The sequence below is a fragment of the Haliotis rufescens genome, unplaced genomic scaffold (genome assembly GCF_023055435.1).
Source record: "Haliotis rufescens isolate VD_foot unplaced genomic scaffold, xgHalRufe1.0.p SCAF_1, whole genome shotgun sequence".
Taxonomy (NCBI): domain Eukaryota; kingdom Metazoa; phylum Mollusca; class Gastropoda; order Lepetellida; family Haliotidae; genus Haliotis; species Haliotis rufescens.
In genome coordinates, this window is record NW_025963779.1 from 9,494,270 (window position 1) to 9,744,024 (window position 249,755).

At 40.5% G+C, this 249,755-nt stretch overlaps 7 protein-coding genes and 1 long non-coding RNA gene across 10 annotated transcripts; 4 read left to right on the forward strand and 4 right to left on the reverse strand.

The window, feature by feature from the left end:
- Positions 1-17,359: 17,359 nt before the first annotated feature.
- LOC124136705 lies at positions 17,360-18,482 on the reverse strand. The gene is made up of 3 exons (XR_006861408.2): positions 18,292-18,482; positions 17,809-17,885; positions 17,360-17,550 (listed from the first exon to the last, which is right to left on the reverse strand). It is a non-coding gene; the product is annotated as an uncharacterized LOC124136705 (long non-coding RNA).
- Positions 18,483-54,163: 35,681 nt separating this feature from the next.
- Positions 54,164-73,236, reverse strand: LOC124136670. The gene is made up of 4 exons (XM_046502642.2): positions 73,195-73,236; positions 61,228-61,565; positions 60,043-60,237; positions 54,164-56,785 (listed from the first exon to the last, which is right to left on the reverse strand). The coding sequence occupies exons 2-4, from the start codon at positions 61,559-61,561 to the stop codon at positions 56,517-56,519; spliced, it is 798 nt and encodes a 265-aa protein (XP_046358598.2). The 5' UTR covers positions 61,562-61,565; positions 73,195-73,236; the 3' UTR covers positions 54,164-56,516.
- A 7,625-nt stretch (positions 73,237-80,861) lies between these two features.
- Positions 80,862-98,840, forward strand: LOC124136669 (protein FAM227B-like). Its single transcript, XM_046502641.2, has 15 exons — positions 80,862-80,987; positions 82,730-82,911; positions 83,262-83,370; positions 87,077-87,220; positions 88,114-88,184; positions 90,072-90,221; positions 90,520-90,624; positions 91,632-91,736; positions 92,050-92,176; positions 94,106-94,231; positions 94,547-94,734; positions 95,327-95,481; positions 95,971-96,048; positions 96,694-96,844; positions 97,988-98,840. The coding sequence occupies exons 2-15, from the start codon at positions 82,777-82,779 to the stop codon at positions 98,090-98,092; spliced, it is 1,749 nt and encodes a 582-aa protein (XP_046358597.2). The 5' UTR covers positions 80,862-80,987; positions 82,730-82,776; the 3' UTR covers positions 98,093-98,840.
- Positions 98,841-99,721: 881 nt separating this feature from the next.
- Positions 99,722-110,164, reverse strand: LOC124136668 (N-acetylgalactosamine kinase-like). 2 transcript variants are annotated; one of them, XM_046502640.2, is made up of 9 exons: positions 110,019-110,164; positions 108,796-108,884; positions 108,163-108,286; positions 107,516-107,750; positions 106,830-106,928; positions 105,063-105,215; positions 103,523-103,733; positions 102,411-102,612; positions 99,722-101,025 (listed from the first exon to the last, which is right to left on the reverse strand). In XM_046502640.2, exons 1-9 carry the CDS (start codon positions 110,066-110,068, stop codon positions 100,824-100,826), a joined length of 1,365 nt encoding a protein of 454 aa, XP_046358596.2. In that variant the 5' UTR covers positions 110,069-110,164; the 3' UTR covers positions 99,722-100,823. The 2 variants fall into 2 exon arrangements, with proteins under 2 accessions (XP_046358596.2, XP_048258372.1); XM_048402415.1 differs by lacking the exon at positions 110,019-110,164 and adding an exon at positions 109,991-110,011.
- A 1,385-nt stretch (positions 110,165-111,549) lies between these two features.
- LOC124136667 (28S ribosomal protein S30, mitochondrial-like) lies at positions 111,550-115,277 on the forward strand. The gene is made up of 4 exons (XM_046502639.2): positions 111,550-112,321; positions 112,934-113,048; positions 113,563-113,730; positions 114,187-115,277. The coding sequence occupies exons 1-4, from the start codon at positions 111,557-111,559 to the stop codon at positions 114,564-114,566; spliced, it is 1,428 nt and encodes a 475-aa protein (XP_046358595.2). The 5' UTR covers positions 111,550-111,556; the 3' UTR covers positions 114,567-115,277.
- A 1,356-nt stretch (positions 115,278-116,633) lies between these two features.
- On the reverse strand, positions 116,634-148,227 carry LOC124136666 (coiled-coil domain-containing protein 87-like). Of its 2 annotated transcripts, none has more exons than XM_048402530.1 (31): positions 148,081-148,227; positions 146,153-146,354; positions 145,300-145,372; positions 145,083-145,132; positions 144,872-144,985; positions 142,402-142,473; positions 141,313-141,409; positions 141,026-141,107; positions 140,395-140,548; positions 139,260-139,331; positions 138,469-138,559; positions 138,208-138,259; positions 137,609-137,651; positions 136,962-137,099; positions 134,725-134,853; positions 134,386-134,486; positions 133,872-133,935; positions 133,480-133,581; positions 132,007-132,123; positions 130,915-131,075; positions 130,202-130,253; positions 129,529-129,717; positions 125,359-125,543; positions 124,619-124,734; positions 122,670-122,790; positions 121,274-121,340; positions 120,772-120,906; positions 120,425-120,539; positions 119,806-119,867; positions 118,854-118,934; positions 116,634-117,764 (listed from the first exon to the last, which is right to left on the reverse strand). In XM_048402530.1, exons 2-31 carry the CDS (start codon positions 146,297-146,299, stop codon positions 117,606-117,608), a joined length of 3,141 nt encoding a protein of 1,046 aa, XP_048258487.1. In that variant the 5' UTR covers positions 146,300-146,354; positions 148,081-148,227; the 3' UTR covers positions 116,634-117,605. The 2 variants fall into 2 exon arrangements, with proteins under 2 accessions (XP_048258487.1, XP_046358594.2); XM_046502638.2 differs by having other exon boundaries at positions 146,153-146,359.
- Positions 148,228-148,434: 207 nt separating this feature from the next.
- On the forward strand, positions 148,435-152,204 carry LOC124136665 (tRNA (adenine(37)-N6)-methyltransferase-like). The gene is made up of 4 exons (XM_046502636.2): positions 148,435-148,516; positions 149,487-149,661; positions 150,161-150,318; positions 151,373-152,204. The coding sequence occupies exons 1-4, from the start codon at positions 148,510-148,512 to the stop codon at positions 152,188-152,190; spliced, it is 1,158 nt and encodes a 385-aa protein (XP_046358592.2). The 5' UTR covers positions 148,435-148,509; the 3' UTR covers positions 152,191-152,204.
- Positions 152,205-235,446: 83,242 nt separating this feature from the next.
- LOC124136664 (forkhead box protein B1-like) lies at positions 235,447-237,098 on the forward strand. The gene has a single exon (XM_046502634.2). The coding sequence runs from the start codon at positions 235,717-235,719 to the stop codon at positions 236,665-236,667; it is 951 nt and encodes a 316-aa protein (XP_046358590.1). The 5' UTR covers positions 235,447-235,716; the 3' UTR covers positions 236,668-237,098.
- The last annotated feature ends 12,657 nt before the right edge of the window (positions 237,099-249,755 follow it).

Below are 249,755 nucleotides of genomic sequence, written 5' to 3' on the forward strand. Positions count from 1 at the left end.
CTCCCAACATTAAATGGACAGATCGACTTACCACACAAATGAAAATAAATTCCCTGGGGATTTTCATGTCTGACTCGTAGAGTTCTAGTCTAGTCATGCTGAGCTTGTGGTTCAACATTCAACATGCACTTGGACAAATTGAGAAAAGAAATTCTACTATAATACTTCAGGATGAACACATATCGAAAACTGAACGAGCTCCCGTGTAATACCAAGTTTATGAAACTCACTCACTTTAACATTGACATACGACTGTCGTTGTACGATGATTGCCTTGAGGAAAAGGGTCCTGCACCACAAAGTTCACAATCACGTCACAACACCCAATGACATAATTTGTGAAATTTTGTTGCAAGACAAACCGGCAAAACAATGCCATGTGATGTCATGAAATGTGCAGAAGCTCCTCCCAGTGATCCATCATCTCTTCACGCAATGTCATTGAATTAGCAAAGGGATGTTGAGAAGTTTCAATATATGTAAATGAAACTTGTTCTCGCAGTACAAAAGCACATGGTTTGGTGTTAAACACTGTGGAATACCAGCTTATGATTATTAAACAGATGATCTCTTCAGGTTAGTCATAAAGTCAGCTTCATGGAAGTGATAGACTTTGTACATATGTACTCAGTATTTGAATACATGACACTTTTTTATGGATAACCGAATCTTTGTGACGACATTTCAGTGCTACTTCTTGCCCCTTCCAACTTCCACATGCCTGTCAATGACTTGATACTTATAATAGTTGAAATCAAACATGTGGATATTGTTGACAAGCATGACTATCAAGTACATTTTCCCTTCATCATTTCCAATAGTTGAAACATCTTCCCGAGTCAAGGGACAAGATAGACACAATTTTATGGATAACAACTCAAGGGGGTTAACTGACTATAAAAGTCCAGTTTCCACCCTTTGCAGAACCAGGCAGAAAATTCCCATCTCAATCGTAGCGCCACCAGTGGCTATTACGAGTTATGTCCCTTCTATGGTCCTATTGACCAATCAGTTTCCATCTCTCATATCACTTGCATTTGCTTCAAACAAAATGGCGGCTCCCAGTCTGATTGATTATCAAGATCTATATTGCAATAAAAACGGGTCTTACCCAACAAAGTACATCAAATCACTTGAGCTCATTGATTAAAAACCTGAAAAGATTTGCAAAATTTCTGTCAACGCCCAGTTGGCAGTACACATGCTTTGTAAATCCTGCAGTCGACCGAAATCTGCATGTTGAATCCATATTGTTTACAATGTGTAGTTCGGTTCGCGATTTTGATTGGAATATGCATTGACTCATTAGTCTAGCCAAAATGTAACTCCAGAATTTCAGCCTAGTTCAGCAAGGCTTGAAACGCAACTTTTCTAGTCAGTTAACTCTCTTGCCTCGGGGAGATGACCAGGACCCAGAATAAACGGTGTCCACTATTTACTCTTGTGTTGATTGTCATTTTCTGCTGATAACCATGAGTTCACTCATCTGTGCAATTCCCTACTGTCGAACTGTCGACAGTCCCTTCTGATTTCCACTACCAAAGGCTGGTGTGTCGACACAATGGCCATGAACCTACGAGACCATGGTTTTGAGTGAAGAACCATTCCGAACTTTTGAGCAATTTTGATTAGTTGTTGATGGACTTTAGATTTAAATCTCTTGAGCAATATACATTCTGAACTCCCATATCTGGGGAGGATGTAACTGAAACAGATTGCAGAAATCATGGTTTGTTCAAATCAATTTCAAACTTCACATGCAATACAGATTTAATTTAACTTTAAGTGTCAGTACAGACACATCCAATGCAAATCAGGTCGTTACTTTGCTTTTTCAGACAATTATTTTCTAATACGACCAGAACAAGGAAGTAGTTCCAATGTGAGTCTGTCAACACAAGTGACTTGTTTGTTACACATGTTGTATTGGCTGTCAATGGACAGGGGGCATGGTTGGCAGTGCTGGGGGTGTCAGAAACCAATGATTGAGGGTTCCAATCGTGATTCAGCGTAGTTATGTTTCTAAGTTTGTCAGCACAATACCTGTGCAGTGGGTGTCACCAAAGATGTAAACATCACTTCTGGCTTTCCTCCTACACTAAGCTGACACACTATCACATAAGTGGAATACAGCTAAAAGCTGCGTTGAAAACCATCTCTCTCACTCAAATGGACAGCACAATTTGGCAACCCAATTTGTCAGTACTTTGAAATGAAATCCTGAAGTAAGATTGTCTGTAATACCTGTGTCTGGGTAGGACTAGTACTATTTCATAACAACATATATTGTGTTCATAATAAAATAAATCAGAAATTTTCTCAATTAAAAATTGTCAACAGTTTCCACTAATGGGCAAAGTAAACCAAAGTGGAAACTGCTTGGTGAGGTGAGGTGAGGTGAGGAGAGGTGAGGAGAGGTGAGGTGAGGTGAGGTGAGGTGGGGTGAGGTGGGGTCACAAACAAGATAATTGCACTTACATAGCAGTGTGTATGTGTTACAATCAATGTGTATTTTCTCTATGTAATCACCCAATGATAAGTTTTAAAAAATTTAAAGTCAATGTATAGCTTTCTAATTTGGGGGCTTCTAATCCTAGAATAATTGGTCTATTGTGATGTTTTTAAGTCCTTGAACTTCTTTACAACTTTTAATCATTATGAGGAGAAAACAGTTGTAAAATGGCTGAAACATTGTCATTTTACACATTGACCGTAACATATACTAGTACACGTATGTGTGTGTGGCTGCCTGTACTAGTCCAGACTTATAATGGTTTTATAGTGCTAGCCCACTGAGATAACCAGTCCTTGTGTGATTCCCTCGATGCTGAGTGCATGCACTGGATAAGTAACTGCAAGTATAATCTTTTAACATCTTTTGGTATGACACAGTCAGGGGATCAAAGCATTGGACCTTCAGGCAGGTGCTCCACCATTAGACCAGGAAGGCAGAGAACAGTGTTTGGACAGACTGTTTTGGTGGGTGTATGAGTTGGTGCTTTTAATACTATTATAAGTTCTCAGATTCTGAATGAATCATTGTAGATGGTATAATATCTTGAAGGTATTCAGCAACTGTATGCAATTTACCATACAGTACACAACACCATTGTGAGTGAGTGAGTGAGTGAGTGAGTGAGTGAGTGAGTGAGTGAGTGAGTGAGTGAGTGAGTGAGTGAGGTTTAAAGCTGGCTTGAGCAGAATTTCAGTTTTATCACAGTTTATCAGGTTGATGTGGGAGGAAAGCTTGAATTGCTGTAGGTCTTAGACATGACCACTTTGGTGAATTTAGAGTGTGGCATAAAACAACAACCAAACAAACCTCAAGCACCATATTGGCCCTCCACTGAACCTTGGACGCGATTACCACGAAAGAATAAAACATTGTGAAAGGGAATAAAACATAAAGCATCCAAAAATTAAAATACTAATAGTTTTCCATCCACAGGGAATGGAAGAAATATGATAATGGAGGGCAGCAATTACATTTCTTCAACAACGGCCATATTGAAAACATTGGTTAAGTAATCATATTCCAATTTCATTAAACAAAAACTTTGTTCACTTGACAATGCAATTACATCAAACATTTCATCTATACACTCAACCAAGCATGAAGAAAACAAATTAAACCCCAAGGTGCAATAACAATATAGGTTACAGACTTAACGCCGTGTCCCTCAAAACATTAATGGTGAAATTGCCAAGTAAATTCAAGAGTTGTTAGATAACTGTGATTAAGTGAAGCCCTCAAAACATGTGCAAGGTGAGAGTTGAGCTCTGAGCCCATCAATATCGCTGAGCACTACTTTAATGGGTGAGTGAGTGACTGGGGTTTAACACCGCTTTTAACAGTATTACAGTTATATCGCGACATGTCAGCTTAATGTTTGAGGAAAGCCCGAAGTCATGCAGGTCTCAGATGTTTACCACTTCAGTGAAACTCACAAGCATGGGTATGGTGCTGACAAACCTAGAAACATAATCAGGGCGAACCGGGATTCGAACTCACAATCATACGTTTCTGGCATGCACAGCGAATCATGGCACCTTAGACGACTGCCCCAACTACTTAATGGGGATTGGTTGGCTGCTACTAGTGATGGAAGTACAAGAAGGGGACTCGAATGTAACCAGCCTCACACTCATTACTCTCACGGGGGGCCATGTTGTCTCAAGCCTGACAATCGGCTGCACCGAGGATACAATGATCTAAGACCTGCTGCACCGAGGATACAATGATCTAAGACCTGCTGCACCGAGGATACAATGATCTAAGACCTGCTGCACCGAGGATACATTGATCTAAGACCTGCTGCACCGAGGATACAATGATCTAAGACCTGCTGCACCGAGGATACAATGATCTAAGACCTGCTGCACCGAGGATACAATGATCTAAGACCTGCTGCACCGAGGATACAATGATCTAAGACCTGCTGCACCGAGGATACAATGATCTAAGACCTGCTGCACCGAGGATACAATGATCTAAGACCTGCTGCACCGAGGATACAATGATCTAAGACCTGCTTCACCCACTCATTAAGCTGACATGCAGAATCAAACCTGAAATATTGTGTCACCTCATTCACTAAACAATAGCACCTCTCCAGTACAACAATACTGGTCAATGAACACAATATCATACTTAGTTGAAACATGTATGTTTGTGTGCGAGTGGTACTAAAATGGACAAATAATGGTTTATAGTGTTAGCCCATGGAGATACCATAAACTAAGCTAAGCAGTCCTCATATCCCCTTAATTCTGAGTGTCAGACAGGGTAACAAGTGGTACCAACTTTTCACATCTTTCGGTATGACATGAGGTCCTCCACAGAGTAACACAGCAACATCACGGCTGTAACACAGCAACATCATGGCTGTAACACAGCAACATCATGGCTGTAACACAGCAACATCATGGATGCAACACAGCAACATCATGGTTGCAACACAGCAACATCATGGTTGCAACACAGCAACATCATGGATGCAACACAGCAACAGCTTGGCTGTAACAGCAACATCATAGCTGTAACACAGCAACATCATGGCTGTAACAGAAACATGGATGTAACGGCAACATCACAGCTGTAACAGTAACATCACGGCTGTAACACAGAAACAGGTCTGTAACATAGAAACATCAGAGCTGTAACACAACAACATCATAGCTGTAACACAGAAACAAGGCTGTAACAGCAATGTCATGGCTGAAAAGTTAAAGTACACCTACAGCATTAGGAACATTGCCATGATTCCAACTGCAACACTGATATTTACCAAAGTATGTGACTCTAAACGGGGACCGGGCATCAGAAACATGCCTCATAGGACCCCATTGATCCCATGTCAACACATACTTGTACAGAATTCTGTGAAAGAATGAACAACGTGAGGATTGTGTTTTCTTGTCAATGCTGTTATTGTTGTGTTGCTGCATGATCCATGTCCTCGGTTTTCCCCTACTCTCATTACAAAAGGGGAATAAAATGGGGATCATAAATGAGGCACTGACAACTGAGCATGGATAATGCTGTTTGGAGACTCTGGAAGACAATAACACTCTGTTTCCACAGGCGCCATCTTTCCCCCTCCTCTTGTGTCTGAAGTCACTACTACCACAACAGCTCCTGATTAATATTGCAGCACCAACCACCAATCACACACATGGAGAACTTCAACCAAGATCAACAGAACATGGAAAAAACATAAACCATCCACCTGAGGACTACAAAACCAAAGACTTTTTCACGACCAGTGTCTCCCGAAATAGCGCAGCGTCACTTTTGATTCTCAGCCATCGTATTCCCAGCGACACCAGGTGGTCATGCCCTAAATATCGCAAGTTCGCTTCTTATCCTCGTCATGCAAATATGCTACCTAGCAATTATATCATGTCTGATGCAGGCTAAAAAGAAATTAAAGAAGACAAAAGATCCACCAAACAATTTCAGAATGATTAATTGTCTGGTTCTGAACTGTTTCATTACTCTCATAACCTGGTTCTGGGTAAATGTTACACGAGAATCAAAGCGCTTCTGGTCACCAGGGCAAAGGGGAAGAATGTGTAAGCTTAATGGGGCCTACCAGCTAGTCAGCATTAATCTTGTCCAAAAAAAACTATGACACTTTCGAAACTGATCACAGACATGACTTCTAAACATCAATTAGTTTTCTAAAACATCCCCTTTAAAGTTTGTAAATATGTGAAACGACTAAAGGGTATGGCAATGAATAAACTGGTTTTCTTTCCACAGTGTCAGATCTTTCTTGTAAGACTTTTTGTAATTTGTCTAAAACAATCATGGAAAAATAGATCTAATCTCAGATGGAGTTAACTGAATGATGGTGATAATGCCTTGAAGCAGTGTTAAAACTACACAGATATTACCATACACAATATGCTTCAATTCAGTTAAAAAATTATTTTCTTAAAACAAACTGAAATATTTATGCTATTCAAACAATCTCATTGGCCATATTTTTTTTATGTTCGATTGTGTATTTTTTTTGTCAAAGACAGAAGTTGGAGGAGGGAATTATTCATATTTTACCTAAATGCTGACATCAGCTTCCTTTTTTAATAACTGAATCACTGAATGTTTTCAAATATATCCTGTGGGAGGGTTAGAAATGAAAATTAAAAAATAAATCATCGCCATCTTTAGCTCCTGATCTGCTGGGAGCTTCATTTTTTGACAGAAGACAAAGGAATATAATTTCAGCAAAGTCTAAATATCGAGGGCCAGGGGCATATGTTTCGATTTATCATGCTAGGAATGTCAGACCTACAACTCGTCAGCTGAATGATCTAGAGAAACATCAATTAATTATTAATGTCAAATTGAGTAACATAACTTTCATAGAGGCATTTTCTAAAACACGCTGAGTGCTCTCAAAATAATATTGTGTATATGATATGACTGTGTGAAAAACTGCGTAAATTTGGATAAATATGTTTTCTTCCAGTTTTGAAGACAACAGATCTGTGATCAAACAAATAAAAAGAATATTGGTGTAATGGTGACAAAAACATGGCTTTTCATGCTAACTAACACACACATTAATGACTGGGAAAAGGTCATCTTTACAAGAAAGGATATAAGTAAAGTTTATAAAAACACAAATAAATAAACAGAAAAAATATCCAGAATCACCAACATTTATTACAAGATGTCAGTTTATTAGTAGTCTGCTGGACCTGACAGTTGTTATTTTGCTTCAGATCATTTAGCCCAAGTGAAATAAGTCTTATATACTCCTAATAACAAACTATGATTGTATACTAAAAAAATGCTACGAGCCAATAACAGACCACTGTTAAGTATTTAATCCCCGCAGCACTGTCCGAGCATGCACCAGCCAAGTGCTACCTTAGCCTTGATTAACTCAATTTCCGTGTTCCAGTCAATCATCGTACCATGTTTCCTTACCTACCCTGTGAGTTTATTGCCAGTTACCAAGTGCACTGAAGTAAGTGAGTTCCGCCAAGACCCACAAGCCCGTCCTTGTGTTGTTAGACTAATTAAGACCAGCAGTCAATTGTCTCCGATAACGCCTCAGATCCTCAGTCTATATTTTTTTGGACCTCTAATTACTTGGTCATTTTGATGTTCAATTTCCCTTTGTTATGAGTGCTGACTACGACACTCGCGAATGATTTGCTCATGAATATCCGAGGAGACTATGACTCTTAACAGTCATCAGCCACACATTTCATCTCTTGATTGGGCTGTGTGAGAAGACCAGTGATACTTTTATTTTCTCATATAGTCAATCGTTTATTATTTCACACACTGTCAATTATGACTTGCCAAAGACGGATATAGATGTATATGTCTTTGGACTTGCTCACATCAGCGGTACTATATTCCTAGTGTATCTACCCATAAATAACTGCAGTAAGTATTTGAGAACCGAGATGACTTAATGTTTTATTGCAGCAAGCTGTAAATATAAACTTTGAATGGATCACTGAAATTGCTATTGAAATAGTGCAACAGCACTGTAGCTCACTTTGTCATACATATTACATATACTTCAACACCTTTAAAAGTAATAACAAATAGACACCTAGCTCTGTACAGTAAGCAGAATACCATCTTTGCACTAAGGTGATTATAACACCAACACTTAAACATTACTTCAAGATAGTCTTAGCACTAAGATGATCATAACTCCCATACTCCAACACAGGTTTACGATAGTCGTAGCGCAAAGATGTTTATACCTTCCAACTTTAACATTGTTTTACGATACATGTAGTTGTTGCTCTAATATGATCATAACTCCCATACTCATACATTAAAAGTCTTACAATATTTGTAGCACTAAGATCGCTTTGAGGAACAGGGCCCAGACCTTCAGACACAGGCTCCCTTTAAATATCCGTGGGATTTTGTTCTACCTAGAGTTGCCTGATTGCATAACTTCACTATCACAAATAGGACGTCCCCTCCATATATCTATAAAGTGATTGCAGAAATTTTGTATTTGTACAGCTATGATTATTTCAGCGTGGAGGCTCGTCAAACAAGAATGAAACCAATCGGGTGTGCATGCAGGGGGAAGGGTGTATTTATACAAAGAAATGCAGTGGGGGGGAATGCGACAAAGAGTGCCCCTAAAATTGCATACATTTAAGCTCCCCAAATTCCAAAGAAGTGTGTGAGAGTGTGTGTGTGTGTGTGTGTGTGTGTGTGTGTGTGTGTGTGTGTGTGTGTCTCATTTCGGAGTCATCTTAATCCCAGTGACATTTTTACAAATAACCTCCAACTATTAACAACAATTATCCTTTCCACAGAGTCTCAGCTTTCTTGACACTTCTGAGAAGATCTAAACATCTTAAAGTAGACTTTCTCTCCTATTTTATTAAAAAAACACTGATTTGTTAAAAATTACTGATGCTCTGAACAAACTTGACCCCAGTTTTGGTGAAGAACATCTGCAACAGATTAGGGCTTAATCCACCAAAAGTGACTTGTGGAAAAGACAAATTTAGATCTCAGAAGCTTACAGTTGACATACAGAAGGCCAAATGATCATCAAATTCATGTCAGAAGCTAATCTGAATGTTTCTGGAAAATGATGTACCTTCAGAAATATTGGAGATACTGAGTTAGTAGGGTTTTCATTCCAGTTATATATAACAGTGTGTCAACATTATGTAAGAGGAAAGCCCAAAGTAGTGCTAGTCTCAGACACAGAAAGGTCATAGAAGGGTAGGCAAGAGAAGTAACAGAAGTCTGTACCCAACAGACACCCTCACAGCATGTTTCTTAAATTACACAATGCTACATGAATAACCAGGTACCATGGCCCAAATTGCAAGAAAACAGAAGTACATTATTGAGTGAGTGAGTATGGTTTTACATCGCTTTTAGCAATATTCCAGCAATATCATGGCGGGGGAAACCAGAAATGAGCTTTACACTTTGTACCCATGTCGGGAATCGAATCCAGGTCTTCGGCGTGACGAGCGAACGCTTTAACCACCAGGCTACCCGACCGCCCCCAGAAGTACATGAAGTTCAAAAGATGAAGCTGTGACATTATCACAGTAAAACAGAAAAACTAACATGTGTTTTTGTTGGTTATATTACATAATTAACACACATAAATTTTCATAATGCTGCATGAAACAATGGCAAAACAGAGGTGAATATAACATTTACACTATGACAACCATGTTTAAATATGGAACAGAATTCTGGAAGCATCAGCTAGATACCATTGCTGGAATCACCTGACACCTCAGCCGTATATACCAGAGATGTTGAAATGCAATTTAACTGAATGAACAGGGTGACCTGATGGTCAAAGGCCATAGGGTCAAATACCAAAATATGCAAAAATCATTATGTTCCGGCCGGCCTCTGCCTACCACATACTTAATGTACATCAATCTCATGATATATGCAAATATGGCCGTGTAATGGACAGGATGACATTTCTAATATTGCTGCCTGACAGCCATGTTTAAAATCAGTTCGGAATTCTGTTCCATCATTCATGCTCAAGTTTCAGCTCAATATCCGTCTCATTGACTTCCTGTTGTGATGGCATTGTTTTTTTCTTATTTCTTGACCAGTGTACAAAAATAAAAATAAATTTGTTGTCACCTGCTTAGATGCTAAATGTTTGGGTTTTTTCACCTCCAATTATCCAGACCATCTGAGATTTAAACAAGTATTTGTCACAAAGTGACGAAATGTCCCCCGCCTGTATATACACCATAGTACCAAATATGAAGACAATCCAGCAATTAGTTCTTGAGATATTGCGGCAACACCGTTTTCTAACTCCAAAAGCAGATTTGCCTGCTGTGACCTTGAAAATGGGGTCAAGGTCACCAAAACCGACTGGTGTATGCGGTGTCTGTATATACACCATAGTTCCAAATATGAAGACAATCCAGTGTTTAGTTCTTGAGATATCGCGGCAACACCATTTTCCAAATCCAAAAGCAGATTTGCCTGCTGTGACCTTGAAAATGGGGTCAAGGTAAAAAAAAACGACTGGTGTCTGCGAAGTCTGTATATACACCATAGTTCCAAATATGAAGACAATCCAGCGATTAGTTCTTGAGATATCGCGGCAACACCGTTTTCCAAACTCCAAAAGCAGATTTGCCTGCTGTGACCTTGAAAATGGGGTCAAGGTCACCAAAACCGACTGGTGTCTGCGGAATTTGTATATACACCATAGTTCCAAATATGAAGACAATCCAGTGTTTAGTTCTTGAGATATCGCGGCAACAAACAGGTGGGACGTACGGACGTACGGACGGTCGTGAATACTATATCCCCCGCTTCGCGCTTTCGCGCGGCGGGGGACAACAAGAGTCATCACAAGATGAGAAATCCCCCCTGCCCCACAAATCTGAAAGAATGAATCATTTGATTGTAACAGCAAGTCTGACAAGAGTGATCTGTCCATCTTGATGAGATTATTTCTACCTCATCCTTCTGTCCGCTACAAGTGTTGTTACTGGTAACTGCATGACATAGAGTGGGAAGGTGCTAAAAAAACAGAAAAGAAATGTTGCAGATGATATCGCAAAAACACGAATATATCTATCACCTTAGGTTCGGGGTGCTAAATGTGACGTATCTTTTGTCACATTCATGTCACACAATACTTAACTGCAGAAATGTCTGGAAGCAATCATGGAAACAACATGTCTGTGAGACAAATGTCAAATTAGATAGGTTCTCATAAATGACATTCAGGTGATGATGGTCGTTTCCTTATTGATACATGATGTGTCTACCAGGCTTGATGAGGGATCCATTTTCAGCACTCCCAATATACATGTTTTGTTTGATGAGGGCTAATCCACATATCATGTTACCTGTAATCTGCACAATGCTTGTTTGTTGTTTAACGCTACACTCTTCTCTATAATCATAGCAATATTTGTATTCTATTGTGTTTGTCAATGTTTAATTAGTCATGTTCATGTTTTGTACCCTGGCCCCTGTGGGTGTTTATGTACAACAAATATTCTTCTTCTTCTTCTATTGTGAGGTAGGCTATCTTGACACCCCTAATGTACACAATCTTCTGTAAGGTGAGGTAGGCTATCTTGACACCCCTAATGTACACAATCTTCTGTAAGGTAGGCTATCTTGACACCCCTAAGCTGAGGTAGGCTATCTTGACACCTCTAAGCTGAGGTAGGCTATCTTGACACCTCTAAGCTGAGGTAGGCTATCTTGTCACACCTAATGTACACAATCTTCTGTAAGGTGAGGTAGGCTATCTTGTCACCCCGAAGCCGAGGTAGGCTATCTTGTCACCCCTAATGTACACAATCTTCTGTAAGGCGAGGTAGGCTATCTTGACACCCCTAAGCGGAGGTAGGCTATCTTGACACCCCTAAGCTGAGGTACGCTATCTTGACAACCCTATGTACACAATCTTCTGTAAGGTGAGGTAGGCTATCTTGACAACCCTATGAACACAATCTTCTGTAAGGTGAGGTAGGCTATCTTGACAACCCTATGTACACAATCTTCTGTAAGGTGAGGTAGGCTATCTTGTCACCCCTAATGTACACAATCTTCTGTAAGGTGAGGTAGGCTATCTTGTCACCCCTAATGTACACAATCTTCTGTAAGGTGAGGTAGGCTATCTTGACACCCCTAAGCCGAGGTAGGCTATCTTGACACCCCTAAGCTGAGGTACGCTATCTTGACAACCCTATGTACACAATTTTCTGTAAGGTGAGGTAGGCTATCTTGACAACCCTATGTACACAATCTTCTGTAAGGTGAGGTAGGCTATCTTGACACCCTTATGTACACAATGTTCTGGTGAATAGGGCATATTGTGACACTCATAATATACACAAATCAAGATTTGGCAACATGTGAGATATGCAGTGTCTCTTTTAGTAATATTCCAACAATCTCATGGTATGAGACACCAGAAATAGGCTTTACACCTTGTACCCATGTTTACATATAGAACCTGAGTCTTCGGCGCGACAAGCAAACACTTTTACCACTAGGCTACCTCACCACCCTGTTTTCCAAATGAACAGAGCTGAAATGATGGTTAGCTACTTTGCTCATGATATGTTCATATTATGTAACACTATTTCCCACAAGACTGTTTCAATACTTGGTCATTACACATTCACACCTTCATGTGAAAAGGGACTTTCTCTCTTTCACAATTAGCACAGACACAACACAAAATGCTCAGTTGTGGTATAAAAATATATGTACAAAAAAAGTGTAGGTTTGTCAGTACCCTTACACTAAACATGTAGATTTTCTCAAAGCTGTATATGAGATTTCTTCCAAAGCACTGACCTTTAAATTACACGCCAGACAATCTGACACTTGAGATTTGATAATTACTGGTGTCTGGACATAGATTAAGTGTAGTAAGTGGAGATGGGATTAGTATTTTCTCAGGGGAATACCCAACATTTAACACATACAAGAATATAATTCACAACACATGCCAGAGTTGAGCGAGTGAGTGAGTGAGTAAACGAGCGAGTTGGGTTTTACACCAGAATATTACAGCAGAATCATATCATGCGACTTCAGAAATGTGACAACACCCAGGGGAAAACCAACGTGAGAGTTCGTTGCGACAAATGAGCATGTTAGAACGTTTGAGATCAGAGTGTATTTGATCAAATAACTAAACAGTAAGTAATTTCTAAGATAGATCATTACCAAGTGGGTGAGAGGATGTGGGTTTTTCCGAACATTTCAGCTATACTATACAGGGCTCGATACAAGGCACTTGATTACCTTGCACCAGGTGCATGTTGACATGAAAACCAAGTTGCACCAAACAAAACCAGGTTGCACCAAACAAAACCAGGTTGCACCAAACAAAACCAAGTTGCACCAAACAAAACCAGGTTGCACCAAACACAACCAAGTTGCACACTTGTCCCATAAATGAATCAGAGCTGAAACAATATCAGGGGGTCTGCTGCCAGTGTCATATACATTAATGACTCATTGCTGTAAAACATAGGAACATGAGCACATTATCTTGAAGTACCCACAGTTTGATCACGTCAAGCCTAAGAAAGCATGACAAATTACGCACAACAGAGCGATTAGTGATGTACTCGGGTAAATAAACTTCAGAGGAATGGAGTGTGTTCAAAGATCAATGTTGTGTGGACAAGTAAGGGTTAGTCAGACATGCACATAAAATCAGGTTGTATTTTTTAATAACAGGTGGCACCGGTGCCTGTTTTATATAGTTAAATCAATCTCTTTTTGTTCGCTGTTATGGCAACCATAGGTTTTAGGGACCAATTCTGCACCCAAATTTGCAAAGGAAAACACAGTCGAACGATATCGAGATAACGTGGCATGAACATTTAAATTGTAAGGCAGTCGGAACCGGGGAACGGGTTTGAGATATTGGTACATAGGACATAAAGGTGGTCGATATAACAAGGTTCGACTGTACATGAATTCTGACAAACTTTTTTAAAATCAGTATGATATTCATTAGGGTTAGGACAAGTACAAATTTACAACCTGGGTATCACCCTACTCTACCCAGGTACCCACTGGAGGTCGCAAAGAGTTTGCAAAAATATATCCGATTGGGAATTGTTTATCCAAAGCTCTTTCAAAATGTATTTAGATATATGTCAAAACGATCTGATCATCCATACACTGAAGTTGACTGAAGCTTTATTTTAATTTAAACATACAAAAGTCACAAGGAATGCATGCAGAGTCAGAAGGAAATGCAAACATTAGTGACCTGGGAGTGTAACCAGGGAGTTATATTGTGAATTTATGTCATGAAACATAAATCACATGACTCACCACGGGTCTGGGTAGTCTTGTGCTACCCGGGTCCCACTGAGAACCCACCCGACCCGAGCGCCTGAGTTACCCGTCCCAGCTCTAATATGCACACAAATATATAGTACCAGAGGTTTATTATCCACACTTCGTATATCATGCTGTAGTGGAGGATTAGTGACATCTACATTGAAAACTGTGTCCAGAAGATAACAGTGTCAGCGTGACACCAACAATGTCAGCATCAAATCAACAATTGTGATTGCAGGTAAGACATACAGTCGCCTCTACCACCATGTGTAATGTCAGTTTGGTTCAGTTTAATCATGTGTTTCTAAACATTCAACAAGTGCATTGTGGGACTGAGTGAACTATGTTTGGTTTGGTTTGGTTTGTTGTTTTACGCCGCACTCAGCAATATTCCAGCTATATGACGGCGGTCTGTAAATAATCGACTCTGGACCAGACAATCCAGTGATTAATATCATGAGCATCGATCCACACAATTGGAATCGATGACATGCATCAACCAAGTCAGCGAGCCTGACCACCCGATCCCGCTAGTCGCCTTTTACGACAAGCATAGTCACCTTGGGTTTCTGAAGACCTATTCTACCCCGGAATCTTCACGGGTAGAGTGAACTATGTAAATGTAGCGGCCATAAAATTTCCGAGTCACGTGATGGGATTCGAACAACGGACCTTCTGATCCGAGGTCGGACGCCTCGTCCATATGACCAAAGAGGTTAACCCCGTCAGCAAGCTGACAAGGTAAGGATGTCATCTGTTGGATGACTCTACGCCCTGCTACATAAACATAGTCATAGTGTTCCATTGCACAAAATATAACTTATGTTTCCACCACTGTTAGCAGACTGTAGCAACTGCAAGCCGTGAAATGGTTGGTTGCACTGTAGGATATTACACAGGTCAATTGCAACTGATGTCAATCAACAGCTCGGGGCGGGATGACCTGTCGGAAATGGCGTCGCTGTGTGACAAAATATGGTAGACGAGGAGCAACAGCAGTAGTGTTGCTTGACTGCAGTATGTTACTAAATGTCTTCCGAAAAGCAGCAGACTGTGTCAGTATGTAAGATGGATTGCTAATTCCTGTGTTCAGTGACAGACATAATTCCTTGGGTAAACTATGCCTAAGGAACAATCTACATCATTCAAAACAGTTTTTGAAAGATTTTGTTTGTTTGTTGTTTAACACCTCACTCAGCATTATTCCAGCTATATGACGCCAGTCTGTAAATAATCAAGTCTTGACAAGACAATCCAGTGATTGACATCATGAGCATCGATCCACGCTATTGGGATGAAATGACATGCATCAAGCAAGTCAACGAGCCTGACCACCAGATCCCGTTAGTCGCCTCTTACAACCAGCATAGTCACCTTTTACTGGATCTTCACATGTTTCGGAAAGAAGTCAAGTCAAGACAGGGCCAAAATCAAAATATTCAATTACTTATTGGTTGACTCAATTAAAAATCCATGTTGATAGTGAAGAGTGGCCAAATGTTACAAATGATAATCCTGATGCTATTTATGATCCAATGGACACAATTGATAGTGAAATTTGCGATTCAGGCAAAACAGGGACAGAAATTTTAAAAGTTACTAACAATCTAAAAAATGGCAAATCACCTGACCCTGATCAGTTGTTAATTACGATGATAAAAAATGCAAGTGTCTAATTCTACCCTTTCTCGATACATATTTTAATCATGTTTTCACCAATTGTGTTTTCACAGAGTCAAAATTCACAATAATTTCTTAACATAAGGATGCCGATACACAGAACCGGATAACATTCGTGATATTTCTTTGTCTAGTGTTTTGGGTAAACTGTTTAGGTCAGTCAACAGACTTACCAGATGGGCTAGTATCAAAGATAAGCTTCCAGAACCACAAGCAGGATTTAGAAAGGGCGATTCTTGTGCTGATCACATATTTACATTATTCAGTATTATTTAAAAGAACTTTTACGTAAAAACAATAATCATATGTAGGATTTGTAGATTTCAAATATGCATTTGATTCAGTTAATCATATTCTATCTACCACTACACAAAGAGATATGAAGACATCCCATTACGGGTCACGTCAGACCAACCATGCACCAACTTTGCCCGACCAATGAAATGACTGACAAGAAGTCGACATTAGCCAATCAGAAGGCAGCTTTCTCATGCATTACGGCACTAATTTCAAATTGGCGACTACGCTTTGAAACATATTTTCACAAATTCTCGATTAAAATTTTTAAACCTGAACAAAAGAACATTCTGGAATGGCTAATAGATGGTCTAGATTGTATGGATTCAGTTGTTAAGCCCGTAACTATAGTTAGGAAGTTTTCTAGGTTGCATGATAGAAATCATGAAAGAAAATGTTTTAGAACTTCTTTGAACAAAGTTTGTTTAACTAACGTATCACCCCAAAAAACAAGTACTGGCTTGGGTCATTGGTTCTGTAAACAGCCTGTTCGATATAACAATTTCAGCACTGTACTCTGACTCACAGAAAACTTCGAAGATTTTTGCCATCAAGTAGTCATACTGCTAACTCTTACTGACTTTAAATGTCAAGTCAAGCATGTTTCCGATAACATGTCCATATATAATCACGATATACATCTTGTGTACAATAAATAAGCCCATATCTGACGCAAGTAAGTTTGATTTTTGGCATCTGAATATTGAACTTAATGCAGCAAGGCCTGGAGCTCTGATATGGAATGCAAAAGCGAAAAAAACATAGTGTGTCCTTATACAAACACTATCAACCAAACAGTTGCCATAATGCACACTCTATACAAGTGGAAATAATCAATAAATCAGATAAATACCCCATGATACGCAGCTGAATCATCTGGATCAGATAAATAGACATCTACACCATAAACGTGTCAAGGGTTTGTTATTATCCCATTATTTTTCACATATAAATGATATCATAACATTTAATATTGTATAATAACATATCTAATTTCATGTAATAAATGAAGCTATCTCCACATCCACCAGTGCTCACCTTGGTCAATAGATAACTTGACCTAGAATGACCTCTCGATTCCCCTGACACCCTGCATTGTTTGGGTTGTATGAAGCATATCACAAGCAATTCCACAGGTCCTTAATCACACAATTCTTCCATGTTTTCACATATTGAAGCAAGTAGACCCATTCAGAAGCCCAATCAATGTTCTGTGGTCAATAGAACTCTTTTGACTGAAAGGAAAGAAATGATGGAGCCGTTTTGATTTACTAGTAAACAGAGTTATGCTGTGTGATTAATTCTACACCAAATTCTCATCATAACTACTCGTGGGCTGTTTGCTAAACACAAATGACAATTACATTTCTCATTTGGCCTTCCCATCACTGATTGATCATTGATGGAGAAAAACAAATATGGCTCTGTTTTGTCAAAACTCCTTCAAATAAATGTTAAGTCAGATATACACAAATAGGAAGATAAACACTTACACAGTGATGTAACTTTACGATCAACCAAAAACGTTTGTCGATATTCTCCACCCTTGTGTCATGTGAAACTGTGTTAACTGAAGGGAAGGGTAGAGTGTAGGAAAACAAGCTATTATCAACACATTTACAATGTAAATATTTACAATATGTCATTAACTTGATCAAACGTAGCTGCACTGATACAGACAGTTATGTTCACGAGATTGGATAGCCTTGTATTTCATTTGACACTAATCATATCACAGTGAGATTCATCACAAGTTATTTGATAATCTTAATAGTTTGGTTTTACTTCCATTATAAGACTTTTTTCATGAAAATAAAACAAGTAGATGAAGTCAAGACATAATTATATTTCTGTCATGATGAACAAGCCATTAACAATTGTGATTGATATACTGTTCAGTGAATTGTTAAATCTTATGTAATATAGATGGACAAAGTGTCCAAGGTTGAGATATATCACTAAGTATTGATACATACGTGAATTTCAGGGTTAGAACTGGACTTCAGCAACCCATGCTTGTCGTAACGGGATCAAGTGGTCAGACTTGCTGGCATGGCTGGTAAATGTCATCATACGCTAGTTGTATATGGAGCAGGGCGTGGAGTCATCCCACAGATGACATCCTTACCTTGCTTGCTGACAGGGTTAACCTCTTTGGTCATGTGGACAAGGCGTCCGACCTGTGATCAGAAGGTCCGTGGTTCGAATCCCATTAGGGGACTCGGAAATTTTATGGCCGCTACATTGGCGCCCAACGTGGGGCTGAGCATGTTCATATTAAATTTGAGCAAAATAAGCCTCAGCACCCTACTATGCGGCCCTGGACGTGCCTTCTGTTGACGGGGGAGTATGTAGCAGGGCGTGGAGTCATCCCACAGATGACATCCTTACCTTGTCAGTTTGCTGACGGGGTTAACCTCTTTAGTCAAGTGGACAAGGCGACCGACCTCTGATCAGAAGGTCCGTGGTTCGAATCCCATCACGGGACTCAGATATTTTATGGCCGCTACATAGACATCGAGGCTTACTATCTCAATCACCAGATTGTCTGGTCCAGGCAACCAACACATAGTTTGAAACTTGCTAAGTGCGGCGTTAAACAACAAACAGTATTGAGGCATGAAACATCTGTGCAACACTGAAGTTCTACATAGTACATGAACCTTGATTAAAAAAGAATGCTACTAGTGAATCAGCCATGACATAGTAATATGAAAGAATCGGGTGTTCTTTAAATTCTTTTGAGTAGTATATCATGAGGGATAGAAATGGACCTTTTTTTTCAAGCATGCCACTGGGCACTGATAAACATGTTTCGACTTGCCGTTTCAAAGTGTGCCAACCAGAAGAATTCTTTTCTGTGAAAAAAGAAGTCTTTTTACGAAATTGGTGCATTCAGCTCATGTACATCTGTTTCCATGTGTGGTCCATTTAATTCTGTGAAGTACATCTCTCACTAGTTTCATATCATAAAAATCATCACAAAGTAATTTTATTAAACAAAGTGTGGCTTCTATGTGTGCCCTTAAAGAAAGGAACATATTTTAACCACACCACAGGGACTTCACATTACACAATCCTGTTCCTACAAGACATTTTTAACCCTGACTATTATCCCATTTACATGTCGAGATTATACACAAATCACTGAATAAATACCTCTACATTGAAAAATTGAAAACTCTAAATTTGCTTTATTTGATCGATCAATCAATAACCTGACAAACTTAAAAATTAAATGCTAAATAATGACTCTTTTAAAAAGTAAGAGACATTATGTAATATCTGTGTTCTGTCAAAAACGTTGCTGTGATCATTACTAGGTTCAAGTAACACATTTGGAGAAACTGACGTCCACTTTCCACTTCACCTGTTCAAAGGCTTGGGGAAAGAAGTTCCCAATATCGCTGATAATTCAATTAACCTGTTTAAATTGGACATGATTTTCAATTACACATCAAAGGAAGTACATATCAATACATGCTACAGTAATGGTTTTAATTCATGACCAAGCTTTTGAGGTCAAGTTTCAACTCAAACCATCCTAACCATGCTATAATGTACTTTCTTGTAACTCAAGGCCTGAACTGTTCTCTGGAACAACTATTTTCTTTCTTCCTGTATTGAAATAAATTCCTATTGAACGCTTTTCAATCAGGGTAATTAAATTTCTAAAGTTTGTTTGATTATTTTCTTGCTTAAGTTTATCAAAAGAAAAAACGACTTGCATTCTCTCTTACATTTGGCAATTCTACCCCATACTGACATCATCTTCTTAATTAAGTGAGAGTGAGTAAGGTTTTACGATGCTTCTAGCAATATTCCAGACACACTGGCATCACACATTGATCTTTATCTATAATATCTTAAACTTATTTGGCAATTCCCAGTTATATTTTATAAGCTAAATATATAAAATTGTAAGGCCACATTCAGAAATCCTAAAGGTTTTTTTCAAAAGTGATCAAAGCAACTTAACTATTGTCATTTGCTTGAAAATCTGTGAAAACGACTGAGAAGGATTACGAAAGCATGCACATAAAATTAGGGATTAAATTTGGGAACCTCAGTTGGAATGAACATACATGAATTTTTTCAATTATTATGGATACCCTACTCTGCCACAGTATGGTCTCCGAGCCTATTAGACTTTTTAGCCCCTTAATGCTGAGCGCCAGGCGGGGTAACTACAAGTACAAACTTTTAACATCTTTTGGTATGATGAGGCCCGGGATCGAACCCCCGACCTTCCGCTCTACAGGTGGGCACTTTACCATTAGTCCACGGAGGTCCACCTTTCAATTATTAGAACGTATAAGGGCCTCAATAATGGAATATTTCGTTCATGATTAAAACCACCCAGCAAACAAGAAACTAATTTTTATGGCAATTATTCGAATGCATGTGGTCATTAATCTCCACCTCATGACATTTCGCGGCTTTTCATCCCCATCACTTCATCAAACGCAATGTGTGTGATAGCTTACGAAATCATTAGCGGACCACCCTTCGCGTCGCTTCTGAACCTGAAGCAACTGACGAGCTCTGACGCCACGTGCAGCACGGACTGCACGTGCATTTCTCAACAGGGGTTATTGTTCCACCTGTAGACAAAATGTCACATTGGGCGAAAACAAATATTACCCGTGTAAAACATCCCAGTAATCCTTGTTAGACAGAACCAATATATTTACCCCAGGTATTTCAAACACTGGCCCTTCGGAATGCCTTGATGAATTCCGCCGACACGTGCGATCACGAAGCAAGATGCTATCTCCCTTCCGACAACTGGAACTTCAAGAGAACCCCAACGGTACCGACAGGTTCAGTTCACGTACGGACACTTTTTGGAAGGGCGCCGAAACGTGGCATGAAAGGGTTACCGTCATGCTTATTCTTAGCGATAATCATTGGATATGCTTTGGAATGCTGCCGACAGTTCGAGTAAATTTCAAGCTGATAGGAATGGCTCTTTAAAACAACGGTAACTAGTTGGGTTCGTTATTTCAGTTCCAATGACCCTTGTTGCAATCAAGATCTTATTTCACAAAGAGAATTTCTTATCCTCCAGCAAATGACTCGAAACGCTGACATATTCCTGTTTACTGCTCTGGTTAACTTTAGCGGCGAATACACTGAAAGAGGTTGAACAACAGATGAAAGATAACAAAACCAGCAGAGGCTGACAGGTGAGGTTACCTGGAGACCATGAAAAAATTAATTCGATCTTTAAGAATTCATTAAGTAAACTCAACTTTTTACTCGCAAATGTCACACACTTTGTTTCGGCAATGGACGATGTCAGCAACACGGAAATGTTATTAAATTTGTTTCATAAATCGATGGTGTGAACAACCTGCGTATTTGTACGATAACCGTTTACTCGGTCATAAACCTGTATGTTATTTGAGGACACAGCTCCAGTCATGCACTCCCTGAAATAATTAAAGCAGCATGAGAATCATGCGATTTTTATAAGCTTTGGCATACAAATCAATCGACAGAATTTGCGGAACTGTACCTGAAGACCTTTTTTTGTACGTCCGCACCATCCACAGAACTGAAATTTGTTATATTCAACTTAATACCTTCATGGCCCCCGTAGAGTGATCTCAGATCTATTAATGTTTGTAACGGAAGTAGTGAGTGAGTATGGTTTTACGCCGCTTTTAACAATATTCCAGCAATATCAGGGCGGGGGACACCGGAAATGGGCTTCACACATTGTACCAACATCGGGAATCGAACCCGGGTCTTCGGCGTGACGAGCGAACGCTTTAACCACTTGGCTACCCGACCGCCCTGTAAGTAACGAGCGTCTTATTACTGAGGTTGCTTTGTAGAACTGGTCTCAGTCTTTGAACTAACATTTGGTCCTAGAAATAAAGTGATAAAATCCACAAAATCAAAATAAAGCTCAGAACAAAGCTTTATTTCAGGCTAGAGCTAAGGCAATCTAGACTTGCCAAGCCGTCTTAGACTTGAGTTGGATTCATTTCTTAATTTATTCTCTAGGGTCTAGTTTTCTGAGGGGGACCGCCTCCATGGTCTAGTGGTTGAGCTTTCGCCCGGAGAGCGGAAGGTCCGGGGTTCGATCCCCGACCGCGTCATACCAAAAAACATTAAAAGATGGTACTTGTTGTTACCTTGTCTGGCGCTCGGCATTAAGGGGCTAAAACAAGGACAGGTCGGCTCGGAGTCAGTATAATGTGTCTGAGTGGGGTATCCATGTTAAACTGCGGCATGGTGTCTCAGTGAGCTAGCACTATAAATCGGCATCAGTCCGAGCAGCCACACACACACACACGTGCATGCACGTCGCTATATAAGTGCAATAATCTTGGACGCGACGCTAAACCCCATTTCACCTCACCTCACCTCCTCCTAATTGGGTTTCATTGTTTGTCAGCTCCATATCCAGGCCGGTCGTAAATGTCCAACACTTCCTCAATTCGAAATGTTCTCGAACATTAAGCTAATGTGACTGAAATACTGTTCAAAGCGGTGTTAAACTCAGATAACTCATAACGCATAAACTCCATTTTTATTTTCAGGCTATCAACATATACACGATGGTACAAAACACATGTGAAATCAACAGTGCCACAGAAGTGGTCTAGTTCGAAGACCAAGATACAACTGCCGACTAAGGCCAGCACCTGACTTCGCCACTTCCTTCGCGTCAACGCTAATTCGTCAGTAGAACATGCGCTGGATTCAACCCATCCCACTTCGGTTCTTCATTCGATTGCATTAAAGTAATCCTACCAAAGCAATATAACTTAGAATGCTCGGATGTGATATTTATCCTAGATTTTTAAGCTTTTCTGTCTAAATGCATTATGCAAGCAGGAACTTCCTGCACGCCGATCATCGCCACGACAAACCCAACTTTGCTTTTTTTGTGAAACGAACGGTACAAAAAGTAAGGTTTGAGTACGTCAATCGCGGCATCATATCCAGTTGGTGAAACCGGTATAATGGACTGGAATACCATTAGTGTTGAGATGACACTTGCCCTGGCGAAAATGTTGGCCCTCCGCAGTGTGTTGTACCGCCGAGATTAACCCCAGATCAACTAAAAGCGTTGCCATTTACCTTTCTTCTTTGTTCTGCAATTTATAATACAGCATACGTTTATATCACAGAAATGTTCAATCTCTTTCATGTAATGTTTAAAACCCTAAATCTGTGCAATGAAATAGAACCGGTGTGGAAATGGAAAGTTAGAGATGAGTCGTTAATGCTTTGTTGGGTTCGTGTTTTCCCATTGGTGTATACGGATATTTAAGTATATGATTGGTTTAGTTCGTCTCTCAGCTGTTGATCTTGCTAATTGACAACGTCCAATGCACAGCGGCGTGTTGCTATTGTCACGTCACGTGTAACGCCAGCGACATGGTGCCCTATCAGTTACGTCGACATCTTGTGCTTAACAGATGAACATTTCATTACAAATTACACTTCAATTTCATCTAGGATGATACAGGTATCGATTCCATGCTCGGCAATTTCAACATTAACTCACTCGGAAGATAAAAAAAGCTTCATTTTTCGTAGCTCTGGTATGCACTTTCATCCTTTTCCAGAAATAAAGGCTCTCAGTGCATGTTTGTCGTGAGCGTGTGGAAGCACCATGGCTCAGTCATATGGAGGTGACGTCTTATTTGTGAAGTTTTGCAATCAGGAAACCCTAGGTAGAACGAAACCCCAGGGATATTAAAGGGAGGGCCCCGTTCTATTAAGCGATCTTGGGGGCACGGGTGGCCCAGTTCGTCCAAGGCGTCGCGATTCGCTGTGCAGTGTTGCGTTCCTTGGGCACGCCACAAACCTATGATTTCGGGTTCGAATCCCGGTTCGCCCCGATTATGTTTCTAGGTTTGTCAGCACCACACCCGTGCTCGTGGGTTTCACCGAAGTGGTAAACGTCTGAGACCTGCATCACTTCGGGCTTTCCTCCCACATTAAGCTGACACGTCGCGATATAACTGGAATACTGTTAAAAGCGGCGTTAAAATCTAACTCACTCACTTTAAGCGATCTTAGCGCTGCGACGGCCGGAAGTCTTTGTTAAAGTTTATGATCACCATGGCGCTGCGACCGCTTTGTGTGGCGTGACCATAGAGTCGGTATATGTCTAGACTTGGCAATTAGTGTGCGAAACTGTCTCTGCCTTGTATGTGCAATCGTGAACTGTTAGACTAACTATATACATAATACAATTTTAGTTGGATAACCGAAGTGGTGTCTGAACGACTGGAATCAAATTAGCTTTGACTGTCAACAGGTAATGCCTCACCTGTTTTTGCTTGGTTGGATCCATCGACATTAAAAATAGAAAATTCAGAAAATAAAATAAAATCAGAATGACGAGATGTTTTCTATACCGTCGACGGTACAGATCGCTTTGACAAAATAAATAATCCAACGTTTATTATATGCCTAAAACAGACCTTTTCCAACTGTTATTTGTCATTTTTTTGTTCTCACCTTACCGATCCCAAACTTTAAGATGATTTAAAACTACTTACAATACATTTTATTTGTTGTTGTGTTTCGACCTGCCGACCATATTTTTCGCTATCCAAATCCGTTAACCTACGTAAAAAGTCTGGCCTAACAGTAACTACAACTTGCCCCGAACTAGGATTCTTAATCTCCTGCTCGCCATCCTCTGCGTATGGTCGTAGATATATATATATATATATATATACTCGATTCCTAATACTGGTATTTCTTGCAAAATATATCAAATATATCCCATGGCATTGATATGTTCAACTGACTTCTTTCCAAAACCCGAGAAGTTCCGGGGTAGAATAGGTCTTCAGCAACCTATGCTTGCCGTAAAAGGCGACTATGCTTGTCGTAAGAGGCGACTAACGGGATCGGGTGGTCAGGCTTGCTGACTTGGTTGATGCATGTCATCGTAACCTAATTGCGTAGATCGATGCATATGATGTCAGTAACTGGATTGTCTGGTCCGGACTCAATTATTTACAAACCGCCGTCATAAAGCTGGAGTATTGCTGAGTGCGGCGTTAAACAACAAACAAAACATTGATATGTTCATTGACACAGGTCATTACATCAATCATTGACGTCAATCTGTCCGAAGAGTATTTAGTGAACGTTTACTGTTTTCCTCACCTGCCAATGTACACATAGGTGGTTAATCTCAACGATAGGACAATTGTAAAAACATCAAGAAAAAATACTTGACATCGCTACTGGCAAAAAAGGCGTGTACTATCAATATTTCAAACCATCCTTCCTTTTTAAAAGTATCCCCTCTTACCACCTTCCAACTAAAACTCTATACTTAGGTTTAGGGCCATAAATACGAATTTATAATTACTCATTAAGTCTTGCCTTAAGCCGGCGTACCAAGAAAAGAAGAACTTGTAGGTTATCCACGCACCTGCTGATGCACACGTGAAGCCCTTTCTCCACAAAGGCTTATTCATGTATCAATTATAAGTTTTAGCTCATGGCCAAATTTGGTATTAAATTATGAACCTGCCCTGAGACATTATCTCATGCCAAAGGAGCATCTATGTATCTGAAGATTAAACAAGTCATGGGTGTTAAAAAATTGTTATCGGTTCATGTTGATCACGTGATATCAATCCTTCATGTTTATATCTGGAGTTGTTCTGCCTTCGGCTGTTACCATGCAACTGCGTGATGCAATGTGGCCCGTAAACAATCGAGTCTGGACCAGGCAAACCAGTGAATGAAAGATTGAACACGGTCCACGCCATCGAGGTATACGATGACACGCAATCTGCTGAATTACTGGGCCTGACCATCCAATCTCCATTTAGTCGGCCCTCGGCTTCAGCATGATCATGAAGTACGGAGACACGCAATCAACTGAATCACTGGGCCTGACCATCCAATCTCCATTTAGTCGGTCCTCGGTTTCGGCATGATCACGAGGTACGGAGACACGCAATCAACTGAATCACTGGGCCTGACCATCCAATCTCCATTTAGTCGGCCCTCGACTTCAGCATGATCATGAAGTACGGAGACACGCGCAATCAACTGAATCACAGGGCCTGACCACCCTATCTCCATATAGTCGGCCCTTGACTTCAGCATGATCATGAAGTACGATGACACGCAATCAACTGAATCACTGTGCCTGACCATCCAATCTCCATTTAGTCGGTCCTCGGCTTCAGCATGATCATGAAGTACGGAGACACGCAATCAACTAAATCACCTGGCCTGACCACCCTATCTCCATTTAGTCGGTCCTCGGCTTCAGCTTGATCATGAAGTACGGAGACACGCAATCAACTGAATCACTGTGCCTGACCATCCAATCTCCATTTAGTCGGTCCTCGGCTTCAGCACGATCACGAGGTACGGAGACACGCAATCAGCTGAATCACAGGGCCTGACCATCCAATCTCCATTTTGTCGGCCCTCGGCTTCAGCATGACCATGAAGTACGGAGACACGCAATCAACTGAATCACCTGGCCTGACCACCCTATCTCCATTTAGTCGGCCCTCGGCTTCAGCATGACCATGAAGTACGGAGACACGCAATCAACTGAATCACCTGGCCTGACCACCCTATCTCCATTTAGTCGGCCCTCGGCTTCAGCATGATCATGAAGTACGGAGACACGCAATCCACTGAATCACCTGGCCTGACCACCCAATCACCATTTAGTCGTCCCTCGGCTTCGGCATATTCATGAGGTACGGAAACCTACACTGCTGGTCAAAAGAATGTATACATCCATGTTCGACGTCGGCTAAAATGATACAAACAAGATGGTGATGTATTTGATACGGGTATCATGTGTTTTGGACCTGAAGTTTACGTTATTTCGGCGACTGTTTTCAGCCTAGTAACGTTTTGATACCATCTTTAAGATCTTAGTCACATCCAATTTTCAAATGTATACTTTATTTTACCCGGCAGTTTATGTGGGAATACGTATGTGGGTTCATGCAGAGAGTAAGGGAACTGAATATTTTCGTCTTAGCCGACACTCGACACATCTGACCTTTATATATCGCTAGCTATAGGCGATTTACAACGTTAATATGGCCATGGATCGAAACATATTTTTTTGAGAAATATGATATGACTTTTAAAAGTCCACCAAACGATCAAGACACAAAGCTCATTTGCATCAGAAACCTGAGTATTGTAAATGACATTTGTAGTGCACATATTAGACCAACGCTTAGTCTATGAACATATATAAGTTTGATAGAAACAAATAACTCCATTTAAACCGAAAATACCGTATTCGACGTAATAAGCGCCCAGGGCGCTCTCAAAATTAGAAATAGGGGGCTCTTATTAGAATATAATTTTGGTGAGAAAAAAAACAGTTGAAAGATTGTAAAGTTTGTGGTTTATGCTGACAACCTGAAATGATATAAAAGAAGAATCTTTGTGTATTATACACGATAGATATATTTTATTTTAGAATATTTAATTGACCATAATTAAGGGTGCATATAACACACGAGTGCGTATTATACACGAATAAGTAAGTCTTGAGTACATTGATCAATTGGAAAGGGTGCTAATTGGGATTGTTCACTAGCCAATATATTAGCAAATATCGCCGTGGGCGCGTATTAGAGCGGGGCGCTTATTACGACGAATACGGTAAACCCCAGTGAGACCCTGAGGAAAATTTAGTCTTCATGGTTCAGGGACTGTGACACAGACTGTGTGTATTTATAAACACTGATGTACAAACGGTGTTTGACACATACTATCATGTACAAGTTGCACTGTACACTGGGCAGCATCGGTACGTATTTACTACAAACGTTACTATAATCCATGAAAGTATTTTTGTGTTGCAGAACGACTGAGCTCGCCCTACAACATTCTGTTCGATTATCAACATTTGTCAACCGAGGTTACAACATTACAGTGTAATATGTTATGCAATTTAACGATTACTGATGGTTCTGTTTCCAAGAACGTATCGCACTTTGTATGCACTTATTTATGTCAATGTTTAATATTTACACTATTGTCCGGTGTCTGTATATATGTTTTTGAAAAGGACGTTGTAAGTTAAACTTTGGCCCAGCCCATTTGACCTTGATGTCAATAAAATATGTTTACCAAAAAGACATTTCTGACAATCAGGATTGACTATATTAACCATTGTTAATGAAGGATAACTAAGGGTTGTACCCAAACAAAACGCATAAAAATGCAGTCTTACAAAATGCAATACAAAATGGCTGCCAGGGGACGGAGGAAACACGACAGCCATTTGTATTGCTACACCGCACTGGGTGATGTTAATAAGCGTTTCCTTGCTTGTCAAAGCTGCCATTGTACCTTTTCTATTTAGTGCATTATAAACGACAATAAACATTAATCAAAATAACGTGTAGAACATCAGAGATGCAAAATCATCATCAAAGTTGCATTATCGATTTAAGTATTTAATATCCAAAATCAAAGTTAAATTTATCTGACGCATATAGGAATACATATATACTATCAATACCTAGTTAATTATATTAATTAAAATGTCTTTATCCATGACTGAATCAATAAATGAAACTAATCAGCTTTAACGATTACGTCACTTGGAGGCTGCTAACTGGATTACCAAACCCCAAGAGTCCACTAGGTAACATCTTCCCGAGGCAGGGGAGTTAACTGACTATAAAAGTCCAGTTGCCACCCTTCCCGAACTAGGCTGAAATTTCTAGGCTCCATGGTAGCGCTACCTGTGGCTATGCCGGGCTATGTCCCTCCTATTGACCAATCAGATGCCACTTCTCATATCGCTTGCATTTGCCCCAAACAAAATGGCGGCTCCCAGTCAAGACGAATAGATCGATAATCAAGATCTCTATTGTTACAAACCGGGGCTTACTTCTCAAAATGCATCAAATCACGTTAGCACCATGATTAAAAATATGAAAAGATTTGGAAAATATCTGTTGACGCCGAGTTGGCGGTACACAAGTTTTGCAATCCCGCAATCGACGGAAATCTCAGTATTATACGAAACGGATGTCGATTTCCTTACACGATTTTGATTGGACTATGCATAGACTCGTTAGTTCTGCCTAAACTCCATAATTCCAGCCTAGTTTGGGACTTTTACAGTCAGTTGACTCCCTTGTCCCAGAAAGATGGTAGATAAGGGCATCTGAGGTCAACCGAAGTCTGACGTAAAAAAGTTAACATGTTTAACATTGTCCTACCAAAGTTAACTTCGTGGTCATCGCGGGTTTACCTGGGTCGTCAAGGGTTTTCAAATCGAACGCAAGCAGTGTCATGCTGACCGTCGTCTGCAGATGGATGTCACAATCAGTTGCAGTCGATACTCTCATTTTTGGAACTGCAGATACATGTTCGACTGTGTGTAAGGCTTGCTCGCGGAAAGATATTTCACTTGGACATCGCCTTTGGTGCCTGGGTGTAAGCTATTTCCTTTCTCATGACCTGGTGCGTGAAATTAATCTGATGTACGTGTGCTAGTGGGTTACGTATTTAATGCTCTTGGATACAGGTAATGAACCAGAAGTCGTTCTCAATGCAGCAATAGTTCTACAAGTAGCTTCTATGATGATTGATAGATTTTTAAAGGTAGCAGTAGAAGGCTTTTGAATCGTGAAGTTCATTTTGTGTCTCAGATTCTGAAAGAAGAATTTGTAGGTGAAAAGGTATTCGATATTCAGGGATTATTTTTTAACAATGTAATATATAGTACACGACACATTTCGGCGTGCAGGTAGTACTTCGTGGTTGGTTGGTTTGTTGTTTAACCGCAATATTCCAGCTATATGACGGCGGTCTGTAAATAATCGAGTCTGGACCAGACTAGTACTTCATGGAGTGACTGAGTGAATTTCGTAATGGGATGCTGGCACGCACAAAGGACGTAACTCTGCACAGAGATTTGCGGCGGCTTAGATGACTTATCTTCCAGAGGTAAAGGAGTTAACTCACTGTAAAAGTCCAGTTTCTACCCATGCCGAACTAGGTGGAATTTTCTGGGCTCGATGCTAGCGCAACCAGTGGCTATTACGAGTTATATCCCTTCTATGTCCCTCCTATTGACCAATCAGATTCTTCTTCTCATACCACTTGCACTGGCTTCAAACAAAATGACTATCTAATCGATAATCAAGATCTATATTGTAATAAAACGGGTCTTACTTCGCGAAGTGCATCAAATCACGTGAGCACCTTGATTAAAAACATGAGAAGATTTGGAAAATAGCTGTTGACACCGAGTTGGCGGTACACATGCTTTACGGCAGTTTACGAACCGGATGTCGATTTCGATACACGGTTTTGATTGGACTATGCATAGACTCGTTAGTCCAGCCAATATATAACTCCATAATTCCAGACTAGTTCGGCAAGGGTGGAAACTGGACGTTTATAGTCAGTTAACTCCCTTGTATCGATAAAATGTAGATGACTGGGTGCCCCAACACCTTGACCTCGGTACTCATTTTTCGGAAATCATTTCAGACTAACATAACGTCTGTGAAACACATAATACATTAGTCTCCTTCAGAATATACTAAATGAGTATGGTTTTACGCCGCTTTTAGCAATATTCCAGCAATATCACGGCGGGGGACACCAGAAATGGGCTTCACATGTACCCATGTCGGGAATCGAACCCGGGTCTTCGGCGTGACGAGCGAACGCTGTAACCACTAGGCTACCCGACCGCCCCAGAATATACTAAAACTCTAATGTTGCTCTAGACTTGCCTATTCATATCATGTAGACTAGTTAAAAGCCGATATTCCGCAGTTTTGGTGTAGGACTGGGAAACCAGTTCACTCAGGCCATCTCTTGATATAAATCAGTGTTGGTTCTGGCGCTTCCTGCCGCCCCACTTCAACTTAATGATTGACATCTAAAGAACAATGATCTCGTTCTTAAGAATCGTATCTAAAATAGGCTTCCTACACTATACATCGAAGTAGTTCAAACTAAACACTCATGGGAAACAAATACCTTTAACTTTCTGTGAGAGGTCCTCTGAATAGCGTGTGTAAGACAACACTTACTCTTCGTTCAGTCACACGGACTCTTACAATCTATAGTCGTTTACGTCAACGTCGGAGTCTATTTATGATGTGGTCTATCGATCCCCCTCACAGTTCCCACCCACACAATATAGTCCGAAAGTGTGGTATTTCCTGCTGCGATGTCGCTACTGTACAGGGGTGGTGGGTGGGGGTGGGGGGGGTGGGGGGGGTGGGGGGGGGGGGGGGGTGATATTGCTCAGGGGCGGTAGCTCAGTGAGAGATAACTCAGTCAAAGTTCCAGTCCCCTGTTCTAGAACACCCCCTACATATCCCCTACATATCCCCTACATACCCCCTACATACCCCCTACATATCCCCTACATACCCCCTACATACCCCCTACATATCCCCTACATATCCCCTACATACCCCCTACATACCCCCTACATACCCCCCTACATATCCCCTACATATACCCTACATATACCCTACATACCCCCTACATATCCCCTACATATCCCCTACATATACCCTACATACCCCCTACATATACCCTACATACCCCCTACATACCCCCTACATATACCCTACATACCCCCTACATATACCCTACATACCCCCTACATACCCCCTACATATCCCCTACATATCCCCTACATATACCCTACATACCCCCTACATACACCCTACATACCCCCTACATACCCCCTACATATCCCCTACATATCCCCTACATATACCCTACATACCCCCTACATATACCCTACATACCCCCTACATATCCCCTACATACCCCCTACATATCCCCTACATATACCCTACATATACCCTACATACCCCCTACATATACCCTACATACCCCCTACATATACCCTACATACCCCCTACATATCCCCTACATACCCCCTACATATCCCCTACATATACCCTACATATACCCTACATACCCCCTACATATCCCCTACATATTCCCTACATTCAGTTCCATCCTCAAGGTAAGGTGGCCCAGCAATCTGTAGCATCGCAATTCGCTGTGCAGAGTTGCGTCCCTTATTTGTTCTGGGATCCGCCGATCGCGTGTCCCATCTCCAGATTATTCATGATTTTGATCCTTGGTTTGTCAGCATCCTACTCATACTCTTGGGTTTCAGCAAATTGGTGAATGTCTATGTGTTTCCTCGCACAGTAAGCAAACGCCGTTATAAAATTCAAATACTGTTGAAACGGCGTCAAAATTGCCGCAAATAGCTGCAAATTGCTGATGCAGCGTTTAGTAAGAATCCTCACTCACTCACTAAATTCAATAATTCACTCTCTATGTTTAAAGGAATGCAGTTAAAGACACGACACTTGATTAGTCCACATGAATTAATTACTGTTCTCTGCAGTGACTGAAATTGAACACATTCTGCAATCTCCACTGGATTAGAGAAGCTAGCGAGTCACGTGTTTGTGTATCCAGTCCATTAGTGTCGCCATCAGCGTCACCATCAGTGCCGCCTACTAAGACGAAATAGTGTACATAGATTATGCTCTGTTATACCAGAGATCAGAAAACTATCCGTCAGATCCACTTTGGCTTCTGGGTCAGAAAAGGCCATCGGAAGTCAATCTATGTCGGAGGTTATAGGTGATATAAAATGTGGATCGGATGGTTTGGCTCCGCGACATCGTCTTCCAACGGTGTGGAAGGTGGTCATACTATCAACCACTGTGCGGCGTAAAACAAAGTATCGAGTTTTCCGACTTTGAACTTAGCTTGTCAAATAATGAATCACGTAAATACACAAAGCTGCCGAGACTATGACGTCACTTCGTTTGAAACGATAAATCGAGTTCATGAAGTTTACACTACCTTTTACCTATTTACTGCCTATATCATCATGCAAATCGGTAGCCTAGTGGTTAAAGCGTTCGCTCGTCACGCCGACGACCCGGGTTCGATTCCCGACACGGGTACAATGTGTGAAGCCCATTTCTGGTGTTCCCCGCCGTGATATTGCTGGAATATTGCTAAACGCGGCGTAAAACCATATTCACTCACTCACTCACATCATGCAAATCATGATGGTATACATACAACTATATATAGGGCATACTCCATATCTCCAGGGCTTGCATTTCGGTAAACCGAATGCTAGCACTGGAAATATAGTTTATTTTAGAAATAAACGACTAGTTGGAGTTGTTTATCGTGGAATAAAACAACACAGGTAGAAGAAACCATGTGGGGCACCGCCCCGAGTGGTTTATTCTCACTGCAGAGTTTTATGTGAACGATAAACAACGACCACGTATCGTTTATTTCTTATATAAGTTATCAACATCGTGCACAGCCTCTTAAAGGATGTTGATAAAATGTACAAGGTTTCAAAATATTTACACAAATTTTGATAATGATGACGCATTGAATAGAATCCGACCTCGGAAATGTCTGTCAAGTCCATTTTACGAATAGATGGGTTAAGTTTGGTATTTCCCGCATATTGTCACAATTCTCACGTCGATTAGCTGTACCTTTACTCCTAAAACCGATTGCATATCTCTCCCACTTTTGGATGCGATCGTTCGGCCACTGCGTTTATCTGTGTAGCCCAGCTACATCTATGGGGAACAACTTACTTGACACTTCACTCTCAAATATAAGGTCATTCAATATATGACGTCATCAAGTTGCGAGCGCACATTCGAATCTCCAGAAATGATGTGATGATAATACAATGTTTTATCGTGAAATAAACCACGCTTCGTTCTTCATTGTTCTTTGCGATTTATCGCGTAGCTATCTTATATTTCACGATAAAACATTGTTCAATCATGACGTCATTTTCTGGAGACTCGAACATGCGCTCGCAACTTCATGACGTTGTAAATTGGACGACGTTATTTTTTGAGAGGTTACTGCGTTGTTCCCCATATATGTAACTAGGCAAGTCCAGATCAAAAAAATGTTTTTATTATTTTCAAGACATGTTTTCATGGACTAAGTGTTAGTCTATGTAGATAACTCTACAATGATCGCGTCCAAAAGTGGGAGAGATGTGACAATCGGTATTAGGAGAAAAGAGACAGATAATAGACGTGGGGATTGTGAGAATATGCGGGTAAGACCAAATTTAAAGACCGATCATGCTTTGTTCTCCCTGCAGTGTTTCATTGTACGATAAACAACTCCCACTCGCCATTTGTTCCTTAAATTCCATGAGCGTCGATACGAAAAATAGACTAATAATCTATTCATAAGCTTGATCTTGACAAAGACATTTTGGCGAGGTGACAGGTACATTACCAATCAAATGTCAATCCTGGGAATTGGAATATTTTTCTTAAGCGGAATCAACTCGCCTATATGCGTGGCTGTCAAACTCAGTCTGCTGCTTTGCCATGTAAGTGCCAGGCTTGCGTCTAATTAAAATCTAAACTGGACACAATGTGGAATGGCTTTAATCAGATTTTCAATGATCCATTCCTATAATTTTCACCGCTGTGTTGTCTTTTACGCCAAATGAAATCTGGTTATTCTCAGGCATTGACGTTTTATATTTGATAGGGAAATGGCTATCAAACCTATGGGTCTAAGTCGCCCCAGTGTTGCGCCCCTTGCTTGTGCAAGGATCCGATGGCCGTGCCACCATACCAGGTCCAACATCGCATGTGCTTCGCCAAATTGGAAATCGACTAGTTTTATTTGGGGATTGGCCCTTTACCCCCATCATCTATCTGACACGCAATGAAATAACCGAATTGTTATTCAAACCAACCTACTCACGCTAATGTTTGATAAAAGCAAATGAAAGCATATTAAGTACTATTTATGTAATATTCCACGTGCAGTCACTGTGAAAGCAATAATCGTTCGACAGAAATCCGTATTTCTGATGCACCACCAGTGTGAACTGTCGGAATTTCACAGTACATATGTCCGGTCCGGCGGTCTGCAACAACCGCCCCCTCCTTTCCCCTTCTTCATCCCCCTTTCACCTTTCTGTCGTCTCCCTCACCCCAGCCATCCCCACCCCCAACACACACACACACACCCCACCCCACCCCCGGCTCTTCAGCCTATATAATACCCTTAAACAATAACACCCCTACGGTTCGGCGTCAGGGGTGAATTACCTTTAATGAAACAGGGAGGGGGTGAGTCCAGCGTCGGTAATATACACCCCATCCCTCATTACCCTAATCTGTCCTCCAGCCCCAGGATACGAGGTGTGGCAATGGGTAATTATTCCCCTTCTCTAAACACGAAACGTGAACACGGCGGTGGGATTCAACTACTTAAAGCTTACGATCTGTTGATCCATGTCGAAATAAACACCTGGAAAAATATTCGCCGAGATTGTTTACATAGGGAGGTCTAATTTGGAGGTAACGGAGTCCCATTTTGCACCGAATCACATCATGGCGATGCTAAATTATTGACTGCTACTTCTGATGCGAAGACACCGTTCAATGAACAGAGGCATAAACACTCCAACTTGATTAATTTAAATAGAACATGCTCTTCAGACGGGGGAGAGCAATTCACAAGAGCGCAGATGGTCTGGAAGTATCGTGGTTTTGTTTGGAAAATATAGAAATTACTTTGGAAAACATGCGTTATATTGGAACATGCACCATCCTGCTCCAGCCTCCATGATTGATAGTGCGTTCCATTGTTATAAAGTCTTCGTGGATCTATGCGTCGTAAAACCAGCAATTATTTTGATGTGATCGTTGATCTGTCAAAGTAGCCGAAAATTGCGAAGAACATGATCTATAAGTTTTATCACTGTGCGGTTATTGTATGATTTACAGGGGTATAAACTGTCGCGTCGTTAAATTCCTATCTCTTCGCCATTAAACCAAACAAAATGATTCACACTGTAAACAGCCAGGCCGCCTAAGCCCTAAACTGCGCATATGAGCCGGCGGGGCTTCTGAGCCAGAGGAGTGGACCATTTAATTAATTACTTCATTAATTAATTAACGATCTGCGAGGCGAGGCACACATTCTAGCATCAGGTTTAAGTGCCAAATCAATTGAAGGGACACTGATGCTAGGGAAGGGGTTAATTTCTATTTAGATTTGCCCTTTTATGAGTTAAAAAAACCAATGAAATATATTTGCATTTTTACCAAAAAACACTCTACTAAACTATGTCCGAATCCATGAAAAAATATCTTTATCCTAGAATATAAGGATAAGGTCTTATCAGTCATATATATTCAAGCATCAATTAATTTGTCATAGAAGACAAACAGTGAAGCAAGAAATGTGTCAACTGAAAACTAATGTTTTATAAAAGCCCATAAGTCTATAATGAAAACACAAAACCATACATTATTCTAAAATGTGATTATTGAAACAGAATAGTATATTCTCATTGTGCAACTAGATACCATGTTCTATGGCTCAACCTTGTGCGAAATCGTCTTCACCAGAAGCGCTCGCTATCATCCCCATCCTCATCTCCCGTGTAGAGGGCGTGTTCATTGCGTGGTTGCAAACACTATCACATGGTCCTCAAACCCGGGTGATTTCAAGTTTAACTTAACTGTGCCCAGATGCACGTTGATACTAAAGAGATGCTAAGTTACAAACCAGTGTCAACCCTGCCATTACAGGAATGAGGGCTCTTCAGTTTAAAGTGTTCAAAGTGGAGGCCGCCTCGCGCATACCATGCCTCGTCATCTGTGGAGGATGTGCGGGACATAAACCTCTCCCTTAAATTGTTTTATGGAGTATTTATTGGCAACAAATTGGTGAACATGTATGTGGTGTGATGCCACGTGGTTGTAGGCGGGCGGGGAATTACAGACCAGAGCGTCCAACATTCCTGTAAACCACACGCTTACCCGCGGACCCCCGCTGTCCATAACGCCTGAAAATGACCACCCCGATGACCCTGCTTCTGGAAGACGACTCAATCTTAACCCCAGCTACATCCGTCCTCGTTAACCCTTTCTCGTCCCCCTTTTCCTTTAATCACCAATAGCCAACCCCGGCCAGTATAAAGACCTCGTTTCGCAACGTCAGCCAAGAACAAGTCTACATGAGAAGGACCTAATTGCATGCATGGTTTTGATGAAGAAATGGCTGCGAGGAACTTGTGGAAAGTATTAGAGAAAAAAGGGAGAGGATTACATCAAACATAATTTGCGTTAGTAAAACAAATCTGAAATACCGAATTTGTAGGCGAAAAAGAAGACAGGAGAACAAAAGAACGAAACAACAACAATTCTCATTGCTACGGTGGCCCATAAGGGACATGGAGTCTGTTTTTCAATATTTTGATGTTTAACTTACTTTTATCTTAACCTTTTGCAAATAAACACAATCTGCCATACAAATATGTGATAAACCATGTATAAAAAAATTCGAAAACATAGAAAATGTACTTTTAAGTAGCTTTTGAGTCGCTGAAATGTGAAGTGAAAATGTCAAAAACTAAAATGAAAATGTCAAAAACACAAAACGAAAATGTCAAAAACTAAAATGAATACACAGAAAACTATTTCCACCGCGGTGTAAATATTATCACCGCGGTGGAAATAGTTTTCCCCTCGGTGGGAATATTATCACCGCGGTGGAAATAGTTTTCACCGCGGTGATAATATTTACACCGCGGTGGAAATAGTTTTCTGTATTTTCATTTTAGTTTTTGACATTTTCGTGTTTTGTGTTTTTGACATTTTCATTTTAGTTTTTGACATTTTCGTTTCGTTTTTCAGCGATTCAATATCTTCTTTACACATGATTTATCACATATTTGTAAGACAAATCGTGTTAATTTGCAAAAGGTTACGATAAATGTAAGTGAAATATCAAAATATAGAAAAACAGACTCCATGTCCCTTAGAGGCCACCGTACATTGCAACTGTTTTCTTGTTCCTTTAATTTCCTCCTCCCACTCGACTCACTCCTAATTGTGCAGTCTTCCCATTGTGTTCCAGTGTCTGTTTTGATAGAGAAGAGGAAAGAGAAGAACCAGGGACAATAGCAGTCAATTAACCATTTCATTATTTCCATACTGGGAGCTCCAGCAGTCTCCGCAGTGCGGCATTCAAACCACCTCAGCATCATACCACATCCTTTGTTACATCTCCGCCTTGCCTGATCATAAGAAAGATAATTATTACAGTAAACTACGGTTATAACGAACACGCTTATAACGAACTGACGGATATAATGAACTACTTTTTTGGTCCCGATAATTAGCTGTATTATGCTGTATATATGCTTATAACGAACTACGGTTATAACGACCTAAAATTAGTAGTCCCTTTGAGTTCGTTATAACCGTACTTTACTGTATTATACTTTTATATTTAGATATATTTATATATGATATCATTAGGTCCCTTGCAATAAGATGCCGGGCAAAAAAAATATACGTCCATGTTTCATGGTGGCTACAAATGAAACTCAAAGGATATGGTTATTCGATGGTGATGTATTTGATAAGGGTATCATTGATGTGATTTGGACCTCAAATTTGGGACTGTTTTCAGCCTAGTCACGGTTTGATAACGTTCGAAGTTTTATGGTTAAATCCAATTTTCAAGTGTATGCTTTCTTTTGCCCGGCAGTATACATGCATAGGCGCCCGAAATCAGTAGCCAAACACACATCCACCTGAGGTGAAAATAACTGTTAAATAATGTGTAAGTGATATATTATCTGGGTTTCTCGATATCCCGTTGATTTGAGAGAAACGTTTCGTGTTTGAGAGTCATGATTCAACTTACAAAAACATTAAACCGTTTTTTCCAACGCTTGTCTAAATACTTGCATGCAGATTTTACATTATTCCCATTATGACTGCGTTCCCTGCGTTAAACCGGTGCTTATCTTTCCTTTGTGACACTCTATTGTGTGTAATTCGTAGTTGTTGGCGTAAACAACCCTAGCTTTACTTCTAGGATATTTCATCAGTGTTCGCAGGCCTTGACGGCGCGTGAAGATTGTGTAAGTCATTTGACGGCCTACAGCTCACAAAACCCTACAAGCCCTGTGCAAAACACGCTTGGGATTGATCGAATTCAGCGGAGATTCAACTGCGAGGATTCCATGGACTTCTGGTTCGGATGGGAGGCAAATTGCTAAGCAAACACGTCCTAGTAAAATAGATGCTATTTTCAGGAATTAACTGCGGTGTACCGATGCTGTGAAGCTCAGAGACATTGACTTACGGTACCTCTGAGTTTTTAACATCGTTTTTATTTGTCCGTCATTACATAGATCACAATAGCGTTGGAATTCACAGTCGGCAGACAGGATGGAAGAATTTAACCCTTTGACATCCGCGTCAAACTAAGGAAGAATGTGAACATCTCGACCAATCCCTCGCGTGTGTTAAAAAACGGAAAATAAACTCGTTGCATCTTTGAAACTAATTTGTAATCTCCTCAATGTTACATGTACGTGTGTCCGGTGGTTGGGAAATCTAAGAAGATTATCTCCCGTGTGGAGCTCTCATCTATTACATGGGTCATCTGGCAAAGAAGATGGCCAACCAGGAGTTCAAGTCTTCTGAAACAGAATAGCAATGTTCATCTGTAACACTGTGTCTTTAGGAGGAGGCGCGCTGCACTGGTCGACAGGGGATTGCTGCACACGTCTGTCGGTGACAGCGAACTACTAACAACGTTTGCAAAGGACAGACCTAGGAGCCCGTATAATACTATCTCGAGCTTTATATCCCTTTAGAAATTATTTCCACATTTCAAATGAATTATAACTCACGGGGGACATTAATGTATTATTGCCTTTAAGGGTGGTGAATATTTAATGCAATATCGAAAATCTATTTTATTGGGTAATCGTAGCAATTTTGTGTATGTCATGGAAATGTGTGACTTCTCATGGGGTGCGGGGTGGAGGGGATATTATACTCTCGTCTGGGTTTCCAATACAGATATAAGAATCCTGTATGAATATTATGTCGTTGTAGTAACAGCATTAATGTATGTACATGTGGATTTTTAAAACAAAAAACTAGGGACACTCCATTTGTGAAGGTATTTGGAGTGTCTATGGTTGAAGTGCTCTCACCAAACCAGTGTGCACAAAGCTGGATTGAATTTGTATTGTGGGGATCGTACGAAAGTTGATACATAATTTAATGTCAGCAGCATGCAATAACACACGTACTTGCGTCAGTTTGTGAAGTCTCACCATTTTTTATATCAACATCTGTACATATTATATAAAGGCGGACTGAGGATTTTGAAAAAGGGGTCTGCATCATACCCAAAGGCGCGGTTTATAGGGCATATGATGTGTAGGGGAGGGGGTGGGGGGTGCGGGTTGCGTGTGCACCCCATTACAGACCTCTGGATCCACCAATGTTAGGAATATGTAGGTGTAGGTGCTCGTATACTATCTAAACAGAGCTGATACCGGCGTGACGTCATTGCTTTCTTGATCGTTGAAGCTGTTTTAGTTAGTAACATTACACGTAATTCATACATAGCGTATGTCTGGGTCCAATGACGTTATTATGAGAGGTATCCATGAATACAATATACAGCACTGAATCTTTGTTCATCATTTGTAACCTTGACGCATCTTGAACCGGTTGGTTGGTTGGTTGGTTGGTTGGTGGGTGGGTATGATGTTTAACGCCGCACACAGTAATATTCCAGCCATATGGCGGCGATCTGTAAATAATCGAATCTGGACAAGGCAATCCAGTGATTAATATCATGAGCATCGATCAACGCAATTGGGATACGATGACATGCATCAACCAAGTCAGCAAGCCTGACCACCCGGTCCCGTTAGTCGCCTTTTACGACAAGCATAGTCACCTTTTACGGCAAGCATGGGTTGCTGAAGACCTATTCTACCCCGGGTTTTCACGGGTCGGGGTCCGGGGAGGAATATGATTTTTGTTTTTTGTTTGTTGTTTAACGCCGCACTCAGCATTATTTCAGCTATATGACGGCGGACCAGTCTGGCCCATACAATCCAGTGATTGACATCATGAGCATCGATCCACACAATTGGGATACGATGACATGCATCAACAAAGTCAGAGAGCCTGACCACCCGATCTCGTTAGTCGCCTCTTATGACAAGGATAGTCGTCTTTTACAGCAAGTATGGGTCTACCTCGGATCTTCACGGGTCGGTCAGTAGTCAGTATGACAAATACTTGGATGGGTAGCAAAATAAAGTTCGTTCACTCAGACAGCGTGGGTTGATGCTCTTATTATCAACCACTGGCTCGTCTGAGCCAGGTTCGATTCCATGCATACTGCAGCGATAATGCTGACAACGTACGTTAACAACATTCACTCGCTCTGTGAAGTAGTTTAACAAACATCACGCACGAATCCTGTGTTTAAGTATAAATGTTCATCGTATGAATTATATTTGAACTCAATGTATTACTCTGTATTCTATACCCATGTCCATCCTGCAAGATTATTGCTATCCTTGTATCACGTGGTTATGACTGTATGGGGCGAAAAAATATACACTTCAATAATTTGTTTATTTCAAACACGAGCACAATTTTGACATTTGTGATGATTGTGTATGTAGATATATACGATTTACTGGAAAACGTCACCATAATAAACACTAATAAACAGTCAGAGACGTAGAATTAAACATTCAAATATCACCCCCAATAAACATACATGGTTCAATATCACCACTCTAACATGCCTCATGACAGCATTCCAGAACATCCTCAGCTGGCCGTACGCCTGTTCTACAGATAACTGAACCTTTCCGCCACACGTGCATGCACTTACACGTGTCTGTGCATGTGCGGAACAAGTTCCGGTCATTTGGCCAGCGTTGACCTCATCAATGTGTTGGTGTCCGCTATGGTTGAAGCGGACGTGCGTCTGCTACGCACATCTAGAGTGATTGCCCAGACCGACGCGTGCCAGTCAGGCTCTCATTAAGACTGTCTTGTCAATAACTTAATTAAATTAACAAACTACTGGATATCTCAAGGTATGGCATCGTCTTAGATTAAGATGCAGCTAGCATGAAACCGTCTTCAAAACAGTCTGATAATCCCACGCATCAGTTTAATTGAATGATTTAAAGCGTCATTATGAATTCGAATGTCGAGCATGTATATACACAGCAGCTATTCTTATTAACGATAACCTTTTTTAAATGGTATACGTTATACACAGGTTGCGGTACTTCTAGATATCGCGATAAACACAGACAAGCCGAATTACAAGACAATAGCTATCTTGGCGTGGGAACTGTTTAAATCTACAAGATATCAAACGAAAAAAATACAACAACCGTAATGAGATATCAAAAATCCCTGGCAATTATGGAGTTTTTAATGGTATCTTAGCAAGAATAATGTTAATACGAGGTGACATCACTTGAAGAAAGCGCGCGTGATGGTACGTCTCGACGCCAGCAACACGAGACAAGCGTCCAGACAAGCGAAGCGTCTCCGAGATCAAACAAGGACGAGAATGTCAAAGGGGTTTCCGACTTGGCATGATGATAAAGACCAGAGATAAGAACGATTCTAATGACATAATCACCGGGGCAGAAGTATCTGCAATGCATGTCTAGCATACACACAGGAAGAACATAAGTTTCAGACAACTTATTTGTAGACAATGAGCTTAAAAGGTCAAGCGGTATGAATCAACTATTGCATTGCAGCGCTCGGGCTTGCAAAGCTCTTTCAACTTGACGACCGTCGGGTTATCTGTGAGTGGTGACAGCTAACACAGTGTGTCTGGAGTGTGTAAGGGAGATATCATCCTTGAAAAGATAGGGGATGATACAACTAAAATTAATCCTACTCTATATATAACATGACTATTTTGAATCTGTATTCAGCTGACAATCCAGTGGTATTGCTCTTGTGTTCACAGCCCCATCTCTTCCAACTATCCGCCTCAGTGGTCTAGTGGATAGAGCGTCTGCCCGGAGAGCGTCCGTTCGATCCCCAGCCGCGCCGTACCGAAAGACGTGAAATCATGATACTTGCTGTTTCCTTTCCTTGCGCTGGGCATTAGGGGGAGACAAGGTCGTGAGGTGAGGTGAGGTGAGGTGAGGTGAGGTGAGGTGAAATTGGGTTTAACGTCGCGTCCAAGATTATTGCATTTATATATAAAATAGCGACGTGCATACACGTGTGTGTGTGTGTGTGTGTGTGTGGGTGTGTGTGGGTGTGTGTGTGTGGCTGCTTGTGCTAGTCCGGACTAATGCCGATTTATAGTGCTAGCTCACTGAGATACCATGCCGCAGTTTAACATGCATACCCTACTCAGACACAGTATACTGACTCCGAGCCGACCAGTCGGCGTCACTATACTTTGTCTGATTGGGGTATCCATGTTAAACTGTGGAATGGTATTTCAGACTAGCACTATAAAACCGGTTAGTATAAGCAGCCAAACACACGTGGACTCCCGACGCTATATAAGTGCAATAATCTTGAAAGCGTTTAATCGTTAAACCCCATTTCACCATATCAAGATCTTGGAACAAAATAGGAACATAAAGTTGTATCACAGATTTGGTTTCCAATATGAATTTGAACTCTAAAAAGGATATTAATATTAAGAAGCACTTAAAGCTGACCTTGAAGATTTAAACAGGCGTGTTCTTATTTCAGCAACTGTACACCCTCATTCCAGCATCGTCCGAGCAGACAGTACGCAGACAGCAGATAACAGCCCGACAGACGGAATTACTAGCAACGGAAACAAGCCACTACGGAGGTGTTGACATAATTTTAGAAAACAATTGAAATTTTAGCTGATCGATGAAGGTGAAACGTAAAACAAATTGACAGTAACAGAATTAATCCAGGAAGCGACGATATAGGTAGCACGATCACACAGCAAATTGAAACAGGAGGTACTTTCGTTTAGAAATATCGATCCACCAAATGCATCGGGAGGACTCGTTCAGTCATCCTCCTCGAGTACCTGGTGTATTAAGTCTCCATTCTTGTGTAATATGTAACAGGGACGCTTTCCGCAAATGTCATCTCGCACGTAAGTGCAATTTGATTGGACGGCTATTTTTAGCATCGTCTTTTGAATCAACCTAAAATAATATGAAAAGTCAACCTCAAAGAATAACCAGTTTCGATCCACCGAAACAGATTCCACAAGACGTAAAAGGCAAAATAGCAGTGGAAATTATATCAATGGATCACCGAACATCTGTGACGACGCCGTAAATAGTGATAAACAATGGTGGAAAAGGGGTACAGGATATTAAAATTTTGTTCAAAATAGAATTGAGATCGAGGCTGCGCTCACATTTGCTAATCGCTCTCTTAATCTGTTTGCATGGTCACACTGCTTGTCGACATTCCATCTGCAGGATTACAGACAGACAGACAGACAATAGTTTATTAACGTCTCACTCCTGTACATACATAAAACAGCTTTATACAACCTGACATAGATAAAATGTACAGAACCATTCAATAGAATTATGAGAGACGAATTATCACAGAATTTATACATAAATGATATAAAGATGATATAGTAAAAAGTTATCCATATAAAAGATGTTTTCTACGATTAAGAATTAAAAAGCAGACTTTGGCAAGTATAAAACACACACTGGAGTCACTAAAAATAAAACAAAGTTACAGCTAGAGAATATGTAACACAGGTATGAACCTGCTTCGTCTCATTTTTAAAAACAGATAAACAGTAATTAGACAACCCAGGTATAGTCAGGGATGAGTGACTTTGCTAGTTAGACAAAGTTGGCATGTTGATCAACCCATTCTACTGGTTACAGAGATGCTTAAAAACAACAAAAAAGACATTTATTTCATCTATCTATCTATCTATCTATCTATCTATCTATCTATCTATCTATCTATCTACCTTCCTTGTTCACGACAAGCGTGCGATTAATTAAAGTCAAGTCAACTCTCTTAGAATATGTGCAACTTCATCAGTATAGTTCAAAGTTTTCCCTCGCGTCTAAGACCCGATCCACTGCATGTCTGTGTCCAGCAGGTTCTATTAATCTTTATATTCCCAAACTATCTTAGTTTATTACATTTCTTAATTGAAAAATCCCGTCAATTAATCTTATCCCATCCCTGGGTACTTCAATATATACACTGCTTTCAATCTCTTATTGTAGCACTCGCGTCGGACCCAAACACCCCTATGCCCACCGATAGCCATCCCAGAAGTATTCTACGGGTCTGTGACAACACGGAATAAACGGGGCCATGGAGAAACGACACTGTAAACACTGTCACGACTCACATGTCGAAGATGAGTCATTTCCTCCTGTACTGTCATTTTTATGATGAAACCAATGTTTGCCCAGCCTCCTCCCAGAACTCCGTGACCAGTGCGACCTACCAAGTCTGCTTCAAGATGACAGCCTCATTCCCACCCTTGGCAAAATGTGTGTAAAATGTATGCCAGCAGGAAGTTGTTTTGTATGTAAATGCGTGCATGATCCTGTATAATGATATGTACGATACCACGTGAGCGCAAGCGTGCATTTTATTACGCACACCTGTTTGTGCATTTGGTATGTGCCTGTGTATGCTTTTTTGTGCGTGCGGGTGTGTTGGTGTGTCTGTGTGAGTGTGTGTGCGTGCGTATGTGTGTGTGTGTGCTTACGTATGTGTGCGTATGTGTGTGCATGCGTGCTGTGTTTGTGTGCGTGCGTATGTGTGTGTGTGCGTATGTGTGTGTGTGTGTGTGCGTGCGTATGTGCGTCTTTTTAGTATGTATTGTGTTGTATGTGTGTATTATTATTATTAATATTTTTATTATTTTATTATTATTATTATTTTTAATTTTTTTCATGTCTTATGATTCGTATTTTAATGTTCATGTCTTATAAGCCCAAGAAGCCTGGAAGTTGGCATTATTTTTATTTCGTGTATGTTTTTATATGCATACGCCATCTTAAGACAAATAAACAATTTGTATAGAAAACACTCATGCATGGTTGACAACCCAGGCACAGGCATAGTGAAGCTTACAAATAAGACGACCCGGGTTGGAATGGAAGCACATGTGTTGAATTTAGTGCTCGTACTGACTCTTATAGTTCACACGTATTTTATAATGATATGCCAGGGACCCGTTCGTAGTGCTACGACAGTCGTACGTCTATGTGAAAGTATGGGAGTTACGATCGTCATACCCCAGATGATATGCAACGACAACGCTATCGCTTGTCCTTTTCAGTAACCAAGGGAAACTAAGAATCAAGAATGGAGAATTTTTATTGCACAGAACACACTCGTAGCGCAGGGCACCAACTATCTACATATGGAATAAATATAATAAAATGACTATGAAGATAACATGTTGTAGTGTTGGAGCTAATCGGACTCGCGAATCTAGACGTCAACGTGTCACCACATCCAAGCCCCTTCCACCCAACCCACCCCACCTCAGCCCAGCCCAGCCCAGCCCAGCAGTCACATTCTTTGCATCCATACTCACCGCCACCCCCCCCCTACCCCCCCCCCCCCCCCCCCCCCCCCCCCACCCCTCACAAACACCACACACACACACACACACACACACACACCATAACACTCTCACCTTTTTTCAGCGAGCGACAGACTTAGAGAGCGGCGTCAAACATCAAATAAACAAACAAACAATTCTAAGACAGCTTTAATGAACGAACCCTGAACGTGGATATGATCATGGTGATTGCAGTTGGAGTGAAAACTTTGTGTCGCTTGGGTTGATAAGAATGAAGGTTCTCCATTTAACTAACTCCCTAAGTGATGTAACAGACAAACAGATGGAGATGGAGTGTTCAGCGCCTCGGCCGGTGGAGCTAACATGTAAAAAAAATATTGATTGCTAGCAGAAGCGAACATTTCAGTCGGACTGGGTGCGATTCGTTTCGCAGTTTGACACAAATGTGGCGAATGGTAACACAACAGCTCTTCGCATGCTCCTTGAGCAGAGTTTGACGAAGTACCTTACCCTCCAAGTCTCCGTGTGTTATAGCAGGTTTCATCAATCAAAGCGTTTCCAAGGCAAGAGCAAACGCAGGAAAAATATTTTACGGTCGCCTCATACTGTTCAATATTAACGTCTTAAGGCGAACGGAGTTGCCTCCCTTGATAACTGTCTAGTTCCAGCCGTCATCGCGGTATTAAACATTTTAAATTTCAGCACATTCTATTATTCGAGGTTCAGGATAAGGCAAATATATTAAGATTACAGTCGCAGTAGTTTCGGGGTTTTGAGAAAACCGTTCTGCCTATATCAGAATAAGCGCTGGTTTTTGTGACCGGGCCTCATAGTCAACATCATGTGCTAATGATGTGATCACTAAATATGTGTTTGACAAACAAACAGACAGCTTTGTCAGTATTTTCTTGTACAGCGAAGTGCGATCCCTGGTTTGGTGCATATACTAGTGAGTATTGTCTCGAAACAAATTCTATCGTTTGACTGGCGACCAGCCTCAAACAAACTCAGTGTGTGAAAGATGGATGACAAATATGCTTCGTGACCATTCTCATTGAAAGCAGATATTTTTTTTCGAAATGAGAAACTCTTCGTAGGATGTTGTCAAATTAACTGTTTTGAAATTTCTATATTCTTGGAGGCTAGTAATTACTTTCTGGGCTCCTTGCCACCAATACCAACCGTTGCCTCTAGAATTCTCGGGACGAACAAGTGAGTGAGTATAGTTTTACGCCGCTTTTAACAATATTCCTGCCATATCACGGCGGAGAAATCCAGAAATGGGCTTCACACATTGTACCCATGTGGGGAATCGAACCCGGGTCTTCGGCGTTATGAGCGAACGCTTTAACCACTAGACTAATCTACCGCTCCGACGAACAAGTGAGGCCTTCTGAGCAGCATATCTGATTTCTGTACGTCGAAAACGAAAGTAAACGAGTAGTTCTGAAGGGAGAAGTTTTCAACTTTTATCGACGAGTGTTGATATATTTGATATCAAAAGACACAAGGGTGAGATTCTATTTATCATCCAACATCATTCTTCTAACTCTTTCAGTTTGTAGAAAGTAATAAGCAGTGTCTGATGTGTAAAAAGTACTATTGCAGCTTCAGTAGCAGAGCTAATAGCGATGTCATTTGATTGTGACGTCATGGTAACAACGACGTCTCAATGGTCTACAAAGCATTGTGATGCAATTTTATCTACAATGTAGATATCGCTTGATCTCACTGGATGTCAAGACATTTCACTTCCACATAATCACAGACGCTGACATTGATGTCACTGGATGTCAAGACATTTCACTTCCACATAATCACAGACGCTGACATTGATGTCAAGACATTTCACTTCCACATAATCACAGACGCTGTTGTTGATGACAATGTCATTGTACCCATGTCGGGAATCGAACCCGGGTTTTCGGCGTGACGAGCGAACGCTTTAACCACTAGGCTACCCGACCAATGAAAGTCAGGACATTACACGATATGATCACATACACTCTTGGTGACTGGGTGTCAAGACCAACTTCAAAAGCCTCCTTGCTGTTAAGAACGACCTTTAGCTTTATTAACCTACCATCGCTCAAATTGGAATAGTCTGTTTATCCACATTAATCACTTGCAAAGCATTCAAAGAATTGGATGTTCGCCAATTGGTGTTTCGACGGTAAAAGCTCACCGTCATTTGTACTTCTTTGAACGGAACAATTAGTTATATTTTACGTGCGCATTAAGCCCGCTGCGATCGTGTCGTGAGAACAGTTTGAGACAACCAAGAAGCCTTTATGAGATGTGCGTCTGTTGGGACTAAATTGAAGCCATTTAAAGGCTAGGAGGCCTCTTTCTTCTGTCAGATATATCGCCCTGTGTTGATCAGAGTGTGAGCTGTTCGTGTAACTGTATGTAGACGAAAGCAAAGTGCTGTCACTTACACTTTCAAAATAACAAAGCGTTTCATGCTGAAGACTGAAGATTATTTAATGACGTAATAAAAATAAGAATAAACCTTGATAACAGAATATATTCCTTGACCTGCAGTGCACGGAGACGCTTACACGAGGCATATGTCGGATAACCGTATGGCGAAATGTTATCATTTTATGCTCTGACGGCTTTGGTTTTTTTATTGTCTCGCAATTTTCTCAGTTAAAGGTACAAGGCTGTCTGAGTGCCATTTAATAGGACAAAACAATTCCCAAATACGTGATAATTATTAGCCGTATTTGTGGGAGGAGGTCTGGAGTCAAACAAGGGAATTCCCATCAAAATGTTTGACCAAAACGATCTCTCCTCACCATGCCATAAAGCCATAAAAGAGAAAGTCGGAGTGTGCACGAAGCACTCATGACAGGTGATAGGTTCCTGGTGGGTAGCAAGAAATCGCCGTGCGGATAATGGGACAATTTGTGTGCAGAGACAAAAATGAGAGTCATGATTTAATCGGGTGATTTAACACATATTGTGGTGTTTTTTTCTTTTTAAAGATATGCGGGGAAAATTAATCACGAAACATAAAAACAAAATACCACTTCTAATGCAAATCAGATCTTGGAGCTACTTTCACGTGACGCCTTTCCTCTTCTGTCACAAGACCTCTACCTTTCGTCACTACTCGCCCCTTTCTGTAACCCGCAAGAAGACATTCGACTTGTTCCGGAATGACACGAGTTAGTCACGAATGAGTGAGTGAGTTGGGTTTAACGCCGCTTTTAACAGTATTCCAGTTATATCGCGGCGTGTCAGCTTAATGTGGGAGGAAAGCCCGAAGTGATGCAGGTCTCAGACGTTTACCACTTCGGTGAAACCCACGAGCACGGGTATGGTGCTGACAAACCTAGAAACATAATCGGGGCGAACCGGGATTCGAAACCACAATCATAGGTTTCTGGTGTGCCCAAGGGGCGCAACTCTGCACAGAGAATCGCGACGCCTTAGACGACTGGGCCACCCGTGCCCCCCTAGTCACGAATGAACACCAACAGAGACCTTAGTAGTTCCGTGTAATTCGCATATACTCAGGTCGATCTGTACTGTAACGAACAAACAAAACTTCCGTCTAACGGGAAAGGTACGATTCATTACCTGTCTGCGTAAAGATCTGAGGACTGCTCTTTAGCAAGTCTCGCCAGGTGAACTTTCTAACCAACCAATCAGCGTCGATAATTACGAATGTTATCGAGGAGTCCCGAAGCTGGTTCTGATTCAGCGTGAATTGAAGTCTTGTACTCTCTGTTATATTCCTTCCTCAGGTTATTAGATCTAACATCTGTTGAACTACGGTCGTCATATTTCTGGGATGAGAATTGAATCCTTCATATAACATGTATAGCAACAGACGAAAGAAAATGAAATCAAAATCATACTCGCAAAAAGATAGCTTTTAGAAAAGATATTACCAATTAACTAAACACAAGAGAGAGGATTTTTTTTACTTTTTTTTGCGATGCTGTTGTTCCTAGTTTTATTACTCCTTAGTTTTAAAAATACTGGGTTTAATCAGTTTCCGCAATCTCCTCGTGTGCATTTAAGAAACAATTTTGCATTGTTGTCGTCACATGTTGGAAACGTTATGATATCAAACATTCTACCATGACATTGATGAATGCTTGATTCTGTTAAAAAGAGGTTTTCTTTTTGCTACGGAAACCGCTTTCAAATATATTAAGCCGCAACCCGGGTTGCTAAAGCGCTCGGTTAAAAATTAAAATGAAGAGGTATCTACTCTACAGTGGGACTACATCAATTTTCAAAACACAGTAGGTTATCTCCTAATTATTACGAGGACGAGGGCAAACATATCGGGGTTCATAAAACTCGCATGTGCCCTAGGGACATATCACGTCACGAGACAACAGTGTATTGTTTACGTCACCCGGACGGCATTTTTACCTCATTCGAATCTTATTGTGACGAGAGGTCGGAATGACGTCACACTAGAAACGACGTCATAGCTGACGATTGTTGACATTCGACAAATTGTGGTTCTGCTGCTGTTGCGACTTGCTGTCCTAAAAGGTAAACACCACACTATAATTTGTCTCTGTATGTAGACATTTTCGGTAATTGCCGTAAAAGGCGACTCTGCTTGTCGTAAAAGGCGACTAACGGGATCGGGTGGTCAGGCTCGCTGACTTGGTTGATAGATGTCATCGATCCCAATTGCGTAGATCGATGCTCATGATGTCAATCACTGGATTGTCTGGTCCAGACTCGATTATTTTACAGACCGCCGTCATATAGCTGGAATATTTCTGAGTGCGGCGTTAAACAACAAACAAAAAAACCAAAAAAAACATTTTCGGTAATAAATAGAAAATTATATTCGTGTTCATGTCATACTATGTTTACGGCACTCGTGCCTAAATTCCGATATTTCCCTCGCTCGCTCTCGCTCGGGAACACTCATATATTATCCTCTATATAGGTTGACGGGTCTGGATAGTAAGCAATTCAAACAACAATGGTTCATGACCAAAAAATCTAAGTCTTAATTCGACATTAGGGCCATCGTCAATATCAGCATGTGGACATCGGCAATATCGTCAACGTTTATTGGGTACAAACTCCTCACAGCCAATTGATTATTGTCCAAAGAATTCTGCAACAAGGAAAGTTTTATGAATACATGACACTTTTTATGGATAGCAACTTTTTGTCACGACGTTTCAGAGCTACTTCTAGCTCCTTCATCAGGTGAATAATAGCAAGCTCTTTTCTTTGTCAAGACGATGAAGAGCTACTTCTTGCTCCCTCATCAGGATAATGATCATTCACCGGATGAAGGAGCAAGAAGTAGCTCTGAAACGTCGTGACAATAAATAAGTCATTATCCATAAAAAGTGTCATGTACTCATGTTGTCCCAAAACTCTATAGTTTGTGCCAGGGTATGTGATCTCCGGGGAGAACGAGTGCCCATCCCGAATCCTGGACCCGTCAAGATCTGGGATAGAATAGGCCTTCAGCAACTCATGCTTGTCGTAAAGGCGACTATGCTTGTAAGAGGTGACTAACAGGATCGGGGTGGTCTGTCTCGCTGACTTGGTTGATGCATGTCATCGTACCCCAATTGCGTGGATCGATGCGCATGATGTCAATCACTGGATTGTCTGGTCCAGATTCGATAATTTACAGACCGCCGTCATATAGCTGAGAGCGACGTTAAACAACAAACAAACAAATCCCGAATCAGTGTGTCACATTACGTTACATATGGTTTACATAAACCCATAGCTGAAATCCTGAGCGCAGATTTACAAAATTGTGAAAGGCATTTTACCTCCCCAGGACAGAAACTGCTGTCATCACTGATATTCACATACTTTGTGCGTAAATACTAAACACTCCTAAAATCTTACGACATGAACAAATTATGGCATCATTAGGAGAAACATAAATGTCCAAATTCACCTCCTTAGTCTGGCAAATCAGAGGAGAAGAAGTTTAAAGAGGCAATTATGCATTTTGAGAGAATTTAAGAGCATGGTCAAACAAATTTTAAATGTTGCAAACAAACGGATCATACATACTCATTAAAAACGCTGGATTCATGAAATATAAGTGTTAATACCAAGTATTAGAACAAAGATAATTGTTGATGACAAACATCCTGTGCAAGAACGCCTGTAAAACTTAACACCAAAACACATCCTAAAGTTTGCACGTGCGCAGGGTGTGATGCCTGATTTTGACACTTTCAAGTAAGGTCGATTTATCTCCATGGACCTTTATTTCTGTTAATCTTATTGATTCTGCTTATTTTATAGTTGTGATTAAATTGATTTCATTTATTGTTTGTTTATGCACTACGGATGCAGCCTCTGCTACTGGCATGCAGAAGTCAGCGTTCAGTGGGCAATGCGTTCAATGTTTCTTGACAATCGACCCCATTAAGGGCATACAAGACAACGACAAGAGTACATGTTCGATTGATCCGAAACCAGGTTCTACGAAATCGATCTCAAACGACGAATCAAATTGCTGCAAACTTTGATCAGGCGATACGAGTACGAGTTACGGGGTCAGACGTTTAGAAATGGTCGACATGCATCTCCTTGCTCAATGACCACGTGTTGTGCCACCCCTTTCAAATCGTCAATGGTGTACATAAAGTTAAAACTGGGATAATGTCACGTGTCATGTTTTCAGATGGGTCACAATTCACTTAGCACTTTCTTGATAGGCGTGGTCGCGTCTGGCGACGTCGAAATAAACGCCAAGCCAATGTCAACCTGGGCCCGCATGACAGATTTGGCGGTCGATCGGTTATGCAGTAGGGTGGTACGGTGGAATCCGTATTTTGCAAGGAGGGGTCACTGGACAGCACTATCGGGACAACATACTAACACCTTTTGTTGTCCCGCTGGCAAGGCGTGTGTGTCGACATTTTGTCTATCAGGAAGACCACGCCCGTGCCGACCGTGCACAAATCGTCAATGCTCACCTCCAGCACCACAACAACCATAGAATGCCAGACCAGCAATGCTGCTAGACCTCCCCCCCCCCCCCCCGAACACTTCTGGAACACCATGGAGAGATGTGTGCATCAACGTCGTGGACGCCGACTACGTTGGCTGAACTTGGCCAGGTGCTGCAAGAGGAATTGGACAGACTCCCTCAAATCACCCTTGGGAAAACCATTTTCAGTATGCCTCGTCGAGTGAATGAATATTTGACAAATTGTGGAGGTATTACGCACTACTGATATATAAAAAACTTTGAAATTTCCCATCTCACCCCTATCGTCCTTCACGATCGTTGGCGGTGCAGTGGCTCCTGGTGTGATGTCTATGACCTACGATGGATGACGCACGATGCACGCCGGGCGCCAGACAAACGGGCCATGAATAAAGTTCACTTGACTTTCAGTCAGGTAAGCTAAAACATCATTAGCTACATATCCCTTTATGAAGCGTTTAATCTTTACAAACAGACGTCGTCACAGAATACAACAAAAACTCATAATAGTAGACACTGATTGTGCGCACGTGAACAACAATACAAACACTTCACATGTATAGACAAACAGGTAATACGTTTTTCATAAAAGAAAACATTCGAGGCGTTAAAAACGAAAACTGAGGTTCAGATGAAGCTGATTTATTAACATTTTCTGCACATAGTTGTCCAAAACGTTCATTTAGGTACATGATGCGGAGTGTTACCGTCATGGAACTAATTTCACTGACATCATTGATGCCGTGATCACAGACGGGTCACCTGCACTCAAAATACATATATGTATATATACACTGAGGCCCTTCCCGCAACCGTGAGGCGTGGACATCTGAAGAAAGAAGTCTGTAATTGATTACGTAAGAGCACAATATGTAAACTCGCATATGAGTTGCCTTGTAAGCCATATCATTTGTCTTGAAAGTGCCAGACAGTATGTTGTAATTTCAAGGTAATATGTTGAGAGTTCAAGATACTATGTTGAAAATTCAAGGTACTTCTTTGAAGTTTCAAGTGCAATAACAATATAAAGCATTGATTGTATTATCGTGATATTTCAACACGGTATCGTGAATGATCAACATCGTATCCTGAAATTTCAAATTCGTAACTTTAATTTTTAAGTAAGAAAACAAATGATATGGCCCTAATGGTATTCCGTAGTTGCCTCAACGAGGTCGGTCAGAAGTTTTTGTTGATTTACCGAACATGAAATCTCGCAATGGTCGACTTAAAACGTATCATGGATCTTCAACACCGTATCCTGAAATTTTAAATTCGTATCTTTAAGTTTTAAGAAAGAAAACAAATGATATGGCCCTAATGGATTACGTAGTTGCCTCAATGAGGTCGGTCAGAAGTTTTTGTTGATTTACCGAACATGAAGTCTCGCAATGGTCGACAGGCAACATGCATGGCGTTGTGAACCTCCGACATCCAAACTGGCCTGGGACATACCCACTTCGAATTCGCCAAGCCGTGATCTGACATGTGATCACATCTGATTTTATTGGGCCTGAGTGCATAGTTTGCACGTGAATAACTTGGCACTCCTTCACTGTTTTAAAAATACGTTTTAACATAACCTGTTTAAGTTGAGACAATAACCGCACGTGAACACAGATCCATAATGTCCACATCAATGATTCTCCTAAAGTTGATGGTCAGGAACCAGAACACGACATCCACTTTTTTGGGGGCGATTAGGTCATTTTTTTTTTTATGCCTCCGAGTATATGTCCATACAATGTCTGGTCTGAAGATTGCATAGTTATATCCGGTAATGTAAACATTATTGAAAATAAACACAATGCAATTTAGGAAGTGGTCGAATGTGTTGGTTCGAATCCCGGACGGGACTCAACCCAAAACAGTACTAGAATATGCACTTTACTAAGAATGTGTTATCCCAAATATAACATTTGTTACATTATTGAAAATGCCACTTCATTCTGTGATCAGTCTTATTGGTGCTTACTGGCATTTCTCTGACGGACCTAAGAATTTGTCGAGGGCACGTGAAGAATTATGATTCCATTGAATAGGCAGGAGTTTTAGTTTGAGACACTTTGTTCTTAAAACAAATAAATCAGAAATCAAATAGTATGAAGACATCTATGACGGTACACAGCCGCGTTGTGATCCGTAGGTCGCTCTTTGCTACTTTCCATTCGTCACCACTCGCCCCTTTCCGTAACCTGCAATTCGGCTTGTCCCGGAATAACACGAGTTGGTCACGAATGGCTACTTTCCTCTCCCGGGTACCATTATGCATGGAATCGTGCGTGTATATCGAAAGGAAACAGCATTGGAAATTTCGGCGCCTTCCCAATTTGACAAAAGAACATTTGTGAACACAAGAAACAGAATTCCGCTAACACCACATACATTTTGATACAAGACCGTCAGGGACAGGTCATTTATCATAGGGTAGTGGATGGACAGAGGGATGCTTAAATGTATTGATATTTCAGGGAGGGTCATGACAAATGGGACAAGCATTAGGGGAGGGTTATTATTTTCAGGACATTAGTGCATCAATAACCTCCGACACCCCCACCCATCCCTCCACAACTCCTGTAATAAATGACCGGTCCCTTATCACGTGTTGAGTTCGATGTACAAAGGACGTAATTTTCAGTTCTGATTCAATACGTTTATATTTATCATATTGTTAAACAACGCAAATTTTGTGTTTTAGATTTCAGGTGTGTTTTGTTGTTTAGTCGATCATTTATAAAGGACGTGCATCTTGCACTTTTCGAAAAGAACTGTAACATAATCACAAACATACATCCATTGATGCTAGGTTAAACTCTGTCGACCAACTGAAGGAAGTGTACTCTGTGTCTCAAAATGCAGGTGTTCACAAATATAGGGCTGCTCTAGCGAACAGTCGCCATCAACGAGTCGGAAGCCCTTATCGCGGTCCAAGATGGTGCAGTTTCCGGTTCCGGCAGGTGATGCTGCCCACAGAGGGTCGCTGTTGGCCAGGAGAGTACCGTCCTCCCAGTAGAACTCTGTACCATTTACCATCCCACCAACGTACAGCCCTGTCCCGGTAGTGCTCAACTCTGAAAGCAATGGTAAATGTTTTCCATATACGTCTTTAGTCAATACGGTTGTCAATATCGGACAAAATTATCAAGATCTACCCCATTGTTACCGAGACAACATTTTTAAAAGGGTGAAAACGTAAAGCTCTTCACAATAGCAAATACCATTTCAAATTAAAACATCAACACGTTTCTGACAATGACATCATTTATCACAATATCGGGTAGGTTTATCTGCAGGATAAAGCCATTGGAAAAAGACGGTACCCGTTGGAGTCATTTAAGGATAAATATGCAAATATATAAGGTCAGAAGGGTACTTCTTTCATTGGCTACAAAGAAGCATGGGCGCACCCCTTGTCTGTCGGCCGTCGAGTCAGAATTGACCTCGGGATCTGGACAAATTACTGGGATCTCTGTTATCGGTATCAAAATGAAAGTCTAACATACCAAAATCAGAGTCTTTCAGGGGCGCAGCTGAGACCTTTTACAAGTTAAGGCAGCTTTGGAGATATAAATTGCAAAGCAATATAATTGAGGGCACTAGAGACGTCAGTTTCTATATCTGCGCTGTTAGACCTCTGTGGCTTGGGCTTAGCCGAAGTGTGTTCGACATGGAACTTTGCTTCATTTTGTCGCTGTGTGGGACATGTGACTGCATTACCTAACATTATGAAAGACCGAGAGACTCTACACATGACGTATCATTGACTAGAGTAGTCTCTTTGATAGAGGCCAATTGTCGTTTTTTGCCTATATTGGTGGTAACAAGTTGTTGTCAATGACCTTACGCACATTCTAAGAAAAATGTTTAGGAACCGTTTGTGAGAGATGAGAATATGTTTTCGACGGCAGAATTTCGGAATAACATTATATGTTATACGCTAAAAGAGGTTATCACACTTGGATGTATTGGGATGTAAAAAGAATATTTTTAGGAATAAACAATATGTATTTAGCTCGCCAAGGCTCGCTAAATAAAATGTATATTCCCAATACAGGATATTTACCATCCCCCAAAAAACCTCGCGTGAGGACCTCTACTTATACAAAGTCAAACATATGGAATCCTCGGATGCATTTTCATGACACACCAGACAGTACTTCCGCCGATATATATACGCCGTTTCCGTGGGTCAGATGTCCTCAACCTACAGCATGGCAGGAAATGCATGATATCATATTGCAACGAATATTTGTTGGAAGTTTCACATTTCAGCATACGAGATTTTGTCGGGAAGTGTTCAATTGGTACAGTAAGTGTTTAATTGCGTTTGCTCTTACTAATGGCCTTATATTTACCAAGCCAAACTAATCGACTTGTCCCTTCATCAGCACCAAAATTAGCACTCTTAGCATGAGTGATAGGGCCACATAGAAATGACATGGCTGTTTCTTCCTGACGTGCATGGTTACTGCATCATACACACGAGTCAACATTGGCACAAGAAAATAATAAGACAGAAATACCGCCCCTGTACAGCTGTACTTCATAATTAGTACATCACATAGGGTTTCTTCCGTGGCATTTCATTGGCTCGCCAAGCAATTCCTTTTCGTTTGTTTCCAAAAACCGAATATAATTTTGGCTGATTTTTCCTGATTGGTTGATAATAGAATGGGCGGGCCTTCTGTTGCATTATTCCGCTGAACGATATCACCTATTTCACCAATTGAATAAGCTTTCGGTGAAGTGTTATTGTTCATTTATAAGAATAAACTTTAACGAGTGTTTCGCGTTTAGGGAGTTGTAACCGTAAACGCCGGTGTGCACACTTTGCGTGAATCCGCAACTGCTGGCTATCAGCCTCTGATAATTCCGGATTTGCCCCTTATATCAAGCAGAATAAATGAATGAAATAGTTAATTTGCAGCTCCGATCATTCATTCTTTCTCATTACAAAGCATTATCATGGTACTCCGTAGATTGTCTGAAGCGTTAAGATGGCAGATTATTAGAATGACAAATGCAGGAATGTATTGTTGGGAAATTGGACATCAACATGGACGTTACTATAATGTAATTTCAAGATTTGTGCAGAAATACTGAACAACATATGACGTTAAGGCCATCCAAGAGAGAAGATGCAGGATAATTCAGGCTCTTCAGACAACGTCGATTCGATAACAGTACAGTTTTAGAGGCACAGTGGCTACGCTACCAGGCAGGGGGATTTCAACCTGAGCCATCCGAAATTACATGAAAACGGCTGGATACAGTGCCAGAATCCCAATCAAACGTCCCTTGTTAACTCAGGCCCATTAAACGGCTCGTTTGGTATGGTCTAACCAACGTCTAAACTGGAGTCGATTTCTCAGATGAAAATCGGTTTCTGTTACACATGGTAGACACGTGTCTTGAGGTAGGGAAATACAGCCATGGCTGCTCACAACATTCGTGTGGCACGTCCGTAATGGTCAGTAATGGCAGAAGGATGTGTTTCATTCAATTGTAAACTTGACTTGATCACTGAGCAGGGTTACTTGAATGGACCTCGATTTCACCATGGCATCCTGGAGACGGCAGTTATCCCCCATTTCGACAATCATGCGTTGGCCTTGAGACCTGTTTTCATTGATGAATGCTACCCTCACAAATCACGTGCGGTTCTGGATTACTTACGTCATAATGCCATCGAGACACTTCCTTGGCTTGCAAGAAGTCTATATCATTAGCTAAATGAACATCTGCGGGACATTTTAGTCCGTCAAGCTCGACACAGAGACCCACCTGTCCACACCTTAAACTTGCTGCTGCTTTCATACTGCTGCTAGAATACCCCAACGTTAAATCCAACGTCTGATTCATTGAATGGTGAGGCGTCTGGCGGCAATCGTTCGTGTGCAGGGTGGTTACACCTTGTATTGACGAGAACTGCGTTTGTGTACTAACAATGGTTTAGGATTCCGTTCAAACAGACTGGTTTGAAGCAGATCAGTATTTATTGAGCGACAATAGTAATTTCCATTTTGTTTCGGTGAATATAATGACCATCAAAATGTGAACAATTTAACTGTCATTGTCCCAATTCAAAACCTTGTTTTTTTCATGTTTGATTACTCTGGTAAGCAGTAAACATGTTTGGATACTGTTATATCATTTTGCACTAGGCTGTAAGTACATGACTCATTCACGAAGACATCGGTGGCGCTAAATTAATGTCCAGGTGTATACATGTATATCTAACAAATAATAGCTTTGATCTGGTAAAAAAAACATTCTTGACATATTTAACGACTAATTATTTCCAATAGTGTCATGTGTCTTCCAGTACCTTTATTGCTTGTGATGAGGTCTTGCAGCAGTTGTCTCTTCTCCTCCGTGTCCAAAGTGAGCAGACGACCGCCCTCGCTGGCGCACGTGTCACGTGCGTCTGTCCAGTTCCTTGGCCAGTAGTAGTGGAACCGCAGGGCAAGTTTGGAGATGTTGAATGTCCGGTAGCCAGGTGGTAAGATGCCCTCCCCGATGTCTGAAACAGTGGAATGTTTTTTAATCAGAATTTCTGCTCGGATTGGCAAAGTGATTTGGTCTTCAGGTATATCGATGATCTGATATCGTTCAATAACCACCAAACAGCATATTCCCTTCCGCTGATTTACCCACCTGAACTAAAAATAAGGGAGACCAGTGATACTGCTTCATCTGTTTCATATTTAGCCTATGCATAAAGATTCAGAGTGACAAAACACTGAGTCTCCCAATAAGACTGTATGACAAGAGGGATGACTTCAACTTTCCAATGGTCAACTGTCCATTTATGTCGAGCAATATTCCAGAGGCTCTGCCCTTGGTGTCTACATTTCACAACTTTTAAGGTACAATCGAGAATGCTCGTTCTACCAGGATTTCAAAGAGACTCATACAACTCTTGCTCAGAAGTTGTTTGATCGAGATTAAAACATTCAAGGCCTCAGTGAAGCAGTGACAAATATGGCGATAGATCATTCCAACATACTGGCCCACTGCTATGGAACAATCTGCCACAATAAACATGAGAAGCAGAAAATCGGAATAAACATAAAAAAGACACCCAAAACTATGGTGGCCAAGGGGCATCGCTTTCTCGCCTTCAATAACGGACGCCAGAAATCGATAAAGCGATATCACGAGACGCAAAAAGTGATAGCACGAGACGAGAAAGCGATAACACGAGCGGGTTATACCGCGAGACGAGAAAGCAATATTCAAGGAAGAGAATGGATATTCATATCGCTTTTCGGACTCGTGCTATCGCTTTCTCGTCACGTGATATCGCTTTATCGCTTTCTCGTAATTGAAGGCAACAAAGCGATGTCCCTGCTCGGCCACCATAAAAGACACGTCTCTTCAAGAGCCTTTGACTAGATCAATCATGGTCAAACAGCAGCTGTGTCCTGTAAAATGTGCAACACAAATATTCATCTGAAAATTGATCACCACTGATATGTACCAGCTTCATCAACAAGTAAAGTGTGCGTACCTTCGTATAAACTGTAGTGTGTGAAGCCAGGCAGCGGATTGCTGATGGACACGTCGTAGGGCCTGACACTTTCTGGGGTCACCATGCAGAACCTCACATACTCGCCATGTGAGAAAGCAGCACATGTGACGTCACTCATGCAAATCATGGCGCACTCCTCCTTGCACGTGATGGGACTAACGGGACTGAAGGGCGGCATGCGGTCGTCCATGTCCCACAGGCGATATAGTTGGAAATTTTTCGTGTTAAATTGAAAACTGCACGTTGTCATGCCGACGAAACACGTGACTGCTATTATTTTGCAAGTTAGTGAGAGGCTTTCCATCGAAGACATTTGTCTGGAAGACAAAGAGGAACGTGTTGTTATAATGTAACGCTCTGCACTAGAACTGAATATACAGGAGTTATGTAAGTTGTTTACTTGTGTAGATTGTAATAAACCGACGTCCAAAAGAAACTTTACCAACTGAAAATATAAATTTCAGACAAAGTATTTTTTTTTTTTCGATAAAGTCTATCTAAAACACATAACCTAAATACAACAATAGTGTATGCAGAAAATGTTAATCGTCTGTTACATGTTTGCGAGATAACACGCGAAAAAGTGAAAAACACGTGCACCACGGAAAACTGCAAATGCACGTGCGGGTAAGGGTATAAAACGATTGCAACGGCAAGTCAGACATCCACAGTGATAAAAAAACACACAAAAGAAATGCCACGACTCACAGTCGAACAACGTGAACGAGCCTTAGGTATTGTACAGATGGGAGCCACCCACGCCCATATTGCATGAACCTTTGGTTGCTCCCGTGTTGCCGTTACCAACTTGATGCAACGTTACAGACAGACAGGACGGACCGCTGACAGGCCAAGAACAGGCAGACCCAGGGTGACCACGCCCCATGATGACCGGTACTTGCGTACCTTGCACCTCCGAAATCGCTTCCTGACAGTGACGTCATCGGCGACAAATGCCTTAGGTCACAGGGTTCGTCGATAGACAGTGGCCAGGAGACTCAGGGCTCATGGAATCAGGGCTTTTAGACCATACAGAGGACAGCTATTGACAGCGCAACATCGTCGTCTGCGATTGAGATTGGCCCGGACTGTACGACGCTGGCAACGACGTGACTGGCAGAGGGTTGTCTTCACTGACGAAAGTCGATTCTGTATGTTTAGGGCTGATGGAAGACAACGTGTGTACCGCCGAAGGGGTGAACGAACGGCGGCGTGTTGCGTGCAGGAGGTCGTACCATATGGTGGAGGGAGTATCATGGTGTGGGGAGGGATCTGTGGGCAGGAGAGGACACCGCTGGTCATCGTTGACGGAAACCTGACAGCTCAGCGTTACATGGATAACATTCTTCGTCCAGTTGTCCTACCATTTCTCAGACAGCAGCCACGTGGTGTCATTTATCAGCATGACAACGCTAGAGCCCATACAGCCAGAATTGTCACTAACTTCCTCGCAGCCAACAACGTGAACGTCCTGCCGTGGCCTGCACGCTCACGCGACATGTACCCCATAGAACACCTCTGGTACTTGATGGATCGTCGTGTTCGACAACGACCACACTCTCCAGCCAACCGGCAAGAACTGATCTTGGCCCTCCAAGAAGAATGGCGTCAATTCCTACGTGACCTCATCAGACGACTGACTTTTTCTGTGCGTCGAAGAGTTTTTGCGTGTATTGAGGCATTTGGTGGTCACACACGCTACTAATGACTTGTTATTGAACGTGAGCGATTGTTTATGTACTCTGCCTATTGTCCATGATTCTGAAAGCTCGAGTGTTGTACCACACCCAACTTTGGGGGGCTCTGACGTCATTCTCGGTCGCGGTATGATTGTCATTTTCAGTGTTGATTATGTTGATATATTGATCTTCTCAATACACTTTACTTCATGCATGTGTGTTTTGTTGTTTTTGAGCAAGAGTGATTTCAAACTCTGGTAAAGTTTATTTTGGACGTCAGTTTATATGGCTTCATCTTACATTCTGCGCCACGTGGAACTGTATGGGTGTTTACTTATGTATATTGTAATATATGTCACACACACACACACAGACACACACACACACACGCACGCACGCACGCGCTTGATAGATTCAAGAAAACAATATTGGTTAATCGTGAATTTATCGACTGACATCTGCTTTTGGTATTGCCGTGACTACTTGGCCTACATTGTGGTATGTTTACATGACACTGTATCACCCCGCACTTTATGCTTGTACGGAGTTGCAAACGGCTGATGACGTCACGGGTGCTGAACCTGGTTTTCGAATTAGTCGGTAGTGATTATATGTATTTCCACCACAAGTAATCGTTACAGCTATATGGTGACAATGCTGTTGATCGATTAATGATAATTCCTCACTTCCGCCGTTCATATGACAGCTATTGCCCTGACTTCTAGGGTCAATAGTCAGCCCCGGTTGTGTTATTTATTCAGCGACAATCAATCAACAGAAGTGTTCAACACCACAGGGCCTTGCGTATACGTGAAACATGATGAATTATGCCTTCAAAATTTGGTTGAACAGGGTTACAACGTTCAAGGCCTTAGCTAAGCTTTCAAAGGTTTTACGCATTAGTGACAAAATGATATCCGATGCAATTCCCATTTTTACGTGAAAAAAAACAACATGAACAATTGACTTGCCCTTGCATGTGTTTGTGACGGAAATGAACAAAAAAGAAGAAACTCTCAGAAGGCATAGAAATCCGCCGTCACAAACCTTCGGGAACGGAGATCAATGGTATTACATTCCGTCTTCCTTTGAAGATCTGATCAAGCAATATACTTTCTTTCTGTCTACATCCGAATGTGGTATATATGTCATGGTATCTCGGTGGGCTAGCACTATATAACCAGTAACCACACAGACATAACTGCTGTATTGGTGAATTAATCTTAAAGGGCGTTAAACCAGGATCAATTAATCGAAGCGTATTCCTTGTTATGCCTTTCTGTACAAAGTAATGTGATAAACAAAACCGTTCGATTTACCTTTTGGAAAGTAGAAACGTTTCTCGAATACCATATTGAGAAGCATCCTTGGGCAAAATCATTAATCATTAATAACTGGGTGTAGGTGTGTCAAAGTAAGAACACGAATTAAGTGATGGTTGTAAAACAAATGTCTGTACTATAGGAGCCTATATCGGAGTTCGTGTTGTGTGATTGTTGCTGTAGAGATGGGACAAAACTACTACCCAATCGTTAGGAAATGTCGATGAGATTTTAGTGATAGAGATGTTTCGTTGTCATTTGGAAGATTTTTTAATTTTCAAACTCTTAATTTTTTTAAAGTATTTTAAATTTCAACATATTTAGATGGATGTTCAAAGGGACAAAAGTTAATTCAAAGCTCAACAAGAGAGCGTTTAATGAAGGAGGTTCCAAACGTATGATTAAATTATACCAACATGATATGGGAATCCCTAAAACGAGGTTATAAACAACAATAGCAGGCACCAAAGACCTTTAACGCTTAAATCCCACTCTTGGGTCACTTTGCCAACCTGTGAAGACTTTCCAGGTTTAGCAGTAATAGATATAATGATGTTGGCATCTTTCGAAATACACTACGCATATGGACAAGGCATTTCTGCCGTTTAGAAAGAGTGCTTTGAACAGTACTTCCGTGTCAGCTGACAGTGGTAGGAAATCCACAAGCCTATGACGTTCACCACTTTGGCGCAACCCACGACCAAGGGTATGGTGCTAACAAACCAATCATATCTGAGCTTGTGACGTAAACTATTAATGCGCACATTACAGGAAAACTTGCCATGTAAAACTTAAGTACCGTGTGATTGAATTGAAGTGAGTGAGTATGGTTTCACGCCGCTTTTGGCAATATTCCAGCAATATCACGGCGAGGGACATCAGAAATGGGCTTCACACATTGTACTCATGTCGGGAATCGAACCCAGGTTTTCGGCGTGACGAGCGAACGCTTTAACCACTAGGCTACCCGACCGCCCCGATTGAATTGAAGTATGATACTATATGATAAAGAAGTTATCGCGCTTGCGTGTTTTGGGATGGTAAATAGTCTTGTCATGTATTATGAATAACCACTATGTACTAGTATTTAGCTCGCCAAGGCTCTCTAAACTTAATTATTATAGATACTGGACATTTACATCTTCCCGACGCATGAGAGTTAACTGTCTTTAAAGGTCTAGTTTCCACCCTTGCCGAACTAGGCTGGAATTCCTGAGCTCGATCGTAGCGCCACCAGTGGTTATAGCGAGCTATGTCCCTTCTAAACCTCTCCTATAGACCAATCAGATTCCACCTCTTTTATCACTTGCATTTGTTTTAAACAAAATGTTGTCGCCCAGTCAAGACGATCTGATCGATAATCAAGATTTATATTGTGATAAAGCGGGTCTTACATCGCGAAGTGCAACAAATCACGTGAGCACCTTGATTAAAATCATGAAAAGATTTGGAAAATATCTGTTGACATCGAGTTAGCGGTGCACATGCTTTGCAAATCCTGCAATCGACCGAATTCAGCACGACAGTTTTCAAACCGGATTTCGATTTCTTTGCGCGATTTTGATTGGACTATGTAACTCCATAATACCAGGCTAGTTCGGCAAGGGTGGAAACTGGACCTTTATAGTCAGTTAACTCTCTTGTCTTGGGAAGATGGGACATTCAGTAATCCCAAACCACACTCGCGTCATAACCTCTATTTACTTCTGTTACAAATATACTCTTAAGAAGAGTAGGGAATACATAGAAATAACTTTAACTTTCAAAAACTGTATTAAATATAAGTTTCCAGTATTAGTTGTATGATAATAATTGGTAATAAATGATAATATGATCACGAATTGGGAACATACTACAACCGGTTGTGAAGTATGACAGTTGATGTTATGACCGCCAACGATCTTGTAGGACGACGGGGAAAAGATGGGAATTTTCAAAGTTGACGTTTTTGGGATCAGTAGTGGGTATTACTGCCACGATTTGTTAACATTCACATCGTCTTGACGAGGGATACTGCATATGAATCCCAATAGCGATTTGAGGGAGTCTGTCCCACTCCTCTTTCAGCGCCTAGCTAGGTTCAGCCAACATGGTCGGCGGCCTGTGACATTGACGCACACGTCTCTCTATCACGTACCAGGGAGGAATGGGGGCGGGTCGGGTGGTGTGTGTGTGTGTGTGTGTGTGTGTGTGTGTGTGTGTGTGTGTGTGTGTGTGTGTGTGTGTGTGTGGTGGAGGTGTGTGTGTGGTGTGTGTGTGTGGTGTGTGTGTGTGTGTGTGTGTGTGTGTGTGGTCTCATTGCTGCCATCCTGGGGCACGTGGTATTCTACGAAGGGGCACTGCTGGAGGTGGACATGGGCGTTGTCGTCCTGGACCCTGTTTCACAAAGCGATCACAGCGCTAATGTGATCGTAACTCCGAAAACCTTAACATAGACTTACGACTGCCGTAGCGCTAGGATCCCTTTGTAGAACGGGGCCCTGAGGACAAAACGTTGACCCACACGCCATGCAAACGGGGCATCTGGAGTGGTGTTCGGTCAGTCATGATGCCACCCTACACCATAGCAAAAGCTGTGATGAGGTCTCACATTGGGTTCTGGTTCACATTGGCTTGACGTTCATTTCGACGTTGCCAGACACGACCACACCAATCAAAGAAAAGCAAAGTGATATCGGACTCAAGTGAAAACATGACACGTGGCCGTCGAGCATGGAGATGAGCTGCATGTAGACGATTTCTAATCGACTGACCCGTGACTTGTACTCCAGACGCCTGGTGAAACTTTGCAGCAATGTGATTCACCGTCTGAGCTCGATTCGGATCGAGAGTCTGGTTGCGGATCAATCGATCCTGTACTATTGAACGGGGTCGATCGTCAAGATATTGGGTTTGTTGCTACCTGTTCCATAGTCTGTTAATCACCGACTGTGAAACATTGAAAGTGTCATAGAGACTGATTTACGACATCCATTGTCTGAATGAACATTTAATTCCAAAGGCTAATTACCCTGGAGCCATGACATCTATATGCCTTGAAACACTCAATTGTTGTTATTTATAAGATGATAATCCTAATAATTAATCCCCATTTTATTGTACATCGACTGTCTGCCATCCTAAACGAGATGTGCTAGTATGTCACTTATGAATTGTTGTTTGCATTTACATGTATTTATGACTTACTAAATGGCAGGTGACCTTGGATATATAGTGAGTGAGTGAGTGAGTTGGGTTTAACGCCGCTTTTAACAGTATTCCAGTTATATCACGGCGTGTCAGCTTAATGTGGGAGGAAAGGCCGAAGTGATGCAGGTCTCAGACGTTTACCACTTCGGTAAAACCCACGAGCACGGGTATAGTGCTGACAAACCTAGAAACATAATTGGGGCGAACCGGGATTCGAACCCACAATCATAGGTTTCTGGCGTGCCCAAGGGACGCAACTCTGCACAGCGAATCGCGGCGCCTTAGACGACTGGGCCACCCGTGCCCCCCTTGGATATATAAGCCTTGGTCCAGAGATGAACATCAGACAAGACTAAGACAACAACCACTACCACTATGTGCTGACCTGACACACAGTGTCTTTTGTATGTATACTCAACAACAAAAGTTCCTGTGACACCAATATTTTAGTGTATTTTTCAAACAAGTAAAGTTTGGTTTTCAATATTGTAGTATCAAGCCACAAAAACGCAACTGCTACAGAAAAGCATGCATTCTATGCAAAAGTTGACTTTTATGCAAGCCCCATGCATTTCACTACCCAAGAATGGGTATAAAACATGTGCGTTAACAGGATTCCATATGCATTGTTTAGCATCGTGCTGACCATAACCACTCAGAAAAGCAACAAATTACGCAATTATTCAACATTACGAAATGCCACGTCTGTCCGAAAATGAGCGAGCCATTCGTATGCTTGGAGCAGGATCGAGTCAACGTGATGTTGCAAGACAATTTAACGTCCACATAAACACCAATTGGTGTTAAGGGCAACGTTGGCAACAGACGAATGCAGTCAGAGACCATCCTCGGAGTGGCCGGCCACGTGTAACCAATAATCGACAAGACAACTGGATTCGAACAACACACCTACGAAATCGATTTCAGCCAGCAACAATGACTGCAAGAAGCATCCCTGGCCTTCGACAAATATCTTCACAAACCGTGAAGGGATTTTCACCAGAAGACCCGCCAGACGTCCCATTTTGACAGGAAACCACCGTTAAGCACGTCTACTGTGGTGCAGACAAGGTCGATCTACGCTGGGCGGCCTGGTTCTATTCACTGACGAGTCTCGTTTTCACCTCAGCCACAGCGATGGACGGATCGAGTGTACCGACGTCGAGGTGAACGTTACGTCAATTTTTGTGTCACGGGAGAAGATCGGCTCGGGGGCGGCAGCGTTATGGTATGGGGTGGGATTACAGCAAGACAGAGGACCCGTTTGATAGTGGTAGAGGGAAATCTCAATGGACAGCGCGACGAGATCATCGACCCTGTTGTTCTACCGTTTTTCGTCGACGTGGCCCAGGCATTACCTTTCAACATGACAACGCCCGGCCTCATATTGCTCGACATGTTCAGGATTCTCTTCAACAAAACAACGTGAATGTTATCCCCTGGCCGGCTCGCTCCCCTGATCTCTCACCAATCGAGCACAAGTGTGATGAGATGGATCGGCGCCTTCGCCTTCGTGTTCCACAGACACTTCAGGAACTTCGAAACATGATCCAGCAGGTATGGACAGATATCCCACAGGACTTAATGCGACGCCTGGTCCATTCCATGAGACGAAGATGTATTGCTTGCATCGCAACCAGAGGTGGACACACACGCTATTGATTTGTAAATTGACATTTTGGCATGTTCATGGCATGTTGTTGTTTTTTTAAATCACGCATTTTCTGAAGTCAGTATGGCAAATTAAACCATTTGAACACTTACGGGAGTCTTTTAGCTGTTGCAAACCGAAATTGTTTCAGATTTGGTTAAAAACATAACTTTGCATTAAATCTTATTCAATGTCACATGACCTTTTGTTGTTCAGTATATATATCTAGTATCTACCTGTTGTCACTTCCTAGTGAGAACCCCTTGCATATACGAGTATGCAAATTATTCATTAGCAACGTCACGTGTGTCTTCAACGCACGTGCACCAACGCGTTGTTAAAAGTATTGGCCATTACACTCTGACTTCTGCCAGTTTCCAGCATACCAATAGCCCACTCTGCTTGTTGTAGACGCCGCATCGCTAGTTTATACACAAACAATGAATGGAAACAAGTAAATCCAACTATATGGTAAGCAAAATCAATAAGATTGACAGAAATAAAGATCCACGGAGAATTATCGACCTTCCTTGAAAGTGTCAAAATCTGGAATGACATCCTACGCCCCCTACGCCCGTGTGTGGCGCTACTACGTGAGGCACGTGCAACTATAGGATGTGTTTTTGTGTTGAGTTTTACAGACATAAACGTTTTTACACAGGATGTTTATCATCAACACTCACCTTTGTTCTTATATTTGGTATTAATACATATATATATTTCATGACCACCTACTTTGTTTGAAGAGTACACGAGGTATGCGTTATACAAATGAAGCATTGGTTAGGTAAGGTAAGAGCGGTGCTGTAGTCTATGGGTTAAAGTGCTTGATACTCATGTGGAAAACTCCGGTTGGATCCAATCGACATTTGTTCGTAAACTGCTGTGCAGATTTCGGTCGATTGCAGGATTTACAAAGCATATGTACCTCCAAATCGTCGTGAACAGATACTTTCCAAATCATCTTAATCAAGATTTGATGCACTTCGCAAAGTAAGACCCGTTTTATCACAGGACAGACTTTGATTATTGAAGAGATCGTCTTGACTGGGTGCCACCATTTTGTTTGAAGCAAATGCAGTTGATATAAGAGGTGGACTCTGATTGGTCAATAGGAGGGCCATAGAAGGGAAATAACCAGTGGTGGCGCTACGATCGAGCCCATAAATTCGGCAAGGGTGGAAACTGTACTTTTACAGTCAGTAAACTCCCTAAATTCGGGTAGATGCGCGCAGTAAAAATCCCTAATTAATGACATCATTCCCTGTACCTCAGAAGACACGTGGTTGACCATGAGTTGTAAAAGTACGTTTATAGAAACACAAAACAATGCCAAAGAAACATAAACGTGTCGTACCTGACCCAGAGAAACAGAAACATCAATGTATGTAACATCGATATAACAAACACTTTAAGTTTACAACAGTGGCAGCTAATCAAGCGTTTCCTCTCTCAGGCTTATCCTGACGTTTACTCTGTCGCTTTCTCCGGTACACACATACTACGAAAACAGGGTGTCTCTTTTCTTTTCTCGGGTCCTCGTGGTCGACTGCTGTTGGGCGCACTGCTTGCGTATGGGTTGACAGAACTCGTATTGTACTGCGCTGTTGGCAGTCTGTGGAACCCTATACTCTCACTAAGATAAGAGGGTATCGCGTTTTGTATCATTAAGACAGCAATCGATTCTGGGCTTTGGAATCAAAATCTGTATTATATTCTGCATGATATGTTGGTATCTATGTGTATTCGAGTTTATTGAAAATAAAAATCATTATATCTTTTACTCCGATAGTCATACGATACTTCTTCGCGCCAGGATCTGGGTCCAAGTTCAAAGTGAGTGAGTGAGTATGCTTTTACGCAGCTTTCAGCAATATACCACACTGTACCCTCGTGGGTAATCGTCATTCGTGACCACCTGGTGTTATTCCGGGACAAGCCGAATAGCGACTCGTGCCCCTCTCGTGGACATTTTTGCGACCGGGTACCTTCTTAGTTAGCGCAAACGGGCATAGCTAAAACACTTGTCAACTCGTTGCGTAATGGTTCACATATAGGATATATATATTTCGGATTAAAGCACATATGGACACGCGGAATTACGCAGTATGATTGAACACGTTTAACTATGTCTTTGTATATCTTTAGATGCAAGACATATGTAAAATCAAAAAATATTTCTGAGGGATTCTTTGACGAAGAACTTGAAATCATACGCGCACTCTGATTGGTTTGTCGTATTTTCGCACATAACATTCATCGATATGGGGACGAGTCTTCTTGCAGGTTACGGAAAGGGGCGAGAGGTGACGAATGGGGCAATCGTACCCGGGCCTCCAGTGGGACGAGTGAACGCGTTAACCACTAGGCTACCCCACTGCCCCACACCTCCATAGACGGTCGAACTTTTACCGCCCAAGCGAAATGAAGAAGGTTGGTTCTTGAGCAAACAAGATGTCAGCTTTCCAACGTGATTCGGCATCATGTCTTTACACCTCAATTCGGAAATTTCGATTTGTAAAAAACCCACAGACCACAAATATTCGTTAGATCGTATACGTACCCTTTTATGGTGTAGACGCAATGCCACTTAGAAACGACAGAGTGCATAACATATCCACAACAACATAATGATGCTGCTTTATTTTTTTGCAGTCCCCGACTAAATCCGTTTTCGAGATACAGAAATCAGAATTGCTTTTCTGAATGCTTCTCTTACTCGTATCGATAATTTAGAAGCCCGTGGATGCAGAGGGTATGTATCGGAGTAAAAGATCTGATTTCAATGTGATTGAGAAGACTCGGACGCCGGGCTTTCACATACACACTGACGTTGTTTTTTCTTCTGACATGTCTTGCATAAGACGATTGCCATAACGCAATGTAATATTTTTCTCGCTTTCATTAAGCTTTATTCTAAATATCCTAAACAATACATGACGCCGAATACCACAATAGGTCCAAGAAGAGAATTGTCTGATGCACGGGCACACATTAACGTGAATGGAACCCTTTTTCAAAGTAACAGTGACTTAAAAAACAACAATTATGTAGCCATGTTCATGTCGATAATCGATTTGGAAAGTGATTATAAATGTGTATGTGTGTGTTTGGATAACTGAGGAAAATCACTTTAACCAACTTATTTAAATACTGATTAATACGCCTTCTTGTTATTCAGCCATAATAGCAAAATATGCAAAAAGTCTAAAATACCTGGAACAATAATTCAGTACCCTTTTAACTTATTGTCACCGAAAACCCCGAAAGGAAACAAAACAATTGTCCTCCCCATTCCGAGGTATAGTCGGCGGTCCACCTGCGTCAGACGTGAAGCCCCCATCATTTGCGCATTAAGTGTAACAATTTTTGCTCTTACATACTGCATCTGACTGAAAATAAGGAAGAGAATATATGGATGCCAACTTCTTTATTATGAGGAACACCACGTTTCGGAGTATATGCTTACTCCTTCATCAGGTGAATGAATGCCATGAGGCAGAGAGCATAAATATGTACAGGTAAGGACAACAAAATAATAAGATCACAAAAGTTGGAAAATAACAAAGGGTAGAAACTAACAAGGGAAGCCAACAGATGATTGGCGCTGATAGGTGATAGCGCTGAAGGTTTGGAAGCCAGTACTTAAGTTATCATAGATAAGTAATAGGTAATGGACTCTGGACAAACGGGAGGCCGGGGTAATAGCACTGATAGTTTCTACCCTTTTGTGATCTTATTATTTTGTTGTCCTTACCTGTACATATATATGCTCTCATGGCATTCATTCACCTGATGAAGGAGTAAGCATATACTCCGAAACGTTGTGTTCCTCGTAATAAAGAAGTTGACACCCATATGATATATTCTCTTCCTTATGTGTATCACTTCTAAATGCCTTTCAAAGACCTGACTTCAAATAGTTGATTATTCTCATATTTAAGGATCGAACTCAGGATAACTGGGTTCATCTGTGAATGAATTGTCTTAAATGTGCCGATTACCTGACATTCGTCACCACTCGCCCCTTTCCGTAACTTTCGACTTGTCCCGGAATAACACGATTTGGTCACGAATGGATTACCTGAGTGGCAAAACAACTCACCCGTGCGTCCTCAGAAGCAGCTCCGATTGTGCCGATGCTGGCTGTGAGCGCTCAAATGTTAAATACTTCCCTTAGTATACCCGTGATTGGTATGCCTGCATGTCACTGATTGGTCTGGACGGGTTGCTAAGAGTTAGTAACATAACCCCAGTCATCAATAACCAAACCATCGATACAGTCCGACAACTGTTTTGATTTCCCAGCATTGATCGTGTGTTTTAGTAAGGACCAGTTATATTAGTGTTCCAGTTGGCCTTGGAGAACCTTGATATCATTATGTGGACTGTACTCTATGCATCAAAACATAATTCAGATAAACAGAATAGACATAAGAAAAAGCTGGGCAGAACTTGTTTTGTGGTCAGAGCGCGCACTTTGCACGAGTAGCCATTTATATTACCATGACGGAACAGGAACCATGCTTGACATTCTCTGTGGATTATTTATGCAACGACATATCATTAATGTAAACGCCTTTTTTAATACATTGTTTTCACAGTCGAAGACCTTTGTAACAGTTTATCTATCTGCAATGTCATAAGAGAAGACTCGTCCAACAGTGGTGACAATCGATAAGATTCTGTTGATTGTCAAACTATTTTAAGAGACCGATTGGGACATAAAGAACGATATATTTTTACCGACCTTTTGTAACTAATTATTCTTTGGAAAGTTATAGGAAATAGAAACTAATCAATTATCTGGTATTATCCCGCCATTAGAAAACTAATGCATTGCCATCAATCGACTCGGATAAATCCATTTAATAAAGAATTCACCCGTTTCTTAAGCCCTGTTTTTTCTACCATTACCAGAAGTTCTGCGGGGTACAGTGTTAGGCAACAAACAAACTGTTACATGTTTATGAAAACTGTATGAGTAGTGGGTGCTACCGGCAGAGCAGGACAATGTTTACTCTTTTTTCCGAACACCCGGTGTCATCACTGATTTTCAGTGATCCATTCATATTATTTACAGACCGCCTCCGTGGTACCGTGGTAGAGCGTCCGCCCGGAAAGCGGAAGGTCCGGGTTTCGATCCCCGGCCGCGTCATACCAAAAGATAGTACTTGTTGGTACCCTGTCTGGCACAGTACAATCAGCCACACACACATACACATACACGTGCATGCTCGTCGCTATATAAGTGCAATAAGCTTTGACGCGACGTTAAACCCACTTTCACCTCACCTCATTTTATTTACATCACTAGTTTGCCTTATACACCCAACGGAATCTGTTTCGACAGATATCATCTTCCCGAGGCAAGGGCGTTATAGCTAATTACAGAAGTCTACTTTCCACACTTGCTGAACAAGGCTGGATTTTCGGAGTTACATTTTGGCTGGACTAACGAGTCTATGCATAGTCCAATTAAAATTGCGTAACGAACTAGACATCCGGTTCTTAAACAACTGGATGATTTCAACTTGCAGATTTCTATCGACTGCAGGATTTACAAAGCATGTGTACAGTCAACAGGGCGTCGACGGATATTTTGCAAATCTTTTCATGTTTTAAATCAAGGCGCTCAAGTGATTTGATGCACTTCGCGGGATAAGACCCGTTTTATTACAATATATATAAAATATATGAAACATTACGTTTGTGAACCTGCTTTGTGGGAAGGTGTATGTTGTTAAAGCACAACTCCAGATATCGACTGAAAATAATTTTGTGGAAGAGATCACAAAAATATAACCGTCTCTAGTCACGATGCGCAAGTCAGCCACGAACCAGTCTATGGCGTATTAAGAACGACACTGGAACGGGGTATGTTCGTTACGATTTTGATAGGGAATGACATATCACTGTATCTATCGAATATAGGTATACACTGTGAGGTCACGGGATTAATGGCGCGCGTCAATGACTGAGGTTCGCTATAACAACAAAAAGCGTGGACTGATGGACAAACGCATTCTGTACCTCATCATCTGTTATAGCTGCCATGATGAAAAAAAACACATTTTTGTCCTACCTCCACAATGCTTCAGCGTTCCCTCGCTAGGTTAAAGCGTTGGCGTTGTGTCGCTATACAGTGGCTTTTCCTCGCTGTGACTTTGGCGTTGTCTATACAGTGCTTTTCCGTCGTTGTGAGGTTGTTGTTGTGTCATTATACAATGGTTTTACCTCGCTATGACGTTGGCATTGTCTATAAAATTGTTTTCCCTCCTTATGACGTTGGCGTTGTTTCGTTATACAGTGGTTTCCCCTCATTATCAGGTTAACGTTGTGTCATTATACAATAGTTTTACTGCGCATTGATGCCGGCGTTGTGTCGCTATATAATGTTTTCCCCTCGCTATAACGTTGGCGTTGTCTCATTATACAATGGCATTCATGCGCATCGATGCTGGCGTTGTGTCGCTATATAATGGTGTTCCCTTCTATGACGTTGGCGTTGTGTCGCTATACAGTGGCTTTCCCTATGACGTTGGAGTTGTCTATACTATGGTTTTCCTCGCTATGGCGTTGGCGTTCTGTCGCTATACAATGAATGTCCCTCGTTATCAGGTTGGAGTTGCGTCGCTATACAATGGTGTTCCCTTCTCTGACATTGACGTTGTGTCGCTATACAGTGGTGTTCCCTTCTGTGTCGTTGGAGTTGAGTCGCTATACAATGGTGTTCCCTTCTGTGTCGTTGGAGTTGCGTCGCTATACAGTGGTGTTCCCTTCTGTGTCGTTGGAGTTGTGTCGCTATACAGTGGTGTTCCCTTCTGTGACGTTGACGTTGTGTCGCTATACAGTGGTGTTCCCTTCTGTGACGTTGACGTTGTGTCGCTATACAGTGGTGTTCCCTTCTATGACCTTGGAGTTGTGTCGCTATACAGTGGTGTTCCCTTCTATGACCTTGGAGTTGTGTCGCTATACAGTGGTGTTCCCTTCTGTGACGTTGGAGTTGTGTCGCTATACAGTGGTGTTCCCTTCTATGACCTTGGAGTTGTGTCGCTATACAGTGGTGTTCCCTTCTATGACCTTGGAGTTGTGTCGCTATACAGTGGTGTTCCCTTCTATGACCTTGGAGTTGTGTCGCTATACAGTGGTGTTCCCTTCTGTGTCGTTGGAGTTGTGTCGCTATACAGTGGTGTTCCCTTCTGTGACGTTGGAGTTGTGTCGCTATACAGTGGTGTTCCCTTCTGTGACGTTGACGTTGTGTCGCTATACAGTGGTGTTCCCTTCTATGACCTTGGAGTTGTGTCGCTATACAGTGGTGTTCCCTTCTGTGACGTTGACGTTGTGTCGCTATACAGTGGTGTTCCCTTCTGTGACATTGACGTTGTGTCGCTATACAGTGGTGTTCCCTTCTGTGACGTTGACGTTGTGTCGCTATACAGTGGTGTTCCCTTCTGTGACATTGACGTTGTGTCGCTATACAGTGGTGTTCCCTTCTGTGACGTTGACGTTGTGTCGCTATACAGTGGTGTTCCCTTCTGTGACGTTGACGTTGTGTCGCTATACAGTGGTGTTCCCCTCTATGACGTTAGAGTTGTGTCGCTATACAGTGGTGTTCCCTTCTATGACGTTGACGTTGTGTCGCTATACAGTGGTGTTCCCTTCTGTGTCGTTGACGTTGTGTCGCTATACAGTGGTGTTCCCTTCTATGACGTTGACGTTGTGTCGCTATACAGTGGTGTTCCCTTCTATGACGTTGACGTTGTGTCGCTATACAGTGGTGTTCCCTTCTGTGTCGTTGGAGTTGTGTCGCTATACAGTGGTGTTCCCTTCTGTGACGTTAGAGTTGTGTCGCTATACAGTGGTGTTCCCTTCTGTGTCGTTGGAGTTGTGTCGCTATACAGTGGTGTTCCCTTCTATGACGTTGACGTTGTGTCGCTATACAGTGGTGTTCCCTTCTGTGTCGTTGGAGTTGTGTCGCTATACAGTGGTGTTCCCTTCTGTGACGTTAGAGTTGTGTCGCTATACAGTGGTGTTCCCTTCTGTGTCGTTGGAGTTGTGTCGCTATACAGTGGCGTTCCCTTCTGTGACGTTGACGTTGTGTCGCTATACAGTGGTGTTCCCTTCTATGACGTTGACGTTGTGTCGCTATACAGTGGTGTTCCCTTCTGTGTCGTTGGAGTTGTGTCGCTATACAGTGGTGTTCCCTTCTATGACGTTGACGTTGTGTCGCTATACAGTGGTGTTCCCTTCTGTGACGTTGACGTTGTGTCGCTATACAGTGGTGTTCCCTTCTATGACGTTGACGTTGTGTCGCTATACAGTGGTGTTCCCTTCTGTGTCGTTGGAGTTGTGTCGCTATACAGTGGTGTTCCCTTCTGTGACGTTGACGTTGTGTCGCTATACAGTGGTGTTCCCTTCTGTGACGTTGACGTTGTGTCGCTATACAGTGGTGTTCCATTCTATGACGTTGGAGTTGTGTCGCTATACAGTGGTGTTCCCCTCTATGACGTTGGAGTTGTGTCGCTATACAGTGGTGTTCCATTCTATGACGTTGACGTTGTGTCGCTATACAGTGGTGTTCCCTTCTGTGACGTTGACGTTGTGTCGCTATACAGTGGTGTTCCCTTCTATGACGTTGACGTTGTGTCGCTATACAGTGGTGTTCCCTTCTGTGACGTTGACGTTGTGTCGCTATACAGTGGTGTTCCATTCTATGACGTTGGAGTTGTGTCGCTATACAGTGGTGTTCCCCTCTATGACGTTGGAGTTGTGTCGCTATACAGTGGTGTTCCATTCTATGACGTTGACGTTGTGTCGCTATACAGTGGTGTTCCCTTCTGTGACGTTGACGTTGTGTCGCTATACAGTGGTGTTCCCTTCTATGACGTTGACGTTGTGTCGCTATACAGTGGTGTTCCCTTCTGTGACGTTGACGTTGTGTCGCTATACAGTGGTGTTCCATTCTATGACGTTGGAGTTGTGTCGCTATACAGTGGTGTTCCCCTCTATGACGTTGACGTTGTGTCGCTATACAGTGGTGTTCCATTCTATGACGTTGACGTTGTGTCGCTATACAGTGGTGTTCCATTCTATGACGTTGGAGTTGTGTCGCTATACAGTGGTGTTCCCTTCTGTGACGTTGACGTTGTGTCGCTATACAGTGGTGTTCCATTCTATGACGTTGGAGTTGTGTCGCTATACAGTGGTGTTCCCCTCTATGACGTTGGAGTTGTGTCGCTATACAGTGGTGTTCCATTCTATGACGTTGGAGTTGTGTCGCTATACAGTGGTGTTCCCCTCTATGACGTTGGAGTTGTGTCGCTATACAGTGGTGTTCCATTCTATGACGTTGACGTTGTGTCGCTATACAGTGGTGTTCCCCTCTATGACGTTGACGTTGTGTCGCTATACAGTGGTGTTCCCCTCTATGACGTTGGAGTTGTGTCGCTATACAGTGGTGTTCCATTCTATGACGTTGACGTTGTGTCGCTATACAGTGGCGTTCCCTTCTGTGACGTTGACGTTGTGTCGCTATACAGTGGTGTTCCCTTCTGTGACGTTGGAGTTGTGTCGCTATACAGTGGTGTTCCCCTCTATGACGTTGACGTTGTGTCGCTATACAGTGGTGTTCCCCTCTATGACGTTGACGTTGTGTCGCTATACAGTGGTGTTCCATTCTGTGACGTTGACGTTCTGTCGCTATACAGTGGTGTTCCATTCTATGACGTTGACGTTGTGTCGCTATACAGTGGTGTTCCCTTCTATGACGTTGACGTTCTGTCGCTGTACAGTGGTGTTCCCTTCTATGACGTTGACGTTGTGTCGCTATACAGTGGCGTTCCCTTCTGTGACGTTGACGTTGTGTCGCTATACAGTGGCGTTCCCTTCTGTGACGTTAGAGTTGTGTCGCTATACAGTGGTGTTCCCTTCTGTGACGTTAGAGTTGTGTCGCTATACAGTGGTGTTCCCTTCTGTGACGTTAGAGTTGTGTCGCTATACAGTGGTGTTCCCTTCTGTGACGTTAGAGTTGTGTCGCTATACAGTGGTGTTCCCTTCTATGACGTTAGAGTTGTGTCGCTATACAGTGGTGTTCCCTTCTGTGTCGTTGGAGTTGTGTCGCTATACAGTGGTGTTCCCTTCTATGACGTTGACGTTCTGTCGCTGTACAGTGGTGTTCCCTTCTGTGACGTTGATGTTGTGTCGCTATACAGTGGTGTTCCCTTCTGTGACGTTGACGTTGTGTCGCTATACAGTGGTGTTCCCTTCTATGACGTTGACGTTCTGTCGCTGTACAGTGGTGTTCCCTTCTGTGACGTTGACGTTGTGTCGCTATACAGTGGTGTTCCCTTCTATGACGTTGACGTTGTGTCGCTATACAGTGGTGTTCCCTTCTGTGACGTTGACGTTGTGTCGCTATACAGTGGTGTTCCCTTCTATGACGTTGACGTTCTGTCGCTGTACAGTGGTGTTCCCTTCTGTGACGTTGACGTTGTGTCGCTATACAGTGGTGTTCCCTTCTATGACCTTGGAGTTGTGTCGCTATACAGTGGTGTTCCATTCTATGACGTTGACGTTGTGTCGCTATACAGTGGTGTTCCCTTCTGTGTCGTTGGAGTTGTGTCGCTATACAGTGGTGTTCCCTTCTATGACGTTGACATTGTGTCGCTATACAGTGGTGTTCCCTTCTGTGTCGTTGGAGTTGTGTCGCTATACAGTGGTGTTCCCTTCTATGACGTTGACGTTGTGTCGCTATACAGTGGTGTTCCCTTCTGTGACGTTGACGTTGTGTCGCTATACAGTGGTGTTCCCTTCTATCTCGTTGGCGTTGTGTTCTTTTTTAACATTGGAGATAGGATCATCCGTACTGTTATCTATATAGTATTACCTTCACCAACTTCTATTATTTCATTATTTCCTCTTAACCCATCTTCCATCTCCACCTTGTCTAATTTCCACACTCTCATTATGCTTAACAGGATTAATGGTTTTTTTAATGAGTAGTCAGAAATATGCCCAAATGTATAATTTGTTGGCAGTGGTGAAAAATTGAACTGTTTGTTTCGTGGAAAATACCCAAAACGTCATATTTTAAAAAAAAGAACAGTTTAAGAAAACGAAAGGATGGTGACAGTTCACTCCACAACATCTAGCCTAGACCTCAATCGGAGACCGCTGCTATCAATAATTATGGAGACAAACCGTATCTCTCATGTAATTCCCCATACATGACAGACTGGACTAACAATTAGTCCATGAAAACATTTCTATGTAATAATTGTATTTTTTTTTTAAAAGAACCTTTCCCCTTCTACTAATTTGAATTAAGGAAACTAAACTTATATGTGTGTGTGCGCGTGTGCGTGCGCGCGTGCGTGCGTACGTGTGTGTTTGCGAGTGAATTTTAAGGCTTTACTAAAATATTCTCAAACTGATAAAAAAAAACATTGCCACGTTTGGAAGTGAGAATTAGCCTTATAACATTAAAGTCACATTGTAATAATTGCTAGATTGATTTAGATCGTGAAACTTGACTTTGAAAGTGTGATATAGCTGGGATTTAACGCTCAAAATATTAATTAAAAATGTCCACTATTGTCTAGGTATTTCTTTGATACTACATAATACTTTCATACTGTTATATAATCCATAGTCACTATAAGGATGCAATATTGCCGAAGCGACATTAAATATTAATTCACTATTAAAACCCATGCAAGAGACACAGAACTAAATAGTTGTTCTACTTAGGGGAGGTAACTCTATTTCACCGGAAGTATCTATGGCGTTCCTAGCAACTCGAGTGCCAAATGAGAGAGAAGAAAAGTACCGTGTTTTCAACGTTGATGTTCCCATTGTAGTAATTCAATGCGATATTGTGGAAATATTGATGTCTAGGTAAAAAAACAGCATGTATCAACTCACCAATGAAAATATATAGCAGATTCCCAGAGATCAACGATGTATCTGACAGATTTTGGCCTACCACATAAAACTATGAGACTATAGACCTATTATATTTATAAATAGAGCCCTCAGCCTCCACGGTCTGTAGTCCATATTCAGTCTTGGTGTACAAGATGTAATTAGTGCCTTATATGAAACTGAGAAATTGTGTAATCATGGTAATCAGCAACTGCTAGATCAGATTGCTGATATTGACTTCAGGCACGGGTTTCAGTTTTTTTGCGAATTTGTTTATTATTAGTAGTAGTTACAGTGTCCTGTGCTTCGGGCTGTAGATTGAGATTAGAGTTTGATTCAAGTAATATTCACATTGATCTGTGTAAGACTACTTAATTATGTAGTAAAAGACTGGTGGTGGACTCATTATATTAGGAATGGATGAGTGATTTGCCTATGTCACTCATAAGTTGTAACTATTGTAATATTATTGCATACACATATATGGGTGTGTGTGTAGAGGTGTGCACCAGGGCTGGGACAAGTCCAAATTTACAACCCGGGTACCCGCCACCCTATTACCCGGCCCTACCCGGCCCTACCCGGATACCCACTATAGGTCTCAAGAGTTGGGTACAAAATGCCTGAATGGGAATTGTTTTACCGCAGCCCTGGCAAAAAACTATTTAGATACATGTATAAAACAATCTGATCATGTATAATCTGCAGTTGATAGACGCTTTATCCTTACTTGAACATATAAAAGTCAGAACGAATGCTTGCATAGTGAGAAAGAAATGTGGACATTAGCTATACTTGTAGTGTAACCATTGAGTTTTATTGTTAATGTCATTAAACAGTATGTCACCTGACTAACCACGGGGCCGGGTAGTCATGTGGATACCCGGGCCCTACTCAGGACCCACCCGACCCGAGTACCCGAGTTACCCGTCCCAGCCCTAGTGTGCACCCTCCTGCCCATTTTTGCAGCATAATTAACAGGGTTTTTTAAAGTTTTATATTTGAGCAGTATCTAACACAATAACTAACTTATTTGGTGATAATCTGCTATTTTTATCGGACAGGGCATGTACAAGGCTATATATCTTATGATAAGCTTCAATATTAATTGCAGAAATGAAATTTGTTTGACTGTTTGCTAGTACCAAGTAATCAAACAATGATCTTGTTTGACACAGTGAATTACAGTCAGAGGAATATCGTGGTATAATTTTATTTTTCTCAAAGCCAGACTTTCTTAGCTTATTGATTTGCTTTTGTAAAAATTATTATAAATTGAAACAAAAATTCAATTCTCCAACATGTTTAGAGAATTATATCTGAATTTGCCATGTCTATTAAAGCCACTCTTGTTCACATTGCAGTTTGATCTATATGCTGTAGTTATATATGTGTAGATATATGTATCCAATTTATTTTTAGGGGGGCAAGGGTGGTAAAACATGCATTCAGAAAAAGATAAAAGTGCTTTTCTTTTTTGTCTTGTCATTGTTTTGGTCAGTGATTCCGTACGTTGTTAAGGTACTGTAGTAGTCTGCATTCAGTTGGCATGGTTTTGGAGTTCACTGTTAGAGGCCACCGTATTCTATCATGAACTCAACTATCTTATCACCTTCTGTATAATTACAGCTTCAGTAAAGGCACTTCTCTATGAATGGAAAAAATAAATCAAGTGGACAAAAATGAAAATTTGGAAACATTTTATTTTACTGCAGCTACAAATAAAGATATAAGAAGAGCAGCTTGGTAAAGATTTGAGAGGATGGACCCCAAAATAGTGGCCATAATGGCCAAGCTGGCGAACAAGGAGAAGGTGAGACAGGTGACGCCAGTTGACCTGGAGGAAGCCGACAAACCCCCTACCAACCTGGAGGAGTACCTGCAGGTGGAGGGATGGGTATGTTCATGGCAGATTCTTGGGGACTATTAATACTGTTTTCAATTTTATGTTGTCCAAATTCACAAACCTAGGCAAAAACAGTGTGAAATAAATTTGTCCATGATAATTGTTACAACTTCAGTTTCAATTTGTTAATATCACATAAAGAGCAGATTAATTGGTCAGTATTAATATGGAACAAGTTCACAATATAATATTAATCTGTTGAGAACAAAGCTGACAGGAATCCTCATACATGTTGATTGCAGAGACATTTAATTTGTAACATATACCTGAACTTTCATAGTATGTACATTTTCTGTAGGGTAAAACTTGTATCATACTCATACTGTGTTTTCTTATTGAAGCATGATTGGCCGCATCCCGTGAGTGGGCTGACGCCCTTGAACTTCAACAAAGAAGGAACCTTGCTGGGGTCCCAGGAGGATATCGCTGACATACTCAGGGAGGCAGCTCGTATCCTTGGTTGCAACCAGAGAAATTGTTCCACTGTGTTGCTGAGAATTATGACTGAGAAAATATCTCCCATTTGTTACAATGACACACTTCAAATTTGAAAAGAGTATTTAAAGATGTGCATGACAGATCTGAATGATATCAAGTGTACCATGGATGATTTAGCTTCGCTGGGCTGTCAGGTGGCACAGGTGGCCCTGTCGTCAATGCCACAATACGCCATGCAGAGTTGAATCTGCTGCCATAACCCTCAGATCATGGTTCGAATCCCTGGTTTGCTCTGATTATGTTTCTAGGTTTGTCAGCACCATTCACATGCTCATGGGGTTCACAAAAGTAGTAAATGTCTAAGACCAGCATCACTTCATCCTCCTACATCAAATTGATATGCCACGTCATAACAGACATAAGTCAGGGCTCATACTCACTCAAGAATGTCTACTTAAGGTGCATATGAGATTATGTCTGTAATTGTCATACTCAAGATGATTACCATGACAACCTACAGCTTTATTCATGCCATCATTATTCACAGTTCTCTAGCTGCTAGAGTGCATACCATTTTAATTCCATGTCAAGATATATGTAGCTATGTTCTGTTGAGCTTAGATATTTTCGGTTTGTAAAATTGTAGCAAGTATTAAGACCTTGCGGTCGGTTCCAAATACAATTTAACGCGGTTAAATCTACATCTAGCTCTACATTGAAAACACAGTATGTGTATCTCCTAATTCTACCTTGAATTTGGAAAATACTCAATTTTAATTGGTCAGTCAGAGGTATCAAATCACAATCAACCCCCTCTGATTGAAATAGCCGATTTGACGGTGGAAACTAACATTCATAGAAAAGTACTTTTTTCAGTCATTGTCGGCAAGCACATTTATGTAATTATACAATTATCATGATTATAGGTTACAAAATGCAAAGTTGCGGTATCTACAATATTCAAAGGATGTGCGGCAATACCTTTTGTGCAGAAAACACGATAGAAATCTAGGAAGATAATGTTTTTTTAGTTTGGGGAACAACAGAGAGCTTGGAATTTGGTGCTTTTTTTACATACGACTGTGACATCATATCTTTTGCGTCCCAATGAGTGATATGACGTTATAATGGTGACGTGCGGTGTAGATCGAAAGCGTTGCATTCGGCTCCAAATTCAAATCAGCGTGGTAATATCTAGAGGTAAGCTAGCTCTACATTGAAAACTCATTATGTTTATCTCCTAAAGAACCATATTTTGGTCTAATCATGGGGCATTCTCTATGTGTTTACTCAAAGCTTTATCGCAATTGATTGTCAGTGTAATGAAGATCACAGTTCAGGAAGAACCGATACATTAACTTACAGGAGTGTACAATCAATAACGAGATGGAAGTCTGTGTTCCTTGTTCTTGTGTTACCCACTGGTATAATGACACTTCGTGACACCTGTACTTCTTGACATCACTTATCACTTATCACTTATTGACGGGTCTATTTTCATACAACTCACACAGCTTCATCTTTCTATGGCAGTATATCACATATTTCAACATTTGAACTTTAATTAAAAACATGTATTAAATAGAAATATTATCAGTAAAGTCAGTAGAATCTTGTTCAGTAGACACTGCTAACTAGATAAAATAGATAACAAGATAGGTTTGTTTAGCAGTGTCTAATCATTTGATTCCTGATAGCTACAAATATAAGGTAGAAATTCCAGATCTCTATCTTGTTCCTCAGTGACCTTACAGACACAAATTGATGGTATAGCAACATGTCTAGACACAACATGGTGTACTTGGTGTCGTAAGACTCCTCACTTGCTGCAATCTCATTAAAATCAGACCTTAGTTCTCGCTACCGCTAAACAAAGATCTGAGGATATCCCATTACGGGTCAAGTCAGAACGACCTTTCGCGAATTTTGACCGACCAATGAAATGACTGACAAGAAATCGATACTACCAGAATCATATGATCAGAAGGCAGCTTTCTCGAGCCTTACGACACTTTTTTCAAACTGGCGACCACGCTTTGAAACATATTTTGATGTATTCTCGATTAAAAAAATTAAAACTGATAAGAAGAACATTCTGGAATGGCATATAGATGGCCTAGATTGTATGGATATAATCATAAAACCTGTAACTGTCGTTCCGAATAGCCCATGTTAAATATTTCGTGGTTGCATGATTAGAAAACATTCCGACTGTCACTTTCATGATCTGGTAAGCAACGCTCTGATTGGTTGGATGAAAGGTCGTTCTGACGTGACCCGTAATGGGATGTCCTCAGATCTTTGTTTAGCGATAGAGAGAACTAAGATCTGATTTTAATGAGATTGCTCTGGCTGCAATTGACCAACACACACAAACAATGAATTCATGTTCAACTGAAATATAATGTTCCAAAGTATATTACTGTTAAAACATTTCAGATTGTGTCAAATATCTTATGGACATTTGATCCATTTCTGTCTATGCGAGTGAGTTAGTGTTGTTTTACGCCACACTCAGCAATATTCCAGCTATATGACGGCTGTAAATAATTGTGTCTGGACCAGACAACCCAGTGATTGACATCATGGGCATCGATCCACGCAAGTGAATACGATGACATGCATCAACCAAGTCAGCGAACCTGACCACCCGATCCTGTTCGCCATCTCTTATGACAAGCATAGTTGCCTTTTACGGCAAGCATAGGTTGCTGAAGACCTATTCTACCCTGGATCTTCATGGGTCTTCTGTCTATGCAATCATATGATGTTATTTGTTATGAAAAAAGGTTTGGAATCCCCTGATTTGGAGAAGTAGAATTCTGGATAAATGCCACTTAATAAAAGTCTTCTGTGTGGGTGTCAGTGAAAGTGAAATTATTTCATGATGCACTTTCACTGATTCAGAATCTGATGTAACAAAGCCAAGTCAGAGCGCATTTTACCAAATTTTTAAACCATTACATCTTGCTGTGAAGAGTTGAACCCATTATTTGTGTCAGGATCTGCTTACCCTTGATTTGAATCCCAGATTATTTTGTTCAGTTGTTCAAAGCCATCTTCCCGAGGCAAGGGAATTAACTGACTCTAAAAGTCCAGTTTCCACCCTTGCTGAACTAGGCTGGAATTCCCCGGCTCTAGCGTAGCACTATCAGTGGCTATTATGAGTTATGTCCCTTTTATGCCTCTCCTATGGACCAATCAGATTCCACCTCTCGTATCCCTTGCATTTGCTTCTAACAAAATGGCAGTGCCCAGTCAAAACGATCTGATCGATAATCAAGGTCTATATTGTGAGAAAACGGGTCTTACATCGCAAAGTGCATCAAATCACGTGAGCACCTTGATTAAAAACATGAAAAGATTTGGAAAATATCTGCTGTCAACAAGTTGGCGGTACACATGTTTTGCAAATCCTGCAATCGACCTAAAATCTGCATGATAGTTTACGAACCGGATTTCGATTTCGTTGGTCGATTTTGATTGGACTATGCATAGACTCGTTAGTCCAGCCAAAATCTAACTCCATAATACCAGCCTAGTTCGGCAAGGGTGGAAACTGGACTTTTAAAGTCAGTTAACTCTCTTGCCTCGGGAAGATGTTCAAAGCAGGCTTGAGCACACCTCACTCACGCTGTAAAACTAAGTCAGCAATAATACAGTTGAACCTTGTAGCTATGTGTTGTGTGCACACTGCGTTGCCTTGACCTGCCGCCAGCCCTGGGTCTGCACATGCTGGAGAAACTGGAGGACAGGCTCATGTCTCTGGAGGAGAAGCTAGTGTATTTTGCAGAGCGTATCGTCACTGATAACAAGCGGGAGTCTCGGCTCACAGACAGGCTGTTCCACTCTCCTTCCAGAAGTAAGACATCCTTTATACCTTTGTGTGAATTGTTTTGTTTTGTTTGCTGTTTAATGCCACACTCAGCAATATTCCAGCTATATGATGGCGGTCTGTAAATAATCAAGTCTTGACCTGACAATCAAGTGATTGATGTCATGAGCATCGATCCATGCAATTGGGATACATCGACATGCATCTACCAAGTCAGTGAGTATGACCACCCGATCCCGTTAGTCGCCTTTTACGGTCAAGCATGGGTTGCTGAAGACCTATTCTGTGAATTGTCATGGACATAGTATTTTAGTATAATGAAATTATTAGGGATATGATGCATGATACATAAGTTTATTGCAATACATATGGTCAAATATGATACATATCCTGATAATCTTAATGAACCATTCTTGTTTATTAATGTTTTTGTATAATATACCCCTACACTTCTTTGTAGAAGAACACTTTCGAATACAAAGTATAAAATGTGATATAATTGTATCGCAAACAAAACCTAATATGGATTACAGTCTTAAGGCGCCGCAATACGCTGTGCAGTGTCCCTTGGGCATGCCAGAAACCTATGATGGTGGGTTTGAATCCTGCTTTGCCCTGATTATGTTTCTAGGTTTGTGGTAAACGTCTGAGACCTGCATCACTTTAGGCTTTCCTCCCACATTAAGCTGACATGCCGTGATATAACTGAAATACTGTTTAAAGTGGCGTTACACGAAACTCACTGTATACAAACAAACTAGACACTAGATAATCTTTAGGGTTATTTTCTGTATATTTCAAACAAGAATGAATGTATGGAAATAACTCATCCTGCATGTTAGATGCAGTGACTGCAGGTTAAGACCCATGAAAAGACTTGTCTTGTGAGGAAAGGTCTCATATATCGTTCTGTATTTCAGCATTTATGACAGAGGTGTCTGAATCTGATGCAGTCAAATCACACAGCAGTGCTCGAGGACATAAAAGTATTGTGAGTAACATTCAAAGTCAGCTTCAAGTCACATTATCTCTTCATTGTACAGTAATTTAAGACTTACTTTACTTACTTATATTGGAGATTTTACGTGCGCTTTCCGACTGCAGCGTATTTCGCACACGGGCCCGGCCAGGCCATTTAATGTGTTTCCGAAAAGGGGAAAAAGTTGTTTGGCAATCCAGTAGGGGTGTTTTAGTGGTTGCTTATATAGAATTTTGGAAATTTTGAGATTTGGAAAAAATGCCAAGAGGGTTTTGGGGGCGAACTAAGGGAGCTGAGTATGGTAGTTTGTTAGTTTGATTATGTGGTTTGGTTTTGGTAGTTTATTGGGGTTTTAAATGCGATTTATTACCCCTGTTTTGATTAAGTATACGCCTAAGGCTTTGAATATTTCTATTTTATTTTGTGGGTTTAGGATTGCTTCTAGAGTAAGAGCCTTATTTAGATTTAGGGTGGTTTGTAGTGTAGTTCGCTGTGTTAGGTAGTGGGTGCAGTGTATGAGTGCGTGTTCTGGGGTTTCTTGTTGGTTGCAATGTGGGCAGGTTCCTGTTGCGTGTTTTTTTTATTATTTTGAGGTGGTTAATTAGGTTGGTACGTCCTGTTTGGAGTTTAGTGATTACTCTGTCGATTTTTTTGGATGGATGTAGAATTTTTGGTTTGGTTAGGGTTTTTTTTAGAACCTTTTGATTTGGCTATTTGAGTTTAGATATAAGTTATTCCATTTTTTGGTGATTTTTTGTTTGTTGACACTTTTAATTTCTGATTTGGAGATGGGTAGGTTTAAGCTTATTTCTGGGATTTTAAGGGATAGTTTAGCTGCTTTATCGGCGTTTTCATTGCCGTATATTCCTACGTGGGCGGGGATCCAAATGAATACTATTTGTTTGCCTGCCTTAGTTAAATCGTTTGAGCTTTTTAGTATTTGATTTATTAGTTCAGGGCCAATTTGGCCAATTTTCATGTATGTATGCTAGTGTGGTGGTTTTAGCTATGTTTGGGTCGGTTTGTTTATTTATTGTGCTAGCTAGTGTTATGTCTATTATGGGTGTTTTAAGTTTTGTGGTGAAGATATTTGATTTTTTACAGTTTTGTTTTAGATTGTTTATTCGGTGTTCATTTAAGTAATTGGTTATTCTTTGGGATATTGGAGTAAGTAGAGGGTGTTTTCGAGCTAGGGCTTGGTTTTTTGGGCTGATATTTTTGTTTATTAGGTTTTTGATTAGGGGTTGGATTGAGACGCGGCCCAGAAATTTAGGGTTAATTGTTCCCTACGTAGATTTAGTGGCATTTCTCCTGTTAAGGCCTGGAGTGAAGTGTAGGAGGTGCCATGTTGAGTGAGTGTTATTAGTTTTAGAGCCTGATATTGGATTGAGTCTAGTTTTTTGCTGAGGGGTTGGTTTAGGGTGTCGTATATGGCACATCCGTAGTCTATTTTAGATTTATTTAGTGATATATACAGTGAGAGGAGGGTGTCTTTGGAGGCCCCCCAGTTTGAGCCAGTTAGGCTAGTTAGTAATTTAAGATAGAATTCATGGGATAAATTGCATGACACAGTTTAGTCATGACACTGTTAGGGCAGTGGGGTAGTCTAGTTTTGACACTGTTGGGGCAGTGGGGTAGTCTAGTTTTGACACAGTTGGGGCAGTGGGGTAGACTAGTTTTGACACTGTTGGGGCAGTGGGGTAGCCTAGTCTTGACACAGCTGGGGCAGTGGAGTAGCCTTGTGGTTAAAGTGTCTGCTCATCATGCCAAGGGACGGGGTTTGATGCCCCATATCGGTACAATGTGTACAGCTTATTTCTTCTGTCCCCTGCTGTGATATTGCTTGAAACAATAATCAATCATGACACAGTTAAACATTTCCTTACATCCTATCTTCAGGATTTTGTGGACTCTCTGATGGAGACTCGGAAGAAGAGTCTGGACTACTGCTGCTTTCCAGGATTCCGTCATGGAGAGCTTGTGGAACTTCCGGGACAGCTAGAGGCCCCACCAATACTCAACCGAGTCACAAACGCTCAGGACTTCAATGTGAGTAGCAACAGATATACCAAGTCTAATGCTAAGACAAGTCGCTGCCTGAAAAATATCTTGTTCTATACATGTATGTTAGTCAATGTAACCTAATATTTCTCAGGCAGCGAAGTGTCTCTTAATGGCCTCTAATCCTGTTTCCCTCTGTTCTATCAAAATTAGAATACATGCACACAGTTATGTTGCAAACTATTGTAGCCCAATATATATCTTATAGTGTATTGATTTTAGCTTCTTGGCAGAAATTCTGTATGCTTGGGAAGTTACACGAAGTCACTATTGTTTCATGTTGTAGTCTGGATTTAAGAAGTTCTGGAAAAAGTTGTTCCTGTCTGAGGCATCTGTAGCAGTGATGCAGGACACGTTCTGGTGGGTGTTCCTGGATCGCTTCAACACAGAGGTGAGGAACACCGAGATACATGCACTGCTCCTCTTAACACCATGTTCCCCTCTTTAACACCATGTTCCTCTCTTCTCCACATTACTTCCATTTAATGTGATGTTTATGTATTACAGCTCCATCACTATAATGGACATAAAAACTTCACACATATATCACTTAAAACATAAATAGTTTTCAAAAGATTCTTCCTCCACTCAGTGTCGGTGGCAGAGCAGGTATGTCATGTTTTTTACAATCAGAAGGTTTGGATTTTCTGTTCAAGGTAGGATGGGCTGGGCGTTATGAAATGCCTACATTTTTAGCCCACCGGACTGAAAGTCATGAGAGCTATCATCTTATGTCATGGTCTGTTTGTCTGTCATGTGACACAAACATCTTGTTCAGTGGAATGAAATTTGGTACATGTGTAGTTAGCAGTGGGGATCAACGTATACGTTCCTTTTTTTGTGATACTTGATTACAGACTGTAATCCTTGATTGACACTGGTGCTTCAGCTGCACTGTTAGTTGAAGCTTCTTCTGGACATAATCAGCCATTTACTTTCAAAATGTAATGTCCTTGGGTTGACCTTTGCACTTATAAAGCCATAACACATCCATTTTTGTTCAAGATTTACTGTTTTTTTGTCATATGTCAAGTTAGTCATGGGGCTCAACACATATGTTCTGTTTTTCATGATATTTTAGATTTTGAACTTGATTTGGACCTTTGCACTTCAGACTTACTGCAAGCTGACACTTCCTATGGCTGTTACAGAGCCATGTTTGTCACAAATGTAAATGAAATGAAATGTGTAGTTTGTAGTTGTCAACACATGTTTTCAACAATATTTAGATTTGGCCTGTTTTTTACCTATACACTTTCACCATGCTCCTAACTTCTCTCAAACTGCATTTCCTCACACTGTTAACATCATCTCAGTAACCGCTGGACCTCTGAAGCTGAAATTTCACATTTTTCCTCTTCATATGTTTTGAATGTATGTTTTTTTGCATCAATTCAGAAAGGTTTCAAGAAGGACAAGAACCGGCTGTTTGACAGAATTGCTGACAGTTTTGTGGCATTGTTCGCCAGTATCCACAAAGATGTCAAAGACAAGTTCATGTCCGTGAGTGTCATACAGACATCTTCTATTTCACATGTAGCTAAAAATTTGGTGTCAGAGTTTCTTGTTTTGTTTGACATAATGGCATTTTGTTGATTGTCAAGCTTTGGAAAGGGTAGACTGGAGGTCATTTACAAACACATAATTTACATTTATTAAAACAAATATACAGAATTTAATTTTGACTGTATGGTACACATTTACCTCAATAATACATCTTGAAAAGAGTTATACACTCTTTTTGTGAACATCATCCATATTCTCAATACCGGTAGTATTTTCAAGTATTGCAGACATGAATTGTTCTCTGCTGCAGGAGTACCCTGACTGTCTGGCTCAGTCAATCTACGCCACGTACATGGAGGCATTTCCTGAATCTGAAACCAAGTTTGACGACCAGTTCAAGCAGGAGCTTGTCTATCTCATACATGAGTGGGTGACTGGTAAGTAGCATCTAAGCATCAAAAGTAAAGGTGGTTTCATGTAGTCTACATCTGTGGAAAACGATGGCAGCAGGCAAAATATTAATTCATGGTTAATTCTCTTACTCCATCAAATATCTTTGACAGATTGATGTAAAGATGCATAACAGTTATGGATGGACACTAAATATGTTGACATGTGAGTCAGTATGGAGTGAGTGAGTGAGTTTGGTTTTACGCCGCATTTAGCAATATTCCAGCAATATCACAGCAGTCGACACCAGAAATGGGCTTCACACATTGTACCCATGTCAGGATTCGAACCAGGGTCTTTGGCATGACGAACGAACGCTTTAACCACTAGGCTACCCGACCGCCCCGAGTCAGTATGGAAGTGGAAGAAGTTATATTACTCAAAATGGTTGATAAAAAATGGTTCTTCAAGATGACTGATCATTTGAAGTCTTGCTACTGCATTGCTGAGAACAATATGATGTAAGGTCATCCATGATTCTTGTTGTCACAAAGTGATTTAATGCCATTTGGCATATGGCCATGCTATAACATGGCAGCCAGGAAGAGATATAACCATGATATAACATAGGAGCCAGGTAGAAATATGACCATGATATAACATGGCAGCTAGGTAGAGATATAACCATGATATAACATAGGAGCCAGGTAGAAATATGACCATGATATAACATGGCAGCCAGGTAGAGATATGACCATGATATAACATTGGAGCCAGGTAGAGATATGACCATGATATAACATGGCAGCCAGGTAGAGATATGACCATGTTATAACATGGCAGCCAGGTAGAGATATGACCATGATATAACATGGCAGCCAGGTAGAGATATGACCATGATATAACATGGCAGCCAGGTAGAGATATGACCATGTTATAACATGGCAGCCAGGTAGAGATGTGACCATGATATAACATGGCAGCCAGGTAGAGATATGACCATGATATAACATGGCAGCTAGGTAGAGATGATATGACCATGATAAAACATGGCAGCCAGGTAGAGATATGACCATGATATAACATGGCAGCTAGGTAGAGATATAACCATGATATAACATGGCAGCCAGGTAGAGATGATATTTCCATGATATAACATGGCAGCCAGGTAGAGATGATATTTCCATGATATAACATGGCAGCCAGGTAGAGATGATATGGCCATGATATAACATGGCAGCCAGGTAGAGATGATATGGCCATGATATAACATGGCAGCCAGGTAGAGATGATATGGCCATGATATAACATGGCAGCCAGGTAGAGATGATGTGATGGTGATATAACATGGCAGCCAGGTAGAGATATTTCCATGATATAACATGGAAGCCAGGTAGAGATGATATTTCCATGATATAACATGGCAGCCAGGTAGAGATGATGTTTCCATGTTATAACATGGCAGCCAGGTAGAGATGATATTTCCATGATATAACATGGCAGCCAGGTAGAGATGATATGGCCATGATATAACATGGCAGCCAGGTAGAGATGATATTTCCATGATATAACATGGCAGCCAGGTAGAGATATTTCCATGATATAACATGGCAGCCAGGAAGAGATATTTCCATGATATAACATGGCAGCCAGGTAGAGATGATATTTCCATGATATAACATGGCAGCCAGGAAGAGATGATATTTCCATGATATAACATGGCAGCCAGATAGATGAGGATGTGATGGTGATGTAGCATGGCAGCCAGGTAGAGATGATGTCATGGTGATGTAGCATGGCAGCCAGGTAGAGATGATGTCATGGTGATGTAGCATGGCAGCCAGGTAGAGATGATATGGCCATTATATAACATGGCAGCCAAGTAGAGATATTTCCATGATATAACATGGCAGCCAGGTAGAGATGATGTCATGGTGATGTAGCATGGCAGCAGTACATCTTGGATGCTGTTCCAGGTCTGAAGCCTGTCCCTGGCACATGGAAGCGGTGGGATGACAAGCGGCTACAACCTAAAGTAGCTGGAGATGAGGCATCAGCCGCAGCTAAACAGATGATGCAGGCTGCAGCACTCAACAAGGAAGGTCAGTTGTAATACATGGAGACAAGTCATTATTCAGTGGTATTAACTCACTTGTAGCAATACTATTGCTGGAATAAAATTGTGAATATTATTGACTCTGTCCTTTGGTAAAATATTGAATACTTTCACAAACATGAAGCACATTTTTGCAATGGCACCACCAGTGACTCTGAATCAAGATGTTTCCTTCAAGTGTCCAAGAATTTTAATATTAACAAAATGGCCAATGTTGCAAGTGATAAATTGTCTGTTGATTAATTGATCTGAATCCAAGAAATTGTTTTCAACTGTGCTTGAATTTTTGTCATCTTCACAGTTGCTCTCTCCCTGGACATGGAGTCCTTCAATAAGGTCATGGACAAGATGGGGCAGGAGCAAGGTGTGTCATCGGGCACCCCGCTGGGCATGTTAAGGGAGGTAACCAAGGTGACCAATGCCACCACACAGACAACACTACCTTCAAGCTCCCAGTCTAGACTTCCATACAGATCTCCTCCAAAAGAAGTGAGTAGAATGTTTAGAAACTGGCCTTTCTATTTTCTAAACATGTTAAATACAGCATATAAATATCATGTGAAATTGTGTGGGGATCAATTAAGAATCCTATGCTTGTTCAAACTGACTAAAATATGATTGATTGAGAATTTTGTATTTATGCCTCACTGGGCAATGTTCTAGAAAATGTCACCGGCAGTTTGGAAATAACGGAGTCTGGGCCGTTGTGAACATGAGCAACGATACACATTATTATTGACAGACAATCAGCTGTGTCAGACATTGTGACCACAAAATCCTGATTCTAGTCAACAACAAGCATACAACAAGCAAAGACTACAGGGAACTCTTCTGTCCTGGAATAGCTAAGGGGGCAGGCTAACATGAGGATCAGGTGGCTACAATGTGTGACATGGTGGATCGTGTGTCTTTATTTCCTGTTGGTGTGGATCATTGTCTGGTCCAGACTTGGCAATCTACAAGCCACCATCATAGAGCTTTAATAAAGCCAACTGCAGTGTAAAATCACATTCGTTCAATATGGTTTCACCCAAATTGTATCTGTAGATTTAAGCATCTAATGCCGCTTCTTCTTTCCCAGTCTCATCAGATCGGCCCTGGGCCGGAGTATGAAAGGGTCAAGTTCAACACAAAGGGTCGGAGTCCCCTCATCTCACACTATCTTCACATGAGACAACTACGGCACTACAAGCAGGCTGGCAGGGAGGTTCGCAGGACAGAGATCTCCAAAGAGCCATATCCTTTCACAATGATAGATATTTTAATAGTGCATCAGAACAGATTGGATGATAGTTGAGTGCATTGTGGAGTTGTGACAGCCATCTTGATTCTTGAGTTTTTTGCTTTTCTGATCCATCTTATTCTAGTGCATTGTTTCTGTTCTGTACAATCTTGACAAAAGCTTAGAAAGATGGCTTTAATTCTGTGACACAGACAGGAACTGTTGGAACAGGTAAACCATCAGCCATCAAGATATCACAAAGTGTATGCAACATAACATGCACCAGTTTAATATGCATGACATTTTGTAGGAGTAAAATATGTCATCTTCTAATACCTAATACCACCAGTAATATACTTATACAGTAAGTGGATCCTTCCTCGAGCTGAAATACAATGCTGACATGGATAATGCCACGTGTTCTGAGAAAGACTGTAGAATACCTAAGTAAGATAGAGCTATGCATCCATCATTCTGGAGTAGTATGACCTTGACCTGCTGACTCCATCTGGCCAGACCTACCAGCAGTTGATCCATAACACCCTGGCTCTGTCCGACGCCCTCAACAAGGAGTACCAGAGGTGAGATCTGCCAGACTTGTACAACACAAGTCCTAGCACCCACATTCACTTGTGGCCCACATATTTCAGTCATAGTCTCTAGACACTAGTCCCAAGCCGATTTGCTCTTGTAACATTTGTCTAGAATGTTCAGCTAGTAATAGCTGATAAATTGAAAATATTGCCAGAGTGAGTGGACTTAAAACGGAAATAATGGTCACAAAATATTTTCTTGGAATTGAAGATTTTGAAAGCAGACCACATCTGTGCTTATCAAAACTTCCACTATACCAAAGACTGTATTGCTTTCATGTATATTTAAAAACTGAAAGAGGCTATTTCATTTACATTTACTTTCTACACAATACAAAATTCAGAAGTCATCACTATGTTCTGTCATTAGATAAGGTACAGAGACATGTTGCTCTTAAATGTTTTGTTACATATGATGTGATTTACAGACATGTGATATTGCAGTCATAAATCAGAATTCCGTCTTTTTTATCTGTCAGATTTATTGTGGTGTTTCAATGTGTATCTTTGGATTTCTATTATGTCTTTGTCAGCAAAGAAGACATATCTGTTCACTCTTTTTTGTCATTCTTTGATCACATGCCTGGATATAGGATAGGATATGAATGATACATGAATCATTGTGTATTGCAGAATTTGTGAAGAGACAAACAATGAAATTTATGAGCTTGAGAGGAAGAAGCGAGACATGAATCGTGAGATTGACTCTCTGCAGAAGGAGTTGCTGTTCACAAGGAATCCTCTGGACCTGAAGATTCTCAGCGAAAGAATCATGGAACTAAAGGTATGATGGAGAAAAGAGGATTCTCTGATCACAGTGTCCTTGAGGTTGCTGCTTTAGTCCCTGAATCCAGGGCGTTTTGTATCATCAAGTGATATCACTTTTACTGTCAACAGAATAACAGAGAGAAGGGAATTACCAACAAATTCATTTTAAGATTATGTGGCTATGAAAAAGATCCTTTGACTTGATGTAAGAAATGTTAAAACTACCAGCCTTCAGCTTTCAATAAAAAGCAAACATTCGGAATTAACCTGTCTAAGGTTCATTTTAAGGTAATGGAAGCCAGGTACAATACAGTTCAGTGAAGATGTTTCCCTGAGAGTGTAATCCCCATGTATTTTCTTCAACGAATTCCTCTGCACATTTTGTAGATAGAACTAGTGCCCAGTAAGTAAAAACAAGTCAGGTAGGCAAAATGCATGAGTGTATCTTTCTACCCATCTAGCATGAGGTGATGCTCAAGATATCAACCTTGGGTTGCCTGCTCTAGGATCAGTTTTTGCCTGCCAACACTTGATAGAGGTTCCTCTATTGTCTGATATGAATTAATAATGTTCTAAATGGCTGACCACGTGCAGCTTCAAGCAAGGTGTGTCTTGGATAAGAAAGCATGGAAAAAGATTTTTTGTTTCAAATCTAAAGCAGACAATCCAGTAATTGACATCATGAGCATTGATCACGCAATAGGGATAAGATGACATGCATCAACCAAGCATAGTGCAGCATAGCATCGATATTTCATGTTGCCATCATGGACAATTGCATGTATGATCAGTAGTTTAATCTATCATTACACTCTAAATGAGTGAGTGAGTGAGTTGGGTATAACCATGCTTTGAACAGTTTTCCAGTTATATCACGGCGTGTCAGCTTATTGTGGGAGGAAAGCCCAAAGTGATGCAGGTCTCAGATGTTTACCACTTTGGTGAAACCCATGAGCACAGATATGGTGCTGACAAACCTAGAAACATGATCAGGGTGGACCTGGGATTGAAACCCATCATCATAGGTTCCTGGCTTCCCAAAAGACTTGCGATGCCTTGGACAACTTGGTTGCCCGTGCCCCGCTAATGGTGATCCTCTACATGTTGATGTAAAATCATGTTCCTTAATGTATTGAATTATGATTTACTGTTAATACAGGACCGAGATCGCATGACCCCTCTACTGACGACAGACCGAGACACGCCCCAGTTGTCAGATGACAGCAGCATCAGTGACGATGACAGTGTGGAGGAGAAAGAGTAACATCCACATGGCAGCATCACACCTGTGGATGTACACCCCATGGGACATGGTCCTGAAGGAGGAAACAATCTGTCATCCAACACTGGACAATCACGGACAGAGATGGAAAACTGACCATCTCATTACTTGTTGCTTCGAGGTTATGTGTCATAGCAACATTCGGAAGTAATCTCGGATCTTTACCTTTGAAAACAAGAAGTGGAATCCTAAGAATATAAAACGTGTCTTGAGTGATTCCTTCATGTCAAAAATAATCTTTCAGATTTACAGTCAAAGACAAGTGTGGTTGTTTGCAACGAAATCTCTGTGATTGCAAACATTGGACCTTAACTCCACGGTCAGTTCACATATTAGGACAGCAGCTCAAATAACAAGAGTTTACAATGACATCATAAAAATAGCCTATGGACTAATTAGCTCATTTGAAGTTTTCCTGGCCTGACATATATATAGTAATGCTTTGACAAAGTTAAATCAAGTTCAGACAATGGTACATTCTATTAATATTTTCCAATGCTATATATCTTTATCAATCAAATCAAGAAAGAAACATACATTTTAGAATATGTTTATTAAAAAACAGTGTACAGAGATCGTGACGTGTCTGTATAAAGTACAAATAGTACAAATAAACAAATAGTTCAGAAGATAAAGTTGTTTGCTGTATATTCCTCCGACTTCTATGCTTAAACTGTGATATCATAATATGTTTGTGTGTACACGAAAATAAGTGACAACAAATAAATGCCTCTGAAAATCCTAAGCCATTACTGCCTGCTATGTCAAGATATACACAACAATGCTACACCTCATTATGACATTGTGCAGTCAACCTCGTACACAAGCTATGTGACTGACAATGGAGTGTTCAACACTCAAACACTTCAATGGGACTTGGGTAATGGATGGACTTTTCACACAACCATGGCCGCCAGGGTTTCAAACTATTGTAATATTACATTAAATGTTCATTAATGACAAAGTGCAACAGCCTTATACATATCATTACCAGCGACAATAATCTATTGGGTTGTTAGAATATTTGTAAAGAACAAATGTATGTTTATGAGACACTATTGGAGATCCGGGTAGAATAGGTCTTCAGCAACCCATGCTTGCCGTAAAAAGTGACTATGCTTGTCGTCAAAGGCGACTAACGGGAACGGGTGGTCAGGCTTGCAGACTTGGTTGATACATGTCATCATCCCAATTGCATAGATGGATGCTCATGATGTCAATCATTGGATTGTCTGGTCCAGACTTGATTAGTTACAGACTGCCGTCATATAGCTGGAATATTGCTGAGTGCTGCGTTAAACAACAAACAAACAAATAAACAAACAGAAAAAGAATGTGTAATGAGCTGAACCCCGGTGTGAAAAACAAAGACACAATTTTCTGATAACAACTTCTTTATTTACAGTAAAGGTGATATTTCGGTATAGATCCTATACCGTTGTCAAGCAAGGTATAAGGATCTATACCGAAACATCACCTTTACAGTATTAAAGAAGTTGTTATCCGTAAAGTGTGTCTATTTTGTCATTCATCAGCTTCTAAGTAATGCCTATCAAACAACACAATGTGAAAGTCTTAATGTAAAATCAGTGGTAAAAGAGTGCTAATATCCCAATTTCAAAACAGTATTTATTCAGTGTGCTCTGTAAGATCATAAACTCTTAATGTGATATCTTTTGGGGTATTGTTTGTTACCTCATAACACAACACAATTACATTCCACACTGCACAGAATACAGTAGTCTAAAACAGGCTAGATTCACTAACACAGACAACATACACAGACTATCAGATACTTGCTACAATACAACAAATATTTTCTAATAAATGTGATCCCACTTGCTAAAAACTACATCAACACTATAAAACTAAACAGCCTGGCAAAAATATCCTCCATCACATGATCTACAGACTTATCTAACCTAGGACTACGGTCTGGTCAATCTGTCACAGATTTTATTTCCATTACAACCGAACAATGTGTGACTAGAGACTAAACAGAAATTAGGTTGGAATTTTGGAATTTTGGCTGGACTGACGAGTCTATGCATAGTCCAGTCAAAATCCCCTTAACGAAATTGACATCTGCTTCATAAACAACATGGCAACTGCCATGACGAATTCGTTTGATTGCAAGATTTGCAGATCATGTGTTTCGTCAACTGGGCGTCAACAGATATTTTCAAAATCTTTTCATGTTTTTAGTAAAGGTACACATGTGATTGGATGCACTTTGCAAGTTAAAACCTGTTTTATTACAATGAAGATCTTTATTAGTGACGAGATCGTCTTTACTGGTCACCGCAATTTTGTTAGGCAAATTTAAGTGATATGAGAGGTAGAATCTGCTTGGTCAGTAGGCGGGACATAGAAGGGACATAACTCGTAATATCAACTGGTGGCGCTACAATCAAGCCCAGAAATTCCGGCCTAGTTCGGCAAGGGTGGAAACTGGACTTTTAACATCAGTGTGGTAAATCTGTCAGAGATTTTAATTCACATTACACGTGAACATTGTGTGACTGGAAAATAAACAGATTTGAAATAATTTCAGTTCCACAGATCAAAATTGTGACCAAACAATACAACCTCTCTATTTGTCTAAACATTAACAATACAAGCCGACACATAATTTCACATTTTGACAGAGCTTTGGTGAATGTGGCCATTCAAGGAGAAGTAAAAGGCACTTGATGAAGTTTGGTGATGTCATTCACTCTGTGTATATAGCAGCGCCGCCACCAGGCTGGGTACCAAACAGCGATGTTGCCACTTGAGATTGGCGTTGTGAGTTATCATAGTATTCTTTTTTCACTTTGGCAAGGAATGGCTTGACCTGGTCTGCTGGTACCACGGACACGGCACAGCCGCCCCACCCAGCTCCGGTCAGACGGGACCCAAGCGCCCCAGCCTTCCTGAAACACACAGTCAAATGAATGTAACCCATATCAATATACAGTAGATTTTCAAATCAGGATAAAGACATCACTTTCGGTTTTGAGACATCTTCCCGAGGCAAGGGAGTTAACTGACTTTAAAAGTCCAGTTTCCACCCTTGCCGAACTAGGCTGGAATTATGGTGTTATAATTTGCCTGGATTAACGAGACTATGCAGAGCATGTGTACTGTCAACTTGGCATCAACAAATATTTTCCATAACATACTAACAATACTTCTTGAATGAAACTACATTGTATTTACAATTATTTCATGTGTTAATGACCTTCAAAGTGATCTTGACATTTGACACAGGTATTGAGTCATAAGTGACTGGAAAAGGCATTGAATTAATCTGATGTTTCATGACATTTTTACCTTGAGTGATCTTGACCTTGGCATGAGTGAGACCCCACCTTAGAGATCATGAATCCTAAGCCAAATTCTTATCATTGATATTCAAGTTATCGTGTACACAAGGTTTTGTTTGAATGCCATGGTCGTAATGATTGACCTTGACCTTCAAAGTTGTCCAATCATGTGAAAAATCCCAAGGGGTATATAGGAGGAATATCAAGTATGAAATCTCAATCTAACATTTGTGGAAAACCAATTGTGCCAGCACTCAAATTCAAGGAAACTCACAGCCCCTTTACTTCGGGTGCTAAACAATAAGCCAAAGTGATGGACCATTAAGTATTTAAGAAACCTATGACTGAACAAATATTTCAAATAGATCATATTCAGTGACGGGACAAGGGGGATAGGAGATAGGTAGACCCAAAACAAAACATACATTAAAACTTTAAAACAAAGCAACAATGAAAAGAAATAAAAACAAAAATATATTTACAGACATGAAGTTCGACATTACAAACTGCATTGCATATAGATTCACTTGCAGTACTCCCTGTGGTGATTCCCAGACTATTGTTAGCCCATGCTCATCTTCTGTTGAAAAGTTGAGAGTGACTGAATGTTGATTAAACCCTTTTACAGCATGTGCAGCCATCTGTGCTGTCAGAGCAGACATTTTAACCACCCAATCCTCATCAGTCAGGGGGTGGTGGGGGACTTAGTGGTTAAAGCGCTGGCTCGTCACACCGAAAACCCTGGTTCGATTCCCCACATGGGTACAATGTGTGAAGCCCATTTCTGGTGTCCACCATGATATTGCTGGAATATTGCTAAAAGTAGCATAAAAAGCATACTCACTCACTCATAAACTCATTAGTCAGCTCTTACAACTCATGAGGCACCGGCGACCTATTCTGACAAAACATTCCCACTGGTCTGTATTCAATGTTAGGAGTCACTATTATAGATCATCTGAAACTCAAGTTGAAGATATAGCTCTACATACACGCAGATGTCCACCAGATTGTCCAGGTCAGGATGACTGCACTCGTACAGGTCCCGGCAACTGGCGTGACTTGCACTCATCAGCTCCCCAAGACGCTCCAGGCCATTGGCTGGTTTGTCATCACACACGGCCTTGAACTGCCACACACGATTAGCCTCGCCATATACATGTCTAGCACGCTGGTACAGTTTAAAGCTTTGTGCTGTTGATAAAAAAATGATAGGGACATTGATGATCAAACATTTTAGCCATACATAAAATATCCTACATCAAGCATCAGTATTCTACATCAAACATCAGAGCCATAATCAAACATAGTCACACTTTAGAGACAAACACCAAGCATGAGTCCTTCATCAAACATTAGAGTCACAATCAAACATCGAAAAAATTCATCAACATCAGTCATACATCAAACATCAGTCATACATCATACTTCAATGATCTCACACATTTCTTAAACAGAAATGGTACAATATTGGCCTGAGTCAAAGTTATTTCAATCAATTGAACATTTATTGAAAATCATTCGGGCTAAGAATAAGGAATTTCCACATTCTGAAGTCACCAAATGAATCTCATTCAGTTGAAAACACAAACATGGGAGTAAAAACCTATCAAATCCACTGCAGGAGCCTTTAAAGCCTTTAACTTGTGTCTCAGTGTACTAACTTGTGTCTCGGTATACTAACTTGTGTCTCAGTGTACTAAGTTGTGTCTCAGTGTACTAACTTGTGTCTCAGTGTACTAACGTGTGTCTCAGTGTACTAACTTGTGTCTCAGTGTACTAACTTGTGTCTCAGTGTACTAACGTGTGTATCAGTGTACTAACTTGTGCCTCAGTGTACTAACTTGTGTCTCAGTGTACTAACTTGTGTCTCAGTGTACTAACTTGTGTCTCAGTGTACTAACGTGTGTATCAGTGTACTAACTTGTGTCTCAGTGTACTAACGTGTGTATCAGTGTACTAACTTGTGTCTCAGTGTACTAACTTGTGTCTCAGTGTACTAACTTGTGTCTCAGTGTACTAACTTGTGTCTCAGTGTACTAACGTGTGTCTCAGTGTACTAACTTGTGTGTCAGTGTACTAACTTGTGTCTCAGTGTACTAACTTGTGAGAGTATTAGCGCTGAGAGTGGTGCTGGCAAGTTCCTCAGCAGTGACTCCAAGGATCTGACACACTTCATCCTTGGAGTAGGGTTCCTGGTGCAGGACGTCTTCCACCACCCCCAGCATGTCCTCCAGACCCAGACCCAGCTGCTGCTGCAGGTCCCCAAGACGCTTCAGTCCCTTCCACTCCACCCCCCGGGCTTTGGCCATCACCTACAAGTGGCCAGCCAAATAGTAACACAGGAACAAGGAAACTTATTTGCTTGTTTCATGGATGAGTCTGACTTTAATCTTGAAAAAGTATAATACCGTATTCAACGTAATAAGCGCCCAGGGCGCTCTCAAAATTAGAAATAGGGGGCTCTTATTAGAATAATATTTTGGTGAAAAAAAGATAAATTTCATGGTTTATGCTGACAGTCTGAAATGTTTATGTACGACAGATATATTTTGCTAGAATTTAATTGCCCATAATTAAGGGTGCATATAACACACGAGTGCGTATTATACGGGAAAAATAAGTCTTGTGTACATTGATCAATCGGAAGGGGTGCCAATTGGGATTGTTCACTAGCCAATATATATGCAAATATCACCGTGGGCGCTTATTAGAACGGGCACTTATAACGTGGAATACGGTAACTTAAATAGTCAGAATTATTATAAATGCTTTTAACAGTTTGTATTACTCATAATTAACCCTGCTGATATTTTAAATAATTTTATATTTTGAATTTCAATTCTTCATGAAATGTCCTACAGGACTGTTTGACTGGTGTGGACTGCATGTGCTTGTGAAGTATTGTTAAATCAAACACTTGGGGGAAAGTTAATTTTAATAGACGTACGTGTCATGTGCTCTTCTTCTGTGAAATAAATAGCAGAATATGCCAAATAACATTAAGGCATCTTCAAATGAGACAGGTCTGGTTTACCTGCGATGACTGTAATTTACATGTTGTTTCAAGAGTTAATGTTCCTTGAACGTAAATATGCAATGACATCAGTTAACATGACCTGTACAAGGCATCTTCAAATGAGAAAAAAGACGAGTGAGATTTGCTGATGCAGCTTGCACTCAAAGCATCACTATCATGTTGGATGTAAATATATCTGTACCCGGTACTTTCTTATTGTTTATCTTTTGGTGTTGGTCTTTCTCCAAGGCATTAAATATATTACTGTACATGTCCACACATCTTCCAAGACCAAGATACCAAGGGACATAACTCTTTGCTGGAATCACATTTCTCTGATCCAGACTTCTGTCTAAACCAGACTTAAATCCCAGTCCCATGCATGTCCAGTTTGGACAATTCCACTGTATGAAAATCACTAGCCTTGCTCCAAGGCTGTACTGAAGGATAGTCCATGGATGTATAGTAATTCTATCGGTATAATAGGCAAGTCTAGATAAGTGGACATTACTAGGATTCCAGTTTTTCATGCGGACAACTTGTTCTTATTATTTATGTAATCTAGAAATTTTGATTTAAACTAATAATCATTGCTTTATAGACTTGTGCAAGTCTAGTGAATCACCTGTGTTGCAAGTCTGCACTCCACAACCCGGATGTTGAAGTGGGATGTCGCAGCCTTGTTGGCCTCTACACAGCTGTTACTGATGACAAAGGCAGCACCCTCTGGTAGCCCTACATCCACTGACCTCAAGGGGTTGAACTCTATCAACTTTGCCTGAAATGATGGAGAAATTGTATATTTTGTTATGTTGAATGTTCTTACACAAATTCCCATTACTGAGGCTATAAAGCATACTTCATTTAAAGTTTCACAGTAAATGTCTATTTCATATAAAGAAATAGTGATCTACAAATTCAATTCTTCTAAGAAACAAGTAACAGCTATTTATTTAAATGCATATCAACCTTTGACTTTCTAGATTGTTTGTATCAACAAGTGTTACATACACAAGCAAGTATGACATATTTGTTGGATTCAAAGGATTCCTCAATCTCATTCAAATCAGATGTAAGTTCTCGCTGCCACAAAAAAAAGATCTGAGGACATACCATAAAGGGTAACGTCAGGACGACCTTTCATGAACTTTGACCGACCACTGAAATGTCTAACAAGATGTCGACACCAGCCAATTGGAAAGCAGCTTTCTCGAGCTTTACGGCACTCATTTCAGACTACGCTTTATAAATATGTTGACACAGTTCTTGATTAAAATTTTGAAAACTGAACAAACGAACATTCCAGAATGTTCCTCCATTCAAATGTTTATCCCATGGAAGCGAGAAATAGACGATACTTTTGACGGAATCAGTCGTACAGGCTATAAATGTCGTTTGGAATACACCGTGTTAACGTTTTCGAGGTTGCATGATCAGAAAACACATTCTGAGTGTCACTTTCATGATCTGGTAAGCGACGCTTTGATTGGTCGGATGAAAGGTCGTTCTGACGTGACCCGTAATGGGATGTCCTCAAATCTTTGTTTAGCGATAGCGAGAACTAAGATCTGATTTTAATGAGATTGAGGATTCCTTAACACATACATGTACTTAAACCTCTGTAGTACAGTGTCGCTATTCCTGACTTACACCATTATGATCACGTCACGCTATTGTTGTTGCTGTTGATTCTGTGCCAGTAATTCACCTGCCATTTAAACTGCCTCAACTATAGGCATGATTGGTCATGATGCAACTTTATAGAGAAATTATTTATGAACCATAAAAATGTCAGAGAAATCACTAGAATCTGTTGATTCCAAAAGTGGAATCAACAAGCCAAAAGGTCTTATTGAATCTGCTTCTGGCATCAACAAATTTAAGAATTTGGGCCTGTTGAATCTGCTTCTGGAATCAACAAATGTAAGAATTTGGGCCTGTTGAATCTGCTTCTGGAATCAACAAATGTAAGAATTTGGGCCTGTTGAATCTGCTTCTGGAATCAACAAATGTAAGAATTTCCCTGTTGAATCTGCTTCTGGAATCAACAAATGTAAGAATTTGGGCCTGTTGAATCTGCTTCTAGAATCAACAAATGTAAGAATTTGGGCCTGTTGAATCTGCTTCTGGAATCAACAAATGTAAGAATTTCCCTGTTGAATCTGCTTCTGGAATCAACAAATGTAAGAATTTGGGCCTGTTGAATCTGCTTCTGGAATCAACAAATGTAAGAATTTGGGCCTGTTGAATCTGCTTCTGGAATCAACAAATGTAAGAATTTCCCTGTTGAATCTGCTTCTGGAATCAACAAATGTAAGAATTTGGGCCTGTTGAATCTGCTTCTGGCATCAACAGATTTGAGTGATTTCTCTGTTACTACTCCTCTACTTACAGTTCCCTTTTGTGCCATGAAGCAGATAGCCTGGTCCATCCCGCCCCCCTCCGTACCGATGTAGTGTTCACAATGAGCACACAGGTCAGCAATCTCTTTCTGTGAACAATATCAGTACCCTTGTAAAACCGTGGTAAATGATTATTTGATGTTTAATGCTGCACTAAGCAATATTCACATGTAATTAATCGAGCATGGGCCAGACAATCCAATGATTGACATCATGAGCATCGATCATTGCAATTGGGATACGATAACATGCATCAACCAAGTTACCAAGCCTGACCACCTGATCAATTTAGTCACCTCTTATGACTAGCACAGATTGCTGGGGGCCTATTAGACTAACATCTAGTCCCTGAAATGAACATATCATACAGAAAAAAACCCAGTTGTTAAATTATCTTAAAATTAAAATTAATGAAAAGGAGCCCAGAGACACCCTTCATTTTAAGATACTGATAATGCAGAAATCTAGACTTGCCAAACATTATAAACTTGCCAAACATTATAGACTTGCGTGGGCTGTATTTGATATATTTGTATCAGGGTCTGAAGGACAGACTAGGGACCTATATTCTTTCCTGGAATCTCCACGTTTGGTCAAATTAAAAATGTTTGAAAAAAATTAATTCAGCATTCGTAAGCAAAATATTTTTCAATAACTGTTTGGGAAACACACTCACCTTGGACATTGTCCAGCCATTAGCATGCATCGTGGTGAGAGCAGCACAGCACACGAGAGCACTAGAGCTGGACAGACCTGCACTCTGTGGCACCGTCCCCTCCACCATGCACGTGAAGCCCTGCCCCTTGTTGCCCACGTGCTCCATCACCCCCCTGACGCCACACAGCACATAGTTGTACCACTGGGGGTCCGTGCTGCTGATGCTGAAGCTCTCAACATCCGTCTCAAAATCACTGTGTAGGAGAAAAACACACTGTAAAGAAGCCTAGCTCTAAGACTAGCAGCTGGTGTTCCAATATCTGGGTTGGAAATCAACCAAGACATAACTGGCCCAAATAGTGATAACATGTGCCCTCCCTGCAATATTTGGTCAGTTTTGAAAACTCAGCACTCTTAAAGAGTCCAATGATTGTCATTTAGAACTGGGTGGGGCACAGTTATAAACCTACTGCCACTTTTGCCAATTGTATTGTAGATATCTTTCTAACCTCTTGGGAGGTTTTACTTTTTCCAAGTAAGACCTGGTATGAGATCTTACTTTTTCCTAGGGACTCGAACCTGCAACCTTACATGGCGTGTTAAGTTTTGTAACCCACTGTTTTCCCACTGAGCCAACGGGGCAGGGGGTGAAAGAAGGATACTTACGGATATTTGGGGTTTGTGTTAGACATGGTAATTTTGCCTGAGTCGTTAGGTCTGGTGGCAAAGACGACATCTTGTTCAATGGCCATAGGCAAAACAGCATAGCCACAGTAGTCGATGTGTTCACCTAGAAGTTAAATTGAACTGTGTTAATTGTTTCTGATGTCAGTTCCAGTTGAACATTTACAGGGAAAATATAGTGGAATACAAATAGAAGCCAATATTCATATCTACCAGAAACATGAAACCAAATGAACTTCTTCCTTATAATAACTGGAATTTAAAACGCAAATACCTGACCCTGATTTTGATATGGGTCAAATCTCTGCCCAGGAAATTGTAGAACAACTTGAATTGAATCTTCAGCTACATGTATTTCTGAAACACACTACTATATTGTCAGGAAAAAATACTGACATTTTCCTCATCTCGTATAGAATTATTGCTCAGTAAATGATGAACACCTTTATTGTGGAAATGATTTTCTTGTTTTGTTGTACATAAATAGAATGGTACATGTAACAGTGTGCTCTTCCTGGTCAGGCCATTCATGTAACCCATCTGCCCAGCATTGCACGGATACATCTCCACTTTCTAAACTCTGTAGTGTTGTACATTGAAGTATCTTAAACTCACCAATGAGATTCACCCTCCCAGATGCTCTGGCATAAAATGTAGGATTGCCTTCAAATTTGGACCTGAATGCTGCCTTAATTGCGTCATATCTGAAATATTGAAATTTTACACAATTCAGTCTATGAGTGATAATACTTTTGTGTCTCCAAAGCATCACATAATCTAAAAAACAAAACATACATTAATAATTGATTGAACTGTAACTATTAATTTCAAGACCGAATATATAAAACTGATTCAAATACATTGGTTTGACAAATGTCACTGTGCACCAGCACTTCCCTTTCTCAGAGACAAGCTTGTGCATAAAATGACGTGCTTCTATATTTATCATTTGTCCTCATTTGTTCATCAGGAAGATTTAAGCAACATGATACTGTATCTTAAGTTGTTCTGTGTTTATCGGCTACTTTTCCCATATCATCATTGGGACACACTTGACTAAGACACATAAAATTACTAAAATACCAAATGATGAAAAATATTAACCAAATATACACAGTGTATCCTCTTTAATAAAACATGAGGATTGTTAATATCCAACTATTTGGTGTTGACCTGCTGTTATTTGTGGTATATAATGCAAGAATGGCATTGTGATGTACAAAAACATATACAAGCCTACTTTGTCTGTTTCGTAGGGGTGAAATGATACAGCAAGGTGAGGATACGATACGTATCGAGATACATAGGTTACGATACAAAACATATTGCGATATTTCGGAGTTCTAAGGGAAAAGTTAGCTGTTGACACGTGTTCGTATTAGCTATAGTAGTGAACTGGGAATGCTAATTACAACACATTTTGCTATACTTGAATGGCAACTTTGCTGGTAGGGGTGGGGGTGGGGGTTGGGGTGGAGGTGGGGGTTGGGGTGAGGAAGGTGTCATTATATCATATTACCATGCACCCTTTTTCAAAAAAGCAATGCATGTGAAAAAGAGCACCCAAAGACGTATATACATCTATATACGTCTTTGGAACACCACACACAAGGGAGAACTGGTCATGCACAACAACTTAAGACAGTCTACTAAACAGGTGTCTGCTCAATATCACTTGCCACGTAAGATATGCTCATTGATATTATCTACGTGATACGGTGAATAGATATATCCAAGCTTTATAACAAACATCTTTAAATCCAAGTATCTATTAAGGCCAACGGCAACCTCTGAGCATCAATGTCATTACCATGGTGACAATGTAACCAAATTATCACCTCTCTTTTGCTTCTGGGGGCACGCCTACCACTGGTGGGTTGTCCGCCATCTTTATGTCATGTGGTTCAAGTCATGTGATGTCTTTTTGAAAACGCGGGTATTGTGACTTATTGAACTGACACAATACAATATTGTCTGTTTGTTCAGAGGGTTTAATTTGTCTTAAACAAAAACTTGTAGCTTGCCATATCAGCTGCTTATTGAAATATCAGATTCCTGATAAGTCATGTCGAACAAAACTGGTTCCACGTGAGATCAAGCACTGTCTTCCAGGAGATACTGCTTCAATGAAATTACATCACAAACATTTACAGACCATTGTGGCGTCATCGACTGCCATGATGTCACAATCAAATGACATGTCTACTCTTGGCAACTGATGATGTGGTTACACACCGTTTCTTTGTTGTTTAACGCTGCAGTCTACATATATTCCAGGTATATGACGGCGGTCTGAAATTAATCGAGTCTGGACCCGACAATCCTGTGATTCAGCGAGCTTGACCGCCCGATCCCTTTAGTCGCCGCTTTCGACAAGCATAGTCGCCTTTTATGGCAAGCATGGGTTGCTGAAGGCCTAGATTCCACCTCGCATCTTTTCGGGTTTTGTTACACACTGAAAAAAATGGAAGAAATGTTTGGGATGATAAACAGATTCTCCCGGTCGTGTCTTTGATACCAATAATTCTCTTACGTACTTTATATCAGTGATTCAGTTAGTGATGTTATGATTAACTGATTTCACGTGTTTGATTAGTAATTAGGTTAACAATAACATTATTCATTGCACTGAATAAAACGGCCTGCCTGTTTGACATTATTTTTTTTCAAGATAAGATAAATTTACTGATATCATAAATTCATTTCACATCAGTAATATTTATGAATTAATGAGATCATTAGAACATTAATTGACAATAATGATGGTATGAATTTAATTAATTAATTATAACAGTAAATAGGTCATAAATGTGAAAACGGCTTGGCTTGTGTTCTCATGATCGCAACATCTAAATTGAATTACAAAGGCGGAAAAATGAACAATAACGCAACAATGAGACCTCATTAGTAATGTATCAATTGGTCAAGATGTCGCGAAGCGGCACTGCCACGATGTCAGCCTTTGGAAACGTTTGGTTCGATTAATTTATTCATCTAGCATTTATTTCAAGTAGGTACTTATCCTCACAGTACAGTTAAAATTATTTATTTATCGTTCTATATGTGAGAATTCCGTTGTGATTAGAGGGTCATTGTTTGTAAGTTACAAGTTTCTGATTATGGATTTTCAAGGAAATACTTGTACACTAGAACATTACTATTTAAGGTATTTCGATAAATTTGGAAACACGTTTACACAGAATGTCAAGCGATGTATGTTTCACCTGAATGGTTTAATTTTTATATAAGCGACGCCCATGTTTTTAGATCTATACTAACATTTAGTAGGTGTCTGGGGTGGTGAAAATGTTTCATATTGGAAAAGATCATGTTGACCAATCAAAATGTTTGCTACATTCACACCGAAGATAACAAAATGGCGGCGGCCATGTGTGGTCGTGTTGATATGACTTCGAGGGTTTGTGAACGCTTGTTGAAGGTATCTCGTAGGCACAGCAGTTTGGTTCACCAAAATGCAGTGGTGGAACAAGAAAGCCAAGACCTTTACCCACCTGTCAGACCCAAGTTCCCCGAGGGTAGCTGGGGAGCAATGGATAAGCGCCAGGCGTGGATCTGGCGAGGCAAAAAGGACAAGTTGTCGAATATCCCGTCAGTGACGGGCAGGATTGACATGATCACCAAGAAAAAAATGACCATGTGGAAATACAAGATAGCGGAAAGATACCCCCGAGTTTTGCCGTATCAGCAGTATGCTACCAAAACTCACCTTGTGAAGGGGTTGCCAAGTTTGTACTCTTCCCTTGAAGTGGATGAAGTTGTTAAAAAAATAAAACCAAGTGTTATTGACACACTTTGTTTAGAAAATGAAACACTTGTTAGGGACAAATTAATTTCAAAGGCTTCTCCATGGGAAAGGCCGGTACTTAGCTCGCAACTAATGCTGAAAAGTTTGCTCAGTACTCTCTCAACATGTCTTTCAGCTGATTGTGATCATCTAAACACTGCACAGTTTGATGAAAACGTGCGAGTAGAGGCATTTTGGGATCGACATGGATTTAGCCGTCAGAAAGTAATAGACAATGACGAGGATAATAAGAAATTTTTGACAGTTGATGAAAGTCGATTACAGGCTTGTCAGCGAGCAGATTTTGTCATCAGGAGTGAAAACCCACTGCCAGAGGTATGGGTTTCCAGTATCATAAGTATTAAATATGCTTAGGTTTGTTTAACATTTTAGTTTGTCTGAGACCACTTGGGTTAATGATAATTATTAGACCTAAGACCGAAAAACGGGTGTTTGATCGTAAAGATGTGTAAGTTTCCCTAAGACCGAGAACGGGTGTTTGATTGTAAAGATGTGTAAGTTTCCCTAAGACCGAAAACGGGTGTTGGATCGTGAAGCGAGAGTCACCAGAGCGTGAGGCGCGGTAACGGTATAACGAGACAGCGGTGGCACTATAACGCGGTAATTGAGCGGATGGTAGAGCTCGGGCTGCGCCCGGTAAACTGCATTGTTGCCATTATTAGTGTATGGCACCTGATGTAAATCATGTGCGACACAAAAGGTTGAATTAAGAATGTTTAGAATGTAATATCATGATAAGATTCTAGTACCACATGGAAACAATATTAATTACACATGCATCAGTTGCATATTGGTGCACACAGATTACATTGTCATTATGTTTGTTACTGGTTGTGCATTCATGGTAACATCTGACATCATCATGGTAATATTCATACATGTTAAGGAGGAATCGACAACATTGTTAAAGTGCTTCTCTTGTTTCAGTTTTTGTCCCGGGATGATGAGTTTTGTCAGACAGCAGGCTATCCTGAGCTGGAGTATCATCCCGTAACATATGGACAGAGCTTTGCGCATAAGCTTCAGCCTTCAGTTGTTGCTGGTATGTAACTGTCACTTTCTTAGCATGTTTTGTGTCAATTGAAAAAGTGTGTGTTAAAAAGATATATTACCATGATTACCATGATGACTTCTATTAGCTAAAAACAAACTATGACTAGCATCAATACTATCATGAGCATTTTAGTATTTTCAAATTGCTTAGTGCTTTGTTTATGTTGTGTATATGGTTAGGCAAACAACCACTCTATTATCAAATTCAATATTGAGTGATTATTGTACGTGTAGCAAATGTTAACAAATAAGTTGAAAATATGTCACTAATCATTTCTAATGTTTATGTCTGGCACTAACAATAATCTGGTCATAATTTATATGCCATTTTCTGATAATACGCAGTAGACCAAATAGCAATCACTTGCACTATTACTGGTGATGCAGTTAAAAATACCCAATAGTGTAATGCACAAGGCCTGACCCCCCTCTGCGCAACTGTTTTTGGTTAAAAATATCAGTGCCTTATCATCATGATCATACAGTGATGTACTTTTTTACAGGGCACTGGGTTGGTGACCCATGTGAATTTGGCTTGCTGACAGTATGTACGTCCAACGAAGTGCATGAGGTTGGCCAACAGTTTGGTGATGTTCATAGTCAGCAGCTTTTAACAGGCATGGGGATGAACACCTCATTTACAAGACTTGTAGCTGAGGCTTACTACCAAGGTAATATACTTCTTATAACGATGAGGAAGAAGTGTCTTGAGATGTGTTTCAGGATCAACTGTTTGTTGAATTAGGGCACATAATCTGGTAATGACAGTATCCATATGTATATGTATGTGTTTACCTGTAATACATAAAAGTTTTACTGAAACCATTTTCCTTTTTGTTTTTGCATCGACTTATGAGACCCAAACAAAATATATTTAGTAAACTTTTATGTATTTGAAAAAGTGTCAACGATTCCTGAGATAGTTGATGAAAATATCAGTTGTAAGTTCAGATTATTCAGTGTTGTAGAGGTGATCATGGCTGGAATGTAAGGGTCATGGTCGTGCATCACACGTCTGGCAGACTTGCAAATATGTACAGTTCAGATAACGGAGGCAAGAGTAAATTCTCAGTATATCATCAACATATATTTACCATGCATACCAATCTTTCTACTTCCTTTCACAGGTTTCAGCTCTGCAATAGATGTCACATACCCATTTACAACTCAAACCATTTTGAGTGATGGCCAACATTTTGCTTTTTTTGCGTACCAGCTGAACACATTAGAGCTGTGGAAAGATGATGATGGCAACCCACTGAGGAACATCTGTTGGCACACTCCAGAGATGAAACTGTACGACTCCGTCGAGGCAGGAGAAGTGAAAGGTTTCAATGACAATGTTCTCAAACACATAGTCAAGTTTCTTCTGTTGAAGCCTGGGAGACCGGGTGTAGAGCTCCGACCTTCATTACCAGCAGGGGAGCCTGCGCCCAGAGAGACCACCACTTACATTAATGATAAACAAGTGGTGGTCGTTGTCGAGGAAGAAGAAAAATATGTGTAACTGTTGTGCTTTCATCTTCTATGTTATACAGTGGGGAAGTCATACATGATGGCATGTTTATGTATTAAGGCAAAACCTTACCAACAGTGACCAAGATGGAAGAAAACATTATAAGCAATGTACTGAGAGGAAAAATTAGAATTTCTTTTACAGAATAATAGCCTACTGTTGCCATAATTGTTTTCAGTTAATGTGGTTCACAGCAACAAATATGATACTGAGTGAAATTCTAGCATTTGGAGTTGTCATTGTCATTCTATTTCAAATTACATGCTTTCCTTTGGTGTAATTCCCATATTTCTTCCCAGCAGCATATTGTTGGTATGCTATAGATCATGTGAAACAAACTGTTAAAATATGCCTTTCTGTCCATCTGTCTATTAGGGGAACATGCTGAAGTGGGAAAGCAATTTTGCCATGAATGAGTTGTTCTCAGTTTAGTAATCAGACTAGTGTTGTCCTGGCTGTCAGTGACTTGTGAGTATTCCAGGAAGACTTGAAGCATGCACTGAAGTCAGATGTCATCCTGTGACATGGGTGTCACAGTGCATGGTGGGTGGTGTTGCAGTCCGGAGTAGAGACTGCTTGATATAGGAGTGTTGTGTGTGCGACACCTGTGATGTGGAGTGATAGTGCTATACATGTATTATGAGGATCAGTACAAGTGTGTTTGTTTGTATATGGAACACTTAATAAACAAGTTATTATAACCAAGGGTGTTTACTTATCAACATCATGAACATGAAAATGGAGGGAAACATGGAACAGCTTCATTTTCTAGTATGCTGAAACAATCTTATGTTGTTTTGTCACAAGTAACTCAAATAAACTATTGCCACAACAATCAGAACATGAAACACAACTGTGCAGAAGTTTGAATCTCAGGACAACTTAACATCAAGTCACCATGGAGGTGGAGGTGAAAAGGTTGATCTTTGGAGTTATCTCCTCTAAATTGTATACTGTCCCAGTTTGTATGGCTGGAGGTTCCACTTTACTACATCTGAATCCATAGTGTGGCCAGTCGTATTGTAGAAAGATGGAATGTGCAGAGAAGAAGCTGGCAGCTAGGATTGGATGATATTGTGTAAGATGTTGGTAAATCTACATACATTGTTTGATAGGCATTACTTACACGTTGACGGATGACAAGATAAAACAATTTTTATGGATAACAACTTCTTTAATACTGGGAAAAGCGACGTTTAGGTATAGATCCTATACCCTTGTCAAGCAAGACTGAATGAGGGACATTGTACAGAATATATATAGTAGTTGGAGGATTAACAGTAACAACAATTGCATACATGAGTGGGATAACATTGGTAGGTGTTGACAACAAAGGGATGAAGCTGTCACAACATGATGGACAGAGAACACATAGGTGGAAGCCAATAGGGACATGAAGCCAATAAACAGGATAAGTGATTATTGTTTGATGAGTTCATAGTAGGCGGGTGGGATGAAATAGCCTTGATCTCTGTTGATTGATGGCTTGTGGCGGCGAATGTGGACTGCTTCTGTTAGTTTTCTTTTAGTGAAATCATGGAGGTTGTTGGCGAGGACTACAGAATCTACATACACCTAGTAATTGAAGCTGATGCATTTTTTCAATAATTGGTCCTGTTTGTTTTACAGTATTTATGTCATTATTGATGTGTTCCTTGGTGCATGTGAAAATCAAGCAATGTTTGTACGTGGATTGGCTGTTGAATGCCTAGTGTTTTCTTAATTAACATTATTAAAAAAGTCTGCAGGAAAGTATTTGGTTGTGTGTAACCTTGAGGCATCAGGCATGTATGAGCCAGTCATCTATTAACCTGAAGCAATCTTCCTAATGTTAAACGTATTCTTGTGAGTAAACACGGCTCGTTTTTGACAATTGGGTCACATGATGTTCCTGCCTTCTCCCTGAAAACTGAATTGTTGCTGGTTACAAATAACTCACCATTGTAACTCAACATTATATCCTGGCTACAACTGTCTCCAGTGATTGTGGCGTCAACATGATGATTGCCAAGAGAGTGCTTTGGAAGATTACATCTTGTTTGAAATGAGCAAAATCTATTTCCTCTTCAATGATTTATTCATACATGTAAATGAACATATAAAATATCTAGTACAATAATATGTAACTGTACAAATAATGTTGACCATATAACAAGAAAACTCCAAACAAAATAAACCTTAAAAAATCAGCAGTAGTGTAAATGTTAATTTATCACAGTTCATACCTTCACGGACGGTTGATCACATTTATTTGCATATAAGATATAGGAGTAAATATTAATTACTTTTCACATTTTGTAATGAGGAACTGGTTTCCTTGAGAATACTGGAATAGTAGCTGACTCCTCTATCTGCGCTTTGAAGCCAGATTCTTCTTATGATATGTTTCAAGAGAACAAGCAGGCGTAAATATGCATGAAGATTATATCAAATCATTTCTACAAATCAACATAAATAAACAATGCATTCAAATCACAACCACCTCAAGCAAACATTAAAATATCGAGTTCTTTTCGTATAGAAATTGTGAACTGTAAAAATAAGTCCCACAGTTCAAACATTAATAACAGTTACACAATAGGTTTTGGTATTTGAAATAAACATACAGGCACTCATTTCCTCAGGAAACTAAGTAGCGACCTTGACAGGAACAGGTTTATTTTGGAATTTTACAAATATTTCATGTACATTAGAATTGCAATTCATAACCCTGGACTTACCGCTATACAAAAGACATCATGATACTTATAATTACTATATCATTTGGTAAATGCTTCCAGAATTCACAATGTATCTATCTTCAAAGCATTTTGTGAATATCCAGAACCTGTCCCCTCGCTGCCACACTCACCAGTATCAGGTGACTCTTGTGTCAGTGTGGCAGTAATGCTGAATACACCAAACATACATGTTGTGCCTATCACTTGCAGCACACCTACTACTGCTAACCACTGTGTATAGAGGTTGTCTATGCTGGATATATATCTCTTCCTTACAAGCTGGAGGGCTACAGCTGTGGATGTCTCCCCCTCACTTGGCCTGCAGCTGCAGGGGCTCCAGCTGGGCATGTTTGAGTGGCAGCTGTCGTGTGAGAGTCTCGTACTGGATGGCGTGCTGCTTCCGCTCCTCCTGCAGCCAGTACAGCATCTCCACACGGTCCCACTTCATCTTCTCCGCGTACGGACGACCCTGACAGAGGACAAGCCATAATGACATATCTGTGTTCCATTTACTTATTCAGTCTAATTAATGATGTCTGAGGTAAAACATAACTATTAGGTTTAAAAAAATAAAAGAATTGGTTCTCAGGCAATGTTTTTTGAAAATATAGTGTGTGAGGGCGGTCTCTTTTTTTTTTCTTTTTTTCTTTTTTAGTTCAAACTAGTATGTAACCAAACAAACAGTGTAACCAAATAAACAGTTGTGTACATTCAACCTGTGAAAGGGCCTCCCTAGAAAATGTATTCCTTGATGAGTAAAATACTGGAATACAGTATTTGACTACCATTGGATTTGGAATATATAAGGATTTTTTTTTTAAATTTTAAATGGAAATAAAAACAAAATGTGAGGCAAACTTTATGATGATGCGGGCGGCGTCTGAGAACCAAGACTATTATTTTTTTAGCCTTATCATTTATATTAATGCTAAAGTCTATCAAAAATGATATCATTAGTGAACTTGCATATAGTAAAATGGAACAGGATCCACTTGCACAAAGTGATCTCAGCTCTACTACAATCGTAACTCACATACTATAAAATAGACTTATGACAGTCATGGAGCTAAGATCACTTGGGCAAGTGGACCCAATTAAGGCCCGTCTTCTGTTTTTCTCTTTGTTTAAAGATTTTCAGTGCCAAAGATCCGTATCAGTAGACATTTTAGGTGGGAAAAAGTCATTCAGAGTTTATTTTTCTACTTTCTATTCCATAACGTTTTCTAAATATGTTGCTGGATGTGAAATGTTCCTCAAGGTCTTGTATTCTAAAGTGTTCTGTGCACATTTGTTTTGTGGTGAACAAACTAACTGACATTCTGCAGAACAAATATAAATTAGTCCTTTTCATATCCCCCCTCAAATTCCTTTACTTAGGGTGTGTGTATCTGGTTTCTTTTGTCTGTCATTTAATGCCGCAGCCTGCAAATAATCAAGTCTGGAACAGAAATCCAATTAAAACACTAAGAGTACGGATTGCGTGGTCAGTTGTAATGCATGTTAAGAAATCACAACTATTATCAGTAGTTGTGATTTGTTACCACATCCATTGACCTACCTTAAACGATATGCTGTCCTGGAACTTTTCCTTCACATAGTCAAGTTCAGCTTTAATTTCCAAATCCAGGGCATCAATACTCTGAAAGACATAATGACAGATTCTGGATTGCCTGAAGCACAGTGAGTACAGCCTGTCATGGCATGGAAGGGTGTAACAATTGATTAAACTAAAACAGCACTGCAATATTCATTGCCAGAATCCACAAGCATGTGTATGATGCTATGAATAGAGGAACACTGCTTTCAACAAGGCTTGTGACTAGCTAATAGGGGAACACTGCTATCAACAAGGCTTGTGACACCCCCCAGTGCTATCTCTCTCTCTCTCTTCACATCCCCCTGATCCTGATGTGGCTAATAGAGGAACAGTGCTTTCAACAAGGCTTGTGACTAGCTAATAGAGGAATACTGCTTTCAACAAGGCTTGTGACTAGCTAATAGAGGAACACTGCTTTCAACAAGGCTTGTGACTAGCTAATAGAGGAACGCTGCTTTCATCAAGGCTTGTGACTAGCTAATAGAGGAACACTGCTTTCAACAAGGCTTATGACTAGCTAATAGAGGAACACTGCTTTCAACAAGGCATGTGGCTAGCTAATAGAGGAACACTGCTTTCAACAAGGCTTGTGACTAGCTAATAGAGGAACACTGCTTTCAACAAGGCTTGTGACTAGCTAATAGAGGAACACTGCTTTCATCAAGGCTTGTGACTACATGTAGCTAATAGAGGAACACTGCTTTCAACAAGGCTTATGACTAGCTAATAGAGGAACACTGCTTTCAACAAGGCTTGTGACTAGCTAATAGGGGAACACTGCTATCAACAAGGCTTGTGACTAGCTAATAGAGGAACACTGCTATCAATAAGGCTTGTGACTAGCTAATAGAGGAACACTGCTATCAATAAGGCTTGTGACATCCCCCAGTGTTGTAACCCACACAGGTGTTACCTTGTAGTAGAAGCTCCTCTGCCTCGCCTCCTCCAGCCTCAGCACCGAGCTGCCCTTGTGTCCTGCAACATCCCACATTAACCACGTCATGCCTGGTACAGGACAAGTGCTCATGTTGAGAGTAGTCTGTACTTCTTTAAAACAGTTTGTAAGCTTTCTACTTCTAAGACCATGAGAGATATTAATTTAAGGCTTGGCCAAGTCTGTTAGACAAATACTATTTTTCACATTCTTCAACTAAACCATATGATGCATCATAAAATCTCCCTCCTTGCCTCTGCCATGTGTGGACAGACTTCTGAGACGGTTGCATGAAGGGAGATCTGTGAGTAACTTGATAAGGATCTGAGGTTCGCAGTGGTGTTAAGATGGTTTGGTATAGTTTTCACTATGTGTTACACAGCTTATACAAAGAGGACATCATAGAAATTCTACAAGTAGTCCTTAGAAGGGGTTGTCTAGGTTAGGGATAAATTACACGAAAAGGTGGATGACACATAATCATTCCTGCCTAACTGATGACAAGCTTTCCTGCATACTACCTCAGTAGGTCACATGACAAAGTGAAACATTCACAGCAGAATCCCCGCTGACATGCATGCATCTTCAATGTACAAACCTTTCTCAAAGAATCTGTTGGGGTCAGAGGCCCTTCTTTCAAAGTTTTCCAATTTCTCCATGAGAGCTTCTCGTTTGAGAATCAGATCCGCTGCACTCTCCCACTTCTCCATGACCTGGTAACCGAAAATTAAAAGCAACAATCATGATTTGTTTTCCTTGATTTGGAATATTGGACCTTATTGAAAAAGCATCAAAAGTGGTTAACGGCATCCTCTTCAAAACAATCATAATTCTTCCTTATTACTTGAAAGATTTTATTTGAGGACAATTGCTGTTAGCACGATTAGTTACAGAAAATTTGATAAATAGATACTAAAATGCCACTTCAAGAAAACAGGATCCTACCTCATCAAGTCTGGCAAAGAACTCATTACAGCTGTACTTGATGGCCATGTCCAGTTTCATGCTGTCGGTCATCTTGAGACACGCCCACACACGCTCCAGGCGCTCCTGTGGTGTTGCTGGTTTCTTGAACTCTGCCTGCATATGCAAGAACCCAGAAAATTTACTTGTCAGGATGTTATAACCCAACAACACAAGCTGTAACGACTTATGGAAAAAGATCCTTCAAATATACAGCAGCCTCAATGTGGAATGATCTACCACTGCAAATAAAACAATCCCCAAACTTATCATCAGTTAAACACATTCCTTGTTAGACAGGCTTTCCCCTCAACAGTCTCTTGACTCTGACTCTTTCAACAAGTGCAAATAAACATATAGAGAAGAGTAACAAAATCATGTACTGCATCTATCAACAAATTGACAAGCCTCACATAATGTTGATATATATACATGAAACTAATGCTGATGGTTTATTTGTATGTTTAATTGATGGTTGTCCTACCTCAGATGACTTGGATGCTGCGGAGTGGGTGGTGCTTGTTTGTCTCCCCGATGCTTGAGATTTGGCTCTGGATACAAATAAGCTGAGTTATCATACTCCAGGTCAGAATGATGAGATCTGATTGGTTCACATGATCTATCCTGCCTTGGAGGGAAATAAATTTCTCAGCGGGAGAATAAAATATTTATACCCCACCAAGAAGAAAACAGGCTGCACGTGGATTTCTCAGCAGGAGAATAAATCCCTTATATCCCACTTCAAAGCAAAAAGTTGCACGCTTTTTCCAAGTCAAGGAAAGTTAGGTGACATAGCACAAGTTAACCTTATCTCTATCGAACAGCTGTTTTCTATCAATTTTGAATTTGTTTTAATTCTTTTCAATGGCAGATTAAACCATGTTGGTAAGATAGATTTGTTGTAGCAGTATCACTTGGGGTGCATGTAGTTTCATGCTTCAATCAACATAAAGACACCAGTCCCATTTGACTCATACCTGTCAAATATGGCAGGAAGATTATTTGGATGGTCTATTTGGGGTGTATTTAACCAGGGATCCAGATAATGTTTTCAGCCACTTTGATTTTTTAGTATATTTTTATTCCTTTGGGTCCAGGCTGTTGGATATTTTTACATCAATGAGAAGACATTTATTTTTTTACTAATTCTGCTAAATCCTGTTTGAGGTGACTTCTAATTTGAATGTGCAGCCCCAAGTGAGTAACATGTTGCTAAACTCACAACAAAGATATACATGTCTAATAATGATAACAGAGATGTAGTGCCCTGTTTATGCATTATTCACAGCAGATGACTAGAGTTCATGTATGTGTGATGCCTGCATTCTCTCAGTAAAGAGATACTCAGGTTGAACAGGATACACTGGGTAATACGCAATGTTGTTATAATGTTGGATTTTTTATTTTTTCCCCCGCATATTTGTATGCAAACAACTTAAAATTAATTCGGTGGTGGTGATTGATGTTGCATATTTTATACAAACCCGTGATGATCTGTGTGAGAATAGGTCTTCAGCAACCCATGCTTGTCATAAGAGGCGACTAACGGGATCGGGTGGTCAGACTCGCCGACTTGGTTGATGCATGTCATCGTAGCGCAATTGTGTGGATCGATGCTCATGATATCAATAACTGGATTGTCTGGTCCAGACTCGATTTTTTACAGACTGCCATCATATAGCTTGAATATTGCTGAGTGCAGCTTTAAATTACAAACAAAACAATATTTTACACCAATATTCCACTGGAGCTATGATTAACACTGCTAGCTAAGATGAAGGGAGAAAGTAGTTGACAGAAATAACTTCGGATCAACTATCAGAAGTTGAATACAGAGTACAGGGTCTATTCATGAGGAGAAGCATGAGAGGCTGGCTCACCGTGACTTCTCCAGCATCAAGCGAGCCTGTCTGGCCTGTGCAACCCTCTCTTTCAGTGTCTTGGCCGATTTTTCTGCTTCCACAGGCTGCTGTGTCTTCTTGCTGGCTTCTTCCTCATCAACTACAACATGATCCAATACACTGTGGCAGCAAGTCTACACATTGCACATTTAGTCAGAGATTGTTCTTAACGAACCTGTCAGACAGTAAGAGAGAATACCCCTGAGTGGGGGACAGAATAGATCCCCAGCATCTATGCTTGTCATACATCAATGAGGATATGGCAGTCACAACGTGTTAGGCCAGACTTATTTACAGCTTGGTTTAAGAATACGCCGACTTCCAAAAATTCAACTGTGTAAAAAACTAACATAAGGCTAAAAAAAATAATAGTCTTGGTTCTCAGGCACTGCCCACATGATCATAAAGTCTGCCGCATGTTTCGTTTTTATTTCCATTTTAAAAAAAACAACAACAAAACAATCCTTATACTTAAAAACAATGCCATCCAATATAGCACTCAGTTACTTCCCTTTACATGCTCACTGCTTTACTGCACATCTCGTGTTATGGTCATGGCAGCGATAGGAGTTTGTATGCTTGTTTATGTAGGGAAGCCCTTTCCCAGGTTGATGTTACACAACTGTTTATTTGGTTACATACTTGTTTGAACAAGCAAAAAAAACCAAGCCACTGCCCGCCCGCATTATATTTTCAAAAGTCATTGCCTGAGCAGCAATTCTTTTTTCTTTTTTTAAGCCTAATAAACAGTAGTGTTTTTTATTCCACTTTCCAGAAATAAGTAAATGTTAAAAACAAAACAACTCATTTTACTGTCACTATCAATATCAATAAATTGTTTAAAATACCATAATTATAACCTATTGAAAATGTAGCTTAAAACCCTAAAACAAAATGAATAATGATAAATTGTGAAAGATGTGTCTATAACGGAAGGGACATAACTCTAATCATTTTTCTTCCCTATTCCTCCTACACCCACCTTTTTTCTTCCGACCTTCTAAACATTTTGAGTGAGTGGGTGAGTTGGGTTTAATGCTGCCTTCAAACAGTATTCCACTTATATCACATCATGTCAGCTTAATGTGGGAGGAAAGCCTGAAGTGAAGCAGGTCTCTGACATTTACCACTTTGGTGAAACCCACTAGCACGGTTATGGTGCTGACAAACCTAGAAACATCACCTAGGCAAACCGGGATTCGAACTCGTGATCATAGGTTTCTGGTGTGGCTAAGGGACGTAAGTCTGCACAGTGAAATGTGGCACCTTAGATAACCCGTGCCCCCTAAACAATTGAAGAAAATAACAAAACATATTTGAAATTGGAAGTTTTATATTTCTATTAGTTCGGCCTACTGACCTAAATTTGGAGGCCAAAAATCAATGAACATACACACAAAAATGTCTGGCCTCTCCTGGCTGACTAACAGTGCCATCATACATGCATGATTGTCTCTCATGCAGTCAGCCACTGGTTTTCCTGGCCCAGATTGTATTATTGACAGACAACCATGATATAGCAGGAATGACTTGGGCTCACTGAACACCATTACCTCATTCCCTGTTCCTGAATGTGAGAACACCAGACAACCACAGTCTACACCCTGTCACCATACAGTGGTAAACATCCATGTCTTACCTTCTAAGGGGGCACGGGTGGCCCAGTCGTCTATGGCGCCACGATTCACTGTGCAGAGTCGCGTCCCTTAGGCATGCCTGAAACCTATGATTGTGGGTTCGAATCCCGGTTCCCCACGATTATGTTTCTAGGTTTGTCATCACCATACCCGTGCTCCTGGGTTTCACCAAAGTGGTAAACGTCTGAGACCTGCATCACTTCGGCCTTTCCTCCCACATTAAGCTGACACGCCGTGATATAACTGGAATACTGTTAAAAGCGGCGTTAAACCCAACTCACTCACTCTTACCTTCTAAACCCGGGTCTTTGCCAAGGCCTCCCAAGAGGACAGAGTTAACATTCCAGAAGCCCTCCTTGTACTCCGTCTTCAGGGCCTTCAACTCCTCCACCTTCCTGTCTCGCTCTCTGGCGGCGGAACATCATCATACCATGTATGAACACATCACATACATCATGCAGCACTCGCTGATTCAGAAGAGACTAGAGGCACAATTTTAAATTACAAGTAACCGAAAACCTAAAATGTATCATAACCCTCACCATAAAACAAGTGAATTAAGAATTGTAGATTAAACCTTTATTTCAGATGATATCACCCTGTTGTTAGTTCTTGCAGTTGATTCTGAGCCAGGAATTCACTGGCCATTCCGAACATGGTTTATAAACAAATATAACAGATACAACTACAAGTCATTACGCAAAATTATAGATTTTTTGGGATGATTTAATAAACACGGTTTGAGTCAGAGAAATCACTCGATTCGTTTGATTCTTGAAGTCGTATCAACTGGACGCTTTAGTGCTCGTTGGTTCTACTCCCGGATTCAACAGATGCTCATGATTTCTCCATTACGGAATTTGGTTGCCAAAATGTATACGGATTTATAGAATTTTAATTACTAACATGGCTCCCAGATTACCAATAACATAAGCATTACATTTTTTTTCTTTGATGTCAACACTACAAAGAAGATCTAATGCAACTACAGAGTACACTGTAACATTTTCAGGGAACTGTTTCTATCTCACCTCTGCTCTAAGGCTTTGCTGGAGTGAGAGGACCGAGTGTTGTTCCGCTTTGGAAGACGTCCTCTGTTTCCGATCCCAATGGATGGCCCTCGTCCTGTCCCTCCTCCAGACTCACTCTCATCATCGTCCTCATCATCATCCTCAGAGTCGTAGAAATGGAACAGCACTCCCATGAAATCTGTCTCCTGTAACAGAATACAACTGTCATCACAGTTCCAAAGCTTACAGGAGGAACCGCAAACTGTAATTGACATCTTGATGATCAATAATAATAATAATAATAGGCTATTTATATTGCACAACACACCACTCAGGGGAATGCTCAAAGCCCTATTATTACCCCGGTCACTGGATCAGTGTGCACTCAAGAATCATTCTCAGCTCCCTGGGGAGTATACAACCAAAGCCTGTTAGGCGCTACAATGTTAACAACCACACTGCCATCTCATCCTACCGGGTACCTATTCACTGCTGGGTGAACAGAGGAACATTTGAAAAAAGTCACTTGCAGAAGGAGACGTCACACACGTTGCATGTGCTTCAGTGAGGGGCAGGACCAAAGCCCTAGAAACTTTCAGGAGCCAAGCTGCCAAGACGCAGTCACCCATCCAAGGACTCTCCGCGACCAACGTGCGCTTTGTGCTGTGCACAGGACCACATGCCTCCACTATGCAGTGCCGCAGTATCAAAGGGGCCTCCCTGATCATTTGTCAATAGTTATAAGGAGGCTCTTACATCGTGTATACTTTGTTACCATTTACATCACAGAATAATGGAATACAACATGAATCTGGATATTCATGATAATACGAGATGATTGTATGTGGAACAGCCAATTCCCTATACATCCTCCACAGAGAGATCCCTCAGAGTAGCTGGCAAAGGTGGTGTTCGTTCATCAAGAACATCCTTTGATGACACCCGCCACTGAGCAAGGGCCCTGATTTCATGTGGATTATGTGCCTGAGGATGATCAAATCCTGCATGTTGATATACTTCTTAGAATTGTCGCCCTAAGACAGAAAGTCACGATGTTCTTTGTGACCATTTACTCTTATACAGCAGGGAAAGAACATGCTCTTGCTCTGCTTCCTGACGGACCCCGTTACTTCCATGTAACGTCTTAGTGCTGGACCTAGACTGGAGATCAGCAGTGTCATCATGCCCAACCAAATACAGAAGACAATGGTCATCTTGTGAAAATTCTTCTTCCTCCAGATGTTGGTGACTGGCAATACCAAACCCCACATGGGGTTCATGTCAACTTTGGCATCTGGTCCCCTGTGAAACATCATCGGGGTTACATCCAAAGATTTGATTTTCCAAATATGAACTGCTGTAGTCAAGGCTCTTCTGTGAATTACTTTGCTCTGCAGGTTCATACTGTGATACCAAATGCACAACCCCTAGGTCCCAGGCCGCAGGTCTGAAGTGGTTTTTCTGATCTTCTAAAATTCCTTGGCATGACTGATGATCTTCCTGGACCTAAAGTCTGCTAGGGCTGAGTTGATGGCTGCAGTGTCCCTATGGTACCATCAAGAGCTTCTTGGCTGTTTGAGGGGAGAACAAGTAGTCCACTACCTATTGAGGTGTCCCCTTCTGGAGATCCATTCTGTCTTAAAAGCCATGAAAATTCTAGAGGAATTTCTGCGTGCCCTCACAATGGCCTGTGCTGATCTGTCAGAGAAGAGCCAATGATCTTGGGGCTGGATGTGCTCTTTCTTGAGTGGATTAATGTGTAGCATTTCCCTAGGTCAAAGTTCCATGACTATGTTTCATGGAATCCTTTTAGTTCTGGAAAAGTCTTCTGGTCAGTAAGGTGCTTCCAGAAACAATTGGATCTCCCTTGTCTCCTACATTATTAGAGTAGTGATGACCCATATATTTTTTATTAATTGTTGCAAGATTTACCAAAATGTTATTAGTCTGCCAAATACTGGGTAGTCTGTGGTTGGCTCAACTGGTGGTGGCAGAAATCAGTTAGTTGTCCAGGGTAAAGTGCGAGTCACCTTTGCCAATTGCTGGAGGACATGGACATGGAAAATTGAAAAAGTTTGTCCCTTGATCCTTCCCACTAAGCCCTGCTCCTCGACTTTGGGCACAAACACATTGAAGATCCTGGTTCTTGGGCTGATACTGACCATAGGACCGTTGTGAACAATTTGATGCTACCCTAATCTTCTGTAGAGGTCTGCCCAATTCTTTAATGTTGTAGGAGGGATATGAGAAGTGTCCCAGGAGGAGTATTCTTACAAGTCTACCTACTTCAGAGTGCACTTTAAATTCAGACTGCGAAATTCCCGAATCAGCTAAATAACACATCCAGGCCAAAGCAGCAAAGGCATCATCACAGATTCAGGAACTTGAACATCCTCTGAACTGGTGGTTGAGTAAGACTAGGAACAGACTCCCTCTATCTGGAAATAGAGCCATGAGCGTCTTGAGATTAGGGGGATCCAACCCAGAACATCTGCCACACATTCAGCTATTATCATGATCCAATGGTTCCACCCCCTTAGGACTGTATAGTAAACAAGGGTAGGGGCCGATCCCAGGATAACTGCCCATTCCAGGAGGAATGCCAGTCCCAAGTTGAGCGCGAGTCCTAAGTAGAACATCAGACAAGTGAACTGTGGATCCCACATAGAGGGTCGATTCCAGGCAAGACACTGGATCCAAGGCATACATCAGCACTTGTGCACCAGCCAGGAGGACTATCAGTTGGTGATCCAGGGCGAGATGAAGTGCTGGTGAAGGAGAATTCTGGTGATGATGAAATCAGGAGCACCAGCGCACTCATCAAAGGAGTGGAGTACTACACTCGACATACCGGGAATCAAGTGTAGTCAGTGTAGTCAACTTACCCAGATGACAAGTGAAGCATATAGCAGCATAGAAACACAATCATCCCTAACATGTGTCAGGCAAATTAGAAAATCAGAACAGAGGATAATTTAGAAATTTTGTTTTCCTAAAACACATAATAAGGCTGATGTTAAAGGATATAAAGGAAATTGCAAATCGTGTCAGGATAAGAACTAAACTATCCCTATTAATCATTATTCTACCATGAATATGGAATTTACTCGATTCTGATTGGTCAATCAGAGGCTATTAAATCACAATAAACCCCCTCTGATTGAAACAGCTGGTTTGACGGCCGCATCACCGCGGAAGCTTATATTCATAGAATAGTACTATTTTCAGTCATTGTCGGTAGGCTTGGAATTTTGGCGCTTTTCTATATACGACTATGACGTCATATTTTTTGTGTCACAATGAGCGATATGACGTCATAATGGTGACGCGCGATGTATAGCCTTGCAAAGCTTGCTTTGTTTTCTTTAGGGATGCCCACCTCATGTTAGCTTACCAAGTTGCCGTGCTTGCATGCCTTCAATGCCTGTCATATGTTCGAGTGAAGTATAACGGTGTAAACAAACTGCTTGAGTATATACAGCACCATATTTTGTTCGGTGATTCCGTAATTCAGATCGATAACCCACTAAAAACACTGAACTCAACCCATGCCGCTTCACTCAGTATATTTGCTAACACCAAAGAGTTCGCGTTTTATTTAGTAATGGTAGAATGGAGATAAACATACTGTGTTTTCAATGTAGAGCTAGGTTACCTGTAGATTTAACCGCGCTAAATTTAACATTTGAAACCTCACGCTGCGCGTTCGGTTCCAAATTCAATTTAGCGGGGTTAAATCTACAGGTAACCTAGCTCTACATTGAAAACACAGTATGTTTATCTCCTAATTATATGAATGTGTTATTAATTATTATCATATAATTGTGTTATTAATTATTGTTATATAATTGTGTTATTAATTATTATTATATAATTATGTAAGTAGACAAAACAATATCTTCAGGACAACACAGTGACTCTTCTAATGCAGACATGATCAACAGCTGTGCCAAACTATTACAGAATTAACTTAGTGAAACAGTTATGACATCTTTAATATCAACTCCTGACTTAAAGTACAAGTACATAATCTCCCAATCTGGTCGATAGTTATGATGAAAAAAGCAGCACATTTCAAAACCTGGCATAGCGGTGACGGGAACACTGTTCTAGTAAATGCTACTGAAACTACATGAAGTGGACAGTCATGCAGCTGTTTCTTGAAACCAATAGACAGGTATAATGTCTAACCTGTGTGGAGAGGAACTTCATGTAGTCGTCGCTGGTCACTGTACTCTTCCACCACTGAAGCCACGATGCGTATGTCCTGGCCATCTTGTCTGCCACCACACTGGGCATGTTCTCGGACGATGTCAGCGGCTGCGATGACTTGGACGGGTGGTTGCTGAAGGCAGCATGGATCTTCTCTGGGTTCGGAGTCTGATATATAGCAGATGATTACCAGTCTTTATAATGACATGATTACATCATTTGTAAAAGTACTCACATACAATGTTGATAATGCAAAGTAGATACAAATCGTGAATAATTTGATTTTTATGTCAGAATATATAGTTATGGTTACCATGGCTTATATGTAAGAGGCAACTACCGGGATCGGGTGGTCAGACTCGCTGACTTGGTTGATGCATGTCATCGGTCCCAATTGCGTGGATCGATGCTCATGATTTCAATCACTGGATTGTCTGGACGAGACTTGATTATTTACAGACTGCTGTCATATAGCTGGAATATTGCTGAGTGCGGCGTTAAACAACAAACAAACCATGGCTAAAATAGCCTCTCATTAACAATGTAGACAGAAAAATAAACAATCATGTTGTGACAATTACTGGTAATATTTGTACATTATTTGAGAAGATGTGCACAATGCAGTCAGACATTCTCGTATTAAAACACTTACTAAAGGTGTAAATGTGTTGTCTCCTTGCAAATTCTTTGGTGGGCTTGAAGGTCTGAAACAAGTGAACCGACATGACAAAGAGAGGTACTCCTGACTGTCTTCATCTTCCAAGCGTGTCCACTGGCCTCTATCAAACCCTAGTTTCTACCTTTGCCACATCAAGGCAACTTTTCTTGGCTCTATCGTGGCACCACCTAGTGTAGATCACAAGTTGTGTCCCTTGTAATGAAAACGCGATATCCAATCAAATTGCTGTTCTTATCTCACAAAGCTTCACAAAGATGGCAACTACCGTAGGCAACTACCGTAGGCAACTACCTAGTCGATCAGATAACAAAAACATTTACAATTTCATCCCTGACACAAAAACATAGGCAATCGTTGACGGGTTTAAAAGATGAAAAAGACATATTCGTGTCAACAAAGACTGGCAGCAGTTGATCACTTTCACACGAACATGTACCAGTCGTGGATGTTGACTTTGTGAAACAATCTCTGATCCGACTATCGGTATGTGGGATAGTCCAATCGTACTTAGCACAGGAAAGTGGGTTTGATGTGGCTAGGGTGGAAACAAGACTTTGATAATAAGGATAGTGGACGCTCTTGCCTCGGGAAGATGGACTGTCTTGATCAACTCAGAACTCACCCCTCACATAAGCATCACACTGAAAGTTTCCACAATGTAAGGGTAGTAGTCATGTTCTACTCACGTCCTTGCCCAGTTGCTGGCATCCATTTCTCCCCAGGGAGGGTCATGACCTTTCCGGAGTTGTGGGTTTATGACCCGCTCATTAGGCTTCTTGGCTAGCGTTGTTGACGCCATGGCACCGGCCAGGGAGATGTTCTCCGCTGCTGATATTATCATCGGGTCCTGTAAACATGAGAAAGTCAAAACATGCAATCTTCCAGCACAACAGGTAATATGTATTAAAAAACTTTTCTCTGTCAATAACAATCTCATTAAAATCAGATCTTAGTTCTCGCTATCACTAAACAAAGATCTGAGGACATCCCATTACGGGTCATGTCAGAATGACCTTTCATCTGACCAATGAAAGCGTCACTTACCAGATCATGAAAGTGACAGTCGGAATGTATTTTCTAATCATGCAACCTCGAAAATGTTAACACGGGGTATTCCGAATGACAGTTATGGCCCGTACGACTGATTCCGTCAAAATGATCGTCTATCTCTCGGTTCTGTGGGATAAGCATTTGAACGGAGGAGGTGTTGCACAGTACGTAGGAAGCACTGCCATACATTCTCAACCAGATATTAGACATTCCGGAATGTTCGTTTGTTCAGTTTTCAAAATATTAATCGAGAACTGTGTCATTATATTTTTCAAGCGTAGACAGAAATGGAAATCGCCAGGTTGAAACCAGTGCCGTAAAGCTCGAGAAAGCTGATGTCGCCTTCTTGTTAGTCATTTCAGTTGTCGGTCAAAGTTGGCAAAAGGTCGTCCTGACATGACCCATAATGGGATGTCCTCAGATCTTTGTTTAGTGGCAGCGAGAACTTAGATCTGATTTCAATGAGATTGTGTCAATCATGGCCTTTGATGGCAAGTATCACTGTAGATGATCACTTCTTCCTGTGTATTACTGAAGAGACACTATATTCACACAATCTGTTAGGAATGAGAGACAAATATTCTGTATTTTTTGGCATATTTCTGCTTTTAACATATTTTCTGCTTTAACCTTTTAGACAACCTACTGATATTGCTCCCCCCAAATATGATAAATGTTTTGTTCCCATCTGTTACAAGGGTTTGGTTAATATGCAGGTGCAGTCTCACATCGTCCAATTCGAGATGGTCCTGGGGAACCGTCTTCATGATTTCCCGGTAGACCTCCCGGATCTCATCTGACAGGAACAGGTTCTTGTCGAGACCCTTCACAGTAGCTGGATCCACCTGACACAGACACATAAACAGCAAGTTGTAGATAGATAGTGTTGTTATATAGAGTGTTGTATCTACTGTTGTTACAGCTAGTGTTGTTATATCTTATAATGATAACTAGTCCTTATAATGATAACATATAGCAAAACCCTTAAAAAGTTTGGCAAGGACTTAAGGACTAGTGCCAATATCTAATACTGGTTGTCATACCAAGTGTTGTTATATCCAGTGTTGTTATATCTAGTGTTGTTATATCAAATAGTGTTGTTATATCCAGTAGTTTGGTTATAAAGTGTTGTTATATCCAGTGTTGTTATATCCAGTGTTGTTATATCTAGTGTTGTTATATCAAATAGTGTTGTTATATCAAATAGTGTTGTTATATCAAGTGTTGTTATATCTAGTGTTGTTATATCTAGAGTTGTTATATCAAGTAGTGTTGTTATATCAAGTGTTTTTATATCTAAGGTTGTTATATCTAGCATTGTTATATCAAGTAGTGTTGTTATATCTAGTGTTGTTATAATAAGTGTTATTATATCAAGTGTTGTTACATCTAGTGTAGTTATATCCAGTGTGGTTATACTAAGTGTTGTTATATCCAGTGTTTTTATATCTAGTGTTGTTATATCTAGCGTTGTTATATCAAGTAGTGTTGTTATATCTAGTGTTGTTATATCCAGTGTTTGTATATCTAGTGTTGTTATATCTAGTGTTGTTATATCTAGTGTTGTTATATCCAGTGTTTGTATATCTAGTGTTGTTATATCTAGTGTTGTTATATCTAGTGTTGTTATATCTAGTGTTGTTATATCTAGTGTTGTTATATCTAGTGTTGTTATATCAAGTAGTGTTGTTATATCAAGTGTTGTTATACTAAGTGTTATTATATCAAGTATTGTTACATCTAGTGTTGTTGTATCTAGTGTAGTTATATCAAGTGTTGTTATATCAAGTGTTGTCATATCAAATGTTGTCACAGCAAGTGTTGTTATATCTAGTGTTGTTATATGACCTTATATCCTACTGTCCCTGTACAATACATGACACATTGTTGTGAGGGAGAGGGAACTGGGGTTTACAGTATTTCCACTGTCAGCAACCTGAAGGCAACAAGCCTGTTGCTGGGGCTCGTGTGTACTGCGAGGGCCTTAATGTGCTGAATTAGAATCAAGACTGCCTAGGATAGAATAGCATTTGAAAAACACTTCACAAAACATCAGCATTACATGTGTGAAAAGTGAAATTACCTTAAATCTTTCAAGAAATTATTTGACTTCAACAACAGCTTTCTCTTAGAAACACAAAACTTAGTACATCTTGAATACAGGAAACAATGGCGACAACAACATTCATTCAGCTGCTTACCTCTTCAATCAGGTCGTTGTAGACAGTGGCAAATCTGTTCAGGGTGATGGAGGACATGCATACCCGCTCTGACACACGGACGTCAGATGTACGCACAGTCAGCTGCAAATACAAACAATTACAAACAGCCATGAAAAATGAATCTATTTCTTCATTTCTGGAAATATTAAAGGAAATCATCTTTTAAATGATATTTTCCAAGCTTTAAATAATGTTTGGCATACTTTAACATCACATAAGTTCTGAAGACATCAAAGATCCGATTCCCAAAGCTATTTGCACTACAACTGTTATATCTCCTATACTTTAACATAGATGTAAGACAGCCACAGCTTTTACATGGTTAAGTGAAACAGGGCCTGTAGTTTAAACATGCTCCACACAACTGATACCTGGTTTGAGAGCTTGCTGCTCACTGTTGCAGGCTGGGGATGAGTAGGTTCTTCAACAGCAATGCTGGAACACAGACATCATGTACTGAATAAAAAGCACTCACCTGAAAAACATGTGTTACATTTCACCGCTTTCTCAAAGGCATTGTGTATTCATAGGTTTGGGCCATGGGAGCCGTGCCAGTTTACACATATCAGAGGGGTACACATAGATTGTCTGACTTCCATTTTGTGGAAGCCTCGGTGGCTGAGTGGGTGAGGTCACTGACTTTGTGTGCTGGTGATTTGGTGCCTTACTCTGAGAAGTGTGTGTTTGAATCCTGGATGAGACTCTCAAAATGTACTAGAATTTGTACTTTACTACGAAAGTGTTCTCCCAAATATAAGATATGTTATGTCATGTGTTACTTACAGATTTCCTGTACTTTGTGAATGTTCTTGCAAATATAGTACTGTCTGTAGGATACAAGGTTCTCCAGTGACAGATACACTGCAGTAAACCGACTGCACTTACTGTTCATCCTCTATCCTCTGTTGTTTCTTCTTCTCCAATTCCTTCAATTCTTCCTCCATCTTCTCCTTCAGGCCGTCATGACGAGCATTGCGGATAATAGCCTGCAGTCAGAAGCATAGTGCTCATGGATGTAGCCTCACATTGACATCATTTATAATGACTGAGAACTTGCTAATTGATGGAATTTTTAATAACAGAGCTGTCAATAATTCTTTTAAGATTCCCCAGTAATGGTGCAAGTCTGATGATCAGTGAAGACTGTGTGTGAGGTGTTGAGGGAGTCCAGCTGCTGTGACCAGCACTGACTGACCTGTAGGAGAGGTGGGAGCACTGACTGACCTGTAAGAGAGGCGGGAGATCTTCATCCACCTCCTGATTGGATTCATCCTTCCTGTCCACCAGCCTCCGCAGGTCTTCCGCAGCATACTCCCTCGAACCCATCTTCGGCTGGTCGTCCGACACCTTCTCCTGCACAAATGGCAAGCTACATGACAAACACAGCAGTAGGTGGATGGTTTACTTACTAGTGTGTGTATGCATGCGTGTGTGTGCGTGTGTGTGTGTGTGCGTGTGTGTGTATGCATGCGTGTGTGTGCATGTGTGTGTGTGTGTGTATGTGTTGTTGTTGTTCAATGCCACACTTAGCAATATTCCATCCATGACAGTGGACTGTACATAATCAAGTCTGGACCACTAGTGATTGATATTATGTGCAACAGTCCACCCCATCAAGGTATGTTGACACATCAAGTCACCAAGCCTGCCATCCCGATGCATTAAGTCTCCTCTCACAACCAGCAAAGGTTGCTAGGGACCAAGTCTAACCTGGAATATCCGCCGTTACTGGTCAGTGGGTGTAGTCAACAAACAAAACACTCAGAATTAAGAGTGTGCTGATCAAACATTTTATTCAAATTGATCTATCTAGACTCTCCACAAAGAGTGTGCATGTCAGAATAGGCAATTTCTTTGTGCATCCTTCTATGTCATGATCACCCTCATTCACCCAGGATAAACACACATCCCAAATATAACATTTGTTACATTTGACCACATTCTAAATCGCATTAGGTGCTCATAAACACACAGATAACAATATGAACTTAAATCAAGGATGCCTATAAACCCGAATCAATTACTAGCCTGACTAGAGATAACATGTAAGGACACCCCTAACATGCCTGACATTCAACTGACCATTGTGAACCTTTACCATGCAACAAACAAATTCTGGCACAAGGGCTAGTGACCATTTGCATATCTCTTCATAATGATACCAGGAAAACATGCATTTTCATCATCACCACTGCCTGGTAACATTTTTGTGGAGAACACATAGAAAATATTTGTGGTGCAAATCAGAACCAAATAGTCTTGGAAAACTTACGTAATATATAATGAAAATGAAGAGAATTTTTTCTGTATTGAATACTGCTTGAGTGAATGAAATGTGTGTATGTGACATTGAGGCCATGATGTGCTGTGTGTGATACAGGTGGAGGACAACATCATCTTACCTTGCCATGTCATCATCCTCTAGACAAGAAGGTGTAAACACCATGAGTATGTATAGTGATATGTCACACTTATCCGTTACCTCAATGTTCTGGCCAAACAGTATCTGCTTCAGTCAGTCAGAAATGATATTTTTTAATTTCAAAACCTCTGTTTTTTTATGATATTTTTGTTTTCCACCACGCTTAGCAATATTCCAGCTATAAGATGGCTGTAATCCTTTAAGTAGCCTCTCAAAACCAGCAAAGGCTGCTGGGGATCTATTTAACCTGCAATCCATATGGGAGTTATATTAGTGTGTTCTTTCTGCAGATTATGAAATCATATACATGTACTGCACTAATTCACGACCTCTGAAATAATGCCGCATAAACTGATCTACAGAAAGGACACACTATTGTAGACACATCATACTGCTCTGAGTAGGAAAATGACAATGACATCCATACATTTAAGAGTCAATGAAGATACAGTGAAAAGATGGTCATAACGAAACCAATTGTGATCCACCAGATGTAAATAGTTTGTTTGTTGTTTTATGCTGCACTCAGCAATGTTCCAGCTATATGAAGGCAGTCTGTAAATAATCGAGTCAGGACCAGACAATCCAGTGACAATCCACGCCGTCGCTGTACAATGACACGCACCGAGCTGACCACCCGAACCATTTAGTCAACTCTTAGGACAAGCATAGGTTGGGGGCCTAGCATCCTCCCAAGGCAAGGGAGTTAACTCACTATAGAAGTCCAGTTTCCACCCTTGCCCAACAAAGCCGGAATTCCGGAGTTACTGTTTCGCTGGACAAACGAGTCTATACATAGTCCAATCAAAATTGTGTAACATGTATGTCAAAATGTATGTCAACATGCAAAATTCCATGGACTGCAGGATTTGCAAAGCGTGTGTACTGTCAACTGGGCGTCGACAGATATTTTCCCAATTTTTTCATGTTTTTTATCAGGGTGCTCAAATGATTTGATGCAGTTTGCATCTTAGTCCAAGGTTGTACAGTATAGCCAGAGCAGTTGATCTACATCTACACATCATGATGTCACAAGTACCTTCGCCATGATCTCCCTCTCCCTGTGTAGGACGTCAAGCTCGTAGTGGTCAAACGGGTCGTCACGGACACGCTCGCTGATCTCCATCTCCTCCAGCAGCGTCTCGCCGTCATGGAGGTTGGGGTCAGATCTGCACCGCTGTAACGCACAACACAAACACAGTAGTTACAAATCACATCTTTTGGTGCCAAACACCTTCTCATTTTGTATAATTACGGTTTGCTGAATAATTTAATATTAAAATAGAATCCAAAAATACATCAGTTTCAACATTTCGCATCAATATATTTTTCACAATTTAATTTGTTAGAATATTACCTACACTCTGAAAATATTGTAACATTTGTATAATTGGAGTGAGTGAGAGAGTGAGTGAGTATGGTTTTACGCCGCTTTTAGCAATATTCCAGCAATATCACGGCGGCGGACACCAGAAATGGGCTTCACACATTGTACCCATGTCGGAATCGAACCTGGGTCTTTGGCATGATGAGCGAACGCTTTAACCACTAGGCTACCCGACCGCCCCTTGTATAATTGGAAAGTAGTAAGATAGATGATTGGATGGTTCTGGTTCTAGGATGATACAGATCAGAAAAATGCTGATCAGTATTCTTCACTTAGTACTGGAGCTGAAATTGTCTTACCTTCAACAACACTTTCTGTAAGGACGCCTCCTCTTTTAAGAAACTTCAGAGAAAAGATATAACATAATCAGGGATTGGTCATTTATCACAGGGGGTTTGGGCCAAAATAAACTGGATGATTCATAAGAAGAAACAAGTCAGTGTTTAGGGAAGGGTCACCAAAAATATAATTGAGCATTGGGGAGGGTCAAGTTAAAATTGGACACTTTTTTTCGCTATTTATGTTTTTTACTTTACTACATTTTGAGGAGGGTAAAAAAAAAATTTGACAACCTTTGGACAGGAACATCAGTTTTAACATTTTTCTACTCCCCCTAACCTAATAAATAACTAGTCTCATAGTCACATACTAACTTAACTTCTGAAACATTGTTTCATAATATCTTTTTCAGAAAATGAATGATTGAGACATTTCTTATAACAAACAAAATTCTTTGAATTTCACTATATCTTCATTATTCAACTGGAAAAATGCATAATTTAGTTATGTAATGTAAGATACATTGATATGATTAATAAATATTATTTTTAATGTCAATACTTATATTAATGTGAAAATTTTGTAAATAAAAGTAAAATAACAAAGAAACATCACATACCAAGATGTTTTTGATTCTCGCTCAGAAATTCTGCTTGCAAGAGATCGAGCATCTAAAAAGAAAATCATAACATTTTCAGAATACAGCAAAAGTAGAAAACATAATTTCTTGCATGCAAACAAAAACAAGCCATCACTATGCAGATTAGTCTTTTGTCGGTTGTCATGGATGGTGAACAAGGTGAGCCCAGATTGAACACTAGTACCTGACTTTAACATTATGTGAAACGCTGTCTGACATTCTCCTGTACAAAGACAGTACCTTCAGAGGCTGAGGCCATGGCCCTGTCGGGGAGCTGGGCCACCAGGTCCATCAGTTTGCTGGTGTCCAGGCTCGGCATGTTATTGGTCATCTGCAGGAACACATAAATCATACACTGGTCACCTTGTAGATGTCATGCTTGTTTCATGGACATACACCACCACATGTACAATCAGAACAGAGTTAAATGTCAAAACAAATTGATGATGGTTGATGCTTCAAAGGATTTCTAACAAAGGATTTTCTTTTTTAAAATACATATATATCGTTTTTGAGATACGAAATCAGATATCCTCAGATCAGAGAGTTAAAGTTGAAGATCAGATTCAAATGATTTGTTTGTTTGTTTGTTGTTTAACGCCACACTCAGCAATATTCCAGCAACATGACGACAATTGTTAAATAATCAAGTCTGGACCAGACAATCCAGTGATTGCTGTCATGAGCATTGATCCACGCAATTGGGATATGATGACATGCATCAACCAAATCAGTGAGTTTGACCTTTAGTAGTCACATCTTACGACAAGCTTAGTCGCCTCTCATGACAAGCATAGTCGTCTTTTACGACAAGCATGGGTTCCTGAAGAATTATTTTCTACCCTGGGTCTTCATGGGTCAGAGAGACTGATTCAAACTCTGAACTCAGTTATCAATCCCCACTGCCTAAAGATTATTGTGTTCTGACAAATGTGTGGCAAAAACTACCATGACCTCTCGAGTCTTTAACACAGACAACATTAAACTACTCTAGCTCCTGGACTTATAAAACTGGTATGTACAGAACCCACCTCTCTCACATCATGGTCCAGTGTTCTCATCCTGTACTTCTTCACCTTGGACTTGGGCCGACTTGTTTGTATCTGACAGAAACACAGGCAAATGTTGGAATCTTAACTCAACATTAACCTAGAATGTATTTTTAACTCATACAGAAATATTTAAAGGTGAAAGATAAGGCGAAAAAAAATAATAGTCTTGGTTCTCAGGCACTGCCCACATCATCATAAAGTTCAATGCACATTTTGTTTTTATTTAATCATCCAATCTATTCTTCACAAGGACTGACGTTGTGAAGTTATTTCTCTGGATAATCTGAAGATATCCTTCAGCATCCATTACGTGTATCTTCACATGTATAGAGTGAACATAACTGTCCACATGTTCCAATATATGTTAATCAATCATGACAGATGGATAACAGTGTTGATGTTTCCAAGGGGCAGGAAGTATGGTGGAGAGGCCTGGTTAAACCCATACTGATGGTTGTCAGTAAAGTCCATGACAAGAACTCAAACTCACACCTTCTGTTTGTTGATCAAAGGGAGATAACTTACCAGATCATCATTGCAATGATTCTATACAGTCCCCTCTCGCTATTGCGCTCTTTAATATAGCGCTTATTCGGTTATAGCGCGTGGTAAAGAACGGCTCCAAAAATTTACTAACATTTTCAATGACTTCAAGTTCTCCAATGACACGGTATTTTTCCCCATCTCAGAAGATATTATCAGCTGATCACCGCGATCATGTAACACCAGAAATACCAGTCAACAAATACGAACTGAAGTACACAATTTAATCCTATTATTTTAATATCTGGTTATAAAAAAAATTTCATTATTTATCTGGACTAATGTTTGCAATATATTTTATTAATACTCATATTTATATGCATATTAATACTATTTTTACATTATGAATCATAAACAACTTCTTAAACTCTGAAACGTGCAACGCAGATCGTGTTAGGTAGGCCAAGCATGTAAACTGTTTTGTTGGTCATCTACCACCTACGACTCAACCTTGGTTAAACCGGTGATCATCTATAACGCTCATCAATTATTTGGACCCCGAAGGTTGCGTTGTAGCGAGGGATCAATGTACCACTAAACTCTGCATATATAGTTGACTCTATAGCCTTACCAGTCCTTCATATGAGAGTTGTGCAAATCCACCCACAGCCGGTTTAGCCTTGGTGGGATGAGAAGGGAAGAAGTCCTCTGAAGCAGCAGAGTCAGTTTCACCTTGACCTCTCATGTCAGCAACGATGTAGCGCCGGATTGTCAGGATGGTCAAACTGTATATACAGATCAAAATGATAACTACATCTTACTGAAACCCCAAATACTAATCTATGAGTCATCAAACTATCACAAACTCTTATAATACTGAAGGGGCACGAGTGGGCCAGTTGTCTAAGGTGTTAAACTTTTCTGTGCAGAGTTGCCTCCCTTGGGCACACAGAAACCTATGATTGTCGGGTCGAATCCTGGTTTGCCTTGATTATGTTTCTAGGTTAGTCAGCACAATACCCATGCTTGTGGGTTTCACCAAAGCGGTAAATGTCAGAGAACTGCATCACTTCGGGCTTTTCTCCCACATTAAGCTGGCACGCCGTGATATAACTGGAATACTGTTCAAGCAGCGCTAAACCCAACTCACTCATTATTTTACTGAAATTTGACATTTACACTTTCATAATTCAATCTTACTCAAGTAATGAAATACCTGTGTGAACTGAAAGAGCAGATTGTGTAATATTTCTGCAACTTACAATTTGCTTGCTTCTAGGGCTAGCTGGGCCTTGAGTCGACTCATGTTGGCAGGCCCACTGAATACACCTCTGCTGTTTAAAACTGAAACAGCAGATTCAATCTAATGATCACATAGAAAGATCAAAGTATATAAACATAGTGTGGAAAAGGAAACAAGTTCTGTGACTTTTCGGACATCTCGAATATTGTATCTTAACACAAGATGTCAACTTCCTTTACAGTTTTGCCTGCACATGGTATGTATCAACTCAGAATGTCGACATGTGTACATGAGAAATGTGTTCACCCTGAGCTTTGTCCAGATAATGAGAGAAGAGCTGTTCACAGACAGTCACGATGTACACAGCGATACGCCGGTTCAACTCCTTGTTCTCCTCAGGACTCTAGACAGAGAATGAAAAAGTCTGTCATCAGTTCAATGTTTGGATACAACATATGGTTTGGAAAACATTCAATCTCTTCCCAAAACAAATACTAAATATAAAAATTCCATAATTTTACCCAATGATAAAGGTTTGTAAAGAAAAATCCAAGTAGTTCAAGTGAAACAATAAATAACAAGGGCAAAATGAAGCATAAGTGTTAACAAGGAAACATGTAGTTATTCCAGTGATAACAATTCTATTGGCTAATATCTATTCAAAGTTGCTTAAGTCAAATTTTATGTATGGTAACATCTCCCCATAACATTTTCTTTATTTAAAAAAAATAGAATTGTGTAAGAACACCCCCAACCCCCAATCTCACCAGCCCACCCCCTCCTATAATAAATGAGCTGTCTGTTATGCAGATGACATTAATTACATTGTCCTACTCTCACACATCTTGCTGAGGCAAGAGAGTTAACTGACTTTAAAAGTCCAGTTTCCACCCTCTCGTATTACTTGCATTTGCTTCAAACAAAACAGCGGCACCCAGTCAAGACAATCTGATCGATAATCAAGGTATATATTGTGATAAAATGGGTCTTACATCGCGAAATGCATCAAATCACGTGAGCACCTTGATTAATAACATGAAAAGATTTGGAAAATATAAGTTGACAATGAGTTGGCGGTGCACATGCTTCGCAAATCCTGAAATCGACAGAAATCTGCAGGATGGTTTACTAACCAGATTTCGATTTTGTTGCGCAATTTTGATTGGGCTATGCATAGACTTGTTAGTCCAGCCAAAATGTAACTCCATAATACCAGCTTATTTCGGCAAGGGTGGGTGGAAACTGGACCTTTATAGTCAGTTAACTCCCTTGCCCCGGGAAGATCACTCTCACACACAGCCTGATCAAGTCATCTCTGGCCTCCAAAAAATCTTGAAAATTACTCTGTACATAACCACTTGTACATGTAAATCTCCATGATACTGCTGAACATACCAGAAATGGGTCATCAATCTGTTTCCTGATGTCTGGCCAGATCAAGTTCACCTCGCCCATGATGATGCCAGCCTGAAATATAAGATATGCTTGATTATATGCTTTAAAAACAGAATTTTGTAAATATTACATTGACTTGTATATTTATGATACTTATCCTATCTCACAATATACATTTCTCATTCTTTCGATCCTATGTGCACATGTGCATGAACAAAAGTTTCCAGTTTCTAAAAACAATTACCCGAACACATCCCAGTATCCCCATGGTTACTACCAAATATATGGGTCACGCACTGTAATGCTGTGCATCACGACCTACAGGACCTGATCACCTGACCAAACATTCTGCATCAATCTCTTTCTTGGAGCTGACAGGCTAGAGGAGCTGTGATGCAGGGATGGTCAGGAGGGCATATAGCGTTTGAGATAGGAGAAGTACTATGAATACACAATCTAATGTAACATTTACCCATTTTCAATTGAACAGTACACGGGCATGATGTCCTTGACAACCTCGTCCTCTGCTATGAAAAGAACGAGTCCTAACTCCAGTGACCTAACGGAGATCAAGCTGTGAAAGACGAATTGTGGTCGATGGTGGTATTTCTTCTATAGGTCCTCCAAGTGCTGTTTCTAAAGTTTAAGTAGATCTACAGACATCTGGAGATGTTTGTCCCGAGGAACATCCTGGGATACTTCCTGGATCCTGTTGGCAAACAGAAAGCAAAAGGACCATGGTAGTCGGTATACCTTTGCCTTGAAGTAATTGACTCACTGATAGTACTAGAGATCACAATGGCAACAGAGAGATGTAATGGAACCAGTATGGTGCGAGATGAGGTCCATGATACCCATAAACTTTTCATGAATCAGGGCAATGGAACCTTGATTAAAAGCTTCTTCAGAGGAGATGGCGTGATATACAGATGCACCACTGGCTTCAGTGGCTGACAATATGGTTGAGATAGTGGTATCCAAGTGAGGGGGGTCTCGATCATCTACAGTAGATGTAATAACAGAACGCTTTGGGCAGAGTGTTGAAATATCCCATCTAGTTCAGGCGCCACTCCGATGTTGACTTGAGTGCAACTGTTTCCTGGGACGAAGTGGTCAGGTAGGTGGTAATTAGTACATCCAGAGGTTTTGGCAGACACGTCATTATTAAAAAAAACTGTCAGAGACGCCATCATCCTCGACCAACAATGAAGGTACGCTAGACGCAGGTGGATTCACAGGCGTAACAGTGGAGGGGACAGTGGGTTTGGTGACACATTTGGGCTTCTTAGTAGAGGAGGCCAATGCTCAGCATCCCACGATTTAGGCCGCCAGTCAATTAGAAGCTTCTGACACTTGCATAGGTATAGACAAAAGGCTTCCTCCAAGATGTGGGAACATTCAGAACACTTATGGTCTAGAAAGCAACCAACAGCAACAACAGTCACAGCACAAATCATGTGGATCAGGTGTATAGAAAATATGTCTGCCAAACGTTTATTGTGTCTGTTCCCATTCTTTCCAAATAGTGTTGTGGATGTTATCACGAGGAAGGTCACTCCAAATAAAAATAAGGAATTCTCTGACTCAGTACACATCTCCACGGAGTGGCGATAGGAAAGAGAATGATGTGGCAGGGGCAATCAGTTGATCAGGTCCTGTAGGTCGTTATGCATGGCATTGCAGTGCATGACCCATTTGTTTGGGTGGTGACCATAGTGATGCTGAGATGTTGAGATGTGTCCGGGTGAATTGTTTTTAGAAGCTGGAAACTTTTGTTCAAGCAAGTGTTCATCTAGGATCGAAAGAAGAAGGAGAAATGTATAGGTATAGTGTGAGATGGGATAAGCTTAAAAAAAATTATCATTAAGTTACACATAAACCTAAAATAAGTGTCAAAACCATTTGAGCCTTGAAATCTCTTTCAGGAATATTTTCTGTAGAATTTAATCGTCAACTAGGGTTCCTTATTAGCTGACCTATCTAGATAAAAAAAGGAAGTCACGGACTGATAAAGAATCTCATTTGCCAAAAACACATCAAGGGAGATAACTCAAACTTATAATTACGTTTCATTAATTCACATACAGTGACGAATCCAATATGTTTTCTGGGGGCACAATAAACTTGGACATCTAAGTTTGGTCCATTGGGCACGCCAGAGACCTATGTTCAGTTCGCCCACATTATGTTTCTAGATCTGTCTGCACCAAACCTGTGTTCATGAGTTTCACCTTAGTGGTAAACATCTGTGTCCTGCATCCCTTCAGGTTCCTCCCAAATCAAGCTGACACGCTGTGATATTATTGGAATAGTGTTCAAAGTGGCTTTAAACCCATCTAACTCACTGATATGTTTTCTCTCCCAAACTACACTATTATGGCAAAAAAATGAACTACATTAGGAAATCAGGTTCAACAACCAACCACAGGACGCAGGAATGGAATGATTATTTACTAAGATTGTTCCCTACCAGATTCTGTTGATCTTCTATGGAGAGGAAAGGGACATCAGGTCGGGCTGCAATCCGACGCCTCACAAACTTTGTGAGCTGGTCCAGGGATGATGGCTGACTCTTGATCTCTTTCTGTAAGTCAACAGAAAAGTACTGATATGCTCAAACAGAAAGGGAACACTTTTATTTTCTCACAAAATGACTTAATAAAATATACAAGAATACCTACATCAATGGGAGTGACTGGACGCTCTAATTCAAGTTCCACATGTTCTGGTTCTAGAAACAAAAGATAAAAATAATTCATATTACACTTGTTTTATTTTCTACACATAAAATATTTGTTGTTATATTCATCAGATGGAAAATACCAATCAAACAAAAAGAAAATCACATCGTTAATGTATATATATTATGTAAATGAGAATATGAACAATTCTGCCTACCATCCTCATGTGGAAATGGAGCAAATATAGACAGCGGGCCAAGCACACCATCAATACGATTCTCAACATCATTCTGAAATGGTAAAAGTAATGGTTTACATGTCATTCAAGAAAACACTAAAAGCAAGCTCTTCTCTTTTGAGGGGCGGTGGGGTAGCCTCATGGTTAAAGCGTTTACTCATCACACCGAAGACACGGGTTCGATTCCCCACATGGGAACAATGTGTGAAGCCCATTTCTGGTGTCCCCCATCGTGATATTGCTGGAATATTGCTAAAAGCAGCATACTCACTCATTCACCTCTATTTTGAAGCTGCAACTTATTGTTCAGTATGCTACAAAAACGGTTGAGGGGTGGTGATTACATCTCCCCTTAATCAGTATGAAATCCGAGGAAGTACTTCTTTAATTAAAAAAAATATGTTTTTGAAACTGAGAGTAGTGGAAATGAATGAACCCATACTCAAGCTGTTTCATCAATATGAACGAAACACTTAATTCTTCTTCACAACTTTGTGCTTAAAGCCTTTTCTTTCAGCAATTTCAAGATACAATATTTCCGAATATTGGGCATGTGTTTGGACAATTTCCAAGGGATGGCTTAAAACAATGTCCCTACTATTGATAAGGCCACCAGTGGCAGAGATGTGTACTGTTGGTTTACATCTGCAGGACTATGAACATCCCTTTGCATCTCAACCGCAATCAAATAAACGATATCCAGGGATTTGAAAAACCTAGAGGGATAATTAGATGACTGTGAAATAATGAAAAGAAAGGTTGTTTGAAATAACCAATTGGGCAACAGAGCCAGTAATATTCAAGATCCATCCTAGAAAATGGTGAAACTTACATTATCATATGGTGGCCATCTCATGGGATACATCGCATCATGTTTCTCAGGTTTGACAACTCTGACAGGCTGGTATTTGGGGGTGCGGATCTTTGACTCCCGCATAAACCCCTGGAAGCTTGATGTGTTCTTGGCCTCTGTACTCATGATGAGATTTGTAATCTGCTACAGAGGTATTCCTGATGAAGTCTTTGACATGACTCTGACCTGAAACAAAAACAAGCATAAATGAATACTTTCAATGTCTGATGTGTGACAAACACATATAATACTGGTACTTCCATTGTCTTGTGGGAATAGTGCTCAGTGATAACACATTGTGAGAATCTAACTTGAAGACATTTCTTTGTACCTGGCACTATTCAGTTAGAAAAACAGATTCTTTGCTGACATTTAACTACTTGTTTCATACAAACAATGTATGCATGAAACCTAGCATACATTATTGCCTGTATAAACAAGGACTTACGTGGGTCTCTATATGTTAGTCCTAGGGACTCTCTAGAATAATTTTGAGTCCCCAGGTATATAAATGGGACTTCTAGGTTGACCGCTGTGACCATCTTGATATATACAGGCTGGCGACATACTGGCATCAGATTTCAAAGAATTATACTGGCGTCAAATTACTGAAAAGATGCAGCCATGCATTATATCTAGCTGTTAAAGAGTGTGATCTCCATGTTTCAAATGAAACTTTGTGATTAAGTGAGAAAATAAGAAATGAACAGTCTGAACTTTGTTTCTGCAGTGTATTTCTTATCAGAAAAGTAAAATGTGCATGCCACCTTCAGCACATCCATTCATAACTTGTATGTGTTGGTAAAATCCTGCACAGTATTAAAGGAAAGGTAAAACCACAGACAAAATATAATCCATACTAAATTTTGTCATTGTATGTTACTGCCGATGGAACAGTTAAATCGTAATGGCATGACTAAAATAAGTTCCCACTCTTTTTGAAATCATTAATCAAATACTTTTTGACAATATTATATTCATGAAAGCACATGAAAATGTGAACATGCTTAATGCACAGTATGAGTCACAAAATAACACTGGGTACCACAAATAAAAAATATCAATGAAAAGGAAGGGACAAAATTACAACTGCAGATTATCTAGCCCAGTGAAATTCCTCAAGTTTGATAATAAGATGAAAAATATTATCCTATTTGGTTCACTTTAAATGAAAAAAGACATGCCTAATTTAAATTATCACCTTAATTAGAGCCCTGTTGCATACTTGAAAAAAACAAACATTTTTTTCCATGAACTATAAGTCCCAGAATATAAATGAAGGTTAGTAATATTTCCTTATATGAGATGAACAAACAACATAAGTAATATTCATTATGAATTGATATCATCACACTGTCTTATGTGAAATATTGTCTGCATGACCAAAGATGTTAACCCAGTCAGTAAGCTGATGAGTATATGGATGCTATGCTCTACTACACCACCCTCAACAAGACCTGTTGAAGTGTCTTCTAACTGTTGTGTGAGTCCATGGAGAATAGGGACGTTCTTGCTGCAATTTCAGATTTTCAGAAATGGCCTGGCCTTCTGACCAATAGACAGTTCATAAATTACAATCAATTCTTGAATAATATGTACATCATCTGTCATACTAACCTTAAAACGCACCTGCCTATATAAAACACATCAGCTAATAACAAGGCTTTGTTATTTATATTCTAGAACATGAGTCTGACATCCTGATACAATATTGACAAATATTTCGACGCAAAGTTAATATTTCTTCAGTGGTGGAAGACATTGTTAATGACACTTGTATATATACGACATATATCAAACAGAAACATGCAGATTCAGAAGCTGCAATGAACGATGTCGGCCATGACAGTTTATCTTCACGACGGTCGAGTCAACATAAATCTTTTCACAAAGCTATATCGACTCACGTTTGTGACCAAAACTTCACTTAAATCCAACATTGTAGTATAGTTTCCACAGCAATCAAGTTTAGTAATCGGGACATTTCCAGCTGATGTAAAATAAAGCCTGTTTTTCTTTTGTTGCTATGCAGAAACCTGCTTCCGGTTTCTCATATAGGGTTGTTTACAAGTATAGCATCGATATTCTTACGGACACAAACTTCACGCATAAATTTCAATCAAAGACATACACCTTTATATGCTAGCTGTACACAATTGACAATAATAACATGATATTTACGGCTAGGAATATGTGTAATTACTGTACCAATTGCATTCAAAATCTATCAAAGACATTCATAATTCGTTTTAAATTCATTACGGCTTCAGTATAAATAGGTGGCCAAACTCGTGTCGGAAAGACGGGACAGGATAGATTACAATTAATACTTTAAGATGGACGGTTTGTACATTTTAAACAATACTGTCTGTTACATTAAAACCTTGGCCAGACTATAAATATTAAAGTGACAGTCAAGTTTGACTTGAAATAGTAAAATGACCAATGTCCTGCAGATCGGTTTCCGGATATTAAAACCCGGAAAATACAAAAAAAACAGCTGGTGAATGTTCAACTATATATGTATGAACATGTGATCGGTTCAAATCAACATTAATGCAAAGAGATAATTCTTTATTCTATATAAAAAACAACAACATAAAAAGTGAGACAGTCACAATCTTCAAACTACATGACTGAAAAGGCAAGACTATAGGCCTGATGTTTTATCAGTGTTTAGCCTATGGAATCTTTCATCATGTATATCGGTGGAAGTTGGGCAGGCTCATAAATATACCTGGGTTTCCCACATTGGCATGGTTTGTTATTTGTTATTCCATGTCTTCATGATTGCGTGAATACAGTTGGTGGTTTAACAAAAAATAAAATTAAGAAGTCTACCTGCCAGACAGGTTTGAAAATAACTGCAATCGGAGCCACAACATTATATTTGTTAGATCAAGACCTGACTATTGGATAATGGTGTTTGCCATTCATTTTCATACTATGTCCTACTAAATTGTACAGTTGTATCACTTTATATTAGTTTCTAATCTCACAGTATTGTTATGCACTAGTTCTTCTATGAATCTTTAGTTTTTATGAAGGGGCGGTTGTGTAGCCAAGTGGTTACAGCGTTCTCATCATGCCGAAGACCCAGGTTCCATACCTGACATGGGTTCGATGTGTGAACATTTCTGGTGTTCCCCACCGTGATATTGCTGGAATATTGCTAAAAGCGGCGTAAAACCACACTCACTAACTCACTCACTCACTCACTCACTCACTCACTCACTCAATAGTGTTTATGAAAAAGTAATATTATTGTGGCCATGGTGATGTACAGCAAAAAAAATCCTTATTTATGTTTCAGATTTATGGCACATGAAGCCTATTGGTCACATGACTTCTGTGTTTCACCACAAGAACGGCACACCGCGTCAACCAGCCATCTGTGCACATGCCCAAGGCAGTATTACAATTGAGAAGGCTGTTTTTAACAACCCTGAACACTCTTTAGAAGACCTGGATAATTTCTCTCATGTGTGGTAAACTCACAATTAACATAATTATCAATACTTTTCTTAACTGTTTTATAACATCAACTTAATAGTAGTAGTAAATTTGTACTTGTCCCAGCCCACTCACACACACACACTCACACACACACACACACACACACACACACACTCACACACACACACACACACACACACACACACACACACACACACACACACACACACACACACACACACACACACACACACACAAAATCAGATACCCCAATGGTTTCTATGGCCTTGACACTATTTTTTTAGAGTTCAATCAAGGCAGGGATCTCTCACAAATTCTATTATTCATCACAGACACAAGAAGTACTGGTTTTCTGTAATCAGTGAGTAAGGATGTGTTTCTTTGTCCTCTTTAATTGTTCTTGGTTTTCAGGAAAAAACAAACAACATTGTTAGATTCAGAATGAGCTAGAAATGTTTGGGTAAAGCAAACATGAACTTGTCTGCAGTATGAACTTTAACTTTTTTTCAGGATCATGTTTCTCTTCCATAAAAACAACAACGCCCACACCAAGGCCAAGGTGAAACCCCCCAGGCTGGATGGAAGGAGGGTGGGGGTGTTCTCCACCAGGTCTCCCTACAGACCAAATGCTATTGGCCTCACCCTTGCAGCCGTGGACAAAATACAAGGTAAAAGTACCTCATACACGATGGGGCCTTCAGAATTGTCGGTCCATGATAGAAATAATTATCCTGCTGTGTTGAAAATACAGAAAGTAAATTTAGTTTTATTTATTGTTGCAATGCTTTAGATCCTTTGGGATCTTAGGAGTAAATTATGTCACTGTCAGACCCATTTGCATGAACTTTTACAAACAGTGTAAAGGTTGGACAAAACCCAAAAGAATAGTGAGTGAGTGAGTGAGTTTGGTTTTATGCCGCTTTTAGCAATATTCGAGCAATATCACGGCGGGTGACACCAGAAATGGGCTTCACACATTGTACCAATGTCGGGAATCGAACCCGGGTCTTCGCCGTGATGAGCGAACACTTTAACCACGAGGCTACCCGACCGCACCCCAAAAGAAATAATAAATCTGTGTTCGTGCAGTTGTTTTTGTTGGTAGTTCTGGTATCTCCGGTCATGCTGTAACTGTCCATGTGCAGGTACACTATCAATTCCACATTATTTTGATGTTATCTCAGACTGCCTCTGTGGTCTGGAGGTAGAGCGTCTGCCCGGAGAGCGGAAGGTCCGGGATTCGATCCCCGGCTGCGTCATACCAAAAGACGTTAAAAGATGGTACTTGTTGTTACCCTGTCTGGCGCTCGGCATTAAGGGGCTAAAACAAGGACTGGTCATTGGCTCGGAGTCAGTATACTGTGTCTGAGTGGGGTATTCTTGTTATTCTGCGGCATGGTATCTCAGTGGTCGAGCATTATAAATCAGCATCAGTCCAAACTAGTACAAGCAGCCACACACACACGTGCATGCACATCACTATATAAGTGCAATGATCTTGGACCCAACGTAAAAACCAATTTCACCTCACCTCACCTCGATGTCATCTCAGTAGGTGATGATCTTAAGAAACAATTGTTAGGGTCTCTCGCTCTCTCTTGGTCACTTTGTGCACTTAGACAGTTGGAGATTTGATGGCTTGTCTTTCAAATCCACATTTGTAACACCTCAACCATAAGCTTGGCATAGAAGTGGTTAATGAGTTTGATGTACTGTCTGCAGGTGCCACCATATATCTGAAAGGTATTGACATCCTAGATGGGACCCCGATCCTGGACATCAAGCCATACATCCCGGACTACGACATTCCAGTTACCATGGTTACAAAATCACAACAATGTGATGAGACAGAATCACAAAGTCTTGGCCAGACTGACAATTCACTTGAAGAGGATAACAGCGTTGCCAACACCATCAGACATCCACGTTTTTTACAGCAATCCACAAGTCTGGAAACTGGAGGGAATCTGCCAAGTTGTTCAGAAGTTGACTTTAAAGAAACTGATAATAATGATACAAGTGGTACAGTGCTCTCTAAAAGTCATCAAAGTCCTAAATCTGAAAATAGTTTCATGATAGATGAAAATATGACAAACTGTAAACGTAAACAAAAGATGAAAGAGAAGCTTGATGATGAAGGGGAGGTAACTCCTGACGCCTTGTCATCCTGTCTCCCTACAGGATCAACTGAAACACATGGTGATCCCACTACTGACGTGAAGACTGCAGACTGGATCAGTAATGTCAGGAAACTGAGAGTGCGGTTTACACCAACTGCAGCTGAACAGCTTCAGATGTTTTCAGCTAACAGCCCTGACTCCAGCTACAGACTGAATCTGTTCAGCTGTGTCGGGGATGTTGAAGCTGCTGTACAGGAGGTGCTGAATGAAGACCCTCGGTCTGTGTACCGGAGACAGAAGTGCAAGGACAGTCTGTACTTCTTCGCTATAGACACAGTACATGTCACATGCTGGTTTGATGAAGTCACTGCTGAGGTTGTCCGCATACAGCCAGTCGCATTTGTTCCACAGTGTTCCTGACAGATTTGTGAAATAATGAATGCGTGTTTCTCCAGGCTGTTGCACCTATTATAGTGCTAGCTCACTGAGATACCATGCCTCAGTGTAACATGGATACCCCACTTAGACACTGTATACTAACTCCCAGCCGACCAGTCCTTGTTTTAGCCCTTCAGTGCCGAGCGCCAGCAGGGTAACAGTACAATCTTTTAACTTCTTTTGGTATGACCCGGCCGAGATTATAGCTTTTTAGACCAGGCGGATGGTTCTCATATATATAGGCTATCAGTCTGTGGTTTCCTATGTCCAACCCTGATCATTTAAGAACTGCTAGGGAATCACGGGTGGACCGGTCGTTATGCAGAGTTGCGTCCCTTGGGTACGCCAGAAATCTATGATTGTGGGTTCGAATCCCGGTTCGCCCCGATTATGTTTTTAGGTATGTCAGCACCATACCCGTGCTCGTGGGTTTAACCGAAGTGGTAAACGTCTGAGACCTGCATTACTTCGGGCTTTCTCCCACATCAAGCGGACACGCCGTGATATAACTGGAATACTGTTAAAAGCGGCGTTAAACCAAACTCACTCACACACTCACTAAGAACTGCTAGGGTGTAGATGTAGGCGACCAACATGTAAACCAACACCCAATCGCTCATTTGTCATGTACACTGTCCTGAGAGCGGAAGGACCGGGGTTGGGTCCCCGGCCGGGTCATACCAAAATACGTTAAAAGATGGTACTTGTTGTTACCCTGTCTGGCGTTGGGCATTAAGCTCGGAGTCAGTATACTGTGTCTGACTGGGGTATTCGTGTTCAACTGCGGCATGGTATCTCAGTGGGCTGGCACTATAAATCGGTATCAGGACTAGTACAAACAGCCACACACGCACGCACACACATGCATGCATGTCGCTATATAACTGCAGTAATCTTTAACGCGACGTTAAACCCTATTTCACCTCACCTCATTTGTCATGTTTTTACCATTGTTTTGCTTGCTGGAAGAAGGCTTTATACACGAAGCAGACTCCCTCGACGTATCTGCCATTCTGGCAGAGACCATAAATCGGTATAAGGTCTCTGCCGGCGGCATCAAACCCCATGGACGTCCCAGACCCCCGCCTAGGGGATGGTGTGATATTGGTGGTGTGGCATATTCTTGAACTACAACCTACAGATGGACTTGTCGGCAATTAACCCCATTCCTACTCTGTTCCCAGCAGAAAGAAAGACAGTTGGTCATTTGGTTAAATCTGGCACTAATTGGTTACGCTTGCAATAATCGCCCCAGAAACCAGGCCACGTGGCCGTATGTCCAAACCCTGTGCCCGGGATGACTAATAGACAGATTCCCGGTCCCACACACGCCACTAATTATATGGCCTGGACCGAGTCTGGCCGCCAGATTCTCTAATGCCTGATATCCCTTCCCAGCTACCAACTAATACCTCAATCACTTAAAAGAAAAGCCGAAAACTTGAAACATTCATCAATTTATTAACACTATTTCCTTAGGCTAAAGATAAGATATATTATTGAAGAGCGAGTGTGTGTGTTCTGGTGGTCCGACTCGGCAACTTAGTTGCTAGCACGTCTTCCTACCCCGACGGCGTCGATCGTTGCTCATGATATCGATCACAGGATTGACTGGTTCAGACTTGCTTATTTACATGCTGCTGTTGTATAGCTGGAATTTTGCTTAGTGCGGCGTTAAACAACACACAAACCTATTATGTCAACTTCCATTGTCAGGTCTTTGTAAAATCACTACGTGGCAACACAAATTACACACTCATTCAAGACCCGTGAAGATCCGGGGTAGAATAGGTCTTCAGCAACCCATGCTTGTCGTAAAAGGTGACTATGCTTGTCGTAAGAGGCGACTAACGGGATCGGGTGGTCAGGCTCGCTGACTTTGTTGATGCATGTCATCAATCCCAATTGCGTGGATCGATGCTCATAATATTAATCACTGGGTTGTCTGGTCAAGACTCGACTATTTACAGACCACCGTCATATAGCTGGAATATTGCTGAGTACGGCCTTAAACAACACACCAACCAACCAACGCTCACTCAAATCAAACCTTTTTACTGAGAGTGAAGATCTAACACTCAAAGAAAGTCTCCACGCGTGATCAGTGAGCAATCTTTGACCTCCAACTCGACATGAAGTACGCCCAGGTTCTTGAGCCAAACCGAAGTCAGCTTTCGAACAGGGTTCTGCTTCATTTCATTACAATTTCGGTTCAAAATTTCGAGTTCCACAAAGGCAATCCACCCAGAGCACACATACATATACCCTCGATAATAAACCCTTTTCAGTATAGCTGCCAGCGCTCAGAATCGGCAGGGTGTATAATAAAATTATCAACAACATATTGGCGCGACGTTCATGCGTGCATTCAGAACTGCCGGTTTATGTATGTTTTCCATATACAGAATAAGATAAGTTGCCTCGAATGCTACGTTCGTTCTTACCGACGATGTCTTAAGGCTGATGGGCTGGGTGCCGTACAAAGCGGTTTTCGCGCTAAGGTGATCGTAACTCCCATACCGTAACACAGACTTACGACAGTTGTGGTGCTAAGGTTATTTGGTACAACGGCACCCTGATCAGTATGGCAGTTCACTTGTGATCATTTACGAAGAGCTTGTTACAGCTTCAGGAAGAGAGGTGCAGGTGTCATAGGTAAAAATTCTGATTGAGTGACCACAAAGGTAGCTATCATCTACATATATGGGCCATACCAGAATTGACCCTGGTTGACCCCCTGTTTAGAATAGGTTCAGTTACTTGACTGAGTGACAACGTATCCTGACGGTGTTGACGTTGCTCTTTCTTTCAGTCACTGGTTTATCTGGCTCAACCAAAACAAACCTGTGTATTTGCATAATCGGGAAGTTTGTTTGTTGTTTAACGCCGCACTCAATAATATTCCAGCTATATGACGGCGGTCTGTAAATAATCGAGTCTGGACCAGACAATCCAGTGACTGACATCATGAGCATCGATCTACGCATTGGGATACAATGACATGAATTTACCAAGTCAGCGTGCCTGACCACCCGATCCCGTTAGTCGCCCCTTACGACAAGCATATTCGCCTCTAACGGCGAACATGGGTTGCTGAAGACCTATTCTAACCGGGACCTTCACGGTTCGCATAATCGGACAGGTATGACCAGGCTCGCGTTATCAGTTATGACAATGTCAAAATATTTACTGACTGACTCACTCAGTTCATTCATTGATCGGCTGTGGGCGATATACATAATAGATACGACTGTATACATCTTTAGTATTGGGCCCAGACCGCAAAGGCCACTTGTGACAGTTTAATATACGGCCGCATCTAGCTTGGGCAGGTGGGGAATAAATAGTTTTATGTATATGTCAGCTACAGTAACAAAACGCTATCTACCTGCCTGGATATGTGTTTGAATGGATGAAGGGTGTGGTATGACTGATGTATAGAATGACTTATATTTATGTGATTTAACAAACTAGTTGGATGACTTAGCATGACTGTCAGGGGGACCAGATGTGTACTGTTTAAAGTTTAACAGCTATGACATACATGAACACACCTGCTATTCAGGTAACGAAATTGGATATTCCAATACGTCTTTACAATACTATTTTAGTAACAGTTGTTTCCAGTTTGGATACTCCAGTACTCCAGTGAAGACTCAACTGTTAACTTTGGCATCTTTTTATAATTACAGTAAACTACGTTTATAACGAACACGCTTATAACGAACTGATGGATATAACGAAGTTATTTTTAGTCACGACCATTTGTTGTATATATGCTGTATGTATGCTTATAACGAACTACGGTTATTACGAACTAAAATTAGTGGTCCCCTCGAGTTCGTTATAACCGTAGTTTACTGTACTTATTTATGGATTCACTGTACCAAATGGAAGGGTGCGGTGGTCGAACAAGAGGAAACCTTTACTTTATAAATCTGAGAACATTTTTTTGAAATGCCTACTTAGTTTGTTTTATGGTTTAAATTAATGAACACACTATGCGAGAAGAAGTCTCAAAACGTTTGCTTTGTTAAATTATAAACAGTTCGATCAGCGGATCCGTAAATCAAGAAATAGAAAACACACACAATTCTATAATGGTACAGCGTTGCGTTTCATCTTTCCACGTGTCTCCTACCCCCATAACAACCCCCATGTTCAAAAGTGAGGTGAGGTGAGGTAAAATGGGGTTTAACGTCGCGTCCAAGATCATTGCACTTATATAGCGACGTGCATGCATGCACGTTTGTGTGTGTGTGTGTGTGTGTGTGTGTGTGTGTGCTTGTACTAGTCGATTTGCCGATTTTATAGTGATAGCCCACTGAGATACGATGCCGCAATTTACCATGAATTCCCCACTCAGACACAGTATACTGACTCCGAGCCGACCAGTCCTTTTAGCCCCTAATGCCGAGCGCCAGACAAGTACCTTCTTTTAACGTCTTTTGGTATGACGCGACCGGGGATTGAAGGCAAATGAAGGCTGTCGCAGGCAAATGATTGACAGAAGTATATGTGGGCAACGATCCACTCAATTTAGGCTAGGACGTGCAATCAGACAGGTTGCACACAGTAACCACCCGATCCTCGTTCGTCAATTGTATTGGAATAGCGCCCCGTGGGTATTTATGTTAATACCCGCCATCATATAGATGGAATAATGCCGCGTACGGCATTAAACAACAAACTCAACAAAAGCTAACCAATTTTGACCCGGAATACCCAACAACAAATTTTAAGAAAAGCACTTGATACTTGGGATTTATTCATATCCGTGTTTAAGGCTTCAAGACTCGTACCCTCGCGTAATGTAAATTAGCTTTCTATCTGCCCGGCAATACAGTGGTGCATTGGTTAGAAGGGTTTTATATTCCAGCAGTACCACGAGAGAGGACATAAAGACTTGGTCTTCAGTGTGATGAGCGAACACCTGAACCGCTTAGCCATCACACCGCACCTTATGGTGATGGAGTCCATTGACCATTCGTAAGAGTTGTCTTCGTGGGATCAGGATAATCGAACAGCCGCGCTACAATAAATAATGTAGTGACTTATAACCTAATATTTGAATTATAAAATATACACCTACGACTCGACCTTCGTTCCGACTCGATCCTCTATAACACTCATCAATTATTTGGACCCCGAAGTTACCGTTGTAACGAGGGATCGCTGTATATAGTTACCTGTAGCCAGCAATAACTTATACGCTTATAGATGCATTTGGATCATACTGAGCAAAGAAGCTGCGTTTTGAAACTGTCGAATATTAGTAAAATGCCAAGATTCTATATGAATGTGATGTATTCGTGATCAGGTACTCCAGGGTAAACCTAGCTGACGTCGGGGTATGGACTATTCAGTTAAACAGAACGCATTACATTCTATTACTCAGAATCTGCGCCTTGCATCCAGGGTGGGACGGGAATTCCAGACACCGGACAACTGCTTATAGTGTATTCTGTTTTATCAACACTTTGGTTAAAGAACGTGATTATAATGGTCAGTGGTAGAGCGTCCGCCCGGAGAGCGGGAGGTCCGGGGTTCGATCCCAGGCCGCGTCATACCAAACGACGATAAAAGATGGTACTTGTTGTTACCCTGTCTGGCGCTCGGCATTAAGGGGCTAAAACAAAGAGTGGTCGGCTCGGAGTCAGTATACTGTGTCTGAGTGGGGTATTCATGTTAAACTGCGGCATGGTATCTCAGTGAGCTGGCACAATAAATCGGCATCAGTCCAAACTAGTACAAGCAGCCACACATACACACACGTGCACGTCCATAAAAAAAAACATAGTGAAAATTGTTAGATGCTCTGCTTGGTGTCTTGTCTCGTAATATTACAGTGACACTCAAACTACGGGTTATGCAGACGGTCGATGTCCTGTCAAACATGCACTATAAGAGTGAGATATGCTTAACGTTCATATGGCGTTTGTCGGTGTGACTGAAGCGCCCTTAATATCACCACTCGGGGCGCGATGCACGGATGACGCTGCGTGCATCTCCGCGAGGGAAGACCCGAACGGATGGGTGGGGAGTCTGGACTACAGATCTTGAATATAGGAAGTGTAATGGCGTGCTTTGATTAGCGGGGTTATTGACGACATTTCTCTAGTTCCAACTCTGTCCTTGATAGTAAACTAATAGTTGATATGTACGTGTATTTATAAAAGAAAAGTTGTGAAGACTATATATAGTCAAATTTTAGACACGCCATTCTTCTAATTATTTAAACCTTGAACATTTAACGAGTGTCACAGAAAACTCACAACTTCCACGTCGAATTGCGAGTCTAATGAGCGCGACTCCATCAGCAATTTATCTGATGAAAATTACATTATCAAGCCCTTGATTAAGCAAGACACTAGTGTGATAAGTTCAGTAATTTCTAAAATGTGCGAAAAACGATGTTCAGGTTTCTGTAACATAAAAATGTGTTTGAACGAAACGTTCCTAGTTTGCATGTATTGGACATCTTCATAAACAAGCACTGTCGTATGCATTCCTGGATGTTCGACAAATCAAAACGTTAGAATAAATTACACGATTAGGAGATGCATTCATGTAAAACGTGAGGCAGTTTTGTGTGGAGCGATTAACGACAGTATGGGCCGATGGATTCGTCACAAATAATGACTACACACACGCAAAGGTGGGCGGGAACAGTACCACATTCCCCACGTATGTCAGATGCTTGCAATGCCTACCATTCACTCCAAGCTGTCCACATCGACAAATTAACAAAGTATGTAGGGTGATAAAAATCCGCTCAAAGAAATGAAATTTGCCATCCACGCTGATTTAACTTTCAAAATGTCGATTCATACCTTCGACTTCCAGGCACAAACATCAGCACCACCAATGGTCCCATTTGTTTATATTCCAAGAAAAGACATTCTCAGATCATTACCCACCATTGTTGTGTGTTTTTATTACCCAGCGCCATGACAGAGAAATGAATTGTCAAGACTCCCTTCCATATGTCTGGACGCTCGCCCGCCATCTTGGTCATTAGGACCACCACGCTTCATTTGCTCTGGATTATATGGCCCGACGTTTATTGGTTGTTATTTGGAAGTGATTTATGACGTTTCTTTAACAAAACAGTGTTCAAACTGTGATTTTTGTATAAAAATCGCATTTGGGTGTACTTTAGTCTAGTGAGATATTTTGTGATGGTTATTTTTTAACCTTTTCAATTCATTTCGGTTTTTGACGTGTCGGGTTCACAGTATGATTCTATACTTTAACCCAACTGCGTCTGTCTGCGTGTATGTTTGTCGATTTACCTTAAATATACACTTTAGTGTTTTCTTGTATCTTTTACTATAAAGAGCTATCCCCTTTGGTACTCTCTTTGTGGTTCGCCAGGTCCTGACTCGAGAATTTACAGGCTGCCATCACATAGGTGGATTATTGTTTAAAGCCTGGGCCAGCGGAACCAGGCTGAGCGAAGTATGGCGACTTAGGATACACGTGACTCGTACACAACTTCACAACGACATCATACTTATGTGACCATTGTGGCGTACTGTAAGTCGCCCTTTGGTATAGTGCTGTCGTTTAATGCCAGACTTTGGCCCGCTTGTGCTACCAGTATGCTCGGTACTTGACATACTTCCAAAACGGCAACAGTAGCAAACCGTATCAGTATATTTCTAGCATAAAGGTCATGACTCTTGCCCTGTCACATATTATGAGTTGGTGAGTTGGGTTAAACGCCGCTTTTAACAGTATTCCAGTTATATCGCGGCGTGTCAGCTTAATGTGGGAGGAAAGCCCGAAGTGATGCAGGTCTGAGACGTTTACCACTTCGGTGAAACCCAAGAGCATGTGTATGGTGCTGACAAACCTAGAAACATAATTGGGGCGAACCGCGATTCGAACCCACAATCATAGGTTTCTGGCGTGCCCAAGGGACGTAGCTCTGCACAGCGAGTCACATATTATGAGTACCCAAGGATAATCACAGATACGTAGCTGTTACTATATACAACTAACGGTTCAGATGGGGAACCAACAGAAGTTTGACGGAATTATACTACATATGTTGAACAAAGAAAGAGCTGCACCTTTTCACAATGTGTGTTTGTTTGTTTGTTGTTTAACGCCGCACTCAGCAATATTCCAGCTATAGGGCGGCGGTCAGTTAATAATCCAGTTTGGACCAGACAGTCCAGCGATTGACATCATCAGCATAGATCCACGCAATTGGGATTGGTGACTTGCATCAACCAAGTCGGTGAGCCTGACCATCCGATCCCGTAAGTCGCCTTTTACGACAAACATAGTCATCTTTTACGGCAAGCATGGGTTGCTGAAGACCTATTCTACCCCGGATGTTCACGGGTAAGGGCCCCGTTCCACAAAGCAATCTTTGCGCTAAGATGGTCGTAACTCCCATACTTTAACACTGGCTTACGATAGTCGTAGCGCTAAGATCGCTTTGTGGAACGGTGTCTGGTCACAGTGCTTGTAAGGTGCAGCAGTTCAAAGAATCTAAATGTATTTTCATGAATGTTGATACGTTTGGAATAGTTTTAGGAATAGAACACTCTAAGATAAATAAACTATAATTTAGAATCAGATTTTATGGCATTCGTCAATATTCTGTAATTGATATCGAGGAGGCCTTCCCATTTATGTAAAAATTATTGCTAAATGATTATCCATTCTAAACCCCACGTATAGTACCATATTAAAGTTAAGCTTCAGCCCACGCGGGAGTGAAGTCGATGATATTTATTGCATGTAAGGCCTCCGGCCCATATACAAAGGAGTTACATATAAGTAGTTTTGCATATTTGGATATATACTAAAGTTTAACAATTTGTTTCTGAGACAAATTACATTTTTAACATATATAGCCAGTTTTTGTATGACAGCATCATTCTTTTAAGAGAGAGAGTGAGTATGGTTTTACGCCGCTTTTAGCAATATTCCAGCAATATCACGGCGGGGGACACCAGGAATTGGCTTCACACATTGTACCCGTCTGGAATCGAACCCGGGTCTTCGGCGTGACGAGCGAACGCTTTAACCACTAGGCTACCCGACCGCCCCTTTTAAGAGAGAGGAGAAATAAAAGCAGGTACAGGATAATTTGACAGATATCATTCTGTTATAAACTTGTATCTTAGATCACAATAATAAGGACATACAAAAGTGTAATGAATTTAATTTTCCATAGTTGAATGACAATGGGCATAATCTCATCGATTTATTAGTGTACATTTACCAGGTAGCTTTAATATATATATGGTTCCACATGGTATTCAAAAACACCACTACCTGACGTTGACAATTCCGTCATGGAGAAAATAATAAGTTACATTTGCCATACCGTCTTTGATTGATTTTTTGGCTTAGTATTACATGTTAAAGCAAATGATACTTTTCGCCACCAAGTTTTGATTCTGATATGTGCTGTTTGTATTATTCCACAGCGCCTTCAGTGCACCCTCGTCCCACTGTGCCAACGAACACCACGCATCTATTAATGTGTTTCAACTAAATATACTACTCAAAAGAAGTTAAGGACCATAGTTTCTATAGTAATTTCACTATTTGAAAGAGTCAGGTGATCTTCGACTTCACTCCCGCGTGGGCTGAAGCTTAACTGTAATATGGTACTATACGTGAGGTTTAGAATGGATAATCACTTAGCAATAATTTTTACATAAATCCCCCTGTCCCCCTTCAGGATAGAACTTGCCCTTTTTGTTTTAACTCAGTAGAGACTGAGGTCAACTTCTTAATTGATTGTAACATGTATGATGATTTACGTTATGATGTAATGAACGCTATGTGTGAATGTATGCCAGATTTCAAAAACTTATCTTCAACCGAGAAATTTATAACATTACTCAGATGTGAACACGGGTGTTATACTCTTTGTAAGCTAATTGATGAAATGTTCCAAAGACGCTTGTCACTCATTTGATTCTGTGTGCGCTTTCCTGCACGTATGTCATTATGCTTGCGAATAGTAGTATTTCTACTTGTGATCAATGTTATACTTGTAATGTTTATGTTGAGTGTAGGTGAGGATAAATGCACCTCTGTGCTGTGTGTGTGTGTGTGTGTGTGTGGGGGGGGGGGGGGGGGGGGGGGGGGGGGGGGGGGGGAGGGGGGGTATAATGTACGTATGGTGTGTGTGTGTGTGTGTGTGTGTGTGTGTGCGCGCGCGTGCGTGCGTGGGTGGGTGGGTGGCGTATAATGTACGTATGTGTACGTGTGTGCGTGCGTGTGTGTGTGTATATGTGTGTGTGTATAATGTACGTATGGTGTGTGTGTGTGCGTGAGTGTGTGTGGGATGCGTATAATGTACGTATGGTGTGCGTGTGCGTGAGTGCGTGCGTGTGTCTGTGTGGGGGTGGGGTGGGGTGTGTGTGTGTGTATAATGTACGTATGGTGTGTGTGTGTGTGTGCGCGCGTGCGTGCGTGGGTGGGTGGGTGGCGTATAATGTACGTATGTGTACGTGTGTGCGTGCGTGCGTGCGCGCGCGCGTGTGTGTGTGTGTGTAATGTACGTATGGTGTGTGTGTGTGCGTGTGTGTGGTATAACCTACGTATGGTTTGTGTGTGTGCGTGAACGTATAATTTGCTTTTATGTCTAAGTGTCTCGTAGGCGATACCTGGTCGGATATATGTTATATTGTATTGTTCGTATACGTGTTTTAGTATGAAGTGTATATAACATGTGACACTATAATAAACATAATTCTCTCCCTGCTGGATATGTGTGTATATATTCTCCCTGCTGGATATGTATGTATATATTCTCCCTGCTGGATATGTATGTATATATTCTCCCTGCTGGATATGTGTGTATTTCTTCTCCCTGCTGGATATGTGTGTATATATTCTCCCTGCTGGATATGTGTGTATATATTCTCCCTGCTGGATATGTGTGTATTTCTTCTCCCTGCTGCACACACACACACACACACACGCACGCACGCACGCACGCACGCACGCACGCGCACACTCAAACACGCCCATATATCATCTATCAGCCGAAAGCCGTCAATAAATACTCAATGGGCCCTTCATTGCGCTACAGACCTCAACATTGTAGATTTTATTGGTTCGGAAGGCTGGTTAACTGAATAAAGGATATGAAGACATGGAAATACATCGTTGTCTTGTTTCTCATACACGATCGGCATCTTCTGCATAATCCGGCACTCTGTCAAAACAGGCATTTATTTCCGGTAACACGCGATGCCGGTTTAGACAGTCCACTGTATATATAAAGGTTTGTGACACGAAAGAGTGAGTGAGTGAGTGAGTGAGTGAGTGAGTGGGTGGGTATTTGGGTGAGTGAGTGAGTGAGTGAGTGAGTGAGTGAGTGGGTGGGTGGGTGGGTGGGTGAGTGAGTGAGTGAGTGAGTGAGTGAGTGAGTTAGTGAGTGAGCAGGAATTGGGACACTAGAAATGGGCTTCACACCTCGTACCCATGTAGGAATCGAACCCGGGTCTTCGGCATGACGAACCGACATAAGGTGTCTATGACGGAAATCAACACATTAATATTTAATCGGCAGACACACGTGCAGAACGTTAGACAAGCAATCTTATCAGCAAAATGTATATGGCCTATGAAAAGTGACGCCTGTCACAGTTCAGTCTGTTTCGGTGCAGTTTATTTATTGTAGGAATAGTTTTACTCAATAATTCAGCTGTTGCATACAAGTTAATACCCATTTTCTTCGTGTACAAAGGTTCTGACAAGGTGTTACACCTAAACTGCAGATTTTGTTTAACATATGTAAATCAGTAATCGGTACATTTTCTATAACATATTAAGCCTTCCGGTATCACCGCCCTTCGTCTAATGTTTTAAAACAGGTATCAGTAGCTATTAGACAACCCAGGTATAGTCAGGGATGAGTGACTTTGCTAGTCAGACAAAGTAGGCAAGCCATTTTATGTAAAATTAAATACAATTTACAAATATAATGTCATTTCGTCACAATTATGGCAGCAAAAGGGTACAATTTAAGAAGAGGATTTCAACATGTGTGATTTGTGTTTCTTTTTCTATATTTACAAGTTTGGTATTGATTAAACATTTGGTGGTGGGGGAGTATGTATTTCTTCAGTCACTACTGTGGTTGTTTTTGTGTAATATATATTTATATATTTTACGTATCTTACACAGCCGCTATTTACAGGTATGTGTACTCTTTACTACATTTACTTCCAAAAAGGACGACGTGAATATGTAGGGTAAACGACTCGGGAGGACGGGTTCGTCCCCAGTAGATGCAAAGAACGCCGCCTTCTAATTCACCCAGGACGTGAAAATCACTGTTTTGTCTTGAGAGTACAGCTCATGTATATAAATCCGACATTCCACATTTTTTAGTATAGCTGCGTGTAATGTAGCACACATGGTTGAGTATAGCCTCGTGTTATGTAGCACATATGGTTGGGTATAGCTGCGTGTTATGTAGCACACATCGTTGAGTATAGCTGCGTGTTATGTAGCACACATTGTTGAGTATAGCTGCGTGTTATGTAGCAACCATCGTTGAGTATAGCTGCGTGTTATGTAGCAGCCATCGTTGTGTATAGCTGCGTGTTATGTAGCAACCATCGTTGAGTATAGCTGCGTGTTATGTAGCACACATGGTTGAGTATAGCTTCGTGTTATGTAGCACATATGGTTGGGTATAGCTGCGTGTTATGTAGCACACATTGTTGAGTATAGCTGCGTGTTATGTAGCAACCATCGTTGAGTATAGCTGCGTGTTATGTAGCAGCCATCGTTGAGTATAACTTCGTGTAATGTAGCAGCCATCGTTGTGTATAGCTGCGTGTTATGTAGCACACATGGTTGAGTATAGCTGCGTGTTCATGATGTAGCACACATGGTTGAGTATAGCTGCGTGTTCATGATGTAGCACACGTGGTTGAGTATAGCTGCGTGTTATGTAGCACACATGGTTGAGTATAGCTTCGTGTTCATGATGTAGCACACATGGTTGAGTATAGCTTCGTGTTCATGATGTAGCACACGTGGTTGAGTATAGCTGCGTGTTATGTAGCACACATGGTTGAGTATAGCTGCGTGTAATGTAGCAGCCATCGTTGAGTATAACTTCGTGTAATGTAGCACGCATGTTTGAGTACAGCTGCGTGTTATGTAGCACACTTGTTTGAGTATAGCTGCGTTTAATGTAGCACACATGGTTGAGTATAGCTTCGTGTTCATGATGTAGCACACATGGTTGAGTATAGCTTCGTGTTCATGATGTAGCACACGTGGTTGAGTATAGCTGCGTGTTATGTAGCACATATGGTTGAGTATAGCTGCGTGTAATGTTGCAACCATCGTTGGGTACAGCTGCGTGTAATGTAGCACGCATGTTTGAGTATAGCTTCGTGTTATGTAGCACACATGGTTGAGTATAGCTTCGTGTTCGTGATGTAGCACACATCGTTGAGTATAGCTTCGTGTTCATGATGTAGCACACATCGTTGAGTATAGCTTCGTGTTCATGATGTAGCACACTTGTTTGAGTATAGCTTCGTGTTCATGATGTAGCACACATGGTTGAGTATAGCTTCGTGTTCATGATGTAGCACACATGGTTGAGTATAGCTTTGTGTTCATGATGTAGCACACGTGGTTGAGTATAGCTTCGTGTTCATGATGTAGCACACGTGGTTGAGTATAGCTTCGTGTTATGTAGCACACATGGTTGAGTATAGCTGCGTGTTCATGATGTAGCACACATGGTTGAGTATAGCTGCGTGTTCATGATGTAGCACACATGGTTGAGTATAGCTTCGTGTTCATGATGTAGAACACTTGTTTGAGTATAGCTTCGTGTTCATGATGTAGCACACTTGTTTGAGTATAGCTTCGTGTTCATGATGTAGCACACGTGGTTGAGTATAGCTTTGTATTATGTAGCACACGTAGTTGAGTATAGCTTCGTGTTATGTAGCACACATGGTTGAATATAGCTTCGTATTCATGATGTAACACATGTGGTTGAGAATAGCTGTGTGTACTGTAGCACCCGTGGCTGAGTATAGCTTCGTGTTATGTAGCACACGTGGTTGAGTATAGCTTCGTGTTCATGATGTAGCACACCTGGTTGATTATAGCTGCGTGTTATGTAGCACACATCTTTGAGTAATAGCTTCATGTTCATGATGTAGCATATATGTTTGAGTATAGCTTCGTGTTCATGGTGTAGCAGACGTGGTTGAGTATAGCTTCGTGTTCATGATGTAGCACATATGTTTGAGTACAGCTTCATGTTCACGGTGTAGCACATATGTTTGAGTACAGCTTCATGTTCATGATGTAGCACACATCTCTGAGTATAGCTACGTCTTCATGATGTAGCACACTTGGTTGAGTAAAGCTTCGTGTAATGTAGCACACACGGTTGTGTATAGATGGACGTAATGTAGCACACGTGGTTGAGTATAGCTGCGTGTAATGTAGCACACATGGCTTCAGACAAAATGACGGCAATCGGAGCGCCTTCAGTGGCTATTACGAGTTACGTCTCTTCTATGCCCCTCCTATTGACCAATTAGATTCCACCTCTCATACCACTTACATTTGATTAAGGCAAAATGGCGGCACCAAGTCAAGACGATCAAAATGATAATCGAAATGTATATTGTAATAAAACGGGTCTTACTTCGCGTAGTGCATCAAATCATGTGAGCATCGTGATTCAAAACATGAAATTTGGAAAATATCTATTGTCGCCGAGTTGCTTTGCAAATCCCGCACGCGACTGATTTCTGTAATGTAGTTCACGAACCGAATGTCGGCTTCGTTTCGCGATTTTGATTGGACTATGCATAGATTCGTTAGTCCAGCCATAATGCAATCCTAGTTCGGCAAGGGTGGAAACTGGACTTAGTCAGTTAACTCCCTTGCCTCGAGAAGATGGTCCAAGTAAGACTAGGTCACCAGCACCACAGTGCTTGTCGGATGAGTCGGTTGGATGAACATATAGCTCAACCAGTTCTGTGTGTTTCGGTGTCACACATCCCAAGCGGTCAGTCCGTCATTATTACAACTGAGTTGTCAGCTGCACGCTGTATAATTGTGCAATGCTTGTGATGTCCCCAGCCACAGACAGCGACAAGAACCAGACCCTTTCTGCACGTGTAAACTCGCAACTGACATATGGCCTGTAGTGTTCACGTGTGTCATGTCATTCCAGACAATATCTCCAAATAAATACACTGAAGTGTCTGTACGACCTTGTTTCCGGGCTCGATGGAAGGAACGTGTACAAGGCGCATGATGACATGAAAACCTAGTTCCACCAGACAAAACCCGGTGGCATCCTGGTCCCATAAGTATATCAAAGCTGATACATAGACATATATATCCTTTCATATACTTCCTTGGTCTCTACCTTTCTCTCAAGTTGTCTCGATGGGTGGCCCAGTCGTCAGAGGCTTCACAATTCACTGTGCAGAGTTACGTCCCTTAGGCGTGTCAGAAACCTATGGCAGTGGGTTCGAATCCCGGTTCGCCTGATTATGTTTCTTGGTCTGTCGGTTCCATACCCGTGAGTTTCACCAAAGAAACGTCAAAAACCTGTATCGCTTCGGGTTTTCCTCCCAAATCACGCTGACACGCCGTAAAAATAAGAAATACAAGTCATTTAATAAATTAGTAATATTATAAATTCATTTAGTGGTAAATGTAATATTTTTTTTATCCCACTCATTTTAACGAATGATTACGCAACCTTTAAGATACTGATTATTGCTAGCCAGCATATTGCAATCTATAAACTGTACCATTTGGAAGAACTGCTTCTCTTCCCAAATAACATCTGAGCGCTAGATGTATACATCCAAGTCATCTATATTGTTTACGGAAAATGGCGACGTCCGATATAAAAATAAAACGACGGCCAGGAAAATAAAACTAAAATCATGCGCGGCTGGTATTAGAAATTATGGTTGCTCTGTTGCAGAACGTATGCTAATATTGACTGACATATTCCAAACAGCGTGGAATGTTGTCACGCCAATTCCCCATTCAACTCCCCCTCCCCAAATGTACCTCTACATGACCGCCGACAGAAGTGTCTACCAGATGAATACTCATTAACACCAATAAGAATAAATGCATTTCCTACGTCTGTCTAATTATTAATCCGGCATATCAGGGGAAACTATTTTATTATGAAAATAATGAACGCGCCATAGCTTCCGCTCCGTTTCTCGAAGTAACACTAATGTGTGTGGAGACGGCCCCCAGGGGAGATAACCCTTGCTCGTGTGACGTGTGTGTTAGAGACCATAGGGGTATTGCAAATGACTTAATCCCCCTAATGAAACTGCCAATAACCCGAGGGCAGCTCTCAAAAAACTACTATCAATTACAGCAACAAAACAATGGACATAGCAAACTAGCTTTTAGATTGCAACAGCGACGAACAAGCACTGCACATGTCCGCATCTCTTCCCCATACGCTCTGTGCACTATCGTTAGTATACACTCCATCCCCTCCATAGTTAGTACACTCGTCCTCATCCCCGCGCTCTGTGGACTGTGGCTTGTCGTCCTCACCCCTCCCACCCCGCTCTATAGTAAGTCTTCCTCACCCCCTCCCACCCCGCTCTATAGTAAGTCGTCCTCCCCCCCTCCCCATCCCCGCTTTATAGTAAGCCGTCCTCACCCCCTCCCCTACCCCACTCTATGCTGAGTCGTCCTCACCCCCTCCCACCCCGCTCTATGCTAAGTCGTCCTCACCCCCTCCCACCCCGCTCTATGCTAAGTCGTCCTCACCCCTCCCACCCCGCTCTATAGTTAGTCTTCCTCACCCCCTCCCACCCCGCTTTATAGTAAGTCGTCCTCACCCCCTCCACCCCGCTCTATGCTAAGTCGTCCTCACCCCCTCCCACCCCGCTCTATAGTAAGTCGTCCTCACCCCCCACTCGCCAACCCCGCTTTATAGTAAGTCGTCCTCCCCCCTCCCCAACCCCGCTTTATAGTAAGTCGTCCTCACCCCCTCCACCCCGCTCTATGCTAAGTCGTCCTCACCCCCTCCCACCCCGCTCTATAGTAAGTCGTCCTCACCCCCCTCCCCAACCCCGCTCTATAGTAAGTCGTCCTCACCCCCCTCCCCAACCCCGCTTTATAGTAAGTCGTCCTCCCCCCTCCCCAACCCCGCTTTATAGTAAGTCGTCCTCACCCCCTCCACCCCGCTCTATGCTAAGTCGTCCTCACCCCCTCCCACCCCGCTCTATAAGTAAGTCGTCCTCACCCCCCTCCCAAACCCCGCTTTATAGTAAGTCGTCCTCACCCCCTCACCCACCCCGCTCTATGCTGAGTCGACCTCACCCCCTCCCACCCCGCTCTATGCTAAGTCGTCCTCACCCCCTCACCCACCCCGCTCTATGCTGAGTCGACCTCACCCCCTCCCACCCCGCTCTATGCTAAGTCGTCCTCACCCCCTCACCCACCCCGCTCTATGCTGAGTCGACCTCACCCCCTCCCACCCCGCTCTATGCTAAGTCGTCCTCACCCCTCCCACCCCGCTCTATGCTGAGTCGTCCTCACCCCCTCCACCCCGCTCTATGCTAAGTCGTCCTCACCCCTCCCACCCCGCTCTATAGTAAGTCGTCCTCCCCCCTCCCAACCCCGCTTTATAGTAAGTCGTCCTCACCCCCTCCACCCCGCTCTATGCTAAGTCGTCCTCACCCCCTCCCACCCCGCTTTATAGCAAGTCGTCCTCACCCCTCCCACCCCGCTCTATGCTAAATCGTCCTCACCCCCTCCCACCCCGCTCTAAAGTAAATCGTCCCCCCCCCCTCCCACCCCTCTTTATAGTAAGTCGTCCTCACCCCCCTCCACCCCGCTCTATAGTAAGTCGTCCTCACCCCTTCCCCCACCCCGCTCTATGCTGAGTCGACCTCACCCCCTCCACCCCGCTCTATGCTAAGTCGTCCTAACCCCCCCCCCACCCTGCTCTATGCTAAATCGTCCTCACACTCAACCCAAAAAGGGCGAGAATCTGTACTTTACTAAGAAAGTGTTATCCCAAATATAACATTTGTTACGTAGCATTTATGGAATAATAGAAGCTGAAATCCATGACTTCAACGGTACAATCTCTTCAAAATGCCACTTCATGATTATATAGTTAACCTGTATACATTATCATATGATATGTCTGTTCTGTAAATAGGGTTAAATGGGTAAAAGTGTCTCCCAAGACTAAAGCTATTTACATTCAAGTGTATACATCCGTTTGACTGTTTTCTTCGCCTCCTGAAATGAAGGAAGGGAAGGAGCATTCAATTTGGGGTCTGCCGGTATGGATCAGAAACCTATTATTGTGGGTTCGAATCCAGGTTCGCCTTAATTATTTTTCTCGGTTTGTCAGCACCATACCATTGCTCGTGGGTTTCACTAAAGTGGTAAACGTCTGAGACCTGCATCACTTCGGACTGTACTCCCACATCCAGCTGGAATACTGTTAAAATCAGATATGCAGTGTGTGTGCGCGCGTGCGTGCGTGCGTGCGTGCGTGCGTGCGTGCGTGCGTGTGTGTGTGTGTGTGTTCCAATGGTGATTACTGTTAGTGTGTAGCTCCCATACAACTGCAAATAGAGTATCACCGACACAAGGCGTCTAGGATGACGAAAACTACCACGTGATGGAGCGCCGCTTCCTTGGGTACGGGTGGGAAGTACTAGTTTACTTTTCTACAGTATCTCATATATATATATATATATATATATATATATATATATATATATATATATATATATAGATTACTTTCTACTTTTCTTGGATCACCCAATTCTGATACTTAGGTAGCATAGGGCAGAGCAGTCAGTGCCTTCCGCCATGACCTATGTTGTTTTAAGGTGTGTGACAAATCGGACGTGTCACTATAGGGAGGACTGAGAAGGAGGATGGCCAGTGGTGCCAGATCCATACTTTTAGTATCATGCTCCTTTAACATAGGTTTTTGCAGTTTTGGTAACTTTCTATTAATAGCCCTCATCACTCGCTCACATTAAATTGAACAACATCAATCCTGTCCAAGTTTCATGTAGTGGTACCTATATTCGGATTGTAATCTAAAATTCTATAATCATTGCATTGTCCATCCTTCTGTTTCTATGAAGTTTGTTTGTTTGTTGTTTAACGCCGCACTCAGCAATATTCTAGCTAAGGGACGGCGATCTGTAAATAATCGAGTCTGGCCCAGTGATTGATATCTTGGGGATCGATCCACGCAATTGGGATACGATGACCTGCATCAACCAAGTCAGCGAGCCTGACCATCCGATCCCGTTAGTCGCCTCTTACAACAAGCATGGGTTGCTGAAGATCAATTCTAACCCAGATCGTCACGGGTAGCGAAAGAGGCATCTGTTCCGTAATAACGATCTTCTCTAGTCCTTGCTATCTATCTCAAACTAGCCGCGAATGTTTTCAGTGTCATCGTTTTATACACTAGTCTATTGTTTCAGTCCCTTCCAGTGTTTCGCCGATAGATTGCCATTCTTCAACAAGACGGGCAGCATGTGCTAAGTGCATATTAAACCAGGGTGTCCCACTGGTGTAGGGCACAGCAACGCACAATGCAGCCGTACCCGGATCCGCTGATCGTTGGTTCGGTTCCGATATTCTCCCCGATTATGATCCTCGATCTGTTATCAGCACAAGATGGGTTACCCGTACACCCTGAATTGCTGAGCTTACCGTACATATCACAATGTTTGAAGCACCTTTCAGGTGTCCCCAGCCGATGGAATATTGCAAAAAGCGGCGAAAAACTATATTCACTCACTCACTCCATATCAACTTGACACGCTATACTATAACTGAAATACTGTTAAACCCAACTCACTCCCACATTGGTGAAAGATTATTCCATGTGCTATCTGCTGACAAGCAGACTGAATTATAAATATACCACTCAACTTTTGATACGGTTAATCAAATATTAGGGTCAGTCTATTTATATAATTTAACACGCAATGAATGCCATTTAGAAAGTAAATAAATATAATATTTGGGATAACATTTTCTTAGTAAACTACAGATTCTAGTATTTTTTTATTTTATTTTATTTTATTTATTATTTATTTTATTTTATTTTTATTTTTTTTTGGGGGGGTGGGGGTGGGGGTGGGGGGGTGGGGTGGGGGTGGGGGGTGGGGGGGTTTGTGTCCCATCCGGTATTCGAACCAACACTGCCAGTGTGTGTTTTGGCTGGGGCTCAACCCAAAAAGGTACTAGAATCTGTACTTTACTGAGAAAGTGTATTATATTTAAATATAAACTTGACATAGTTCACATATGAGAATCAGTTTGTATATCATCGAAAGATACAAAATATCACTATCAAAAATGGAGCAATATATATTGTGAGTTAACTTGCACTCAGTGCAGTCGTATTTAATTCAATGCCGCATTTAGCTCACACACTGTATCATCATATCTAGACACACGGTCCCAACTGAAACATATTGATGTATACACAAGAAAGCTACTTCACAAATATATGTTGTGTCATGTTAGGCAAACAAACAGTAAACGTTTTATTGCCCCCAACACCTGTACGTTGAGTCGCCTTTCATCTTCGCCGCCTCTCAAATGTTATGTGGCTAAGTACAAATTAGAGACAAGCGGTGTCATTGTCGCAGTGTCATCGGGACGTTAGATCCGGCGGATAGAGTTTCCCAGGCACAAATTGTCCCACTCCCGCCGGTGACTCCACCGTGCACCGTATGTTAACAAGAGCCACACAGAAAGATCCCGGGATCTTTAATACCGCGGGGACAATGACGTGGGTAATTTGATAACACTTTAAAAAAGACAGAACAGACTTTTAAGCATCTTTAAATTCTTGGCGTGCACGTGGTGCGTAATAGGATCCTCTTATGCCACCACAAAGAAAGTTTTCTTTTTTCAGCTTTCCGATTTTGCCCCATTTTGGTGGGCTCGTCCCGCTTTGGCGCATCAATCTCTTATAAATAGCTGTCTGTACTCGCCCAGTCAGTGTAAACGTATTTGCAAACAAAATAAAGACTTTCGCAGGTGTTACGCCTTCTTTCAAAATAAAGTAGGATCCGTATACACAATTGAGCCAGGCCGCTCATGCGAAACTGCCTGACGTGTTACGCAAAGCAGAATCTCCGCTTCCCAAAGCTCACAGGCAATGCGTGATAATATAACTTGTCTAAATATCTACTTGTTTTGTACTAGATAGCAATAAAACGTATCCACATGGCTGGAGACGATGGTAAAGCTGTCAGCGAGAACACAGTGCTAGTGATAAAAGCTCCTCGACAGGTGAGGTAGTTGCCTCCCATCGCCCTTGACAGATGGGAGGGGGAGGGGCAGGATCGATATTCATTATGAACACTTTCTGCTCTTCAATCGACTAATAGTTGGTGTAGATTGCTCTCAACCTCTCAATACCTGCGCTTGAAATGCAGGATAAATACATTAGTTTTCTAACGTAGCCCTTTGACTGGTCTATCCACTACGAATCGCTGACCATAAACGTCAGCGTAAGATACAAAGCATTTGGGTGTCATCGCCGTGTCAGAGTCTAAGCGTGTCATCAAATCTTTGACAACAATAGCTGACAATTATTTGTTAAGACAGGTAGGACACAATCCTACAATTACAATTTATTTGATTATATTTGACACGCGTTGGTTGAACCGTGATTTGTCTTAATTAGTTCAAACTTGTCAAAGATTTATGCTACATTTCGCAACGTAAATTAGGCGGTCTAATTTGTAACTTCCACAATGGATTGAGTCTGACATCTATTTGGTGCATTGTATTTCTGAATTACCTGTAGTGGGGAATAACTAACGGTATTTTCGCCCCGACTCTTGAGTGCTGTAAGGTTGGTGCTCATAGCGTCTGTGGATAACATCAATCAGCTGGGAATAGTTTTTTTTATAGGTTTTCATGTAATGGGTTTGTTTAAATGTGTTTCAATTACTCTTGGGAAACAATCAAAACAAACCAGAATTCAGTTGTATCATAATGAGACATCAAACAACAGTTGCGTTTGATAAGAAATCAAAGATGTGCTGCCCCAGAAATATTAACGAGAAACTTGTTATGACGTAGAATGCACATTCATTCAACCGGACTGTATTTTTAAAATCAGTGAATTTGAATAAATCCCCAATTTACAATAAAGACAGACGTAAAATTTGTGTTGAAATTGTATACAAAAAACTAACGTATTTCCATGAGTTGAGCTGATCGAAAAATTCATTTCATTTTCGTCGTTGCACAGGCCTTTGTTTGAAACGTGAAAAAGTACAATATTTAGTTTTCCCAGACAGTGATATCCACCAAATGTCAACTTTTCATTAAAAGACAAATTTCTTTCATAAATCTCTAGTGGTTTTCATTTCGAAGAGCGAACACTACTTTCCAGTTCCTGATGATGTATGTAACCACAATCGAGTTACCCCCCTAGTTTTGAAGGCTATCATTATGAGCCAGCGCCTAATTGTACGTGATGTTAAACAGAGCAAGTTTTCATTATTGGTGGCCGCGACGGGATTAATGTATCGTCTAGTTACACACTTGCCCGGTAGGGGGCGTCTCGGCGCGATATTAAGAAGTGTCATTTTCAAACTGATATTGGAAGATTGATACGTGCTCAATCTTTCATGCTTTGCTGCGGCTTGTGAAACAAAAACCGTGTGATAGTTAACTTAAAGTAGCACTGACAAATACGTCATACATTTGCTGTATAATATCGGGGATTTCTTTTGTAGTAACTTGAGACAAAAATATGGTGAATTTGAATTAATAATAATAATAATGATAATAATAATAATGATGATAATAATGATAATACTAATAAAAATGATAATGATGATGATGATGATGATAATAATAATAATAATAATAATAATAATAATAATAATAATAGGACGTGGTTTGATTAAGGTTGGGGCTCTTCATGATAGAATTGTTTTGTGCACTTTTACACACATTTATTTGTCTGATGATCCTCTTGTGAAGCATGTCAAGACTCATGATGAAAACAAGGCATTCCACAGTTTTCTAAAACGAGCCAAGGGTATGGGACATAATCTCAATGTCGGTGTTGATTTTGTTGATGGTTCTGTACAACTGGACGTTACAGAAATGAGTGTCAACCAAGCGGAGTGCCATGTCAAGTCGGCCCAGATTCAGTTTTTCAAGGAGTGGCTATCTGAACGACCACTGCATCGAGTTTATGTGCAGTGTGTTGAGAAGACCAGCAATCCCGCGGAGTCCTTCGCTTGGATGAAGTCGGTTGGCCTGTGAAAGTGAAACAGAAGGCTTTCTGTTTGCTGCTCAGGATCAGTCACTTCCCACTCGAAACCGTCAATGTGTGATTTTGCATCAAAATGTAAATATGAAATGTAGATTATGTAATGAATTTAATGAGACTGTCCAACATATTGTCAGTGGATCGCCAGCTTTGGCACAAACACAGTATCTTAAACGACATGATGGTGTAGCTCGATCATTTTATTACCGTCTTCGCCATGCTTGTGGTTTTGACACAGAGGTCCACCCATGGTACGACCCGGAATATGTAGAGGGCGTAATTGAAAATGATAAATACAAAATTCTTTGGAATAGGCCTGTTTACAGCCTCAGACGTATCCAGGCCAACAAACCTGATCTTGTCCTTTTTGATAAATCCAATAAAATCATTTATATCATTGAATTTAATTTTCTGTCCCCTTTGACACTAATGTGATTGACAAGATTGAGGAAAAAACATGGCAAATATGCGGACCTCGCTTTCGAAATGTCACGCTTGCATCCCAAGTACCAAGTTGTCCGACTCCCCATTGTTCTCGGTGCCTTAGGTTTGGTACCTCCCAATCTGTTGACTGACATTGGGAGAGTACCCGGGTTTGCTACCAGGAGTACAGCCCTTCTGACAATCTGGGTAATGCAGAAGGCTGCAGTGTTGGGGAGTCTTCACATTCTCCGAAAAGTTCTGGGTGGGTTTGACCAGGCAGTGCTTCCTGGGAGAAGTCCCATTCACTGTCTGGGCTGCGTGTAGAGGGGGCAAGGGCCCTAAGACAGGATCACCCAAACCCCCTTTGCTTCATTTTTTATTTTAATCTGAAAATAATAAGAATAACAACAACAACAACAACAACAACAACAACAATAATGCCTAATGCTAGATATGAAACAAACAAGAACTGGTCATGCGATGGTGATGTATTTCATATGGCTGGCCTATGATAGTTGTGTTTGCTGTGATTCGCCTGTTTTCAGCCAAGTAACATTTTGATAACACTTGTAATTGTTTGATCAAATCCAGTTTTCCAGTGTATACTTTCTTTTGGTCGGTAGTTTGTATCAAGATTGATAATGTGGCAGAGATACATTTTTTAGATTTGGTTTTGAGAGAACTTAATGTATTTTCTTCAGATATTCGCATTGCTCAAACTTTACGATGGCAAAACCCGCTAAAGGCAAGTGTTTATCAAGCAAAGTTCCCCGAGTGCTTGCAACGAAAACGATAATCTGTTTTGTCTGATTTTATTCTATTCCATGGTTTCAAAGAAAATGCCTTTGGTATATTAACCACATTGGTCACTAAAATCACTTGCGAGTCAAACTACTTCAAGAAATATGCCGTCTTTCATGTTTGTAGATTAACATTTTTATTTGGCAAGAATTAATATAAAACACCCATAAACGATGCTGTAAAACGCACATTTCACCAACTATCAAATCCCGGAATCCAACAGGTTCGCAATGTAAATCCCCTGTCTTTCCAAACCAAGTCTTTGCTTTATATTCACTCAATTTTCCCCTATTGAGGCATCAGATTTGATAAAGAATGTATATATTGATACATTTGCTGGGCAGTCGAGGAAATCAACATATGGGACACGCCCCCCTACAGAAGCCCGTTGAGTGATCTTGGACCCTGTCCAAAAGATCTAAAGAAAAATGGCATAATGAAACAAGTTATCGCAAATTTTGCGATGAATCATTTAAGATGGTGATATCGTTGTCCACAATGCAATTTGCAATTCTCTCTCGAGTAACCGGATTTGATTATTTGTTTGAGAAGACGTCGAAATGCACCATGATATACTCCAGACCCGTCCTGGACGGCCCTTTGTGACTATTAGTCCGAGATCCGTCCGAGTCTAGCGGGTTCTCTCCGCCTACCAACACAAATAAGACGATGTAAAATTGATGTTTGCTTTCGCCGTATCTAATCAACTTGGGTTTAGTTTGATTTAGTGAAGGAGAAGGGGTTTTAAAGACATTCACTTCGGCAGATAAAACTAAAAACTGACACCCAAATGACGAGTAAAAAGTTTCATTTCGGCAGAAATTCTCTGACAATAATCATGAGATTGTTTTTTGTTGGTTCTTCAATTTTCAAATACCCCCTTGGGACCAACGTGTGTTTTTTACTGCTTTTTCACGGGGATCATTCGCACCTAACAAACCCAATTTTCGGATTCGCAGACAAATACGATGATTGTCGTTTTGCATGTTCTCGGTCATTCGCGCGTCTCTGATCTCCATACTTTGTGAGATAGAACATGCTTCACTTGGTTAAAATAACGCGTTTCTGTATTAATTACCATCAGCATAAACATCAGAATAAACTGGAGTACTCTTTGAATAAAAGTAGATGCGCTCCTTGAAGATATGTTTTTATTAAAGATGGAGAAAGTTTGAAACACGACGTGCTCACATGATGACGTTAATTAAATCTGACGGAACAGTTCTATCTGATTTGATGATATAGCCCCCACAACAGTCCTAGTATTCCCATATTCCCATATTCAGTGAGTGAGTGAGTTGGGTTTGACACCGCTTTTAACAGAATTCCAGTCGCGTCAGCTTTATGTGTGAAGAAAGCACGAAGTGCTGCAAGTCCTAGACGTTTGCCACTGTGGTTAAACCCACGGGTATGGTGCTGACAAACCTAGAAACATAGTCGGGGAGAACCCACAATCATAGGTGTCTGGTGTGCTCAAGGGACGCAACTCTGCACAGCGAAATGTCGACCCTTAGACGACTAGGCAAGTCGTGCGCCCCCCAAACCGCACCCCACCCCTCTCCCCCACCACCCACGCCTCATACTCAGTCTTTATCTGTGGTTGGGACATTGAACTGAAACAATACACGAGCTGTCTGCTCTATGCAAAGCCTTTCAGGAATATATATTAATTTAACACCAGATCGATGGTGACGGCGACGATGATGTTGATGATAATGATGATCACAAGGAGGACGTGGTCTGGATGTTGGATATGTATCGTTCTTCTAACCAGTGCAGCCTAACCGCACGCTCTTGTTAATTTCGCCAGCACATACAGAACGAGAGCGACCGTGGCTCTTCTTTTCTGTCCCCTGAGGCGGGCAACTTCAACGACCGTTGAGGCGCTCAGTGGTAGCAGACGCGGTGTCACTTCACTTGATCAAACAGATACCCTACTGACAGTTGCAGTATTGACTCGGAATCACCATATTTCAAATACAATTGACAGTAAAAATCTACGGAATAACAGAGGGTATATATTGCCTTAAATGTAGGTCCACATCTGTATCTTTGCAGGAATAGCGTATTTTTGTGCTGTTGGCTTCTGGCATTAATGAACCGAGGGGGGTAGTGTTGTCAAATAATATTCAGAGGAACATGTGTTCATAGAATAAAATAAACCTGCTATCAACAGGAAGAAGAAAAGAAGCGCTGTCAGAGAGTTAGATGAATAACGTGTTGACCATGTGTAAGAAGAAAGGAAACTATTGTCAAAGAGGAAATATGTGAATGTGTTGTCAAAGAGGAAATAAATAAATTGTGTTGTCCAAAAAGAAATTAATGAATGTATTGTCAAAGAGGAAATTAATGAATGTATTGTCTAAGAGAAAATATGTGAATGTGTTGTCAAAGAGGAAATATATGAATGTGTTGTCAAAGAGGAAATAAATGACTGTATTGTCAAAGAGAAAATATATGAATATGTTGTCAAATAAGAAATAAATGACTGTATTGTCAAAGAGAAAATATATGAATGTGTTGTCAAAGAGGAAATAAATGACTGTATTGTCAAAAAGAAAATATGTGAATGTGTTGTCAAAGAGGAAATAAATAAATTGTGTTGTCCACAAAGAAATTAATGAATGTATTGTCAAAGAGGAAATGAATTAATTATTGTCAAAGAGAAAATATATGAATGTGTTGTCAAAGAGGAAATAAATGACTGTATTGTCAAAGAGAAAATATGTGAATGTGTTGTCAAAAAGGAAATAAATGACTGTATTGTCAAAGAGAAAATATATGAATGTGTTGTCAAAGAGGAAATAAAGGAATTAAAGAAATTAAAGAAAAAAATGTCTTTTCAAAGTATATGAATAAGAGGACCGTGTTGTCAAAAATATATGAATTTGGCGTTCCACTGTAGTCAGTATTTATATACGCCAAGATTGTCTACGGCGTTAAAGGTCACGGAAGTAGAAAACCAGTGGTCGATGGTTCGTGCACGAGCCTATGTCACCCGGACAACCAAATTGCCATGTAATTCCATGTTGTTCGTTCTTCACTCAATTAGCACATTTCTAAAAACACCAGATTTCGGCGCTGAGGATCCCAGATAGTTCTACTCCGGAACCACCGGATACTAACTTACTGCGTTTTAATGGGTTACGTTGTAAACTGTCAAGCAGAAAAAAATAATACATCTATGTTTGATAGTCTCTGAACAAGAATTGTTGATTCGATGGGGATGTATTTGATGCGGGGATCATAGTTGTGCTTTGGACCTTCAGTTGGCAGTATTTCGGCGATTGTTTTCAGCCTGGTAACATTTTTTTAACGTGTGTAAGATTTTGGTCAAATAAAAGTTTCCACCCGATACTTTCTTTGGCCCGTCACTTTATCATTCTGTCAGTCTGTTATAGACAACAGTGATGACTGTGTCACCGTCTACACAGGGTGCTACACTAGCAGGGTCATCTGCATGATGTAAATGTAAGGTTCTTATTTTGTGGTTGGCATTCTGAAGATTTATGTGGTGATTGTACCCGCCTTCCTGACATAATGTTTGTGAACTTTGAACAGTATTTCCGTAATATCAATGAAAACTAAGGTTTTGCTAAATATAAATTAGCGAATAATAACTTGTAATTTGTTCTTTACTTCTTGAGTACCTGTATATATATTAATGAAACGCCGTTTGAAAATAAGATACAAAACCTTATAATGAACAAAAGGTTACATTACCCCCAAAAAGACACGCGAAAACACGATTGAATACAGAGCTATAAATAATCATGTTATCCTTGCATGGAGGGCTCATGTTTCTTTCATATTTCCTCGCTGTTTTCATTGAAAAGCTGAAAAGTCCATTTTGCAAAATCTTATTAACGAAACGAGTTCAGCAGAAAAAGACAGAAAATTATCTTTAAGATGAAACTGGTCAGATGGCGCGCCAATTTCGACCCCCTACCTTTTCAGAAACAACATATTTGTAGTTAAAACAAACCTGAAATGAAAAATAACACCACTGATTAAAAATCAGGAAATATCAGGAAAACGGCCATGCGGGATATTAATAATTGGGTTTGCTGGGAATAGAATGGCAACGTCTGACAAACATTGTGCAACCCTGGATTTACCCGTTGGGGGATTTAGCCACAACGCTATAAACAATTTCTTCACAGGTCAAAGCCACGTTGAAATGTACTGTGAAGGAATTAAGTAGTTTGTAGAAAATATAGTTAAAAAACGATTGGCAATTTTGAATCCACATTATCCTTACAGAGTAACGCTGAAGTCAACCTTGAATGAGGTGGCTCTTTAGAATCAATGAAAGACATTGTCCCATTCCTGGCTTATGGTCGTGGTCGTACAGGAAGATGTAATATATCTTAGTGATGAGTATACGAGGGTAGGATGGGAGCAGTGGAGAAAAGGTGGATGCGGAATTATGTCTTGTGAGGAACTTTTGGGGAAGAAAAAAACATTGGTATCAAATTAAAGTAATACACGGTTTTAGACTCCGTTACATACGGTGAAAGTATACTGACTTAAACACGTAAGGCGTTTGAACTAAAACGCTACAGTCCCTCCACACCGTACACCTATCCTGGAACCACTATGTTAACTGATAAAGTGTAGGCATGATTAGTGTGATGTCTGATAAATACAGTGAAACCCCTTTAATCCAACAGGACCAAAGTGACACTGTCCGGATTCAGTCTGTTCTGGAAGACAGAAGCTCTGACTGAGTAATGTTCATTTATTGCATGTAGTCATCCACCTCCGTAGTCGGTTGGACAGTAGGGTTTCTCTGTACATCGTGTTTTCCTAATCGGATCCCCTACCTCTTTTGATTTTATACGGTTATTGAAACTATCTCGGACAGCGTCCGTTATTTGCCACATAGTTGCCCTGTAAAACGTTTCATATTGAACGTATACATGTAGTCGACGTTTTAATTCTTGGATGTGTGCGTGAACGGACTGCAAAACTAGTCATTTATTGCTAAAAGCTTGTACACACACGGACATATGAAATTCCGGATTCTACATGCGATACACAATCGTTATAGCGAAATAAGCCTATTTATTTTATTCACCATGGTACATTAAAATTACACACGTGTTCGAGAAGAATTATGTGGGATGTTGCTGATAAGAAGAATGAAGATGATGCCGTCCATCCCAAACGTACAAAGAAGACCGTGCTATTAACTTGGTGGAATAGCCCAGTTGTAGAAGCCTCCAATTCCGCTTGGTTCATTCTGCGTATGACAATCGAGGCAAACCATGTTTTTCCACTGTAGTAATTGTAACAAAGACGCCGAAAACGTTAATCAATATTCAGATCTGATATGTTGTTAAGTCAATTTATGCATCTATACATTGTTTATTTTAATTGTGTACATGTTTACAAGTCTGCGAAGCACAGCCGGCGAACCAGTTTATCTCAACCTCTGTTGGTTCGCTGAAAACAATTAGTCCTTCCTGTTACAGTTAATTGAGCGCTTTTTGTCCACTCTTTGAAAGTGGCCGTAAATTCTAATTAAGCTATTTGCTGGACGCTTGTCAGCCGGACACGGTTATTAACCTCACAACTCTTTCTTCAGAACAAAATCATCAGTGATTAGCAATGAAATATGGACTTAACGTAAGGCGTGGTTCGTGCAAAACGCAGCCCTAGCAAGAACGATGCAAATCAACCCCCTTTTTTTCTAGAAATATAATTTTTGAATATGTAAATGGATGAAGCAGATAAAGTGACACAATCGTACAGCGACGGCGTTGCAGGATAACATAACTCACCAAGTACAACACCGTGACCTAGTTTGTGTGTTTGTCACAGACGCGGAACAATGACAAGAGCGGAAAGACATTTACCCTGATAGCTTTTATCGTTTATGCTATCTCCACTGTGCAAAACTTTCTCTGCACCGACAGGTGATCATTCTAGATACCAGCAAAGAAAATCTTTATTACTTGATAACAAAACACTACACACATGCAAATGTACAGCCCTCACTCCAGATTCTCATTTTACTTTCATTTTTTTTATAAAAGCACACAGCGCCAGAAACACAACGTGTTAAGAAGTTTGGAAAACATAAGCATAAAAAGACTGCCGTACATTAAATAACCCTGTTACGTGCTCTAACGCTGAAATAAAGGTACACGGCCAGTTGTAATAATCAGTATGACGAGGTGCCGGCATTGATGGGGTTAATCGATCGGAGATCCAGACAAATTCTACCCTCCCATCAATATTGTGGTAATATGAGAACTCTCGCTGTTAAATCGAAAATCACTGTAAGCAGAGATACTTTAATGGAATGAAAAATTCATGTCTGTCGGCAAGAGTGACTTTATGGGATAATTAGTCATATCACTTCACAGGTGACTCTTAAACAATCTTATTATACAATCGTAAAGCTATATTGTTTCTTCCCGTTAATCGACCACCCTTGTGTAGCACCTATTGATTCTACGCCTTTGGTGTTAGCATTTACAGATTTACACACTTTGTAAACTTTATAAATCGACAGAGTTTCTCTTTAATCAACGTTATAGTTTCCAGGCCCGCTCTAAACAAATTATGCCACTTAGATTACACGCGTTGGAGAAAACAGACACATTGAGCACACGTGCTGGTTCAAACTCATTCATCTCGGTTGCTATTAATTTGTGGAATGAGATAGGACTCGGATCGGGAACACGCGCTCCGTAACTTAATCAAAAGAAGGAGATGCCAAGAGCAACAAAGGTATAACACTGTTAATGGCATGTTGAATTTTGCCTTATTGCTACCAGTCGCTGTGCCGCTACACATTTACATTACGGTGGCGACGAAACAGAAACGAAATTGAATTAGGATGCCGGAGCCGCCCGCCAATCCTAACTTTAAGGTTGTGTGATCATATAATGGCGGATGAATTGACACTTGGGGAGTAATCAGGCCTCAAATTCGAGATGATATAGTCCATCATTGTAGCACGTTTCTGCCGCTTGAGTTACCACAAGGCATCGGGGGAAACGCAAAGAAAATTAAAAGTGTGATGATCTTGCTTAAAACAAATTGTTTGACGAAATCGCGTGCTCTGGTATACCACCGAAGTGCTTTCAGCAATATAGGCTGATAAAAATTAAATGTATATCTTTACAGTCTTTTTTGTCTGTTACACTCCTTAGTAGCAGAAATTATATTAGGCGGTATTCCTAAAGGGTCAGTACGACCCAGCTAGTACTTACTTATGATTGTTTCCAGCTAATTGAAATTGGTGTTCTTGAAAAAGAAAATGTCTCCATTTTTTCCTTGCTAATTGAAAATGGTATTCTTGATAGAAGAACTCTGAAAATTACTGTGATAATATTATAAAAAAGTTCCAAAGTTAAAATATTAACTCACTCGTTCATTGAACGAGTCGGGCAAAACATAGATAGCCAGTGTTTACTTTTTAATTTCTACTTATATAATGTTAGGTCTTTGAAAGGCATTTAGAAGTGATACACATAAGGAAGAGAATATATGGATGTTAACTTCTTTATAATGAGGAACACAACGTTTCGGACTATATGCTAACTCCTTCATCAGGTGAATGAATGCTATGAGGCAGAGAACATATCAAAGGTTGTTATGATACTTAATGCATGCGCTCTTTAAAGTTGTTTTATGTCTTTTAAACATCAACATCTACTTTTAATTCCGCAAACTCGGCAGAATTGTTACCCCTTTCAAAAAGAATCGTTTAGTGTTAAACGAAACCTGTATCGTAAAATTAAATTTTGTTTAAAATGACAAAACATATTAAAGTTTATGTTTTGGCTGACGCCATCAAAACAGTTTTATAAACCATTTTGCCATAAACAAGTAGTTTATATCAACTATCCTGTTAAGCAGCTATCAAAAGGCGTTTTTAAAATTGGTTTAAACACACCGAGTATTAAGGGTAATTATTTATACGATTTCAAGCATGCCTACACAACTGCGTCTCCATTTCGAATAGTAAAACATGATCTTCAAGCTAATATGGTAAAAAATTCAAAAGTATGTGAGACATTTCAACAAACACGGTGGCCGTATATGTTTAGATTACCTATAAGCATTTAACACGGTATATAAAACGACAGATTGAATGAGGGGAGCTAATATTTCAAAGAGGCACAACCACATCTAAAACCATTTCACTGGCAATTGCAGTTTAAATTTCCTTCTGAATTGAAATTAATCATCTGTTTACGTAATTAAGTGTTCCGCGAGCATTCTTTCCTACCGTAATGATTCGTCGCACTGTGTTCAAATGGGTCACGGAATTCGTATATAATCGGGTGTTAAGCTGGAGGGGGTTCAGCTACAGACATTAATACTACACAGTGTGTTCACCTGGTGAATGACGTTATTTTACTCATAGTCCGTTTCCTAAGTCTGAAAACTATTAATTATTTTGCTTATTTCATTTCCCACACATTTCGAATTTTATATGCGGTTGGTGCAACGTGGGGAGTGGGACGAAGTATGTATCACGTGCACATCTTTTTCAATGAAATCGGAATAAAAACGAGAAGTATTTGAATGGTAAAGGCTAGCTTTGTCATTGAAATTAATGAAAACTTGTTCAGATAATTCAACAGTTGTACCCAAGAGAATAAAGGGTCGTTAGATTTGTACATCAGAATTCCAAAGCCGACTCAACTCTCGTTTTTACTTTTCCGTGTGTCAAAGGTTATAGCGGCTTGTCAATGAATCAATTGTAAGGCCGGAAAATCTGAGCTAGCATTCATTATTGAAGACTGTAACGCGACGAAATGGCAAATTAATTTTACACTGTAATGATTGCAACAACCAAATAACCCTATTTTAACTCATCGAACACAATCTAGCCTACATGGGATCCCTTTGTATATTGTTATGTAGCGAGGCTAGTGTGTTGGGAAAGCAAATGAGATATCGACTGCACATTGACAACAACTTGTCGAGCCAAGGGGCACATAATAAGAAAAAAATGTTTCAATAGAAAAGAAAGACGAAATGAATACAAATGTCACGACTGGGAATAATGTATTTCTATTTGACAACAGAAGCATTCGGGCGGGTGGCATCCAGGAATAAAATTCTCCGTGCCGTCGCCATCTTGCTTTTCATCAGTTTTGCACGTGCCCAAGTCTCGTAATGGCGCAGATCACACGAGACAACGCACATCAGTATCCGGCGATTGTGCACTTGCAGATCGCGCGTTTGTCGTATAATTCGAGAGAGCAGGGTGATAATTCCATGTACAGCATTCAATTTAAGTCGATCAGTTAGAAAAGTGGCTTATGATAGCCCGTACCGCCCATACACCTTCACTGAGGTGGAATCATTGGATGACGAATTGGGGCAGTTAGAGTCGCTGGGTAGGCCTAATGACACGGGGGGCGACGGCCGGCCATTCACTGTGACTGAAAATCCGGAAAATTGTCTGAAAGCATATTCAGATCCAGTCGAACACCCTTACAAAACACCGGGCTGCCTTTCAAGGAGCCAAGTAGACACCGGCGCCAAATATTTGCAGTGGTTTATCTGTGTTTACTATGCCAAAAATTCCCTCTTGACTACAGTACAGATACTCAATCATGGCATATTTGATTAATGCCTTCGAGATGTCTTAATTACGACTGCAGAGGGGTATGGAGAGATCTTCACTGGCCCTCTTTTGGACTTCTCTCACAAATTTAAGGCCTTGAGACGCTCCTCTGACTTTCTCCGAACCATGCTGATCCCAAAGTGAAGGCTGCCTGGTTTCAAAAGGATAGGCAAAGAATACAATTTGCCACGCGGCTGAACATTCTTTTAAAGTGTGCTTTGAAGTGGTTCCTATTGTCGATTCAATACAAATATTTGTTTCATCAAATTTCAGACCAATTGAAAAAGTGAAAAATCAAACGAATTCCTAATTTAAATAAATTTGTAAACTCTTTGGAAATCGGAACATTGAAAGAATTTTTCACTGTTTCGCCGTTCCTGCTTCGTTGCTTTATTTAAAGAAATATAATAAGAATGTACTCCAATTCTCTCACAGCAATAGATAATTGTCTGGGTTCGTTATTCCAAATGAACTATTCATCAATATTATTTTTTAGCCTCGAAATGAAGTTAAAGCTTTCATGTAGGTTTGAATCCTTTGACATGTATGACTGTGATACATTGATACCAACCACGTGGTTAGTGATTGGTGTTTGGACAGACACACAATGAATGTTCAAATTACTTCCGATAGTTACTTTATGTGAAAAGCGACATCTGGTTGCATCCCGATACTCAGTCATCTCAAATGCGTAAAATTGGCTTCATTGAATATAAACTAAACACTACACATGCAAAATGATAACATAGAATTTGTTTTTGAAACTTGACATTTGTTGTAACTGTTTTGAAATGCTGATGCCGTGACATGGTTTGTGTTCAATCAGTTCATGGTAATATGAGTTTAAAAACATAGCGGGGGTGGGGTGTGTGGGGTGTGTGTGGGTGTGTGGGGTGTGTGTGGGGGGACGGATGGGTGGGTGGGGTGGATACGATAATCTTCATCAACCAAGTCAGACAGGGAGGACAGGCATAGGCTGCTGAAGACAAATTCAAACCCAGTTCTTCACGGGGAACTAACATGGATTGCTGAAGAAAAATTCAAACCCAGTTCTTCACGGGGAACTAACATGGATTGCTGAAGACCAATGCCAACCCGGTTCTTCACGGGGGACACACATGGATTGCTAAAGACCAATTCTAACCATGTTCTTCACGGTGGACACACATGGATTGCTGAAGATCAATGCCAACCCGGTTCTTCACGGGGGACACACATGGATTGCTAAAGACCAATTCTAACCATGTTCTTCACGGTGGACACACATGGATTGCTGAAGACCAATGCAAACCCGGTTCTTCACGGGGGACACACATGGATTGCTGAAGACCAATTCTAACCCAGTTCTTCACGGGGGACACACATGGATTGCAAACTAATAAGTCTTTGATATCGTCATATTATCCCTGTATTATTGTCCGTATAACATATTTAGAATTACCAATATATGGATGATGTTTGTTTTAATAACCTTCCTCGTATTACCTAGCCGTATCTGACGTCACAATCTCGATATGTTATACAAAACGATGTCCCTGTATAGTTCTAGAAGGTGTCAGCTATGAGGTCCAGCAGAGACACTCCCTTCCGTCTCGAACTGCAGATAGTTCCATAAATATCCAATGGTCTTCAGATGTTCGAGTTATCGAAGATTCAGTGTAACCCGAATGACTATGCGGCATAACAGGTCTTTCTAAAGATAATCAACTGATAAACTGGATTGGAACCTTATGCAATGAATCCCCTTTTGTAAAGTATCAGTTTTTGTGAATGTCTGGGTGTTTCATTCTTCACCTGGTATCTTCATCCAGCGAAACATGGAATAGGCATAAAAAAGGTTCTAAAAAAGGTTCTATGTTCAGGGAGTTCGTATAGGCAAGAACATCAATCATACGTGCACCGATAGGTAAAATCCAAAAGAAAGACATAAGTAATCTTTTCAATTTGAAAATGATATATTGTATGTCAGATTTGATATTAGAAAGAGGGTGAGATCGGGTTGCAGTGTCCAGCATCATATGAACGGGGCAGAGATAGACTCCAATAAAAGACGACATAAATTAAAGTATCACTTTCTAATGGTTTACGGTGGCTCGTGATGCAACGGAGACGCCACCGGAGGATATGTAGACACAAGGTTAATCCCAGACATACAATATTGACCAAGAAAGATGTTATAGATACGTAGATGATAAGTTATATTCTTTGGAATATTTTCGGCGTTTTATTAAGTAGAAGATTAAGTAGTCAAGATTATAATTGATAACGCTCTGTAAACTCGAACATGAGACGTCAGTCATCAGCGTATTGCTTCTAACGGAAATGGGGGGCACGGGTGGCCCAGTCGTCTAAGGCGCCGCGATTCGCTGTGCAGAGTTGCGTCCCTTGGGCACGCCAGAAACCTATGATTGTGGGTTCGAATCCCGGTTCGCCCCGATTATGTTTCTAGGTTTGTCAGCACCATACCCGTGCTCGTGGGTTTCACCGAAGTGGTAAACGTTTGAGACCTGCATCACTTCGGGCTTTCCTCCCACATTAAGCTGACACGCCGTGATATAACTGGAATACTGTTAAAAGCGGCGTTAAACCCAACTCACTCACTCACTCACTCTAACGGAAATGAGACTTTAGTGTCAGTTTGAAAGGTAACGACCAGCGCCTTACCTACTGGTTTGGCAACGCCAGCTGCTAATACACTGGATACAGCACTGTAGGGAGTTGCATGTAGAGTTGATGTGATCTCCATATTCCCTCTCTGTAATACATCACTATCCGACCCGTGAAGATCCGGGTTAGAATAGGTCAACCCATGCTTGCCGTAAAAGGCGACTAACGGGATCGGGTCGTCAGGCTCACTGACTTGGTTGATATCTCGATATCAATCACTGGATTGTCTGTTGCAGACTCGATTATTTACAGACCGCCGTCATATAGATTGAGTATGAGTCATATTGCTGAGTGCGGCGTTAGACAACAAACCAACAAAACCTTGACAATCTTCATTTATGCTTCGAAAATGAACAGAATCCTTAGGAACCCCAAAACATCCCCATCCCCACTGTTCATCCTCAGCACCAACATCGGCACACACTTCTAACTTGCTAAGACAGGTTGTTCCTATATAGAACTCTTTAAGTAATACCTAATCCCTTGACTGGTTTACCTTGACAACCACGTATGTCATTGTATCCTAATGGCATAGATCGATGCTCATGATTTCAATCAGTGGACTGTCGGTTTCAGACTTACCAGCCGCCGTCACATAGCTGTATTATTGCTGAGTGCGGCGTTAAACAACACACCAACAAACTTGATAACCTATATTTATGCTTCGAAAATGAACAGAATCCTCATTGTTTGTTTCCTTCCAAATTCTTAATACAATATAGATTTTAAAAAAATATGAATATTCGAAGCGTTCTAGGAAATTCAAGTTTTCGATGAAGTACCGTCTATTTGAACGCATTAGGTACCGGCACGTTGTTCTCCTCCAGCAGTGAAATATGGAAGAAAAATCCATGGGAAGTTTGATCGGCAGGAAATCGTAAAACACATGTGTTCTTATGCTTCCAGCAACATGGACAATAATCCAAGACGAATTTTCTAAATGCCAATAAAAGCAACCATAAAGAGCGTTCCACTTAGAAAAATAGTGCGATGATAAATTCGCTTTGAAATATTCAGCGGTGTTAAAATGTCAGATCAGTCAATAAAACGAAATCGACAAAAATTAAGTTTTAAGAAATTTCATGACTTTCGTAAAATGTTTCCACTTTAATCAATGAATATTAAATTTCGGCACTGTTATCACGTGGTTAAGACGCACACGGAAGTAAGACAGATACGTTTCCCGTAACACTGTACCCTGTTAGACGTTTCGACACGATCAGGAAAAAAAGAGAAAACAGGCATTCCTGTTAATTCGGGGTCTTTTTACCGGGAGTCAGTTCAAACCTCACGATATGATTAAACAAGGATGTTAGCCTTTATAGCAATATTCCAGCATTGTCTCGACAGGAGCTCACCACGAGTGGGCCTCACATGCACCCATGATTGGCATCGAACTCGGTTATTCGGCGTGATGAGCGTACGCTTGTATCAGTACGCTACCCTCTCCCCCTCCAACTTGCACTGCCAGGGAAGGACTTAGCTTAAGAAACACCACAAACATATCATTTTGAGAATGATATATTCCCCTTTAAAGATGAAACCATAAGCATATATCGTGCGTTTGGAAATCATTTTGGTTCCAATATAAAAAAAACCCGATTTTCCATGTTCTCGGAAATACTTAAAAAGAAGTGTGGTACATGCTGTTTAATCCCTGTCGCACTCCCCCAGTAAGGCACTCCCAATGTCGGTACGTTAGGTAAGTGAGTGAGTTGGGTTGACGCCGCTTTAACAGTATTCCAGTTATATCACGGCGTGTCAGCTTAATGTGGGAGGAAAGCCCGAAGTGATGCAGGTCTCAGACGTTTACCACTTCGGTGAAACCCACGAGCACGGGTATGGTGCTGACAAACCTAGAAACATAATCGGGGCAAACCGGGGTTCGAACCCACAATCATAGGTTTCTGGCCTGCCCAAGGGACGCAACTCTGCACAGCGAATCGCGGTGCCTTAGACGTCTGGGCCACCCGTGCCCCCGGTACGTTAGGATAGCTAGCAGGCAGTATATTAGCCTAAAGGGGGCCACGTCGTCGATGACCAGGATCCGGTGATCGTGGGTTCGAATCCCACATTCGCCCTGATTATGATCATTGGTTTGTCAGCACCAATCCCGTGGCCACGGGCCTCAACAATATGTGTTAACACCAAGACCTCACTCACTTCTCTCCAAACTAGGCGGCACTCAAGTCGTGATATAACAGAAATGATGTTAAAAGCGATGTTACCTCAGGCACTTGTGAAGCTAAATCACTAGGCAATAAATACCTGGCGAGAACAAAACCAAACTTTGTAAAGACGAATTCTCTGTGTAAATATAAAGTTTCAATAACCGCGATTTCACCATATTTAGTGCTGATGTGGTTTCAATCAATTTTTAATGTCATGAAGTTGGATACAATGATAGAATCACCCCAAGGGCGATGTCTGTCATTCCACCAAGGACGACACTCCCTCCGTGTATGTCAATACATATGAAGAATATGCGATCCGCCTTTCAGTGACGACTAAGGGCCATTTTCAGGCTATATACAAACATGTATACCCAAGATGTGCTACATCATTTTCCGGCCCCGTGCATATTTACTGGGGGTAATCCCACCATTGTCCATCGAACAGTTCAGGTATCATGTCCACACACACTAAGTGGACGGTATACATGCGTGACCCTTGGGCAAGTAATCCGACTATTTACCTATATTTATCATCAAATTACCACAACGTATATCAACAAGGGGATTTTATTTCCTATTAGAACCCGATACCCCTTCTTGTACACACACTGCTAGTCTATTTGTTGAAGTAATATGGTTTAAGAAGACCAGGGCTGTGCGTTAATGAGTTACCTTCGAAGTATCAACTAGACTAAAACCCTTCCCCCGCCGAGCTTTTTCTTCCAACCGTAATTAAATGAAGATGTTATTGAATACCCCTACAGGGGCTTCTCAAACAAACCAATTACTTCATTTACAGTGCCATTGTATTCTGGACTAGCCATTTCACCTTCTATCGCATCGTATGCGGCTTTGAAATTAATATTCTGAGCGTTGGATGAATCGCTCCACGTCCCGCAATTGGATTCAATCCCAGCTAAAGTTTTCCGTCGCGGAAGGCCAGAGATCAAAAGAGCGAAGGCGTTTTCGGCGTAAACCCGGCACCCTGGGTTGTTTACATTTAAGGATTTTTCTACACCCCAGGGTGTCCAACCCTACCCAGCAATCCGATATAAACATCAGCGGCTCCCGTCCTCCGCTACCCGGGGATGAATGATTATATAGCGGGATTCCAAGCAGGTGCGAAACATATAAACAAGCCTGTCACTCATATTTGGTAGGGGAACAAGAAAAAATAGCAGAGTTAATCCGGGAGTCAGTCGTGCGGAAGGATATCATATTCAGGTGTGTGAAGAGGCCAGCGGGACGTGCGGGTGATGACTCGAGAGGCGCAGTGTAAGAGCGAGGCTTTCTACGTGGAATTTGGCACAGGTGTGAGAGCTGGTGGCGTGAAGCAAGGAGATACACTATCCCCCTATCAATCTATGTCGTCTCACACAATCGACCGGTCTCCGCCGCTTAGCTAGAGTTGAACAAGGATCACATTTCTGCCTCTTTGTACAATACTTTGACAATCAGCTGACTAAGTACTGAGGGTTTCCGTTCCTATACATGTTTTCTATGAAAGCTAACCTGGCAGGATCTGCAACCTTCGATGCTCCCCTTTAACAAGCTTGTCTCTGACAGTCCTGCAGGTGTGCGTGTTGGTTATGAAAATAAACAACAAATTTAAAACCAGATTTGTATTATTATTTCGTTAAAATCCTTTATACACTGTGAGATTAGGACCAGATTTTCAAGAATTAGCAAGGCCTTTGCTATTTGGATGCCATTTATTAGCGGCTCAGCAGACTTTCGGTTCAAGATTGATCCCCTGTTAACAAACACTATACGCATAAGGAAACATTGTCTATGATTTTCGACCATGAAAGACAAACACCATTCGCATTAAAATATCTTAAGGCTGTTTTGATATACTCTCGATATAGTAATACAGAAATTTGTTTTGTAAATGTCAAGTAACAATGTAGATATAACGAAAAAGCTCTCAGTGTTAATATTGCGCACAAATAGTTCCAAATATGTTACTTGATAATTGTATGTGCACCAATTAGTGTATAACATATGAATAAACACATTTGACTACATAGTAATAGACACATCGTCACTGGTTATTCGTGTGTGGAACATGTTTATGTATGCTGTGCATTGGGCTGCAGAACCCGGAACCAGTATTTAATAAAACAACATAATGAAAAGTATATTAATGAACAATGGTAAAACAAACACTTCCAATACACAATATAGTAAACACCAGTGATTAATGTAAATATGTTGATTGTATGTTGATTGTGTTCATGCTTGTGTTATTTGATATCGAAAATTAGTGTCGTAATTGATAACCACACTTTTCTTTATTATATTTGGAAACAAATGATTTCCACGAAAGCGAACACAGTGATAGCAAGTGCTTCAATATTATACAAACGTGCTTTGTTTATTAGTGTAAACATATACATCTGCTTCCCATGTATCACGTGACGTCGTTATTCGTATTTCACATGTATACAACTTTTGAGTTGTTTGACCGCCTCCGCGTCTACCCGAAGAGCGGGTTCGAACCCCGGTCGCGTCATACTAAAAGATGTTTAAAGATGGTATTTGCTGTTAGTTGTCTCCGCATTACGGGACTAAAACAGGGACTGGTCGGCTAGGAGTCAGTATACTGTGCCTGAGTGAGGTATTCCTGTTAAAATACGGCATGGTATCTCAGTGTGCTAGAACTATTAATATAAAAAATGAGTCCGGACTAGTACAAACAGACACGCATGCATGCACGCACGCACGCACGCACGCACGCACGCACGCACGCACGCACGCACACACACACATTGAGGTAGGTCCATGCACGTTGCAATATAAGAGCAATAATCGTGAACTCGACGCATTAAGCCCCATTTCAGATCATCTCAGGGTTGTCATTTGATAATGATGAAATTATGTACCGAAACGATGGTATTATAAATTTATAATGGTACAATATAAGCATAAACAATTATTGACTGACGTTTAACGCCGCTTCTAGCAGTAGTACAGCAACATAACGACACCATGGGACATCACGAGTGGACTTTATACGTTGCACTTATATATGCTGAATAGAACGCGGGTCTTTAGTGAGATTATCAAACGCTAGAACCAATAACACACTGCAAGGAGTAGACAGGAGGGAGTTCGTTACCACACGGAGTAGACAGGAGGGAGTTCGTTACCACACAGAGTAGACAGGAGGCAGTTCGGTACCACACAGAGTAGACAGGAGACAGTTCGTTAACGCACGGAGAGGACAGGAGGCGGTTCGTTACCGCATGGAGTAGACAAAAGGCAGTTCGTTACCACGCGGAGTGGATGGAGAGAGCTCTTTACCGCACGGATTGGATGGAGGGGGTTCGTTACCACACGAAGTAGACAGGAGGGAGTACGTTACCACACTGAGCAGACTCGAGAGAGTTCTTTACCGCACGAAGGACAGGAGGGAGTTCTTTACCACACAGAGTAGACAAGAGGATGTTCGTTCCCGCACAGAGCAGATAGGAGGCAGTTCGTTACCACACGAAGTGGACAGGAGGCAGTTCGTTACCACAGAGTGGACAAGAGGCAGTTCGTTACCACACGAAGTAGACAAGAGACAGTTATTTACCATTAGAAGTGGACAGGAGGCAGTTCGTTACCGCACGAAGTGGACAGGAGGAGTTTGTTACCACACGAAGTAGAAAGGAGGGAGTTCGTTACCACACTGACCAGACAGGAGGCAGTTCGTTACCGCACGGAATGGACAGGAGGAGTTCGTTACCGCACTGAGTAGACACGGGAGAGTTCGTTACCACACTGAGTAGACATGGGAGAGTTCGTAACCGCACTAAGTAGACATGGGAGAGTTCGTTACCGCACTGAGTAGACAAAAGGCAGTTCGTTACCGCATGGAATGGACGGAGGGAGTTCGTTACCACACAGAGTGGATGGAGAGAGCTCTTTATCACACGGATTGGATGGAGGGGGTTTGTTACCACACGAAGTGGATGGAGGGAGCTCTTTACCGCACGGAGAGGACAGGAGGGGGTTCGTTACCACACGAAGTGGATGGAGGGAGCTAGTTACCACACGGAGTGGATAGAGGCAGTTCGTTACCACACGAAGTAGACAGGGGGATCGTTACCACACGAAGTAGACAGGGAGAGTTCGTTACCACACTGAGTAGACAGGGAGAGGTCGTTACCACATGGAGCAGACGAGGGAGTTGTTACCACACAGAATAGACAGGGGGGAGTTCGTTAACGCACGGAGTAGACAGGAGGCAGTTCGTTACTACCCGAAGTGGGCAGGAGGCAGTTCGTTACTACGCGAAGTGTACAGGAGGCAGTTCGTTACTACGCGAAGTGTACAGGAGGCAGTTCGTTACTACGCGAAGTGGACAGGAGGCAGTTCGTTAACGCACGGAGTAGACAGGAGGCAGTTCATTACTACGCGAAGTGGGCAGGAGGATATTCGTTACTACGCGAAGTGTACAGGAGGCAGTTCGTTACCGCACGAAGTGGACAGGAGGAGTTCGTTACTACGCGAAGTGGGCAGGAGGATGTTCGTTACCGCACCGAGCAGACATGGGGAAGTTCGTTACCGCACTGAGTAGACAAAAGGCAGTTAGTTAACACAGGGGGTAGAGAGGAGGAGTTCGTTACCACACGGAGGGACAGGAGGGAGTTCGTTGGCACTGCATGACACATGATTTGAGAGGATCAAATGGCTGTTGTCAATGCCCCGTGTTCCGTGATGAAGTACGTTTCTAACCCATCCCCATAAGAAACGGGAAATTAGTGAATCCTCATCGAATGATGGCTAATAGTAATCGTTTTTATAAACATAATTTATTCGTGTCTCTGTCGTGCTCAGACTTTCCCACTAAACACCATGATATGATAAAGCAACCTTATCCTTTGATTGAGTTTTTTACCTCCTCTGAAATTCCGACATTGCCGAGGGTGTGTTAGCGTTCAAAACGACCTGAAAGGTTGGTCATGATATCAACCACTGGTTTACCTGTCCCAGAGTCTTTTATTCATAAAATACACGGTGCACCCGATGCTCTACGCCCTAAGGCGCCCAGATTCGCCGTGGTTATAGTTTGTAGGTTTCCTGCACCATCCTGGTGAACGCCTTCTAGCTGAAACTCCTTGATTTATCTGAAATAGTGCACATAGCGCGTAAAACTAAACTCATTCACACATACGTTAATATTGCTTAGCACTCTCTCATTCATGGATGAAGCAATACTTGCTTAACATATCAAAGTAAGATTGAAACACGATGCTATGCTCAGACCTTACATATTGTATTGTTTTTGTGTGTGTGCGGAGATTGTGATTCGAGGGCAATATGTTGCTACTGTTTGTTATTATCACACGTGAACCAAGGTTTTTTATCCCTGTTTCCTTCTCCAAATAGACCAACTTAATTGCTTAAAAAATGTGTACAGCATGACCTGCAAAGCTCCCTTTCCCAACCCAAATGGTTGTTTACTTTTTTCGCAATTACGTAAAACAGCCATCGGTTCGTCTTCAGAAAGCACCTGACCAAAATTACTTGTGGTGATTTAAATAATTTAATCTGAAAGCCAACATGTTTCCAAGGGAGCATAAATGATTTTCCATTATTTCATTATGATATGATATAGACTGTAAAACATGTTGACAAAGTTTAAATAGCTGTCACGTGATCCAACCACTTCCTTGATCACTCTTCCGGTACGGCGCCTCCTTTCAGATGCGTGCACAGCACCCTGGTAATGCAGCCATCTCACACGTCTTTCATCATACCTCGACGGCTTTCAACATCCGATTACATGAAAACAAATATGTACATAACGAATAAATAGTGTCGTCGAAATTTGTCATTAGAGACAAATAAGACACAAAGCATTCCACATAAGGCGTCGCTTTTCAAACAAAGCAAATTATATGTTTGATGGAATTAGATATTGAGCGATGGTTATTATATTGAAATAAAAGTCGGCCATTTTAACCCACTCAACGCTACAAAAAATGCAAAAAGTGTGAGTCATCGTTCTTTTGAGGTCTGATGTTCACACGTTAAAGGGTGGTTTGCTAGTCTAACCGATAGTGCCGTCTCTTGAACACGGTACGAATTGCGAAATTGGTACATTTGTATGTCCCTGTCCCTGTCCACATATCAATGTACAGAGTATGGCCTCATCAGTGTACAACGTATGGCCTCATCAGTGTACAGCGTATGGCCTCATCAGTGTACAACGTATGGCCTCATCAGTGTACAGCGTATGACCTCATCAGTGTACAACGTATGACCTCATCAGTGTACAGCGTATAACCTCATCAGCGTATAGCGTATGACCTCATCAGTGTACGGGATATGGCCTCTTCAGTGTACAACGTATGATCTGTTCAGTGTACAGAGTATGGCCTCATCAGTGTACACCGTATGATCTCTTCAGTGCACAGAGTATGGCCTCATCAGTGTACAACGTATGGCCTCATCAGTGTACAGCGTATGACCTCATCAGTGTACAACGTATGACCTCATCAGTGTACAGCGTATAACCTCATCAGCGTATAGCGTATGACCTCATCAGTGTACGGGATATGGCCTCTTCAGTGTACAATGTATGATCTGTTCAGTGTACAGAGTATGGCCTCATCAGTGTACACCGTATGATCTCTTCAGTGCACAGAGTATGGCCTCATCAGTGTACAACGTATGATCTCTTCAGTGTACAGAGTATGGCCTCATCAGTGTACAGCGTATGACCTCATCAGCGTATAGCGTATGACCTCATCGGCGTATAGCGTATGACCTCATCAGTGTACGGGATATGGCCTCTTCAGTGTACAACGTATGACCTCATCAGTGTACAGAGTATGACCTAATCAGCATATAGCGTATGATCTCTTCAGTGCACAGAGTATGGCCTCATCAGTGTACAACGTATGATCTCTTCAGTGTACAGAGTATGACCTCATCAGTGTACAACGTATGATCTCTTCAGTGCACAGAGTATGACCTCATCAGTGTACAACGTATGATCTGTTCAGTGTACAGAGTATGGCCTCATCAGTGTACAACGTATGATCTCATCAGTGTACAGAGTATGGCCTCATCAGTGTACAGAGTATGACCTCATCAGTGTTCAACATATGATCTCTTCAGTGCACAGACTATGACCTCATCAGTGTACAGACTATGACCTCTCCAGTGTACAGAGTATGATCTCATCAGTGTACGGCGAATGACCTAATCAGTGTACAGGGTATGACCTCATCAATGTACAGAATATGACCACATCAGTGGACAAAGTATGACGTTATCAGTGTGCAGAGTATGACCTCATCAGTGTATAACGTATGGCCTCATCAGTGTACGGAGTATGAACTCATCAGTGTACAGAATATGACCTCATCAGTGTACACCGTATGACCTCATCAGTGTTCAAAGTATGACCTCATCAGTGTACAGCGTATGACCTCATCAGTGTACAATGATGACCTCATCAGTGTTCAGCGTAGGATCTCATCAGTGTACGGAGTATGACCTCATCAGTGTACAGAGTATGACCTTATCAGTGTACAGCGTATGACCTCATCAGTGTAAAATGATGACCTCATCAGTGTACAGCGTATGGCCGCACCAGTGTTGCAGCTTATGGGCTTATCTGATTTGATCTTTCTGAGCTGAGTGAGTGAGTGAGGTTTAACGCCGCTTGGAACATTATATATGTTGGACAACGCCCGAAGTAGAACAGGTCTCAGGCATGTACCACTTTGCTTAAACCACAAGGACAGATATGCTGCTGACAAACTTATCATGGAATCAGGCCGTATGTAGGATTCGAACCTTGGGCCGGGGCGTCCTCGTGCCACTAAAGGAAATAACCTCTGGACAGCGGCGCGTTAGACGACGAGGCCACCAGTGCCCCTGATTCGCCAACGAGTTTTGTCGCATTCAGGGTAACCGAATATACCCATTTGCCCACTGCACACACATGCAGATGGAGTAGCGTTGTCACGGGTCTTGCTCCACTGTTCCAGTGTATGTTATTATGAGCTTTGGTAATGTTTGTAATATCAAGTGACATACAAAGCTACGTCATTTACCGTAACAGACGTCGTAAAATAAGCACTATGAACCATTGGTAACAATTGGCAGTCCTTGAGAGTTGAGCCGACGCTTCCGGTTACCGTTGAGCCGACGCTTTTGGTTAGCGTTAAAATTTCAATGTTCAGTCAGTGATGTGTAAGACATAGACTCTTTACTTACTCTTTGGCAATATATATTCTTCAAAAAAGAAAGAAACGCAAAACAGATATTTTTGGGCATAAAAGCAAAATTAGCGGACAAAGAGGTGCAAAAATGAAGGGGTTTAATGTGTTATAGTGTCAGGGACAAATTTCCAAGATCAGAAATGATCGCAACAAGGACATGCAAACCATTAGTCGGGAAACACGTACGATTCGGGAAAACACACCCAGTGCATCAACAAAAGGGCCATGGAGCTGCACGTACTGCACGCGCAGCAGCACTATGGACGGTATTGAAGTACAGCGTTTTTGATTGCCTGGCATCTGTGTTAACAGAAGAGCAAAGAAACAATGTCATAGGCCGCTTGCAGGCAGGGAATCCCGATCAGCTTTAGCCAAGGTTTTCAATGTAGCGCCCAGCATCACCACAAGGCTACGGGATAGGTTTCAACAGCATGGGTCAACACATGGTCGGCCAAGGTCGAAACGACCAAGAGTAACCACCCCCGCCCACCTACGTGAAAGGACGACCACAGAATCTCCGACGAGACCGTATGAAACCAGGAGCTGCCTGTTGCGTTTTTAATCAGAAGGCAGAAGCTGTGGAACCCAACAAGCTCGGTTCTTCATTGCTCAAGTGTCTATCATAATGGAATGAACTCTCTCCTGGGGAAACCTTCTAGCAATATATTGTTGTTCATTTCTGGTTTTGCAGACGTCTCCTTGACATTTACGGTGGCATAGGAAGGGGCATCCGTCCCTAGTTTTGTCCCCATATCTTCATGGATAAAACCCCTTTTCTGCAGGTACTTGATGGCTGCATGTTCCTCAAGTTTGTTGTGCAGACCCGGGTCCCTTGAACACGCCAGAAACCTATGATTGTGGGTTCGAATCCCGGTTCGATCCGATTATGTTTCTTGTTTGTCAGCACCAGATCTGCATCACTTTGGGCTTTCCTCCCACATCAAGTTTGTCCATTTTCCATAGGTCACAGACCCTTCTGATCTTACTGGGGCTGTCGGGTAGCCTATTGGTTAAAGCGTTCGCTCCTCACGCCGAAGTACCCGGGTTCGATTCCCGACACGGGTACAATGTGTGAAGATCATTTCTGGTGTTCCCCGCCGTGATATTGCTGGAATATTGCTAAAAGGTCTCCCCCCCCTCTCTCTCTCTCTCTCTCTGACGCGTCCGGTGAGACAATTTGCTCAACTGACTCAATTTATTGTGAATTTACCTCTATGACATCATGTAATGGCCACTACAAAAGATTTCACTATTTCGTGATTCCGTCTATGTGAGGTTCAGAACTTCAACCCTCCTATTATCTGCTTTTTTCCCACACATATTCAAGAGACGATAACACGTTTATAGGGCGACGCTGAGCTCCAACAATGAATGTAGACTTATTGATACCACATACACCGCCACATATGTAATACACAAGAACCTGTGGATTGACCTCGTTGTGAGTGAGTGAGTTGGGTCTGACGCCGCTTTGTACAGTATTCCAGTTATATCACGGCGTGTCAGCTTAATATTGGAGGAAATCTTGAAGTGGTGCAGGTCTCAGACGTTTACCACTTTGGTGAAACCCACGAGCACGGGTAATGGTGATGACAAACCTAGAAACATAATCGGGGCAAATCGGGATTTGAACCCACGATCGAAGATTTCTTGTGTGCCCAAGGGACGCAACTCTACACAGCGAATCGCGTCGCCTGGACCACCCTTGTCTCCTGGCCTCGTGGTTTGAAGTGGCCCGTGAGGGTGTATATTGTGTGGACAGCGGACAGCTATGAACATTGACGAAACTTCTGCAACGTTGGTCACGTACACCGTGCTGATGCTTGCCCAGCGTTCAGGTACATGCTGTACAACAAAACCATTTGAGGGATAGCCAGCGTATTTCATTACCTATTAATTATTATATATTAAAAATATGGATGCATGCAGTCAAAAGAGTCCTGGAACACCGCATTCCGATCCTTCATGCTTTGAACATTTATCTGTAATAATTATTCGCTAATTCTGAAATGTGTTAGTCCGGGCGATTTAACTGATCTTATACCATCCGTATTAAAGAGGTTTAATCTTAATGCACTCGATAATGGAGGACATTTGTGAGGCTACTATGGTAAGTTCTTAGGCGGCGTATTATTTGATTCCTTGGATACAAAAGAGATGGAGGTTTGGAGTTTGACCAAAAAACAACCCGCAAATATAGGTGTAACAATTGTTTTACTCGGGTTTGTAGGAACCTTCTTCCATAGCACCGCATTCCTTCCCCCTCCCCCAACCAAACCCAAACACACACACACACACACACACACACACACACACACACACACACACACACACACATATATATATATATATATATATATATATATATATATATATATATATATATATATATATATATATATATATATATATATATATAATTTGACATAAGTAACACATACTTTATGTTCATTACCCACCTCTCCATGTCGGGATATTGCGTTGAATTAAACATATCAAGTGCCATATATTTTTAAATTGATACATTAAATATGTTTATGAACAAGAATATGAAAACAGGAAGGCCCAAAGGGAACTCAAATCATACATTTGAACCCAGCTTATTGTATTACATGACATGCATGACCCGAATCACATAATATCGGAACTGTTCTAGAACAAAGCTTTAGAAAAAGCCATCGTAAACCAACAATCATACCTTTAAATATGTATACGACAAGCGATGCGATGAAGCGTCAAGGTCATGTATCATTATAATGTTAAGTGGACGTCGTTTTGGATGACCAGGTCTTCTACTATTAACGTTCATTCAGTGTTCCTGTGTGTTCCAGATCAGTCGTGCAATATGTAGCTTACTGATAACACATAGAGAACCTAACGCTCTGTCACACATTCAAACAGATTGGAAACACATATTATAATTTGTAAACGTGATTCACAATACCGTGGTACAACATGTTGCAGGAGTCTACGCGATAGGGTGGAGCAGTGATATAATGTGTCGCATCTCATGTGCAGTGTTCAAACCTTTAGTTGCTGATTCACTCACTCACTCAATTAGGTGCCGCAAGTCGCTTTACAGGGTTCAAACCTTTAGTTGCTGACTCACTCACTCACTCAATTAGGTGCCGCAAGTCGCTTTTCAGGGTTCAAAACCTTTAGCTGCTAACTCATTCACTCACTCAGGTGCCGCAAGTCGATTTACTGGGTTCAAACCTTTAGTTGCTGACTCACGCACCCACTCAGGTGCCGCAAGTCGCTTTACAGGGTTCAAACCTTTAGTTGCTGACTCACTCACTCACGCAGGTGCCGCAAGTCCATTTACAGGGTTCAAACCCTAAGGTGCTGACTGACTGACTCACTCAATTAACTGCCGCAAGTCGATTTACAGGGTTCAAACCCTCAGCTGCTGACTGACTGACTCACTCAGGTGCCGCAAGTCGCTTTACAGGGTTCAGACCCTAAGGTGCTGACTGACTGACTCACTCAGGTGCCGCAAGTCGCTTTACAGGGTTCAGACCCTAAGGTGCTGACTGACTGACTCACTCAATTAACTGCCGCAAGTCCCTTTACATGGTTCAAACCTTTAGTTGCTGACTGACTCACTCACTCAATTAGGTGCCGCAAGTCGCATTACAGGGTTCAAACCCTCAGCTGCTGACTGACTGACTCACTCAGTCGCCGCAAGTCGCTTTACAGGGTTCAAACCTTTAGCTGCTGACTGACTCACTCACTCAGGTGCCGCAAGTCGCTCTACAGGGTTCAAACCCTCAGCTGCTGACTGACTGACTCACTCAATTAACTGCCGCAAGTCGATTTAGAGGGTTCAAAACCTTTAGCTGCTAACTCATTCACTCAATTAGGTGCCGCAAGTCGATTTACAGGGTTCAAACCTTTAGTTGCTGACTCACGTACCCACTCAGGTGCCGCAAGTCGCTTTACAGGGTTCAAACCTTTAGTTGCTGACTCACTCACTCAGGTGCCACAAGTCGGTGTGTAGGGTTCAAATCTTTAGATGCTACCTCAGTCACTAGCAGGGTTTTGTTCGTTAGCTGCCACTCATTCAAAAAGGATGTTAATTTTCAAATTTTCAACTTAAACCACTTTTGTTTTTGATCAATGTAAAACACTTTGGGTCAACAGAACAACTCCAAATCCAGGCATCCTATCAGTTAAAACTGCAAAGTAAATAATGAATGAGTTTTGTTTATCACTCCTTTATACATGATTTCAGTGACATCATTGCAGGGCTGTTCAAAGTGGGAGGAAAGCCCGGGGTGATTCTGTCGTAAACGTTTACAGCTTGAATCGGTTATGATGCTGACAACCCAAACACCTTACTAGCGACAACCCTATCCCTTTGTTATGGAGCCAATGCTATAAAGTGATACAAATATATGTTTTTGAAAAAAGTGATTTTTTCACATTGTATAACCACAGAATACACTGACCTACCTTAAAAACAACAGGTGTTATTATAAAAAAAACCAATAGGTGTTATTATTATAGTTATGAAAGTGTTTCAGGCAAAATAATTCCCATTTATCATTGAAGAGGGCTATTGACATGTCTGACGTTCCCATGCCAGGTTTAAACGTCTAGACTTTATAAGTATGATGGCATTAGCTACTAGATTGATAGAAATTATATGAGGTGTTAGGGACTGAGTATGTGATATTCTGGAGGGAAAGGGGAGAAGGACTGAAAAAATGGCCTCTGGTTGTAAACACAACAAATCTGTTCGTTGGACGCGCTTGATGTCTGGACCAAAACTGTGCTGATAATAAATCTGCCCAGCTCTTTTCAGAGAATGAGATAATGTGTTGTGAAGCAGTGATCATGCAGACATTTTTTTTCTTACAAACATCCGGGGGGCACGGGTGGCCCAGTCGTCTGAGGTCTGCGATTCGCTGTGCAGAGTTGCGTCCCTTGGGCAGGCCAGAAACCTATGATTGTGGTTTCGAATCACGGTTCGCCCCGATTATGTTTCTAGGTTTGTCAGCACCATACCCGTGTTCGTGGGTTTCACCGAAGTGGTAAACGTCTGAGACCTGCATCACTTCGGGCTTTCCTCCCACATTAAGCTGACACCCCATGATATAACTGGAATATTGTTAAAAGCGGCGTTAAACCGAATTCACTCACTCACTACAAACATCCCAGACAATCCCCCATAATATTAAAAGGTCGTCATAAACACTGCCGGGCAAATGAATGTATTCAATTGAAGATTGGATTTGAAAGGAACCCAATGTTCCCTGTGATGTCATGTGCCATCACTTGTTGCCTGATACTCATTGGTATTATGCATTTAATATCGCCAATGATACTGTATAAATACATCACTGTCGAATAACTATTCCTTGTTTGTTTTTAATTTTAGCCACCATCAAACACGGGTGTTTCTTTTTCCCGACAGTCTAGGAAGCGACAAAGGGGGGTACTGAATGACATGAAATTTATAAGGACTGTCGAGTCTAGTGTCTTTTCAGTCAAAGTGAAGGTTTACCAACTCTGCACTTAAACAAGTGTACGTCTCATATAGTCCCTGGATTGACACCCTTTCCGTTTGCATTACTCCAAGGTGTGTCACGATGAGGCATGTGGCAGCTGAGCTCACCTATCATCAACATTGTCTCGACCTTTCTCGGATGCTTGATTCAAAGTGTCGGGTCATAAATTCTCCTGTATCAATCCACTACGGTACATTAGCTTGTGTGAGAACGCGCAAAGGGCGGAATTAACACCCCACCTCCACACACACAGGCGGAGCAAGACCTCTCTCCGACTGTTTATTGTTTCGGAACACTTGTTCATCATGGAACAAAGTCAATCAGCCAGTGCACCCAGTGAGCGATCTTTGTGGAGGCACCGTAGGGTGGGGTATTAAACTTTAATGATATCTACACTCACATATGTTAGCCTCACACAGTATTTATAGGATTTAACAAACATTTTATTCACAGGGGTAAGCTGTGAACATGTTTGAACATAGACTGATGTGTGACTGGATGCACCAGTTCATCCAGTGTATGGACAACACGTTTGTGAATTGTCCAGGTGAGCTAACAACGCCTCCATTCCGGGCTGTGGGAAGGCTACATTTGAAATTGCTTCGACCGGTTGTACTGGAACTATATTTGTATTAACAAAACACTCAATCGTTTCCAGTTGGTTTAGGGTTTTTCTTCCTAAAAAAACAACCATTAAAATATTGCGTCAGTTAAAAACAATTAATATAATAATGATGCTTTATTACAATGAAATTGTTTGGGTTTGGGCTTCGATTTGGCTTGGTTTTTTCTTTTTTTAAAAACCCTTGAAAATGTTTTTAAAATCCTCAATTAAAAAAGATAATGCTGAATACCATGGAATTGTCACTCTCCACATGAAAGCATATGGTGTAATAATATGATGAATTTAACAAATTAATCATTTATGTACGCTAAGTTTGGATCATGTCCGTATCCATCTAATATGAATATGAAAGTGTGTGTGTGTGTGTGTAATTGTCTGGGATATTGTTATAAACTTATCAAACATTCACACAAACGGAAGCTTTCAAGGTGATTGGTGTACTGCAAGTTTATGTATCCCAACACCGTACATTGTAACTATATACAAAAAACAGTTGTATCCGCATTTGTAACGAGTCCCTATATGCACCCTCTACTGCTTTAAAACGCTCATTTAAAACACTATCGGTCTATCTTTTACACACTCATACACAGTCAAAATGCAAATGCTATAACGGACGAAATTTGCATGTGAAAGCGTTGGCACAAACGCAAGGCTTTTACTATGGAGTGACCCGAATTGAGTTATCTGCTCTTGTTGTGCGATCACACTGCCGCCTAGTGAGAAAAAGCATATATTTAACATCGTCAGCCGTGTGCAGTCAACTAGAGACGCGATACATAGGCTTGATTGTGATTGGTTGGTCAATCGCGACCGATAAGTGTAATATAATAGCTTATTCGCCAGGCATCGGGAAATATTTGGATTAGTGACAATATTTGTTTGTTTGATAATGTGTTAGGGATACCTCAAGCAAAACATATTTACATTCATTCTTTGTGGCCCGTTGACATTCACATTTAGAGCTAAGAAACACACGGAGAGAGAAAAATGTTAATGTTCTTTTTAATATAATATGAAGTATCAATATACATTAACTGTTGCTTCGTGTCTGGGGAGTCATTTGCGGAATTTATGTATTATATTGGCTTTTTTAGTGATATATAAAAGTTTGTTTCACCATCGTTTTACCAGTTAGAGTTACCCGCCCTTGTCTTTTTTTCTTATCCAGAAAAAGAGGAAAACAAGAAGCAAAAGGCGGTTTTACGCTTGATTGTTGCAAACTATGTACATAATTATATTTTATTGATGTTTTACAGTATGTTACATATATCTTTGGCATTTAAATACCAGTAATCAAAGCTGGACTCGCCAAATCAGTGCTTGACAATATGAGCTCCGTCTCAGACTTTCGGGTGCGATGACACATAATCAACAGAGTCTGACCATTCGATACACTTAAGTCGCCTCTTACGACAAATATTAGAATGATAGCGACCAATTCTAACCCCGCATCCCCAAGAAAGCTTTATATACGCCAAGCATAACGGACAAGAATGTGAGTGAATACTGTTTTAATGTGCTTCACGCATTTTGCGAAAATGGGGAATTGAACTCCGGTCTTAGTGTAACGAACGAATGCTGTATCCACTGAGCTACCATATCGTCCATCAAAACCCTGAATAGAAATGACTGTCCTTACTGTGAGCAGGACACGCTTACCCTTTTCCCGGACACCCGGTGTCATCACATCAATGATTTTTAGTGATGCATAATAATTTCATATTTTTATCATTTTCACCACTTTTGTGCCTTTAACGCTGAGTGGAATCTGTTTCGGCAGATAATCGAGACACATGATTTTCTTGCGCTGACTTCTGATATTTAGAAATGTAACAAACTTGGAGCACAGGTTCGTGTTTTTTAAACTTTGGATGGCGCTGAGACGACGGGTCACCACACGAGTCCAATCTTTCCTTGTTACAAATCTTGTTTCAGAGATGTGCACCGATGTCATTCAGCATTGACAGACGCCGCTATACAATTCATACAGAGTGAATCAATGGTTCAGTCAATATCCTTAACGTTAGTCCTACTTGAGAAACTGTATATTGGAGAAAAGACAATCAAGCGTACACCGTTAAAGTCAGCTTAAGTTCTGTTTCTGTCTTCATAGCATTCGGCTGAATGCTTTGGAATGGACCTGCTATTTTTTACCCTTTTACTGTATGGGTATTGGCCAAGGAAACTAGACTGTGCACTTTCAATGTTATTCTTTGATCCTCTAAAAGCATTCGGAGATTCTTCTCTAATGCAGCAGAGACATCAAGAAAGGAATGAGTCAAAAATAAGACGGGCACCGAGAAAACACTTCAGGGAGACCGGAAATGACGTTATGCGCGAGCGATCTGTGGACGAGAAATTTGCCTGCAGCAGAAGTGGGGCGTTCCGCTCGTCCAAGTGGTCGTCTGTTAGAGAAGACCGGCCGAGGATAAATATTTGTCAAGCGGCCGTTTGGAGGTGTAATCTTATCCTGACTAAGTGCCATGTATTTGCGTTTGAACCCAAGGCTTGAAACAGCCAGTATCAACGAAGAGGACCTTTCATTTCCGTACCACGCGAGCTGTCACGCTCGCAGGAATCGGGGCCAATCGCAGACCGGAAACATCTTAATATTCAACTGAAGCGTAGTTTAATCGAGCTAATTTTCTGTTCTAACCTCTCTATCAATAAGATCCGACTTTTTGATGGCACTTTCTCCCGACACTACTTACAGTTCGATACTTGCCACTTGACGAATGCTGTTTCACCGTGCCGTCATTTGATTCCATAATAAACTTGAAGTCTGGATTTTTGACTTCCCGGCCACAATGTGCATTTAACGGAAAACAAATAAACCCTTCTCTATTCAAATAATCCCTCAATTCTCAATAAGTGAGGTTTTAATGCAAAGATAGTGAAACACAAACACAAATTTTCGTGAAATTCGACCCTGGATCCGCCCGCTTGAATAGGCCTGTCAGACTGGGTCTGAATGATGGCCGAAAATCGATTCTTTGGATTAAGAAGTTTCCTCTCTTCCTTGTGTTCAACGCTAAATCAAAGTTTGAATTATTTGAGATCCATCTAAACGATTTGCTTTGCCAATTATACCAACACATCGGATTTGCTTTTGGAAAGACATTTTAAGTGGTGTAACGCGAAAACAGGGCCAATTTGCACATTTCTGCTTCATGTAGAACGAGCGTAGGGTATAAGTGGGATCTGTAGGCAAGCTCAAAAGAACACTGCCCGTTTGTTAAGTCGTTTTCTTTATTTTCGGTTTTTCTTTACAATCAGACCCTTGTTTAAATAGGATTTTCAAGAAAGAACAAACCCTAATTTGGTTTCATGTTGGTTTAGAAATGTTGTGTATTCATATATCCTTTCTGTTTACTCTTGTTCTATTTTATTAGTGAATGATCCATGGTCGCCTCTAGGTCTGAATTTTAGCATGAACATTTCTATTTTTCGTTTGCTGAATTTATGTATACTGTTATTATAATGGAATTCGAGGTAGCCATTCCATTAGCAAATGCATTCGGCATAGTTTTCTTTTTCAACTGAAATCGAAAGCTTTTACTTTAACCATAAACGCTTCAGTAGTCATCCTATACAGTTTTCAAAAGATGGCGTTATTATACATATTACATCTTAGCCTTAATGAAAATGAAACTATTTATACTATCTCTGTGTTGGCTTGTACAAAAGCGAACTGGGTTAGTCGAAATAGTGTTCACAACGTTGAGTCGAGTTGAATACAACAGGGAACAGTCGGGTAGAACATTATACAGTAAAGACGTGTAGAATACAACAGGTTACAGTCGAGTAGAACATTCTACATCAGAGACGTGTAGGAGACAACAGGGTACAGTCGAGTAGAACATCCTACAGCAGAGACGTGTAGAATACAACAGGGTACAGTCGAGTAGAACATTCTACATCAGAGACGTGTAGAAGACAACATGGTACAGTCGAGTAGAACATCCTACAGCAGAGACGTGTAGAATACAACATGGTACAGTCGAGTAGAACATTCTACAGCAGAGACGTGTAGAAGACAACAGGGTACAGTCGAGTAGAACATCCTACAGCAGAGACGTGTAGGAGACAACATGGTACAGTCGAGTAGAACATTCTACAGCAGAGACGTGTAGAAGACAACAGGGTACAGTCGAGTAGAACATCCTACAGCAGAGACGTGTAGAAGACAACATGGTACAGTCGAGTAGAACATTATACAGTAGATACGTGTAGGAGACAACAGGGTACAGTCGAGTAGAACATCCTACAGCAGAGACGTGTAGAAGACAACAGGGTACAGTCGAGTAGAACATCCTACAGCAGAGACGTGTAGAAGACAACAGGGTTCAGTCGAGTGGAACATTATACAGTAGATACGTGTAGGAGACAACAGGGTACAGTCGAGTAGAACAGTATACAAGAGAGACGTGTAGAAGACTAATGTAAATGTCCCCACATCACTATATGTAAATGTCCCCACATCACTATCTTTAAATGTCACCCCATCCCTATCTGTAAACGTCCCCCCATCCCTATCTGTAAATGTCCCTTCATTATTATCTGTAAATGTCACTCCATTACATTATATGTAAATGTGAGGTGAGGTGAGGTGAAATTTGGTTTAACGTCGCGTCCAAGATTATTGCACTTATATAGCGACGTGCATGTACGTGTGTGTGTTTGTGTGGCTGCTTGTACTAGTCCGGACTGATGCCGATTTATAGTGCTAGCCCACTGAGATACCATGCCGCAGTTTAACATGAATACCCCACTCAGACACAGTATACTGACTCCGAGCCGACAAGTCCTTGTTTTAGTCCCTTAATGCCGAGCGCCAGACAGGGTAACAACAAGGACCATCTTTTAACGTCTTTCTGTATGACGGGAGGACGCTCTACCACTAGACCACGGAGGCGGTTATATGTAAATGTCCTCCAATCACTTTCTGTAAATGTCACCATCACTACCTGTAAATGTCATGCCATCACTATCTGTAAATATCACCTCATCATTATCTGTAAATGTCACCATCACTATCTGTAAATGTCCCCCCATCACTATCTGTCAATGTCCCCCCATCCCTATCTGTAAATATCACCACATCACTATCTGTAAATGTGATCACATCACTATCTGTAAACGTGATCACATCACTATCTGTAAATATCACCACATCACTATCTGTAAATGTCATCCCATCACTATCCGTAATGTCATCCCGTCACCTTGATAATTAAGCTACACGAGTTTACCACGTTCACACGGATTAGTGTTTGTACCAGACTTCTAATCACAATCGCGTCCCATAAACCACAAATACAACCATATGGTTATGTCCACATCGATATCCACACACCTTTAACTGCCAAGTGCGCATTACCTTGCTAATGTCAGAGACCTAGCGGAAGCGAACGAATCGGATGTATTAAAAGAGTAACAATGGCGGCGAGAAGGGCAGCCCCTGCACCGCTGTGTGTATCATAGGGCTATTAAACCCGCACCTTTGTCCACCCCAATTGATTTTCCCTGCCCTACAAGCATGCAACACAAAGCAAATAGACTGATATAGAGTTTGCGATGAGAAGCGGGTGGGAAAGTCTTGACAATACCCGACAATAGGCATCAGTTCATGTTCAGGCAGGTTAGGTTACACTTAGGGGGAACAGGTCCAAGAACAACAGGGATGATCCTCAGATTTATATATAAACAAATCACGCATTGCACTCAAGGAGCATTCTCATAATTATTTAAGCAATGAGTTTAAACATTCAAAACTTTTGACAATATGTTTCCGTTTCACGGCATTACGTCTGGAATTTCTTTCCGGTAGAACAGGACATGCGAACACCGGGTGTCGTTGCTGATCTTTTAGTGATCTATTCATATGTAAGAAAACGTACAACTTTATGGATAATAACTTCTGGTTTATTGCATATAGCGACGTTTCGGAGCTGATTCTTACGCCGTCATCAAGCTGGAATGACGGTGTAAAAATCTACATCGATACGTCGCCATATGCAACAGACAAGAAGTTGTTGTCCATAAAGCTGTACGTTTTCTTACTCACCAATTTCTAGAATGCCAATCAAACAATTCATTCATATAATTTTCACCACTATTCTGTCTTTTACACCCAGTGGAAGCTGTTTCGGTGGATATCGAGACTGGTATTCTCTGGCCTTGACGTCATGTATTGACAGATATGCCGTGGGAACAAGGTGGGAATCGGATGTCTACAATATGGGGCAGTATGGACACTGTTTGCATGTTGACAGCTGTGATCTACTTGACGAGCAAGATGTTCTAAGACTCTGTCAGCTCCTGGTTCCATATTCCAGGTCGCAATAAAATACATGTACTGGCATTGCTGACTCGACATAAAAAACAAACACCCACAGCATTCAAGTCCTATGTATATATACATGCACGCTTCTAACGGTACTGGCCTGTTAAGTGGGTTTCGTGACTAACGGGGTTTTAGGTAATTACCAACTGAGTGTTGTGTCAAATAGAGATACAAGATGCCAAACAGCCCGAGTTGTGTCTCCTTTATTCACTGACTTTCAGTAAGCTGTAGACCCATTGACTCCACATCTCACTGTCTCTCCAGCCTCTCTTCATCTCTGTTGTCTGTGAGAGCAATTTCCTTTAAAATGATTCCGTATTAAAATGGTTAATTCAGCAATGATCTCAGCCCTGTCCTACTGTGATGCCACACATAGTTCACGTCGCAATCAAAAACAAATAATGTCAGAAAAAAACATTGATTGCCGCTTATTTAACACGAAAAATACATTAAAAGTCACGACATGGTTTCCAAAAAACATCATGAATATTCAAATGCCCATCATAAAATGTTGTTGAGATAATATTTACTGTGCGACAAAAGCTATTTTCCCATTAGCGGGCCACTAAAAGAACGCTGGCGATATTAGTTTGGGCTTTCAAAGTTCGCCATGCATGGTGTTTCGACGGATACCGAGGCAGCTAAATGCTTCATTAGTAGTGCCCCATTTGGAAATTGGTATTTGATTTCTTGTCGAGTATTTTGACACATTAAATCTTGAAACTGTTGACCATTATGCAATAAATATCAAAACGGATATCAGGTCACGTGATCGGAACAGCAGGTCATGTGGTTGGATCAATGTCAGATTTCACAAAGACACAACCAGTGGCCAGGGTCATAGTTTGGTCAAAGGGTTAAATTCTATGTGTTTCAGAACGCTTAACAATAGATTGGAGAATCAAGGAAGCTTTCGTTCGATCTTAAAAAAATATCAATAAATTCTGATTATCAGTATCAATGGAAGATGAGGCTTAATAGTGTCCGGCATCGGACGTGATATTAGTGTAAACAGCTATGAACGTTTTGATGTAAACATGATAATAACATTATATTGACACGCTAGCCATAATTAAGAACTGTTAATGTGGAAATATGTAATTAAATTGATCCTGAATTCAGACAGTTATGCAACAACGACTACATCTTGGTGCAACTCTTCACACTTCTCTGAGCATGCGCTGTGATGATCTAAATGAATGTCATGTGACGTCTCTGTGCATTGATCAGATTACACAGGCTCATTTCATTCTACACAATAATTCTTAACATCTTTTACTATTAACTAGTGACGTAGGAATTTAATGTAGTTGCGAAATATTTTACTCAGGTTATTAATTATAGTTTATTCACAACTCATGATGCGAATAAATCATAAACAGATATTGGGTGAATCATGCGGTGATTGTGCTGAAGCACATCAGTGTGAGTCTTCATCTTTGTTGCCATATGAACACACATTTACTCGTTAAAAAATCAATTCCGTCGTATTAAAAACAATTACAGAGGATGTTTTTGGTTTCATGGACGAAATGAGTTTATGATGCAGATTAGTACTGTTGTTCAAACCTGACCATGATCTCTCACTATTGAAAAACCGCCGTGTATTTCTATATCAATGGAACACTGACATGCACGTTACCACACAAACGAGGACGCGAAAGACAGCCTTTCGCAGTAAATATGAACATGTGTTGACAACATTAACGCTGCTGCTGCTGCTGTTAGACGATTTAACATTGTCCTCCTACTATTACGACTTCCACAACCATCAACCTCTACCACCACTGTCACTACAACCGCTACCACCACTGTTACTACAACCGCTACCACCACAGTTACAACTATCTTTGCCACCGCAACTATTACAAATACCTTCGCCGACGCAACTATTACAAATACCTCCACCGCCGCAACTATTACAAAAACCTCCACCGCCAAAACTATTACTACTACCTTCGCCACCGCAACTATTACTACTACCTTTGCCACCGCAACTATTACTACACCGCCAAAACTATTACTACTACCTTCGCCACCGCAACTATTACTACTACCTTCGCCACCGCAACTATTACTACTACCTTCGCCACCGCAACTATTACTACTACCTTCGTCACCGCAACTATTACTACTACCTTCACCACCGCAACTATTACAAATACCTCCACCGCCGCAACTATTACAAATACCTTCGCCACCGCAACTATTACTACTACCTCCACCGCCGCAACTATTACCTCTACCGTCGCCTACTTTAGCCTAGTCGTTAAAGTGTTCGCTCCTAAAAGCCGAGGACCCGGGTTCATTTCCCTACTGGTGTCCCCAGCCCCGTGACATTGCCTCGATATAAAGCGGTGTAAAACCGTACTCACTCACTCTACTATTGATGGTCGTTCTACTACTACTACTACTACTACTACTACTACTACTACTACTACTACTACTACTACTACTACTACTCCTACTACTACTACTACTGTTGCTGCTGCTGCTCATACTACTACTATTACAACTATTACCACTACTACTACCACCACCACTACTACTACTATTACTACTTCTACTGTTGCTGCTGCTGCTGCTGCTGCTACTACTACTATTACAACTATTACCACTACTACTACCACGACTACCACTTCTACCAGTAATACTACCACCACCACTACTACTAATGCAACTACTACTACCACTACTACTACTACTACTAATGCCACTTCTACTACCACCAGCACTACTACTACTACTACTACTACTACTTTTACTGTTGCTGCTGCTGCTGCTGCTACTACTACTACTATTACAACTATTACCACTACTACTACCACGACTACCACTTCTACCAGTAATACTACCACCACCACTACTACTAATGCAACTTCTTCTACCACAACTACTACTACTACTAATGCCACTTCTACTACCACCACTACTACTACTACTACTACTACTACTGCTGCTGCTGCTGCTACTACTACTACCACGGACTACCACTTCTACCAATAATACTACCACCACCACTACTCCTAATGCCACTACTACTACCACTTCTACCACTACTGCTACCACTACTACTACTATTGCTATAACCACTGCTTCTCTGCATAAGTACCACAACAAGAACTACTACCATGGCCACTTCCTCTCTGACGTGATAACCTGCTCAACGTGTGCCCCGAGGCATGGATTACATCCATGTCAGCCCAAAATACCGTTTACCTGGCGACTACTGTCACTTGAGGAGATCTTCCGCTTGAAGGGGCGTCTAGCGACGTCTAGCTTCCATCTCATATCATGTGCTCAGCCGGGGATATGTTTCCTATACTGTATAAAATAGTTGGATTGAATTCAAACATAAGCGTGTGACTGGGCAAGGATAAAAACCTAAACAAGAGTTAATCGAATTTCCTTAAAACTATCAACGTTAAAGTTTCAAAAAATGAATCACAATAATCGGTAATGACTAAATATATGGTAACAATGGAGACATCTGAATCTATAAGATACATCGATATGCTTATCAGAACTGGCGGTGTATTTATTTGCTTTAAAGGTAAATAAACAACAAGCAGTAGATAAAATACAAGATTAAACAACTGTAGTATATATTCAATATGCAGTGCATTTACACGTGGGCACGGTTGGCCCAGTCGGCTGAGGCACCGCAATTCGTTCTGTGTGCAGAGTTGCGTTACTTGGGTGCACCAGACACCTATGATAGTTGGTTCGAATCCCGGTTCCCCCGATTATGTTTCTAGGTTTGTCAGTACCATACTCGTGCTCGTGGGTTTCACCAGAGTGGTTCACGTCTGAGACCTGCATCACTTCGGGCTTTCCTCTCACATTATCTGACACGCCATGATATAACCGGAATACTGTTAAAAGCGGCATTAAACCCAACCCACTCACTCATCGTGAACGTCTTGCAAAAATAACCTTGACAAATGTGTTACAAATATCAGTGATATTGCCGATGTAAGTACTAGACAAAGATAAAGAAAATGCTCAGTCTACTAGCATAGCCATCTGAGAAGGAATATTTGCCCAGTGAAAACCAACATACAAGTTGCAACTATTATAGTCAACATCTAGTACTTCATAGCTACCAATAAAAGCCCAATATTCTGCCAAATACACCCGATGAACACATACAAGCCTTAGGCTGACAGTTCAAACAAATCGCACGGAACACAGAGAAAGGCCCACACAGCAACAATGGCAAGAGGGGATTATTTTGTTGCTTTCAGAGGATATTGCCTTGGATTTATCCGGGATCTCTTCAATGGAACAACGCTCTTGATCCGCTTTCTTGTAGCTCCGTCTTTTACACGTTTTCAATATCAATGGCTGCCAGTTCTAGCCAATCCAATTCTGGACAACCGGAGAGGGTCTGATAGCCTGATTACGATTCACATCTCGCGATGATAGGAAGTCACCTTAACGCGGTACCTGTGAACTAATTCGTCAAACGGTTTCAGGTGGAAATTCAAAATATCGATATTTGATGAGAAGAGGCCTTTAACAATGGCGTATCGATTCCGGACACAGTATTAGTGAAAGCAGCTCGAGGAGTTCTTTGATGTTCAACAAAGTGAGCGGATTCGTTGATTGGTTGAAAAATCTCCGCTATGTAAAAGACCGTGGGGGTGCAAGGAGCACGCCTGACACCCTCCCCCTTTCAAGACACCCCCCATCGTCTCCATCCTTTCTCTCAGCGATTTCATGTCAGCAAATCATCTTCAATAGAATCACCACCATGTATAATTCGACGTTCTGAGCCTGGAACACACGTGTATTGATGGAGAGGTAGGGATGAACACACCTTATCGTTAGACCAACACATCAGGTGGAGACTATAGAGAAATATTATGGGACAGATGACGGTGGCCTTACATTCCAAGTCAGTGGACAGCAACAAATGGTGGAAAATTGCAAATCCAATCACAGAAAGAACTTGCAGCTTCATTTTCCAAGCACGCAAGTGTTGATGACAAAAACAAATTCAATACTGAATTAATTCAACTGGGTGGGCTCTCTGAAAGACTTCGAGCCTTACTGAACATATTTACATCTAAGCCGTCCACCTTTGTTTAGATTTCATGATTTATTAGATTAAACTTGATTTTGCAGGAAGGCACTGACAAGGAAAGAGTTTTGACCCGAATGTTAGCTCAATACGACAAGGATGCTAGGAAGAGTCATGGTGGGTGCTTTAATCAAGGTATCGATTGAAAAATTCAAAGAGGGGAAGAAATACCCAGACTACAAAATACACTTACTTCCACTTGACAGGAGAAGATAAATATGAATTTACAGCAATCCATCTTTGTCTGAATGCTAGAATAATAATATTGATATTTGCTTTCTGTAGGATAATGTAAAGTCAGTGAAGCGGGCCTTGATCATAGCTCGAGCGGCGGAAGCCATAGGTGACCAGAAGTATGTCCTCGTCCACAAACCCATGTACGTACCTCGTGACCATGGTAATTATTGTATACATCTCATATATAATATTGATATTAGTAGGCGGATGATATTGGTTTCTCCAAGTTATTTCTTTGGACGTAAATTATTTACGGTGTGTAACCTGAAATGCTAATATTTCACTAAAATAGAATCAATAATCTCACGAGCATGCTATTTCTATTTCACCTTCTTGACAGACTTGTTTGATTGGAAATACTTCTTCGTGTTCTTTACAAGCTTGTTTGACCGTTAATATTTTGAGATAATGTGTATTCCCCTTGAAATTAATGTCCATGAAAGGGCATTGAAAACGTAGTAATTAATGGGGACGTTTTTTTACAAAAGTTATAACGGCGTATATATGGCGTATAATTCAAACTAAGTTTCACTGAAGCGACAGAACTTGTCTGTGGTTCATTATGTACAGTTCTATAAATACATTATTTGTCACAGATAACCATTAGCATTTCTGACCTTCAAATCAAGATGTACATTCTGGATGGGGTGAGTTGGTGAGTGAGTGAGTGAGTGAGTGAGTGAGTATGGTTTTACGCCGCTTTTAGCACTATTCCAGCAATATCACGGGGTGGGGCGGGGGGTCCCGGTGGATGGACGATGGTTGCTATGTATTAAAATCCTGAACGAAGAGGCAATAACACTTGCGATATTGCAACATTAATTCTACCTTAAGTGAAACTTTCTCCACTAATTCTTTCTGCAAAAAGAGATTGACACGTTTGAACCAGTGAACCATACTATCTTGCTCTTTAAAATAGATTAAAGCGGTTCCTATTTAAACATCATTTTATTGAGGCATTTATAACGAGAGGTCGACACGAAAGCACTCAAGATTGATGACAGTTCTTGACAAGATTTATTCAACAGCCTCAATTTCGTATCAATGACCGGAAGCAGTAGTGTGACTTCCGGTGACGAGTCACGAAAGATGCTACTTGGGACATTACTTCCTATCGATACAACACGTCATCGAATTGCGTTGCGCACTACAAGTTTCGAAAAAGATACAGTCGACTTACAACTGTAGAAAAAACAAACTGTAATCTGATTAAGACTTAAATAATAAATATATGGCCCGCACAGCAACTAATGAGGCGAAACAAATACACGGCAGAGGGAAGCCCGCTGGCACGAAACACAAACATATGAGACTATCCCATAAAGATAACTCTTATTATTGAAAACCCGTGAGTGACGCTTTTTAAGGCATGTAATTTCAAAGTAAGGGGAGGTAATATTGGACTTCGTTTGCTTCTGTGTAAGGAAAATGATTGGAATGAATATTGCACCAAAGCAATATATTTTACCGAGAATGAAGGAATGTGTTTAATCCACGTGTTATGGTTAGAGATGTGTAGGTACGTGAGGGAACAACCCATGTATCGTTAATGGCTATGGAAAGGTGGAGCTCGATTGTCGAATTATATTAGAATTCTAGACTGGAGAATAATTTGTAAAATAACCCAACTCAAGTCTAGAATGATTTGGCTAGTTAGATTGTCTGAGTTCTAGACCTGAAATTAAGCTTTTTTATGGGCTCGATCTTGGATAATTTCTGGAACTAAATGTTAGTCTAGTCGAATTACAGCGACAAAACTTGCTTGAAATCATCCATTATCCGTTACTGTACCAATGTTACTTCCTTGCCTATTAAATACTCCTTATCTGGAATACCTTTACAGTAAATATTACCATGTAAGGGTATAAAAAATACTCATGAATTTTCGCCCACTGTGATAATGTGTAATATTTGCACATATTCTTGGTGGGGCAATAAGGTGGGACAGAAAGCAACTGTAGCTAAAGGAATTAGTACATGTAAATTTAACACTTTTGAGGTCTTTTTAAATACAAATTAACTTCTGATATTAGCCGTGTCATATTTGGCGTTAAATGGGAAAAAGTTACAAACGTTTTAAAATTGGTTTGGACACATGGAAAATCCAACTTTGAACATTTTTCAAAATGTTTTATTCAAAAGTTAATCTCGTTCTTCTTTACGGATTCGAAATATGGGGACACCAAAGAATAGGGATAGTAGATTTTCAATATCTAGCATGTAAATATTATCTTGAAATATGTATTAACAGTCCCAATGTGATGGCTTTTGAGGATTGTGGACCGTTAATAAGCAGTAGGGTGAAATGCATTTAATATTAGCTAAAGCTACTTCGTATGCCATCTAACTTCCTCGTAAGACAATGTGTAATACGAAATGTTATTCAATCTGGATTCAGTTGGTAGATAGCACTGGGAAAGTAATGTTATACATACTCTATTTAGTTCAGGGCTTGACTATGTTTGGCTTTTCCAAGCTGTTGGATCTATAGATAGTTTTCTTAACCCTTTTCAAGTCAGACTAAAAGATATGCACAGTCAAGAATGGAATCATATATTATCATCTAGTACTAGATATAAATGTTATACACCATTTAAGATAAGCCTGGTAGAGAAATATTTAATAGATTCAACCTTGTGTACATTTGATAACCGATTTTGTTCGTGCTCGAGTTGGATGTACAAGGTTTAATATTGATAGGGGGAGATACCACAAAATTCAAAATTCGGATGGATTATGACGTACATACGCTTACCTAAACAATATCAAAGATCTGTATCATTTCCCCTTTATATGCCCATCCGTAAAAGACATTCGAAAGCAATACATCATATATACGTAATTCGGCCTCATGATGACCACAAATTATTAAGACTTAAAGTCTGTTATGTTAAATATCCCTTTAAGAGCAGAATTGTACGGACGTGAAACGTGTGAACCTATTTGTAAAATGGTTCTTACACTATATAGTATGCACTTAATATAAACATATTTTGATCTATGGACTATCGTACAATAACATTTGAATATCTTCTTGGACCGAGACGTTTGATGTTGTAATAGTGACGTACAGTGACGATGGCATTTGAGGAGATCTTTACCCATCACAGCTTGATGAATTATCTTTACCATAATTTCATTCAGTATCCAAAGCACGGTTTCAAGGTTCCATCAACAATATCTTACACAGACAAAGGCTGAATGAATATTTCTATTAGAATGCATGAATATCAAATTTAAACTGACAGATGTTACGACTAAGACACGTGTTACGTGATAAAGTCTGGGCCTGAATTGACGATTTATTTAGAAACTATGTTTCTTTACTAGAAAGAAAGCGTGTTAACAAGTCACCGTTTTTAAAGCGTTTAGCAATTTAACACTGCCAGTCACTAATGGCACATTTAATGGCTAATGGGCAAATTTAAACGCTTTGTTACCTCGAGGTCCTTACAAATTGTAGAATGTTAACGTCTTTATATGTCTGTTTGCGTTTATTTTGTCATTGTTTAAATTTTTAATCGAATAAAACTAATTCGTATTGGACCTACGTTCGAAACTGCTATATTGAAAACGAAGTAGGTTTATTTGTAATTTACCACATCTTGAATATCTTGTTCTATTTCGAGTTGAATTTATTTTATTTTAACTCACTTAATTCACGTATTGAACAGGTTTGGGGAGAGTTCATGCAAACTTAAGTGACCTTGTCCAAGTATAATTAAAACATATAATATTATCAAATCATACAATTATGGAAAAGAGAGATATTAATCATACAAAGTAATACCTCAAACCTTGTCAGATGTATTGAGTTTCAAACAACTAACATAGTGTCTGGCGTTGATGAGGGGTGGTATGGGTAGCCTAGTGGTTAAAGTGTTCGCTCGTCCCGCCTAAGGCCAGGTTTCGATTATCCATATGGGTACAATGTGATAAACCCATTTCTGGTGTTCCCGCCGTGATATTGCTGAAATGTTACTAAAAGCGTCGTAATACTATACTCACTCACTCACTCACTCACTCCGGCGTAGATGTATCTGTAGTGCAGAATACATCTATAATGTCAATTCATTTCGGTGTAAATTCAAATACAATTTAGAGTAACAAAGTAATATTCATTAACATGTTTCGTCTTCATATGGATCTATCGATGATCCTGTTCCCATGGACCATGTATTGCCCAAAAGAGTTGACATGGTCCAAGACAAGACACTTTGGCATACCTGGTGCTTTCAGAGTCCCAATAATAGCCACTGACGTACACGTCGCACGTCCAATCTTATCAGCGTTCAAAAATCTAAAATGATAGTGATTGGTATTGATTAGTATAAGATTGGTAATTATCTGTGACATTTATAAGAGCAATAAAGCGGATCAGACGGTGTATGTTGTTCTAAGTGATCAGTGATATCAATAGCTCCTACATTGTAAATCAATACCTCTCTAACCTGTAGACGTACTCAGGTCGGAATGTGCATTAAAGGTATCGGCCTAGATTCGCGTTTGCTTAAAGGCACACTCATTCCTGACAAAATAAGGCTGGTTTCCTTTATGCCTTTTGACATCACAGACAACCAATCAGATTCAGGAGGACTGCTTGGCCTCGGCTTCGTCTTTGTGACTGGTCGGCCATTGATTGTATCTTGTTATTTTCAGGGGACTTATTTCCCCCGAAACTGACTAACTTTACTTTTCGTATTCCCTTCGTATTATTGTTTAATCAGATTGGTTTTTCACGTGCCGATTAGATGATATTAATAATTATGTTTCCGTCGAGTAAAACAGGTACAAGCGTTCTCAGAATGGTTCAGGGCCACTTCTTTCCCCTTCATCCGGTGAATTTTGAGTAAGGGTATAATTTGATGTTAATATACAAAGATGGCATTATCTTTTATCATAAACATGTTAAACATTTCGTTGATTGTTGCCGATAAAGTTTGATAACCTTATGTTACTATGTTCATCATAGGGGTAGTACATATCTGTGGACCGCCTCCGTGATCTAGTGGTAGAGCGTCCGCCCGGAGAGCGGAAGATCCGGTCTTCGATACCCGCCCGCGTCATGCCAAAAGACGTTGAAAGATGGTTCTTGTTGTTACCCTGCCTGGCGCTCGGCATTAAGGGGCTTAAAGGACTGGTCGGCTCGGGGTCAGTATACTTTGTCTGAGTGGGGTAATCATGTTAAGGGGCGTAGGGGTACCTAGCTCGACATACTGAAGACCCGGGTTCGATTCCCCACATGGGCAAAATGTGTGAAGCCCATTTCTGGTGTCCCCCGCCGTGATACTGGTGGAATATTGCTGAAAGCAATGTTATTACATACGCCCAGCGATGTTGAGAGTGTTGATTAATTGTTTACCAAATATAGCCTGCGGCGGCGCATTTATTAACAAGCGCTATTTTATGAAAGCACTTTTATTTTTCAATATAGTAAACCGCCAAACGATAGCATGACGGCTGATTTTGAGAAGAAACATTAGTTGTAAAAAAAGAAGTTTTCAGTTTGATATCGAGGTATATTGAAATGATGGTCACTAATGTCGCCAAATTGTGCTGTGTAATGGGATGATTGTCATGTGAATTAGTGAAACTAGCTAATCCAGTACCGTTAAATGGATTTCAATTCTGGCTGTGCTGAACTTTTTCACAACGCAGTGTTCAGTTCAAACATAATTAATTTTGTTATTCTTACGAATGCCAATATTTGATCTACAAGAAACCGTTGAGATACTACTTTAAATGCACTCGCTGTGAGCGATATCCGAAAAGTCCTGTACCATAAACTTCAAAGGAATTCAAAGTTGAAATTGATGTTGAAATAATAATCTGCTAATTTGTTTTAAGTAGTCAGTGGTACCATCTTTACCATTTCCTTGCATGGGAAATCCCTTTACTAGTAGTTATCTCAGCCGATGTGTTAAACACGCAGGCGTGAGACAGGGTGATTAGGTCAAGAATTTTCACACAATCGGGGCAATAACCTGACAGTTTGCGATTAAAGACAGAAGTTTTTACTGAAAGATGTATCATTAACTTTGTTGGGGCAATATTGATTCTGGTTTAAAATGCAATGAACGCACCCTCGGTCGGGAATACGTCACCGCGTTCCCACCGCTATGGCACATGGAATCGTGATCAGGCGCCGTAATCTTCAGTATTTAAGCGACCAGGGTAACACCTTTGGGAATGATACATTTATACAGAACGGGCAAAGAGAGAGATAGCAACCTTGCAATACAACTTAATCTCAAGATATATTAATGCTTTAAATAAATAAAGGGATGGTGTGATTTTAGAATTTTTTTAACCTGAGAAAAGATAAAAAGACTTGGCACACTATTATTTTTTCTAAATTGATCATGTAAAATAAGTCAGAATGCAAGTTCAAGCATATATTAGTGCATACACATTGTCACCAAGGTTTGAAACATGAAGCACAAAGGTTTCACGCGACTGGATTATGACGAGAAGAACTTCTGAAATAAAAGGTATGTATGGTACTGTCAGTATGATGTGTTTTAGAGAAAAGGACACAGATACTTTATGACAACGAGAAAGCTTATGTTTCAGTGCAAAGAGCGTTGTTCGTGTAACTTTGTTTTTTGTATTCGCTGCTGAGTTTAGCAAACCGGTCACATGAATAGAATGGTGCAACAGGTGTCTTTGCGTAACATTTGTTTTTGGTAATACCTGTTCAGAAAAACATGATATTTGATACTAGCGGTCCAACTGTTACGTCAATTATAGGATCATTTTATAAAGTCTCATCTATGGGTCAGTGAGAATGTTTTACGCCTCTTGTGGCAGTGTTCCACTCTTATTCATGAATGGGCTTCACGCACTCCACCAACGTGGTCCATCGAACCCTGGTGCTTGCCTGACGATCGACCAAACGCTTTAACCACCAACCATCCAGCCACCCCTGAATTTGAACAAAGTGGAATTCTCGTCTACCCAGTCATAGATATGGATTCTGGCTGTCGACTGTGTGAGCTTCACAACGGGTACCCGATGGGGCGTGCTAAATACACTTTAAGCGCGACTCACACGGGCCGATCCGTGTGAGTCCGCCTTTAATGCCAAAAACAGCTTCTGGTGAATGATACTTCCGAATATTGGAAATTAATTTTCTTAATTTTAAACGAAAGCACAAAATAAATAGACTACTTTATAATATGTTTTAGAAGGGCATACAACCGTTCAAACAAGCTGAAATTTCTGATAGAAAACAACTTACATAAATTTAAATGTTCAAGAGAAGGTTTTTGTCTGGACTGTGACAATTGTAAAGCGCCAGGTACCTTTCACAATGGCCGCATATTTGATCAAGCACGTATCACACATGTGTATCAGGAGTGTTTGTATGGTCATCATAATCAACAAAGCATCCAATTTATTTTCTGTTTATGAAACAGTAGATACGAATAGCGTTCCAAACAACATATGCCTTGAAATAACATTGGTTAGTATTCTAGCGCGCCATGCATTACCTGTAGACTTAATATTGAATTGCATTAGTTCCGTCAGAGTGAAATGCAACGAAAACCGTGTAATTGAATGTAAATGTTTAAAAACAGTTTGGCTAGTCCTCTAAATGAGAACTTTTTAACGATACTCGTTGTTCAGTGCAGCAATGCTTGGATAAAGTTTGACAGAAGAGTTTTGCATCAGCTAATCATATTTTCAATGGTGCATTTGTGGAAGCGCACTTTCCTACCTCAAACCAATTTAGGGGTTAATATATTGCGATACATGAATACATAGAACAACGCCAAAAGGAGTTTATAGCTACCGAAATAAAAATAAATAATTGGTTTTATTACAGTTTTCAAAGAATGGTTGAAAATATCTGGCTCTAAGCTTTCTTCCTTAATGTAATATGAAATAAGATATTAGCAAAGAATTAAACTAAAGCCAATACAGATACATCTGTTTTGTTCAAAAGCTGAGGCTCGTTTACGAATATGGCAAAACTAAATGGTATGAATCTTGGCATGTACCCCCACCCTTGGTAAATGTTTTAATCCTCAACCACTACCATTTTATATCAATGGCGTCAGTGACAGTACATTCAGTACTATATGCTAAATAAATTAACAATATTACATTTCAGGGATAAATACTCCGTTTGCACATCCAATCGATATAATTTGTCACTGGAAAATTGTTGAGGTGAATGAGTGTTCAATGGTGTAATCATGGTGAACTATTTCATTCTAAGTTGCTGACGCTGTAAGAGAGAGATCAATTTTCCCCATATGCCATTCTTTGTCTAAGAATTCGTCGAAACTTTCAAAAAATAAAAATTGTAGGAACATTATTTGTAATAAAGCCGTGTCTATATATTATATTTCATACGGGTCGATAAAGCCGATGCTCCCCGCGCGAGATAATATTATGTTATTATGCAATAGGTAACACGCATGTTTTAACTGTTAAATGAGAAAAAACACCCGGTTTTCGTGACGTGGTTTGCATCGATATCGTGTTCACCGGATGGTGCAAGCATATTCGCAGCTGTAGCAGAGTATACAGTTTGACAACACTGCGCGTCAAATAGGAAACGTGGCAAAAACTGGTCCTTAGAATTTAACTGTACATGCATGGGCTATCAGTAACATGAGGTAATTAATATTTTCGAATTCCCAATCATTTAACCACTGAAACGTTTTGTGTTTTTAAATATGGATATGTGCATCGATTCATAAAGCTTTCTTAGCACTACACCGGTATTTTGTGTTAAGACCGTCATAGCACTAAGAATGAATTTGGAAGGGTACTCGCTGGATCTCCAAACCCGTTTGTTTTCTCAACAGCAATTTCTCGTACCCCTGTCGATGAATGTTATGTGTGAAAATACGACAAACCAATCAGAATGCGCGTATGATTTTAAGTTCTTCGTCAAAGAATCCCTCAGAAATAATTTTTGATTTTACATATGTCTTGCATCTACAAATGTACCCAAGACACAGTAAAATGTGTTCAATCATACTGTATAATTCCTCACGTCCCAATGTGCTTTAAATTGCATCTGAAATATATATAATATATGGGGAAATATATGTGAACTATTACGCAAGGAGTTGACTATTGTTTTAGGTATGCCCGTTTGCGCTAAGACGGAACCCGGTCGCAAAAATGGCCATGAGCGAGGGGCACGAGTCGCTCGCTATTCGGCTTGTCCCGGAATAACACGAGTTGGTCACGAATGGGTCATCGCAATTCGCTTAAAGCTCCTCGCAGCGATAGCACAAATGCTGGTTGCCCTGTCGCTAAGCGCTATCAGCTACATCGATAGACAGATGCCTAGTTTGAGCAAACGTGTAACACGCTGGTGTGGAGCTTGCTTGTAGGTGACTTCCTTTTTAATGGGCTAGAAATTCGTACAGTGACATGAGCTTCAATGCCGCACTGGGATACTTCATTAGGGATTCACTGCGTATGTGTATACGTATCACATTAAGAATTTATTACAAAAAGCACAACAGCTAGTGTCATAAACAAAAGACAAACCGCTTCTTGTTTCTTAAGGTTATTATGTCCGGTATCTAGAGTTTACATTTAACAAAATATTTGGTTTGCATATTTGGTGTGTGTAAATGCATTTATATTGATATAGTAAAACAATTTTAATGTCAACTTTCTAACTTTAGGAATGAAAGGAGTTTATGTTAAAACCTGCTACAGAAACTTTCGGGGATAATCAAACTAAACCAAGAGGTTCTTGTCCAATAAATACGTTTATATTCAGACAATGCATTTCATTGAGCTGCGTTGCACGTGCATTTCATGCCCAACTGTTGCATCTAATTACAAGCACTCACAGTTCAGAATTTAACATGAGACACATTGTTAAAATGTTTTATAAATCATTATGTTAGAGTCTTTCAAGGATACGTGGTGTCCCTCTTCAAGGCTTGCATCTGTTGTCAAATCGATTCGTTTGCTTGAAATAAAATAAAAATGGTACGAATTCAAAACTGTTTTGAAATTCTATGCAACCAAAAGAACACAAAAGCAATTTATTGTTATTGACCATGCGACTGACTAACCGTGCATGTTGATGAATACATCCATTGAAGACTCCAAAAACCCACCTTTCTGTTATGTATTTTTTGTTTTATGAAATAATAGAAAACAAATTGAAACCTATAAGTCAACTGTCTTCATTAATACCACATTCTCTAAATGGCACTGAAAAAAACTACATTTGTGATGTACATGGAACAATATCTTCTAAACATTCGTAAGTGTCTTTTTCTGTTCATGTATCAAGAGAGGCTAATGCATAACCTTCTTTTATCCTCTATAAAAACCAATTTCAACAACACAAAAAAACAACAACTTAATATTAGATTACAATTTTAGATGGTAGTATCCCTGGTCGAGCCGGTACACATACACTGCGTGCGTTGTTATTTCAGTCAATAAGTAACACTTTTCGACCTGTTCGATATTTTCATACTCAACTAAAAACCAATCACATTTCTTTGTTACTTTATTACTAACAATATCATTTCTAATAGAAATAGATTTTCGCTTCATAAAAACGTGCTGCTATTGTTAAATCTACTGTTCATGCACTTGGCACATGTGCAGTGCAGTAAAGTAGTAAGTGTGCATCGGGAGCAAACAACGCGTGCTCTGCCCGTAATTTGTTTTCCAAACTGCAACGTGTGTATTGACAAAATACTATTTAATCAGTAGCCTTATTCAGTACAAACAAGAAGATAATTATTTTGTCAAACTACCATTTGTGGACGATGATTATCATATTTAGACTGAGTGCATCTTTGTTCACTCATAGGTTTATATTTGTGAAATAAATTTTCACAATTTTTAATGAATTCCTAATTCAATTTTTTTTTAAATAATGAAAACATGAGTTAAAATATGCAGGACCGTTTCAGATATGCACGGACGCATTTTCGCTTTAATGATATGCACATCCGCGGCTTCAAACCCTGTCTTCAATTAGATGCCATTGATTTGTAGGTATTGTCGGGATGTCGGGCTTTCTTCAACAGTACGTGCAAGTCGTGTCAATATCATGTTGCCCATTAGTCGACATGCTGTAGTTCTTTCGTGGAATACGTTGAAACCTAATGTTGTAAGTAATTTGTTCGAACATTGTCGACTCTTTTAAATATGTAAATTTAGAGTACAGTGAAACAAAACTGCCCGGCAAAAATGAGTTTACAGTTTAAAATTGAATTTCAATAAAATAAAATTAAAAACGTTAACAAAACGCAACTAGGCTGACAACAGTCGCCTAACATTGCAAAAGTAAGGTCCAAAATACAATTACACCATCGAATAACCATGTTTTGTTTACCGTATTTTTATCCACCGTCAAAATACTTTCTTTTGCCCTGATGTTTATGTTTAAACAAAGCAATCTTATTCTCTGATTAGCCCGAAACAAACATGTCTGCGCTTCTCAAATTGTGAGAATAGTCCTTATGACCCTGCATATTACAAATCAGTGGGATCTTTGTTTATACCATTTCCTTCAAAGGGTTGTTTATAGTCGAGTTAAAAGATGCATAGTTGTGTTTCAGTTCATCTTATAACGGTATATTTCGTTAACCAATATACTTGTTTCAACGTACAGATAGGTTACCTATACATACAACCGCATTTGAACTTGGACCCGAACGCGCAGCGCTTCATTATTTCAAAAATGTGTATCATTATTTCAAAAATGTATATCATTATTTAAAGATGCCTACTGGCAATTATTGAAGAAGTAATACATTTCTAAAAGTATTAGCTTCCGCGGTGATGCGGTCGTCAGAGGTGGTTATAGTGGTTTGAAACCTCTGATTACTGTTTAATAACGTAACTCTAGCTCTAACAATTTTAAATACACATTCGTGACCGACTCGTGTTATTTCGGGACAAGCCGAATAGCGACTCGTGCCCCTCTCATGGCCATTTATGCGACCGGGTTCCGTCTTAGCCCAAACGGGCATACCTAAATGTCAACTCGTTGCGTGATGGTTCACATATTATTTCCCCATGTATTATACATATTTCAGATGCAATTTAAAGCACATTGGGACGTGCGGAATTATACAGTATGATTGAACACATTTAACTGTGTCTTGGCTATATTTGTAGATGCAAGACATATGTAAAATCAAAAATTATTTCTGAGGGATTCTTTGACGAAGAACTTAAAATCATACGCGCATTCTGATTGGTTTGTCGTATTTTCGCACATAACATTCATCGACAGGGGACGAGTCTTCTTGCAGGTTACGGAAAGGGGCGAGTGGTGACGAATGTTTAAATACAGTGACACTTTGACTCGACCAAATATATAGTTTTCTTTGGACAGAGGGGCATTAGGAGATAACTTAGTGAGTTGACTAACTACACCCGCTTTGAACAGTATTTCGGTTATATCACGCCGTGTCAGCTTAATGTGGGAGCAACGCCATTCAGGCGGTAGCCATTGTCCACGTAGGTTAAATAAAAACGAGAAAACCAATTCCATAGTCATAAGAAATATCAACCCAAAGCGATGTCCATTGTACAATTCCGACTATATCGTAAGCATGATTGTGTTTGTGAATATTCCACTATCAAATAGTGACCTCTTCCGTGGTCTAGTGGTAGAGCGTCCGCCCCGAGAGCGGGAGGTCTGGGGTTCGATCCCCGGCTGCGTCATACCAAAAGACTTAAAAGATGGTACTTGTTGTTACGCTGTTTGGCGCTCGGCATTAAGGGGCTGAAACAAGGACTTGTCGGCTCGGAGTCAGTATACTGTGTTTGAGTGGTGCAACGGCGGCATGGTAGCAGCCACACACACACACACACACGCCAGTACTGACGGATCAGGGACCACAATAAGGGGAAATCTGGTATTCGAAGCTATAACCAGCAGATCCTGGCACGGCAAAGGGGTAACACCCAGAGAAGCGAATACCGGTGCTTTGCGAAGGACTATAGATGGTTCATAGTTCTTTTTTTAATGATTTTGTTTTGTTTAACGCCACACTCAGCAATATTCCAGCCATAGGACGGCGGCCTGTAAATAATCGAGACATACAAGACCGTGATCGATAGCATGAACAACGGCACACGTCGTCGGGGTATAATGAAACGGTATCAACCCAGTCACCGAGCCTGACTGCCAAATTTATTTAGTTGCCTCTGACGAAAAGCATAACTTGTTGGGGACCTACCCTAACCCGTGGTTTCCGAGTCGACAATAGTGCATTTGCATCCAATTCAGACCCGTAAAGATCCGGTTAGAGTAGGTATTCAGCAACCCATGCTTGTCGTAAGATTCGACTAACGGGATCGGGTGGGCAGGCTCGCTGACTTGGTTGATGCATGTCATCGTATCCCAATTGCGTAGATCGATACACATGACGTCAATAACTGTCTAGTCCAGACTGGATTATTTATATTGCTGGAATATTGCTGCGTGGGGTACATAACAAACAAACCAACAACAGCATAAATACCGCGGGACACCAGGTGTCGGGGAAAAGTCTGCCTGTCCTGCTGCACCACACAGTCTAACGCTTCTCCTTAACAGTTCTCTTGAATACAGGTTCCTCCTTATTTAACGATTTGACATATGTGTATTTACTACAGCTGTTTCTGTTTCATGTTATTTTTACATTTTGGTTGAATAAAATCACATGAGTAATAGTGCAGTTTGTGAGAGTTATATGCGAAGTATTACATTTTATGATTACGTCCAGTTAAGATGTTTTTTAAACTAGTTACCATAGACACGAACTCTCCACTCAATGAGTTGGTTGTGTTGGGAGAGAGGTGGTTTGATTCTAACGAAAAATAATTTCATTATTTTTATGTTCTTATGATTGCCCACCAGACATATTTTACGTGAATCATATATTACGTGTAATACATTCTTTACACACACACACGCACGTACGCACGCACGCACGCACGCACGCACACTCACGCACACACGCACACACGCACGCGCGCACTCATTCCATAACTATCATATATTACGTGTATTACGCGCACTCATTCCATAACTATTATATATTACGTGTAATGCATTCTTCACATACGCGCACACGCACAGACACATACAGGCACGCACGCATGCACACACTCCATAACTATCATATATTACGTGTAATGCATTCTTCACACACGCGCACACGCACACACACACACATACACGCACGCATGAATGCACACACTCCATAACTATCATATATAACATTAACATATTCTTCACACACACGCGCACTCGCGCACACGCACACACACACACATACACACACATTCGATAAATATCATATATTACGTGAAATGCATTCTACACACACACACGCACGCACGCACGCACGCACGCACGCACGCACGCGCGCACGCGCGCACACACCCACATTCCACAACCATCATAACTATATACATTGTATCATTTACAAGTTAATCCATATAAATCAGAGTAAGGAATCTGACAACATTCATCTGCTGTCTACCTTCTTCATCTTAGGGATTTTTTTTCCTTTCCGAATTTCTTTCCGTGCCCTGTCAACTCCATTAATATAAATTATATTATTATTTTAGGCAGTGAGAACACTGTTATTGTGTCTAGACAGATTAGACGGTTTCCGAGTGTTGTGCTGTTGGAATCAAGTCTCCGCTGATCCGTGTAACTAGCTTTAATGCCGTACGATTAATTCTCACATTGGTAACAACTATTCGTCAGAAACATAAACTCCGAATGGTAATGTATTTTGACAGCAGGAAATGCCCATTTAGCCTCCAACACATTATAATTAATGTGTTCCCTTGACAAATGTAACACCATTGGCAAAAGCGACTATCTTTTTCTCTCGGGCCAAAACAATGCTTGGTTAGGTTGCATTATCCTCCTAATTTGACGGGAAATCTTCTGAATGGGGAACCAGCGTTACGCAGGCCGAGGGGATAGAGACTCAGGAAACGTCCATTTGACAACATGTAATTAGACGCACACCGGTCCTACGGCGCTTACTTAGCTGGGCGCGATAATTATCAAATATTAGCATAATTTGTTAATTTCTTTGTAAAGAAGATGTAAAGAATTTGTCACTTTGGCGTGTCAGTGACACGATGATTTTGCCATTTCGCCATCTTGCTATTCAGACTTAATGAGTACAGTACAAATATTGGCTGCTAAATCTGATTCTATTTGTGTAAACTTTGAATTTATTTTTCTATCATGAACATGGGAACAATTTCTGATATCGTGTACGTTATATTTTTTAATAAAATTAAAAGGATGGTTTTTAAGTTGATAATATAAGCATAATATATGCACGAAACTATTTGTTTTTTAAGCCAACATTATCTTGATACGATCAAAATTATATATCCATGTCTGAATAGGAACTGCTTACTACATTAACCATCTTCATAAACATTATTGATGGAAATATACTATGAAATACTCATAATAGTCCCATATGTCTTTTATTCACTATTTATTCACATTATTTCCGAAATTAAAATGTTCACTCGGCTTCATGAAAACGGCATCATGAAGATATTAAACATGCGTTCAAATTAAATATTAGTGAACTGACGGGTTGCGATATTAGAATATTGGTTGGTTTGTTTAATTCTGTAGCGATATATAGCATGTAGCTTTCAACAAATAAATTGTAAATCCACATGACTGATCGTGCAACGACTCACTTAACCGAGTCTAATGCATAATTCAATCTAACTTGATATAATTTGTAAATTTTATTAATTTAAAGCAAAACATAATTATGATTTTGGCAATAGGCACGTGCAACTGGGCTAATTTGAAATACATATGTTTGGTTTCGTTTGAACCCAGCCGAAACACGCAGCCGTACAACGAAGCCGTTACATTGATTACAATAGCCACCGTGTACTGTAATGGTGTCTGAGAAAAATACCGTTTCAAAGTTTTTAGTTATAAGTGGTGAACTTTAAATTATGTATAGACATATGAGATTTGGTTATATCATATTATTATTGTAAGTGTGTTTTCATCTTAAATATATTGATATCAATATAGACATCTATAGACTGTAAAGTGAATACTGCTGTATATCAATCACGTGTAAACAAAGACATGATGAATATTAATCGAACGTTTAACATCAACAAAAATCAATCGTTCATAACATTTATATAAGAACCTAAATCATAAGAATTTCATTTGGTGGATAAGCTGCATTTTAATACTCTAAGATTACCATTTTTATATATAATCTCTACACAGTACTATACCAATTATCCCCAACATATCGACTGTGGTGACATCCCTTAATGGTATTCCCTTCCATTGTCAAAAAAACAACTAAACTTCCACATTATCAAACATTGCTTCCATTTGTAATTCGTGTTTTTCTGTTTCAATATGTTTATCTTCGACGTCCGTTTCCTCAATTATCACATATAAACTGTTTAATAGTTGAAGGGTATTTATGTAGTATATCCATTGTACCCCAAACACTTGTGAGATATTCTATACCCTCAAGAAAATGTCTTCATACCAGTACCCAAAAGACCCTGAGGGTGAATAGCGATACTGTTCTCAAATCCGCACTATTCACCTTTACAAATGACAGCAGTTAAGCTGTCGACACACACTTGAATGCTCATTGTCAGAGTCTACAGTGTATGTATTAAACGTTCTGTGAGGTAAAGGATAGTTTGGTGGATGATGTTTTTACGACAAAAAATGTGTATGGATAGTTTACAAGGACGCCAAAAGGCTAAGAATGTTGTTTAACTGGAAAATGTAATTCATAACATTGCACTTGTATATGGTTAATACAGCTGCTGTTTATAATGTATTTCGGAGGCGATTAATATGTGTTTACTAATGACACATTCAATTTCACGATATTGTTGAAAACACAGTGTAAAATCAAAATTGTAAAGTCAAAACAATAAAACAACACGTAGCGTTATAATTCGATTTTTTTACGAATTATATTAACCTTAAATTGATTAGAATTACATAAATATACGTAAATAATGTTCAGAGAAACTTATTTTTTAAAATTGTTTCATAAATATTTAAAAAAATATTTGATCGTGTATAATGGTAGACAGAATAGTATGCATATCATGTTCCTCGATAATGCTACAATGATAGTGAACTTTGGCAAAAAGGTATGAAATGATATACGATCCTTAGCAAAATAAATATTCAAAATATCTAGGGGATTTTAAAGCATACACGATTTTCACTATTGTTACATGGTTAACAATATAGATTACTGAATTTAAAGTCTTCAAAAATATATGTTTGTTGTTTTTTCTCATCCTTCAATTCAATCAAATATAAAATATGTTTGTCTTAGTCTTTTTTGCATTCTGTGTATTTCTATCAGTTCCCATGCTCAAGTGATTTGGTTTGACATTTATTATCAGTGAACAAGTCCACTAATCACCTTGTATGCACAGGAGCATGTAGAGTCTTAAGAAATAATTCCCATCAGAGATCAAACGCGCTGTAGTGTTAGACGTCATTGTTAGGGTATCATCGTGTTATGATGTATGTATCTTGTAAATCGTCTTATTTCTCGCTTTACCAGCAAAACAAAGTACTCAATCAGTCTGCTAGCACCAGGACCTCAAATATTGACCGAGCCTTAACAAAGACACATTCTGGTCAATCCAAATAGCTGGACAGTGGTCATTTGAGCGCACAAGATCTCTCACAGGTAGCAAGAAAATTGCGCCCCATGGTTTTATTGGACAACAACGAAATTGACCGTTGTTGATCCACTGTAAGACGACGAGTCCTGGACGAACAATACTGACAAAATAAACACGATTGTGATTCGGTTATTTTTATCTGACTAGCCAATATAACTTAACTTGTAACTTACGCAAGACGCTATACTGGTCTACAGTGAAACCGTGATGATTGGCGTAATATATCGTAATGTTATTGTCCCCGAGTAGAAATAACAGCATCGCTGTGACTCCTCCCGTTGTGATACCCAATTTCGTGTAAATGAATTAATGCCCTCTAACCGAAGGCTGGAATTTGAAAAGCATGGGTTTAGTTTATGGTATCCACTTCCCACTGACAAATAAAAATATTTGTTGAAAGACGAGCTGGCTCCGCCTCTGGAGTGATTGACGTGTAAAGGTGTGATCCCACGCTTGTGATTGGTCGTCGCGCCCAGAGGGGTGGGGCTTACATAGCCCGAGGTATTGATGGCTGGAGATGTTTGCAATTTATGTCAGACTGAAGCTAAAATGGAATACTTGGAGAAAAATTAGTGGAGAAATTTCATTGAAATACCCCGACTGACTCGTGTCAGCATCTACAGTTTGGTATCGGTGTTTGGCAAGAGATGTGGTCCTCGCGTGCTTGCTATAACTGATTCTGTTGACAGTGAGCCATCAAGAAGACGCTCGTGCACCTGAAGACGAAAGTGTCAACTGTATGTCTGTGATTTTTTAAAGAGTGTAATCAAGTCGAGTGAGCACCATGCCCCGACCAGGCAGGAACAGCTATGATGAACAGAAGCCTCCCTACTCTTATATCGCCCTTACAGCTATGGCCATACAGAGCTCCGGCGAAAAAATGCTGCCTCTTAGTGATATCTACAAATTCATAATGGACAATTTCCCGTTTTATAGAAAGAACACTCAACGGTGGCAGAATTCTCTACGACACAACCTGTCTTTCAATGATTGCTTTATCAAGATCCCCCGCCGACCCGACCGCCCAGGCAAGGGAAGTTACTGGGCTCTCCATCCTAGTTGTGGGGATATGTTTGAAAACGGGAGTTTTTTAAGAAGAAGGAAACGGTTTAAACTCATGGGCAAACCGTTTTCAGCATCGACTGCGGAATCTATCAAAGCCGGGCTAGACACAGCAGCTTACCTTCAAGAACAGGCAAGGATCCGCCTCCACCAGTTGGCCCCGGGGTCGAGATTTCAACCCTATGGAATCACCCCACACACCCAGCCACACAAACAGTCTTTTAGGATTGAGAATATCATCGCACCTGAGTACAAAAGTTCGTCGTTGTTGCCGCAGTCGATTTTCCCACCCCCATTGCCGGCGTTTGCAAGTCAGTTTTCCTCTCTACCCCCCTCAAGTCTCATCACCCCCTACACGGGTGGGGATCTACCCGTGTCTCTCGCTGGAACATTCTCTTCCCTGTCCTCAAGTTTAGCGGCGAGGTACGGAAGTTTAGCAACAGACTATCAACTCCTAAAAGCCGCGAGTCATGACTTTACTGTTCCGATCAAACCCTCACCTATCAACGCTTTGGCTTTTACTGGACATCCCGCCTCCCACCCATCGATACATGTTCCAGTTTCGGGGTCGACCCTCTCTCCCCCCGCTTCAATCTCTAGTGTGGACAGTGTTTTACCCACCCGGGTAGCCATACCCCCTTCAACTGTGTTATCATCCGGCCCCGAGAGCTGATGAAATATCATGTCAACGAACTGGATCCAGTGCTATAGAAAGGCTGTGAATACCAGCCACTTGGCTAGTTTCAAACTCGCCATTTTGTGTTAGTAACAAAGGACTCAAGTATGGTTATTGAAGGCCAAGACTGACGCCATGTGGCAATGGTCGTATTTTGAGGTAAGACAGTGGCTTGTCTAACGTCTCTACCGACAAATAAACACTTAAAATGTTTCCTAGGTAACCACATGCGCAGAATTTCTGTCAGAAGTGATGCACTGGACAGTGTTGTTTAGGAGTAATTATTTTTTATTTGAATTTTGTAAACTGATGTTGTGGCAGTTTATAAAAAAAACGCATTTATGTTGGCAGTTTGAATATGCACAAATTGTCGTCGTTGCATTTATCTACATGATAAAATTATGAATTAAATGTATTATCAGAAATCACATAAGTGTACATGTCTTCTTTTTTTCATTTCATAATAGACTTTTATGGAAACATTTTACAAGGAAAATGGGCCCCACTTGAGGATCACCTGCCGTTGAAATGAATCTGTCATTTTGCTGTCCTTAACATTTACAATTATATTTTTTCGCATTTAGAAAATATACCAAACATCACAAAAAATAATAATTAATAAAAAAGACTTATTTTGGTGAACACTTCTCAATATTTTGTATTATTATTGTATTTTTTTAATCGCCATACTGTTTAAAAGTCTAAGAATTGGAAGTTTGGAAAACAAAGTGTATAGGACATCTAGATACATTGTATATACATTTAAGTTTAATCATGTTATGGTATTTTTTTAAAGGGATTTTACCATTAAAAAGGGAAGTCTGCATTATATTTTTAAAATGTTGTATAATTGTAATTTAACTGAACCAATTATTTCTGCCTTAATTAACCATTCTACTAAAATGTTAGGAATAGTGCCCGCACTGTCATAAAATAAACACACAGGAAACAGGATCTCAATATTTTTATACCCATTGTTGTCATTACTCAATAAGTTTGCTATGATTTTATCGATTGAATAATAACACAGAGTGCAAAAATCTATTAAAGAAACGGTAATATTAGTCAGGAAACTCGAAAAATATAAAATACAGAGCACAAGCGGGAGAAAATAATAACTCTATTTGTCCCTAATTCGCCAATTTCCTCTTTTGGCTGATCCAACAAAGCAAGATGGCGGCCCTTTTAAATTGGGTCGGTAATATTTTGATTTTGTCACCGGCTTTTACAAATCTGCGAAGAAGCTGGGTTTGCTCTCTCCCTCGGTCCTCATCTCTAACACACGTCTTTATTTTCCTCTGTTTGTTTAAGGTTGTAGGGGTGACGGACGGGAATCACTAGCACCGCCCGGGGGTCGGGAAACACGGCCTTGCTATCTCGGGTCAATATTTCTATTTAACCAAGAATTACTTTATTTGTCGTTACTGTTTACCCAAATTAGATACATGATGATATCAAGCGTTGACGGTCTGTAATGTCACATGGACTATTTGAGCAAATATTGTGAAAATTGATAGGGGAAAAGGCGGTAATGTGTAATTATATCAAGCATACGGCGCGCGGAAGACAGACAGCCAAATCGGCTATGGTTTTATTGCACTTCATGTAGCTGGTGAGTTTTCAACAAACTTGACTAATATGCCTGTTTCAACAAGCAGGCATGCTGAGCTCAAAGCGCTTCTATATTAGCAATTCAGGGTTTTACAAATTTATGGGACAATTTCTCGGATTTCGACTCTACCACTGACAGTTTAAAGGCATAATAAAAGTCAGGTCCTAGCTTACGACGATTTGACATTTCTGACAAACGATAAGCTTCTTGTCGCATGTAAATTGTATTGAATTTCTTAAGGATATTTTAACATTAACACACCATGTATAAGAATTAAGCGTATTTGTAAAATTATTTACTCATAAAAGTATTAAACAAATTCTCAGGGAAGGGTAATATTTTTTATCGTTGTTAGTTTTAATAGCCAGAAGGAATTTGATTTCAGTTTTAAATCAGGACCTGTACGTATACCGCCATTAATATTTTTGTGTCCGGCTAGCATCGGGGTAAATTTCACATTTCTGATTTATATGAACAGATAACAAGTATTTCTTATGATATAATAATTATTATGATATATGTGTTCATACAATATAGTATTCATTGTTCATCTTATATGTACAACATATAATAAGAGTAGAATTTAATCCTTAATTTTATTTTTTTTAAACATTAAGAAATAACTTTAAAATGTTAATGTTAATTTGTATTATTTGGCAGAATCACTTATGTCATTTCAAGATTTATAGAACGTTCATGTCAGTTTACAGACAGCCGTGGCAGCTCGCGGCAGAATATACAGACGTTTATAATACTCCTCTAATTAACGATACAATGCATTTAAAAACTATTTCCCCTATACAAATTAAAAGATAACATGCATTTATGTATAAATATTTTAAATAAGTTAAATAAAATCTCCACTAGGATATTAACACCATAACCTAAGTAATGTATGTCAAGTGTCTTTTTAATGTATCTACTGATACAACCATGTTTGCCTGTGCTGTTCCATCGATGAAAAACTTAAATTAACTGCAGCCCCTTTTTTAACTGTATCAATACACTCCAAGACAGTCAGGAAAAACAACATTAGGCCATACACACCATATACAATTTGCTTTGATTTTAATAAAAACATCAACAATCGATTGCAGTCGACATTAATCAAACAGCTACTTAGCACTTGATAGCACAGTGAACCTCCTCCACCAAATCACAACCCCTTGTTATGCTCCATTTTCACACTATCGCCAGAAGGGACACCATCTCACAGTCAGCTGTACAGTGTCAGGAGCTTGTAACATCAAGAAGGAATCACTACCCCTATAATTACCCTTGAACGGGGCTAAAGGACCCTGCTAGGAGCTTCCACAATTGAAAAGGGACAGTCACAAATCGTCTATTAGGGGTGTTGTTATTGGGTTGATCGACAATTTGATAAGCTAAGCGGTATGGTGCTAGAAATCAATTGAGAGATGTTCCCTCAGGCACGGGGTAGTATTCGTCACAAGAACTGACTTTCTCAATTGGTTCTGTGAAGAGATAACTTGATAAAGACATTATTCACTTAAATGACATCGATTCATACTGTCATCTCATGTACTAACAACTCACCGAGATGTTATTTACATGAAAATGTTAGGTTATGGAAACATGTTTACATCATGTTTCTTCTGGGTGGCGTTAATCACGAAGCTGCATTTTTTAAAATCATTGTTACTAAAACCATTATAAATTGTAAAATTACTACTTAAAAGACCCCAGCCTGATCACGATCAAACAGTTCACGAAATTAATATATTTTCTCGATGACAAAAAGAGCAGTCTCACGCGGAAATCTAACTATTGTGATGTTAAACTTTGTAGGAAATACTGTTTTAATTGCCTCAGAATAATTAAATATATGATTTATACTGCAAGCACCGAATAAAAACTATTTGTTTAAAAATGCTTAACAGTGATAGGTTCAATTTGAATTCATGTTATGTGATTCATCGATGTCGTTACGATAACCAACAAACATGACATGGTTAAAGACAGATGGTCGAAGACATTAAATTATCATATGTACATCATATGATAATACACAATTTAATAAAACCAGTCACGTGGGTTTAAATCATGCGTCAAATAATTTACGGTTGATAGAGTTTAATTAATATTAATTTTTTATTCGAACTTCATTAAAACCGTATATATGATATTAATTATTTGGGATATACCTGCAGATACGACTTCTTCATGTCTATAATTTATTTATATTTTTTTCCGAGGATGTTTATCTTTATAGGAATAACTAATTCAGTCAGTGATGGACGTTCTGGTATAGTATGGACCTGGATAGCAAAACTACATTCACAAATATGCAACAGTGGATATTTTCAAAACAAAATAAGAATTTTTTTTAAACCAAAAAATAATTACAGCGTGAATATGCTTCTACAGTGCATGTTCACTAAATTGTATTGAACAAAGTACAAAAAATATGTTCATAACACGTACTTCGATTATTTCAATGGCTATGACTGCAGTGAAGCATATGATTAACTAGTAATGATATGAAACTGAGCTATTGTAAAGAGCTATTAACATCATCTATAGCCGAAGCTCAATATGATGTTAAACGGCCTTCATAAACACTCAATATTATACAGACCACATTGCTCAGTTGGAAAAGTGGCAGTAGTAAATCTAATTTGTGCTAACGCTCACATCCCTTAGAATTAACATAAACTGCATCTCTGTATGAGAACATGTTTCACATGTATATGCGAGATATATATTAAATCCAAGTTAGTCCGAGTATATTTGCGTCTTTGACATCTTACCTACCTATTTCTACACTTCTGCAGTGCAATGTCATATTGAAAGGAAATCTGTACATGTCAAATCAAAACTAAAAATCCATTTAAGAAACGGGTTTAGAAATAGCAGTGACGGCACTATAATACTCCTTGATCTTAATATTTTAACATCTGCTCATAATTAGAAGGTAAAATCCCGATGGACTAATATTAACAGATGCATAAAAATATCTCAAAAACTTTTTGAACATGATTAATAGGGAAAACAGACAAGCTACATTCTTTTGAAAAAAGTTCATCCGGGGAATAAGCTGTTGTCAGTTATCTAAAGTAACGAAATAACTTGGTATTAATTACCTTCAACGTCTTTTAGTGTTTCAAAAATGACCACCAATGTCATTGAGTGATAACGATTTTGCGGCATTGCTAGCGTCTAGTTGATGTCAGGGCAGCAAACATAACCACGGAGAAGAACGAACACACGCAGGCGAATGGTTAAAACCAGTTAAAAACGGTTAAACTAACAAGGCACAACAAATAAAATCTTGTTCATCAGCATTAGACTTTGGTAAAGTGATGTTGAGATGCATGTTAGCACAAGTAATTAGGTAAAATGTTTGTCACAATGATCATGAAATCGATCCCAGGGTAAAGCAAACAAATGTTCTCTGTGAATACTTTAGTATATTTTTATTAGGCTCAATGGAGTGTAGTGCACCTATTCATGCTGTTATGAATGGTTTGGTCTCGTGCTATTGGTGAAAGTGTTATATTTGTGTAAGAGGACACTTAAACAGATTACATTTAATTTTTTATCAAACAGGATGGCACATCCATGGTAATTAAGGCTCTGCCCCTTAATATCTTTTTTTATTTTTTTCATGAACGTTTAATGAATAACCCATTTTACGTTATCACAATGTCTATCTCATCACACGTGCAATATTCGATAATAGAGCCTCTCTCCAACACTCTCATAACATCACCTGCATCGCTTATGTCATGTTAGATCATAAACATTTATACACAAATAAATTTATTTAATCTCAATCAGAACTTTTTCCTCTGCAAGACTATATATATCGAGTCGTAATTTATTAAGATGCGAACAACTTTTAAAATCATTTACAACACAAAGATATTAATAATCACATGTGACATCTCTCTCTCTCTCTCTCTCTCTCTCTCTCTCTCTCTCTCTCTCTCTCTCTCTCTCTCTCTCTCTCTCTCACACACACACACACACACACACACACACACACACACACACACACACACACACACACACACACACACACATATTATATATAGTTTGAAAGTTTCTCTACTTTTAACAACACGTTAATCGCTAATGGGCCCCCCAAAAGGACAGATTATCCATATAACTAAACACGGGGATAATCAGAACTCTGATCAAGAACGAAACGTATAAACATGGATAAACAGTAAACATGAAGTTATCCTTGGCTGTCTCCTGTTTATTGACAATGCTTTACACCCTTTGATCCCTTCGGTCCAATTTGAATTAAGTATCACGAAAATGATCGTATTTTTTCAAAATAGACATTTTTATCGTGTGAATAACATACTATGTATGTAAATACTTTTATTGAGGCTACATGAAGCAGCACATGCACGTCGTTTATTGACATTAACAGGACCCCCTACGAGGCCTGCTATTCCGGGAACACTAATATCTACACAGTTTGAGGCGGTCATGTAATGGGGAGAAGGAATAAGAGCGTACATGGATATGTACATAAATCACAGACCGGCTCGCTTGGGGGTGGTCATTCTGATCAATATACACGAGAATTTGGTGAAGATTTTATGAAAGTATTACAGGAGGACAATAGGAACATATCAGTATTATGCTGAGAAGCGACGGAGGTATTTTAGGATAGTCGTTTGTTGATAAAAAGTAGTTTACCTGTATATCGCAACTCTTTGCATGGTTTTATAACTCTCGTGTGTGTTTACTAAAATAATATTTGAAAGCAAATGCAATCAATCTTATGTACAATATGTTGCGTCACGTCACTTCATAATTGCTTGAGCCTTGTTATATATCCGTAATGGTGACGTACATATTTGAAACTTTGTGACTAGTTCCAATATTAAATGAAGCCTATACACTTGTAATATTTCTATAATATTTACTGAATTAAAAAGTTGTAATAATGGACGCGTATATAACGTGCCGCGCCTATGAAATTATTGTTTTCTGTGTATGTAAAAACAGTAAAAACAGACATACGTAAACACTTCACATAGCTGCTCAGATAACTATTAGATAGTCTCAGACAAGATGCTGGTACTGATGTTGCAGTAAGGAAAGATATTTATTTAGAGTTTTAAGATGTGTCAAATAGACTCCTATCCCTGCGCAGCGAAGAAACACCAACACAAATCCGGGAAAATGTGAATCGACATTTATGACAAAAACTCATACGATACAACGATGATATAAATCAGGCATCTTAAGAATTTTAGTGTTTGTGATGTGAGTTCTAATCATCTGACAATTAATTAATTGATGTAATTAATTAATTCATGTAATAAAACTGGTATTCTATGTCAAACCTCGACAACCCGTAACCACTCCTGTAGACATTGACAGGAGATTCTATTATATTTGAAAACCTACAGGAAAGATAGTTTACAATATTCGTTGTAAAGTTTATGAATAACAGCTTTGATAACGTTTATGCCATAAAAATAATTCTTGAAGAAGCTAGTTTTATGAATTCCATTGTGATACATAAAATGTCTTCAGAAAATGTGCATTTTTTAAATAAACGCCCCACCTCAATAACTGCTGTACACACAAAGCAGGTAATTGGGGTATTCCGACAATGAATAATACCTTCATTCTATACCAGGCCGAATAAATGATGAAACGTGAAACGAGGCCATGAAAATATGATATCATACATTACGAAAGTGCGTTTGTACATTAAATGCCGATTATGTGGTTATTTATACAATTAATATTGAATTATGGCTACTGTGTCGCTAAAGATGCGAAGATGCTTCTTATTATTCTAAATAACCCAGCGCTCTTTTCAATAACCATCTACAGCGGGGTAATAGAGATGGGCTATGTATTCTGACTCCAAAACCATCTAATTGGATTCTTTGTTAATCAAATGAAATGCGACAGCACTTTCCTTTCAGAGGGTGTTTATATCAATACACTTGTGTTGAGGTCAGTGGAAGGCCTTTACAGATTACCCATCTCTTTCACAGCTAGCGACAGTTCGAGCATTCTCTAAGCTATAGAACGGCCCTCGGCTATTCATGCTTCGGTGTCGTTTCAACATCGAGGACCACCGGAAATTAGAAGTATTGCGACTTCTTTACAAAAAGAGTTAAAACGAAACGGGCTTCCGACAGTAGCTTCAAGCCTTACTTATTCATCTTGAATAAACATTCTTTGAATGAGGTTTAAAGGTGATAACATCACTCATAATGAGAACAGTTTGCATAATTGTGTGAGTGTTTGCTCTGTTTGAGTTTGGACTGGTATTGTGACAAACTCGGGTATTCTGACAGTCAACTCGACGGTTGATGAATAAAATATCATGAAATACATTTTAGCTTTAAACGCTGCTGAATTAATAAATGCATCGTGAATAAATTTGAAATTCGAACATGTGATGGTGAATCTTTTAAAGCGTTTTATGCTTCAAATGATGCATTTAGAATATATTTAAAAGATGGATATGTTTTATGCGAAGCGAACAAGACACCGTAAATCCATAGTATTAATAAACATGGTCAATTCAAAGCTACAGATTAGGCCTACACAACACATGCAATTAATCTTGATAAGTGTGCAGATATAAACTGAAATTTATTTTAAACGTTTTCAGTTAATGCAAAGTATGAATAATGGTTTCAGAAAGGGATTAAGCCCGACAATATTTCTTTATTAGCTTTTTACTAGATACTGCATAGTTCCATCAAACGGAACAGAACGGACTGGTTCTAGGTGCCGCTGTACAAAGCGATCTTAGCTCTCTGCTGATCGCAACTCCTACACCTTAACATAGACGTAGCGCTAAGATTGTTTTGTACAACGGCACCCTGTTCTAAAATGTTGAGTGGCGCCCCCTAACGTATAAAGTGATCATTGTTAGATGGTTTTCGTTGTCAGTATCGTTGTATGTTAAAATCATTTTCCAAAATGGGGTATACGTTATGACTCGTATATCGTATAGAAGACGACTCATCTACACCATTATGTGGTCAAATTTCATATGATCAAATATAGAACCCAAATGTACGTGCATTCTCCTTCGTTCCCTTTATTCGACAAGATGCCACAACATGTATATCATAATCAGCAATATGTTAAATGACAGTTCAAAGTTCAAATTTCTCATTTAGTACGTAAGGGATTCAGCCTAAAGTACATTTATTTATATGGTAAACATGGACATATAAAGTATACTTATGTACACCATTAACAGTGAAATTGGTTCTATTATATGTATAATGGCATATAGGCCTGGCCTATACATAACTGCTGGTCATCATACATATTCAAATCATCATACGGGGCGGTCGGGTAGCCTAGTGGTTAAAGCTTTCGCTCGTCACGCCGAAGACCCGGGTTCGATTCCCGACATGGGTACAATGTGTGAAGCCCATTTCTGGTGTCCCCCGCCGTGATATTACTGGAATATTGCTAAAAGCGGCGTAAAACCAAACTCACTCACTCACTGAAATCATAATACACTTTTGTACTTGACCAGTCCATTGTAAAAAATGCACATAAGAAGACGTCATATTTCTATATTTACTACTGACATGCATGTACTTTGGCTGGAGGCCGTAAAAAGACTTTGTGAAACCATATTTCTTTAGAATTTGTTTTCATCATATATAATATATGGGTAATTGACGTCATTTTATTTTAAGCAAGCGTCTGCAGCGTCTTTAACATCATACCTGTTAATCCAGTTACTAATTTGTCTAGATCATGTTTTATATTAAATAGTTTTGCCCACTGAGGATTGTGAGACGAGACTTATGATTATATTCATCACTTCCTCCCCCCTTTTGAAGAAATTAGATCATTTTAAGAATAGCTATTACTGCAACCACTTCGTAAAGTAATAAAACAAATAAATAAAACTATATAAATAGTGTTTTTTATGACAATAACACAACGCTTGATAAACAGGTGTATTGAACTTAAAAAGGCATCTTATATATTTTCTTTCAAGAATGCTGGACAGCATTTGGGTTTTGGCGAATAAACTAAAATGATTAATAGGCTACAAAAAACAAACAAACACATTCTACATTATTTTGATATTTGACGAAGACATATCAGTTAATGATCTCAGCTTCTGAATGAGTTTGGTCTTGATCCCACATGCACCATACAGGGAACCCTATTCATGTTAATTTGAATAATTTCGCTCTTTCGCCATCACCTCCTTGCAAAGAGAATGGAAGCTCTTAAAATATTAACTTTTTAAAGTTTCAATTTTTATTCTAAAGATAATGACATGGTACATGTACTATTTATGATACAAACGTTACTCCGTGACATGTGTTTTTCAATCTGGTATGTTTTACAACTATTCCGTCATAGATTTCATGAAGTTCGTTTCCAGCAAGAAAACTGTGCAGGTGTTTTGGTTCGAAGAACTCTGATCACTTCGCTATAGAAAGTCACTCTTCAGTGGAACACAGTGATTACATCATTGTCGCTCCGTTTGTTTGGTGAACAGAGCCTGGCGAGAACGTGTGTGCAATTGTTCCAACAGCTTCGGGGTCTTGTCATGCGTTGAGAGTTTCATCTTCCGTGTTTTAGCAGCGTAAAGTTATTATATATTTAACTTTAACGAACTTTGAATTGGGTTTTACACTATTGTTTCAACATTGCCGAGAGGGACACTGGCTTCCTAATTTGCAGGAAAAACAGATGTTCAACGAGACAGGCCAACACCTGACCCACCCGATTCTAACACTGGCGGATGTAGATATTATTTGAAAGCTTGAAAATACATACACTTACAAAAAACCTCCAAGTTGGCTGCCAGGACAAGCTCATCTGCTCACGAACACCTGGAGTCATCACTGATGTTGCCGCTAATCGAGTGTGATATCTTTGAGTTTGGTCATTGCCCTGACTTGTCACGTCAGCCAGCTGGTCAGCTCTTCGGCGTTGGTGGTTCACGTACTTTAACAGCTGGTCAGTTATCAGACTAATATAATAGAACATACTTTACATATACTGATCCAAATAAGTTAGGGTATCATGAGTATTTTGGGATGTTTTGTTGCAGTAAAACTGAGTACATAATTTCATAAACATATCCCCCCAAAACATTCATGATACCTAATTTCATTTGTTCAGTAAATTATTACTTTGTTAATGAACTTCATGTTAAAGAAGCACCCAGTAGGTGTTGGACACCATATGAACTGGTTATCAGTCCCCAAGCAAGTTGGACTGAATGTGTGCAAATCTACATTAACATGAACAGTCGGCGGTAGAAGGGTATACACCCATGTTTGATGATGGCAAACAATGAAACAAACAAGAAATAGTTATTTGATGGTTTTGTTTTTGATACGAGTGACATAGTTATGTTTTGGACCTAAAGTTTGCAGTTTTTCGGCGACGTTGTGAAAACATTTGTTATTTTTTGGTCATATCCAATTTTCAAGTGTATCCTTTCTTTGCCACACAGTTTACTTAACTGTGTTTATTAAAGAAAAACGTTTTTCGTGATGCCCTCGGAATTAGATGTGGAATCAAGATCTTCATTGTTAATATTTAATTAACTTATTGCTCTAGAATATTCTTCCAGTATTTGTTCGAGAGTCCTATTTGCCAAAGCAGGCTTTGCCAGCCCCAATTAACAAATTTTGTCCGGGAGATCATTAAAAATTCTCATTTCAACGTGCTCGATATATTTATTCTATATTTGTCTGTTCTATGTGATATCACTTTACACGATTATAACTAGTTAATCAAACACACAACCAGTGTATAGCAACAATGATGGAAGTTAACGTTAAGCGCCACAAAATGAGGTTAGTGGTATTGTTGGAAGTTTGAGAGAGAAAGTGTTATTTTTAATTCAGTGTGAATGTTTTAATTATTTCTAAAATCAATATAAACAATAAAACCGACAGCTGTTGTATTGTGGTAGGTTTGCAGAAAGGACACGTTATCAAAATAATGAGTGTGTAAATATTGCTCATATTTGTACATCTATTGAGGCTACTTTGAAAGACATAATACATTATGTGGAAGCTCACATAACATTTAATTGTAAACACGTGCGGCATGTATGCACGTATTCATGCCAGTATATGCATGCTCGACTAGGATGCAAATGATGCAATTATAACAATGGTTATGCTTTTAACGTCGGTGTGAAAAGCGTGTCACTGTGACGCTCAAGTAAACCTAACGATTTTTCTATTCAATTATTGTTCATTGTGAAACCAAATATGTGATAAAACTAACATATGTAGTGATCTTTGAATTATTCTTCTATAATGAAATGTCGCATATTTCCTGCACCTAGCCAAACTACAAGGATATATGTTACATAGACCGCACATCATTCAGTCGGTAACATTGTGCCCATCACCGTGTTTATTTCACACACAAAACAGAAAACACAAACACATTGAGGCGGGGAAATGATAATATGCTGTTCATGTGTTATGGTCTTTGAGCATTCAATGCATATATAACACGGACAGCACAGCTTATTGAATAATGCGACTGAATGTGACTAATGAACACAGCGTATGTAACTGTGTGGAAGGATGCTACTGTGCTACTGTGCTACTGTGCTACTGATGGAACGAATGAGTTAAGACGTTCTTGTCCCTGTCATCCAAGAATAGACCAACAGATGACGGGATCTTGATTTGCAGCATTTACCGGTTTGGCATAAATGCATGTTTTTTTAAGACCAACCGTTTACTCCAGATCGAGTCTTTTACAGGCTGTCGTGATGGGTGGACCATTGCTATGTGCGGCTTTAAATAACATTCACTCATTCCCTGAAAAAATAAACGCAGTGCTTGTCCATGAGTTTGTACCCGGCGTCTTCGATTGTTGGTTGTGCTATCAACCACTGGTTTTTCCTGGATATGACTTTCGTTTTTACAAACCTCCGTGATATTCCTTGGACATTGCTGACATCACTATGAAGCAATACAGTATCTTCTTTGAAGCATGGGAACAGGGAAAATATTCGGCATATACACTATTGTCCTTGTGGGGCTATAAATGAATGCAAATGAAATGCGACTAAAAGCGACACAACTTTTCCAGCCATTATCATAAGAAGTCTAGGGTGCCGTTGTACAAAACAACCTTAGCACTACAACTGTCGTAAGTCTGTGTTAAGGTATGGGAGTTACGATCACCTTAGCGCGAAGTTCGCTTTTTACAACGGCACCCAGACTATATCAAGAGCATGCGTCTATGAATCATTATCAAATTGTGATGACACAGTGTAGTCGCGAAAAGGTGAGCGTATCCTTCTCCATCGGCGACACCCGTTACAAACACATGCAAAGGCAAGTAAATTGAACGCGTGAATTGAGAGCGAATAATGATAAGTATGACTTCTATCAAAACTGGTTTAAGTCTTTGAATATGTTAGTAGTGGTACGAAGTGTATTCTTTTAGGTTATCTAACTACTGAACACTGGCCTCTTGATGTCTGTGATGCAAG

What these genes read in the sequence shown, in the direction of transcription:
- LOC124136669 (XM_046502641.2), top strand. Translation starts at nt 82,777, where the DNA reads ATGGACCCCAAAATAGTGGCCATAATGGCCAAGCTGGCGAACAAGGAG. An exon ending in ACCTGCAGGTGGAGGGATGG is followed by an intron (nt 82,912 to 83,261) that starts GTATGTTCATGG and finishes TTCTTATTGAAG; the next exon opens with CATGATTGGCCGCATCCCGT. An exon ending in ACAGAGATCTCCAAAGAGCC is followed by an intron (nt 95,482 to 95,970) that starts ATATCCTTTCAC and finishes TGACCTGCTGAC; the next exon opens with TCCATCTGGCCAGACCTACC.
- LOC124136668 (XM_046502640.2), bottom strand. Translation starts at nt 110,068, where the DNA reads ATGGCGGACAACCCACCAGTGGTAGGCGTGCCCCCAGAAGCAAAAGAG. An exon ending in TGGGAGGGTGAATCTCATTG is followed by an intron (nt 108,287 to 108,795) that starts GTGAGTTTAAGA and finishes TTTAACTTCTAG; the next exon opens with GTGAACACATCGACTACTGT. An exon ending in TCATGGCACAAAAGGGAACT is followed by an intron (nt 105,216 to 106,829) that starts GTAAGTAGAGGA and finishes CCATCATTTCAG; the next exon opens with GCAAAGTTGATAGAGTTCAA.
- LOC124136670 (XM_046502642.2), bottom strand. Translation starts at nt 61,561, where the DNA reads ATGTCTTCGATGGAAAGCCTCTCACTAACTTGCAAAATAATAGCAGTC. An exon ending in ACACTACAGTTTATACGAAG is followed by an intron (nt 60,238 to 61,227) that starts GTACGCACACTT and finishes CCACTGTTTCAG; the next exon opens with ACATCGGGGAGGGCATCTTA. An exon ending in CCTCATCACAAGCAATAAAG is followed by an intron (nt 56,786 to 60,042) that starts GTACTGGAAGAC and finishes CATTGCTTTCAG; the next exon opens with AGTTGAGCACTACCGGGACA.
- LOC124136665 (XM_046502636.2), top strand. An exon ending in GATAATTTCTCTCATGTGTG is followed by an intron (nt 149,662 to 150,160) that starts GTAAACTCACAA and finishes ACTTTTTTTCAG; the next exon opens with GATCATGTTTCTCTTCCATA. An exon ending in AGCCGTGGACAAAATACAAG is followed by an intron (nt 150,319 to 151,372) that starts GTAAAAGTACCT and finishes TACTGTCTGCAG; the next exon opens with GTGCCACCATATATCTGAAA.
- LOC124136664 (XM_046502634.2), top strand. Translation starts at nt 235,717, where the DNA reads ATGCCCCGACCAGGCAGGAACAGCTATGATGAACAGAAGCCTCCCTAC.
- LOC124136666 (XM_048402530.1), bottom strand. Translation starts at nt 146,299, where the DNA reads ATGAGTACAGAGGCCAAGAACACATCAAGCTTCCAGGGGTTTATGCGG. An exon ending in AGCAAAGCCTTAGAGCAGAG is followed by an intron (nt 124,735 to 125,358) that starts GTGAGATAGAAA and finishes TTCCGCCGCCAG; the next exon opens with AGAGCGAGACAGGAAGGTGG. An exon ending in CAGCATCCAAGTCATCTGAG is followed by an intron (nt 120,907 to 121,273) that starts GTAGGACAACCA and finishes TTGCATATGCAG; the next exon opens with GCAGAGTTCAAGAAACCAGC.
- LOC124136667 (XM_046502639.2), top strand. Translation starts at nt 111,557, where the DNA reads ATGGCGGCGGCCATGTGTGGTCGTGTTGATATGACTTCGAGGGTTTGT. An exon ending in GTGAAAACCCACTGCCAGAG is followed by an intron (nt 112,322 to 112,933) that starts GTATGGGTTTCC and finishes CTCTTGTTTCAG; the next exon opens with TTTTTGTCCCGGGATGATGA. An exon ending in TCAGCCTTCAGTTGTTGCTG is followed by an intron (nt 113,049 to 113,562) that starts GTATGTAACTGT and finishes ACTTTTTTACAG; the next exon opens with GGCACTGGGTTGGTGACCCA.